Raw genomic sequence first — 229,239 nt, 5'->3', positions numbered from 1 at the left:
AATGGACAAAGAAACAACAAAATTCATTTCCTTTAAGGGAGGGTTTCTAGACTGGTCTGTTAAGACAAAAGGAAAGAAAATTACCAAGTAAGACAAATTTTTCTTCCTTATTGTCCAATACAAGTGGGATGTAGCAAAGTAGTCAATATACCAAACCAACTGAAAAAAGTAAATAGCCAGACAACAAAGGTAGAAAAAATAATTTTATATTTAGTTTAAGATAAAATAGTATGGTAGCTATGTTAATAAACATTAATAAGTAAAAACAAAAATGAAAATAAGATGTTTGACTAACTTTAGAGAGCTAAACATCCTTCCTCAAGTCAGGCTAGGATACCATAATAGCAGTATAATTTTCTATTTTTTATTTGCATTTGTTAATTTGTAATGTGGTAGTTGGAATATGTCAGACTGCTGTCATTTATAATTTGCACAGTACAAGGGGGCACACATTGTTTTCTCTTTCTCTGGTGTTGCACTGTATGGAGTAGCTTCTTGGGGTTTAATTTTTATTTCTATTTTTATATTGTGGTTATTTATTCTACCGTATACTGGGTGAAGATCTGTGTTCTGCATGTTTGAAAGAGACATGGTTATCTGTTAGCACTGATTGCATGATTGATCTGTTTTAATCTGGTTTTAGATTTCCAATAGGTTTATTAATCAGTGGGCACTGCATTTGGTACTGTCTTTTCCTAGGTAGGTGCTTATGTGACTTGTGGAACTTACCCCTATTATGGGATGTTGAAATTGCTCTGTAGGTCCTGAATGACATTTGTAGTGTTTTATATTATTTAAGTTCACACTATACCTGATTTTGATTTACAAGGGACCACTGACAAGTTCTCAGCCTAACCAGGAAGAGAATGATGTGGAGCCATGAAACTTACAAGTTACACCATACTTTTCTTGAAACGTTTAGTTTCAATGATATGAAATGAATGAAAAATGTCAAGAAAAGTATGGAGTAATTTGTAGGTTTCATGGCTCCCAAGAATGTGGTGTTGGGATGAGAACTTTTTAGTGTCCCCTTCTAGATCATATCTTTCTTAGTAATGGCTCAAGGCAAGTTACATTCAAGTACAGTAGGTATTTTTCAGGTCCCTGGAACTTATAATTTTTAAGTTTTTATATCTGAGGCAATGGAGGGTTAAGTGATTTGTCCAAGCAATAGCTGTGGGATTTGATCTCTGGCTTCCATAGTTCTCAGCTGGCTGCTCTAATCATGTTTGGTAATTAGAAAACTAAAGGCTAGGGGGCTGAAGCCTGGTGGCCCTTTGGCAACCTCCCAAAAAGATTGCTAGATAAATTTATAGTTGTAGTGGTGTGAGATATTCCTGTATTTGTTACAAAGCAGTTTTTGGGATGCTACCAGATGATCTTGCTTCTCATTTTTCTTTGAACTATTCTAATAAGAGTACACGCAGAATAAATCTATTTAATTATCCTTCTATAAAATTATGTCAATATAAGAAGTTTTTTGGTAGAATTTTCTCATTCCAGGCCGCTAAATTGAATACATGCCTTGGAAAACCTATATTAGAGGCTACTTCTTATTCTGATTTTAGAAAATCACTAAAGACACGCCTGTTTTGACATTTTACATCTGAGTTGTGGTACTGTTTAACTTCTCCTTGCTTTTTAACTGATGTATTCCAATTTTGTTTTTAATATGTATTCTATTTTTATTGACTGTATGTATTGTTTCCTTTGTGAACCGCTTTGAACTTTTGGTATAGCGGTATACAAAAATAAATTTTTATTATTATTATTAGATAAATTTATAGTTGTGCAGTGTGAGATATTGCAATAAAAGAAGAAAGAATGGGGGGGGTGGGGGGGTGTTAAAAAATTTTTTTCCACCTCACTGTAATCCTATTTAATTTATATATTAAAACAATATTAAAAAGTATGAGAGTACATATTTTATATACAGCTTTATATTTTCTTTCCAGTTCAAAATAACTTGATTTTTTTATATACACTTCCCCCTCCATATTCACAGGGGTTAGGGGCAAAACTGGCCCGCAAATATTGAATATTTGCGAATAACTTTTGGGCCAGCTCTGACTCGCCCCCGCCTCCCTCCTGGCATCCCAGACCTTACCTGGTGGTCTGCCCCATGCAGATCACACAGCAAATGGCTGCCATGAGTTCCCGTAGGCTCTCGAGATTACGATGGGAACTCCCCGCAGCCATTTGCTATGAGTGATCCACACAGGGCAGGAGCGTAGGAAAATCGCTTCTGCCCCAAAAGCTCGCTAGACCACCAAGTAAGGTTTGGGATGCTGGGAGGGAGGCGGGGAAGGTCTGAAATGCAGCTTTATTTAAAAAAACCAAAAAAACGTGAATAACTGAAACCGTGGATTCAGAGGACATTTAAGAAAATTGCTCATCTTTGCACCCTTCCTCACCATGCACATCTGTTACCCTAGGTCAGTGGTTCCCAACCCTGTCCTGGAGGAACACCAGGCCAATTGGGTTTTCAGGCTAGCCCTAATGAATATGCATGAAGCAAATTTGCATGCCTATCACTTCCATCATATGCAAATCTCTCTCATGCATATTCATTAGGGCTAGCCTGAAAACCCGATTGGCCTGGTGTTCCTCCAGGACAGGGTTGGGAATCACTGCCCTAGGTAGTCTCCCTTACAAGGAACATTGATTGTAACTTTTCCCCCTCCTTCCCACCCCCTCCTGTTCGTCTAATTTTGTTTGTTTTATGAGTAACTATTGTAAATTAATTGTATTACCGCACTCTGATGGTTTTTATTACTGTACATCGCTTAGATGTTATTATAAGCGATTTATCAAATAAAGGTCAAACTTGAAACATTTGAAAGGAATTCTTGAACTGAAGTTTCCATATCTTAGTCTCTAAGCCAGGCTAAATAGTGCATTGGAATTGTAGATGTTTGAGAAGAAACAGCAAATGTATCAACTTCCTCTAGCCATGTAGTGAACAAATTCTGAGAGAATGGCTGAGACTTGTAGTTTGGAATTCATCAAACAGCATTGTTTATGGATTTACAGTAAAATAAGTGGACATGTAGAATTTGCAGGATAGGATGAGAACTGGGCAAATCTCCAAGTATTTCTTAAGTGCTAGTTTTCTATAAGGTCAGAAATTTTTAAGCTTCTGCCAGCCAGAAATAAAGTAGTTCAGATACCAAGAGACTATACAGAGCACAAACACTCTTGTGTTGAAGACATTGAGTAATATTAAGCATGCTAGGGCTACATAATCCCCTTTAAGGGAAAAGCACCTGGAACTACTTTCTTGTTCTGTCTCTGTCTGCTGCTCTGTAGATACAACCCCTCTGTTCTAGACTGGTCTAGTCTTTCAATCATGACTATGCAAGAAGGTTGTCTGGCACTGCAATGAGGTATGTTTGTTTATTAAAAAAGTTTTAACTGCACTAAGATTTACCAACAGTACAGTATACAAAATCCAGCATCCAACCACTGGTGTCACCCTTCAGTAGTTTATATAACTCTCCCCTCTGCCTTAGTAGCTTATGTCCATGCATAATATGCTACTTTCTTAGAAAATAGATCATGATGCTGTATAGTCTATAAAAAAATTAAAGTGTCCCCTGTTTTGGGTAGTGAGGAAAGTGCTTCAAATACTGCAGCAATTGTGAAACATAAAAACAGTGCACAGAATAAAGGTAGACACAAATGCTCTCCTAAAATCAAGTGCTACCACAAGCCAGTGACTTTAAATCTAGGCTCCAGCTGTTATGAGAGGAATGATATAAACAAAGAAATGAGCATGTGCCCAAGCAACAACTGAAAATGAGCAAAGCAAGATGCCAAAACTTAGTGATTATTTTAGACAAGGTCCCAGATTATATCCAGTCTATTAATATATATTAAATTTGAACAGTTTAGCCAAATAATTTTAAAGTTTTAAACTAAAAGAAAACAACTACTAAAGCCGCAGGCTTGAAAGGGAGATATGATGTGTAGAAGGATTGTGGCAAGGCATTATGAACAAGTAGCTGTTGCTATCATTGGCAAGTTTGTAATGATATAGAACAAAAACAGGCTGTGTCAGATTTAGCAGGACCATTTTTAAGGGTGGGAGCAATAAATTGGGATGTAGTCTAGAGGGCCTTTTACTAACACATTAGCTTTACGCCATCTTGGCCGCTGCTATCACACACTTCAGGCACAGCAGATACAGATAGATGAACAAAGTTCTGCTTCCACTACCTGTTCTTCTGTATTAGTGATTTCTTCCCTATGCCTTAGGGTTAGCATATGGCTCCAGAAAAAGGGAGGACAAATTGAGACATCTGCATTTTACTTCCATTCAACCTCTTTGGTGCTGTACCCTAGACTTGTCAAGAGTCAATGGTGGGATTAAAATATTAGTTCTGTAAGAAACATAATTAAAAACTGTAAGGTACAAAATAAATCTTCACTTGTAGGCTAGCACTATAACAGTTTAGTCACACCAAGAAGTGAGCTAAAGTTGAAGTGCATATAAAAACTGATACCTACATTTACCCAACTGGCCACATTGCCTAGACCAGTGTTTCTTGGTACACAGGCTGCTTATTGGGGGTATGGGGCCTGGCTCTGCGCATCAGTTGAAGCCACTGCTGCAGTAGATCCCTGCCTGCCCCTCCTCCTAAAAAAAAAAAAAAGTCACTGCTGGGGCTCCCTCCCAGCATACAACTTAATTTTGGGACAAAGCCAGAGAGGGACATAGGATGGAGGGAATAGAAAGGGAGAATTGTTGGGCATGAGAGTGAGTGAAAGATGGCGCACATGGGGAAAGGAAAATTGGACAGAGGAGTGAGACAGAGATGCATTGGGAATAGGATGAGAGGGAGAAATGTTGGATATGGTGAGAGGGACAGATTGAAGAGAAAGCACTGGGGGAGGAATGTTGGGCATAGTGATGGTGGGAGGGAGTAATGTGGCATTGTGCTGGAGAGGGGTGATAGGAGAAATGGGGCTAGTGGGCAGTGGTGAAAAATGCTGCACATGATCCAGGGTGAGTGAGAAATGTTGGATGTGACAGTAGAGGGGGTGGGAGAGATGCCTGAATCTCAAGTCAGATGGACGATAGGCGACTTGTTGCCAATAGGAGTAGAAAAGAGAGGAAGAAAAGTTCGACTCATGGAGGGAACGACGGGAATGAGGTCCGGAGGAGAGGAAGTATGCAGGAGGCAGAAAGTGTTGGATTCATGGGGACAGAATGAGAGAGATATGGATGGGGAGGGAAGGAGAAATGTCAAAGGGGGAGAGGGCATAGAGTAAAAAGTTTAACTCATGGAGAGCAATGTTGGTTGGGGAATGAAATGAGGACTTGAGGAGAGGAGGGAATATGAGAGAGGCAGAAAGAAAATATTGGATGCACAGTCAGGAGGAAGTGCAACCAGAGACTCATGAACTCAGACATCAAAGGTAGGATAAATTATTTTATTTTCAATTTAGTGATCGAAATGAGTCAGTTTTGAGAATTTATATCTACTGTCTATATTTTGCACTATATTTGTCTTTCTATAGTTGTTACTGAGGTGATATTGTACATTTTAAAGTCATCTGACTTGACCTCTTTGAAATCCCCCCAAATATAAATGATCATTAACATTTTCTCTGCATACAGTGTGCTTTTTTATTTTGTGGTTACCATTATGTATTAAGATTATATTATGTGTATATGAAAAATGAATGGAAGAAATTGCAGAGCTTGGGTGGGGGTACTCAGTTGGTATTTGTTAGGTACTTGATTTGAAGAAATTGAGAAACACTTGCCTAGACCATTTTGGATTTTAGTTGTGTTACTGATACGGGAGGAGGTTCTCTCTCTCCCCCCCCCACCCTTCAGCATTCTGATAAGCCCAACCCCATTAGAGATCCATTCTTTGGAGTCAGGAATTGAGCCCACTGTAGCTATTGTAACATATGAACAGCCACCATTTTTACAAATAATTTCTCAAGAATACTGATGTAGAGACCATCAGGATACAGATAAGAAATTTAGCTTGTTCTGTTTAACTATACTCAAGCTGTCTCATCTGATAAAGCACATACAGTTATGTGAACCCTTCCATTCTGCACTGAACCAGATATTTCTTAAGGAGGACTAGATATCTATCTGTGAGCTGAAGTGTAATTGTATTATTCAACAAGACACTAGTCCAAAACACAAATTAAAGTCTACATCTGAATGGTTAAGGAACACAAAGTTTTGGAATGGCCTAGTGAAAGGCCTGACTTGCACAAAATATAGATGCTGTGGCAGGACCTATATGAAGTGTTCATGCACAAAAACCTACAACTGTGTCTAAATTGTAGGTGTGCAAAGATTCCAATACCTATCTGAAACACAACAGGAAGTGCTTAACTAATTATTGCTCCTGGAGGAGATACAACCAGTTACTAAATGTAGGGTAAATTACTTTTTGTGATGATGTTAAATAATTTTGTTCCTTAAAGGCTATAAAACCATTTGTGTTTACTCAGGTTTCCTTTGTCTAATACTACATTTTGTTTAGCAATGAGAAATCATTCAGTGTAACATATGTGCAATAATGGGGAAAATCTTTTTCACATTATGAACAAGGGTTATAAAGTTATGTAGTGGGTGGTCCCTGGAGTCATGCTTTTTACATCAAGCTGTACATCTTTATTTTTAATAGGCACCAAAGATTTGTAATACTTTTAAATACTGTCAAGGAAATCATCACAGATCCCTATTCCTCTATTACACAAGACTTCATGCTATTCAAAAAAAAAAAAAAAGTGAGGGAATATACAGATAAGGCAACTGTGATCGAGTAGCTCTACAACATTCAGCCTCTAGAAGAGGTACAGGAAGCCACTGTAGGCCAGTAGCAAGAGAAACATTCTGGTACGTATTACACCTGCAAAAATTTCTACAGAGGCTGTGCCTTCACTGCTGTAGACATTGTACATAAAAACTTTTTCAAAAGCCAAAATATTAAAAGGATAGACAGCTTAGCCTACAGTAAATGACAGGCTCTCTGCTTTAAAAAAATATATCCTTAGCTCATTCAGCTGATATGTGGATAGTGGACTTTAAAGTACTACAGACCAATTATTAGACATTCAACAGCAAGAAAGATACTTTGAGATTGCAAAGCCTAAAAACAGAAAGATACCCATTCTTAGCCTCCACTACCCTATAAATATACACATGGTGTCCGAAAAGCAACAGGATCCCTTACATAGTTCTGAAATATTTTGCAATTGTTTAAATATTTATAGTATGGTTTTTGAAAATGTTAATATAATGGTGGTGGGAAGGGGGGAGTTGTTTCCTTAGTTAATTCATAATTTGTGTTCAAAGTGTCTTTCAACATTGAAAAATTTATGAATTTGCTACCACCAGGCTCAATTGTTTTGCCAGCATAATGTGATGGTGCTCAATCCTATACAGGAAAAAAGTACCAATAGTATTTCAAATTTCAGGAAGAAGTTTTATGCTACAATAGGATGTTTTCAGGTTATTTTGAAAAATGTATGTGTGAGAGGTGGGTCCTGTTTTTTTTCCAGATACCGTGTACTTTTAAAATGCATCTTCCTCAATAACTGTTGCACTGGTAAAAAGACAGAAAAGGGCACAAATATTATAAATTAAGTAAGTTTTGTAAGTTCCATCTCTAGTCATTCACACCATTACACAATTAAGTGAAACTTGAAAAACAAAATCAAGCTCTTTAAAACTACTTCTTTAAATAAGTTTGGCATGCAGTAACTTAGTTTATTAAGATGGCACAGCTACATTTTGTTTCAAATCTGCCTCCCTTCAGACAGGTGATTCAAAAACTTTTCCTGTCCTCTGCTTAAGTTTGCAATGTAAACATTTGAATAAAGGTATTACTTGCCAGCCTAATTGTTAGCCTTGGACTGCTTAATTGATCAAGTAATCTTTTAAGTAAATTGAATGCACAGTATACTACAGTCCTGATCTAGAGAAACTAATTTTAGCCACCACCGACTTATAAAAATTTTTAACCCATATTTGGACTGTGACTCTCCAAGTCTACTACCTTTTGCTAAAAGCTACAGTTGGTTTTTTTGACATAATTTTATTAGTGTCTTCCTCTTTGACAGCAGTGGAGGATCCATCACATGCAGAGGTTCTCAACCCAGGCCTTGGGACATCTTTTGAATATGCATGAGATGAAGGCAGTATATTTACATCCTGAGGACTGAGTTGAAAGCAACTGTAGCAGCACAGTGCGGTAGAACAGCTACCCTCATAGCCAGCTCCAGCAGAGGCTAGAAGCTCTCAGGATGCTATCTACTAAGGAAGACATAAATGTTTTGCCTTCTACAATAGCTATTATCTTGGGGGAAAAATGTCCAACTTTTGCCTATGGACTACTATTACTTTTGTATATACAATCGCTAGACATTTAAAATTTACATTTAACCAATTGTATACATCTAGCAAAAGTCAATATACATGTATCTGTACATCACTGGGTAACTTTTAGAAAACTATTAAATTGCTACTCTGCTCTTCATCACAAGTCAAAATGTGCACTGTTTGTCCTTGAGATGAAAAATTAATGCAACTATCGTGGACCTTTGTGATGTTTGTTTAGAGACCCAAAACTAAGTTCTTTTAGAGTAGAATGATGGTATTAGATCCAAGTCAGTTGTAAAGTCAGTACGGTACTTCCTTAAACATTTTCCATTCCAAATTCAGATTTTAACTGTGGTCTACCCTTCTATTCCCTCAATGGATATAGGGCTCTCCACAAGAAGATTGCTGGGCTACATTCCACATAAACTGATGACTTCACTATGGTAATGGGCTCATAACGCCTCTCTTAATTAAAGCAAAGGAGATGGAGAGGCAACGAAGAACACATTGTTCTTCCCTTTGCATTCCTCCTACTTATCACTTGGAATGTAGCAATACATAGAAAGGGACTTAATTACTGAATTAAGAACCAAGGTCCACATTATGACCAGCCATGGAACAAACATAGCTGATACTAAGAAATCAGGTACAAGACATAGGAGGAGCTGGCATTTAATTTAATATAAAAGGAGAAATGAAGTGTTTATCCACAAAATGGTAGATAATGAAAAAAGGAAGACAACTGGGCACACTTGTCTTTTCAAGCCTCTAAACTGGAGAATCTTCTTCACTGAAAAACGTACATAGAAATTTGTGTTTATGAATACTGAATCAAATAGCAATTAGTCTTTAAGATGTAGAAACTAGATGGTGGTAGTTATATGTTAAATGTAGAGTTGGGTAAAGGCCAAAGTTCCCCATCAGCAAATAACAATGGACATAAGTGACATTTTGAATAAATATATGCATTTCAAAACAAAATGTGCATACAAACTGAAGTGACGTGTTGCAGGCAGAAGGGAAAGGGGCACTGGGTACAGGTCCACACAGTGGACTAATTAAGTACCAAGGTCCAGAAGACTTATTTAGTAAGATTTTCTCCCATTATGGAGGAAAAAATTAAATATTGGCAAATAACCTAATGGAGAAGAGTTCTACATATTCTCCCCATCTCATACTGGCATTCTCTCCATTCTGGCAAGAGTCACAAAGAAAATGACAGTTTATTAAGGAACAGGAAACCTATTCTTGAAACAGCTAAGAAAGCAGCAGAATTTTTGGTTATGTGCAATGTCTTCAGGCCTTCATCAGTGCAGTGACCACAGCCTTGGCATTAAGACTACGTAGGTCACAGTAGGTCTGTCCTGTGCCAACAAACACAATGGGCTGGCCAGTGATATAGGTCATGGAGATGGCTGCACCAACCTGCCAAGAAAGAAAGAAGAGCAAATAAAGAGAAATAATAAAACAAATACATTTTCCTCAGCCTTCCTTACAAAGCACCTTCCAAGACTAGCTAAACAATACTTCTACATGCAAACCTTGCTTCCAATTCACAATGCCAAACATTTTCACAGCACCTTTTATCTAAGCAGGATCCAATATTGTTAACCTGTGAATAAGGTTTTCAGACCAAGTTTTACTCCTACTTTGTTGCCATTTATCTCCAAAAATATACTATATCTAAAAGGCTACAACTAGTCTCTATAAAAAATTTAATCAGATCTCCTAAAACCATCCTTGTGGCAGCAGGATAGAGCAGGTTGCTTACCTGTTAATAGTGTAGGTGTTTTCCAATGGTAGGAAGAATCAAGTATATAATTGGGTGTTAGCACGCGTGGCATGGTACCCCCCTTACCCTCTTCTCCATCTCATGCCCCTTCCCACCTCCCCCCCTTACTACATCACTAGTGAGCACCATATGATGCTGGGACAGAGCTGCTCTCTCAAATCACAGATCTATTATAAATATTTTAAGCATACATAACCCTTCCTGTGTGCTCAACAGCCTCCAGCTTAAAGCATCAATGCACAAGGAGGTGGGTGGATTACGTCAGATTAATCCTGCTGTCTAAAGGGAACACACATTATAGAGGAAACAGTTTTAGAATTGCTTCTTGACAAAGCAGGATTGAATCAAGCACACAGGTGGGCAACTCCCTAACTCAGGCAAGTGTCTGCATTTTGGAAACACACTCTATTGTTGAAATGACCTGCAAATGTATTTCCTGAAAGAGGTATCTGTTCATACCAACTTGTTGGAAGGCACTATCCTTAACTGAAGGCTAGTCCAGCCAACAGAGAACCACCATGGTGGAAAATTGTAAACGGTTGGTCCGACACCAACACTTGAAGCGCACTCACTCAATATGTAGAAGTGTTGGAAATCAAAAATACTACTTTCCAAGTGAGATATTTAAGATGAGTAGAAGATATTAGCTCAAATGGAGATTTCATCTGTCTGGTGAGCACAGATAGCTTGTATCTTATATCCTTCTCCAAACATATGTATCTTGTTATAAACATATGTCTCCTATTGTAAACACTGCTTGCTCTCTCAGCATGACTCTCATTGTAAACCGCTTTGAACTTAGGGTATAGCAGTATATAAGAAATAAAAATTATTATTATTATTAAGGTCCCAAACCACTGGAGGCAGTTAGAGAGGTGGTTTGATATTGAAAAGAGCTTTCATAAACCTGGAAACAAGAAGATGACCAGTCAGAGATGTATTGTTGACTGGCACATAGAAAGCACTGATAGCACTAAGGTGAACTCTGACTGAAGTGGTTTTAAGACCTGAATTGGATATGGAGAAGGTAATCCAACACTAAAGATATGGAGGAGGATGAAGCATCTTGATGAAGAGTACACCACGTTGAAAACCGTGTCCACATTTGTTGGTAGAACTGCTGTGTAGAAGGTTTTCTGGATGCATCTAAAACGAGTGACAGGATCAGAAAGATCAGTGTCTACTGAGGTTATCTCGAGAGATACAAGTTTCAAGTTTTATTTCACATTTGATGAATCGCCTATTTCGAAATTCTAGGCGATGTACATAATAATATAATATAGAAACTTTAACCTAATTACAATAAAATCAATTAAGACTCACATGAAAGATAGGGAAGGAGGGTAAAGTTACAATGGGGGAGAAGAAAAAAACAAAAAACCAGGAAAGAACGAAAGGTAGGGTAAAATTTTCAAAGTTTTTCTTGCATAAAAATTGATTAAAGGCGTCCTTTAGTTAAATTATAAATCAAAGGCGTCCTTAAATAAATAAGATTTTAAAAGCTTTTTAAATGTTAGGATATCACTTTCAATTCTGATGTAATGGGGAAGGGAGTTCCACCATTGTGGCCCTGCAACAGTAAACATCTCAGCTCTTCTTGTTCCGATGACTTTTAATGATGGCACAGTTAATAAATTTTGATTAGATGAGCGCAAAGATCTTTGGGGTTTGTATGGGATAAGTGATTTTAAAATAAATTGTGGTTCGCTGAATGTGAGGGACTTAAAAATTAGGAACATCAGCTTGTAGAGGATCCTATGGTTAACTGGTAACCAATGTGCGTCAATTAATAATGGGGAGACGTGATCGAATTTTTTTGCATTGTAGATTAACTTTTTGGCCGTGTTCTGAATGATTTGCAGTCTTCTTTTTTCTTTTTGGCTGATATTTAGAAAAAGGGCGTTACAGTAGTCGATTTTAGTTATGATGAATGAATGGATTAAAATCTTTAAAGATGAAGGATAGAGAAATTTGGAGATTGATCTTATCTGTCGAAGTTTGTAGAAACAATGTTTAACAATGGAAGAGATGTGTTCATGATAGGATAAGTTATTATCGAAAAGCACTCCAAGAATTTTAACTGTAGGTTCCGTGCTGATAGGTATATTATTAATAAGAAAAGGTTTTATGAGTGAAATATCTTTTTTCCATTTAAATAGAATGGATTTTGTTTTGTTACCAAGCTATCACTGCAATGACTGTAGATTGGGATGCAAGAGAGACCCTTGACTCTGTGTGAGAAGAGATGGAAAGATCTGCAGGGGTATTGGATCCTTGATATTTAGTTGAAGTAGAAGGGAGAACCACAGTTGTTTGGGCCAGCAAGGAGCTATGAGGATCATGGTGGCCGACTGATGCTTGAGCTTAATCAGCGTCTTGAGAATTAAAAGAATTTGTTGGTCCAATCCAGGAGAAATGCATCCGCTTCTAGACAATGAGGAGAATATTGTCTGGAACAGAACTGAGGCAGTTTGCGATTGTGAGAGGATGCAAAATAGGTCTATCTGAGGAGTCCCCAAAGAGAGAATATCTGAAGCAAGACTATGGAGTTGAGCATCCACTTGTGTGGCCAAAGAAATCTGCTGTGTTTGTCGGCAAAAGTATTTTGCACTCCTTGAACATAGACAGCTTTTAGGAATGTTTCAAGTAACTGCCCAGTTCCAAATCTTCTCGGCCTCTTGACAGAGAGTAGAGAACCTGTACCTTCCTTCCTTGTTTATGTAATACATCGAAACTTGATTGTCCATGCATACTAGGAGAACTTGATTGCATATACTGTTTTGAAAACCATTGTGAATTGCTCTGAGTTCTAAGAGGTTTATATGGCACTTCTGTTCTTTAGCAGACCAGTGATCTTGTGTGTGAAGACCATCCAGGTGAGCTCCCCAAGCATACTTGGATGAGTCTGTGGTCATAATTTTCTGATGTGGAGGCATTTGAAACAGCAGCCCTTTAAAAAGATTTGAGGAATTCATCCATTACTGAAGAGATTGACGAAGTGATGGTGTTACTGTAATTTTCTGTTAGAATGGATCAAGAGCTTGAGACCATTGAGATGCCAAGGATCACTGAGCTGTTCTGAGATGAAGTCTCACGAAGGGGGTAAAGTGGATTGTAGACGCCATGTGACCTAATAATTTCAACATTTGTCTGGCTGAGATGGATGGAAGATAAGACTTGATTGTAAAATTGAAGCAAATTGTCTTGTCGTTGCTGAGGCAGGAATGCCCTCAGTTGAATCATGTCAAACAGGGCCCCCTATAAATGGTAGAATTTGAGAGTGTTGAATTGAGATTTCATAACGTTGCCTTCGAACCCTAACTGCTGAAGAAACAGGATTGCTGACTGCTGCCGAGAGCACCCCTTGAGGAAAGGTGTCTTATGAGACAATTATCGAGATAGGGAAACACTTGGAACCCTTGAGCTCTTAATGCTGCTACTACTACTAGGCACTTGGTGAATACTCTTGGAGAGGAAGCCAGGCTGAAGGGCAGAACTTTGTACTGAAAATGTTGATGGGCTAACCAAAACAATAGAAATTTTCTGTGAGCAGGATGAATTGGTATATGGGTATAAGCCTCTTTTAGATCTAGAGCAGTGATTCCCAACCCTGTCCTGGAGGAACACCAGGCCAATCGGGTTTTCAGGCTAGCCCTAATGAATATGCATGAGAGAGATTTGCATATGATGGAAGTGATAGGCATGCAAATTTGCTTCATGCATATTCATTAGGGCTAGCCTGAAAACCCAATTGGCCTGGTGTTCCTCCAGGACAGGGTTGGGAACCACTGATCTAGAGCATAGCCAATTGTTTTGATCTAATAGTGGATATAAAGTTCCCAGAGATAGCATTTGAAACTTCTTTGACTAGGAATTTGTTTAGGTCTCGGAGGTTAAGAATTGGACGTACACCTCCCATCTTCTTTGGGATATGAAAATACCTGGAGTAGAACCCCTGATTTTTCTGAGGCGGCATTTAGTTGAATCAGAGCCTCTATTTCCTGAAGAAGAAGGGACATCTGCTGAGGGCTGAAACATGACTCTCTTGGAGGATGAGTTGGAGGTATATTGAGAAAATGAAGAGTAACCCTCCTTGATGACTTTGAGAACCCAATTCAACGTTGATGGTAGAACTGTTGACGACCTCCATTTGGTTGGGGAAGAGGCTAAGCTAGAGGAACAGCGGCTATGCTCTCAAGAAGCATGTCAAAAGGATTGAGCAGATTTTTGAGGAGCTGCCGCCTGAGGCAGCTATTTTTGTTTCTTAAGAACATAAAAGTTGTTGCTGCTGGGTCAGACCAGTGGTCCATCGTGCCCAGCAGTCCGCTCAAGCGTGCTCAAAGACCAGTGCTCTACATGAGTCCAGCCTCACCTGCGTACGTTCCAGTTTAGCAGGAACTTGTTCAACTTTGTCTTGAATCTCTAGAGAGTGTTTTCCCCTATAACAGACTATGGAAGAACGTTCCAATTTTCTATCATTCTTTGGGTGAAGAACTTCCTTACGATAGTACAGAATCTATCCCCTTTCAACTTTAGAGAGTGCCCTCTCGTTCTCCCTACCTTGGAGAGGGTGAACAACCAGTCTTTATCTACTAAATCAGGGATCTCAAAGTCCCTCCTTGAGGGCCGAAATCCAGTCGGGTTTTCAAGATTTCCCCAATGAATATGCATTGAAAGCAGTGCATGCACATAGATTTCATGCATATTCATTGGGGAAATCCTGAAAACCTGACTGGATTGCGGCCCTCAAGGAGGGACTTTAAGACCCCTGTACTAAATCTATTCCCTTCAGTATCTTGAATGTTTTGATCATGTCCCCTCTCAGTCTCCTCTTTTCAAGGGAGAAGAGGCCCAGTTTCTCTAATCTCTCACTGTACGGTAACCCCCTCCAGCCCCTTAACCATTTTAGTAGCTCTTCTCTGGTCCCTTTTGAGTAGTACCGTGTTCCTTCTTCATGTACGGCGACCAGTGCTGGACGCAGTACTCCAGGTGAGGGTGCACCATGGTACAGCGGCATGATAACCTTCTCTGATCCGTTTGTGATCCCCTTCTTTATCATTCCTAGCATTCTGTTCGCCCTTTTCACCACTGCCACGCATTACGTGGACGGCTTCATCAACTTGTTGATCAGAACTCCCAAGTCTCTTTCCTGGGAGGTCTCTCCAAGTACCGCCCAGGATATCCTGTATTCATGCATTAGATTTTTGTTACCGACATGCATCACTTTACACTTATCCACGTTGAACTTCATTTACCATGTCGATGCCCATTTCCCGAGCTTGATTATGTCATGTTGCAGATAGTCGCAATCCCTGTCTCTTCACTACTATGAATAACTTCGTATCATCCACAAATTTAATCACGTCACTCGTCGTACCAATGTCCAGATCATTTATAAAGATGTTGAAGAGCACGGGTCCAAGCACTGAGTCCTGCGGCACTCCACTGGTGACGCCCTTCCAGTCTGAGTATTGTCCATTTATCCCTACTCTCCGTTTCCTATGCTCCAGCCAATTTTTAATCCACATGAGTATTTCACCCTCGATTCCATGGTTGCAATTTTCCGAAGTAGTCATTCATGTGGAACCTTGTCGAACACCTTCTGAAAATCCAGATATACAATGTCAACCAGGTCACCCTCGTCTATCTGCCTGTTTATTCCCTCAAAGAGGTGCAGCAAGTTCATCAAACATGATCTGCCTTTGCTGAAACCGTGCTGGCTTGTCCTCATCAGCCCGTGTCCGTCAAGCTGATCAATGATGCGGTCCTTTATCAGCGCCTCTACCATCTTCCCCGGTACTGAGGTCAGACTCACTGGTCTGTAGTTTCCCGGATCTCCCTTCGAACCTTTTTTGAAGAGCGATGTAACATTCGCCACCTTCCAGTCTTCCGGAATCTTTCCCGATTTGATTGACAGATTGGCTATTAGTTGAAGCAGTTCTCCTATAGTCCCTTTGAGGTCCTTGATGACCCTCGGATGGATGCCATCCGGTCCCGGGGATTTATCACTCTTAAGCCTATCAATCTGCCTGCATACCTCTTCTAGACTGACTGTCAACCATGTCAGTTTTCCGCCTTAGTTTCCAGCATATAGCCTGATGGGTTTCGGTATGCTGTGTATATCCTCTTCAGTAAATACAAATGCAAAAAAATGTGTTCAGTTTGTCAGTGATTGCTTTGTCCTCCTTTAACACTCCCTTTATTCCATGGTTATCCAACAGCCCCACCACTTCATTCACAGGTTGTTTCCCCTTAATATATCGAAAGAACGGTTTGAAGTTTTTCGCCTCCTTGGCTATTTTTTCATCGTAGTCTCTTTTGGCCCCTTTTATCGCCTTATGGTACCTGCGTTGATGTTGTTTGTGCTTATTCCAGTTTTTGGCCATTTTTGACCTTTTCCATTCCTTAAACGAAGTTTTCTTGTCTCTGATCGCTTCTTTCACCTCTACAGTGAGCCACACCAGTTCTTTGTTCTTTTTCCTCTTGGATCCCTTGTTGATAAGCAGTATATATAGATTTTGCACCTCAGTGACTGTATCCTTAAAAAGGGACCAAGCTTGCTCTAGCATTTTTACAGTGCTTATCCTCTTCTTAATCTTCCTCGCCATGAGTCTCATCCCTTTGTAATTCCCTTTTCAGAACTTCAGTGCCGTGGCCGTCGTTCTGGACCGATGTTTCGCCCCTGCGTCCAGGTCGAAGCGGATCATATTGTGATCGCTGTTTCCCAATGTCCCTTCTACTTTTACACCTTGTGCCCGTTCACGCAGTCCATCTAGAATTAAGTCCAGAATTGCATTTCCTCTTGTATTTTCCTTGACAAATTGTTCAGGAAGCAGTCGCCTACAGCATCCAGGAACTTGGTCTCCCTAGCGCAGCCGGAGGTGCCTAGGTTCCAGTCTATCCCCAGATAGTTGAAGTCACTCATGATAACTGCGTTGCCTCTCTTGCAGTAGCGTTTAATCTCGTCCGTCATTTCTCCATCAATTTCTTTGGACTGCCCTGGGGGTTGGTAGTAGATGCCGATCTTCATTTCCAGGCCATTTGTTCCCAGAATTTTGACCCATAGACTCTAACTTATTCCTCAGTTGTGGCATGTTCTCTCCAGTAGATTCAATTCCCTCTTTAATGTATATGGCAATGCCCCCACCTTTTTGAGCCACTCTGTCTCTGCAGTATAGTTTGTATCCCGGTAGCACAGTGTCCCAGACGTTTTCCTCAGTCCACCATGTTTCCGTGATGCCGATGATGCCATAGCTTCTAATTCACTCATCTTATTCCTAAGGCTCCTTACATTCGTGTGCATACACTTGAGTTTGCGGCCTGTTCCTTTCTTACATTTCCTTCCCTCTTGTGTCCCTTTCGATCTGTCTTGCCTGTGATCCGGTGAGTCTTCCCCTCTATCTTACTGTATGGTATCCTCCGGGTATATCGGTTCCCGAACCATTGACTCTCTCTCTTGGTTGATTGTCGGCTTTCCCCTTCTTCCTAGTTTAAAAACTTCTCAACTTCTCTCTTGATGTTGCTTGCAAGTAGCCTTGTTCCATCTCTGCTGAGGTGGAGTCTGTCCTTCCTGAATAGCTTGCTTTTCCCTCAGAATGTCATCCAGTTGCGCATGAAGTGGAATCCTTCTTCCCCACACCAGCGCCACATCCATGTGTTGATTTCTTGCAGCTCTATCTGCCTCGTCTCGTCAGCCCTGGGATCACCACCGCCATATCTTCTTCTTCCACACTGTCTGTGATCCTGTCAATGCGGCTCACTATGTCTTCTACCTTGGCTCCTGGTAGGCAGGTCACCAGCCGATCCAGTCTTCCTCCCGCTATGTGGCTGTTGACTTGTCTGATGATGGAGTCCCCCACGATGATTTCTGTCCTCTCTATCTTCTCTTGATTCTCCAGCCACAGGTCCATGTCCCTGGTGTATGTCTCTCTCTCTCTCTCTCTCCAGCTGTAAGTCCGTGTCCTTCGTTCCCATCCATTTTCTCTCATCCTGGCGTTGGCTTGCACTGGATTCGTCTTCTTGTGGGTTCCCTCCGCTGTTTCCAGATCTCTCTGCTTTGTCACCCATTTCATCCTGGTGGTTGTCCGTCGGGAGGTCCACACTCTCTGTAGGTGTATCTCGACAGTTCCACTGTTGTTGGTGATTTTCCATGGCATCCCTGTATGCCTCCCCTATGAACCTCTACAGAACTCGGACTTCTTCCTCGATGGTGTCCTTTGTCTTGATGTTCTCTGCATCTGTCTTCCTTCTCCACTGCTTGAAGTTCTCTGCATCTCTGTCTCCCTCCTCCACTGCATGAAGTGCCTCCAGTCCAGTATACTGCCCTCCAGGAGTCCGAGTTGTTTCTTCAGGCTCTCCAGTTCTCCGCATCGAGCACATACGTAAGACAGCCTCCCAGAGGGGAGGTAATCATACATATGGCAGACGGTGCAGAAAACTGGGTAGCTCATCATCCTGCTTCTGTCTGCTGCTTCCATTGCTGCCCGATTGCCAGTCTGTTGTGGATGTCCTCTACGTCTGCCTAGTTGTGTGTCCTCTGCGCCTGCTGTGTCCTCCTTCTGCTCTCCTTTAGCGGTGGCTCTTCCCTTCTCAAGGACGCACGCCGAACAGCTGAGCGCCATTGGCCCCTCCCCTTTTAAGGGGGAGCTTCAGTGGTTTACGTCGGGGGGATGGGCGGAGCTAACTCTCGCCGATTCCCCTCATAGTCTCCTGCCTCTTCTTCCCCTCTCCTGCACTTTTCTCTCCTTTTGCTTCTCTCTCCCTCCCTTGACCTGAGACCAAAGTGAAAATTGAAGAAGAGAAAGTCAGCGATCCTAGTGGGAGACTCGATCCTGAGGCATGTGGACAGCCACATAGCAGGAGGGAGAGAGGATCGACTGGTGACCTGCCTCCCAGGAACGAGAACCAAGGACATCCTTGACAAAATTGGAAAGATCCTGGAAGGAGCGGAGATGGAAGAGACCACAGTAATGATCCACATCGGGATGAATGATGTCAGCAGGAGACTACAGAAGACTCTGGGAAGGAAGCTGAAGATGAGGACCCAGAAGATATCGTTCTCCGAGATTCTACCGGTACCAAGGGCAGATGTGAAAAGGCAGGAGGAACTACAATCAATAAATGCGTGGATGAGGAAATGGTGTGAGGAAGAAGGATTCCACTTCGTGAGGAACTGGACAACGTTCTGGGGCAAAAGCAAGCTCTACAGGAGAGATGGACTGCACCTGAGCGTGGCGGGAAATAGACTTCTAGCAAACAACGTCAAGAGAGGAATAGAACAGGCTTTAAACTAAGAGGAAGGGGAAAGTCGACAGTTGATCAAGCGTCGACGATTCGGAAGAAGGTAGCCTGTGAAGATACTAAGGGGAAACAAGGCTGGGAAGAAACAAGGGACAAATTACAGGAGCCAACTAACCCAGAAGAGGAGGTTAGAAAGATTGTAGCAAAAGAGAAGACACTAAAGACTGAAGCACAGGGAAAGGAAATGAAGACAACAAAATACCAGGATCTAAATTGCATATATACTAATGCAAGGAACCTAAGAAACAAAATGAGGGAATTAGAAGCCATGGCCAATGCAGAGGACATAGACATCATTGGAATCTCTGAAACATGGTGGAATGAGGAAAACAAATGGGATACAGCACTGCTGGGGTACAAGCTCTATCACCAGGATAGGTCAGGACAGAAAGGAACTGGACCTGGTGGGCCGCCGCGTGAGCGGACTGCTGGGCGCGATGGACCTCAGGTCCGACCCAGCGGAGGCATTTTCTTATGTTCTTAATAGCCCTATACATAAAAGAAAGCATACAATCGACAAGAATGGACACAGCAGAACGACCAACAAGCTGGAATCGCTATGGGTTAAAATACAGGGAAGGAAAGGGCCTGAAATAAAGATGGGCCTATACTATCGTCTACCCGGGCAAACCGGAGATATCGATGAAGAAATGGAAGCCGAGATGAAACGAGAATGTAAAAGCGGTAACACGGTTATTATGGGAGACTTCAACTACCCCAGGATAGACTGGAGTCTTGGAAGCTCAAGATGCGCTAGGGAGACAGAATTCCTGGAGGCTACACAAGATTGCTTCATGGAGCAGCTTGTTAAGAGAACTGACGAGAGGAAATGCCACTCTGGATCTAATCCTAAATGGGTTAAGGGGACCTGCAAAGGAAGTGGAAGTAGTGGGACCGTTGGGAAACAGCGATCATAATATGATCAAGTTCAAGGTTGAGGTAGGAAAACAGAAAGGAAAGAGAACCATAGCGACAACTTTTAACTTCAGGAAAGGAAACTACAAAGCAATGAGGGAAATGGTAAGGAAGAAACTTAGGAATACTTCCCAAAAATGGCAGACGGTAGAACATGCCTTGTCTTTTTTCAAGGACACGGTGAGCGAGGCGCAAAATCTGTATATCCCCAGATTCAGAAAGGGGTGCAAAAAGAGTCAAACAGAAGACCCGGCGTGGATAACTAAAATAGTGAAGGAAGCGATAGGCAATAAGAAAAATTCATTCAGGAAATGGAAAAAGGACAAAACTGAGGGAAACTGGAAAGAGCACAGGAAGTATCAAAAAGAATGTCACCGTGTGGTTCGAAAAGCCAAAAGAAAGTATGAAGAGAGGCTAGCCAGGGAAGCACGAAATTTCAAACCATTCTTTAGATATGTTAAAGGGAAGCAGCCGGCTAGGGAGGAGGTGGGACCGCTGCACGACAGAGACAGGAAGGGAGTGGTGTAGGAGGAGAAAGAAGTCGTGGAAAGACTTAACATGTTCTTTTCGTCTGTATTTACAAAATGAAGACACAATCAACATACCGGAACCTGAGCAATTCTTCAATGGAAATCAAACAGAAAAATTAACATCCATGGAAGTGAGCCTTGAAGATGTGAGCAGGCAGATAGAAAAACTAAAAACTGACAAATCCCCGGGTCCGGACAGAATCCATCCAAGGGTTCTGAAGGAATTAAAGGAGGAGGTAGCGGAACTATTGCAGCAAATTTGCAACCTATCCCTGGAAGACAGCCAACATTATGCCCATCTTTAAAAAGAGATCAAGAGGTGACCCGGGAAACTACAGACCGGTGAGTTTGACCTCAGTTCCGGGGAAAATGGCGGAAGCACTGATAAAAGAAAACATCGATGAACATTTTGAAAGAAACGAACTTCTGATAACCAGCCAACATGGTTTCTGCAGGGGGAGATCATGCCTAACTAACTTATTGCACTTCTTCAAAGGAATTAACAAACGGATGGACAGAGGAGACACCATAGACATCATATACCTAGATTTCCAAAAAGCCTTTGACAAGGTGCCTCATGAATGTCTACTCTGGAAATTGAAGAACCTTGGGGTGGACGGAGATGTACATAGATGGGTCAGAAACTGGTTGGCAGGGAGGAAGCAGAGGGTAGGGGTGAAGGGCCACTACTCGGACTGGAAGAGGGTCACGAGTGGTGTTCTACAGGGCTTGGTGCTTGGGCCGCTGCTATTTAATATATTCATAAATGATCTAGAAACAGGGACGAAGTGTGAGATAATAAAATTTGCGGACGACACCAAACTATTTAGTGGAGCTCGGAATAAAGAGGACTGCGAAGAATTGCAAAGGGACTTGAACAAACTAGGGGAATGGGCGACGAGATGGCAGATGAAGTTCAACGTTGAGAAATGTTGAGTATTGCATGTGGGAAGCAGAAACCCGAGGTACAACTATATGATGGGAGGGATGTTATTGAATGAGAGTACCCAAGAAAGGAACTTGGGGGTAATAGTGGACATGACAATGAAGCCGATGGCACAGTGCGCAGCGGCCACTAAGAGAGCGAATAGGATGCTAGGTATAATCAAGAAGGGTATTACAACCAGAACGAAAGAAGATATCCTGACGTTGTATCGGGCGATGGTGCGTCCGCATCTAGAGTACTGCATCCAATATTGGTCGCTGTACCTTAAGAAGGATATGGCATTACTCGAGAGGATTCAGAGAAGAGCGACACGTCTGATAAAAGGGATGGAAAACCTTTCATACGCTGAGAGATTGGAGAAACTGGGTCTCTTTTCCCTGGAGAAGAGGAGACTTAGAGGGGATATGATAGAGACTTACTAGATCATGAAGGGCATAGAGAGAGTAGAGAGGGACAGATTCTTCAAACTTTCAAAAAATAAAAGAACAAGAGGGCATTTGGAAAAGTTGAAAGGGGGCAGACTCATCAAGCCCTGAGACCACTTCCCCATGATTCTAATCCACGTTGGAACCAACGACACCGCCAGGAGCACCCCGGACAGCATATCTGAAGACTTCAAAGCCCTGGGGGAGAAGCTGAGGAGGATGGATGCACAGGTAGTCTTCTCCTCGATTCTCCCAGTGAGGGGCAAGGGCAGAGCCAGAGAGGATCGAATACAGAAGGCGAACGACTGGCTGCGAGGATGGTGCAAGGAGATGAACTTCGGGTTTCTACACCATGGAGAAGCTTTGCAAGGACTACAGGGACACGACGGGCTACACCTGACCGGAAGAGGAAAGAATGTCCTTGGACACCGTCTAGCCCGCTTACTTCACAGGGCTTTAAACTAGGTAAGTCGGGGGATTGTACAGGCACATACAACATACCTGGCGAACTAAACTACCAATACTTTTTTGGGGCTGAGGAAAGTAGTCACCATAATTCTGGGTCAGGGGCGAGTACGAAAACTTTCGAATCGGGGGTATGTTCATATGACAATTATGGGTCACATTGTAATTTTGGGTCTAGAGGGAGCACACATTGGAATTCTGGGTCCAAGGGGAGTACACATTGTAGTTATGAGTCTAGGGAGAATACAAACAATACTAAAGGTGTTCAAGTAGCTCAAGCAGGAACACCCCCACTGAGACGTACCAAAAATACAACATGGAGGGCTATGTACGTCAACGCACACAGTTTGGGAAACAAGATCCTGGAATTAGAAACGGAAATAAGGAATGCCGACCTGGATGTGGTGGCAATATCTGAGACCTGGCTCACAGACTCCCACGGGTGGGACATGGTCTTACCAGGTTACAACTTGCTTCGCCGGGACAGGGAGGGCAGAATAGGGGGAGGTGTAGCATTATATACTAAAGATGACATTATGGTCACAAGAATCTCAGATGTCCAGTACACTGGGGAATCCCTTTGGGTTAATTTGGCCAGAGGGAAGGACAAATGCTTGTATCTTGGCGTAATTTACAGACCCCCAAGACAACATGATGACCTGGATATGGAAATAATCAGTGATATAGAAAATATCACCTTGCGTGGGGACACAGTAGTGTTAGGTGACTTCAACATGCCTGATGTGGATTGGGATAAACTTACCTCTGCTTCCGGCAGCAGCAGGAGGCTATTAAATGCTATGAAGGGAGCTGGTCTCAAGCAACTGGTGTTGGACCCAACAAGGGATCAGGCAATACTGGACCTATTACTTACCAATGGAGAAAGTGTCACAGAGGTCTCGGTGGGCGACACATTGGCCTCCAGTGACCACAACATGGTATGGTTCAATCTTAGGAAAGGTTTCACTAAATCTACCACACTGACCAAGATCCTCAAATTCAAGGACACAAACTTCAAAGAAATGGGAGACTTCGTTCACCAGGCGCTACAAGAACAAGCAGAAACCGATAGCGTGGAAGAAATGTGGTCGACTTTGAAAACCACCATACAGGAAGCGACAAACCGCTATGTTAAATTAGTAAGTAAACAACGAAGGAACAATAAGCCGAAGTGGTTCACTACAGAGATCTCGGCCCTTATCAAGGAGAAGAAAAAAGCATTCATCTCTTACAAACAATCAGGGAAACAGGTCTCTAGAGCAGACTACTTGACCAAATCAAAAGCCGTCAAAACGGCAGTCAGGGAGGCTAAGTTTCACATGGAGGAGTCTCTGGCAAAAAACATCAAGAAGGGAGATAAATCCTTCTTTAGGTATATCAGTGACAGAAGTAAAAACTCAGGCGGGATTGTACGTCTTAGGAAACCAGACGGAGACTATGTGGAAAAGGATTCGGAAAAAGCCCAACTATTAAATGAATACTTCAGCTCAGTCTTCACCCGAGAAGCGCCGGGGCTTGGCTCTCATCTACAGACAAGGGTTGACTCAGTTGATCTGTTCAGTAACTTCGAGTTTACGCCCAGCAGTGTCTACAGTGAGCTATCAAGGCTCAAGGTTAACAAGGCAATGGGGCCTGACAACCTACACCCCAGGGTGCTAAGGGAGCTGTGTGATGTCCTGGCGGAGCCACTGTCCAAGCTCTTCAACCTCTCCCTTAGCAAAGGCAGCGTTCCATCGGACTGGAGGACAGCTAACGTCATTCCACTCCACAAGAAAGGCTCCAAGATGGAGACAGCAAACTACAGACCAGTGAGTCTAACATCGATAGTAAGCAAACTAATGGAAACTCTAATAAAACACCAATTGGATAAGATCCTGGATGAGGAGAATCTACGGGATCCCCGTCAACATGGATTTACAAAAGGGAGATCGTGCCAATCCAACTTGATCAGCTTCTTTGACTGGGTGACGGGGAAGCTAGATATTGGGGAGTCCCTGGACATCGTGTATCTGGACTTTAGCAAAGCATTTGATAGCGTACCACACCGCAGGTTGCTGAGCAAGATGAGTTCTATAGGATTAGGTGACACATTGACGAAATGGGTTGGGAACTGGCTTGGAGGTAGGCTTCAAAGGGTGGTGGTGAACGGCACACCCTCTGAAATGACGGAGGTGATCAGTGGAGTGCCACAGGGCTCGGTCTTGGGCCCAATCCTATTCAACATCTTTATAAGGGACTTGGCAGAAGGGCTTAGGGGTAAAATAACATTATTCGCTGATGACGCCAAACTAAGTAATGTAGTGGGCAAATGCACAATAGATGATGTTTCAATGCCCGACAACATGATGCACGACCTACTCCTACTGGAGCGCTGGTCTAGGTCCTGGCAACTCAGCTTCAATGCCAAAAAATGCAAAGTTATGCACCTGGGCAGCCAAAATCCATGCAAGACTTACACCCTAAATGGCGAGATCCTAACAAGAACTGAAGCAGAACGTGACCTAGGGGTGATCGTCAGTGAGGACATGAAGGCTGCCAATCAAGTGGAGCAAGCTTCATCCAAAGAAAGACAAGTCATAGGTTGCATACGCAGAGGCTTCGTCAGCCGAAAGCCGGAAGTCATTATGCCATTGTATAGATCCATGGTGAGGCCCCACCTGGAATACTGTGTGCAATTCTGGAGACCACATTATCGCAAGGATGTGCTGAGACTGGAGTCGGTTCAGAGAATGGCCACTCGGATGGTCTCAGGACTCAAGGATCTCCCATATGAGGAACGGTTAAACAAATTGCAGCTATACTCACTCGAGGAGCGCAGAGAGAGGGGGGACATGATCGAGACGTTCAAGTATCTCTCGGGCCGCATAGAGACGGAGGAAGATATCTTCCTCTTCAAAGGTCCCACGACAACAAGAGGGCATCCGTGGAAAATTAGGGGAGGGAAACTACGAGCTGACACCAGGAAATTCTTTTTCACAGAAAGGGTGGTTGATCGCTGGAATAGTCTTCCACTACATGTGATCGAGGCCAGCAGCGTGCCTGATTTTAAGGCCAGATGGGATCGTCACGTGGGATCTATTCACAGGGCAAAGGAAGACGAGGGATCTATTCACAGGACAATGGTAGGGGAGGGACATTAGGGTGGGCAGACTGGATGGGCCTTGGCCCTTATCTGCCGTCTATTTCTATGTTCTATGGGGCAGATTCAAAACAAATACTAGGAAGTTCTTCTTTACCCAACGTGTGGTGGATACCTGAAATGCGCTTCCAGAAGACGTAATAGGGCAGAGTACGGTACTGGGGTTTAAGAAAGGATTGGACAATTTCCTGCTGCAAAAGGGAATAGAAAGGTATAGATAGAGGATTACTGCACAGGTCCTGGACCTGTTGGGCCACCGCGTGAGTGGACTGCTGTGCATGATGGACCTCAGGTCTGACCCAGCGGAGGCACTGCTTATGTTCTCTCCTGTTTGCCTGCACAAGCTCTGATTAGCTCTAATCCGTTGGCCCCTCCCCTTTTAAGGGGGAGCTTCGGTGGTCGACGACTTTTGTGATGGTGGCTTAGAAGCAGATTTAGAAGTATATCAACCTCTGATATGAGTAGGAAGGTTTAGCAGAAGCTTGAGAGTTAGTCTTTGTTCTGACCAACAAATTTCAATTCTTTTCCTGTTGTGTAACCAAAAAGTTCCTCTAAACATGGAATATTGGCTAATCTATCTTGGAGTTTGATGCCAATAGCAGAGACTCTTAGCCAACCTAGGCATCTCATAACCACCGACATAACAGATGCTCTAAATGACATCTCAAAAGCATTATAGGCTGACCTCACTATATATTTTCTAGTCTGTTAGAGTGTGAATAGTTTGCTGATATTCTGTAAAGTGCTCTGAAGGAATATACTTCTCAAAATTAGACAATTTCCTTACCAGTTGTTTTAGATAACAGGACATGTATAAAATGTAATTAAGGATCCTGTTCACCAGCATAGAAGTTTGATAAAGGTGACGTCCAAATTTATCCATAGTACAGCCTTCATGCCCTGGTGGTGCCGAGGAACAAAACTCTTGTACTGTAAGATTTTTTAAAGGTTGATTCCACAAGTAATGATCGATGTTGAAGTTGTGGTTTATCAAACCAGGACAAGAAATGATTCTGTAAATGGAATCTAGTTTCCTTGGAGCTACCTTGATAGTTAAAGGTGTTTCCTAATTTTTGAGAAGTGTCTAAGAATGCCATGTAATGGTAACTTGAGGAGCTCTTGGGAGGCTCATCATAGTCCAAGGCATCCAAGTACTCAGCACTTGGTCCAGTGTCAATTTCCAATTTGACAGGTAGGACCTTGCCCAGCTGCCTAATATATCTAGTAAAAAAAAGTCTTTCTGGAGGAGCTCTTCTGGAAGGCATTTTCTCTGGTGACTGTTTTGAAGGTATGTCAGATGATTTATGCACAGATAAAGTTCACACTCTGAGTCAGGCTTCAAATATGAATCATAGAGAAGACTTGAAGAAGCTGTGCATCGAGGAGAACGATGTCTATGGGAAGTTTTACAAAGTCTTCAGCACCAATCCGATGAAGACAATGACAAGGATCAATGAAAATCCCTTTTTTGCTTCGAAGCACGAGATCGATGCAATGAGGAACTATGGTACCTTGGTGTTGAACAAGAGCGTTGATGCTTCAAAGTAGTGGATCGATGCCTCAATGGAAAACATCGATGAGATGAGCTAGAAGTCAATGTCTGGAGGTAGAACATCATCGAGATGGGGAGTGATGATGCCTCACAGAAGATCCATAAGAAGTAGTTCAATGCTCTGATGGATAGCTGACATCAGTACCTCGAGGCCTTGTAGTGCTATGCTTAGGCTGGGTCGGTACCGAGGGAGTTGGTGTTAGCACCGGCATGCAGTGCAATTTTAACATATTACCGAGCTCCTCTGGAAGAACTCATCAGAGTTTCTCCCTGACAGTATGCACCGGTACTGATGGTACAGCAGGTTGTCTCAGAGTAGGTGACCTCGATGAGGATGCACACTGAAGGAGAGACAACCTGCAAACCTGTAGAATGATGGCGTCGCTGTCTGGTCTGCATCAAGAGACTCGATGCTGTTGAGATCTACGATGCTTGCTGGCTTCCCCAATACTGTAAGATCTTCTGATGTCAATACAGGAGTTTTTGATGTTGCCGGCTATGAAGATTTGCCGGTGTCCATGGCAAGTCAAACAGTTTTTCCTATTGAATGCGACAGGCCTTTTTGGAGTGCTTTTGTAAGGTGGAACACTGAACACAAGATTCGACTCAGTGAACAGGGCCTAAACACTGTAGATACCAACTATGAGGGTTGGTGATGGAAATAGGCCACTGACACCTACAGCACTTCTTAAAACCCATTAAAGGTTTAGACATGAACGGAAAAATTTTGTCGACGAGATTAAACTTAATTTTGAAAGTGAACGAGAGATCTGCCAAGGAAAACCCCCCCAAGACCGAAGCCTGAAAGTGAACAAAAAGAAAAAAAAAGTATATATATTTTTTACTACAGTACGACCAAAAAGCACAGTTACTTACCGTAACAGGTGTTATCCAGGGACAACAGGCAGATATTCTTGACTGATGGGTGACGGCACCGACGGAGCCCCGGTACGGACAATTTTAGAGTGATTGCACTCTAAGAACTTAGAAAGTTCTAATTAGGCCGCACCGCGCGTGCGCGAGTGCCTTCCCGCCCAACGAAGGCGCGCGGTCCCCAGTTAGGATAAGCCAGCTAAGAAGCCAACCCGGGGAGGTGGGAGGGACGCAAGAATATCTGCCTGCTGTCCCTGGATAACACCTGTTACGGTAAGTAACTGTGCTTTATCCCAGGACAAGCAGGCAGCATATTCTTGACTGATGGGTGACCTCCAAGCTAACAAAAAGAGGGACGGAGGGAAGGTTGGCCATTAGGAAAACAAATTTTGTAAAACAGATTGGCCGAAGTGTCCATCCCGTCTGGAGAATGCATCCAGACAATAGTGAGATGTAAAAGTATGAACTGAGGACCAAGTAGCAGCCTTGCAGATTTCCTCAATGGAAGTGGAACGGAGGAAAGCTACAGACGCTGCCATAGCTCTAATCTTGTGGCCCGTGACAGAACCTTCCAGTGTCAGGCCCGACTGAGCATAACAGAATGAAACGCAAGCAGCAAGCCAATTGGACAGGGTGCGTTTAGATACAGGATGACCCAACTTGTTAGGATCAAAGGACAAAAACAGTTGAGGAGATGATCTGTGAGGTTTGGTGCGTTCAAGATAGTAAGCCAGAGCACGTTTACAATCCAAGGTATGCAAAGCCTGTTCACCTGGATTAGAATGAGGCTTTGGAAAAAATACAGGTAGGACAATGGATTGGTTAAGATGAAAGTCAGACACAACCTTAGGGAGAAATTTTGGATGTGTACGGAGGACCACCTTATCATGGTGAAAAACAGTGAAAGGTGGATCGGCCACTAGTGCATGCAGCTCACTGACCCTCCTGGCAGAAGTGAGAGCTATAAGGAAGCCCACTTTCCAAGTAAGAAATTTGAAATGCGCTATGGCCAAAGGTTCGAAAGGAGGCTTCATTAAAGCAGAAAGAACCACATTGAGATCCCAGACCACAGGAGGGGGCCTAAGAGGTGGTTTCACATTGAAAAGGCCCCTCATGAACCTAGAAACCAAAGGATGAGCCGAGAGGGGTTTTCCATGAACCGGCTCATGAAAAGCAGCAATTGCACTAAGGAGAACTCTGATAGAAGTAGATTTAAGACCAGAGTCAGATAATGAAAGAAGATAGTCCAACATCAGTCCCACTGCTAGAGACATGGGATTATGGTGATGTAAGAGGCACCAGGAAGAAAACCGAGACCACTTCTGTTGATAACACTGAAGAGTGGCCGGTTTCCTGGAAGCATCAATGATAGAACGGACAGGCTGAGAAAGGAGTGAATGAGCTGAAGTCAGCCCGAGAGAAACCAAGCTGTCAGGTGCAGAGACTGCAGGTTGGGATGCAGAAGGGACTGTTGATGCTGAGTAAGCAGAGAAGGAAACAGTGGAAGAGGTATGGGTTCCCTGGAATTGAGTTGAAGTAGAAGGGAGAACCAATGTTGCCTGGGCCACCGTGGAGCGATGAGAATCATGGTGGCCCGTTCCCTCTTGAGCTTGAACAATGTCCGCAGCAGGAGCGGTAGAGGGGGAAATGCATATAGGAAGAGACTGGTCCAATCCAGGAGAAATGCATCGGGCGCCAGACGGCGAGGAGAGTAGAGTCTGGAGCAAAACAGGGGCAGTTGATGGTTGTGGGGAGCTGCAAAAAGGTCCACTTGAGGAGTGCCCCATTGAGCGAAAATGGACTGAAGAGTCATGGGATCGAGAGACCATTCGTGAGGTTGAAGAATTCTGCTGAGATTGTCTGCTAAGGAATTCTGTTCCCCTTGAATGTAGACAGCCTTCAGGAATAAGTGACGAGCTGTCGCCCAAGACCAAATCCTTTGGGCTTCCTGACACAACAGGCGGGAGCCCGTCCCTCCCTGTTTGTTGACGTAGTACATTGCAACTTGATTGTCTGTGCAAATGAGTAGTACCTGAGGGAAGAGAAGATGTTGAAATGCCTTGAGGGCATAAAACATCGCTCGGAGTTCCAGGAAATTGATATGGTGTTTCTTTTCCTGGGTAGTCCAAAACCCCTGAGTTTGGAACTCGTTCAAGTGAGCTCCCCAGGCATAGGGGGAGGAATCCGTGGTGATGACTAGTTGATGAGGAGGTAGATGGAACAGCAGACCTCTGGATAGATTTGAGGATGTCAACCACCAAAGAAGCGACTGTCGAAGAGACGAGGTCACAGATATGTGTTGTGAACAAGGATCCGTCGCTTGGGACCACTGGGTCGCTAAGGTCCATTGAGGAGTACGCAGGTGGAGACGTGCGAAGGGTGTGACATGTACTGTGGAGGCCATGTGTCCCAAGAGCACCATCATGTGATTTGCAGAGATGGAAGTTTGCTGAAACACCTGCTGACAGAGATAAAGGATGGTGTGAAGGCGGTTTGGTGGAAGAAACGCCCTCATCCGAATAGTATCCAGAATGGCTCCAATGAATTGAAGTCGCTGAGTTGGAATGAGGTGCGACTTGGGTAGATTGATTTCGAACCCCAACAGTCGAAGGAAGTGAATGGTCTGATTGGTGGCAAGCTGAACCGCCTGAGGAGAATGAGCCTTGATCAGCCAGTCGTCCAGATAAGGGAAAACTTGAAAGTTGTGAGAGCGGAGATAGGCCGCAACCACAATCAGACATTTGGTGAACACCCTGGGAGAGGAGGCTAGGCCGAAGGGTAACACCTTGTACTGATAATGATGTTGGTTGATGAGAAAGCATAGATATTGCCTGGATGTCAGATGGATAGGAATGTGTGTACATGCCTCCTTGAGATCGAGGGAGCATAGCCAGTCGCCCTGAGAGAGAAGAGGGTATAGGGTGGCAAGAGATAGCATTTTGAACTTCTCCTTGACCAAACATTTGTTGAGATCTCTGAGATCTAATATTGGTCTGAGGTCTCCGGTCTTTTTGGGTACTAGAAAATACCGGGAGTAAAATCCCTGGCCTCGCTGATCTTGAGGAACTTCTTCGATGGCGTTGAGAAGAAGGAGGGATTGAACCTCTTGAGCGAGAAGGAGGGACTGAGACTTGTTGGAAGCAGACTCTTTTGGTAGGCCTAACGGCGGAGGAGTCTGGAAGTTTAGGGAGTAGCCGTGGGCTATGATCGAGAGCACCCACTGATCGGTGGTGATTACTTCCCATCGAGAGTGAAAAACGTGAAGTCGACCTCCTATGGGCTGTGGAAGAGGACAGGAGGGAGGAAGACTGGCAATGCCCTGGAGAAGGGAGTCAAAAGGGCTGCGTCGGCTTAGTTTGAGGGGCAGGCTTTACTGTAGGCGGCTGTTGCTGACGAGCCTGTTGGTGCTGTTGGCGTTGCCTCCGAGGTTGAGGAGGATGAGGCTGAACCGGCCGAGCAGAAAACCTCCTCCGATACGATGGTTGTTGTCTAAATGGACGAGGAGGAGGCTTCTTCTTATTTTTCAACAAGGTATCCCACCGTGTTTCATGGGCAGAAAGCTTTTGCGTGGTGGTATCCATGGACTCCCCAAACAGCTCATCCCCTAGGCAGGGCGCATTGGCAAGCCGGTCCTGGTGGTTCACATCCAGGTCTGAGACTCGGAGCCATGCCAACCGTCTCATCGCTACAGACATAGCAGTAGCCCGTGAAGTCAGTTCAAAAGTATCATAAATTGAACGGACCATAAACTTCCTGAGTTGCAAAAGGCTGGAGGTGCATTGTCCGGAATATACTTTTGAAAAGAGGCCACCTGTTGGATGAGATGTTTCAGGTAAAAAGAGAAGTGAAACGCGTAATTACCTGAATGGTTGGCCAACATCGCATTTTGGTAAAGACGTTTCCCAAATTTATCCATGGCCTTGCCCTCTCTGCCAGGAGGGACAGAGGCATATACACTAGCTCCCGTAGATTTCTTCAGGGTCGACTCCACCAGCAGAGACTCATGGGGAAGTTGGTGTTTGTCAAACCCTGGAATAGGAATCACTTTATAAAGTGATTCCAGTTTCCTAGGGGCTCCTGGAATTGTTAGAGGAGTTTCCAAATTTTTGTAAAAAGTTTCCCTCAAGATGTCATGGAGGGGTAACTTCAAAAACTCTTTGGGAGGTTGGTCAAAATCCAAAGCATCGAGAAATGCCTTGGATTTTTTAGAGTCAGACTCTAGAGGAATTGAAAGGGTGTCTGACATCTCCTTTAGGAACTTGGTGAAGGAGGAGTGCTCTGGCTTACTAGCAGGGTCCTGCACCGATGGATCATCCTCATCAGACGAGTAATCTTCCTCGGTACCGAGGGGATCGTCAGAGTCATCCCACAAGTCAGGGTCCCGTACCGATTGAAGACGGCCCTGAGAAAGGGGAGTGGAGGATTCGGTATGCTTGGTCTTGCGTACCGATTTCCCTGAACGTGTGGATACCGTACCTGGTGACTGCACAGCGGTACGGGTGTCAGAGAACGGTACCGGATCAGAAGCCGAGTAAGCAGTACGCCGAAGAGACTTCGGCTCTGCCGACAGAACAGGCATAGATATAGATTTTTGCGGTGCCGATAATGTCGATGCCGATAAAAGAGGCTGGTCGACAATCGGCACCGAAGGCTCAGTAGATACCGACACTGGAAGGTTCGGAGTCAGTAGAGCCGGGAGCAATTGTTGCAGTTGCTCCTTAAGTTGGACCTGTAGGATGGAGGCAATACACTCATCCAGAGTCGGTCCCGATGGCACCGGTACCGCTTTTTTCTTGCTCGGTACCTGCGGTGCAGCTCGACGCTCAGGCGAAGTCGATGCCGATGAAGAGGCAGTAACTTCAATGGGAGCGGAGCGCTTACGGGGCCGGCGCGCAGTCTGCAGGACTTGGCTCACTGCATGCTCGACTGGCGGCCCGCGAACAGTAGGGGAAGGCTTCTTAGCCGGCTTACCTACGGGGTGCGACACCGGCGATGGATCTTGTGGTGCCGACACTACCGGTGTCGACTTGGAGGAAGTTGCAGGAGTTGATACCGGTGGAACTTCCATAGCGGTACCGAAAAGGATCCGCTGCTGTATTTGCCGATTTTTTTAAAGTTCTCTTTTGAAGAGAACTACAGCGGGTGCACGTTTCTGCCCTATGGTCCGGACCCAGACACTGCAGGCACCACTTGTGCGGGTCGGATAATGATATAGGGCGCGCACACCGCTGACACTTTTTAAAACCCGGTGAAGGGGGCATGAAGGGAAAAACGGCCGTAGCAAAATCGAAGCCCGAGGCTTCGATGGTGCCAACAGGCCCCGTCGGGGCCGACCGAAAAAAATCGAAAAAAAGTGATTTTTTTTTTTTTGAACAGAAATGAAATAAAATAAGAAAGAGAACAATTCTCGAAGAAAAAGAACGCGCGAGCAGGAAGGCGAGTAACAATGAAAAAAATTTCCAACAGCCGTTGGAAACACGCGTCTTCTTAGCTCCGCGGAAACTAAGAAACTGGGGACCGCGCGCCTTCGTCGGGCGGGAAGGCACTCGCGGTGCGGCCTAACTAGAACTTTCTAAGTTATTAGAGTGCAATCACTCTAAAATTGTCCGTACCGGGGCTCCGTCGGTGCCGTCACCCATCAGTCAACAATATGCTGCCTGCTTGTCCTGGGATAATAAAGATATTATAAGGAAAAAAGTTATAAAACTACAAAAAATGAGACAGCGGGATAGCAACGCAGGCTGAACAGAGCCCAGTCAAAAAAGTACTTCTTCACTCCTCTAAAAATAAAGAACTGAGGTACTGCAAGCTGACGTCTGGTGGGAAGGCACTCGCGCATGCGTAGTCAAAGTTTCTCAAAACTTAAAGTGACAGTACACTTTATAAACTGTCCATACCAGGCTCCATGGATGATGTCACCTATATGTGAGAATATGCTGCCGGCTTGTCCTAGGATAAACAGCTGGTACCTATATCCCTAATTGCCTTCCAGGGATTTATCCATTGTCTGTAACACTAGCCAGATGGCACATAGCTCCAATCGATTTATGTACCCATTTTCACTGAAAGAGTCCAGCAGCCCTAAATCAGATGTTTGTCACAATGGGCCCCCCGTTCATACAGGCTGACATTGATAATCAGTATCAACCATGGGGGGGATACGAAGTGGCATGCCCTTGGACAACAAGTCCCTCTGGAGCCACCAGCACAGGATGAATGGACTTTCAGAAATTACCTGGATTCTTTCATTGTGCATTGATACACATACACTGACTGAACAGGCACACTACCTAAAGCAGTCTCCAAAAATGTGAAGTTTTTTCTGCAGAAGAAATGTTTTACGTTCGACAAAAAATATTAAACAAACCATCTACAGGTCCATGACATCTCCAGGACTTGTGTGTAATACCTGCAGTTTTTTTTGTAGGTTTTTTTTTTTAACTTCCCCCTACCTTTTACTTTCTCATTTATCTATAAATACCACTTCAGTAATATCTTTAGATTATACAGATTTTATTCTAAGCCAAACCAATGCTTTATTTTTTGCTTGGCCACACCAAGTTGTTAGCTAGGAATATTTTCAAACTTGTTTCCTTTTCCCCATTGCAGCTGGAGTAGAAAGTGATGGCTGCTACTGGCTATTACCTGGTATTTTTATTTTCATAAGAAAAAATATCACAGAGCACAAGGAAAATCTGCACTCTCAATAACATGAGTTATGAGCCAAACTAGTGTCACTAGAAGGATAATGATATGTAATTGCCTACCACTGAAAGAACTGAACTGGAACTCAGGCCTTCAACATGGTACTAAAAAATATATTTTGAAGGAAATAGTGAGTATGGCTGCCTCAGTTGGCTTGCCCATTACCTTATCATCAATGGTATCAAATTTGGTAAGCACAATTCCATCAATAAGGGCTGGCTTCTCTGCCCCTGAGTGATCAGCCAAAGCCTTGTTAAACTTGACCTAATTAAACACAGAAAAAAAAAATGTTATAACTTCTATCCTAGAACATCTTGACAAATTAATTTCCTTGTTTATAGAATATAATACAAAAATAGGCATCTGCTTAATGTTTACCTAGTTGATCCTGCCAGTAGCATATGTTGTCTCAAAGATTATGGCCCAGATACACTAAAGCCAGCGATAGTCACTAAACCTGTTTTGACAGCTTTAGCAACTATCACATTTGCTGACTTGATGAAGAATGTGTGTGTATGTATGTATGTATGTATGTATGTATGTATGTATGTATATATATATAAGAAGTTAAGAACAATCATTAGTCTCAAAAAAACTCTTTATCAGTTGAAATGGGGTCAGAGCGATCTACAGCCCTCTTTGATCTATAGCCCTTTGATGAAAATACCTAGACAAGCATAAACATTAAGCAGCTACCTATATATTAATAGGTCATTTTTGACCTTTTTGTATAATTCTTGTTTACAGGATGACATTTCACATTTTCTTATGCTGAATGCTTTAAGTGTGGATTTCAGTATGCTTTACCTCCCTGGGCTCAGTCAGTCTAGGTCTGGGGTAGGCAATTCCGGTCCTCGAGAGCCAGCCAGGTCAGGTTTTCAGGATATCCACAATGAATATGTACGCGATGGATTTGCATGCACTGCCTCCTTGAAATGCAAATCTATCTTATGCATATTTATTGTGGATATCCTGGAAACCTGACCTGGCTCCGGCTCTCGAGGACCGGAATTGCCTACCCCTGGTCTACGTTACTCTAAAATGCAACTTCCTAAATCTATTCTGAGGAACCTAAAACCAGTCAGGTTTTCAGAATATGCATGAGAATCTGCATGCACCAAATCTTCAATGTATAGAAAACTTAGTGCATGTATATATTCATTGTAGGAATCCTGAAAAACCCAACTGGCTGTGGGGCCCAGTTTGGGAAACCCTGCTTAAATGAATAAGCTTATTTCTACACCCTCCTTGTCACCATTGATTACATTTCTTTTGTTTGGAAAACTCAGCTGATACTAACCAATTGATCAACAGCCTCATTTCCAACCAGTGCTTCTCCAACAAACAGCACCAAATCTGGCATGTTTACAGCAATGAGCTTTGCCAGAGCTGTCATCAGAGGAGTATTGTCTTGCATACGGCCAGCGGTGTCCACCAAAACCACATCAAAGCCCTGATTCCGTGCTGCCATAGAGGGAAGAAAGCTAATTATTCTTTATATACATTGTACCATATAATTCTTGTTAGGGTTCTATATTCTGAACAAGTGAGCTGTCAGTTTGCATTATTTACCAGCATCATTCTCATTCGGTGTTCAGTAGTAAATTTCATATTCATGAAAGTGAAAGATTGACACTTGAAAATTTAACAAGTACAGCATGAGCAGTTCATCACACCACTCTGCTACATACTTTCATCTTTGTTTTAGAAATCAACTTCAAAAATAATAATAATAACAATTTATTTTCTTGTATACCGCCCATCCAGTAGTTCTGGGCGGTTCACAACAGGAGAATACCGAGACATTTCAGCACATGGTTTAGTTTCATAGAAAACTCTAAGTACAATCTAAAATTATATAATGAAAGTAATACAATTGTTAAAAACATTCAAGAACAATATTAAAAATTATTAAAAAATTTAAAACATACTGTGACAATAAGAATATAAACAGAAGACCTCATTTAAATATATCAAAATTAATACTTATTTGTCAAATAAATAGGGCTTTAATGATTTACTAAATGTGAAGTAAGAATTAGATTGAACAATCATCGGACTTAGCCAGGAGTTCATCTTCCTAGAAACATAATCCAGATTCCATGCCAAGGCAATCTTTGGACCTGTCTCTTAAGACAACCAATAAGGGTTCCAATGTTAAATATGAGGCTTTACTACATGGACCCTTGTCCACTTGGAATCAGATGAAGTCATCACACTTCAGACTGCAGTGGTTTCAGCCATTACTGATTTGATCCAAAGCTGATACAGAAGCCCAGATATATAAGAAAGACTCAGATACCAATAAGACACTTTAGGTAGTGTTGGACACATCCTGTGGCTTACCGTAAGAAATGGCCTCCATGGCAATACCAGCCGCATCTTTCCCATATCCCTTCTCGTAGAGCTGCACCATGGTGCGGCCACTATGCTCCTCAGGGGGGTGCAGGTAGTTGAGACGGCGAGTGTGAGTACGCAACTGCTCTACAGCTCCAGCACGGAATGTATCACAGGCAGCAATCAGGACACTGAATCCATTTTCTATCAACCAGAAGGAGATCTGCAAAAAAAAAAAAAAAAAAAAAGAAAGGAGTCAGAATTCCTTGTTTCAGTATTGTCTATCCAAACCTAACCACTCTTCTCTTATAGCACAGCTTCTTAACATTCATGTTACAAAACAGCAGAGTTCTACACCAATGGACTTCTTTGTAGGTTGTAATCCTTTGGGTAATTCCACAAAAATAATTATCTACAGATGATGTATATGGGTTTATCAGACCACACAAGTGCTTTTGCAAGGCATTCTTCAGGACATCTCAAGAATGAGCTTTCTAGACCACATATGCTATTTTGCTCCTGATCTTTGGGGAATGTCTATGATACTCCCAATGAATGGTAATATAAGCTGCACAGAATAAGCCACAGACATGCATTTGAGTTGTTACCAACCTTAGCCTCCAATGTCCTCTTTGGTAATAATAATAATAATTTATTTCTTATATACCGCTATACCGTGAAGTTCGAAGCGGTTTACAATAAAGATACATTTGACAGTACATGGGATAGAAACGATTTACAATAAAGATACATTTAGTCAGTACATGGGATGCAAGTGGTTTACAATAAAGATTCAACTCTACAACAACAAAAGGAAGGTTCCACTTGGAAGGGACATGCGCTTGGTTATCTCAGCAACTAAGGAACCTACCTTCAGCTGAGCGAACATCAGTTGACACTCCTGTGCTAAAAGATACAGCCTAGTCATTGTTTTGGCTACCTTTAAAGAGCCTTCAGGAGCATCCCAGTGTTCCGGGACTAAAACACATATCAGGATGTCAGGGGAAAGATGTGGGCAGTGCTCTCACTCTGCTCAGGATAGAACACTGAGTGGAAGGGGCCTGCTGGAAGTCTAACTGTACTTCTCGCAGGGAGTCAATAATGACCTCTAATAGTGCCAAAGGCTTGAACAGTCGGTGTACTGTGAGATCCTCCCCTTGATCGAGGGCCACCACTGCTTCCTGTGTACTTGCTGCTATTTGCCCTATATCTTCCAGCAGGAGATTTGCTCTGTGACAGCAAAGGCATATAGACTGATCCCTTGCCTTCATAGTCCCTGTCAGAAAGGTCCACAGGATCATGGTCAGCCTCTGCCAATGTCCCCAATATGCCCTGGTAGCCTGCGACCCCTGGCTCACTGCCAGATCTCATATGAGGATCCCAGCTATTCAAATATGCTTTCCATATCAAATTAAATTCAGGAGAAAAGGCTTTACTAGGCATTACTGAATCTCGTTTAGGTAACTTCACCTTACTTCTCTTGGGCTGCGTGGTTTCCAGCGGCTTCCACACTTTCGTTTAGGTATTCTGCTGTTCTGGGGCTCCAGAAGAGATTTTTTCCTGGTAGACAGGCCCCCCAAAGGTTCTTCAGCCGCAGAGACCAAAGGAGAGGCTAAACTTGTCGCTTCCACCCCCCTTCACATGCTTTGTAGCACATGGTGTAAGGGCGCTCTACCATCATCTATGCAGTGCTATCTGGCATGAATTAGGGGTAAAAGAACTCTGGAACTCTATTCCTGCCAGTTTTGAGGAAAAATGAGGCAACTTTGAAAAACAAACAAACTGGGAAATCCTAGATGGCCACCATAGCAGTATTTTAGTGCCACAAAATGTCTCAATAAAAGCTTAAAATAAAAAAACCTCAGAAAACTGGATTTTAGAGGTGGGAGACCCTATAAGATGTGGCAGAAACATTCAAAAATAGTTCTCAGTCCCCTCCAGTTTGACATAAACAGTCCCCTCCAGTTTGACATAAACACAAGTTGGAAAGAATTTCATTAGCGGTGCTCTGTAGGCTTTCCCCACTTGTGCTTCTAGCTTTATCTTTAGTGAAGGTTTTTTGAGGGAAAAAGGCTAACTGCATCCTAGTCTAATGAAATAAAATGGAGCATACCTTGGCAAGGTTGGTTGATTTCCCAACACCATTGACTCCACAAAAAGTGACCACATAAGGCCTGCGGTTACGTTGTGCCTCCATGACATCACGCAGGATGTCAATGCGACGCTTTGGCTGCAGAATCTGAACTAAGGATTCCTGTAGGGCTTGCTTCACAGCAGAGGTCACAGCTGGAAAGAAGAGAGAAGGGCCTGAGCACTGGGACCTGACCTGAGAAAGGCATCTGCCTGCTAAAAGCTACAGGATAACACCATCAAGAGACAGTTTATTAGAGCAACAATTTAAAGAGGCTTTTTTTTTTATTATTACACACACTTCTATAAATATCATAAAATGTACTTTTAACAATATTTGTTAACTGTGTCATAAATGTGGGTCGGGGACACACACTTTGGGACATGCCTTCTGGACCTGCCCCATTATCCAGCGCTTCTGGAGGCATATAATCTCTTACATGTACGGTTAATTGGGAGAGCCTTGCGCAGTACCCCGGCCCACTTTATCTTGGATTTGCCAGAGGCTTCTGGCCATTTGCCTAGGGGAAATTGGGCTCTGTGCAGGAAGATGAGTTTACTGGCCAGGAAATGTATTCTTCAATGCTGGACGGTCCCTGACCCTCCGGCGTTTTGGCACTAGCGGAACCAGTTGCATCAGTTGGCCATCTGGGAGGCGCGAGATGCAGGAGGAGTTAGGAAGCGAAAGCTGTTGTTCTTAAATATTTGGGAACCATAACTGCAAGCCTTGCATCCAAAGGGCCGCAGTGCAATCTTAAGATGGGTGTCCTAATCTGGGCGTCCGGATAGTCGGGCTGGGAGAGTACTGGCGAGTACTGGTGGGGAGGGGTGGAGAGTACCATTGAGGGAGTGGGAGGAGGGAGAGGGGTTTGGTAAAGTACTGGAACTTAGATATGGACAGGGTAGGGGGATTCAGTGAGGGGAGGGGATAGTGCGGCATTTTCAGGGCTCATAAGAGTCCAGGGCCTCGGAGTGTCTTTAGCTCTCCTTACCTCGTGCACACCCTTAGTAGATTGGGCTCCCCCAGCCCACTCTACTAAGTTTGGTTAAGGTTCCTTTTTTTTGTCTATGTTTGTTCTACTCTTATATATGATGCATATATGTTTCTACTGAGCACCTTGGGGTGCCTTGGCATTGTTTTGTTGTTTGCAACAATAAAAATTGTTTGAACCTAACAATATTTGTTATAGAGATATATTTCTTATCATATATGCTAATATCCTCCCCCCCAAAAAAAAAAAATTTAAAAAAATTAAAAAAATCACAGATCATGTAAATAATCTTATTATAAGTAAAGTGCTAAGACCCATCAACCTAACTGTCCAGTATATTACCGAAATGTGGTTGCCTTAGGGACCATCACTGCCTTTACTGTCCCTCACCGCCTTTAATTCACGGAACTTAATACTTTCACTTATGATGTTAAAACCAACTTATCTTTAGTCCCCAGGGGGGTAGCTTACAGCTCTGCTGGAAAGGCTGCCACATCAAAAGTGCTTGTGCTCATGTGAGGTTTTTAAAGTGCAAAAACGCTATGTGAGCACAAGCACTTTTGATGAGTGTTGTTGATTATTTATCATATATGCTATCAGCCTCCTTAACTCTCTGTTTCTTAGTGAAAAGACTGGATCTTAGTGCCTGCTGTTTTCTCTCTCTTTTATGCACTGCTTCTGAATTAGATATTGGCTGCTGCTGGAATTTTTAAAAATGCTGTTTGCCCCATTTTCCATGTTATGTAGATTTCCACTAATTTTAATAACCTTCCTGAACTATTGTGTATTCCAACACCATTCCCTAAAAGATTAGAGCTCACCAACCATTCAATATCATTCTTGTAGCAAGCAGGAGAAGAAACTGTTACCTTCAAACAGATAAATCACTTACTGCTGAAAGTACCCATCACTTTCCCTTCCAGTTTATTGGCCACAGAGTTGCACAGCTGAACAGCAATTTCGGCTGCAACATTTTTTGCTGTGGATAAAAGGGAAAAAATTTAAGTACCGTATTTTTCGCTCTATAAGATGCACCTGACCATAAGACACACCTACATGTAGAGGAGGAAAAACCCAGAAAAAAAAATTCTGAACCAAATGGTGTACCCTGTCCCCCCACTCTGCCCTGTCCCCTGTCTTCCCTCTGGTGGTCTAGTGGTAAGCCGGGACAGGTTACAGGGCAGACAGGCCTTTCCCCCGGTACCTTTTTATTTTTTATTCTGGCGGTCCAGTGCTGTATCAGCAGATTTCCCTGCTCCTGCCCCTCCCTCGTTGAACGTCTGCCTCCGAGTCCTCATCTCTTGTGGCAAAGCGGCGCACAAGGCAGGTACGAGCTTTTCGTGCTCCTGCCTGTTCCCGCGCTGCTCTCTGAATGGTAGTCATCCAGCGAGGGAGAGGCAGGAGCATGGAAAGCTCCTGCCGATAGAGCACTGGACCGCCAGAATTAAAAAAGGTACCGGGGGTGGGGGGGATACGCTCCATAAGACACACCTACATTTCCACTCACTTTTTTTGGGGGGGAAGTGTGTTTTTATGGAGCAAAAAATACGGTAAATTTATGAAAAAGAGAAGTTTTCTTCCGAGTATTCTAAAAGGTTACCTTTCTTCTTCTGAGTTTTCTGCCAGTTTATACTTTATTTCATTTTCAGTCACTGCTTTGGTCAAGAAGGGTTGGGTAAAGGCCAAGCAGAAGTACTGTGATACTGCATTTAGGCACACTTGAGAATTCTATGCCTTTCAATTTACACTCATTTTCACTACTAATGGAAAATAACATCATGTCAACAGTCCCACAAACTGCTAAACCATGAGTATGCCCTTCTCCTAAAGGCTACAAGTAGTACCTCTATTGCCATTTACATGTGCACACTTACTAATCAAGTGATCCTTCATTTTTTCCAGCACAGGGTCCATATCCTCTTGAGACAGGCTCTTAGAACCTACTAAGTTTCTCAGCATTCCAAACATACCCCCAAAACTGTTCTTCTTAGTGCTGCAGACAACCAAAGATGACAAGCATTAAAAACAAACAGTACGTGCACCTTCTAACTGAGAGTGCAGGGCATCCATATGCATAACCCAGTGTTTTTCAACCGCTGTTCCACGGCACACTAGTGTGCCGCGAGATGTTGCCTGGTGTGCCGTACGGTCAGGGCCGCCATCAGGGCAGTACCACCAGTCCTGCATTCAGGGGCCCCGGGCTCCCCCAGGGTCCTAGGCCACAGTCTAGGGAGAGGGGCGATCCGCCCCACGTGGACAGGAGAGAGCTGGACGGGGGACCCGCGGAGTTCAATACATCTCGAGCCACAAGGCTCGTCTTCTGTTCCTGCCTGCCCTGCAGCTAACATATAGCCGATCGCAAGCGTTCCCCGATGTCAGCGCTGACGTCGGAGGGAGGGCTTAAGCAAAGCCTGCCCTCCGACGTCAGCGCTGACGTCGGAGAATACTTCCGTTCGGCTATTTGTGCGCGGCAGGGCAGGCAGGAAGCAGAAAACAAGCCTCGCGGCTTGAGCTTCATTTTGCTGAGAAAGTTGCAAAGATGGGCTGGGAGGCAAACACGGAACACAAAAGGGGGGAGGGAGTGCGTTTTGGACACAAGGCATGAACTTGGGAGAGAGGAAGGGAGGGAAAGAGATGCTGAGGTGGGGGAGGGAATGGGTTTTTGGACACAGAAGAAATGGACTTGGGAAAGAGGAAGGGAGGGAAAGAGATGCTGAGGTGGGGGAGGGAATGCGTTTTTGGACACAGAAGAAATGGACTTGGGAGAGAGGAAGGGAGGGAAAGAGATGCTGAGGTGGGGGAGGGAATGAGTGTTTGGACACAGAAGGCATGGACTTTGGAGAGAGGAAGGGAGGGAAAGAGATGGTTGTGTACACGGGGAATAGAAGAAAGGAGAATTTTTGGTCATAGGGAGGGAGTGAGGTACAGATAGTGGCATACCAGGGTGGGGGGGGGGGCGGTCTGCCCCACCCCGGGTTTACGTCCCAAGGGGGTGCACAGCTGGCCACCCTCCAGTGTTGTCCCTAGGCCAGCAAACTGCGGCTCTTTAGCCACTTGAGTGCCACCGCCGCCATCGGGAACAGGCCGGCGCCAAGTTCTCCCTGCTTTTCCCTGTGGGGCCGGCCAACTCTCGCCACTCGCGTCAATTCTGACGTCGGAGAGGACGTTCTGGGCCAGCCAATCGCTGCCTGGCTGGCCTAGAATGTCCTCTCCGACGTTAGAATTGACGACGGGTGGCGAGAGTTGGTCGGCCCCGCGGGGAAGAGAAGCAGGGAGAACTTGGCGACGACCTGTTCCCGATGGCAGCGGTGGCACTCAAGTGAATTGCTTTATATATAGTCAATATAGGCACAGAGTTAAATTTTGTAACATTTTCTAATGGTGGTGTGCCTCGTGATTTTTTTCATGAAACAAGTGTGCCTTTGCCCAAAAAAGGTTGAAAAACACTGGCATAACCAAACAGGTTCTCACTAACAGAACCAAGTTTTCTGCTACAAGTCAGCCTATTGACTGTGAAAGTGCTCAGCAACACATGGAAATACCCAATTCATGTCCTGCCCATCGAGTTTGGCCAGGGTTGCAGTGGAAGGAGTGTAGGAGTCCCAACCATTGCGCACCAGTGGCCTTACTGAGCACCCTCTATTACAGTGTTCCAGAAAATTATGGATAGGGGTGGGGTGCGCACGCACTGGGGGGAGGGGGGGTCAGGCATGCAATTGGGGGGGGGGGTCAGAAACACAATATCGGCCCCATTTAAAAAAAATGCCATGCACCCACCCCAACAATGACCCTGAACAAAAATTAAGGCACGAGGGATGCCTACTCCTTCCTGCCGCTGCGAAAACCCCCGCAGAACTAATCCCCTCCTCCTACCAGGACCCCCTCCCTTCCTTAGAAAAAAATTGGCAGGAGGGATGCCTACTCCCTTCTGCTGCCCGCAAACCCCCACACTGAATGACTCCCCCTACCAGGACACCCGTCCTTCCATGACCCCTCCCCTCTCCCCTAAAAAAAAAAAATCACTCCCTCTTGCCCCCCCCACACCACCCCTGTACCTCTTGAGTGAACATGACAGCAGAACATCCTGCCTACAGGCCCGCCACTCCAAAATGGTGGGTCTTTCCTTCCTGGTGCCTCCTGGGATGCACAGGGAGGGGCCTTAAGGCCCCTACTAGGGGGCGTCTGAGCCAATCAAGGCCTTAGGCCCCCTGCATCCTGGGATACACCGAGAGGGCCTGATTGGCTCAGATGCCCAAGGCCCCTTCCTGTGCATCTCAAGATGCACCGGGAAGGGGAAGGCTTGCCATTTTGGAGTGGCGGGCCTGCAAGCAGGAGGTACTAGGCATCCCTCTTCCCTCTCCTTATTTTCCTTCCGTGGGTGTCGGATGGGTGCGATGGCTCGACTTGCTTCTTTTATGGAGCAGATATTGTGCATGTGTAAAACATGCACAATATCCATGCCATTAAAAAAAAAAAAGAAGCTGAGTGGCAGGAGATTGCTTTGGGGCTTCCCCAAACTGGCTCTTCATATGTGTGAGAGCCAGTTTCTAATAGACCTGATCAGATGGGATTACGGCTACCCTCCATAATACTAAATTTGATTGGGATGCCATTTGAACATCGATCACTATTTAGAAATCGGCTTAAAAATTGGCCCATAGCGATCTACATGGTCCTATAAACCATTTTTAGTGCATCTAGCTCTGGTTCCTTCTCCATGGCACATATATGCCACCTTTTCATAATCCAACTGGAATCTCTTACAGGTTGATCCCAATTAGAAGAGTAAATCAGTAATACCTGGATTTAGGTGTGTGAGTAACTTGGGATGGGGCTTCCTCCTCCTCTTCACTACTTTCATGCTCTACAGCTGGCAAATTGCCAATCATCTCTCCAGCACGGGATTTCTAAATAGAGAGTAAACAATAATTCTACAGCAATAGCGCAAGTTAGGCTGAAATGAGCACATGACAAAGGAATGATGTCTTACAAAGCTATCACACTAACAGATGGAATAAAGACTAATTGATCAACCAATGCTATCCATTTTCAAAAGTGCTACAAGACTCACTAAAATGACCAAGTCATCCTCGGTAGAAGTAGGCCCATTTTCTGTGCTCCCATTTGCAATGGGATCACTATAATCCAGTGGCTTGTCATGAGGGACTCCACTCCCCCACATCTGAGGCTGCTTTCCCTTCTTTTTTGGTACTTCAAGTTTTTGGGTTTTGCTGCAATTAAAAAGAAAAATCCCATAACATGATCCAACCGGTAGAGGGAAGCCTCATAGTTTAAAACAGAAAGGACCTTCCCATCACCACCAAAGCTCCCCCTCATCATTTCCCTAAGCGCAAGAAAGACCTTGAATATGCATCTCTAGGTCTCCAGGGAGGATAGAAAATGTATTTCAAATGATGAAAATTGCTGTTAACTTATTTAGAACCATCGATTCAGCCTTAGTTCTGTTTTTCAGTTTCAGCTCCTACCTCTCAACAAAATGTTCCAGCATATATTTTACAGATAGACAAATACATGAAGTCCGAGGTCAAACTTACAGGTATAACTTATTCTATAAATTCTGCCGATACAGATAACTTAGGCATACACACTTACACTAGCTCTAATACCGGCAGAATACTTGTGCCTAAATTACAGATACTTTATATACTCAAATATAGGATGAGATTTTTGGCCCAAAAATGGGGGTCTTGTCCTATATTCGGGTCATCACCCAGTGACCACCTGCCACCCTCCCGGACTTGCAGCAGGCCTGCTGTTAGGCCGGAACAGGCGGGATTCTCTCATCTCAGCCGATACAATATTTTGCCCCTCCCCCGCATACCTTTTCCCTGTTGGTCCAGCGGTGTATGTACCTGTACCCTCTTCCCCCTCTAGTTGTGTAGTGGTAGACCAGGACAGGAAGGATCCTTCCTGTCCTGGCTGATACAAACAATTTTTTATCCCTCCCCTGCATACCTCTTTTCACTGGTGGTCCAGTGGTGTATGGGCAGGAGGAGCGAGCTTTCTGTGATCGAGCCCCTCCTTCCAATCTCGCAGCCACTCCCCTGCATACCTTTTCCCTTGTAGTCCAGCGGTTTATGGGCAGGAGGAGCGAGCTTTCCGTTCTCGAGCCCCTCCTTCTGATCTCACGGTCAGTGGTGCACCTAGGCCGGCAGGCAGGAGCGAGCTTTTTGAGCTCCCATCTGGCCCTGCACCGCTCCCTGAATGGCTTCCACCAGTTCTCTTGGGACTCACGGGAACTGGCGGCAGCCATTCAGGGAGCGGCACAGGGATAAGCAGGAGCTCAAAAAGCTTGCTCCTGCCTGCCGGCCCGGGAGCACCGCTGGCTGCTAGCCACGAGATTGGAAGGAGGGGCTCGTGTGGAAAGCTTGCTTCTCCTGCCCGTAAACCGCTGGACCACAAGGGAAAAGGTATGCGGGGGAGTGGCTGCGAGATTGGAAGGAGGGGCTTGATCACGGAAAGCTTGCTCCTCCTGCCCATACACCACTGGACCACCAGTGAAAAGAGGTATGCAGGGGAGGGATAAAAAATTGTTTGTATCGGCCAGGACAGGAGGGATCCTTCCTGTCCCGGTCTACCACTACACAACTAGAGGGGGAAGAGGGTACAGGGAAGGAAGGTGGGACAGGGTGTAGAGCCTGGCAGCGAAGGGGGCTAGGTGCAGAGCCTGGCAGGGCAGAGATGAGGGGGCTGAGTTCAGAGCCTGGGAGGGGAGGGCGTGAGGGAGGGGACACTGGGTGCAGATCCTAGAAGGGCATGGCACTTTAATATTAAGCCCCCATCTTATATTCGGGTCAACCATTTTTCCTTCCTTTTGGGGGGAAAAATGAGAGTCTTGTCTTATATTTGAGTATATACGGTACATATTTTTGCCATGTTATAGGATTACTCCTAAAATAAACCACTTAGTTATATGGGCAATGGCTGAATATTGCCACTAGCTATACAGGCAGTGCTGGGGTGGAATGACCATCTGCAGTCACAATGGTTAGAGATTTTCAGGGGTACTATCCAAATGCTATCACTGAAAAATCCAAATAGGGAACTTATTTAGCAGCTGCTGCCATACATAAACCTTTTTGAACAATGACCTAATAACTTACCCCCATCTCTATATATGGCACCCAGATTTGGGCACATTTAAGATGCATATGTAATGTAATGTAATGTAATTTATTTCTTATATACCGCTACATCCGTTAGGTTCTAAGCAGTATTCATATGCAGCTGGGGGTCTGTTTTACAAAGCCATAGTAGTGATGTTGCTGCTATAATAAAAGTGCTGAAGCCCATACAAGGCCAAGGACTTCGGTGCATTTACCGGACAGCATTTCTACTGTGGCTTTTAAAAGAGGCCCTTAATTGCCTAACAAACTGTTAAATCAAGGATAAATTACATATGACCTGAATTTTCCCTCTTTGGTCAGTGACACTGTTCTAAACCAATAGGTGTCGTAATCCCTTCCTGCTAGCAAGTAGAGAAAACTGAATTCTACTAGCGATATCACCAGCACAAACTACAGTGCTCCCTCAACAATTCAGTTTATTATCTACAAAGGTAACATAAGGTCCCTTTGTAACTCACCCATGACCATTAACCACTTTGCAGATGCAAAGATAATCAAGCAGCAAAACACCACAGAGTAGTGCTCGCTGTCCTGCAAATTACCAGGATATAGTCATGTTACAGGAAGCTGTCAATCATAAAATGACTTCCTTTTTTTTTTTGGGGGGGTGGCAAACTGGGAGCACAGAGCACATCTAAAATCCTGGGCGAGACTTCACAAAAACATCACTAAGTAAAGAAAATATCAGGTAAGACAATTTCTCCTTTCTTAGTGTCTGCTCCACTCTTCTGAACTAATGGAATGTACCAAAGCAGATCTGTTGGGTGAGGGAAGATATGCCCTCCCCCACCCCCAAATATTGGCTCTGCCAAAGTTCAAGTGGGCTCTAGCCAGTACATCCAATCTGTAGAGCTTAGCAAAGGAATGAAGTGACAACAAAAGTTTCCACTCTGCAGGAAGCAGTATGAGCCTTAGTGGAATGGCCTAAGAGCCCCCATGGGCACCAGAAAATTTTTGCCAAAGTAAGCAAACTCAATAGCCACCTTAATCTGCCTTGCAACAGAAGCCTTTGAAGTTGTCTGGCCTTTTCGAGTGTCATGGAAAGGTACAATAAGGTGGTTTGAGAAACAAAACTTGTTAGTCTCTGAGGTACCTGAGCAGCCTCTACCGGACAACCAGTTTGTGAGACCTCCGAGCCTCAAGCAATGATCCCCGTGCTGCAAAGGAGGATAAACAAAAAAACAAACTTCCTGATTCACATGGAACGGAGACACCACCTTTGGAAGAAAGGATGGCACTGTGCAGAAGAACAGAGAATATTTCAAAAAGGAGAGATAGGATCTCTCCAACACAACAGGGTATGCAATTCTGAAATTCTCCTAGCTGAGGTGATGGCCACCAAAAATACTGATTGAGGGCAAGATTCTTGATGAAAGCTAAATACAGGGGCTTGAACTGAGCCTTGGACAGCACCTGGAGGACTAGATTGAGGTCCCAAGAAGGAAAAGGAAGGATGCAGAGTGGTGCACAAATGCACCACCCCCTTAAAAAAAACAAGTTACCTCTATACAAAGCAAGAGAGATGCCCTTCACCTTCTCTTGAAAGCTGGACAATGCAGCCACCTGGACCCTCAGAGAGCTCAAGGCCAGCCCCTGCTGCAGAAAACTCAAATCAGGAACCCGAGTCCTCCAGGGAGATGAGAGCTGTTCCCCACACCAAGATTATAAATACATGCCAGATAGGGACATAAAGGACTTCCTGAAGCAAAGCAGGTTAGAAATCACTGCGGAGGAAATCCCATGCTTCTCTAACCATCAATCCTCTGGCTATACTGTAAGCCAAGGAGGATCTGGATTTTCCATCTCAAAAGACCCTTGCTGGAGCAGACACCAAACCTTGGGCAGTAGAAGCAGGTCCTTCACCAACAGACACTGGAGATCTACATACCAAAGCCTACGAGGCTGATAAGACCAAATGAAGGTGAAGTACAATCCTGAACAATAAGTACCAATAACAGGGATGCTCCACTACTGGCCAAAGTTGTAACAGAGCATCTATCCTCTGAAAGGCTGGATATTTCCTGTGACTGAAAAGGCACTCTGCCTTTGCACTGGCTTTGGACACCAACGATCCATAATGAGCTGGAAAGCCTAAAACTTCAGCTCCCATTCTCCCAGATCCATGAGACTGCCACAGTCTGCTTGCATACTGCCATTGCTCGCAATATGGAGCACAGAGAGTCTGCAAATGCGTCTTCACCCACCAACAGACTCACCGTCTCTAGAGCCCCTTCTAGACATCTGGCTCAACCCTGCTTGACATATGCCACCACCATGGCATTGCCCGACATCATTCAAACTACTTTCTCTTCTACGTGGACCTTTCGGGTTTCCAAGCTTCCATAGCCCATAGTCTCTGACTATTTGTAACTTCTGGGCTCCATGGCTCGAGACACAACCTAGCTAGAGAAAAAGGGCCAGTTATAGCAGAAAAAGACTGTAAAATACAGTAAATTTAAAAGGGAAAAAGCCCTTTAGACCGGCACAGCCTCAGGATTTTTTTTTTCTTTCAGAACAGACTTCACAGCTATCAACGAACCAGGGGGCCAGGCTGCCAGCTGAGGCACCTCCACAAAAATGCAGGGAGGTGGAGGAAGTGGGGGGAGGGATAACACTCCCGAGTTTGGACGGATCCCCAAACAGAACCCATTCAAGGGGAACCAGGAGTCCTAATACAAATTCCAACAGGCCTAAAAGAGGGAGCCAGATTTTTCCTATCTCTACCTGTGGGAGACTGAGAAAGACTGAGATGGTAGAGGGAGTCTCAGCTAATATATTACAACCAAGTTTTTGTCTCAGTCTCCACCTGCTGGTCACAGTGAGATATAAAGTTTCCTTTGAATGCGCCAAACAGATCCCTCTGCTCCCAGGATGAAATAAGCTTCGAAACCCTGGTCGTACCCTTCAACTACAAAATCGGCAAATGACATTCCTACTCCCAACTTTATACCGAGCCACTGGAATCAACTGCCCCTACCGATTAGATCTCTTAAAGGACTCCTCAACTTTAGGAAAGCAATAAAAACACACCTCTTCACCTAATTCCCCTGCCTAAGGCCAAGAGATTACAAAGAAATATTAGTGTATATCGATTATGTCACATTAGGATAAAAACTTATATTGATAAATCTTGTACTGTAACTATGTCAAATTTATCCTGTTAACTGCATATTATGTATATTGGTATTAGATCCCTAGTATGTGTCAAATTAGGATAAATCCAGTACAAATCGTAACCTGTTAAATATATAACCTGTAACCCATTCTGAGCTCTTTGGGGAAATTGGATAGAAAATGAATTAAATAAATATAGTGGAGGCAGTGTATGCAAATCAAATTTATGTATTATTCATTATGGATATCCTGAAAACGTGACTGGCAAGGGGGTACTCTAAGACCGGAGTTGAGAAACACTGTCCTACCACATGACAGACCTGTGACTACCCTGGCCTACCTCAACCCAGAGCTCCAGCATTTCTGCTGTCCTTGGCTCTCTCTTGGTGCACCTAAAGGGGAATTCCCTACTTAGTTCTTTAGAATTAGCCCCTGACAAAGAGCATAACGCTAGATGGGCCAATTGAAAATTTTTTTTTGTTTAGGTGCTGCTGAAACGAGCACTGGAACTGCAGGGGAAGCCAGTGGGGGTTGGGGGAGTATAACCAAACAGAGTGAAGGGGCAAGAGAGAGGGAAATGGGGGCCCTCACCCCTTGGGCAAGGCCCTATAGGACCGACCAAAAGCCTCACATAGTGACACTCAGAAGTGTGACTGGGGGCTTCAGAGCCAAGCTCCAAGCTCCAAGCTCAACCAAGTATGGTACTAAAACAGAGATCCAAGAGTGGCCATTAGGCTTGACCACGCTGTTCAGCCACAGCAAGCAAAGCAGGGAACTAGGCCGGGACGACCTACCACCTGCTGAAGGTAGAGAAAAATACTGGATTGTTTCAACAAACAATGTAGTTTATGCTGGTGATGTCACTGGAAGAATTCAGTTTTCTCTACTGCTACCTACTGGCAGCGAGGGATAACACCCATGGGTTCAGAACAGTGGACCTGACACTAAGAAACAAGAATTAGATTCTAACAATCAATTAATATCAATAATTGGCACCAGGAGAGACATAAGCAGGTCAGGAGCTTTCCTAAAAGTTGCGCAGAGTGTTATAAAATAATGGGCAAGTACATCCAACTTGGGCACCAGGATTTACACCAGATTTCAGCAGGTGTAAGTTTGGCACCCAGAGAATCAGCATTAAGCGCTATCCTATAAAGGGTGCATGCCCTTTATAAAAGAGTGCTTAGCACCTATCTTTTCCAGCACCCTTTTTGCCATGCCATTTACAGAAATCCCCCTTAAGTGTCAAATTGAAAAGTAAAGGCTTTTTACCACTTCCAAAATGTAATCTACCAGAAGCTTTAAAAAACAACAAGACACAGAGCACCCAGCATAAGGAAGGATTAGGTTCTTACCTCAATAATCCTCTTTCCTGTAGAACAGCTCGATTCCTTACGAATGGATTGCACACCCCAACTTGCCCCCTTGTCTCTCTGGGTAGCACCCCCTCTCCTCAATCCGTACCAAAGCAAGAGAGAACTCTTAGGAGAGGAAAGATGGGGATATGGAAGCCTCTCTCAAGTCTATTGAGGCTAAAAACTCGCTCAGAGCTACCAAGGCAATGACTGATCTTATCGTTTCCATCTAGAATCTGGGAACCTTCAACATTGCCTTGACTGCCTTGAAGTCCAGAATTGATTTCCAGTCTTCTGAGTCTTTCCTGGGCACAAAGAAATATCTCGAGTATCTACATCTGGTACTGGCTCTATGGTCCCAATTTGTAACAGCCATTGTACAGTTGCTCTGACCTCATATGCTTTCTCTGGTCTTCCTGTCAAAGAAGCCAGAAAAAAGGTCTCCGAGGGGCCAAAAGAATTCAAGTTTGTATCCCTCTTGAACGATGTCCAGCACCCATTGGTCAGAAGAAAGCTGCGCCCAAGTCTCCCACAACTCCAAGTGTCTGCCTCTTATGCAAGGCATACTGGAGGCCAACTGGCATCACTGTAACTTCTTAGTATTTTCTGCTGAGTGAGAACTGGCTGCGGGGGTTCTTCTGGAGCCCCCAAACCTCTGTCTAGAGCTCTGAAAGGACCATTGTGATGAGGACCTGCGGTGCAATAGCGTGGGGTTTGGTTCTATAGCCACGTAAGAAACTATGACAGGAACTCCTGGAGCTTCATGGTTGACTGTTTCGTAAGGACTAGAACGCTGGTCATTAAGTCGTCCAGTCCTTTTCCAAAAAGCATCTGACCTTTGAGATGAAGCTTGCTCATCGTGGCATTAGATGCTGAATCTTCTGCCCACTGCCTGATCCAGAGCATTCTACAGGTGGAAATCGTGTAAGCTGATACTTTACCATGAGTGTGATGTAAATCCACCACATAGTCCACCCTGGCCAATACCAAAGGAGGGCTCCCCGCCACCCCCCACTGTGGCCAGCTTCTGGCAGAGCATTTTATGGCAGGTCCACACCAGAAAGGAAGCTGCAGCCACAGTTTAGGACCTAAAGTTAATGCCTCAAATTGTCTTTTGAGGACTAAGTCAGGACCACGCCCCCTTTGCTAGGCAAAGAAGTTCTATTAATAACTTGTGCCACCAAAGAATCTACCTTAAGCGGAGTAAATAATTGCTGGAAATTGGAAGCAATGGGATACAATTTCATCACTGCCCTGGCCCCCAACAGAGGACACTCTGGCGAATCCCAATGCTCCGGATTCATTCTGGTAATCTCTGGGTGAGAAGGAAAGCAAAGCAGGTGGACTGTGATTTAGTACTTTTTAGCAGCAAGAGCTAGGCAGCAGAAACTTGCTGAGACTCAAGATCTAACTCCTGCAGAAAAACTGTAAATCACCTCCATCAGATCTGCAGGCCTAAATAGCCTGCACAGAGTCGGATTTTCACCCTGGTTTACAGCTACCACTGACCCATAGTCGCCTGCTTCAAACCGAGACTCCAGATCCTCCAGGGAGGATGCATGCTGGGAGAGTAGCAGATACATATCCAACCCTAAATCGTCCCAGTCCGTTTCCGACTGGCCCTCTGGCAGCTCTTAATGCCTGCTGCAGGGCCTCACTCTGAGAAGGAAAACTCCTCTGAGCAAAGACCAGTTAGCTCACAGATGGAGCTTGACAACCCTTTGCTTAAGCTGTATAAATCAGTCATAAAATCGAGGTGAAAGACCTGCCCTGTAATCTCTGGGGACCTCTGATGGACTACCCCATGTCTCCTGTCAACGTCAGGGGCATCCACGTAAATGCGCTTCGCTGGCGATGCCAAGTCATAGTTTAGAGGCTCTAACCAGGCTTTCTGGCCCTTCTAACTAGTGGAGCGACTAGAGGGGAATAAGCCCATGGCTCCCTATGGTATGCTGTACAAGGACACGCCTCAGTCACCTGTAGGACTATTTCAGCAATTCCATTTTGTGCTGAGCCTGAGTTAGCAAACACCATTTTCTCTCACTCTTAAAGCACCTTGAAATTTCTGCAACCTGTGTGTGACGCCAAGGTCACCTAATATCATGACTAGAGCCCTTTGCATCCCCAAAGGAATGTGTGGGAAAAGGACTACGGTAAATCTGTAGACTTGTAATATCTGGCACCTTAATTAAGTCTTTTCTATTGGATGATTTGTGTTACATCTGATACTGACCAGCGGGTCTCATGTCTTGAGCTATGTGACCCAAGTTACCCCTGCAAGTCAGGCACCGATTGGTCTCTGAAAATGACCTTGAAGAAGGGAGAAATCACCTTAAAAAGTCAGACAAAGGAAAAAAAAAAAAAAAAAAAGAGTCAGTAAAAGTTGGGTGCTTGGAAGAAAAAGATACAAGATTGTGCAGGAGGAGATGGAAACTGAAGTGACAGTGTGTGCCACACCAGACCTAAGATTGCAGAGGAGAGTTCCCTCATGCTGTTTCTTGTAAGAGAGAACACCTGTCATCATAGGGACTTGAGCTTTTTTTCCAAATTGCCCAAGACTGATATCAGCTGACAGCTCGGGCTAATCCTATCGCAAGACTGGTGACGACCTTTCCTTTGCTGAAATTCTACAACTGCTCAGACAACCGAGGTCCGCAACCCATCCATAAGGAATCATATGCTGTTTGCACAAGAAGGGAAGAATATGAAAAACATCTGGGAGCTTTCAATAAATACCAACTGACAGATCTTCTACTCAAAAAAATAAAAGAATACTGCTAATGTGCTGTAACCCTCATTACAGCCTCCTCTTACTTGGTTTTCTTTCCTGCTTTGTTATATCTGTTGAACAATGCATCCCGATTCCGTTGTATAAGTTCTTCATTACTTAATTCCTCCAAGTTCCCAGGCACAGAGGCAGGTGTCTGCTTCACCACTGCTGCAGCTTTACTGGAGATAACAGCAGCTTTAGGGTCTAGAGTTGAACCAAATTTTATTTATAAAACATTTTATATCACCTCACCAGAACACCTTTTCAAAGTGGTATATATTTATCAGTCCCTATTTGTCCTATTGTCTTACTTAGGTTGTAAGCTCTACTGAGAAGGGACATCTCTTAAATGTGTTGATGTACAGCGTTGCATATAATTATCAGTGTTATAGAAATATTAAATAGTAGTAGTAGCAGTATATCAAAGGCAATAATTCTTTGCATGCAATATCTGCGTAAATATGGGGGTCACAGCACATATTATGTCATGTTATCCAGTGCCAATATTGTCATCACATCAGGAAAAGTGCTGTGTACACAGGCTGGAAGAGGCAACAAACTAGATGTCTGCTGTTCTCAGGAGTGTCTGTTAACACAATTGCAAAGCTAAGACATTCTGCAACAGCAACATCAGGCCCCCCGCGTTTAATTAAGAGCCCAGTAATATAAACATCATCTTGATCTAATATTTGAATGCTGAAACCATAGGAGTGTAGTTGGGAGTGGGCACCATACCCTCCCCCAAATTTTGAAGAGTGCTAATGCTGAATTGGTCCCACTTTTCCACTGCCAATATGTCTTCTTTATCCTCCCAAAGCAGTGTCTCTCAAACATTTTTAACTCTGGCACACTAAATGGAGCAAATGTTTTTCGCAGCCCATTATAATTCAGTGTTCTCCCTAGGGCCTTTCAGCTGGGCGGTCCGCCCAGGTAATTTAGATGACCGCCCAGTTAAATTCTGCTGCTGCTCAACATAAAAAAAAAAAAAGCCGGCTTGAAGATTTCACCTTAGCCCATAGCGAACTTATGCTCCGGGGTTTTAACGTGTGTGCGCCGGCTTCCCTTCTCTTCCCTCCGAAACCGGAAGTTATGTCCGGGGGGGGGAGGGAAGAGAAGGGAAGCCAGCACGCACATGTTAGATCCCCGAAGCATAAATTCACTACGGGCTAAGGCGGGAGACAGGTCAGTGAAGTTTTACATTTGTTCTTCTTGCTGCCGGGTCCTGCCTACTTTCAGTTTCCGCGAAGGCAGGGCCCGGCAGCATTTCCCCCAATCGATTGTGATCTTGGGCCGATCAGCCTTCTTCTCTGACAGCAGAATTGACATCGGGGAGAGGAATGCTGGTCGGCCCGAAGTAGGGAGAGTTTGGTGGGGGCGGCGGCCAGCGGCTTTGGGGCCTGTTCCCCTATGGCAGTGACATTAGCAGTGACTTGGAGAAAGAAAGTAAGAGGGCAGGAAGAGAAACAGAAAAAAAGAAAGGGGGCAGGAAGAGAGGAAGAAAAAGTTGGGGGGAGGGGAATGAGCTCAGGAGGAGAGGAAGCATACAGGCTGAAAGAAGGGAAGAAAGATTGGATGCACAGTCAGAAGAAGAAAGTGCAACCAGAGACTCATGAAATCACCGGACAATAAGGTAGGAAAAATGAGTTTATTTTAAATTTACTGATCAAAATGTGTCTGAATTTATATCTGCTGTCTATATTTTACACTATGGTCCCCTTTTACTCAAACAAATGGCTATATCTCCACGAATATTCCACAGGCGAAACTAAAACTTTATCAAAGTTCGTTTGATACATGTGGGACTTTGTGCATAAAGTTTTATCAAAATCCGTGATGGTCATGCAGGGAGCCCTTGATCACTTGACATGGAATAACCCTATAGTGCTCCCCTGCAAATTTGCAATCCGCGATTTGCGGTCCCAGTCATTCCTGATATTTTCCGACCGGGCAGGAGAGGGCAGCCGGAGCGCCGGTGAGTGAAGGAAATCACTCGCAGTATGCTCCAACCGCCTCTTCCTGTACTAAAGTCGGGCTTCCCCAATCAGGAGCTGTTTTGACACGCAGCTCTTGATTGGTAAGGCCCGACTTTAGTATAGGAAGAGGTGGTCGGAGCATACCGCGAGTGACTTCCTTCACTAGCCGGCGCTTCAGCTGCCATCTCCTGTCTCTCCGGCTGCCCTCTCCTGTCTCCCCCGCTAAAAAATGTATTAGCGTTTTTTTCAGCATTCATTGGGGTTCCTGGAACGGAACCTCTGCGAATATCGGGGGAGTACTGTACAGCCAGAGCTGGTCAATAATCCTGATTGCCTTCCCTCTCTATTATGGTCTACCTTTTATGTATTCTTTACTTTTAATTTGTAGTTCTCCCATCTTTCCTATTGATTTTTGGTTGGTCAAGTATTGTCAAGTGAATATTTGTCTGTTTCGTCCCCCTTTTTTTATTATAATTTGTAAAACACTTAGAAACTGATTTGCATTCAATCAAAACAAAAATAATTTTAATAAACTTTAATAATTGTAACAAAGGTGAAACTAAAGTAGATATAATAAAATTGCTAATCAACACAATGGATGTGCTTGTTTTTTAGTGCAAATTAACTCAAAATGCGGCTCGATGGTTGACAAGCAAACACGCATTTCATCAACTATCATCTTTTCCTTCTTTTCGATTTAATTTGTAAGAACTGAAAATCCAAGTTCACAATGATAAGAAGATCCAAACAGTAGCAAAGCCTTGATTGCTTTGTTGCTCAAGTTAGAAAAACTACTGCATAAAAAAATAAATATTACCATATTTTCCGCTCCATAAGACACACTTTTTCCCCCCAAAAAAATTAGTGAAAATAAGGGTTCGTCTTGTGGAGCGAATTTTGGTGCCTTTGCTCACTGGACGCGGCTGCCTCTCTAGTGGCAGAGCGGTGCACAAGGCTGCCTGCCTGGTCGGCTGACAGGGATACCTCCTCTTCCCTTCTGTAGTGGTAGAGTGGCGCACATGGCTGCCTGCCTAGTCCCGCGTCACTTCCGTTCTCGCGGGAAATGGTGCAAGACCAGGCAGGCAGCCTTGTGCGTCGCTCTGCCACTACAGAAGGAAAGGGGTGGCAGTTGCGTCAGCCGACCTGGCAGGCAGCCTTGCGCACTACTCTGCCACTGGAGAAGCAGCTGCAGACAGTGAGTCCTGCTTCCCACACACTCCATGCGGGCTGGACGCGAGCAGCAGACATCGGAACTGGAAGCCGCTGGGAGTCCTGGCATGGTGGTGCGGCCCTGATGAGAGCGAGCGGCTATGGCAACAGCAGCTGGTCCCTGCCTCTCGCTCTCCTCCCTCCCTTCTCCCATGACAGCGCTGGTCGGCACATCCGGGCCTCAGCTGCCTCCACCGCTGCTCCTCTGATACCCTTCGTGTTAAGGCGGGACATGGAGGAACGGGCCTGCAGGAACTAAAATAAGGTACGGGAAGAGGGAGGGGGTACAGGGGGCCCTGCCTGCCTCGGGGTGGGGGGTGGGCATGAGGAGTACAGGAGGAAGGAAATGAAGCTTAACATGGGGAGGGAAAGAGACAGAGCAAAGAAATGCTGAAGAAGGAGGGAGCATAGGGACAGGGACATGGAATAATGCTGGAAAGTGGAGGAATACAGAGATGTGAAACTTAATGGGAAGAAATGGATAGTGAAGAAGAGAAGAAAGATTGTGCAATTTAGGGGGGCCCTGCCTGCCTGCTTGCTTGCCTCGGGGTGGGGGGCCTTGCCTGTCACTAGGCCATTAGGCCTTCCTACCCTATGCTCCTGCCTACCACTAGACCACCAGAAGGGGGACAGGGTACAGAGCCTGGCAGGGAGAATTTGGTTCAGAATGGGTTTTTTTCTTGTTTTCCTCCTCTAAATCTAGGGTGCATCTTATGGAGCGAAAAATACGATACTTTCCATTAGTTTTCAAGGACCAATCATGTCAAAGAACAATGCTTGTCTGGGCGGTTGTATCCTTATGCACACAGACGCTAATAACAATGACAAACTCTTGTGTATGCGTCATACATGTCATTTATAAATTAAAGTAAAATTCTGGAATTTCTCGTGGCACACCCAGAATCTCTTTGAGGCACATCACTATGCCTTGGCACACAGTTTGAGAGACACTGTCCCAAAAGAATAGGCAAACTATGTCTACAATATAGCTACTGATCAAAGAAAGTGACAGTAACATACTGTAACCCAGAATGAAATGTACAATTTTAAACACACACTTCTATTAATTCAAGACCCACATTCATCATTTCTGAAAAGTATGTTTTGAGATTGCAACATAACATAACATCATATTTCTATACTGAAAAAGCTCGGAGTTCTATGCGGTTAACAATTCAAAGAGACTGAACAATCTCAGTGATAACACAAATACCAGAAAGTTCCCAGACAATGTTAATTTTGAATGAGCTAAAAAGGCTAAATAATCATAGTAATATGCAAATTACCCAGAAATTTTACAAACAATGTTGATTTCAACAATTTCCTAAAATGCATATAATCTAAAATAGTGGCTTGATAAATTTTAACAACAACTATCCTTTTGTATACATAACCACGAGCAGAAGGGAAAACAAAGCTGTATCACGCAGTGGACGATCAGGATTGAAAAATGTTAATTGTTCCACTAGGTAATTAGATGCACAACCATGCAAAACATGACATGGAGAGGGTTCAAGGACAGACATCAGACAGCTCATGATGTCAGAAAAAAACCAGTACAATGCTGTTTTTCAGCTGTGAATGGGGAGTTAGAAAATACACTGAGCAGAATCTAGAATAAAGAAAAGGGGCAAATCAGTTTCTCAGTTCAATTTTCAAGTGCATTCAAGTTTTGGCAAAATAAGACAAGCTAGATATGGCACTCAGATGGAGCAGTAGTAGGGAAGGGCATGTGTTTTCCTTGCCAGTTTCTGACAGGTTAAACCACTCAGTCATAATGATGGTTAGAAAGTATACACCCCGGTCACGTGATGCACTCAAGCTGAGCAGACGTGCTTGCTCACCTCTCCCGATTACTCCGGCTTCGATATCGGCATTTTCGCCGCCTTTCTTGGGCTCTGGCGCTGCTGGTGACATCTTCCAGTGGGGCAGATCGGGGGCCGCCGGCTGTTGTCCTTTTTGGCCGGTTTCCGAGGTATGCCAACTCGGGCATTCCGGCCAGCAAAACTACCGCAAGGCCTCCACACGCCCGCCAAGATGGCGACGCCCACATCCCCTGCTACAGCGCTCCCAGGCCCGATGGTCACGCTGCAATCGGAGGCGGTTGAAGAATTAAAAAAACACCTGACCACCATCCTGGATGACAAGCTGACTCGCCTGCAGTCCTCGATGGATGGCATCAAGGACACCCTGGAACGGCAGGCCATGCGGATTCAACAGGCAGAGGAGCGGGTGTCAGCGCAGGAGGACCGGACCGGGGCTCTGGAGGCGAAGGCTTCTGCGCTCGAGGAGAAATGCGGGCGTTTGGAGGACAGGGCCGAGGACCTGGAAAACCGCAGCCGCCGCAACAATCTCCGTTTGATCGGGATTCCTGAATCTGTGCCTGATGCGGGCCTGCGGGATTTGGTGTCAACCTGGCTGCCGAAGGAACTAAATCTGGATACGGGAGGAGTACCACTATTGGTGGAAAGGGCCCACCGGCTTGGTGCTCGCTGCGAGGGTGACCGCAGGCCCCGGCCGGTCATAGCTCGTCTTTTGAATTATGCAGTCAAGCAACGGCTACTGACCTGCTGTAAGGCAAAGGGTGATCTTTCCTATGAAGGCCAGAAAATCTTGATATTCCAGGACTACTCAGCTCAAGTATCGGAGAAACGGCGCACCATGGTGCCCTACTGCACCCAGCTACACCAACGCCAGATCCGGTTTGCCCTGCAGTACCCTGCACGGATCAGGGTGTTCCATGATAACAGGGCTGCTTATTTCAACACTCCGGAGGAGGTCCGCGCCTTCCTGGCCACCCTTCCTGGGTGATGTTGGAGGGACTTCCGTCCTTTCGGGTTCTGCCGGCTAGGACTGGGTTCGCTGGTGACTTCTCCGAACTTTCTAGTGCTGCAGGGGTGCTCCTGTTGACCCCCTGGGACGTTGCTGGGACCATTCTTCCTTTCCGCTCCTGGTTACCTGTTGGAGGAGCTCTGCTCACTCTGCGCACTTTTGGGGACTGGCTGTGTAGTGGACTTGAACTTTGGCTGTACTCTTTTTCTGTCATCTCCATATTCTGCTGTAGCGGACAGGGCTGATGCTTCTGGACCATACATTCCTGGCAGCTGGGGGGCTTGGTGGCATTTCTCTGTTCTTTTCTTCTCTTTCCTGTTGTTTTGCGTGATGCTGGTACCTGTTGTGCCTTTTTGTGTACTGTTTACCTTTGGTACTGCAGGGGGGGTAGTTCTGCTTTAGCCTCTGGATAGTATCTTTCTCCCGCTATTTCTGGGGCTCTTAGGGCTGCATTACTTCCTTGGCAGCTGTGTGTCTGGTTTACATTTCTTATTGTATTTTCTTTTTGCATCCGGGGGAGGGATGAGCAAGGGTTTGGGTGTATGGGAGTCTGTATGACTTGGGGGTGGTGGCTGTTTGGGGGACAGCTTTCTGGGAGGGGGGGTTTGGGGGGGGGGGGGTCGGTGTCTGAGTGTGGTGTGGCTGTGGTTGAGTGTGGAGGGATGTATGGGGCGAATGGGGATGGGAGGGGTGGGACGCTTGATATCTCCATGGGCGACTGGAGGAGCTGGTGGGTATGTTCCTGCTTTTGTGATGTTGTTTTCTGGAGCTGAGTCTAGCTGGGAGGCTCGGATTCCGGTATGTATGTATGGGATTATTCTATGGGAGTGCTGGTGGCTTTTTTCTCTCAGCAGCTATGGTTAATCTTCAGGTAACCACTTTCAATGTAGACGGTATCCACTCACCTATTAAACGTAAGAAAATATTTACCTGGCTTAAGCAGCATCGTGTTGATATTGCATATCTCCAAGAGACCCACCTTACTGCTGCCGAACATGAGAAGTTGCGCAGAGACTGGGTCGGGGAAGTGGGCTATTCTGCATATAACAGTAGGCAACGGGGGGTCGCAATATTGGTCCACAAACAGCTACCCTTTCAAGTCCATAAGATTATTCAGGATAAGGAGGGCCGTTATGTTCTTCTTCTAGGGGAATTATGGGGGTATAATTTTCTTTTTGGCAATATATACGCCCCCAATGTTTATAGCCATAAATTTTTCTCAGGGCTTCTGGGTCTCCTCACACAATATCCCACTTACCAGTTGATAGTTGGAGGGGACTTCAATGTGGTGGCTGACCCCTCTTTGGACTGTTCTCCTGCCAAGCCGCAGACCCGCAACCAGGACCAACGGGGGGTGAACTTTCTTTGTAGTCAGTTGGAACTCGTTGATACGTGGCGAACGCTTCACCAGTTCGACCGTGAATATATTTTTCTCTCGCACCCTCATAACATGTATTCGCGCTTGGATTATCTTTTGGTATCTTCTTCCTTATTTTCCCGCGTCGACACGGTTACCATTGAGGCTACGCCGTTATCTGATCATTCCGTAGTGGTTCTGGCTTTGGGGGAGGAGCGCTCTTGGCGTTTTCCGGTCGCACTGTATAGTGATAAGGATTTTCATACTTTTCTTAGAGCTCATTGGCTTGAGTATGCTTCCCATAATGACACCTCTGATGTGACTCCGGAAACCTTTTGGGAGGCTTCTAAGGCGTTCTTGCGGGGGCATATTATACAATATGTTGCAACCCGACGTAAAAAGCAGGGGGCAGAGCTCTTGGAGCTCTCACGGAATCTGGCGGCTCTGCGGCGGCGACATTGCTCTAGTCGGGATGCAGATGTCCTCCAGCAGATTAAGGCCATTCGCCTCCGTATCTGCGCGATCCTTGACCAACGAGCCCGCCATAGTATTTATTTTCAGAAATTTCGGCTCTACCAATGGGGGAACAGGGCGGGCAGGCTCTTAGCGACCCTGGTGCGTCCTTATAGGAAAAAACAACTTATTCGCTTGGTGAGGAATAAGCAGGGAGAGAGTTTCACTCGGGAAGCTCAAATTCGAGACCAGTTTGTGGCTTTTTACAAGTCCCTTTACGCCAGACGGGCCTTCACGGAAGATGACCGGGACGCCTTCTTTCGGGATCTCCCCTTGCCGAGTCTCTCGGAGAGTCAGGCAGAGCAGTTGAATGGCCCAATCTCTGCGGATGAAATCCGCTTAGGCATTACGAAAATGCATCTGGCTAAAGCCCCGGGACCGGACAGCTACGGACCAGAGTATTATAAAATTCTGTCTGATATATTGGTCCAGCCTTTGCAAGCTTATTTTCATCATTTATCTTGTAGCGAGACTGGCCCTAGGCCTAATTTGGTTCACATCACCCTACTTCCAAAGCCGGGGAAGGATCCCACGCAGGTTGGTTCTTATAGACCCATTTCTTCATTGAACCAGGATGTCAAGTTATTGGCTTCCATTTTAGCGGCTCGGCTAAATCACTTTACACCGCACCTGGTGGACGCAGATCAGGTGGGGTTTGTTCCTCATAGGTATGCCTCTATGAACCTGCTCAAGGCTCTATCCGCCATGCATGATCGCCGAGGGGATGGAGGCACCTCAGCAATAGCAGGATTAGATATGGAAAAAGCTTTTGATAGCATCTCCTGGCAGTATTTATTTTGGGTTTTGCCGAAGTATGGTTTGACCGGGAACTTTGTGCACTGGATTCAGGGCCTTTATGATCGGCCCACAGCTCGCCTACTTATTAATGGAGGTCTTTCGTCACCTTTTGAACTCTGCCGGGGGACCCGCCAGGGTTGTCCTCTTTCGCCGCTTCTGTTTGTATTGGCCTTGGAACCCTTGGCCATTAAGATATGCACTTGTCCTGATCTGCGGGGGATTAGGGTGGGGCGTACTGAGTGTCGCCTCACCCTCTTCGCTGATGACATCTTGCTCTTTCTTGATCAGGCTCCCCTCCATCTGCCGATCGCTCTTCGCTTGGTAGAATTTTGGGATTCTTTCGGGCCTTCAGGTTAATTGTGATAAGTCTGAGGTATTACCTCTTGCAGGACTAGACTAGGAGCCGTGGCATGCGCACTTACCTATCCCGCCAGTGCGTCAGCCCATGAGGTACCTGGGTATCTACCTTCATCCGGACCCCCGAGTTCTGTATAGGGCTAACATTCTGGACGTCATCAAGAAGATTGGACTCCTATGCGAGGCGTGGAGGGAACTCCCACTGTCGCTATTTGGCCGGGCTGCTCTCATTAAAATGGTTCTGTTGCCTAAAATTCTTTATCCATTACAAACTGTGCCTTTTTGGATCCTGCAACGGGACATTGGTAAGCTTTGCTCTATCTTTACCACCTTCTTGTGGCGTTCCCGTTCTGCCCGTATTAGTTATGCCAAGTTGACCCTACCTAAGGGTCAGGGTGGTCTTGGTCTACCTGATCTTAGAGTTTATAATGTGGCGGCTCTTATACGCTTTATTCATGAGGGGGTATCCGGATCCGCTCGGTTCTCTCCGCCGGGTTGGATGCTTGATTGGTGTGCACCTTTTCGGTTTTTGACTTTGTTGCACTCTCCTCGGGACCCCGTGAGTGGGGGAGGGGGATTGCCCTCTAAATTGAGGTTTTTGAGGCCGTTCTGCTTGGCCGTTCTGCTTGGTGGTGGCGTAGGGTTCAGGGCAAAACACCCTTGGCGTCCCCGTTTTTACAGTTGACGGGCAATCCTGCTTTTCCTTCTGGGCTAGGCTGTGGTCCCTTTACGTCTTGGGCTTCACGTGGGGCCTGTACCCTTTCTTCGATGATGGATACTGATCCGGTGCCTTTGCCTCCTTTGCGCAGTTCAAGGACCGTTGGGCCGTTCCCAATACTCAGCTTTTTGCTTATTTGCAGGCCCACCACTACTTCGATAGTCTTTCCCAATTACATGGTTCGGCATGGTTGTGTGGGACTCTGGATGATTATCTGTTGAGCATCCCGGCTTCCTTGGGGTCGCTCTCTGTTTGGTACAAACTCGCTGGAGCTGCTCATTGGGAGGGCTTATTGACCTCTTTGCGGAATCAGTGGAACCGTGACCTTTTTACTTCCTACACACCCGAGGCCTTCTGGGAGCTTTTTCGGGTTCTCCAGGTCTTTGTGCGCTCGGCGGCTTGGCAGGAGACTCAGTTTCGGGTTCTCCATAGAGTCTATATTACCAAGCACCGGGGCATGCGGATGGGTCTGTGGGACGATGCTTTGTGTAGTAAATGTGGGGGGAGCCCTGGAACACTCTTGCACTCCTTTTTGGAATGCCCTCAGCTCACCCTGTGGAACACGTCTTTTGCGCAGCTTCGCTTGGTCTTGCAGAGGGATTTGGAGTGGGACTATAAAACCCTGCTATTGGGGGACCAAACCTTGCTGGAATCTCAGGGACTAACGGAGCATCAGAGGCGCTTCGTTTACCTGATCTTCTTGGCGGTCAAGAGTACTATTTTATTGCACTGGACAAGGGAGGGGCCCATTCCACAAGACAGTTGGCTGGCCCAGCTGTCTGATCTGGCTAGCTTTGAGCTTCAACATTACCGGCACTCGTTAAATCCTGAGCGGCTAGCATATAAGGCTCTTTGGAAAGAGTTTCTGCAGCTACCTTTGGTTGCCCGGTATAGGGGGGGATAGGGGGAGACTGAAGTGTGCTTGTGGTGTGTTTGTTGTTCTGGGTGTTGTTTGTTGTGGTGAGCAGTCCCTTGGACGAGGGAGCTGCTTTGGATGGCTGGTTTTTGTTGTTGCTTTCTTTATTATAAACTGTAGGGGGGCCAACGTGGACGCTGCATTTTGAGTCTCTTCCCTCCTAAGGGGGGACCCTGGGGGGATTTTGGTATCTTTCTTTCCTCTCCGCTGGGGCGGGATGAGCCTGTTTCGTACATTTTGTATTTGTAGTTCAATTTCTCCTGTTCCGGTGTGTGGGGGGACGCTCTCCTCCTCGGCAATTCTTTTGTTCTTCTATATTCTTTGTGACACTTTCCTAGGTGCTGTTATGGATTTCTACTTTGTTTTTTGTACTTGCCCTTTGCCTTGGCACCTTTTGGTATATACGCCTCAGGCGTACCTGTTGTATTTGTTGCCCTGTTGTTCCCTTCTTAATAAAAATGATTTTCAAAAAAAAAAAAGAAAGTATACACCCCATCCCTTCCCATGACGGAGAGGCAAAAAAACAACAACACAGTATCAACCTCTTTAGGAATATGTACAATCTTCACTTAAAAGCATAAAACAAAAAAATCATTTACATGAGAGCTGGCGATGTCTTTTTTAATTCACCTGCACCCAGGGCAAGTTGTGCTTCCAGCCCATGGTGTATGCACTAGTTTTATCCTGTTTATAGACTATACTGGCCTTAGCAAAACCCTTTTAAAAGATCTGCAGTTAGTCCAATACTGCAGTTCATCTACTTTCCTGTGCAAAAAAACCCCAAAAACTAACTATATAACACCACTCTAGCTCATCACCATTGGCTTCTGGTTCACTACAGGATTTAATTTAAAAATATTCAATGTAGTTCATAAGGTGCTTTTTACTAGATGTTTCTGCTTATGTGTGCTCCTCAGTTTACCTCTGTGTTCCTATCTGATCTCTTTTCAGGCTTCCTACCTTATGATACTGTCTGTGCATGACGCATGCTCAAGAGTCCACAGCAAGTCAGCACTTTTCTTTGTTACCCCCACCTTGAGGAATCAGCTTCCTCACTTGCTTGCTTTCTGGCTGGTTTGACAATTTGTTTGTTTGAGCAAGCTTTTAGTGACCTGCTGACTGAATTGTAACTTTCATTTCTCCTTGACTTTCATCCCAACCTTGGTTTTCTTTGGTATGTATGGCATTCCTTTTCTTGCTATTAATTCCCAATCGTCTTGAACTGCTGTGATGTATTCAAAAGGCAGCATATTAAACGCCGAAATAAATTAAAGTGCTGAAATAAAACAAAGTGTCTTGAAGCCTCTGAGGGAGTCTACCGAAAGCCACCACTCTCTTCTAATAACACTCCCTTCACAATGGCAGAACCATCGTAAACCTTATGCATGGTCCAGTGATTTGGTATAAAAAGCTCAGAGCACAGCTAGGCTAAGGAGGCCCAGAAGGAAATAAAGCCTCACTGTATGCATTTCCACCACAAATGTATGAACTGCAACGTCAACAGTCAGGTTGGACAAGTTCAACTTGGGACCTTATAGAAGGTTGTCTTTGACCTAGCTGGCATATGTTATTTGTTAAAGATTGCATTAACAACCCTGAGGATCCAGACCAGAATCAAACAAAGTGTGCTACATTCCTGAGACAAAAATGCAAATCATGACCCTGCAGGAGCAGGCCACAAGAGGACTAAACAGTGTCCTCTACCTGGCACTGTTAATATATTTTTTTAATATATCTTAACCCCCCATGTTATCACAGCCTCCTGTTCATTTACTAGTTAGTTCAAGGAATAAGAAAAGGGGAGAATATGTCCACTTACCTTCTTTCTTGGCAGCTTTGTTTTTCTTACTATTCTCTTTTGGCTTCTCCTCTGGTTTTTTGATCATTGATTTCACAGTTTTCTGAGACTTCTGTGACTGATCAAAAGTTTTCATGGCAGTGGGAGCTCTATTTTTACTGCTCTCTTCCGCTGCCCTAAAATAGAGTGGGGGAAAAAGATGCACTTAGAATGCACTCTGTGCTATAGAACCGTCCCTAAATATACTATACTTTGATCTTACATGTGCTACTGCCGTTTTGTTTACTAGATCCGTTTATACACAAAGACTAAACCTCACCCTAGGGTCACGGGGATCCCGTGGGGATGCCCCTAGGGTCACAGGGATCCCGTGGGGACGCCTCCTAGGGTCACGGGGATCCTGAGGGGTTCCGATGCACTCGAGCCGTGAGGCTCGTCTTCTTTTCCCTACCTGCCCTGTCGCAGCACACAGCTGACCGGAAGTCTTCCACGATGTCAGTGCTGATGTCAGAGGGAAAGAGGTGGGGGAGGGAGTGCGTTTTTGGACGCAAGGCATGAACTTGGGAGAGAGGATGGAGGAAGGGAGGGAAAGAGATGTTGAGGTGGGGGAGGGAATGGGTTTTTGGACACAGAAGGCATGAACTTGGGAGAGAGGAAGGGAGGGAAAGAGATGCTGAGGTGGGGGAGGGAATGCGTTTTTGGTCACAGAAGGCATGGACTTGGGAGAGAGGAAGGGAGGGAAAGAGATGGTTGTGAACACGGGAATGGAAGAAAGGAAAATTTTGGGTCATAGGGAAGGAGTGAGGTACAGATGAGAGGGAGAAATATTGTGGTGGAAAGGGAACAGTGCGACAGATTGAAATGGATGCAAGAGGGAGAAATGATGGACATAGTGGTGAAGGGAATGGAGGGAGAGATGTTTCATGGTGCTGGAGAGGGGTGATAGAAGGAGAAATGTTGGGCATGGGGGCTGGTGGGCAGGCACGAAAGATGAGCAAGGGATAAATGCTGGACCATGGTAGGGATTCTTCATGAGGACGGATGGGGACGGAGGGGATTCCTCACGGGGACGGGTGGGATCCCTCACGGGGACAGGTGGGATTTCTGTCCCCACGCAACTCTCTACCACCTACACAGAGGAATCCCGCAGGAAGGGAAGGAATGGTTTAGTCAATGCCAGGAAGAAGCAGCAGCAAAGCACACCGAAGACATAGACCTGCGACCAGAGCGAAAACTGAAGAAGGAAAAGTCTGCGATCCTAGTGGGAGACTCAATCCTTAGGCAAGTAGATAGCCACATAGCAGGTGGGAGCGAGGATCGACTGTTGACCTGCCCCCCAGGAGTGAGAACAAAGGACATCGTGGACAAAATTGGGAAGATCCTAGAAGGAGCAGAGACGGAAGAGACTACAGTGATGATCCACATCGGGACAAATTATGTCAGCAGGAGGGACTACAGTAGAAGTGCACTGATAGAACAATTCAAGATTCTGGGAAGGAAGTTGAAGATGAGGACTCAGAAGACAGCATTTTCAGAGATCATACCAGTATGTGAAGAGGCAGACGGAACCACAATCAATAAATGCGTGGATGAGGAGATGGTGTGAGGAACTGGACTTCGTTAGGAACTGGACAACGTTTTTGGGCAAGAGCAAGCTCTTCAGAGAGATGGACTGCACCTGAGCGCGGCAGGAACTAGACTTCTAGCAAACAACGTCAGGAGAGGAATAGAACAGACTTTAAACTAAGAAGAAGGGGAAAGCCGACAGTCGACCAAGTGTCGACAATTCGGAAGAAGGTATCCCGTGAAGATACTGAGTGGGAAAAATGCAGGGAAGAGACACTGGCAAAACACAGGAGTTGACTGATCCAGAAGAGGAAGATTGTAGAACAGGAGAAGAAAATAAAGATAGAAGCACAGGGAAAGGAAACGAAGACAAAAAAATACCAGGACCTATATACTAATGCAATGAGCCTAAGGAACAAAATGGGGGAATTAGAAGTCATGGCCAAAACTGAGAACCTAGACATCATTGGGGTCTCCGAAACATGGTGGAATGAAGAAAACAAATGGGACATAGCACTGCTGGGGTACAAACTCTATCGCAAGGACAGGTCAGGTCAAAAAGGAGGAGAAATAGCCCTATACATAAAAGAAAGCATACACTTAACCAGAGTGGACACAGCAGCGACGACCAACAAACCGGAATCGCTATGGGTTAAAATACCGGGAAGGAAAGGGCCCGAGATAAAGATGGGCCTGTACTATTGTCCACCTGGGCAAACTGAAGCTAACGATGAAGAAATGGAAGCCGAGATGAAACGAGAATGCAAAAGCGGAAACACAATTATTATGGGAGACTTCAACTATCTCGGGATAGACTGGAGTCTTGGAAACTCAAAATGCACTAGGGAGTCCGGATTCCTGGAGGCTATACAGGACTGTTTCATGGATCAGCTTGTAAGAGAACCGACGAGAGGGAATGCCACCCTGGATCTAATCCTAAAAGGGCTAAGAGGACCTGCAAAGGAAGTAGAAGTAGTGGGACCGTTGGGAACAGTGATCACAATATGATCAAGTTCAAAGTTGAAGTAGGAATACCGAAGGGAAAGAGAACCACAGCGACAATTTTTAACTTCAAGAAAGGAAACTACGAAGCGATGAGGGTAATGGTAAGGAAGAAACTTAGGAGCAGCTCGAAGAAATGGTAGACTGTAGAGCAAGCCTGGTCTTTATTCAAGGACACAGTGAGCGAGGTGCAAAATCTGTATATCCCCAGATTCAGAAAAGGATGCAAAAAGAACAGAACAAAGGACCCGGCGTGGATAACTAAAGAAGTGAAGAAAGCAATAGGTGATAAAAAGAATTCTTTCAAGAAATGGAAAAAGAGCAAAACTGAGGAGAACTGGAAAGAACACAGGAAGTATCAAAAAGAATATCACCTTGTGGTTAGAAAAGCAAAAAGAGAGTATGAAGAGAGGCTAACCAGGGAAGCATGAAATTTCAAACTGTTCTTCAGATATGTTAAAGGGAAGCAGCCGGCCAGGGAGGAGGTGGGACCACTGTATGACGGAGATAGGAAAGGAGTGGTGAAGGAGGAGAAAGAAGTGGCGGAGAGACTAAACATGTTCTTTTCGTCAGTATTTACAAAAGAGGACACATCCAACGTACTGGAACCTGAACAAATCTTCAAAGGAGACCAAGCAGAAAAATTAACATCCATGGAAGTAAACCTCGAAGACGTTCACAGGCAGATAGAAAAACTAAAACCTAACAAATCACTGGGCCCAGACGGAATTCACCCTAAGGTACTGAAAGAACTGAAGGAGGAGATAGCGGCACAAGTACAGCAAGTCTGTAATCTATCCCTAAAAACAGGCGTGATCCCAGAGGATTGAAGATAGCCAATGTTACGTCCATCTTTAAAAAGGGAGCAAGAGGTGAACCGGGGAACTACAGACCAATAAGTCTGACCTCAGTTCCGGGGAAAATGGCGGAAGCGCTGATAAAAGAAAGCATCAAGGAGCATCTAGAAAGGAATAGATTTATGATAACAAGCCAACATGGCTTCTGCAAGGGAAGATCATGCCTGACGAACTTATTGCACTTCTTCGAAGAAATTAACAAACGGATGGACAAAGGGGACCCCATAGACATCGTATATTTAGACTTCCAAAAAGCCTCTGACAAGGTACCCCATGAACGCCTACTTCGGAAACTGAAGTAACGTGGTGGAAGAAGACGTACACAGATGGATCAGAAATTGGTTGGCGGGTAGGAAGCAGAGGGTAGGAGTGAAGGGCCACTACTTGGACTGGAGGAAAGTTACAAGTGGTGTTCCGCAGGGGTCGGTGCTTGGACTGCTGCTGTTCAATGTATTTATAAATGATCTGGAAACAGGGATGAAGTGCGAAGTAATAAAATTCGCAGTCGACACCAAACTATTTAATGGAGCTAGGACTAAAGAAGACTGTGAAGATTTACAAAGGGACCTGAACAAGCTAGGGGAGTGGGCGACGAGATGGCAGATGAAGTTTAATGTAGAGAAATGTAAAGTCTTGCACCTAGGGAACAGAAACCCGAGTTACAGCTACACAGTGGGAAAGCTGTTACTGAGTGAGAGTACCCAAGAAAGGGACTTGGGGGTAATAGTAGACAAGACCATGAAGCCGTCGGCACAGTGCGCAGCGGTCACTAAGAAAGCGAATAGATTGCCACGAATGAAGTTATCCTCCCGTTGTATCGTGTGATGGTGCGTCCGCATCTGGAGTACTGTGTCCAATATTGGTCGTCGTATCTAAAGAAGGATATGGCGATACTCGAGAGGGTTCAGAAGAGAGCGACACGTTTGCTAAAAGGTATGGAAAACCTTTCATATGCTGGAAGATTGGAGAAACTGGGGCTCTTTTCCCTAGTGAAGCGGAGACTTAGAGGGGATATGATAAAGACTTACAAAATCATGAAGGGCATAGAGAAAGTGGAGAGGGACAGATTCTTCAAGCTTTCAAAAACTACAAGAACGAGAGGGCATTTGGAAAAATTAAAAGGGGACAGATTCAGAACCAATGCTAGGAAGTTCTTCTTCACCCAACGGGTGGTGGACACCTGGAATGTGCTTCCAGATGGCGTGATAGGACAGGATACGGTACTGGAGTTCAAGAAGGGTTCGGACAATTTACTGAAGGAAAAGGGGATAGAAGGGTATAGATAGAAGGTTACTAACAGGTCCTGGAACTGATGGGCCCCTGCGTGAGCGGACTGCTGGTCATGATGGACCCCTGGTCTGATCCAGAGGCACTTCTTATGTTCTTACACACTACAAACCATACATCTATAGAGTACCCTATTTTCTGCTGTTCTGCCAATTCCTCTGTGTATATCAAACTCATCTTCATACAGTTCTTTGTGATAAAGGACTTTTACTATAGGAGAATCCCAATTATCTGAGACTCAAACAACCAGTACTCTCACACAACCACAAAGAAAAACAAATGACCCCGACAACCCCGCTCTGTCCCTCTCTCTAGCCCCTGAAGCTGCAGCAGCTTTCTGACCCGCCAATCCCCCTCCTTCCCTTACACCAAGCAGTAGCAGCGACAGCAACTGTTCTGACCTGCCAACCCCCCTCACTCCAGCCCCGAAGCAGCAGTAGTCCTGACCCCCAACACACACACACTTACATAAAGCAGCAGCAACGGCTGCAGCAGTTCTGACCCACCAACTCCTTCCCTCCAGCCCCAAAGAAACAGCAGCTGTCCTGACCTGTCAACCCCCCATTCCTGAAGCAGCAGTGGCAGCTGGTCAGCAGAAGCAATGCTGTAAACAGGCTGCTCACAGCCAGCCCCAACAGGGCCTTTCATCTGCCATGTTTGAAGTGATGCAGCAGAGGAAAGGCCCTCCTGGGGCTGGCCATAAGCAGCCTGTTTACCCACCAACTCTGCCCCCCCCCCCCACAGCTTAAGGAAGGTGAGGGAGGAAGGGTTGGCGGGTCAGGACTGTTTCAAGTGAGGGGGTTTCCGGAGGCCAGATTCATGCAGAGGGTCCAGCAGGGTGAAGGGCAGATGGATGGATGCTGGACCTACAAATGGGGCTGGGAGACGAGGTAGGAAAGGAGACAAAACTATTTTTATAGTAACTCTCAAGCAACCAGAAACTAGTTTATATGGCATGTATCAATCTCCATGGGTGCCAGATAACAGAGAGTATTGTATATTTATATGAATCTGTCATAAGAACATAAGATAAGAACATAAGAAGTTGCCTCCACTGGGTCAGACCGAGGTCCATCTCGCCCAGCAGTCCGCTCCCGCGGCGGCCCCTCAGGTGTGCGACCTGTGAAGTGGTTTCTGACCACTTCTATAACCTACCTCAAATTCTATCTGTACCCCTCTATCCCTTTATCCTCCAGGAACCTATCCAAACCCTTCTTGAACCCCTGTACAGAGTTCTGGCCTATCACTTCCTCCGGAAGCGCGTTCCATGTGTCCACCACCCTCTGCGTAAAAAAGAATTTTCTAGCATTTGTTCTAAATCTGTCCCCTTTCAATTTCTCCGAGTGACCCCTAGTGCTTGTGGCTCCCCTCAGTTTGAAGAATCTGTCCTTATTCACTCTCTCTATGCCCTTAAGGATTTTGAAGGTTTCTATCATGTCCCCTCTAAGTCTCCTCTTCTCCAGGGAGAACAGTCCCAGCATTTTCAACCTGTCAGCGTATGGAAAATTTTCCATACCTTTTATCAGCTTAGTCGCCCTCCTCTGCACTCCCTCGAGTACCGCCATGTCCTTCTTGAGGTACGGCGACCAGTATTGAACACAGTACTCCAGGTGCGGGCGCACCATTGCGCGATACAGCGGCATGATGACTTCCTTCATCCGGGTTGTGATACCCTTTTTGATGATGCCCAGCATTCTGTTTGCTTTCTTTGAGGCTGTCGCACATTGCGCCGATGGTTTCAGTGATGAGTCGACCATCACCCCCAGGTCCCTTTCCAGGTTACTCACCCCTAGCAGTGTTCCCCCCATTTTGTAGTTGAACATCGGGTTCTTTTTCCCTACATGCATGACCTTGCATTTCTCTAAGTTAAAACTCATTTGCCACTTTCTTGCCCAGTCTTCCAGTCTCATTAGGTCCCTTTGTAGGTCTTCACAGTCTTCCGTGTTTCTAACCCTGCTGCAGAGTTTGGTGTCATCAGCAAATTTGATAACCTCACATTTTGTCCCCGTCTCCAGATCGTTAATAAATATATTGAATAGTAGAGCTCCCAGCACCGACCCCTGCGGAACTCCGCCCGTGACCCATTGCCAATCTGAGTATTGGCCCTTGACTCCAACCCTCTGTCTCCTGCCCGCTAGCCAGTGTTTGATCCATCGGTAGATATCCCCTTGCACCCCGTGGTTCCACAGTTTTTTAAGTAGCCATTCGTGAGGTACCTTGTCGAAGGCTTTTTGGAAGTCAAGGTAAATGATGTCTATGGATTCACCCTTATCCATCTGACTGTTTATTCCCTCAAAGAAGTACAGCAAGTTCGTGAGGCATGACCTTCCCTTGCAGAAGCCATGCTGGCTCGCCTTCAGTTGTCCATTGTTTTCTATGTGTTCGCAGATTGTGTCCTTTACCATTGCTTCCATCATCTTTCCAGGAACCGAGGTCAAGCTCACAGGCCTGTAGTTTCCCGGGTCACCCCTTGATCCCTTCTTAAAGATGGGCATGACATTTGCTATTTTCCAGTCCTCTGGGATCTCCCCAGTTTTTAGGGAGAGGTTACATATTTGGTGAAGTGTCTCTGCTATTTCGTTTCTCAGTTCTTTTAGTACCCTTGGGTGGATGCTGTCCGGGCCCGGTGATTTGTCGCTCTTTAGTCTGTCTATCTGTCTGAGGACATCCTCTTTGCTTACCTCTAGTTGTACCAGCCTTTTCGTCGTGTTCTCCGTTTATAATCACCTCGGGTTCTGGGATATTGGATGTGTCCTCTCTGGTGAAGACCGACGAGAAGAATTTGTTTAACCTTTCGGCTATCTCTTTTTCCTCTTTTATTGCTCCTTTCCTGTCTCTGTCGTCCAGTGGTCCCACTTCTTCTCTGGCTGGTTGTTTCCCTTTCACATACCTGAAGAAGGGTTTGAAGTTTCTTGCTTCTCCTGCCAGTCTTTCCTCATATTCTCTCTTTGCCTTCCTGACCTCTCGATGACATTCTTTCTGGTGTCTTTTGTGCTCTTCCTGGTTTTCCTTTGTTGGATCCTTTTTCCATTTCTTGAAGGATGATTTCTTGTCGCTTATCGCCTTTTTAACTGCAGATGTTATCCATGCTGGGTTTCTAGTTCGATTTTTTTTGCACCCTTTCCTAAACCTTGGGACGCACAGGTCTTGTGCCTCGAGCACTGTGCCTTTAAGCAGTGTCCAGGCTTCCTTTACAGTCTTCACCTTCCCTGAGTTGCTGCTGAGCTTTTTTCCTACCATTTTTCTCATGTCCTTGTAGTTTCCCTTTCTGAAGTTGAGTGCTGTCGTTGTGGTTCTTTTCACCTTTGATGTTCCCATGCTTAATTTGTACTGGATCATGTTGTGATCACTGTTCCCTAATGGTGCTATTACCACCACTTCCTTTGCGGGTCCTTCTAGCCCGTTGAGGATTAGGTCTAGAGTGGCATCCCCTTGCGTTGGTTCTGTGACCAGCTGCTCCATGAAACAGTTCCTTATTGCCTCTAGGAATTTAGTTTCTCTCGTGCAATTTGAGTGCCCAATGTCCCAGTCTATTCCCGGATAGTTGAAATCCCCCATAACCACCACCCTTGCACTTTTGCACACCTGCCTCAGTTCGGCCTCCAGTTCCAGGTCGTTTGCTTCTGACTGTCCTGGTGGGCGATAGTACAATCCCAATTTGATGTCAGCTCCTTCCCCTCCTGTCAGCTTAACCCATAGTGACTCCAGACTGTCTGCCCTTATTGTTGTTTCTGTTCTGGATGAAGGAATGGAGTCCTTTATATACAGTGCTATTCCTCCCCCCTTTTTGTGTCAAATCAAAAACACACACAAACACAAACAGGCTCAGATTCTATAAACACCGACTTAAGTTAGGTATCTCAATTAAGTTGAAAACGCCGTTTAAAATGGAAAAGCTTTTCAAAGGAAAATGTAGGTGCCAGAATCCCACCTACAGAGAGGCACTTTACGACAACTAATGCCACTTTGGCATGGTTAACACCAGAGGTAGCATTAGACATCATAAGGTGCCGCCATAAGTGCAATTCATGTGAAAAGTAGGTGCCAGAAACATAGACCTTGAAAACTCCGGCCCATATTTCCGTACCCATCTTTCCTGAAGGTACAATTCTATAAACAGCGCCATCACGTGATTGATATGTGACCGGCGACCGCCACCACAGGCGCCATTTATATAATACAGGCACAGTATCTTAGACAAAAATACAGCACCCAACTTTTAATCCTAAAAGAAAATAAGTGTGTGTCTTAATTCAAAGAGTGTATAAAGTAAAACCAAATATTTACCTAAGGAGATCTTGAAAATCATCTTGAAAATCAAACGTGCCAGTGAGAAAACCCAACGCGCCATTCTTCTGAAACTGATTACGATATTTATCCCGGAATTCCTTATGCACATCGTCTATTAACTTATCCACATAAGTCAGTGTCAATATTTTCTGGAATCCCACCTAGAAAAGTTCAACATTCCAAGACATGAGTAAACGCTGGCAGTAATAACCATGCAATACGTACAAATAGAAGTCTGGCAACACTAGACTTGCATGAAATTATAAGTAGCACTTAACAAGTAATACCTAGTTTAAAGAATGAAGTGACAACCGTTCAAGAGAATGGGAATAAGTGACCAAACAAATCTACGGTAAACATACAGTAAATGAAATTCTTAGGTATGACAATTTGAACTCTGGAGTCTGACTGAAGTTAATATTTTAATTTGGTATCCTGAAAAAACTGGCACATGGGAATTTAGATTGTATACTTTGGCATAAACATTATCTGCCTAAATTGAGAGCAATTTAAGTAATTCCAAAACCTGTAATGAAAAAAGAAGAGCACTTATCTGAAACAGATTGCTTTTACAGATAGGATGCATGAAATCTGCACTAAAAGACATCTATTGTTAAGGCATACAATAGTCAGTGAAAATAATTCTTATGCTGGATAGAATTCTTAAAAAAATAAATTCTTGTATTGATCCAGAAAACAGCTTTTCTTACTTTCCTCTTGAACTAGTAACCTCAATCTCTATTTCAATCCACACTGGGGAGGGGTGGGGAGGAAGAGAGAGAAGATACTGAGAGGGCTTCATCAAAAGCTCTTTCCAAATCAAAAAATGCTATTAAATGGACCATTTGATTACCGAGAACTTTGTACATGGATTAAAACACAAATAAGTGTTATTTATACCCCAGGTTCATGAGTTAAGTTGGAGGAAGAAACTATGGTTCCTTTTATTTAGGTGCACTAATGATCATCGAGTGCTAAATGGTAAGATGACCATAGCATTTAGCGCACGCCAATTGTTAAGACTCCTTTAGGGCGCGCTATGTGTACTTTTACCAAAACAGTATCTGTGCAAAAGGCAAATGCTCAACTAATAATCAAAGAAACTTATCTGTAAAATCACCTATTAATGTTTTTCAAAACAAGGCCATTTGTTAACAACAGAAAACCTATGTCTCTCCCAATTTTTAGGAGACTGGGAAATACTTCTTGGCTATTTTTCCCTTTATGCTTACTTTTTGCTTTGTTTTGTTCTGCCCTTCTCTCTCCAGGTGTATGATCCTTCCTTTTTCCTCCATCTACAAACCACTGCTCCTATCTTCCAGGCCACTTCTTTCTTTCATTGGTGCTTCTTCACTGGTTGAAGCTGCTGTAGTATTTTATCTAGCAACCTCACCAGTTACAATCATCCCAGTGCTCTGCCAACACTCAACCATCCAGGTGTCTCTTCTAATGAATACCATGTTGCATTTTGAAAAAAAAAATATCTTACTCATTCCACTAGAACTTCTACTCCAGAAAAATAAGCTAGAAAAAATAAGGCAATGCTTAGATCTCAGGTACAGTAACTTACCACAAATACAAGCTCAAACTGGTTGTCCAGTTTGTACTTGAGTGTAAGAGCCTCATGGTTAAAAGAGCTCGTACCACCTCGCTCCTAAAAGGAAGAGCAGACCAGAAGTAGAACTTAGTATACAAGCAATAGTACTATCAATGTCATACAGTTTATTATCTTATTCAGCTCACCTTCTAATGTAAAAAGGTAAACAAGCAATTTTGTATTAACATCCTTTTAAAATGCATAATAGATCACGAGTTAACTTATTTTTAAAACACAAGTTCAAAAGTGTATATTAAAGGCAAGTTTACTAAGCTGCCTTACTGCATTTAAACATGAGGTATTAACACCATAGTTAAGTGCATTAATGCAGGTTAGTCAATCTAGTCCTGCATTTCAGTATACTGTATATTATTTTTACACACATTATTATATTGACTTTAAAATCCTTAGAAGAGAAAGACCTACCACGCTTGCTGAGTTGTCTTTATAGACAAACTTTATAAGTAGAGGCAGTCCCTGAGTTAAGAACATCTGACTTATGTTGTACTTACAAACCGGGGTTCTGCCTCTCCCTTCCTTCCTGTCCAAATGCGACCCTCCTCCTCCCTTCCATATTCCAACATGCCCCTCATGGTCCTTCCCTCTATTCTGCATCCCAAATTTGTGCCTCCCTCCCTCCTCCCATCTGCACTTCTCTTCAAAAAGCTGTGAGTAGCGGCTCTTGCATGTGGCACACAACTAACCCAAAAGCCTTCCCTCTAACCTCAGAGGTAAGGCTTCCGAGTAAGCCACAGGCCACAGCTTTGCAAAGAGAAGTGCGGTTGGGAAGAGGCAGGGAGACACGAATTTGGGATGCAGAAATGCACTCACTTAGCTGCCTCTTACTCTCTTCACTTATCTCTCCCTATGATCCCTCCCCCCCCCCCCCCACCGTGTGCTTCGCTCAGCTAAGTCCCTCCTTTCTGTTCCCTTTTCTTCAGCTACCAACTCCAGACTCCGTCCCTTCTGCCTTGCTATGCCATATGTTTGGAACAAGCTGCCCGAATCCCTATGGCAGGCTCCTTCTCTGGCAGTGTTCAAGGCTCAGTTAAAAGCCCACCTCTTTGAGAGTGCATTCGACTTCTAACTCCTCTCACCTTGGGTTCTGCAACCCCAAACCTATAAGTCATTTCTGTTTATCTAAGTTAGATAGTAAGCTCTTCTGAGCAGGGCCCATCTATAAATGTCAAAATGTACAGCACTACTTATGCCTTTCAGCACTATATAAGTAATAAGTAGTAGTAATAGTAGGGAGCACAAACCGGACAAAGAAAGGAGGAAGGGACACAGAATGGAGGGAGGGTATCATGAACTTGGGACATAGGATAGAATAATGGAGGGAGTGAGGAAAAGAGATGCTGAGGTAAGGGGAGAGAATTGCTGGGCATGGGTGTCTGAGTGAGAAGGAAAGTGAGATGGCGCACATGGGGAAATGAAGAAAGAGGTGAATTGTTGGGCATAGGAAGGGAGAGAGAAATAAATATTGGACATTGTGGTGGGAGAGGCGTGAGATACAGATACATGGGGAAGGGAGAAATGTTGGAGGTGGTGATGGAGAGGGAAGAACGAAAATAAGTGTAAACCTATCTTTTCTTTTTATTTAAACTGCAATACTTTATTTTGAGGGCCATTTCTTTAACGTTTTTATAGACTGTGTACTTACTGTGCAGGAACCAAGTTACATACAAATTGAACTTAAGAATTGTTTAAAAAAACGGAACCCGTTCTTAATCCGAGGACTGCCTATAGTAGTAAACCAGCTATTCCCTACTCTAAACCACAAAAGCTCCCTGAAATGTAAGGCCTATGCAGAAAAAGAATACAAACGAAAATAATGCAACTATTAATCAAAAGGAAAGAGGGAACTTTGAAAGGAAAAAAACGTTTTCTCAATTTGACTTGCTGGCAATTAGTCAACAAGCAACCAGGTTTTGCTCGTCCTTCTTTGGTGAGCAGGGGAAGAAAGCATCCTGATTCTGAGAAAAGCCAAAGATCACCTACAAAACGTATTCAACACCAATAGAGGGGACATTCACTCGCAGTATATTTCCAGCTACTGGGAGGTCGAGCTCCCCAAGTTTACTAATAGCCGCTAATGGACTCGAGTTCCAAATTTCTTTAAACCCAAGTTATGTTACTAACCTTGCCTATATCGTCTAGCCACAAATTACTCCATATGTCTTCCCCGACCCCAGCATGCCTCAAGGCCCTCTCCCCAACCAGGGTGCCCCCTACTCACCTGCAGTATGACTGAACGAATAAGAGCGTTGACAGGGCCGGTGAAAGAGCTAGGCACTCCTTGGAAGTACCATAGCACGATTCCACCCTTACTGAAGATAGTGAAGAAGTCGAGCATAGTGGAGCGTAAGATTGTGGACAGCAGACCGAAAACACCACTAAAGAAACGCAGCCACCGATAGCGCCTGCCTGCGCCACAGCCACGTCACAGGAACAGAGCACCTCGTTACGACTTTTCTGTGCGCCAGACAGCCAGCCCACGATCTCTACCCTCCCTCTACTTCCGGTATCCTACTGTAAGGGGCAAAAATGCATTTCAAGCCTGACTTTTCTCATCTACAAGAACTTAGAAAATAATTAAAACCAACGCGCTAACATAAAGTAGGAATCTGTTTTTCCATCACGACATATTACAACTTAATAAATAATAACACGAATCGAATGTTGAGCTTCAGAGCCCCGCCCCGTTCATCGGATTGGCCGCGAGAGTGGGTGTTGTTTTGCCCTGGCTGATGACATCAGATCTAGGACCTATTTAGTGCTAGGTCTCTATTTCTGGTAGTGCAGAGGCGTGAAAGGGCATGTGGTGGGGATAGTGCAGAAATTATGTTGTCGCAGTGGAGCCTCTTTTCTATCACGACATATTACAATTTAATACATAAAACGAATCGAATGTTGAGCTTCAGAGCCCCGCCCCGCTCAGCAGATTGTCCACGGGAGTGGGTGTTGTGTTGCGTTGGCTGATGACGTCAGATACTAGGACCTACTTAGTACTAGGTCTCTCTATTTCTGCTTGTGCAGAGGCGTGAAAGTGCATGTGGTGGGGATAGTGCAAAAATTATGTTGTCGCCGTGGAACCTCTGTAGTTACTGTTGTCGCCGCTTTCTGAGTCCTCTGCGACTTTCGTGTAATGTCACATTTGGCCTTTGTCGGCCACTCAGTTACGGCTCTCGAAATTGCAAGCAGAATGATTTCTTTAAAGGTGAGAGTACTCTAGAGATTCTAATGCTGCTGAATCTCCCCATTTCTACAATTGGAAATTAAGCGTTTGGTATACTTTGCGCTGTTTGGAGAAATGCTTGTTACTGCAGTCTCTTTATATACTTTTTATTTTATTCTTAAGCTATTAATATCTCAGAGCGGTTACAAGTATGTTTCTGTCTCCCGCCGAAGGAATTGTATACTTGAGAATATGAAAGGCAATTCTATAAGCTTGCACCTAATTTATAGAATAGTAGCACTTATACTGTACATGTGATTGGCATCTCTAATTGATAATTATGTGTGTAAATTGTCACGAAGTGACACATGCAGCTTATAGCATAATAAGGGTGCATATTGCATGGCACATTTACCTGTCATAAGAGGACACCGTTATCTTTTGGTGCCCATGGTTTAATATAGAATTAATGCTAAGCGCGCCCCTTTGTGACACTTACAATGAGGTGCCAATTTATAGAATTGTCACTTAGAAAATAACATTTGATAAAGATCATACAACTTATCAATCCTAACCAACCACACCAACTGCTTAGTATTAGTCTACTTTAGTTTATAAATATTTGCCTAACTGCCTTTGATATTACACTTTCTGCATTTCAAAGGGTCAAGATATAAAAAAGCATTATCTCAAGAAGCTGTGGTATGGAAATTTTTTTGCTATTAGAAATTAGGTCCAATGGATAGTTGATTCGAACCCTCAAGACCAACCAGCATGGTTTGAAATGGAACGCTTTTTATGTACACCACTGCACGTCTCGTGCTTTCTTACAGTGTCAATACCTAGACACTTGAGAAGGTATTCTTTATTATGTGCAACGCAGCATGCTTTACGCCTATTAGATGCAGCGGCTGAAATTCACGCTGATGAAGGCCCACTCATGTCCCTTTGGAATAACTCTAAAATTCAGATCAGTGGAAGATCCCTCTCATGGAAGAGGTGGCAGCGGGCGGGTGTGTGGTTTGTTCATCAATTGGTCTCCTCTAATTCTTTTGTCCCCTTTGATATTTTCCATTCCGCATACTCACTCCCATCCTCTGTACGATCACAATGGCTTATGCTTACTGGAATATTAGCTAATATACATACACGCCCTGACTTTATGACCTCTATTCATACTGTTCGTCATTGGTCCACTCTGGCTTTACTGAAGGGTAAGGCAATATCTCTTTTTTATGGTATACTAAGAGATCACTTCTTCACTTTTTCATCTCAATCTATGAACCATTGGGACTCTATTTTGAAAACCACGCTTTCTGAAATAGATTGGGAGCTCTTCTGGTCTTCCACAAATCGTCCTCTTTTATCATCCAGAGTTTCGCAATCAATGTACTTTGTTATGTGGAATGCAGTATGGACTCCATATCGTAAATGGAAAGCGAATCTACAACAAGACTCTACCTGTTGGAACTGTCTGAAAGCACCCGGAACTCTCGATCACATGCTTTTCCACTGCAATATGGTTCATTCCTTTTGGCTTCGTATTTGGGATACCATAAAATCTATCACTAAATGTTCAGAAGTGATCTCCATGGACATTATAATTCTTCGTTCTCAATACCCATGTTTTGCACAATCAAATTGCCCGCCTAAACTCATTGACACCATGTTTGTGATAGCTCTAATGCATATTCTGAAAAACTGGAAATCATCCTCATTACTAGACTACACCTTCTGGTGGAACTCTTTAAGTATGTACCACAAATTTGAATCTTATGCATATGAGAAGAAATTGTTTTCTCGATCCTCTACAAACTTGACACGAAACAAATCACCTTGGTCATTCTTAGATTCATATGTTCGTTCTGCTTTATAGACACTTCTGCCTCTCTCTCTATCTCTCTCTATTTCTCTTTCTCTCTCTCTTCCTTTATCTTTCTCTCTCTTTCTCTTATCCCTCCTGCTTCTCTGTCTTTTTCTGTTCCTTTTCTAAGCAGTTCCAGATACTCGATCCTTTTCATTAATCTAGTTCTATTCAAACTATTGTAGATACGAATATTTGATACATGATTTTTATTATGATTCTATGTGTTTGAACTGCTTTCTGTTTATAATTCTTATAATATTCAATAAAATTATTGAACTAGAAATTAGGTCCCAAGTTGACTTCTGTTCTATTTAAAAAAATGAAGATTTATTTGTTCAAGAAATTCTTGGGATCGTAAGTTGATTATGATTCTTCTATTATAATTCACATGAGACTTGCAGAATATGCAAGAAATCCTGTTTTAAGATTAGTATACTGGAGGTATTTAAATGTCTTTATTTTATTTCCCAATCCCATATTTAGATCTTTGTTTCAATATGTTTTATGATGAAGACTGACCTCTTTAGTCTCTCTGGATCAGTTCCATCTAGTTTTTGTTTTTGAAGGTGTATTCTTCAGAATTACATACAATATTCCAAACAAATTCTCACTAGAGAGACTTATATATGAATACTTTCACCTCCTTTTTCTTGTTGGCCCTTCTTCCAATGCACCCAGGCATCCTTCTGACTTTTGCCATGACTACTTTGTTATCATTAGATAACTAACTTGTTTCCTGCATAGAAGAACTTCACATGCTAGGCTATACTGTACTGCTTCCTTAGATTTTTGCAGCCCAAATACATTTTACCTATCCAGTATTGACAAAAGGGGCCAAATGTCTATCTAGGGGCAAAATAACTCTCAGAAAATTTATTGGAATGGAGTAAAACTTATTGAATGGGAAAACCCAATAAAATGTGCATTGAGTTTGAAAATGGCCCAGATCAGACTGGAGGTTCCAGATAAAAAAGCCCTCCCCCCCAAAAAAGTGACCTCATGCATTTCTGTAGGAGGAGTATATAGCATGTGTTTGCTTTTATGCGAGCTTTGTCTACCCATTTCCATCAAACCTAGTTTAAAGTCTTCCACCAATAGCTAGGATAGCTAGTCTGTTCTTTCCCCATCTTCAAGGGGTGGATGCACACTTAACTTGTGCTGCTGTCCAAATGGCCAGGAGATTGTGTGCCCAACATGTAAATGTTTCGCTCATCAGGCTTTTTCAAGAACATAAGAATTACCGCTGTTGGATCAGACCAGTGGTCCATCGTGCCCAACAGTTCACTCCAGTGCCCTAACTGAGACTAGCCTTACCTGCATACGTTCTGGTTCAGTAGGAACTTGTCTAACTTTGTCTTGAATCCCTGGAGGGTGTTTTCCCCTATAACAGCCTCCGGAAGAGTGTTCCAGTTTTCCACCACTCTTTGGGTGAAGAAGAACTTCCTTATGTTTGTACAGAATCTATCCCCTTTTAACTTTAGAGAGTGCCCTCTCATTCTCTCTACCTTGGAGAGGGTGAACAACCTGTCTTTATCTACTAAGTCTATTCCCTTCATTATCTTGAATGTTTTGATTATGTCCCCTCTCAGTCTCCTCTTTTCAGGTGTCTGATAAATAAACTCAGAACCCTCGATATGGGCCCCAAATTAACAGACTGTGTCAGGAACTGGTTGAGTGGAAGGTAAAAGAAAGTAGTGGTCATTGGAGATCGCTCTAAGGAAAGGGAAGTTACCAGTGGCGTACCTCAAGGTTCGGTTCTTGGGCCTGTTCTTTTTAACATTTTATGTAAGCGATATTGCTGAAAGACTGTCGGGTAAGAATTGCCTCTTTGCGGATAATATCAAAATCTGCAATAGAGTAGATACCCCTAATGGTGTGAATAACATGAGGAAGGACCTAGCAAAGCTTGAAGAATGGTCTGAAATTTGGCAGCTAAGATTTCATGCTAAGAAATGCAAGGTCATGCATTTGGGCTGCAAAAACTCAAAGGAACAGTACAGTTTATGGGGTGAAGAACTTTTGTGTATGAAAGAGGACTTGGGTATGATAGTATGTGATGATTTTAAGGTGGCCAAACAGGTTGAAAAGGTGACGGCGAAAGCTAAAAGGATGCTAGGGTGCATAGGAAGAGGTAAGAAAAAGGAAGTATTGATGCCCTTGTAGAAGACTCTGGTGAGACCTCCATTTTGAATATTGTGTACAATTCTGGAGACAGCACCTTCAAAAAGATATAAAATGGTTGGAGTTGGTCCAGAGAAAGGCTGCTAAAATGGTTAGAGTTGGTCCAGAGGAAGGCTACTAAAATGGTTGGCGGTCTTCATCATAAGGTGTGTGGGGACCAACTTAAAGATTTTAATATGTATATGAGGGCCACTGAAAAGTTCTTAGCCCAACCAAGAGGAGAATGACGTAGAGCCATGAAGCAAGTTATTCCACATTTTTCTTGACACTTGTTTTTTGTTTTTTTTTCAATGATATGAAATAAAATGAAAAGTGTGGGAAAGTGTGGAATAATTAGTAAGTTTCATGGCTCTACTTCATTCTCTTATTTGGGCTGAGATCTTTCAGCGGCCCCATGTACTTTGGAAGAAAGGCAGAAGATGAGAGATATGATAGAGACATTTAAATACCTACGTGGCATAAATGTGTATTTGAGAGGAAGCTCCAGATTGAGAGGGCATAGGATGAAGTTAAGAGGTGATAAGCTCAGGAGTAATCCAAGGAAATACTTTTTTTACAGAAAGGGTGGTAGATGTGTGAAATAGTCTCCTGGTACAGATAGTGGAGACAAAGACTGTTTGAATTCAAGAAGGCATGGGACAGGCACGTGAGATCTCTTAGAGGGAGGAGGAGATAAAGGCCAAATAGCCCATCCGCAGTATCCACTATCTGCCATGTTTCTCTGTATCTATTTTCAGTGAAATTGATCTTTATTTGAAGTTAAAGTAATGAGTGCAAGTAATAAAATTCAATTTTTTCTCAACCTTTTCATATAAACTGTTTCTATATGTTACATATCAAAAATATCTGTAGATCTTTTCAGATTTTTGTTCTCTCTTTTTTGTTGTTGTTGATTTTATGGTAAACAGCTTTATTGTTTGAAAAGTGGAGTCCTTTCTAATTTGGTAATTGTCGAGGGTTATCTTTTTAGTTGCTAAGCTGGGCTTACATCAACTAATGGTTTGGGAAGGACTGTGCTAATGATTCAATGATGTGATGTTTCATGATGGAGTTTGCATTTTGTGGGTGAAATGAATAGTAGCCCAAAAGACAAGAGGTTCTTAACACCTTATAAAGGTTGCTGCCTCCAGGAGAATCTTATGTTGGTGGCTAGCACATCCTGTTAGAAATTTTTCAAAAATTAAAATAGATGAGATAAGCAAATCAAATTGCTGTTCTGTTGTTGTGGACAGTCAGGGAGGGGGTTGTATTTATGCTGTTACCTTGGGGGCTCATTTAAAAAAATATCCAAAAAGTAACCTAAAAGTACAAATGGATGTTTTTCCTGTCAAACACTTCCAATTCACTATTTTCAAAACCTATATTCTAGACTGATATCCATGCTGTTCATCTAAATCTGAAAGGGGTGTATTAGAAGTATGGTGTGGGTGGGACTAGGGCAGGCTTATGATATGGATGTTTTTGTGGGGTTTTTTTTTTTTTTTTGCGTAATTGAACATTTTAGAATATGTCCAGGGCATAATTTGGATGTTTGGGGCTAGACCTGTTTTAACAACAAATAAGGAACGAAAAGGTACTCAAACTGACCAGATAACTGCTGAAGGGATGTAAGCATGACCTCTCCTATACTCCCCCAGTGGTCACTGACCCTCCCACCCCTAAAGATGTAAATGAAACAGTATACCTGCCTGTATGCCAGCTTTAGATATTATGGGCAGTCCTAGTAGAGCAGCAAGCAGGTCTCTGGAGTAACCTGCTGGTCAGTGCAGTGGACTGCAGAGAAGGGGACCGAGGCCCATATCCCACTCTAACTTGTGGTGGATGGTGTGAGCCCTCCAAAGCCCATCCAAAACCTACTGTACCATCACCTAGGTGACACGAAGGCAAAAGAGCTATTGGTATGGTGTACAGTAGGTATTGGGTGGGCTTTGGAGGGCTCATCAAACAATATAAAGGGGTTATGGTGAGGTGTTTACCTGGAACTTTTTATATGCAGTTTACTGTAGTGCCCCTGAGGAATCGCACTGCTCTGCTGGGATGTCTGTGGTCATTCAACTAAAAATACTGACCACTTTACATCCAAATGGCTTGTTTAGCGTATTTTTCTTTTGGATGTGTTATTTTCAAAAATGGTTCAAAAAGGTATATTTTTTTACATCTGAAAAACGGCCATTTAAAAAAAAAAAAAAACCAAGATAAGATGTTTAGCAGTTTTGAAAATGGTCATGTTCACTACTGGACTTTTGTGGGTCTTCCGCAAAACATCCAAACTTGGATTTGGATGTCATATTGAAATTGTCCCTTCTTCTCTCCCATCCCCCAGGTTCCTGTTTGCTGTAGTTGTAAAGTTTTTGCATCCAGTAGGAGATAATACTATTGTCATATTTTCAGTCATTGGCAGGTACAATTTACCTGACCTTATACCATCACAGAGTGGTCTCCTCAGCTAGGAATTATTATTATTATTTTTTTAAAAGGATGGTTAACAAGAGTAAGAATGTTATAATGCCCCATATCGCTCCATGATGCAACCTCACCTGGAGTATTGCATTCAATTCTGGTCTCCTTATCTCAAGAAAGATATAGCGGCACTAGAAAAGGTTCAAAGAAGAGCGACCAAGATGATAAAGGGAATGGAACTCCTCTTGTATGAGGAAAGACTAAAAAGGTTAGGGCTCTTAAGCTTGGAAAAGAGACAGCTGAGGGAGTTATGATTGAAGTCTACAAAATCCTGAGTGGAGTAGAATGGGTACAAGTGGATCAATTTTTCATTCCGTCAAAAATTACAAAGACTAGGGACACTCAATGAAGTTACAGGGAAATACTTTAAAAACAATAGGAGGAAATATTTTTTCACTCAGAGAATAGTTAAGCTCTGAAACGCATTGCCAGAGGTTGAGGTAAGAGAGGATAGTATAGCTGGTTTTAAGAAAGGTTTGGACAATTTCCTGGAGGAAAAGTCCATAGTCTATTATTGAGAGACATGGGGGCAGCCCTGCTTGCTCTGGATCAGTAGCATGGACTGTTGCTACTCCTTGGGTTTTGATCAGGTACTTGTGACCTGGATTGGCCACTGTGAGAACAGGCTACTGGGCTTGATTGACCATTCGTCTGACACAATAAGGCTATTCTTATGTTCTTAGTCTCATCCCAGGGTTCCTCCATCAATATTTGCACTTCCATGTTCACTGTATGTTGTCAGCAGTAAAATTTATTCATGATGAATTGTCCCAGGTTCTAAAAGGATATTTTCTCATCTTGTATACCGTTACCTTTCATAGACCTGGACCGAGAGTTTGTGAAATTCCATAAGAAACTGATGGAGAGCCTGCCCAGTAGTAGCTGGAGCCCCTTCAAAAGCACTGACCATCTAGCACCAGAACGGGCTGATATTGTGATCATTGGGGGAGGGGTGATTGGCTGGTCCATTGCGTACTGGTTAAAGCAGAAGGAGCGGATTCGCGATGGGGTCAAAGTGCTGGTGGTCGAGAGAGATCCCACAGTAAGTAGTTTGCTGCATGGTTAATCCTTTTCAGTTTTATTGTAAAGAAAACATACAATACAAAATATAACTGCTCAACGGATACAGATAGAGAAAATGTATTGAGGATTTATGGAGCGAGCAAAAAAAAAAAAAGTTCTACGGTCCTCTCTAGACCTCCAGAAGGCAGGTCTTAGGCATGAGAAAATGACCTCACTGACCACATAAACTTTAGGCTATAAAGTAAGAATAATTCATAATAATTTTAGTTTTCTTGCTCGCTGATTCTGTGATCCTAACCCATAACTGTGTATGGGCTGAGCATTTTTAAATGAGGCTATCTTGAGCTGCAGTCTTGCAACATCAGTGAGTGTAACTGACTGCTATTCAGTGGAATTGAATGGTTTTGCCTTCCCTATACCAAAATATGGGGTAGTCTGTGCTCTCACATATGTGTATCAGTTACAAGAGGATGTCCTAATGGTTCTGATATGTTTTCCCTCCATCTTCTCCTTTCTCCACAGTATTCCCAAGCCTCCACAGTGCTGTCAGTAGGAGGGATTCGCCAGCAGTTCTCCATGCCTGAAAACATACAGATGTCTCTCTACTCTGCTTATTTTCTTCGCTCTATAAACGTATGGCCTTTCAGATAGCATGATTTGGTTTCAGGCAATGTTGAATTTTTGAGTGCATCCTTTGCTTTTTGGGGGGAGAGAGGGAATGAAAAGAAAGGTAAAGCTGCCTGATTTTTTTGGGAGTGCACTTTTGCAAGACCAGAACATAGTTGAAGTGGATATTCTTTTTCCAGTATTCTTGTTGTGGCATTTAGTAGTATAATTTTGTTTGTATGCATTTTTTACTTTTCTCTCCAGCACGCAAATAGGAGCTCTGCAGAGGGGTATAATGCTGAATCAAACTTGAAGATTTCAAAGTAACTAATTTTATTTGTAATGGCAGCCAAATTCTGTAGTAATCCTATTTTCATAGATATATATTCTGCTTTTTAGAAACAAGGTGACAAGTAACCAAAACAAATGCTTCTGCTTTTCTGGTTAAGACAATGGCACCAAAATTATGTTTTCTTCTTAATGATTCAGTTGGAATATAAAGCAAATTGTTCTCCCAACCCTTTAACTGTTCTCTATATTGAATTCCTAAGGCTAGATGTTTGAGCCTCTCCAACATCAAATGTTTGATCTGTCTTGTGTATCACCTATCTCTCCTCTAGACTTCCACAGGTCTGAAAGATTGAACAGCTGAGATTGGTGGGTTGGTCTGAAACTGGAGATGCTCAAGTACCAATGGTTCTAGCATATTTGCCTAAAAGGTTTAAAGGGCAATTCTGTGTCTTAAAACAGGCACCAATTATGCATAAGGATATACACTTCTCCCTCCGTATTCGTGGTGGATGCGTTCTGGATATAGGCGCGAATATGGAAAAACCGCAAATAACTTTTCGATATGTTATTCGCGGCTTTCTGTAAAAGTCAGCATTTTTACCATTAAAACCGCGAATGCAGTAGTGTACTATGGGGATTTAAAAGAGCTCCTGAGCAGGGGAAAGTACACACTGTTGAGTGCATGATGGCCAGCACCAACGATCGTCTCCCCGCCCCTTGCTTACCTTGGACACGATTAGCGGCTCCCCATGCTTCAGACCCCCTCCAGCTGCACCTCTCGCTCGCCCCCCTCCCCTTCCTCCCGAATATGTGTACGCGCCGCTTTTTGTTCCCCTTTCATTGGGTGTCACAGTTTCCTCTGCAGCCAATGGCAAGGTATGTAGAGACCTGCCCGCAGGGTGTCCTCAGCCCCAAGAAGCGCTGCCACTTGTGATATGCGGCTGTCTCTCCTCCTTCTCCCCGGCCTTTCTTCCCGGCACGGAGCCTTCAGTCCCAGCTGAGCAGCCGAGCGTTCAAAGCCCTCCTCTCTGCCGGCTGCAGCGAGCTCTTGATTTCTAACGCAAGGGGGGGGATTGGGTTTTTTTGTCTCTCCCCTGGGAAAAAAGACGGGGATTGTTGCTTCTTTTTTTTTTCAAGCACTGGCTTCGACACTGTTGGGGAAGCGATGATTTTGGGTAAGTGGGAAGTTTCTCTCTGCCTCTCGGTTCGGGTGCAAGTGGGGTCCCAAGACAAAGTGAACCTCTTGAGGTGAGAAGCAAAAGTGATTTGAAACTGAGGGATTGCTTGCATAGAAGGCGGGAGGGTGGGATGGGGTTTTCAGAGTGATGTAATTTTGGGGGGGCGGAGTCAGCCAACAAAAAATCACGAATAAGCGAAACCGTGGATACGGAAACTGAAAATACGTGAGTATGGGAAGGTCATGATAGCCAAGATAGGTTTGTAACGTATAAATTACTATAAGTTAGGCACACTTCAAGGTGCCCTTGGGCACCAACAGTTTGAATGCCATTGACTTAACATAACTATTGGCACTTAACTTTAGGTGCGCCAGTGCTAACTTATGCTAGTATTTTGGATTGTTTGCACCAAGATGTTATCATAGAATTGGCACTTAGGGGGAAATTCCATTTTCTTAGTTTCAGCTCGCTGTTCTGTACACCCCCCCACCCCCACCTTGTCCGGGTTAGACATGCCTAGAGCTGGTACTAAGGGGGAAATTCTATTTATATAATATAAAATATCAGCATGGAAAAAAATCTGTGCTTAGTGCTATTGTATAAAGCATATCCGGAGTTAGGCATAGAGTCCATTCATGCAATTAAAATTTAGGCATAGCAATTTACACCAATGAAAACCTGGCATAAATGTGCATAAATTTGTGTGTAAATCTGGCATATTCTATAACAGTTTATTCAATTTTTAGGAATTCCCATGTCCTGCCATGCCCTTCCCTTGGCCATCTCCCTTTTTGAGATTCTTGTACTAGATTTTGAGGGAGCATCAGGTGACAGGAGGAAGTGGGCATACTTCCTGCCGTTTTTGCTGCTGCGAAGGGGGGGGGTGTCGGTTCCCAGTGCTGGTTCCTCATGGGGGGACATCGGGGAGGGCCATCATTGGCAAGGGAGGGCTTTTTCTTTTTTTAATGAGACAGATATTGTGTATGTGTAACATACACATAGCATCTGTGCCCATTATAAAAAATGGCTGAACTATTGGTGACAGCTAAGCGACTGGTCGCTTTTGTTGGACTGCGAAAACCCCTAAGTGTTTTTTGTGCATAGCCAAGCGATGTTAGTTCATCAATTGCTTGCTTGGGGTTTTAGCTAATTTGCAAGGCCGGATCGGAGAAATGGACGATCGGGGGGGAAAAACATGCAGTTAGCCATTTTGTGCATTGGGTTGGCAAATGCGATCGTCGCTAAAGCAGTCAAAACTGATTTAGTGACCATTGCTGACTTTAGGGCATCTGGGCCTTAGAAAGTTATGTGTGTAAATTCTAATTGGTGCCAAAAATTGCTTGTTACTTGGCAATTATCAGCGCTGATTAGCTTATTAACTAATTAAGTTGCACTCACAGATCGGAAAACACACAGATTTGTATGCACAACTTTAGTAATAATATCAGAAACTGGGAGTAAGTGCATGCCATTGGGATGCCTAAATCTTTGCACCTTTTTATAGAATTGCCACCTTAGTGCATTTGAAATTGTTTTTCCATTTAGTGTTCACCATTACAATGTAAGTAAACTGTGAAGGGAAAGGGAGTCCTTCTTCATGCTTATTGGACTATAACAGGGATAAGCAATTCCAGTCCTCGAGAGCCACAGGCAGGTCAGCTTTTCAGGATATCTACAATAAATATGCTTGAGATAGATTTGCATCTCAAGGAAGCAGTGCATGCAAATCCATCTCGTACGTATTCATTGTGGATTTCCTGAAAACTTGACCTGCCTGTGGCTCTCGAGGACAAGAATTGCCTACCCCTGGACTATAATACAGATAGCTGGAGAATGGACTTCAGGAGAGATCTGGCTATAATGGAGAGTACAAAGCATGGGTGTTTTGGGGTTCTCAGAATAAAAAAGTAAAAATACTACCCCCCCAAAAAAAAAAAAACCCAGAGCAAGTGAAGCTGTGGCAGAGCTTACAAGCTTTTTGTTTTGAGTATTGTTGTTTAAAGTCTTGTTACTACTTAGGGCTCAGTCTACATTCTCCACTTTAAGTGTTACTTTATTTCTTTAGGAACACCTAGGAATTGTAAATGAGGATCCCATAGACATTCAGTTTAACCCTTCAGGCTACCTCTTCCTGGCTGATGAGAACAAAGCTGCTCTACTAGAGGAGAATGTTGGTATACAAAGGTACCTTCCTCATCACCTGAACTTGAACAGAAAGCCGTCGGGGCTAATTCAGCTTTGCTGGGTGATAGCTGCTTTTTCAAAGTTTCACCGACAAATTGCTGGCAGTCACCAAATTAAGGGCCCTTTTTATCAAGCTGCTTTTAGGGTTTTTTATCGCCAGGTGCTGCAGTAAAAGCTCCGACGCTCAAAGGAATTCTATGAGCATTGGAGCTTTTACCACAGCAGCCGGCGATAAAAAAAACTCTAAAGCAACCCCTAACGCAGCTTGATAAACTGGGGCCTAAAACTGGCCAAAATTGTTTAAAAATACAAAAAGAGGCCCTCTTTTATAATGTTTCTCATTTTATGTGTTTTATTTACCCCCTCTTCTACGAAACTGCGCTAGCGGTTTTTAGCACAGAGAGCTGCACTGCTCCGACACTCATAGGAACTCAATGAGCGTCGGGAGCAGCGTGGGTCATTCAGCGCGGCTGTCTGTGCTAAAAAACGCTAGCGCGGTTTTGTAGCAGAGGGGGTAATTTTCTTTTCTTGGTCCACTTTGATTTGTTGGTGAAAGTCTTCTAGAAAGCATTTTGATACTTCCTTGATTTGTACGTTTTTCTAGGTGGGATTTTAGTGGTTTTTGAATTTGCCCCTGAGGCAGGCAACCCCATTTAAAAGATGTAAAATTCTACTTTCATTGTAAATCCTCAGTAGCATATTCTCAGCTGCAAAACAAGACAGAAGCCCTACTTCTTGTCTTTTTCTGTTTTGCCTATTGTAATAGAGAGTTCTAAAAGATGCCTCGCTTGCAACCTTTACATTCTTCCTGAGGATGTATCTATTCCAGATAGGGCTTTAAATGTGAGGAGCAAAACTTGAAGTCATGTGGCTGACATGCAATACACACATATTAGTAGCTCATTTGGAATGTTGCAGCATTATTCACAACACTTAAGCCCTCTTTTACTAAGGTGCTAATGCGTGCGTGTTAGTCTATGGATGCCTTAGCATTTAGCGCGCGCTAATCGGTTGGCGCACTTAGTAAAAGAGGGGGTTAAATTCTGTAACCTGTACTAATTCCAAATACCAATTAATTTTGTTTATCGGTATACTGCTTTTATAGAAAACAATACAGTATAGTAAAATCAAATATTAATAAATGTAAGATCAACAGGATAAATAAAACAATAAGTAAGAAATAAAACAGAGTGAATGGAATCAGTACTGCACTAGTAGAGCTAAGATACTTGTGTAGTCTTGATAGTCTTTGTCATAAAATATATGGGGATGGACACATTAAAATATTTCTCTTGGCAGAATTCTGTGCTACTCCGCAAAGTAGAATTTGCGCAGAATTCTCTAGGGGCACAGAATTACTTGAGGTCCACGCAGATTTTGGTGTTTGGTCGGCACTCCATCACTGCAGCCCAAATTGCTGCCAGCAACATCTTCGGGCAGCCTGCGTGGGCTCTGTAGGCCTCTCTGTACCGTGGTTCCACTCTCAATGAGTCGCTTCCAGGACCGCGGTAGAGGGAAGCCTGTGGAGCTGGCAGCAGGTTGCCATTTACTGGAATTGCCGTCACAGTGGTAGTGGACAGGAGTACTGGATTGGGGACAGTGGGGAGAGCGTGAAAGGTGCTGGGTGTGGGAAATACCTGAGGTCTAAGCAGATTTTGGTGTCTGGTCGACAGTCCCTCACTGTAGCCCAAATCGCTACCAGCAACATCTTCGGGCAACCTGTGTGGGCTCTGCAGGCTTCCCTCTATTGCGGTCCCACACTCAATGATGTCACTTCCTCTTTTTCAGCGGGATCCTGGTAGAGAGAAGCCTGCAGAGCCGGCAGCAGGTTGCCATTAACTGGAATCAGCATCGCAGAGGCAGTGGACAGGAATGTTGGATTAGGGGCAATGGGGGGAGAGTGAGAGAGATGCTGGCTGTAGGGGTGCAGAAGTGAGAGATGCTGGCTCTTGTTTTCTCTAGTATAATTTAATGAACATACTGACTTGTACTGAAATGCTGGATGATAATATGCAAAAATATTGTTTAAATGTTGTCAAATAAACTTGCAGAATTTGCAAATTGTGTGCACAGAACTTGGATTATTTTTTTTTTTTTGCACAGAATTCCGCCAGCAGTAGAATATGTATGCTCTGGAGGAGAGAAGGGGGGAGATATGCTAGAACACATTTACACTTCTCCCTCCGTATCCATGGGGGTTAGGTGTAGAGCCGGACCGCGAAGTGTGAAAAACCTGCGAATAACTTCTCGACCAGCTCTGACCCACCCCCGCCTCCCTCCCACCTTCCCCCCGGCATCCCGGACCTTACCTGGTGGTCTAGTGGGCTTTCGGGGCAGGAGCAATCTTCCTACGCTTCTGCCCCGTGCAGATCACTCATAGGAAATGGCTGCCGTGAGTTCCCATAGTCTCTCGACTATGGAGAGGAAGATCGCTCCTGCCCTGAAAACCCACTAGACCATCAGGTAAGACTTAAAAATAGGCAAAAAAATTAAAATCGCCCCCCCCCCCAAAAAAAAAAAAATTGGGAATAACCGAATCCGCAGATGCTGAAACTGCGGATTTGGAGAGAGAAGTGTAAGTACTTCTAGGGTATAAATTCATGAGTGTTGGATCTTTTCAAATGAAGAGAAACTCTGGAATGATGGCTCATAGGAGAAGGAGGTAGACTGGAATATCCAAGCAAATATTTTTTACAGATAAGGCAGAACATGTTTGGCATAGTTCCTCACTAATGGCAGTGGAGAAAAGAACAGTATCGGAATTTAAACCTGCCCTTGTGGTCTCACTTCCATTTTTCAGGTCCAATGGTGCAGAAGTTGCTTTACTGGGGCCTCAGCAACTGAAGAAGAAATTTCCTTGGATAAACACAGAAGGCGTGGCATTGGCTTCTTATGGTATCTGCTGAGTGTAAATCTCCCATTTTTATAACAGTTATGTTTACTGCTCAGAATATCATTTGTAGGGTGAAAGACGATTCGTTCAGCTTGCTTGAGTGTTCTACCTTACAGAGCTTATGCTAGCAAAGAAACAAAACGAAAAGAAGCTGATTACTTTCCAGTTTCAAGGATTCGGTTTCATTAGCTTTTTTAGGTGCAAAGTATGCAAGTCTGTTGCTCCTGTTTCAGCTGACTGAGGTGTAGAACTATTTAAATTTCAATCCTATATAATAAATGAACAACTCTCCCAACTTAAATTTGTCCCTAGAAATTAATACTTTATAAATCTACTAGTCTGTAAGCCCGTTACATTAACGGGTGCTAGAATTTTTAATGGGTATAATTAATGGGCAGACTGGATGGACAGTTCAGGTCTTTATCTGCCGTCATTTACTATGTTTTCACTTGGAAATCTTATATTTAAGCACAGAAAACAGGAGGCAATATGTGCTCTCACTCTCAGATTTGTCTAGACTCACACACATTTCTTTCTCAGTACTGGCGCTGATAGGCATGCACAGGATTTCTTCTGCTTCCAAAAGAAATCAAAACCAGAAGATATTAAACTGTACATCAAAAGAAATCCTCTCTTCAAATCTTCCACCACCAGCTCCAAGCTGCCATTAATTTTCCAGTGATAAGAGAAGGGTTTGCTTGTGCACTATTCTCTGAGCATTGGGAAGGCATAGCAAACATCATTACCATACACTGACTACACTTAAATACAATTTGCGTTCTTCTCTGCCATGCACATTGTTTTCCATGCTAAAGCCCTAGGAGCATTCCGCACAGATGCCGGCTGGGTTTCCATGGCAACACTGCTCGCGGGTCTGTGAGTGTAGGGCTGTTTTGTTATTTCCTTGTGGGAAGCTGGCGGGTCTGGCGGCGCCGTGTCGGGCGGAAGCAGGGAGGTGGGGCCTCAGCACTGGCCGGGCGGCTCGCCGCGCCGGCCCCCAGGAGCCCGAGCCCAGCGGCGGGAGAGGCAGGGACATGACTGGCATGCCATGGTGCTGACCTCGGCGCTGAAGCTGCTGCAGAGACAGACCTACACGTGCCTGTCGCAGCGGCACGGCCTGTACCTGTGCTTCGGAGGCATGCTGATGTTCATCGTGTCCGCACTGCAGTTCGGAGAGGTCAGTAGGCAGCTCGGCCTCACCTCGGGGGAGGCCAGGACAGGTGGTGCGGACTCCCTCGGCGGTCGCCGTTTGCGAAAGGATTCAGAGGAGTTGAAGAGCAGGGAGGCCCGCGTCCAGAGTGCCGGGTACTGTCACAGCTAGGCGCACATGCGCACTCCTGCGGCCACAGACCTACTGATCACGGAACACGCAGATAGGAGTGCGCATGCGCGGCTAGCGTTTTATTATATAGGATATTGTAAAAGATCATGTATAATTTTAACTGGCTTGAAGTCTACAGTGTTTCCCACAAGCAGATTTAACTCCATAGTTAGGCATCTAGATCCTTTTTGGAAATTGGCCACAAAGTTTTGTTATTTTTGGTAACTCTTGTAAAATCCAGCTCCTTGGGAGGTGTGCATGCTATAACTATCTATGTACCGTATTTGCCGGCGTATAAGACTTTTCAGTACCTTAAAATCCTCCCCAAAGTCGGGGGTCGTCTTATACGCCGGGTACTGTTTACATGCAGTGGCGTACCAAGGGGGGGGCGGAGGGGGCGGTGCGCCCCGGGTGCCAGCCCTAAGGGGGTGCTTCCGGCCTTGCCGTTCAATCCGCCCCCACCCCCGAAGGACCGCTCGCCCCACTGACCTTCCTGCACCACCTATGAAGCAGCCGCAGCAGGATCGCGAAGTCAGCGTCAGCGATCCCGCCCCTCCTCTGACGTCAGAGGAGGGGCGGGACCGTGGCGCAGGAAGCAGCGCAGGGATCGCTGACGCTGACTTCGCGATCCTGCTGCGGCTGCTTCATAGGTGGTGCGGGGAGGCCAGGGGGGCGAGCGGTCCTTCGGGGTGGGTCGGGGCATCAGGCCTTCAGGGTGGGGCGGGCGGGCAGGCAGGCAGGCAGGCTTTCAAGGGGGAGGGGGTGACAGGCAGGCAGGCAGGCCTTCAAGGGGGGGGACAGGCCTTCAAGGGGGGAAAGGCAGGCAGGCAGGACTTCAAGGGGGGACAGGCCTACAAGGGGGGGGACAGGCCTACAAGGGGGGGGACAGGCCTTCGGGGGGGAAAGACAGGCAGGCACGCCTACAAGGGGGGGGACAGGCCTACAAGGGGGGGGACAGGCCTTCGGGGGAGTGCAGGCCTTCGGGGGGTGCAGACCTTCAAGGGGGGGACAGGCAGGCAGAAGGTTGTGCAGAAGGTGTGCGGAAGAAGGGGTAGTCTTATACGGCGAGTATATAACAAACTCTATATTTTAACTGTAAAAGTTGGGGGGTCGTCTTATACGCCCAGTCGTCTTATACGCCGGCAAATACGGTAGTCAAGGTTTGATTGAAAGCTTACTGTTTCCTAGAGTAGGTTGCCTTAGGTCAGTGGTCTGAAACTCAAACCCTTTGCAGGGCCACATTTTGGATTTGTCGGTACTTGGAGGGTCTCAGAAAAAATAGTTAATGTCTTATTAAAGAAATGACAATTTTGCATGAGGTAAAACTCTATGGTTTATAAATCTTTCCTTTTGGCTAAGTCTCAATAATAATATTGTAATTTATAGTTAAAGAGACATATGATCAAGAATCTGTTTTATTTTACTTTTCTGATTGATAAACATACCGAGGGCCTTAAAATAGTACCTGGCGGGCCGCATGTTACCCCCTGGGCCGTGAGTTTGAGACCACTGCCTTAGTGTCATTTTCTCCCCGTGCAGGGTAGCTGAGCTCCAAAGAGGGAGTGTTTATAGTTTAAAGTTTATTTTATTTTCTTAACAAGGTGGATCACAAAAGTACACACAAATTAATCATTACAAACAACCATAAATAACAAAACAATTACAAGAGCCTCCTCAGAAACGCATCATTCCGCTCCAAGATAAAAATATAAGTGCTCAAAGCACACATTTCATTTTATAAAAAAGGTATATAAGAACATAAGAATTGCCGCTGCTGGGTCAGACCAGTGGTCCATAGTGCCCAGCAGTCTACACATGTAGCAGCCCTTAGGTCGAAGACCAGTGCCTTAACTGAGACTAGCCCTACCTGCGTACGTTCTGGTTCAACAGGAACTTGTCTAACTTTGTCTTGAATCCCTGGAGGGTTTTTTCCCCTATGACAGACTCTGGAAGAGCGTTCCAGTTTTCCACCACTCTCTGGGTGAAGAAGAACTTCCTTACGTTTGTCCGGAATCTATCCCCTTTCAACTTTAAAGAGTACCCTCTCGTTCTCCCTACTTTGGAGAGGGTGAACAACCTGTCCTTATCTTGAATGTTTCGATCATGTCCCTTCGATCATGTCCCCTCTCAATCTCCTCTGTTTGAGGGAGAAAAGGAATGTACAGGGAAAAAGTCCTTTTCCATTTCGCCTTAAAACGTGAACAACTATACATTTAAAAAAAAACAAACCCAAAACCACTGTCTGACTTCAGTGTAGATACGCAGGATTTCCTATCTTTTGGAACACTAGCACGAGTTTATTTACGGCTTCCCATGAATTGACCACGGTGAACTTATCTTGCAAAGAGGGAATTTATAACAGACTCTGGTGCTGCCAATGACATCACACACCATTCGTGATTGGAATTCACCCAATTCATGTATGATGTCATTAACCACCTCACCAGTGTTTGGTACTGCAGCATTGATCTTTGACCTTGCAAATCAAAAAGGAGATGTTGGCAAACTTATTTACATTACATTATATTAGTGATTTCTATTTCGCCATTACCTTGTGGTTCAAGGCAGATTACAAATGAATTGTCAGGACATTAGAAGTGTGTTGGGAGTAGTTAGTACATTTCTTTAAGTTGCTAAGGATTATATCTGAATTATCATGATATTAGAAGTACATAAGGAGTAGTTTAGGGGAAAACTACTACTATTTGTAATTTCTATAGTACTGAAAGGCATATGCTGCACTGTGCATTTAATATTCAACAGACAGTCATATTCAATTGAGCTTTCAATCTAATTTGGACAGACAGGGCTTCTCAGGGTTGGAGAGTTTCTGGTAGAAGGAATGATACAATGGGCACAGGTATCTAACAGTGAGTGGGAGTTAAGAGTTGAATGCAGTTAAACTTTGGATTTGAATACTTCTAGAGACGGGGCATGACATATTGACTCTGGCAGCCTGTTCCAGGTATACAGTGCAGCAAGAAAGAAGGGAAGAGTCTGGAATTGGCAGTGGAGGTAAAGGAAGCAGATAAGAGGGACTTACCCGATGAATGGAGTTCACGGGGAGGAAGCATGGGGGGGCGATGAATGAGAAGTACTGCGTCCAATATTGGTCGCTGTACCTTAAGAAGGATATGGCGTTAGTCGAGAGGGTTCAGAGGAGAGCGACACGTCTGATAAAAGGTATGGAAAACCTGTCATATTCTGAGAGATTGGAGAAGCTGGGTCTCTTTTCCCTGGAGAAGAGGAGACTTAGAGGAGATATGATAGAGACTTATAAGATCATGAAGGGCATAGAGAGAGTAAAGAGGGACAGATTCTTCAAACTTTCTAATAACAAAAGAACAAGAGGGCATTCGGAAAAGCTGATAGGAGACAGATTCAAAACAAATGCTGGGAAGTTCTTCTTTACCCAACGTGTGGTGGACACCTGGAATGCGCTTCCACAGGACGTAATAGGGCAGAGTACGGTACTGGGGTTCAAGAAAGGATTGGATAAATTCCTACTGGAAATGGGGATAGAGGGGTATAGATAGAAGATTACTACACAGGTCCGGGACCTGTTGGGCCACCTCGTGAGCGGACTGCTGGGCATGATGGACCTCGGGTCTGACCCAGCAGAGGCATTTCTTATGTTCTTATGTAGAAGAGACATTCAAGGGCTACAGAGTAAATGCAATGAGGATTACTGTGTTTGCCCACTATTCATTAAGGCTGCAAGTAAGTCCTTAAAGTGGAGAGTTGAGAGTTTCTGCTTCACTCATCCTTCTGCTAATTATCATTTCAATAGTTTCTTAAAAGTATTCAAATCTCCCTGTTGTCTTATGTAAAGTGGAATATTGTTCCAAGTATCGGGGCCAACACACGAAAATGAACTGACTCTAGTCATATGTAATCTTATTTGCTTTAAAGTAGGGATATTCAAATCTCCAGAATCAACTGAATGTAAACTTTGAGACGGTGTATATAAAGAAATGCGATAAATAAGTATTTCAGTGCCATCCCACGCATAAATACGTTAACAACAACAATTTGTACCGTATCCTGAATTCTATTTTTAACCAATACATCTTAACATAGAATTCAGATACATAATCATATTCCCCATTTCCAAACAAAACTTGAATTATTGAGTTTTGAGTTATTTGTAAAGCATGGATCGCGGTCATGGAAACTCCTCTGACATCACTTCCGGGTGCTGCGCAAAGGAAGTGACATCAGCAGGAGAGCCGATGGGGTTGCAAAGAGTACATTGTTGACCGCCGCAAACAACAACTTCAACTAGAGGTATGGGGGAAAGGAAAGTGGGAGGGGCCTTAAACAACTTAGGCCAGTCAGAGCCTCAGGCCCCTCCCTGGTGTATCCCAAGAGGCACCAGGGAGGGGTAGGCCCATTTTTGACTAGGCAGAAATTCTGGGAGGAAAGAGTTTGTGTCCCTCCGTGCATCAATGTGGAGGGGAGGGGGCATCGGAGGTGGGGGAGGGTGTCACTTGCCAGCAGGGGACAGTGGACATCTCTCCCACTGTGGGGGAAGTGGGGGTGTGCGGCTGGGATTTCTTGGCAGTGGGAGAGTGCGGGCATCTCTCCCGCTGCAGGAAAAGGTGTCGTCGCCGCTGCAGGGGAGGGATGTTGTGATGCAATGGGAGAGAATGGGCATCTCTCCCTCTGCTTCGCAACACAGGCTTTCTAGCAGTCTCTGACACTGACCGGCACCCCTAGAACAGCGGCTTATTTTTGTCGCCAAAAGCCAACACTGGCTTGGCATTTTTTAAGAATCCACCAGATGGCTCAATTCAGTGTTGAAGAACCCATTTGCATGTCATTGTTGGAGACTGCGAGAAAGCTCTCTATTGACAGATTTAATCTGTTTTGATAATCTGCCGCTAAAATGCTTACAGGGTAAACCGTCGGTAAACAGTTTAGTGACGGCTTTAAAGTTTGAGAATCTGGCCCTAAGTGAGTTGCCCAGAGCTAGAGGGAGCTGCAGTGGGAACTGAACCCAGTTCCCCTAGCTCTTGGGCCAATCCACTAACAAGTAGGCTATTCCTCCATCACAACTTAACAATCAATTTGCGTGCAGATCTGGGATCCATGCCCAAATCTGCACACCCAACTTTTGAGTGACATATGGAATCTGGGGGTAAGTAGTTGTTCTGCCTGCTCCATTATGGAATTTGAACTCTATTTTCTGTACAATTCATGCAGTATCCAGTAGAACTACATAGTTTTTTTCTTGCTCACTGTTTTTGGAGTCAGGAAATATTTTTTTCACTCAGAGAATAGTTAAGCTGTGGAATGTGTTGCCAGAGGATGTAGTAAGAGTGGTTAATGCAGCTGGTTTAAAAAAAAAAAAAAATTGGACAAGTTGCTGGAGGAAAGGTCCACAGTCTGCTGTTGAGATAGACATGGGGGAAGCCATTGCTTGCCCTGGATCGGTGGCATGGAATTCTGCTACTATTTGGGTTTTTGCCAGGTACTTGAGTTGGATTGGCGTCCGTGAAGACAGGATACTGGGCTAGATGGACCATTGGTCTGACCCAGTAAGGCTATTCTTATGTTAATGCAGATTGACATAAAATCAATGCTTCAATGTTGGTGGACAAAGATTTGTAACAACAATTGCTGATATAAAAATCAGAAGATGATTCCAAGCCATTAACAGTGTGAAGAGGTATTGGAGATGTATGTGGCAAAATCTTATATAGTTGCACGATAGTAACTGGAGAGATTTTAGAGTTTTCGGATCACATGAAATTTATCTGCCAGATAACTTGCAATAACTTGCTGTGTGGCGTAGACACTGTTGGACTATTAGGTGCCCCATTTTTCTTTTAAACTATGTAAGCTAAATAGGAAAATAGACTTTATTTGGAAAATGTTGCTATTATGCAGTTGCTGATGACGTTTGCTCACTATGTTGTACTGCTCAGGTTTGGAGAATGAGGGCTGGTTTGACCCCTGGTTGCTGTTGAATGCCTTCCGCCAGAAAGCTCTGTCCATGGGAGTGTATCAGACACATGGCAATGTAACAGGTGAGCTATTCTCCCAAAGCATTCAGCTCCTGTGGCCCAGAGGAGAGAAATGCTATCATATGGCCAGGTCCACTTACTTGGATATTTTTTTGCAGTCTCCCAGTAGTGTCTTATATAACCTAATTCTAGTTTCTTTGTGGAGTCTTTTTATTTTTTTATTGGACCTGCCACATAAACTATGAGACAACACATGTTCTCCAAATGAGGAGAATTAAAAACATCTGAAGAAAGGATCTGAATACTCTAATATAACATAATCGTTTTTTATTTATTTATTTGTTAATTATTCTGCTTAAACCTAAGTGGATTACAATAAAAAATACAAAAAAATCCTCAGTACATCACAACATTACAAAACTGTTAACTGCCATAACATCCTTTAAAACAGTAAAGGGCAAATATACAATTCAAAGAGGCTGCTGCAGAAGCCACTAATTCTAAGAAAAAAATTTTAAAACATGAGTTTTCAACCGTTTTTTAAACTCCATCCCCCTTATTTTTACAAAACCACAATAGTGATTTTTTTTTTTTTTTTTGCAGGCCAGTGCACTGAATGCTCTGCTCCCGACGCTCATAGGAACTCTGAGTCAGGAGCAGCAAAGAGCATTCAGCGCGCCAGCTTGCGCTAAAAAACCCTATTGCGGTTTTGTAAAAGGGTATGATAAATGATTTCATAAGAACATAAGAAGTTGCCTCCGCTGAGGCAGACCAGAGGTCCATCTCGCCCAGCAGTCCGCACCCGTGGCGGCCCCTCAGGCCTATTGCCTGAGCAGTGGTCCCTGACTATTTCTATAACCTACCTCTACTCCTATCCCTATAACCTACCTCTACTCCTATCTGTACCCCTCAATCCCTTTGTCCTCTAGGAACCTATCCAAACCTTCTTTGAAGCCCTGTAACGTGCTCCTGCCTATCACAGCCTCCGGAAGCGCGTTCCATGTATCCACCACCCTCTGGGTGAAAAAGAACTTCCTAGTGTTTGTTCTAAACCTGTCCCCTTTCAATTTCTCCGAGTGCCCCCTTGTACTTGTGGTTCCCCATAATTTGAAAAATCTGTCCCTGTCAACTTTTTCTTGGCCCTTCAGGATCTTGAAGGTTTATATCATGTCTCCTGTAAGTCTCTGCTTCTCCAGGGAGAACAGCCCCAGCTTATTCAGTCTGTCAGTATATGAGAGGTTCTCCATACCCTTTATCAGCTTAGTTGCTCTTCTCTGGACTCCCTCAAGTACTGCCATGTCCTTCTTGAGGCACGGCGACCAGTACTGGACACAGAACTCCAGATGCGGGCACACCATTGCACGATACAGTGGCAGGATGACTTCCTTCGTCCTGGTCGTGATACCCTTCTTAATGATACCCAACATTTTGTTTGCTTTCCTTGAGGCTGTGGCGCATTGTGCCGACGCCTTCAATGTTGTGTCTACCATCACTCCCAGGTCTCTTTCAAGGTTACTTACCCTTAGCAGTGATCCCCCATTTTGTAAGTGAACATTGGGTTATTTTTCCCTACATGCATGACCTTGCATTTCCCTATGTTGAAGCTCATTTGCCACTTTTTGGCCCACTCTTCCAGTGTTGTCAGATCCTTTTGGAGATCTTCGCAATCTTCCGTGGTTTTAACCCTGCTGTACAGTTTGGTGTCATCTGCAAATTTAATTACCTCACATTTTGTTCCCGCCTCCAGGTCGTAAATAAATATATTGAACAGGAGCGGTCCCAGCACCGACCCCTTGCCAGTCTGAGTAATGGCCCTTTACTCCAATCCTCTGTTTCCTGTCTGCCAGCCAGTTTTTGATCCATCGGTGGACCTCCCCTTGCACCCCGTGGTTCCATAGCTTCTTAAACAGTCTTTCATGTGATACCTTGTCGAAGGCTTTTTGAAAGTCAAGGTAAATGATGTCTATGGATTCCCCTTTATCCACCTGGCTGTTTACCCCCTCAAAGAAGTACAATACGTTTGTGAGGCATGACCTACCCTTGCAAAAGCCATTCTAACTTGACTTTAGTTGTCCATTGTTTTCGATGTGTTCACAGATGCTGTCCTTAATCAGCGCTTCCATCATCTTTTCCGGGACTGTGGTCAAGCTCACCGGCCTGTAGTTTCCTGGGTCACCCCTTGAACCCTTCTTGAAGATGGGCGTGACATTTGCTATTTTCCAGTCCTCTGGGATCTCCCCAGTTTTTAAGAATAGGTTGCATATTTGTCGAAGTGGCTCTGCTATTTCGTTCCTTAGTTCCTTGAGTACCCGTGGGTGAATGCTGTCCGGTCCTGGCGATTTGTTGCTCTTTAGCCTGTCTATCTGCCTGAGGACATCCTCTTGGCTTACCACTAGTTGGACCAGCTTATCATCCTGATCTCCATTTACGATCTCTTCGGGTTCCGGAATGTTGGTTGTGTCCTCCCTCGTGAAGACTGACGTGAAGAAGTCATTTAACTTGTCAGCTATCTCTTTTTCCTCTTTTACCACTCCCTTTCTGTCTCCATCATCCAAGGGTCCCACTTCCTCCCTTGCCGGTTGCTTCCCCTTAACGTACCTGAAGAATGATTTGAAGTTTGTTGCTTCCCCTGCCAGTCTCTCTTCATATTCTCTTTTTGCTTTCCTAACCACTCGGTGACACTCCCTTTGGTGTTCTTTGTGCTCCTTTTGGTTGTCCTTTGATTGGTCCTTTTTCCATTTTTTGAATGATGCTTTCTTGTCACTTATCGCCTTTTTCACTGCATTTGTTATCCACACTGGGTTTTTTGTTCTATTTTTTTTGCACCCTTTCCTGAACTTGGGGACGTACAGGTTCTGTGTTTCTTGCACCGTGCCCTTGAGTAGGGTCCAGGCTTTTTCTACGGACTCCATCTTCCTTGTGTTGCCCTTGAGTTTCTTTCCGACCATTTTCCTCATGGCATCATAATTCCCTTTTTTGAAGTTGAGTGCTGTCGTTGTGGTTTTTTTCACCTTTGATGATCCAATTTCTAGCCTGCACTGGATCGTGTTGTGATCGCTGTTTCCTAGTGGGGCTAGTACGGCCACCTCCTTTGCGGGTCCCCCTAGTCCATTGAAGATTAGGTCAAGAGTGGCATCTCCCTGTGTTGGCTCCGTGACCAGCTGTTCCATGAAACAGTCCCTTGTGGCCTCCAGGAATTTGGTCTCCTCGTGCAGTTTGAGTGCCTGATACTCCAGTCTTTCCCAGGGTAGTTGAAGTCCCCCATCACCACCACACTTCCGCTTTTGCATACCTGCCTCAGTTCAGCCTCCAGGTCCTGGTCGATTTCTTCCAATTGTCCAGGTGGGCGATAGTACAGACCCAATCTGCTCCAGTTCCTCCCGGTAGCTTAACCCATAGTGATTCCAAGCCATCCGCCCTTACTGTTGTTTCCATCCTGGTTAATGATGTATTGCTGGTCCAGTAAAAGATAGTACAGTATAATCTCATTATAATGGACTCGCTTATAACAGAACCTCGCCTATATGGACATGGTCTGCTGGTCCCGGCCATGCACCTTTATACATGCAGAAAATCATCGCATATAGTGGACTCGCATATAACGGACTTTCGGATATAACGGACAACCAATTTGGTCCCCAGAGCCACTTTTAGCTGTAGTTTTGTTCGGCTATAATGGACATGCAGGCTCTGCCTACAAGGCGCATGGCGTGCCGGTGATATAGTATCAAAATACAGCCCAGAAGAAAATGACAAGAGTATTTTTCTTTTCAGTACAGTACGACATAATGCTTTAGAACATCACACAGATTAAGGAGAACTTGGAGCCTTTTCATTTACCCCCCTCTCAATGGAACAAGACGAAAGAAACTATACGACAGCCTTTTAGCGACACAGGCAGCAAAGATTGATACCACCATTTCCAATCTACTGATCAATTCAACAGACATTAAAGTATTCCGAAAAGAAATCAAAACTCATCTCTTCAAAAAACACTTCCCATCATCATAACCTCACAATAGCACTAGAAAATACTCTCATGACCACCACCACCATAGCAATACTTCAGAATCCTGACTGTATTATTTCTATTCATCACAACAACTTATCACTATCTACTATTTGCTTTCAATTTCTCCTGGAAATGTCCAGACTAACAATTGTAACTTGACACTTTCTTGATTCTATGTACTGCAACGCTACTGGAAATGTCCAGTCTTCTAATTTGTAATCCGCTTAGAACCGCAAGGCACAAGCAGAATAGAAATCACTAATGTAATGTAATGATTTTGCAATCATTTTGTGCCATACCAATATTTTGTTGAGTTTTGTTATTGATATTGCTGATATGCTTGTGCAGTGACTGTTGTTCATCGATTGTACGTTGTTTCAAGTTGACCTAAATAAAGTTTTTTAAAAATGCAACTCTGGATATAACGGACTGTTTTTCCAGGTCCCTTGAAGTCCGTTATAACGAGATTGTACTGTAATCTGAAAGGAATCCCTGTAAACCGTTCTGAGGTCTTTAGGGAAAACGGGATAGAAAACAAATGAAATAAATATATCTAGGACCAATACTGGACCTCTGCACTGTATGTATATTTGAGTGAAACCCACTTGAGTGTTTTGCTTCATTCACAAACCCTCTATTAATACAAAAGAAAGCAAAAAATTATATTACCTTGTAATCTTATTAGACAGTTTGAAAGAAGCACACCTGTTTGTTTTTAACATGTAAATATGTGAACTGTAGATACTGTAGCACTGTGTGTCCATGTATGGTCCCATCCCATGGTAATTTCATTGTAGTAATGTCCCAGACCATCCAGAGCTGTGTTAATCAGGTCTGCCATTGAACTTTTTGGAAGTGCCATGCCAGATTATTGCTCCTTGTTCCATAAACCTCTATTTTTTCCTCTTAGGTTTTGAGTTCTTAGTACGTGAAATGGTTACACGTTCTGGAGATCCAGTTACATTCAGACGTGTCAAAATAGTAAACGTAAGTAAAATTGCCAGAATTTCACTTGGTCTCAACAGACTTTCCAGAAATTTCAAAATTAGACACACAACTTCAACATCATATACAATATCTGAAATTGAAGAGTGATTGTGGTATTTTGTCGAGTGTGTTAAGTGTTAATTCTAGTTGCTAGGCAGTAGTTGAGAGTGCACTGTGTCTGCACCTGCTTCTGTGCAAGCTAACGGGGCAATTCTATAACTGTGTGCCTGCAGTTCATGCCACTTGAGCATATAAATGCAGGAAACGGTGTCACATGTACAAGCGCTTTAAACTCCATTATATAAAGATATGTTTTAAGTTTCAAATTTTTATTAAATGTGATTAAATTGCTTATCTATTTCCTAAGCGATGTACAAACGATAAAATAGGCTAAAAGTAAATTTCAAACAAACAATTAGACAGAAAAGTACAAAAATGACAAAAATAAACAAACATCAGGTACAAAAGGAAAGGAGGGAGAAATACATTTCATAATAGCATAGGACAGTGGTAGGCAAACTCATTAGTCAAAAGAGCCAAAATCAGCAGTACAATGATTAAGATTTTTTTTGAGAGCCATACCCTGCTTGCACTACGACGGCTACGTCAACCTGACTGACACCTCGCTCGCCTGCACGTAGTTGAAATCGATTCGTGGCAGAGCCTAGAGAATGTCATGGGGAAAAAATTATTCTCCGCCCCGTCCCCTTGAGCTCGGTCCCCATCCCTGCAAACCACCTGATCCCATCCACACAAGCCTCGAATAGTTTTATACTGAACTTATTATATTAAAGTATAAAAAGAAACAATATTCTGTACAATTGTCAATTTATAAGTCAACGTCTTCTCCCCACTCTCTCTTCCCCATTTCCCTTCACTATCCTCAGCCCACTCTCCACTTCCCTTCAGCGCACGCACATAAAAACAAGCAAGCAATTTTATATCATTTTCATTCTATTCATTCATAGAAATTAAAGACTAAATAATGCCGTCACATAACAAAACATGATTTTACAAAAATAATTCCCTGCACAGTCAAGCCTGCAAGGATTACTAGATGTCTTTCAACAGCTCCCCTCCCTCCCTCCCCCTTACCTTCGTGGCCAAGTCAAAATGATCTACCAACAATAAAATTTTTTTAAAAACACAAAGCACACTAAGCACAAAGAGAAAATGTTAATTATAATTTATATTCCGCAGGTTTTCAAAGAGATCAAGGCAGATGACTTTATGCAATGTCACCTCAGTAACAACTATACAAAAATAGACAAATATACCCCCTCCCTTTTTACTAAACTGCGATAACGGTTTTTAGCACAGGGAGCTGCGCTGAATGCCCTGCGCTTCTCTTGATGCTCATAGGTTCCCTGCGCTAAAAACCACTATTGCGGTTTAGTAAAAGGGGGCCATAGTGCAAAATGTAGACAGCAGATATAAATTCTCAAAACGGACACATTTTGATCACTAAATTGAAAATAAAATCATTTTTCCTATTTTTGTTTGGTAATTTCATCAGTCTCTGGTTGCACTTCTTCTTCTGACTGTGCATCCAATATTTCTTCCCTTCTTTCAGCCTCCTGTATGCTTGCTCTCCTCCAGACCTCATTCCCTCCCCCAACATTTCTTTCTTTCAACCTGACCCCTTTCTTTCTTTCTCTCTCCATGCCCCCTTTCTTTCTGTATGTCTGTCTTTGTCTCTCTCTCTCCGTGCCCCATTTCTTTCTTTCTTTTGTTCCTCCATGCCCCCTTTCTTTCTTTCTTTCTTTCTGTCTCCCGTCTCCCTTCTTTCTTTCTGTCTCCCTGTCCCCCCCCTTTCTTTCTTTCTTTCTCCCTGCCCTCCCAAAGCCACTGCCATTGGGGAACATGCTGCCACCGCCGCCGGAGAATAGGCTGCCACTGCCGCCATTGGGGAACAGACTGCCGCCGCAAAGTACTGAGCTCTCCCTGCTTCCCTTCCTTGTAGGGCCGACCAACTCTTGCCATCCGACGTCAATTCTAATGTCGGAGAGGAAGTGCCGGGCCAGTCAGGCAGCAATTGGCTGGCCCAGAACGTTCTCGCCGACGTCAGAATTGACTTCGGATGGCGAGATTGGTAGGCCCCATGGGGAAGGGAAGCAGAGTGAGCTCAGTACTCGGTGGCGGCGAGCCACACTCAAATGGCTAAAGAGCCGCAGTTTGCTGACCACTGGCATAAGAGAACAATTAAGGTAAAAACAAAGAGAGTAGGGGATAAAAGGAATAGTTGGTTGTGAAATAAAAAAGGAGCATCTCATTTAATTATTCTAAATTAAAGGCATCCTTAAATAAATAGCATTTCAACTTGCATTTACATTGGTCCAGCATTTTTTTCTTCTTTTATATGTGTCAGTAGGGCATTCCACAGTTGGGGTGCAGTGACGGAAAAAATATCAGGGGGTTTTGTACTGATTATCTTAAGGGAGTGGATAGATAATAAATGCTGGTCAGTTGATCTCGGTGAACGTAAAGGCGTAAATGGAATTAAGAGTGTATCGATAAATAACGGTGCATTGAATTCAGTTGAAAAGTGTACTTGTGAGCAGAGCATGTATAGGACATGGGCATGCCTTCCAAAAGCACATACAGCTTATCGAATACTGCGAGTTGTGTAAATTGGATGCCACACAGATGTGCCCATTTATGCCTGCCATTGACCTGGCATAAGTGGGTAGGCCTGCAGTACATTTAGGCAGTGGTGTAGTAAGGGGATGGGGGGTCTGCCCCGGGTGACATTATGATGGGGGTGCTGCCACCCCCCCTTCCTCTCCACTTCTTTCCACTCCTCCCCCTGCGCGCCCCCTTCCCTTCCCCCGTATTAGTTGTTCACCATCGCGAGCAACCACTTCAATGTGCTCCTCACGAGTACGTCTGCTCCCGCTGACATCACTTCTGGGTGTCGCGCATAGGAAGTGACGTCAGAGGGAGCTGACGCGGTCGCGAGGCACACGTTGAAGTTGCGCACCTCTCCTCCTCTCCACTTCCATGTCTCTTCCCACTCTTTCCCCACTGTGCATGTGCCCCCGTTCCCTTCCCCCGTTCCCATTCTCTAGCTGCTCACCGCCACGAGCAACGATGTCAACATGTTCCTCGTGCCCACATCGGCTCCCGCTGATGTCACTTCTGGGTGTTGCGCATAGGAAGTGATGCCGGAGGGAGAGCGGTCGCGAGGAGCACATTGACGTTGTTGCTTGCGGCGATGAACAACTCGAGCTACGGGGGAAGGGAAGGGGAGTGCACACACAGCAGGGGGAGGGAGGCCCCACCGTCCCAAGTGCCTCTCACCCACGTTATGCCACTGCATTTAGGCACACCACTGTGCATTTATGCTAGTTTTCTGTAATCGTATCTGGGTGTTCAGATTCCATTATATGAGAATAGAATAGGCACTCCTTTCATTGCATTGGGGCACCTATATCTAAGTTTCCCTTTATAGAATTGCTTCCTCTGTATCAGTGATCTCAAAGTCCCTCCTTGAGGGCCGCAATCCAGTTGGGTTTTCAGGATTTCCCCAATGAATATGCATTGAAAGCAGTGCATGGACGTAGATCTCATGCATATTCATTGGGGAAATCCTGAAAACCCGACTGGATTGCAGCCCTCAAGGAGGGACTTTGAGACCCCTGCTCTGTATGGAGGTCTTGCTCTCCTGAATAAAGCTGTTATACTTTCTAATGGAGTGGCGTAGTCTGATGGTTTGTGCACTGGCCTGAGAACCAGAGCAACTGGGTTTGAGTCCCACTGCAGCTCCTGTGACTCTATGCAAGTCACTTAACCCTCCGTTGCCACAGGTACAAAATATGTATCTTATGTAAGATATAAACCACTTTGATTGTAAACACAAAAAGTGGTATATCAAATCCCATTCCTTACCGCTTTTTGCTTGGACTAAGCAAAATCAGCCACTATAAAGAGCATTTATTTTTTATTTTTTCATAAACTGTATCTTGCTTACGTTTACTAACTAGCACTGCGTGCCCACAGGTTGACAGAGACTGTGTTAGTGCAAAATCAGGGAAGGGCTTTTGAGCATCTCCTTTCTCTGGTTTTATGTCAGGTACAGGCACCCAGAAGTTTGGAAACCCAGCCTGTGGAGTGTTCTATAGTGGTGAATGCAGCTGGTCCTTGGTCAGGAAAGGTGGCAGAAATGGCAACCATTGGCAGTGGCCCTCCAGACACCTTAGCTGGAATAAAAATACCAGTGGAGCCCAGGAAAAGGTGCTTTTTTAAATTCTTCAGTTTTATGAATGGTTTGATTTTGTGTGCTGTAAGGAAATACATAGGCAAACCTTGGAACCAGGCAAGTGGGTGCTGTCTCCGGAGGCATTCATGCCATTCTGCACCGCTGTGGTCGGCCTCACTTCGGCCTCATGGCCACAACAAAGAACAAGAAAGTAGATCGCTTCTTCAGCCGAAGAATTGAGCCCAGAAGCAAGGGGCTCGATGCTCAGGTACAGCCATGGCCATAGGGAGTCCTTCTATATGCTTTTCCTTCCTGGTCCATGATAGGGCAAGTCCTTCAGTGCATAGCGGCCCGTCATAGGCGAGTCATTTTGGTGTCTCCAAACTGGCCTCGCAGACCTTCGGTTGCGCGCATCTCCGGACCTCCTGACTCAGGGTCCAGTTTGCCTGGAGGATCTGGATCGCTTTGCTGTTATGGCATGGCTATAGAGCATGCAGCATTAGAGTGTATAGGACATTTTGATGTGATTGTTGCTACTCTTAAGTCTTGAAGTCGACTGCTGTATCTGCCTAAGCGAAGGCATGGAAGACTTTGTCCGTCAAGCCCCTTCCCTTGTTTGAAAGCTGACTGAAAACCCACCTTTTTGATATAGCTTTCAATCCTTAACCCTATTCCTCTGCCCTCTAACCCAGTCCCCAGATTAACTGGTCCCCTTAACTGTATCCATGACATCCTATTTTTTATCTTGGTTGTTTAGATTGTAAGCTCTTTCGAGCAGGGGCTGTTTTCTTCTACTTTATGACTCTGCAGTGCCATGTGCGTCTGGTAGCGCTATAGAAATAATTAATAGTAGTATTTGTTCCCTTTAAGGCATATCCTCCTTGAGCCACATTAACAGACCTAAGAAAGGATAAAACTTTTGAGTAAGGGGAAAGTCAGAGAAGCCCCAGGCTTTGCTAAGGTAGCCTCTAAACCAGGGGTGCCCAATAGGTCGATCGCGATCGACCGGTAGCTCGCCAAGGCAAAGTGAGTCGATCACCCAGGACTCACTTTGCCTTGGCGATCTATTGGGCCGATCAGTCTTCCTCTCCCCGATGTCAATTCTGCCGTCGGAGAGGAAGTTCGGGGTCAGCCAATCGCTGCCTGGCTGGGTGGAACTTCCTCTCCGATGGCAGAATTAACGTCGGGGAGAGGAATGCTGGTCAGCCCGAAGCAGGGAGAGCATGGGGCGGCATCGGCGTCGGCTTTGGGGCCTGTTATCCATTGGTGGCGGCAGTGGCAGTGGCTTAGGGAAGGGCAGGGAGAAAGAAAGAAAGGGGGAGGCAGGGAAACAGAAGGAAAGAAGAGAAACAGAAGGAAAGAAAGGGGGCATGAAGAGAGAAAGAAAGAAAGGTCAGGGAGAGAAGAAGAAAAAGTTGGGGGAGGGAATGAGGTGTGGAAGAGAGGAAGCATACAGGCTGAAAGAAAGATTGGATACACAGTCAGAATAAGAAAGTGCAACCAGAGACTCATGAAATCACCAGACAAGGTAGGAAAAATGATTTTATTTTAAATTTAGTGATCAAAATGTGTCTGAATTTATGTCTGCTGTCTATATTTTACAATATGGTCCCCTTTTACTAAACCGCAATAGTGGTTTTTAGCGCAGGGAGCCTATGAGCGTCGAGAGCAGCGTTGGGCATTCAGCACAGCTCCCTGCGCTAAAAACAGCTATTGTGGTTTAGTAAAAAGGGAGGGGGGTATTTGTCTATTTTTGTATGGTTGTTACCGAGGTGACAGTGCATAGAGTCATCTGCTTTGACCTCTTTGAAAAAACCCCGGAAGAGGAATGATAATTAACAATTCTATGCGTACAGTGTGCGTTGTGTTTTTTTTAAATTTTATTGTTGGTAGATCATTTTGACTTGGTCATTTTAAAAGTAGCTCGCGAGTCAAAAAAGTGTGGGCACCCCTGCTCTAAACCATGCCAGTTGTAGTTAAGGGACTGCTAAGAAGAGATGTTTGAAGCATTACAGACTGCAGGGTTGGACAGGTTTTTATATGTGGTGTGGCAGAGACTACTAGAGAACCTTTTGTGACTGAACTAGTAGACCTGTTGTGTATGTATTAAAATAATCTTTGTTGAACCTGAACTGCCATCCTGAGAAGGATGAATAGTTTATTATGGTTTGGCTATGTATTCAGAGGCCCAAAGCATCACTGTTGGCTCACGCTATCAAAAATACAGTACATAGTAATATATATTTTAATAACATTTTGGAATTGTACAACTTTCTAGGGTTATAATCCCATTGTACATAGAGAACATAAAACCGATACAAAGAAGACATAATTTGATATTGTAATGCTACTTAAATAATAGCAGTACAAATGCAGATCAGCATATCAATGGTATGATAGGATAACCGATTCTAAAAATATAGTAACAAATATATATTAATCCCAAGAAAAAATGTATTAATAAATAAAAGCAACCAGAAATATAAAGACAAATGAGTTGAACAAATCGACTGGAACAAAAATACTTTGGCGACAACAATGTCCAAGATGCAGGTCTTTATTGAAAACAGTCAGTAAATCCACATGACGGGATGTCTAGGACCCAAAAAATGGGGACTAAAGACCCAACTCGGTCCGTGTTTCGACAACCCTGTCTTCCTCAGGGGTCCCTGAAAATCCTAATGCAAAAATGTGGATCAAATCCTAAAACCTAAGGTCAAATATGGGAATGGACTGGTCCAAGTAGAAAACTCTGCGCGATTGAGAAATCATCAATAGCTTTTCAATAGGTTTTAGGATTTGATCCACATTTTTTCATTAGGACTTTCAGGGACCCCTGAAGAAGACAGGGTTGTCAAAACACAGACCGTGTTGGGTCCTTAGTCTCCATTTTGTGGACATCCTGACATGTGGATTTACTGACTGTATTTTCAATAAAGACCTGCATCTTGGACATTGTCATCTCCACAGTGTTTTTGTTCCTGTCTTGGCTGACCTTCAGGTCTGTGGAATATTAAGGGTCAATTTTTGTTTGTGGTTTGAACAAATCAACCACCAGTAGCAGATAATAGTTGCCTATAATATTCTATTATATCTTTAAACTGCACTTTTATCACAACTCAATAATTATACCATAATTATTACCACAGGGCCAAAGATATATAATTAAAAAAAGTTAATAGATTGACTTTCCTTGTAGATATATATATAATAGATCTGGATTTCTTGACAAATGTAACTTTTTTACTGGAGACAAACAAGATAGTAAGCCATCACAGTTGGGTAACATCACCTGATAGAGCTCAGTGCAAGAAAGGAAAAGTTTGTTTAGTTTTTCAAGTCTTATGAACTTCAACTGCATTTGTGCCTTTAGTTCTTGGTTTTCCACAGAGCCAGTGAAACATACACCCTTCTCTTTCTCTCTTCCAGTCTACCAAGTATTGATTTAAAATCTAATTCTTGTGTGGGTTGCCTTTTTTTTTTTTTTTTTTCCTGAAAAGGTTTTATATTTACCTTCACTAGTCCAGTTTTACAGCGATCCTTGTTTTCTTTACTATTTGTTATTATCCAGACAAAGTGGGTATTATGCTTTGACTAATGGGTTAAGACAGAGAAAAAAGTAGTTCTATGTGATTTGCCTTTAAAGGGTGCAGCTATAGAATGTTTAGCATTTTCTGTCTTCAAGTGGATAGTGGATGATCCATGCAAGTCCTGACTCAGGTTTTTTTTTTTCTGTTGGTTGGTAGAGCAGGTTTCTTTGGAAGGATTATGCTCCTTTTTCTTCATAACAAAGATTTACACAGATTTTATTGGAGTTGGAGTGACACTTGGGGTATCAATTCTCTTTTCCCCCTCCCTTCACTATAGGCTCCTCGACAAATTAAAGGACCCAAAGTTATGTCAGCAGTGTTATTTTAACTGTCGGTTGTTAGTTCTTGTTGCTGGGTTTAACTTTGGATTCTAGTAAGTACTGGTTTTTTTTTCAGCCAAATGTATTACAATGGCTGCCCATCTAGGCAGGAAGCTTCTATGTTCCTGTCGCTAGCTTGTCAATCTATTGGGTCTGGTTGTGTAAACTTTGGAGTTCACAAAATGGCTCTCTGTCATTTTGTAGTTTACTACAGCAGCTTAGTTGTTCTATCTAAGAAATCTGCTTCCTTGTATTCACAAGGCCTAGTAATTCTGGAAAGCTGCAACTATCTCTAGGCTATATACCTGCAGTATTTTTCTCTCGTGTCCCATGCAGCTATGGGGAATTGGCTGCATGCTAACAATTAGTGCTGTGACTGTCTGTTTTATTAGCTATTTTCCTGAGCTGAACAGTTTTCCCTATTAATCAAGTTCTAGAACTTTGCTAGAGTTCTGTTGCCAGGCTACAGAGCTGTAGCAATTCAGTAGTACATGTGACTGAATAATTTTCTGATGTTGTGTTTTTGTTTGTTTTGTAATAATTCCCAGAACTGGACAAGCTTGATGACCTCTGTTCCATTTTTTTGTATAAGCAATCCATATGTAGAGCTCCTTGAGAAACTCGGCTAACTTACCCTAGGAAATAGTTCTATTTTGTAGTGACAAAGTTGGCTTGTGTTCACAAGCTGTGGCACTGAATTCTATTTTGAATGGGGTAGGGTGGATTTGATTTAAATCATGGTTTTCTCATTATATTCACTGCCACTCAGTACTGCCCAAAAAAGAATATTTGCTTGTTTCAACTTTTTATTTCTTCATAACAACTGTATCAAAATGACAGTAGCATGCAATAATAACAAATACAGTATATTTTTGCTCAGATAGAACAGTTCCTCAAGGCAAAGATCAAAACATTTAATAACCTGAAGATCCTGCCTGTTCAAACATGTTCCTTTTGCCATCTTCATCAAAGCATTTCTCAGGATGTTTTTTCATTTCGGGCCACCAGACCTTGCATTTCTTTGTTGCATTGTTTTCATTTTGCACACATGCCAGCCTTGCCCATGGGTAAAGCAACTTCATTAAAACATTTCCAAACTGGAAGAAGTGATGTCACCGGGTTCGATGGCTGCCTAATCTGGTGGCTCCATCCTAAAGCCAGCGAATATACTTAAATTAGAAGCAATTTGGCAGGCATCCAGTCAAAATACTTTGGATTCAGTGAAGGGAAGCACTGGCGTTGGTATTGTGACCAAAGAGAGCAGAAAAGGAGATGGTGGTAGGCCATGCCACGTAACAGAGAAGGGATCAGACAGGCTACCACATGGTGTCAGCACTTTGGGAGAGGAAAAAAGGTGAGTGTCACTAGAACCAACAATTGTGGATACTGTTGAGGTTCTCCTGCAGCTGAATGATGGAATGGAGGTGCCAACTAAAACGGACCGGCTCATGGTTAATAGTGAAATCTTGGTGGTGGTGGTGCAGGTTGAGTAAGTGATCAAGGAATTGCTCCAAGACCTTATGGAGATGGGGAGTTGCATTGACACGGTAGATCTCCATGTGGACTCTTGTGAAGAGAGAGTGGTGGGAGCACAACAGGGACTTGAGGATGTTGGAACAGAACTATCTGAATTGGTGGCCAAAATGGAGGACATTGAGAACTGGGCCAGGCACAATAATTTGAGAATTCGGGGAGTGCCTGATACGACTTCATATAAAAATGCCAAAGATGTGTTAGAGAAACTTGCTTGGTGGCTTCTTTAGGAGTATATCCTGGAGTGGAGAGGGTAACTTGCATCTAAGATGGTAGACAGGCTGCAAGATATTGTGGTATGCTTCCAGAATTTTGCTCTAAAAGAGAAGTTGCTCCACATGGCCTGGGAGTATGGGACTGTTCAATGGGATGGCAACTGAGTGGAGCGCCACCAGGACCTTGCTTCAACTACCCTGCAGAAATGGAGGTCATTTTGAGTAGTGACCTGTGCTCTCACTAAGGCTAACATACGCTATCTCTGTACATTTCCTTTTGGATTATTGATCACATTCCATGGAGTACGTAAGCGAGTGGTGACAGGCAAAAGGTTTGCTTTTGAAGAAAGATATTGAGATACCAGAGGTGCCGCTTTCTGCGGTGGTAAAAATTGGCAGTTTTATATGGCTGGGACAGCTAACTCTATGCTGCAGTGCTAAAGGTTAGCTGTTTTGGTTTTTCACAACAACTCTGTTCTCTGGTCTTGCAGACTGGCACTAGCACCGTCACCGGCCAAAATTATTGCATGCCACTTCCAGCCACTACAGTATCTAAGCAGCATCAGCAGCTATATGGCATAATGTCTCCAAATGCTTCTATTGCACTCGTGCACCTTTTAACTGTATTGGACAGCTGCATCTCAGTAAGGCCAATTATGTTGCACAAATGCTTCAGCAAATGGTATTACACCACTGCTTCAGTCAGTGATAGTGCACAGTGACGCCAGCCATCTATATTGTGCTCTGCCATCTAATTGACTCTCAGCCACTCCAGCTAACACTACCACTCAATCACATCCCGAGATCTAGTGCGCAGCCATTCCAGTCAGCATGACTACACCACCTGACTATTACTGACCTTCACCATGTAGTTCAAGTACACAGCTGTACCAGATAGCCTTTCCTCATAAAAGAGTTCCATCCCCTTTATCGTTTTGGTTGCTCTTCTTTGAACCTTTTCTAGTGCCGCTGTATCTTTCTTGAGATAAGGAGACCAGAATTGAATACAATACTCCAGGTGAGGTTGCACCATTGGAGTGATACAGAGGCATTCTTAGTCTTGTTAACCATCCCTTTTAATAATGCCTAGAATCCTGTTTGCTTTTTTGGCTGCTGCCGCACATTGGTCAGAAGGTTTCCTCGTATTGTCTACAATGACACCCAGATCCTTTTCTTGGGCGCTAACTCCCTAGGTGGACCCTAGCATCCAGTAACTGTGATTTGAGTTATTCTTCCCAATGTGCATCACTTTGCATTTGTCCACATTAAATTTCATCTGCCACTTGGACACCCAGTCTTCCAGTTTCCTAAGGTCTGCCTGCAATTTTTCACAATCCACATGCATTTTAACAACTTTAAACAGTTTAGTTTCACCTGCAAATTTAATCACCTCGCTCATCATTCCAATTTCCAGATCATTTATAAATAAGTTAAATAGCACCGGTCCCTGTACAGATCCTTGTAGCACTCCACTGTTTACTCTCCTCCATTGAGAAAAATGACCATTTAACCCTACCCTCTTTTTTCTATCTGATAACCAATTCCTAATCTACAACTGAATGCTGCCACCTATGCCGTGACTCTTTAATTTTCTCAGGGGCTTCTCATGAGGAACTCTGTGAAAAACTTTCTGAAAATCTAGATACACTACAACAACCAGTTCACCTTTATCCACATGTTTATTCGCACCTTCAAAGAAGTCAAGCAAATTGGTGAGGCAAGATTTCCCTTGTATGACCTCATGCTGACTCTGTCTCATTAAATCATGTTTGTCTACATGTTCCACAATTTTTTTTTTTTATAATTGTTTCCACCATTTTACCCGGTAATTTCCCGGATCTCCCCTGGAACCCTTTTTAAAAATTGGCGTAACATTGGCCACCCTTCAATCTTCAGGTACTACAGATGATTTTAGTGACAGGTTAAAGATCACTAACAGCAGGTCAGCAATTTCATCCTAGGGTTCTTTTAGTACCCTAGGATGTATACCATTCGGTCCAGGCAATTTATCACTTTTTAACTTGTTGATTTGGCTTGGTACATCTTCTGGATTCACCGAGATTTCTTTCAGTTCCTCTGCATCATCACCCTTGAAAACCATTTCCAGTTCAGATAGATTTCTTACATCTTCTTCTGTAAAGATCGAATCTAAGAATTTATTCAGTCTCTCCGCTATGGCCTTATCCTTCCTGAGTGCCCCTTTTGCTCATTGATCATCCAACGGATTCCATCACAGGTTTTCTGCTTCTGATGTACCTATCGTATCTTCTCCTACTGAATCACAGTGAACAGGGGAGCAAAGGAATCCTCTTTCAACATACTCATTGTTTTAGTGCTGCTTTGGTTCTTTGGCCTTTCCCAGCTTAAGAAACTCCTCTCCAATTTCATAAGGGGAGTCTCTTCTGTCCTTCTATTCATGTTACACTGCATTTGGTAGCACTTTTCTACTACTGAGCTACCAACTACTTTCAGTGTCTACAGTTAGTTCTCCCTAGCTGGGTGACTCAGGTTCTGCCTTCCTTGCTTCCTTCTATGTTTTTGGTATTTTGGTCAAGGATCATGTTCTGCAGCTGAATCAGATCATTATTGCATGGATGTGTGTTTGCTCCACATTCTTACATGATTTCTAGTTTGTCTACTGACTATTTATCTCCTAAAAGACTGAAACAAAAACTCGAAAAGCCTTCTCAGGTTCATCTTGAGCTTTGATGTATTGGCTACTGTATCACTGCTTTTGTTCTTTGCACTCTCAACTATTTGAGCCTTTTATTCTCACACTATTATAGACTGCATTGCTACATCCCAAATGTCTGGACTGGTCTGGTAAGTACAATAGGGAAGGAAAAAAATATGCCTTACATGATCATTTTTTTTCCTTTAATCCTATCACACCATTTTAGAAACCCTTCCTTATGGTAACTGATTTCTTTTTGTTGTTTCCTTTAAGTCAGTGGTCTCAAACTCAAACCTTTAGTGGGGCCACATTTTGGATTTGTAGGTACTTGGAGGGCCACAGAAAAAATAGTTAATGTCTTATTAAAGAAATGACAACTTTGCATGAGGTAAAACTCTTTATAGTTTATAAATCTTTCCTTTAACAGTTAAAGGAAAGATTTATAAACTTTAAAGAGTTTTACCTTATGCAAAATTGTCATTAACTATATTTTCTGCAGCCCTCCAAGTACCCTATTTTTTCTGCAGACCTCACATTTAAAGTTTAATATCTTTCCTTTCTCAAAACTAACACATTTCAATCACTATATTGAAAATAAAATCATTTTCCCTACCTTTGTTGGCTGGTGACTTTATTTTTATGTGCTTTTAACTATGTTTTTAGGGCCTTCTTGTCCTTTGACTGTTTTTCTCTCCGTCTTCACTTTCTGCCTTGCATCCATTTTTGGCATTAACTTAATATTCAATTTTTCTGCTTTCTTTTCAAAATCTATGTTTCCATGTCTTACCTTCCCTTCTATCTCTTTCTTCTTCCGTCCCTATTTCCTTGGTCTGACATCTCATTCTTTCCTTTCTCTCCCTCCCTCGTTCCTTCCTTCCTTCCTTTCCCCTGGTCTGGCATCTGTCTCCTTCCCTCCCCCAACTTTTTATTTCTTTCACCCTGCCCCCTTCTTTCTTTCTTTCTCTCTCTCTCTCCATGCCCCCTTTCTTTCTATATGTCTGTCTTTCTCTCTCTCTCCGTGCCCCCTTTCTTTCTTTCTCCATGCCCGCCCTTTCTTTCTGTCTTTCTCTCTCCATGCCCCTTTCTGTCTGTGTCCCGTCTCTCTTCTTTCTTTCTGTCTCCCTGTCCCCCCCCCCCTTTCTTTCTTTATTTATCCCTGCCCTCCCCCAAGCCACCACCATTGGGGAACAGGCCGCCACTGCCACAATCAGGGAACAGGCCAGTGTCGAGGTCTTAGCTCTCCCTGCTTATCTTCCCCAGCATTGTGCTGACCAATTCTCGCCACCCGATATCAATTCTAATGTCAGAGAGAAAGTTCCGGGCCAGCCAGGCAGTGATTGGCTGGCCCGGAACTTCCTCCCCGACGTTAGAATTGACGTCGGGTGGCAAGAATTGGTCGGCTCCGAGCTGGGGAAGATAAGCAGGGAGAGCTAAAACCTCGGCACTGGCCTGTTCCCTGATTGCGGTGGCTTGGGGGAGGGCAGTGAGATGGGAAGGGAAGCATATTGGGGACCCCTGCTTTAGGTGAGCCGCGAGCCATTTGCCGACATTCCCTCCAGAGAGACTTCTGCAAGTCCAATTACAGCAGTCGCTGTCTCTACGCAATTGTCCTCTCCACAATCGGATAACTTGTGAAGTGGAAAGGACAGATCGAGGGCCGCAAAATAGTCCCTGGGGGGCCGCATGTGCCCCACGGGCCGCATGTTTGAGACCACTGCTTTAAGTCCATTCTGTGGATGGCACTGCTTTTTGTGGATCTTGACACATTTATTATGTATCATGCATCTCCTGACTCATAGAAGTACTGCATGTTAGTAGAGTCTGTCTACCTGGTTGGAAGATTTATTGGCTGAGTGTGGCATTTTGCTGCAATTGTTTGTTATTGTTCAACACTATGGATTTTAGCACCATTGCTTGGCTATTTGTAATACTGAGCATTGTATAGCTGCACAATCCCCTGTAGGGACAAAGCACATGGAACTATTTCTATTTCTGTCTCCATCCTCTAGTTGATGGACACAACACCCACTTGTCTGGAATGGTCTGTAAGACTAAAGGAAAAAAAAAATTATCAGGTAAGGCATAATTTTTCCTTCTATCTTTAGGTTTGTGTATGTATTTCACTGTTATGATGGACCCGGCCTGAACTGCCCACTACTGATAGACAACACTGGAGCTTACTTTAGACGAGAAGGAGTGGGAGGCAACTACATAGGCGGCCTCTCCCCTGATGAGGTGAGCATGTACACATACTGGTGCTTTTTTATTAGTAGAAAGAACCACACTGCTGCCACTCTTCTGTCCAGGATAATTTGTTACACTTGGGGCCTGTTTTACAAAGCTGCGCAGCAACAGCCCCGAAGCCCTTTAAATCTCTATGGGTTTCGGGGCCTTTACTGCACTGCAACCACTAGCGCAGCTTTGTAAAACAGGCCTCAAGTCTTTCTAGCAATCTTGAAAGGAGTTACTTACTGACATTACCGTATTTTCACTCATATACCACGCACCCGTGTAAAACGCGCACACGGGTATAGCGCACGGGAAACTGAAATTTATGTAAAGAAATTTTTAAATACCACGCACACCCATATACCGCACATGCCACCCCGAGTCTCCCGTCCCTGCCCGACTCTCCTTTCGCCCGCCCCGACTCTCCTCTGGCCGCACCGACTCTCCTTTCGCCCACCCCGACGTCAGAGAAAGGGCGGGACCGCTGGAAGAGGAAGCAGCGCAGACGCAGGGCTCAGAGAAGGGGCGGGATCACCGACAGAGAAAGCAGCAGGACAACGGTAGGCAGCTTCTCCATGATGGGGGGGGTGGGGAGGCTGTGGGGGTGTGAGTGGTCCTTCGTGGTGGGGGTGCGGGTGCAAGTGCGAGCGGTCCTTCGGGGTGGGGGTGCGAGCGGTCCTGTGGGGGGGTGAATCGGACGTCGGGGAGGGGGAACTATGTAAAAAAAATGTGTACAGCGCGCTCACGAATATAACGCGCATGGTTATACTCGGTTTGTAAAATCGTGTATAACGCACACGTTATATGCATGAAAATACGGTAAATAACTGATTGAGGCAATAGAGGAAAGGCATGTGATAAAATTGCTGAACTGGAGGGCACATTTGCACCTACCTTATTTCTAAGCCTTGTTGAACGTTGTTACAAGGCTTGAAACCTAGTTAAGTTTCTAATTATCCATAATCCACATGAATCTCTGGGATGGTCATGTTTGCAAGAAACATAAATATCACTTATGTCTTCTAGATCCTGTTGTATGCAACTAAGTTACCTATTATGTCAGAAATGGCATGCATCAATCTGCTCCCTTTTTGCATGAAATGGTCTTGACACTTGTTTTGAAAACTGTATCCTGAAGGGCTGCAGAGAAATGTTAAAACCTTGCATACTAGCTTTGAATACTTTTAATAAGAGAGGTATATTACACAGGCAGCACAATTTAAAATAAAAAAAAAAACCCTCATAATGTTCTCTTTTCTAAAATGTTTTGTAGGATAACCATATGGTCTTCTGAAAGTATAAAATTTGTTAGCTGAGCTTTCTTGTCTGATTACTTTCTTTGTTTGGCTTACTTGGGTGCCATCATGTTGTCTCTGTGATGATCTTTCCAGGAGGAGCCCAACATTAGTGATCTAAATGTGGATTATGAATTTTTCCATCAGAAGTTGTGGCCCAAGTTGGCCCACCGAGTCAATGCCTTTGAATCACTGAAGGTAATGGAAGCTGGGGTGCTGAGAGATTTCCTTGTCACTAATTTCTCTGCTTTATTAAAGGAAGGCTATGTAAAAAGCAACAGTTGCAAAGGTTAAAAGTTGATATGAGGCATGGAATTATTTAAAAATACATTTTTATCTGGGCTTTCAATGTGATATTCCATATATTAAAAGAAAATCAAATGACTGCCAGTATAGTTTAATGATGATGTGAAAGACTACCAAAGCCAAAAAGGTATCTTAAAAAAAAAAAAAAAAACGGAAATCAGGCCAAATGAGGAGAATAAAAAAAAAGCATAATCACTAGCAAGTTAGATATTGGTAGGGCCTTGGTCTTATTGGCCCACCCCAGATTTGCAACTGTAATTTGAAATTATTGGAGTTATTGTTTCTGTATTTGAGGACTGCAGCCTATCTAGTGTAATGCTAGCTTTTTAAAAAAGGTTGCAAGAGTGATTCAGGTGTCTACAGACAAGGAGATCCGACATCAATGTCAAAATTGCAGAAGTTACTGCTAAAAGAATTACAGGGCATATGGATAGACATAACTTAAAGGAGAACAACCTCATGGAATAGGTAAAGAAAAGACTTTCTGCTTAGAATTTGATGTAAATACACATTGTGAATAAGGAGAAGTTAGTCAGTGCATTATATCCAGATGGTTGGAAGGCATTTTATAGAGACTTGAGACTTCTCAGAAAATTGAAGAGGCTGGTGGCAGGCTTAAAAATACAGTTTTGAAAAGCTGCTGCACCAAAAGGCTGAATGAGCTACTTGTATATCATCACTGCACTGCACTGAGTTAACACGGTCCTCTCTTTGGAGTGAACTGGGCTGGGCTGAGGGTAGATACCTAAAGGGGATAATGTCTATAGTTAGGTTGTGGTTAAAAGAAAAATAAATGCTTAGAGAGGAAGTTGCCTCCACTCCTCACTATAATGCTGGTCTACACCTTCAGGCTCTCTTCTTCTTGCACACCAATCACTGGTACTATATGTCTGTTTTCTTTTCTTTAAAACATTTTGTGCAGCCCACACTGGCTGTGGCTTTCCAGACTGTTTGTATTTAGCTCGCACCTTCATCAGTAGTAGCTCAAGGTGAGTTAGGTATAGAAGTTATTTCCTTGTTTCTGGGAGGGCTCGTAATCTAAGTTTTGTACTTGAGGTAGTGGAGGGTTAAATGATTTACCCATGATCCTGAGGTCTTTGTTTACCCCTTCCCTCCTTGATCATGGTTGAAAGCCCTTCTCTGCAACTTAAAAGATCAAGAGGATATGATCCAAGTTTCAGAAATCATGAGGTGGTGCACAACAAGTTAACAGGGAATGATTATTTACTCTTTCTATTTAATGCACTAACCTGTAACAAATTTAAAAGATATTGTAAGAAAATATTTTCAGTCAACACACAATTACTGTAAGCTATGGAATTTGTTGCCAGAGGATATAAACAAAACTGATAATAATGCTGAGTTTTGCAAGTGAGGAAAGCATATAGAGCATGACTCATGAAATTTGGGGGGGAGTGAGGGCAATTTGCTGAATGGTTAGGGTAATTTGGAAGTTGAAAGGTTTACGGGGTACCAGAGAAATTGCTAGGGAGTAGTGTTTTGAGAGTGAGGCAGTTGTGAGTGTAGTTTTTGAGAGTAAAGGGAATTTCCAGGACGGTGAGACGCTTGGGGCTTGATGCAGTTTGCAGAAGGTAAAGATTTTGAAGCGTGGGCTTAGATTAAGGGGTGGTAGAGTAGTTTTGTGGGGGGAAGGGTGTTGGGAGAAGAGAGAGCAGGGAAACATATTTGAGAGGAAGAATTACTTAACTTTTCAATGTATTTAGGTTTCTGTACTCTAGAAACTTGAAGTTCTTTTCCCATTGGACCACTTTTTTTTTTTTTTTAGGGGAAGGGAGGATAGAGGCCTTATTTCTCTGAAATGCCATATCCAGTCTGGTCCATTTTCAAACTTGATCCATTTTTATCAGTTTTTCCCAATTGTCAAGTTTCATCCCATTCCATTAAATTTTTAGTTATTTTGTCTATAGACAGACAAACATTCTTGACCCTTTTTGCTATAATTCTATGCAAGCATTTCCATCGGGTTGGAAAGAATAAAAATAATTTAAACTTGACATAAATCTAGTAAAATACACACAGAGAGGTGATGATCTGCAAGCACGTTTACAGGTGAAAAACACGGAGCAGACCAATAACACTAGGACAATTGTGCTTTATTAAACAATGTCTGACACAGCCACATTTTGCCTTTTGGCTGCATCAAGGGTGGATGCTAGTAGGGGATAAATACACTCTCCCTTACAATCAAAGACTTTTATACACATAACTCAAGCAGCATTCAGAATTTAGAGAATGACACGGGGACAAATTTTTCTCTGTCCCTGCGGGAACTCATTTTCCCAACCCGTCCCGGCGAGTTCTTTTCCTGTCCCTGCCTCATTCCTGCAAGCTCTGTCCTCATTTGTACAAGCCTCAAAAACTTTAAAATCATAAGTGTTCGAGGCTTGTGCGGTTAAGGCAGGGCTTACAGGAATGGAGCAGGGACGAGACAGGGAAATTGAGTTACTGCGAGGATGGGACAAATTTGCCCCCGTGTCATTCTCTAATTAAGATACTCAGGCAGCACTTGCCTCTATCGATGCACAATGTGCACACTTTTACATTGAGAGAGGACAAGTGCTGCCTGAATTATATGCTTGTAAGGGAGAATATGCTTTTTATCCCCTACTAGCATCCACCCCTGACACAGCTAGAAGGCGAAATGAGGTCATGTCAGGTTTTGTTTAATAAAGCACAACTTTCTTGGTACTATTGGTGTGCTCTGTTTCTCACCTATAAAATCTAGTAAAGCCTCAGAGTTGAGTTGATTGTTGAATTGTAACCATATACTTTAATTTCTTTCTTGAGAAATAGATGAGGTTTCTTGGCTTTTCCTTTCAGGTGAAGGGTGGCTGGGCTGGCTACTATGACTATAACACCTTCGACCAGAATGCCATTTTGGGGAACCACCCATTGGTCGAGAACATGTTTTTAGCCACAGGCTTCAGTGGGCATGGCTTGCAGCAGTCTCCAGCAGTAGGAAGAGCCATCGCTGAACTCATCCTGGATGGAGGCTATGAAACCCTTGACCTCAATGTCTTCTCCTTTAAAAGGTTTTACACTGGAGAGAAAGCCCTGGAGAGAAATATTATCTAACAGCTGCATGTAAGAAAGAAATCTAAGCTTTTTCTGTCCTTGTACTGGGCTCCCAATCTACCTGTCTCCCATTTCTTTGTTTCTTGTATCCACCTTCCTTCTGATTTGCTATCTTTCTTTTTCTGAGGAGTGCTAGGCTAGATGGCGGCTCATTGATAGAGGTGTTAATAGGGGTTGGGCATGGGCAGGGCAGAGCTAGGGGGCCCAGTGTAGTTGTGTGCCTAGGGACCCTCGACTAATTAATCCTGCCCTGCCTACAAGTGTATTCGCTCTGCAGCTCCTCAGTATCTCTCATCTCTCCAGATTCCTCCTCCTCCCACCAGGCATTCCGCTCATCAGATGTGTCTCTCTTATTATTATTATTATTATTACATTATATTAGTGATTTCTATTCCGCCAATACCTTATGGTTCAAGGCAGATATCTGTACCCTTCTCTTCTACGGCCATCTCCAGACTCTGTCTCTTCTACTTTGCTGCACTGTATGTCTGGAAAAAACTGCCTGATTCAGTACATAAAGCTCAGTCTCTGGCACATTCAAATCCAACTTTTTTTGAAGATGCTTTCAGTTCCAAACTTCTACCCACCTTCTACGCACCAATATCTGTCTGATCATTCCCGCTGTAATTCCCCCACCTGAGCACTGTGTATTGATGCACCTTCTTGTCCAGTTTGTCTGTCTTGACTAGTTTGTAAGCTCTTATGAGCAGGGACTGTCTCTGTTTGATGTACAGCACTGCTTATGTCTAGTAGCACTATAGAATGATTAGTAGTAGTATAAGAGAGAGAGAGAGAGAGACACCCTGGACCATGGGGGAGGTCAGGGCTGGAGCTGAAGGAGAAAGGAAAAAGAAGAGAAAGTGGACATACGGCCAACTCTAGACTCGATCCCTTCTACTTTGTTCTAGGCATACAGTGAAGCAATCTGCCTGACTCGGTAAGTCAAGCTCCATCTCTGGCAGTATTCAAATCCATGCTTAAAGCCTACTTCTTTGAAGCTGCTTTCAGTTCCTAATTCCAAACAATCCGCTTGCACCCATTTTTCTTTCATTCCTCTGTAAATCCCCATCTGAGCACTGTGTATACATGCACCTATTTTGTCCAGTTTGTCTGTCATAACTAGATTGTAAGCTCTTTTGAGCTGGGACTGTCTATTCCATGTTTGGTGTACAGCGCTGTGTATGCCTAGTAGCGCTATAGAATTTATAAGTAGTAGTAGTAGAAGTATATGAGGTAGGAGAAAGAGGCAGATGTTAGACATGTTGTCCCAATCAGGAACACCGAAACTATAACGGGAAAAATCTTTAATAAATCTTGCTCAGTAAAAATTGAACCAAAAATAAAACTTCTTGGAGTAACCATAGACAAAGACCTAACCTTCCATGACCAGATAAGCTCTGTAGTAAAAACTTGTTTTTACAAACTAAGGCTCATCCGCTCTAACTTCAATCCTTGAAACTAATGCAATCATAACCCTTGTGCATTCACTGGTTATTTCCCATTTAGACTACTGTAATTCCCTATATAATTGACTCCCACAAAAAGAATTACGCCATTTGCAGCTCATAAAAAATACAGCAATCAAACTTATACATAAAGCAGAGAAATATGATCATGCAACTCCTCTCTTGAAAGAAGCTCATTGGTTACCCATCACACACCATATCACCTATAAAATCTTAATGCTGGTTTTTAAACTCTCACGTCTTCCATCTTTTCTCGATAAACTTATTATCCCTCTCTGTTCTCTTCAGACTCTCAGATCAGCCAATCAAAACTTGCTGGCCGTTCCTTCCATCAAAGAATTCTACTATACTAGGAAAATTAATTTCTCAGTAGCTGCTCCAACCTTATGGAATGCCATGCCACCTCAACTTCGTCATGAAAATCTTCTCGATAAATTCAAGACCAAACTAAAAACATTTCTTTTTCAAGATGCATATCATAATCTCTAAATACATCCTTCCACAAAACTAGTCAAATCATCTCAACCGCTTTTACGAAGCGACCCTATCCCTGATGTTGTATCCTCCTCCCCTCTTCCCTTTCTTTTAACTTTTATTTTAATAATGTATTTATTGATCTTTCCATCCCCTTAATACCCTCAAATTCATGTAAGTCCTTGTCTATTGTCTTTTGATGTTCACTCTTCCCCATATATATATAATTATTATTTTACTTTTTATCTCTTTTTTTCTTTTTTTTAGTATTGTAAACCGGCCAGGTACACGTTGATGGTCGGTATATTAAATTCAATAAAAACTTGAAACAGACAGACACAAAGGGGTAATGCTGAATACAAGGGATGGGATGCTGGACAGTAAGATGGAGCTGACAGTATCTTCCCTCTTTACCTCTGTCTCCATCTTACTGTTCAGCATCCCACCCCTTGTATTCAGCATTACCCCTTTTGTGTCTGTCTGTTTCCTCCATGTCTAACATCTGTCTCATGTCCTTTTGACATTTCTTCCTTTTGTCCACTATCCATTTTTCCTTGTGTTTCTATTCATACTGTTCAGTGTCTTCCCATTCACACTGGACAGTATGAATGGGAAGACACTGGACAGTATGAATAGGAACACAAGGAAAAATGGATAAGTGGGCAAAAGGACATGAGACCCCTGAAAGAGTTAAAAAACCAAAACAAAAAAAACCCTCAAAAACAAAGAATAGCAGGAGACACTGTGACAAACCAATGCTCAGCAACAATGGTAGGAAAAAAAATATTTTGTTTCTGAATTTATTAATTGTAATAAGACAGCTTTGGGAAATTTTTGTTTTTTGTTTTTACAGGGTTTGTTTACCAAGGCTCTGAAAGGGTGTCTTCTCTCCTGCCCCCCTGTGTCATTCTTTAAGGAGAGAAGGAAGAATCAGAGTATGACTGGGTACAGCCACTGACCCTCAAGCCTTGTACTGAAAAATGCTGGTGTAGAAGGACTGAGGTTGAGAGACACTAAAGAATGATACAAGATGGTTTCTCACGGTTATCTATGGGGACAAATTCTGCCCCCATGTCATTCTCTACTCCCCACCACCTTCAGAGAGATGGTGCTATAAAGAGTCCAACTCGGTTTTTCTAGCTGGGGCCCATTTATTCCCAGCTATGCCACTTCTCTGAGCAAAGTTTAAAACTTTTAAGTTTCACACAAACTAGCAAACAAAAATCCTATTTAAATAAGCATGTCTTGATGGTATGAAGAAACACTAAATATAGTACATTAGCCAGAGGCTAATCTTTCTAGTAGAAGATTTCATAATTAAGGTGCAATTAATGAGAAGGCTCTATCGATCTTTACTAGATCAGCATCTAACATTGATGAGTTGCAAACCAAGCTGCTTGTGGTAATTTAGGAAAATGACCTGTCGCATAATGAGATGTCACAGATAATTGGACCCTTTTTTCTTTTCTTGAATGAAATACCATCATGAATATCTTTAAACGGGGCCTGAAAATGTAATATGGAACCCATGTAAATCTCTAATTCCTGGGAAATATGATCTCTGAAATTCACATCCTGGCACTTTCTTCAAAAATTATCAGTGGTAGTCCAATGTACAGGATATTAACAACAGTTGAGCCATGTCACAAAGTTTGGATTAACCAAACTAAATCATTATAATTCTAGTCATTTGTAGTTGCCTAAATGTCAACCTGGAAATTAAATTAGCCTATGCATTGATGGACAGGGTTGTGTTCAGATGGACATTTAGATTATGTATACATACATACATAAAACCTATTTAACATGACCAGATCCATCCCAAGCTCCACCTGCTATACTATCTACTCCTTATCAAATCTAAAATGTTCAAATTACCCATCATGTATTACCTAATTTCACGACAATTCTTATGTAATCCGCCTATGTATTTTGTAACTTCATGACAACTCTTATGTAATCCACCTTGAACTGCAAGGTAATGGTGGAATAGAAATCACTAATGTAATGTAATTATGTGCTCTAAGGCTAACCTCTTCTGTTGACAGCTGAATATCAGGGTGATGATCAGTTCCCCACCCACAAAATTTCTGTTATTTCTTTCACCCAAATGTGTGAGCGCCTGTTGCAGATGGTCAGTCCATCTTTCCAGTCACTTACATTAGTTCCCTTGCACAGGCAGAAGCATACAGATTAAGGGAGGAAATGGTCAGAGGAGAGCAGCATGGCAGGAAGCCCAAACCCTGCCACTAGAAGATGCACAGGACAGCTCGCCTAGCCCGTGAAAGAATGAGTTGAAAAGGGACAGAGTCTCGCAAATATAAATACTTATGATCAAGTTTCATTAGATTTTACAATTCTGAGTCATTGAGTACTGTAGGCTCAGTGCCTTGATTTTGCTAGTCTGATTTATCATAGTATTATCCTGTTGGTTATTTGTGATCTAGTTTGGCCACTTAAAAACCTCCTGTCCAGCATTCTTTCTCCCCACCAACTTCTCTTTTCTTTTTGCTCTTGTACTTTATCTCCTGCTTTCTTTTCTTTTTCCCTCCCTAGTTATCCAACATCTTTCTTTCCTTTCCGTTCCTCGAGTGAGTACAGTTGCAACTTATCCAGCCGTTCCTCGTATGGGAGATCCTTGAGTCCCGAGACCATCCGGGTGGCCATTCTCAGACTGGAGTCGGTCCAGAGAATGGCCACCCGGATGGTCTCGGGACTCAAGGATCTCCCATACGAGGAACGGCTGGATAAGTTGCAGCTGTACTCACTCGAGGAACGCAGAGAGAGGGGTGACATGATCGAGACATTCAAGTATCTCACGGGCCGCATCGAAATGGAAGAAGATATCTTCTTTTTCAAGGGTCCCGCGGCAACAAGGGGGCATCCATGGAAAATCAGGGGCAGGAAACTGCACGGGGACACCAGGAAATTATTTTTCACTGAAAGGGTGGTTGATCGCTGGAATAGTCTTCCACGTCAGGTTATTGAGGTCAGCAGCGTGCCTGATTTTAAGGCCAAATGGGATAGACACGTGGGATCTATTCACAGAGAAAGGTAGGGGAGGGTCATTGGGGTGGGCAGACTAGATGGGCCGTGGCCCTTATCTGCCGTCTAGTTCTATGTTTCCAGCATCTCTTCATTTTCCTTTCCCCTGCCAAACCTGCTTCCTCCTTTCATCGCTGGGTCTGTTTTCCCTTGCCACTGCAATCATTAAATGTGGAGTGGGGCCCTTGAAAATATGTGTACCTGTATATACTTAAGCCTGCCACATCCTGCCCATTCTGATGCAAACTCCCTGTCAAAGAGGGTGGGATGCAACAGGCCTTCCACCGAGCAACTGCTCAGGAACATGCTGTTGACAACATTGAAGTGTGCAGCATTGTCTCTGTCTTGTCACATCAGTGCCTTAAGTCCAGGATCCTGCAGGACATTTTTGGTAGGCGGTAGAAAAGGGGCCAGTGCCCAGATGTACCACTTTTTATTTATTTATTATAATTTATATTCCGCATATGCTACAATTCTATGCAGATTACAAATTATTCAGGTACTCAAGCATTTTTCCCTAACTGTCCTGATGGGCTCCCACTGTAACTAATGTACCTGGGGCTATGGGGATTAAGTGACTTCCCTAAGGTCACAAGGAGCAGGTGGGATTCAAACCCACAACCTTTGAATTTTTGTGGGTTAAAATTTGAAAGATCAAACTCTTAATTATAGATAATTCTTTTTGGTTTATTCTGGAGGACTTTAATCTTCTTAGCAAGATGTTTCTTCCCTACATTAATTGCTTCCATGTAGTTAAACCATAACCATCTCATCCTTCCTCATGTGATTAGTGTGTGTTAGAGCTCACAGCACACCCTGGTGGCCACAAGTAAAATGGCACAGGCAAACAGAATCTATAAGACACACCTGACCATAAGATGCACCTTATCTGTACAGGAGGAAAAAGCAAGAAAAAAAATTCTGAACTAAATGGTGTGCCCTGGCCCCCTCTGGTGGTCTAGTGGTAGACTGGGACAGGGTACTGGGCATGTCTAATGGTGGGCAGCACAAAGACAAAGGAGGCAAAGGCCCCCTCCCCCAATCCCAGTGGTCCAGCGGTGCACAAGGCAGGCATGTGCTTTTTGTGTGCCTGCTTGGTCCCACGCTGCACTCCGAATGGCTGACTGTCAGTAGGCCATGGAATTCAACCCGGTGCCATATATAGTATGTTTTTAAGTTGAATTTTAACCATGATGTATAATTCTGTCCATAGAAATGTGTATACAATTGTATTTATCTACTGTTGTGAACCGCCTAGAACTAATGGCAGGGCGGTATACAAGAAATAAAATTATTATTATTTTCAGTAATTATCTCATAATGGCAACTCCTGTATTGACTGCCCTTTGGCATTCTGGTAGCTGATATTGTACACATTTTAAGGGCAATCAAACTGACTGCAATACTGCAGTAACTGAAAACTGGTGCATAAATCAGGGGTAAAAACTGTCCACAAAGTACATACGTAATTTACATGCACTTCTTCCAATGTAGGCAAATCTCTCATGCATATTCATTGTCTGTCTGTATCCTGAAAACTGGACTGGCTGGATTAGTCTTGAGAACTGGATTAAGAACTCAAAACATAGATAAATAATTTTCTAGGCTCTCTGTAGAGGAACATGGCAGCAATGGCTACAAGGTGACAATATCCTTTTGCCACAGATAATACCAATACTTTGTGTTTCCTGGAAAATGCAAGATTTATCATAATAGATTCATTCTGAATTAATTGCTGGTAAAGGTGAAATCCACAAGGTTAGTTGCATATGCAACTGCTGTGCATTATATCAGCAGAATGGTCCTCACAGTAAGCATGATGGTGAGTAGAGAATGACACGGTGGCGGTTTACCCGCGGCCACCGCATTTTAGCCGCGGGTCACCCGCCGAAAACGGGGAAGAAAACTAGCAGTCGCTGCGGCGACGGAGACAAGGCCATTCACCGCCTGTGGGGCGGTGAATGGTCTTGTCCCCGCAGTGAGGCATGAAGGATCGCGCGGTCCCCGCAGCTCACATCCGCCTGCCCAATCGATTCTAGTGTTTAGCCAGCTCTCTCCCTTCTCCTCACCTTAGTTTGTAGATTTTCTTTTTCGGCGACCCGCACGCTATCAGAGAGCCGCGCACCCGCTGCTGCTCAGTTTCGATCTTCTGCTCTGACGCAACCGGAAATAGGAAGTTGCAGCAGAGCAGAAGATTGAACACTGAGCAGCTGCGCGTGCGCGGCTCTTTGGGAAAGCGTGCAAGTCGCCGAAAAAGAAAACCTATAAACTAAGGTGAGGAGAAGGGAGAGAGCTGGCTAAACACTAGGATCGATTGGGCAGGCAGGTAGTGGCTGCGGGGACCGTGCGATCGCTAGTGTTCCCGGCTCAAATTGGAAGGAGGGAGTGAAAGGGAAAAGGATTCTGGGCCAAGGGGATGAAGTCGGAAAGAAAAACCCACAGCAGGAAAGAAAGGGAAGGACTGGCAGGTGAGCCAGATGCTAGAAGCAGGGGGGGGGGGGAAGAAAGCGGGAAAAAAGCTAGATGGGGTTGAAAAGAAGAGACACACTGGTATGGAAGAGGAAGATAGGGGAAATCTGGACACAGGAAGGTAACAGAAAGGGGAAATTATGTGCATGGGGCATAGGGACAGAGACATAAAGGGGACATGCCATGGGGATGGTATATGGACACGGGGGGCAATGACAGATACATAGGGGAGATATTAGAAATGGAGAAAATAGGAGCACAGAAGCGAGATGGTTTGTGGGGATGGGACAGGGACCGAGCTTGCAGGCTCCAGTGGCTTGCACAAATTACATTGTAACGTGCCATGAAAATAAGAGGAAGGAAGGTAGATAGGCCACGCGAGAGGAGCTGAAGGGTAGTAGAAAGGAACAGATGGTAAAGGAGGGAGGGAAGGGTGGTGGTGGAAAGGAATAGAACAGACATTGAAGGAGGATGGAGAGGAACAGACCCCCAAGGGAAATGTGGAAGACAGAGTGGGAAGAAGACAGATGCCAGACTATGCGGGAGCGGAGGGAAGAAGATGGGTGCTAGACCAATTGGGGGGGGGGGGGGGTTAAGGGAGAGGCACAGTAACAGCAAATGGAAGACGCAGAGAGAAGACACAGTGGATGGAAGGAATTCAATGAGAAGATGTGGAAAGCAGAAACCAGACAACAAAGGTAGAAAAAAAAATTATATTTATTTATTTATTTTTTGCTTTAGGATAAAATAGTATATTAGTTGTGTTGATAAAAATTTATAAACAAAGCCCTGCCAGCTGAACATCTCTTTCTCTAGTTCAGCAGCAGGAACTTTGATTTATAAGAAAGGAATAAGCTAAATATTACAGTACTAAGGCTTATATGGATGCAGCGGGGACGGTGACGGGGCGGTGAATGGGATGGCAGTGGCGGTGACGGGGCGGTGAAAGGGATGACGGTGACTGGGCGGTGAAGGGAATGACGGTGACTGGGCGGTGAAGGGAATGGCGGTGACGGGGCGGTGCAGAGGATGGTGGGCCGGTGACGGGGACAGATTTTTTCCCCGTGTCATTCTCTAATGGTGAGGTAGAAGTCTATGGTAACACACTTCTTGTCCTTATAACAGTGAAGAAAGCAGAGGGATGGGGCACAGGGAAAGAGACTGTTTCTCTAGAAATGCTAATTTGACTGCAAAATTTTTTAGGTTTAGCTAGTGCTCTTCAGAGCAGAGTTCTCTCAAGGTCAAAGTCTGTGACCTGTTTCCCAAAGTAAAATGAATGCTGCAGGTGGTTTGATGAGATACTGTGAAGCAGCAGACTTCTATTTCCTTTATAATGCTGCTGTGATTTACCCAACTTTGCAAATCCTCAAGATACACAGTGGTCAGCAAAAAAGGCCGGACCCATCACAACAGGAAAAAAGATCTGCTGAGGTTCTTATAAAAATATTTGTAAGGAACTGGACAATTTTATTCCTAAAGAGGGCATATTTTTTTTTACATAGGAACAAGGAAAAAAATGAACCCATATTAGGAACTATGAGTAAGCCTACTGTAGGCCTTGGAATTCAACCCGGTGCCATATTTTTTTCAGTAATTATCTCATAATGGCAACTCCTGTTTTGACTGCCCTTTGGATAAATATATGGCCAGGCGTTCTGGTAGCTGATATTGTACACATTTTAAGGGCCATCAAACTGACTGCAATACAACAGTAACTGAAAACTGGTGCATAAACCAGGGGTAAAAACTGTCCACAAAGTTCATATGTAATTTCTGGAGAATGGAACTTATTTTTGCTGCCTGGTTTATTTTCAAAATGACATACCTGCATATTGTAGCAATCTCCACTCCTGGGAACATCTTCACTGAATGCCACATAATGTGGGTAGTCTTCAAATAGCCATTGTTATCCTTAGTTATTTACATGGGTAAAATGGCTGTTGGAACCAAAGGAGCAGCATTTTAAATTAATTAATTAAATTGTAAAACAGGTTAAGATACAGCATCTTGGACACACTCCTCCTATGCTGGGGCACACATCTCGGACACTCCTTCCGTGCCCCTTTGACCAGATGTAGCATAATCAGGAGGAAAGGAAACTAGAAACTATATCTTAGTTAACACTTTTTTTTTTTAACTAACACAAAACACTGCTTTTTATATTACATCATATTAGAGCTGATAATGCTATTTCATATAATCCTACAGAAAAACTATCAAAATATTTGTGTAATACAGGTTCACAATCCTTTATCTGAAACACTCGGGACCAGAGACATTTCAGGTTTTAGAATTTTTTGGAATGATGTGTTGCCAATGGTCTTAGCGATTCATATTTGTTGCCTGTTGCAGCCCTGCATGATTCTCTCTGCCACCTCCTGCCTTGCTGACATTACTTCTTTCCTTCCTGGCTGGACGTGACAGAGAGAAGCATGCAGAGCCACAACAGACAATATGAATCGCTGCGGCTACCAGCATCACCTCAGGAAGTACACCAGTGTGAGGTAAGATGAAAAACCTGTACTCTCAGTGTAGAGTAAAGTCATAAGAATTGCTATACTGGGACAGACAGAAGGTCCATCAAGTCTGATGTCCTGTTTCCAACAGTGGCCAACCCAGGTCCCAAGTAGCAAAACAGATTCTTTGCTGGTCATTCTAGGAATAAGCGGTAGATTTCCCCAAGCCATCTCAATAATGGCCTATTGACTTCTCTTTTAGGAAATTATCCAAACCTTTTTTAAGCCCTGCTAAGTTAACTGATTTCACCACATTCTCCGGCAACAATTCGAGAGTTTAATTATACATTGTGTGAAGAAATATTTTCTCCAGTTTGTTTAAAATCTACTATTTAGTAGCTTCATCACATGTCCCCTAGTCCTAGTATTTCCTAGTCTTTTAAAGTGACTTGGGGATGGGTTTCACATTTGATGCTAAAAGTAAGCTTTTTTTTGTACAAATTAGTAGTGCAACAATGTTACAAATCAATTTGGTTTTTTAGAGCTGTCAGGTTTTTAGATGAATAATACAGGCATAGATCTTGTGCCTGTATTAAGGTGTTGAACAAACTAAAGAGCATGATTACGGTCATAATTTTCCTATGGAGTCTTTTTTTTTTTTCCAATTATATCTTCTCTCCTTTCTTTGCCTCCTTGATTCATCCAAGCAGAAACTACAGGGAATTCAGAACAGAGTAACATGGCAGCTTCCAATCAGTTTGATAGTTTAATCATATTTACATTTTAGAAATGTACGATTCTGCTTCATGTTAAGAACATTGGTTATATAAAAATAGCTAAGGTCCTGCATATCTGATTGAGGGGTTTTTTTTGGGTTTTTTTTTTACTAAGCTGCGATAAGCACTAGAGTGCACTTACCAGCACATGAAAATACTTAGGGCTCCTTTTACTAAGGTGCGCTAGCATTTTTAGCGCAAGCTGATGATTAGTGCGCGCAAACCATGTGCTAAATGAAAAATACTAACGCTAGCTCTATGGAGGCATTAGTGTGTAGCGTGTGTGGCATTGTAGTGTGCGCTTAAACCGCTAGCGCGCCTTAGTAAAAGGAGCCCTTACTGCAGGATGCGATGGGGTGTCCTGCGGTAAATTTTGCATGCTGCATATACATATATGCTAAAAAAATTCTTTATTTTCTTTTCACAGAGGGGGCATGTATGGGAGTGGAGAGTGGGTGTTTTCATGCTAACCCATGCATCAGCGATGCTGACATACTAACTAGTTAGCACTAATACTGCCCAATACTTAGGCTCCACAAAGAAAACCATCAGGAGACTAAGGATGATCCAGAACACCGCAGTCCGCCTCATATTTGGCCTGAAAAAATGGGACCATATCACCCCTTTCTACCATAAACTTCACTGGCTCCCTCTAGAATCCAGAATCATATTCAAATTCGCCTGTTTTTGCTACAAAACGTTATTTGGTTTATCCCCAAGCTACATCACCCCTCACTTCACCCTTAACCACAACTACAAGAACGCCCGTAAAATTCAACTCTTCGCCTTCCCCTCCCTAAAACTATGCCACTCAAAAAAATTCCTAGACAAAACCTACGCCTTCCAAGCCGCCAAACTAAACCCTTGGCTAGCCCAAATGGTCCTCAAGGCCCACAACTACCTCGACTTCAGAAAATTACTCAAAACTCACCTATTCCGAGACCAAGACCCTCAATGCCCCTTCCAATCCTCTTCCCCCCCCTTCTGATCCTCGCCCCCCCTGTTCTCCCTCCTCTTCCCACTACTTCTCTCCTTGCTGTTCGCAACTCTATGACCATTTTGATATGTAATCACTTGTAAATACTCTCTCCTTGCTGTCTGCTACTCTATGATCAATTTGTGTAACCACTCGTAATCTCTGTCAAACTACTCCATGATCAATTTGATATGTAACCACTTGTAATCTCTGTCTAAATAATGTGAACCGCCTAGAACTCTTCGGGGTATGGCGGTATTACAAAAATAAAGTTATTATTATTATTATTATTATTATTAATTCAGGGGGAAAAAATTTGATTTGATTCAGCCTATTGAATTGATTTTTCGATTCAACTTGCTTTTCCTGCCTAATTGGGTGTTTTTCTTTTTTTCAAACATCCTGGTAGGTTTATTTTGTAGCTTCTTTACCCACTCCAACCCCTCGCCGGCACTGTGGTTTAAACAAACAAAAACAACTTTTTCTCTCTACGTTAGGTCCTAGTTCATGCTTGCTGTCTAACACCAGTTCCACATTTCAAATCTGGCATATTGTAATCACAAAATAGAAAATAATTTTTTTTTTTTTTTTTTACCTCGTCTGGTCGTTTTAATATTCAAATCATGTTGGTCCCAGGCACTGGTTTCTGTTTGTCTTCTGTGAACTTGCTCACCAGAGTCTCCTGCCCATTTGACGTTTTCTTCTTTCTCTGTGCTCACCATCCATCTCTGTACCTTTCCTTCCACTGTCATATCCAATAGTTCTTTCACACTGTCTACCATCTCTCTGTCTCTCCCTCACTGCTTTGTTCCCTGGGTCAAACCTCTCTATTCCCCTCCATTATCATGTGAAATATTTCTTTCTCTCTCCACGCAACATCTCTCCCTGCCCTCCACCCTATGTCCAACATTTCTCCCTCACCTCCACCATATGCAAGATTTCTCTCTCACCCCTTTCTACCTCTTTATTGCACTCCCTTTCTCTTCTCTACCCCATGTCCAACAATTCTTCCTCTCTTCCCGCTGTGCAGCAGCTTTCCACCCCACCCCCCAAGATCTAATATTCCGTCGGGTTTCCTAATGCAGCACCAGTGATGGTACATGGCTAGAAGATGCAGACTCTAAACAGGTTTGTTTGCAGCCTGCCCTGCCAGGGCTTCACTCTGCCATGTCAACATGGTAGAGGGAAGGCCCCGGTGGGGCAGGCCACAAACAAGCCTGTTCAGAGCCTGCATCTGCTAACCATCCACCGCTGTCACTGCTACTGCTTCTATAGGAGGCCCTGGAGGTATGTCAGGCCTCCCCGAGGGCCAGAGCTGTTCACTGAATTGGTGTCCCAATTTTGTGGGATTGATTTGAATCAGGCAGCACTAGTTATCGCCTGAGCCCTTATCACCTACAAAATAGATGGTAGTAAGGGCTCATGTGCTAATCTTTTTTAATGACCACATGCTAATGGCAACATTAGTGCATGGCCATTAATTCATTAATTAATTAATGCTGGAATTGGAAAATGAAGGTCATGCCTGAAAGTTGGCGGGGTCTGGTAACCAGGACCATACAGCATTACTTTAATCTAAACAATGTTGAACAGCTATGTAGATACCAGGGCCCTGTGTTGCTGATTAGAAGGACCAAAGATGAGATTATCACCACAACGGTCCCTGAAGATGTCTTGTCTAACCGAGGAAATAACTTACTCCTGTGTCTCCTGCAGCATAGGTACCCCAAGGTCATGACAGAAGAAGTAGTGGGTGTGATGTGGGAGTGGCTGGGGACATCCAGCTCTGTGGATGAAGCTTCTGTATATAGCCAGTATGAGGTGGATGATGATTGGTGTCTGTCTGTCCTGCAGTCCTACAAAGCCGAACATTCTGGAGTCTTTCCTTATAGTGTTGGGGAAAACATGACTCCAGAAGGTAAAAGGCAGCTTGCTCTCTTTCTGGCCCGGAAGTATCTGAAGAATTTTGACACCACCCATTGCACTCCTTTACCCGCTACTGAGTTTCAAATGCCCTGGAGTTTGTAGCTAAACCCTCCCAACGAGAAACAGGAAACGACACCCCCATGCACTGGAAAACTGTCTCGCTTTTGCTGCTGTTGGCAGAGTTGATTCTTGTCCACTTCTAGCCTGTCTTCAGAAGCTCCCGCTGAGGCTGTAAAAAAAAAATCCTATTTGACTGGGGCGAATGAAGCCGCTGGTGATGTCACACTTGCCTCGTCAAACTGTCCTGCACCAGTGTGACATCAGAAAGCCAACAGACGTAGAGAGAGGCAGGAGCAGTCTCTCTGATCTTGCAGAGGCACATCTGAGTACCTCGGAAGATGAAATTAGCAAATAAAAGTTAACACCTTTGCTTTTTCTACACAAAAAAAAAGGAAAATGACTATTTTTCAGCTGCAGGAAAAAATGGCCTTATTGTGTAGGAAAGACCATGTAAGGGCACACTAAGGCCACCTTTTACCACACTTTTGTGAAAGGACCCCCTGAAAGAGGAATCTCTTCTCAATTTCAATTTTTTTAATGTAACAGAATTTTTATTTTAAGAAAGTTTGTAAAAATTTATAATAAAAGTCTATTTTACAAACAAGTTCAGGGTGTCCAATCTTGCCTTGAGTGTTTTTATTTATTTATTTATTTAGAATATTTACAACCCATATTATCTCATAGTTCTAAGCGGGGTACAAATTAATGAACAATCCTGACATATAATAAAAATAGAACCAAAAAAGAACCTCGTTTGTGAAAATGCCCCATAGATTTTTTTTTTTTTTTTAATCTTAAACAGCTCACTGGTGTTTCAATGCTATTAGTGTTTGGAGTTATGTGCTTATTAGCTAGGCCAGGATGTGGAAGTGAGCCTTGGGATTTTCTTTCTGTTCCAGGCTAGAAGAGAAAATTGCTTCCTGATTACACGATGTTCAGCCTGTTTAAGCTCTGTGCATGTTGTGAATTGTAATAGTGCTTGTCTACTGAAACAGTTATTGTTTCCATTATGCTTTTGGAATGGGAGCTAAAACCCAGTGCTAGAAAAGACCTGAGTTTGATTTCCTAGGTTAGGATCACATGGTGATGCTGCAGAGTCAGTGTTCGTAGCCATAAGGGAGTAGAGTTCCAGCCATTGATAATAATGGCTGCTGTGGTTTGAAATTAGGGAATATCCTACAGTATTTGAAAGGGTTCAAGCTACTCTTGCACAGTATAGGGGCTGATTCCAATTGAGCTAGAAACTAAAAAGTTGCCTAATGACATAAAAAGTGCTCATTTTCTCAGGAACTGAAGTGAGGAAATTAGCCAATCAAATCAGATAGCTTGAGGCCCTCTTACTTCATTAAAGGCATGTCTCCCTTGCTAGTCTTGCAATTATGGTAGCCATTGAATAGTCCTGGTATTGCTTCTAATGCCCCAAAACGTTCTTTTTTGCGAACCTAGCCAAGAAAATCATAATGTCTCCCACAGCACATGATGCTGATAAATCTGACCATCAGAGCAATAAGAAAGCTTCCAGACGAAATGCATAGAATGTGGTGGCAATCCAGTCTTAATACAGCGTAAAAGGAGGTACTTAGTGGAAAATCTGGAGCAGCAACGTAGGTCTGATTTTTAAAGCAATACCCACTACGATAGACTAGTCTGGGCTTCCCAGCAAGCTCCGTTTATAATTTAACATCTTTTTAGGAGATAACTTTTTAACAAAAGATATTTTAATGGCTTCGTAGACTAGAGTTTTGCGCAGGACACATTTTGATTCTCAAAGAGTATATAGATATTTATTTGCCACTTCAGAAGGGGAATTAATATTTGTTTATTTATTTGAATTATTTATATTCCACATATCCTACAATTCTATGCAGATTTCAAATTATTCAGATACTCAAGCATTTTTCCCTATGTCTAAAAAGATGGATGTTGATAATTAGACCCTACTACCCAGGATGTCTACTGAGGAACACTCCAGTGGCGGGATCAGGATAGGTCACCTCCTACATCCCCCAGTGATTGGTGCCCCCCAACACCTTATAGAATAGAAACTGGCAAGAGTCTGTGACAGCTTTGGGAGAAATAGACATCTATATGCTGTAACACAAATGGTTATGTTGCTATTTCATAGCTTAAGTGTTCATATGCTGCCACTGAGATATTTAAGTAGTTCTGTTGCCCTGTTGGATAATTTTAAATGTCTGGCTTTCTAAAATGGACGTTCATGCTGCAGGTCACTGGCACATCAATGTCCATCTTTTACCATGTATTTTACAACAGACTATGGCAGCAGATTATTTTCTAAGGTACTATCGGAACTTCAACTGTCCCAACTTGAACATCTAAATTCTGATTTAAATGTCCTTTCTAAAACACTGCTCCATGTAATAAAATAATTTATAACTGGATGCAGGTTAACCAACAATAGTGTGTGTTTCTGGTTCTAGTTGCTGTATTTTCGTTATGTTATATGTGGGATATGTTTGCCAGTTATTGATGAGTGCAAAGTACACACACATCCAGCAGGAAAACACTTTCTAGTAAGCCATAGCTTAAAGACTGGGGAGAAGATTCATTTTCAGCAGGACACTGACCCTAAGCACAGAGCAAAAGCAAGAATTGAATAGCTAAAGAAGAAAATGGTGAACATCTTTAACCGGCTCAATCAAAACCCAGACCTGAATCTGAAAACTGAGTTGAAGACTGCAGGCTAGCCCTAGCCAAGGTGACAAAGGCTGAGCTATTCAGCTAAGAAGAATCATCCTCTCTGGACACTTTTATCCTAAATGACTCCTGGTTGTTACTTCTGCAAAAGGAGCTTCCACTAATTGGGATTTATTAACTGCCATTTCATGAAGCGATTTACCTAAAGTGGTTGACAATACATTGAATAGTAATCAGGTATTCTTAAGTATAATTTTCTATCTGTCTCGGCAGACTCTCAATCTAACTGTGGTAATTAGGGTTTAAGTGACTTGCCCAGAGTCATAAAGAGCAGGCTGGGATTGAACTGCAACCTCAGGGTGCTGAGGCAGCAGCTCTATCCACTAGGCAATGCCACTTAAGTAATTATATTACATTACATTGGTGTCTTTTATCCCGTCAATACCTTTCAGTTCTAAGCAGTTTACAACAAGAGTTGGCCTGGGCATTTCCAGGGAGAATATATGGTTAATAGATGTAGTATGTGTTGGGATCTGTGGAGGGTCGATCAGGTTTAGTTAGATCATTTGATAAATTTCTTGAATAGAAAGGTTTTAAGTTCTTTCCTGAATATTTTGTAGTTGGGCATTATAGTCAACAGATTATGACTTTGGTTTCTTATTTATTAACTTTAAATATGCTTCACTGATCTATACAACATATCGGTTTAATGCATTTTGGTACTGTAATCTTTAGATTGCAATCTGAAAAATATACAAAGAAATCACCAACCTTCAGCCTGCTTGAACCCATGGAAAGAGGCAGACTGGTGCATTCCAGGGGACAGAAGCCAGCATTTCCCACTGGCAACAGGGAGAAAATCTTTTTAGTAGCCGTGTTTACAGGGTGTGTGCATCTTTGTACACTATGGTTTTCTAACACACCTGTTGAAGACTCGCAAGACTCCTGAGGCAGGCCGAAACATGTGCATGTCGGGTCGTTGAGTCATTGGATGTATAAAGGCATTTGCATTTATCAGATGAGCTGAAGGACACTTTTTTGGTGCTCACCATTCTGATTGGGACAATTCCACTCTGGTTTTGTGCTTTGAGTTTGTGGTTTTGTTTCCCCTGTTTCATTTTTTGTCACTGATCTACACAACATATCGGTTTAATGCATTTTGGTACTGTAATCTTTAGATACAAGGGTGTGAAGACTTAGAAACCATTGTATATAGATGCTTCCTTTGAACTGGCCCTGCTCCTTATTTATTGTGAAAGAATGCACACAATTGATTATAGGGTATAGGATCTGAACAAGAAGATCCATAAGGTACAGACTGCACAATTTTTTTTATTTATTTATCATAGATTGAACAACTTCTCTATACAAGGGAGTGCTGAAAAGTTCTTAGCCAAACCAAGAGGAGAATGACTTGGATATGGTTCAATCAATGATCTGAAACAATGTTGCAACACAGAAATTCATTTCTGCAAATTGGCACTTAACAAAATAAGATAACACTTTTTTCAGCTACTGTGGCAAAATAACACTCAGAATTTAGGAAGTTGGATGGTTGGGCTGAGAACCTTTCAGTACCCCCTCGTGCATTTCTGAAGTCATCCCCTCCCCAGCTATAACATCAATCAATAACCTAACCATTTTCATGTAATCTGTTCAGTTTAATTCCTGATATAGTCTCAAAGACTCCTGTTGACATCAAGCTTTCCTTTCACTTAACAATTAAGGAGGTAAGGAGGCTCTGCCCTTATCCCAAGCGTTGCTGAGTTCTGTTTAATTGAGTAATGTGGCCATATTTACTAAGGACTTATATGAGGTCTAAAGTTTCACTCTAATAGCAGGAGAATTTGAATAAAGAAAAATAGTCCCATGAGAAGCTACAAGCACAATTGCAATTGGCCACTGTAGCAATAATTATTTGAACAATCAGATGTGATTTATCTATAGGAGCCACTGTATCATGAACAGTTCAAATTGACCATACTTTGTCACTAGTCTTCAGTTTTTCTTTAGATACTGGTAAAATAATTTTATCTTATCAGTTCAGTAATGATCTTTAGCTTCATCTAGTCAAACACTTATATTTTGAAGACACATGCTATCGGCCAATCGCTTTTTTTATTTGTGTACCACTTTGCTAAATACATTTTTTAAATATAATGTATTTATATATTTATATTTAGATGTGTTAAACAATTAATGCTGGTGCTCTAATAGATTTTAGTAAATAGAGGTAAAAGTGCCTACCCATTTTAGACAATGGGATAGGTGGCTTCTACCTATGCCAGAAACAGGGTAAAGCCTGCATCCTTTAGACCAAAACTTCTCAACTGGGTCTTCCAGCTTCAGCCCATAGGACTGGATTCAAGCAAATATATACCAGTAATTGAGCTGAATTGCAAATTGGATACAAACAACACAGAAAATTCAAGCAGATAAAGATCATATGACTAATCAACTCTTACCCTCCCTACGAACTACTAATTTCTACTATCCCATCCTCATCCTTAAAGAACTTCAGAGCATAAATATGGTACCTTTTTTTAGAAAACATATGTGCATACTAGATTACCTGTCTGTCACCCTTTTCTTGTCTTCAGCTCAAGGCTAAGGCTGAACTAGAAAAAGTCACATTTCAGTTTGCAGTTCATCAAGGCAGACTGAAAATGGAAGGGCCAAAAGTTGGGAACTAGTTTCCTAAACTGTGACCTGCTTCTTTCTCTCTAGTGCAGCAGCCTACTTGTCCATAGATTGGCCATGCCTGGCCTAGAGATTATGGGTTTCTTTTACTAAGCTGTGCTAGTGGTTTTAGTGTGCGTTACAATGCTGCACACGCTAGACACTAATGCTTCCATAGAGCTGGCATTAGTTTTTCCATGTAGCGCAGGGGATAGCGCATGCTAAAAATGCTACTGCAACTTAGACAAAAGGAGCCCTATGTGTGCAGAGCAGGGTGCCAGCTCCTTGGCTCCTATAGTGTGCAGAAGCCAAAGGCAGACAGTGTTCAGTGAGAATCCAAATCTGGGATTGGTTGGTTTGAGTTTGAGCATTTTATATAACAGAGTTGCCATCTTAAATCAGCTAGTTCTGGTGGACAAAACCTCAGAAGCAACCAGGAGGTGAAAATGAAACAAGTGGCCCTTGTCAGGAATATTTATTTATGTATTTCTATACTGCTCAATCCACCAAGGCATCCGCCCTACCAAGTGATTCTCCTACAAAATTAATTTGCAGCACTAGAATGTTATGATCCAAAAAACAAACAGGCAGCCGATCTACAAATTCTGTAAGATCCAGTATGAACAAAAACACAGCAAATCACTGTGATGAAAATATAAACAATATTTATTAAAACACTCAGCCCAAGGCGCAACGCGATCTAGGAGTGATCATTAGCGAGGATATGAAGGTTGCCAATCAAGTGGAGAAGGCTTCCTCCAGGGCAAGACAAATGATGGGGTGTATCCACAGAGGTTTCGTCAGCAGGAGACCTGAAGTTATGATGCCGTTGTACAGAGCCATGGTGAGGCCTCACTTAGAGTACTGTGTTCAGTTTTGGAGACCACACTACCGAAAGGACGTGCTGAGGATCGAGTCGGTTCAACGAACGGCCACCAGGATGGTCATGGGGCTCAAGGATCTCACGTATGAAGAAAGACTAAAGAAATTGCGGCTGTACTCACTTGAGGAAAGAAGAGAAGGGGGAGATATGATTGAAACGTATAAGTACATCACGGGACGCATCAAGTCAGAAGATGATATCTTCTGGCTCTTGGGACCCTCGACCACCAGAGGGCATCTGCTGAAAATCAGGGGAGGGAAGTTTCATGGCGACTCCAGGAAGTACTCTCACTAAGCACGGGGAAAGTTCCATTAGATTGGAAAACAGCCAACGTCGTTCCTCTGCATAAAAAGGGATGCAAGGCTGAGGCTGCGAACTATAGACCAGTGAGTCTCACTTCAATAGTGTGTAAACTCTTGGAAACACTAATTAAGCATAAATTAGATACGATCTTGAATGAGAGGAATCTCCGGGACCCCAGTCAACATGGATTCACCGAGGGTAGGTCCTGCCAGTCCAATCTTATCAGCTTCTTTGACTGGGTAACAAGAAGGCTGGACTTGGGAGAGTCCTTGGACGTCGTATACCTTGACTTCAGCAAAGCTTTTGACAGCGTCCCACACCGCAGACTGCTGAACAAGATGGAATCGATGGGGTTAGGAGTAACACTAACTACATGGGTTAAAGATTGGCTAAGTGGCAGACTTCAGAGGGTGATGGTTAACGGTACCCTCTCTAAAACGTCGGAAGTGACCAGCGGAGTGCCGCAGGGCTCGGTCCTGGGTCCACTTCTCTTCAACATATTCATTAGGGATTTGACTCAAGGGCTTCAAGGTAACCTTATTCGCTGATGACGCCAAACTATGCAATATCGTAAACGGCTACAATCTACAGGATACTATGGAACAGGACCTCCGTACTTTAGAAAGTTGGTCCTCTATCTGGCAGCTGGGCTTCAACGCCAAGAAATGTAAGGTCATGCATCTTGGAAATGGAAATACATGCAGAAATTACACCTTGAATTGAGAAACTTTGACCAAGACTATGGCAGAACGAGACTTGGGAGTGTTCATCAGTGCAGACATGAAGACTGGAGAAGGCTTCATCTAAGGCACGGCAGATGATGGGTTGTATCAAGAGAAGTTTCGTCAACAGGAAGCCTGATGTCATGATGCCATTGTACAGAGCCATGGTGAGACCTCATCTGGAATACTGTGTGCAATTCTGGAGGCCACATTACCGTAAAGATGTGCTCAGAATTGAGTTGGTTCAGCGGATGGCCACCAGGATGGTCTTGGGGCTAAAAGGTCTCTCGTACGAAGAAAGACTGAACAAATTGCAACTCTATACTCTCGAGGAGTGTAGGGAGAGGGGAGACATGATTGAGACATTTAAGTATATCACGGGACGGATCAAGGTGGAAGATGATATCTTTCTTCTCAAAGGACCCTCGAACACAAGAGGACATCCGCTCAAACTCAGGGGAGGGAAGTTTCGTGGAGACGTCAGGAAGTACTTCTTCACGGAACGAGTGATAGAGCATTGGAACAAGCTTCCAGTACAGGTAATCGAGGCCCGCAGTATCCCAGACTTCAAGAATAAATGGGATACCTATGTGGGATCACTGCGAGGGTCATACCAATGAATAGGGTCACTAGGATATTGACTTAATAGAGCAGGTCAGTAGAGTTAAGGGGGCCAGTAGACTTATAAGGGTGGGTCAATGGTGTGGGCAGACTTGATGGGCTGTAGCCCTTATCTGCTGTCATCTTTCTATGTTTCTATGTTACTTCTTCACCGAAAGAGTGGTGGATCATTGGAACAGGTGATAAAGGCTAGCAGCGTGACGGATTTTAAGAAAAAATGGGATTTTCACATGGGATCTTTAAGGGAGTAAATTCAGGGGGGGGGGTGATACTTGGAATGGGCAGACTTGGTGGGCTATAGCCCTTTTCTGCCGCTTTTTTTCTATGTTTCTAACATGGCCAAGTTCCCCCCTAAAAAAAATTTGGGCTAATATACTATATTGACCTGAGGAGGCTATGGCCTCTGAAAGTTAATTGAAAAATGGATTAGTCCAATAAAATGGTATATTCTTATTTTCAATTTTTGTTTTATTTCTATTTGTTAATTTGAAAAGTGGTTTCTTCAAATTCAGTTTCTTCAAATTTATATCTGCTATATTTACATTTTGCAGAGTATTAGGGGGCTTTGTGTCATTGTTTCTGTGGTGTTTCACTGTATGCAGTTTGGCTTCTTGGCGGTTCAGTTTAACCTTTATCTACATATTTCTATTTTTAGTTTGTGATTACTTATTCCATACTGGGTGAGGGTGTATTTGTGTTCTGTGTGTATGAAAGTCATGGTTTTCTGTTAGCGTTGACTAGCCTTGTTTGGCGAAATGCATTGAGCATGGTTCTTGGGAGCACCTTGAATAAACCTGATTTGAATTTCCTTATTGTCTGTCAATCTTCTTTTGTTTCATGTTGGATTCTTTGGTAGACTGCTTGCCTTGTTGTTTCATTACAAGTTAACATACATGGAATGGAACGTACTAGAGGAGTTACAGATTTGGTTGTTTATTACATACATATGGGTTTGGTCGATATAGAGTGAGGCAGTTGAGGGGCATTGTAAACTTGGTTATTAATATAGACATATTTCAGATAGTATTACTGCTTTACAATGCATTTGAACACGTTTATGTACGTTTGGAAAGGGTTCAGAGATAAAAGTCCTGGGTAAGTAGGTGGGAAGGGAAGGGGGATTTGTTCAGAGATGTTTGGGGATTGCGTAGAAGAAAAACTGCACTGGTATGCTAATCTTTGTTTTGAATTTAAAAAAGAAATACAAGTGGAAATAAAGAAGTAAATAAGAATGGGGGGGGGGGGGGCACAGTGTACTTGTGTGCCTAGGGGCATTCGAAGAATTTATCTTGCCCTGATGTCAACCTTGTTATCCGTTCAGAGTTGGCGTTAAATTATTGCTTTGTATTCGAATAGAAATGTCTCTTCATTTCTATGATTTAATTGCATCTTTGTATGCATTTTAATACGGTGTGTTCTGATGTCTGCTGTGGGATTTAATTCAAGCAACGAGCACTTGTTAACTGTGCGCTTAACCCTCCATTGCCTCAAGTACGAGTTTAGATTGTGAACCCTGAAGCGACGTACAGCTGTACCTGTAGGTAACTAGCTTTGCGCTACAAGATCCATTCCGGCATGTAAAAAAACAGACTTTCTAAAACTACTCCTTCCATATTTCTAGCCTGATTTTTATAGCACTAAAACTCGAGTATAATACGAGTCTAAAATCAGCATTAGTGCTTCTGACGATCATTGCGGCAGTACTATTATCCTTGTTTACAACTCCTGCTAACCTTAGTACTTAGGGCACATGTCCGTACTGGCACCTCCAGTAGGCAGGTGGCGTTGCTCTCGCGGCTAGCGTCTCGCCGTTCTCTCGGAGGTCTTCCTCGTCGGTTGGTCAGCGCATGCGTACAGGTAACTTACCATGGCGGACTCTGGGAAACGGAAGCGGACTGAAGAGGCTGAGGGTGGGGATGGGGATTGCGTGGAGCAGGGTCAGAAACCACAACCACTTGATAACGGGGGTTTGCTGGGAGTAAGGACCGAGCTCACCCCCGCCTTCTCTTTCTCGGCGTTCCGGGTAGAGAAAGTGCTGAGAGAATCGGCGCGGGAGAAAATTATCTTTCTGCACGGCAAGGTACCATTGAGCAGGGAAGGAAAGATGGGCAAGGGGCACTGAGGGACGGTACCACTGATTGCGAGGAGTGGAGCAAGATTAAGGCATAGGCAAACCGGACACATGCCTAGGGCTCCTTCCCTTTCCCCCTCCATTGGTTTGTAATCTTTATCTGCCCCTTCCAATCTCTCCCCTCCCCTGGATTTCTGTCATCTTTCCTTCCCTTTTCTCCCCATCCCTTTGATCCAGCATCTTTTTACTCTTGCCATGCGCTAAGTGTGTTCAAACCTTTGGTAAAAGGACCCCATAGTAGTGTGTCTCTTTCAGCTTTATGCCATCCTCCCCTCCCCCTTGAACCTGACCCAGCCAACTTCTAAAGGCAGGAGCAATATCCAGTCTTTCACATGGTGTTGCTTGACCCTGAGTGGCATGCTTTGACACACTGCTAGGTGCCAAATAGATAGTTCTATGGAACTTTGCGCAAAATAAGATTGAAGAAATGGAGAATAATGAAGGCAAACCAAATGGCCTATCCAGGCTACCCTTCTATATTTTCAATTTTTCCTTATCCTTCCTTAAATTCATATACATTATTCCATCTGTTTATATACCAGTCTTAAATGTCATACACATTATTTTATAGTGTGTTAGAATTTAAAGACAAAAAAGTATTTTTTTAGAAATGGTCCTGTGTCTCTCAGGTTAAAGCTTGTTCTGTAACTTTTATCTGTCTACATTTTTTTGTTAATGGGTTTGTCTTGTTCTAGGTGAGTGGAGACTCAGGTGATGAAAAAGATGCAGTGGTGATCCTGGAAAAAACTCCCTTGCAGGTGGACCGAATCTCAGACCTTCTGAACAAGAAGTCAGAGCTGAAGCTTCAGATATGCAATGATATTTATAGCACATACACCCTGTACCCACCTCTGGAACTGAATGGTAAGTAGGTATTCTGGGGTTTGGCAGTCTGTTATGCACCAGAATATATGTGTGTGGCACAGTGATATGGGTTCAAACCCACGCTGTTCCTTGTGACCCTGGGCAAGTCACTTAATCCCTCCATTGACACCCCTGGCTCCCTATGCTCCCTGGACATAGTAGATTTTAAAGTAATGTGCAAGTACATTGGTACGATTTGTTCAGTATTTGATGCAGTGCTGTATGTTCTCGTTAAAATGACTTGCTTTGTAATCTGGAGCATGGTGTGTGTCCAGGAAATGTTTTTGTTTCCCTTTGCAACAGTAAGCTAAAAAAAAACAAAGAGAAAAAATATTGTTGGAGGAATAGGGACTGCAATAGGGACATTTTTCAAAGGGCTTCTTCGTGGATAAACAGGTATTCAGGGTTCTAAGATAGATTTCCTCATGGAGAGCAATTATCAATAATACACACAGCAAAGCTTTTTGGAGGTTTACCTTTCCAATTTTGAAACTTAAAAGTAGTAGGATAAATGTATTACCAGCCATTTGACTTTTAAAAGAAACACAATAGGAAATTTTTGGTCAACAAGCAGCATTGTTCAGTTATGTTGTTGCACTTTGCCACGATAAAGCAGCTCTCTGAAATCTCAGAACTTAGGAACATGCATAGCCCTTCCTGCATGCACCAGTCTCCTTGGTTCCATTATTTCTGATCTGCCAAAAGGATGCAAAAACAAAGCTTTCAGGATCTCTTTCGAACTCATCCTAGAAAAAGTGCTACATACCCCATTGCTGAATATCACTATGGTCACCTTCAAAGTACTACCCTTGGGGAATGTCCCAATACAGTTATTTGTTTTCTGGCTAAAAACTCCCTCACAGACTGTGCTGTGTGAGCTGGTGCATTGTTGTGATCAAGAGCAATGAGTTGTTGGCAAAAAGTTCAGGTTGTTTTCATCTAATTTTTTAATGCAGCCTTTTCAGCACTTCCAAATAGTAAACTTGGTTAACCATTTGTCCAGTTTGTATAAATTCATAATGAATAATCCATCTGATATTTAAAAAGGTTAGCAACATTGTTTTAAGAAAAGTTTGGACAATTTCCTGGAGGAGAAGTCCATAGTCTGTTATTGAGAAAGACATGGGGGAAGCCACTGCTTGCCCTGGATTGGAAGCATGGCATATTGCTACTCCTTGGGTTTTAGCCAGATACTAGTGACCTGGATTGGCCACCGGGAGAATGGGCTACTGGGTTTTGGTCTGACCCAGTAAGGATATTCTTATGACTCTTGATTTGGACTGACAGAACTTTTTTGGTCTTGGAGAATTGGCTGATTTCCATTGTGCAATTTGACGCTTTGTTTCAGGGTCAGATTGGTACACTTTTGTTTCATCACCAGTGATAACACGGTCCAAAACATTGCCTTCCTTTCCAATAGGTCTTGGCAAACTTCGACTCTCCTTTACTCACACCTTTCTCATGCAAAAATTTTCAGTTAAGATTCTCCTGTTTCTGTATCAATATTTACTATTATGCTTCTCACAGTTGACCAACGATTTTGACACGCAATCGAAAAATTTTTGCAGTGTTTGTTAGTTCTGCTTGTTACTAGCCACCCTGACCTCTCTTCATCAATGACGCTTTCTCTCTCCTCAGAAAAACGTTTAATCCATTTGTACACTGCCATTCTCTTCATGGCATTATTCCCATAAATTTGGACTAACACATCCCTGATTTCACTTCCACTCTTACCAAGTTTAACAAGAAATTTAATGTCTGTTCTTTGCTCTTAATTCAAGCTTCAACATTCTCGTGATGGCACACAAAACCATGCAACAATATGAACTCCACTCAGCAAGACACCGCCACATGTCGACACAAAGACAGCTGTGAGACACTGATATACCAAGGTTATAAAACCTTACTGAACTTTTTGTATAGTGCTGTCAACGTAAGTGCAAGGTAGCAAGTTCATGAATTTAATTGTAGGATCTCATAGGTGAAAGGAACCTGTTTGCTGACATGAATTAAATTCTGAGAGGTATGAAGATGTACAAGCAATAAAAGCTTAATGGTTTCTTAAGTAAGCTGAGAACCAAAGTGGATTCTCCAACCAGTGTTGGAAACATCCACTGAACAGAGTGATATTATAATGGTGCAAATAAGATATCCCTGGTTGTATTGAATTCAGACATTCATCATTGTACCAATGTCTGAAGTGAAACTAACATAGAAAACAGAGGAAAAATGAAGGTAAAAACTATAAGCAGTGTAGTCTGCTTATCCATGCCATCTACTATCCCTTCCTCTCCCTTATAGATCCTATCTTAGCTGCCAAATTTCAGACCATTCTTCAAGCTTCGCTAAGTCCTTCCTCATGTTGTTCACACCATCAGGGGTGTCTACTCTATTGCAGATTTTGGTCTCATCCGCAAAGAGGCAAATCTTACTTAACAGCAGTAAATGTTAAAAAGATCAGGACCAAGAACCGAACCTTGAGGTACACCATTGGTAACATCCCTTTCCTTAGGGTGATCTCCAATGCCCTATCATCTTTTACTCTCTTTTACCTTCTACTCAACCAGTTCCTGACCCAATCTATCATTTTGAGGCCTATATCGAGGGCACTCAGTTTATTTATTAGATACTTGTGTGTCAGAGGCCTTGCTAAAATCTAAATACACCACGTCTAGCACTCTCCCTCTATCCAATTCTCTGGTCACCCAGTCAAAGAAATTGATCAGATTTGTCTGACAAGACCTGTCTCTAATGAATCTAAGTTGCCTTGGGTCTTGTAATCCACTGAATTCCAGAAACTGCACTATTCTTTTTTCCATTAATTTACTTACCACAGAAGTCAGACTTGTTGGCCTGTAGTTCCCTACTTCTTCCTTCCACTTTTGTGGATAAGGACCATATCCACCCTTCGCCAATCCTTCAAGCATTAGTATATACTCGTATTGCTTTCTCCAGAGACAAGCAGGGGAAATACAGGCACACTTGCTGGTCAAGTCCTCTGACCGAGCCTATGTGCAGGTGCTCTCCCCTAGATTCAGTAGATTTTTTTTTTTTCTACTGAGCATGTGGAGGCTACATTGGCTCTGGGGCTCCACCCCTCAGCTGTCAGCTTTTTCTTTGACCAGTGCCAATTCAGGTCGCAGGTCTCCCCTCTCCTTGCCTCTTCAGTCAGGTTTTGGGGAAAAAAAATCCCACAAACTATATTTTAATCTTCTTTAATAAATAGTACTTTTTGTTCTTAACACCCCCCCCCAAAAAAAAAAAAAAACAACAACCCAGAAAAGGGAATAGACTCTAGATTTCTTAAAAAAAAAAAAGAGGGAAGAAACTTATTGTACAATGAAGACCACCAGCATTTTGGAGGTTTTTTCCTCAGCAACCGGCAATCCCGTTTGGTGGTTTATAGGAACGCAAATATTTTTCTCATAGACAAGGCATCATCGACGGCGCTTTGTGCCTCTAACGAAGGGGAATCTCAGACGCCACACTCTTAGCCTACATTGCCTCCCCCTCGGAGCCCAAATCAGGTATCGCCTGGGGAGGGAAGCCCTTTGCTGCTATTGGAGAAGAAGAAAACGGCACCTGCGGTCAGCACAAAAAAGAAAGACGGCTCCAGGGGCATGCGAAATACCTCCCCTGCTGATTTACTTAAAGCTAGCGTGTGGCCAGCAAAAACAGCCCATGTCTGCTTTATTTACAAAGAACACCAAACAGAAGCCTCTTGTGGGTGCGTTTACTGCCTCACAGTCCTCATCTGAAACTATGCTGGATCCTGCAGGTTCAGCTTTTACTTCTATGGCCTCAAAACGTTTATCCATGCCTCACTTGCTGTCCACAGAGACCCCACAGGTTCATAGTTCTATGGCTACTGTGGTGAATTTTTTTTCTCACTTTTACAGAGTTTAATGAGGGATAGTGTTGCTCTTTTACACCAGCCTTCTCCCCTGTCAGGTCATCTCAGAAGATATTCCAAAGTGTACTGATGGTATAGACCAGTGTCCACTTCCAGATCCTGTGTGTCCAGTACTTATCTCTGATGCTCCAGATATGGCTTGGTCTCCACGCACATCACTTTGTCCTTCACCGCAACAACAGATGTCGCCTACTCGGAAGTGGTATGATGCACCGAGGTCTCTTCTGTTGGATAATGACCCTCCTGCCCACATGCAAGCATCATTGCAACAGGATCAGCAGGAAGAATACTCTTATCCCAAATTTCTCCAAAAGGTCTCTAGTCTGCTAAGTCTTAATCAGGTGATCAAGCAATCCATCTAAGGATCTCATCACACTTCTGGTCCATTAGGTGCTACAGGATCTGCATCTGGCTAACTGGCAAAAGCAACAATCAATTTCCACAGCTTCCAGAAGGCTAGAACTGAAATACAGAGATGAAAAAGCACCAGGACATGATGTGCAGCAGCTACCACATTATTCTGTAGTCTCAGAGTCCGCTTTTCATAGATCAAAATCCTCAAAGTCTCAATAAAACTCACCTCCTGGGAAAGATCATCATTTCCTTGATTCCATCAGACAAAAGGCCTATCAAGGCTCCATGCTCACATCAAAAATCTGTAAATCGCTTAGCAATTTAAATTAAGCGATTCAACAAGTTAAAAATAAACTTGAAACTTGAAAATCATGGCCCATTAACTACAAATCCTACATTTCCAGCATTCCATCCTACAACAATTGGAAGTGGCTTCTCTGGAGGAAATGCCAAACCTTCATATGGCATTACAAGAGTCTACTTTCCATTTAATAAAAACTAACTATGGTGCTTATGATATGAGTTCTCAAATTTCTGCAGTGGCCATTGCGGCTCGTCACACAGCCTGGCTTAAAGCCTCAGACCGCACAAAAAAAGGGGGAAGAAAAATCCAACGTGGTCTGCAGTGAAACAACAGCAAGCAGAAAACAACAAACAAACTGCAGATAATGTACAAGATGCAGGCGTTGTTTATTAATGGATAAGCAGTAACATATACAACCTTATAGCCAACCAAGGGACCCGACACAGTCCGTGTTTCGGATAACACGCCTTCCTCAGGGGTCCATGGTGGTTAAGGTATAAAGCAAACTGCATAAAAGATAACAAACAAACGCAAATAACGATCAAATAAAGTCGAGCAAGTTTTGCGCAGTGGCAATAAAAAAAAAAAAGCTACCCAGCTTCCTTCGCTCAAACCAGTTCCTACTTTTTGACCCTCTACAATGGCTAACCAATTTTTTCCGAGCATGGGCAAACATCACAACAAATTCTTGAGTTCTTGCAATAATTTCTCGGGGATACTCCCTCAATTTACTTTCGAACCATCCTCACTCTTATCTTCCATCTCCATCCAACATTCCGCATCATCATGTACCTCAATTAACAAAGAAAATTGCCCTGTTGCTTCAGAATAATCAAAAACAAAATAATTGGTAAAGTTTTTTCCTTGTTCAAACCACACAGGAGCAATAAATGCACAACCAGCTTAATCCTTTAAATAAATGGGTTTCAGTACGGGCTCAACTTTCCCTCAAATAACTGAAAGCCCCGGGCAGGTATTCATAAGTGACTTGCACTTAGACAGAAGTCTAAATAAATCCTGCCCCATACCTCATAGTGCCCTTATCTTTTTTTGAAAAAAGGTTAACAGTTAAATATAAAGTGCCAGCGTGCATCCAATGTGGAAACAAGAAAAAATATTGGTAAAATTCCTTTTTTGGTTTTTTGAGGCCGCTTCAGAATAATGCCATATAAGAGGTTCCCAAACAGGAACATTACCAGGGATTCTGTTCAAGATTTTTCCTCCTTTCCCAGAAAACGCATGATCTTTGCCATATACTTGACCTTCGTCCCTTAAATGTTTACCTCAAGAAAGAGAAACATTTCGCATGACTTCACTTCCAGCAATTCTTCCTCTTCTCAGACATCATAATTGGTTAGCCACCTTGGATCTCAAAGATGCGTACACTCGCATCCCTATTCATCCTTCACACTAGAAATTTCTCAGATTTCGATTCCTAGACAAACACTACCAGTACAGCCAGTAGTGTAAAAGCATTTAGTGAAACTCACTGTCTCAAGATCAGGAGGAATGGAAGAAGAAAATCACAAAATATAATAAACTATTCATGCACCAAACATAACATAAACATAAAAAACATTAAAAACTCACTTGTATACCGCAAATAACATTAAGGGCTCCTTTTACTAAGGTGCGCTAGCGGTTTTAGCGCACATGCTAAATGCTAACGCCTCAGAGCTTGCGTTAGTATTTTTCGTTTAATGTGTGGTTAGCACACGCTAAAAACGCTAGGGCACCTTAGTAAAAGGAGCCCTAAGTTCTATGCAGTTCGTAGAGATTAGCAATACAAATGAATAATCATCCAGTATCTAACTTCCAAAAGATTCTATAAAAAGATGTGTCTTTTAAGCACATCAAAATTGTTGATACGAATTTGAAAGTGTAAGTATGTGAGTCGGATACGTAATCCATGAGACTGCCTAGAAAGACAGCAATCGTTCCGGGAATTTTGTTCACACAAAAGAAAAAGCCTCAGGTTATGGTGGGTCGTTAAACCGACCCTACCTCCTATGCATCATCGGCATAAAAAGTTATCCCAGGACAAGCAGGCATGATATTCTCACATGTGGGTGACGTCATCTACGGAGCCCCGATGCGGAAGCATTTTCAAGCAAACTTTGATTGAAGATTTAAGTTTGCTCTGCTGCTCCACGCATGCGTGCCTTCCTGCTCCACTAGGGGGCGCATCCCCTCGTGGTCTCCAGTTCAAAATTTTCCGCTGAGCCTAGAAGTCGTGTTTTTTCAGGCTCTGCCCCAACAGCCTTCTAGCACCGTGATTTTCTTATTTTTTTCTCGATTAAGTCGCTGTGCGCGAATTTTTTTCCTTATTCAATTTGTTCCTGCTTCGTTTTTGACCGACCCGGAGGCTTCCGGATCCCCGTGGCCGCGTGGCTACTTGAGCCGCGGCCACTTTCGATTCTATGTCCCGGCCTTTGACCGGCTTTAAAAAGTGCACCCGGTGTGAGCGGCTTCTTTCCATCATAGACCCGCATCGCCGGTGCATCCTCTGCCTGGGGGCCGCTCATCCAACCGACTCCTGCCCCCAGTGTGCTACTTTCCAGAACCAGGCCCTCCGCCGAAGAAAAGCCCGCATGGCGGATCTCTTCGCCGCCGACCAACCCCCTACCTCGGCCTCGAGGTCGGCCCCGGCCTCGGCCCCGGCCTTGACCTCGGCCCCGAATACCTCGGCATTGCCTCGAGACTCGAATCCGAAGTCCTCGGGACAACAGAAAGCCTCGGCTCCGGGTAAGTCCCCTCTTCCCTCTTCAGGTTCCGCAACAGCGAAGAAGCCAGCCTCGGGGACACCGGCGACGCATGGCGGAAGTCCCATGCTCACAGCCCCGGCGAAGCCCTCCAAGCCTTCGGGCCGTGCCTCCACCACACGGGAATACTCTGATACGAGGTCGCCCCCGGTGGAGTGCACCGAGGCAGTGGACATGGCCTCGATGCTGTCCGTGCCCGTTTTCCAGGTCCTACTCCGAGCGATGATTTCATCGGAGCTGTCCACTGCAATGGCCCATCTACAACCGGCCTCGACCTCGACCCCGCATGTGCCAGACCAGCCTGAGCCTCATGTCGAGCCACCTCAAGGAAAAGCGCGCAAGCTTCGCCGCATCCCATCCTCCTCGGACTCCTCGCCGAGACACCCAAGGCGCTCTCCCTCCACAGACCGCCGCGGGGCAAAACGTCATGCTAAAACGATAGAAACCTCGAACCGCCGTACCTCCAAAAAGGCCCGAGGTTCCCCCACTCTACGAGGCCATTCACCTACACCTCGTATGGGACCGCTGAGGGTGACGGAGCTATCACTCTCCAACCCGCACATCCTCCGAACTCCCCCTCGGACCGGGGCTCCGATCCGAGGTTTCAGACTCTCACCGAGGGAGTCCGGGTTGAGGTCACCGATCCGTCATCGATCGGTACCCCGAAACCCGGCATCGTCTCCAAGGGGCTCCTCGAGACGTCGGAGATCCACGACCCCGGAACACTTTCACAGTGCTTCCCCGGTCTCGGAGCGTGGATCGGAGCAGGAGCCTCGATACTCGAGGGAAGCCTCCTCATCCTTCTCCACCCGACGGAGGTCTCGTTCTCCGACCCCACAAGGGGCCTCGGGAACATCCCGCCCATCCTTCTCTCGCTTTGTCCAGGACATGGGCCACGCTTTGGACTTAGACCTCCAGTCCGACTCCAGATACTCTAAAGAGTATCTAGCGGAGCTGGGTATGCCATCACTGCCCAGAGAGTCCCTTCGCTTACCGCCTAACCCGGTACTCCAACAGGCTTTCTTCAGAAACCTCGAAACCCCCTATATGGTCACAGCAGTACCCTCCAAAATGGAGGCTAAGTACCGTACAGTACCCTTCCCGGGATTTGAACAACCGCAGCTCTCCCACCAGTCGCTGTTGGTAGAATCCTCCTTGAAGAAGGCTCACCCCTCCAGGTTTTCAGCGGCGGTCCCCCCAGGCCGAGAAGGCCGAACCCTAGACAAGTTCGGCAGGAGACTATATCAAAATGCGATGATGGCCTCTAGGGTGCAAAGCTACACTTTCACCTTCACATCCTATCTCAAACACCTCATTGGACTACTGAGAGCCTTTGAGACTGACTTACCGGCCTCCCGCCAAGGAGCGTTTAGCCTGCTTGCAGAGTCCCTCTCCAACCTACGCCTCCATCTATTTCACGCGGCCTACGATGGCTTCGAACTCTCCTCCAGAGAGGCAGCCTTTGCTATCGCCATGCGCCGACTAGCTTGGTTGCGCCTGGTCGACATGGACCCCAACTTACAGGACCGGTTGGCTAACCTCCCCTGCGTGGGTAAAGAACTGTTCGATGACACTATCGAGGCGGCTACAAAACGCCTCTCTGAACACGAACGCTCGTTTGCCTCCCTCGTGCGGCAAAAGCCTAAATCGCCCACGTCCAGGCCGTTCAGGGCCCCTCCGCGCCGCTACCCACAAAAATCCACTCCTGCCTTCTCGCGGCCTCCGCCGAGGCACCCGCAAGCCCACCATCGGGCCCCGCCCAAGTCCCAACCGCCTGCGACTACCAAACCGTCCCCGTCCTTTTGACGGGATACGTGGAAGGGGGCGGGCCCCCTCCGCCATAGTCCCAGGCCTCCTTCCCATCGGGGATCGCCTCAAAGTCTTTTACCCTCGCTGAGAACAAGTCACGTTGGACGCATGGGTCCTTGGCGTGATCTCATCAGGATACTCTCTCAACTTTCGGGCCATTCCTCCAGACAACCCCCCAAGGAATTGCCCTCCCAACCGGACGCAGCTACCCCTACTCCTCTCCGAAGCTCGAGATCTGCTTCACCTGAGAGCAGTGGAGGAGGTTCCCCCCGGCCAACGGGGGAAGGGCTTCTACTCCCGTTACTTCCTGGTACCGAAAAAAACGGGAGACCTTCGCCCAATACTAGACTTGAGACGCCTCAACAAATTTCTGGTACGGGAAAAATTTCGGATGCTTTCCCTGCCAACCCTCTACCCCCTGATCGACGAGGGCGACTGGCTCTGCTCCCTCGATCTGAAGGAGGCGTACACACATGTTCCAGTGCACCCCGCTCACCGCAAGTTCTTGCGTTTTCAGGTGGGAGACCTGCACCTGCAATACCGAGTCCTCCTCTTCGGCCTAGCATCGTCACCTCGGGTCTTCACCAAGTGCCTCGTGGTGGTCGCAGCTACCTTACGCTCCCAGGGTCTTCAGGTTTTCCCCTACCTGGACGACTGGCTCATCAAAGCCCCGTCCAGGGAAGGGGTTATCTCAGCGACCCAACAGACTATTATCTACCTACAGAGTCTGGGGTTCGAGATAAACTTCCCAAAATCCCAACTACGCCCCTCGCAGTCCCTACAATTCATCGGGGCCACGCTGGACATGGTTCGCCTCCTTTCCTTCCTCCCCCCTAGAGGCGTTAGTAAGTCTGAACCGAAGGATCTCACTGATGACCTCGGTATCAGCTCGACAGATGATGACTCTCCTGGGCCACATGGCCTCCACCGTCCATGTCACACCCTTCTCCCGTCTCCATCTGACAATCCCTCAATGGACCCTGGCCTCTCAATGGCGTCAAGACCGGGACCCGATCGATCGTCCCGTGACAGTGACTCCTTCCTTGCAACGATCGCTCCGCTGGTGGGCCGACTCTTCAAATCTTTCCAAAGGTTTGCTCTTCCTCGCCCCTTCTCACAGCAAGGTACTCACCACAGACTCGTCGGAGTACGCTTGGGGAGCCCACCTGGACGGCCTCCGCACTCAGGGGATGTGGTCAGCAGAAGACCGCCGCTGTCACATCAACGTGCTAGAGCTCCGGGCCATCTATCTCTCAGCTGTAGCTTTTCAACATCTGCTTCACGACCGGGTGGTTCTCATCCGAACCGACAACCAGGTAGCAATGTACTACGTAAACAAACAAGGGGGGACAGGGTCTTGGTCCCTCTGTCGGGAAGCCATGCGCCTCTGGAAATGGGCAATCTCCAACAACACCTTCCTTCGAGCGGTGTACATACAAGGAGAACAAAACTGTCTGGCGGACAGACTCAGCCGCCTCCTCCAGCCACACGAGTGGTCACTGCACTCTCAGACCCTACGACAGGTGTTCGAAAAGTGGGGGACGCCGCAAATAGATCTGTTCGCATCCCCCCACAATCACAAACTGCCCCTCTTCTGCTCCCGGATACACTCCCCGGACCGACTCGAGGCCGACGCCTTCCTCCTCGACTGGGAGGGAAGGTTTCTGTACGCGTTCCCGCCGTTCCCTCTGATCTTGCGGACGCTGGTCCACCTGAAAACGGTGAAAGCCACCCTGATCCTGATTGCCCCTCGCTGGCCACGCCAGCCTTGGTTTTCCCTTCTACTTCAACTCAGTGTCAGAGATCCACTGCCTCTGCCTCGGTTTCCCTCTCTACTATCACAGAGTCAGGGTTCGCTGTTACATCCCAATCTTCAATCTCTTCATCTGAATGCTTGGTTTCTTTCCCCCTGACTTCTCTCCCCATGTCTCAATCAGTCAAGGAGATATTCGAGGCCTCTAGAAAGACCTCAACGAGAACCTGCTATTCTCAAAAGTGGACCAGATTCTCAGCCTGGTGCTCCTCTCACAGCCAGGACCCGGTGTCGGTCCCCGTCCCTCTGGTCCTTGACTATTTACTTCAATTATCTCACTCCGGCCTAAAGACCAACTCCATTCGAGTACATCTCAGTGCGATTGCGGCCTTTCATCAGCCTCTGGAAGGAAAAGCCCTCTCGCTCCACCCCTTAGTCTCTCGCTTCATGAAGGGTCTTCTGAATATCCACCCTCCTCTCAAACCCCCTCCGGTGGTTTGGGACCTTAACGTGGTTCTGGCTCAACTAATGAAACCTCCATTTGAGCCCCTAGACAAATGCCATCCTAAATTCCTCACGTGGAAGGTGATTTTCCTGCTTGCACTCACTTCCGCCCGGCGAGTTAGTGAGCTACAGGCTCTGGTAGCGGACCCACCCTTCACTGTTTTCCACCATGACAAGGTAGTACTCCGCACACATCCAAAGTTCCTGCCTAAAGTAGTGTCTGATTTTCACCTCAATCAGTCCATCGTCTTGCCCGTGTTTTTTCCCAAGCCCCACTCTCACCCCGGAGAGGTGGCACTTCACACTCTTGATTGTAAGAGAGCGTTGGCCTTTTACCTCCAACGCACTCAACCACACCGGAAAGTCCCACAATTATTTTTGTCCTTCGACCCAAACCGGTTAGGCCACCCAGTTTCCTTGTCCAACTGGTTGGCCGATTGCATCACCTTTTGCTACGCTCAGGCTGGTCTCGCGCTGCATGGTCGAGTAACGGGACACAAGGTCCGAGCGATGGCAGCCTCCGTAGCGTTCCTCAGGTCCACACCTATTGAGGAAATCTGCAAGGCTGCCACGTGGTCTTCGGTTCATACTTTCACCTCCCACTACTGTCTGGACTCACTGTCCAGAAGCGATGGCCGGTTCGGCCAATCGGTATTGCGAAATCTATTTGCTTAAATTGCCAACTTCCCTCCATCCCTTTTCAGCTAGCTTGGAGGTCACCCACATGTGAGAATATCATGCCTGCTTGTCCTGGGATAAAGCACAGTTACTTACCATAACAGGTGTTATCCAGGGACAGCAGGCATATATTCTCACAACCCGCCCACCTCCCCGAGGTTGGCTTCTTTGCTAGTTAAGTGAACTGGAGACCACGAGGGGATGCGCCCCCTAGTGGAGCAGGAAGGCACGCATGCGTGGAGCAGCAGAGCAAACTTAAATCTTCAATCAAGTTTGCTTGAAAATGCTTCCACATCGGGGCTCCGTAGATGACGTCACCCACATGTGAGAATATATGCCTGCTGTCCTGTTACGGTAAGTAACTGTGCTTTTTCGTGATTCACTTATTTGCTTATACTTACCCAGGGGCTTTGATCACCCTGCCCTGACAATTCTCTTTTAAAGCATTCTTAAGCAAGTTAGCCAGTCTGCTGCTGAAAACATTTCTTCCCGTCTTCCCATCCCTGCTCAGCAGCTCTTTCAAAATCATCCCATGGTCTAGGAAGCCATAATGCTCACGACGACACCATCCATGCAGCCACTCATTCATCTTCAGGATTCGAGCTTCTCTGTCCTAAGCCTTTACCCTCAACAGGGAGAATCAATGAGAACATCACCTGCGCACCTGACTACTTCACTTCCTCCTTGGATCCTCGGTCTAATGGTAGAGGCTGGATATCTGCTGTAGTTCCATGAATAAGGCACAGGAAGTTGGTCCATGGAATGAACCCAGGTTGTGGGTCTGATCCATTCTGTGGTCCCACATTTAGTTGCATGGTGTAATTTTCTTTGATCTTATAAAATAAACGCTTCCACTTGCTTCAGTTTGTTGCATGCTTGCAGTTGCGTCACAATGGGGGATGTAGGCTGTTGCTAACTGGCTTCAGGAGTGGACGCCGGTGGTTGCTGCAGATGGCTGGAAACATGGGGTTGGCGTGAGCTGGCATGTGTGTCTGCACATCATCCTTGTGGATGCGTGGTAGGGCACCCTGATGGTGGATGCATTAATGACTCTGAGACAGGGGACATTTATTGCTGGATATGTTTTTTTGAATACTTTTTTGGACAACATACGGCAGATGTTGGTTGTTGGTGTTAGATCTTTAGTCTTGTGTTCCACATCTATGTGTTTTGAGTATTTTAGATCTGCTTTGTTAATAGTATACTGGCTGATTCCAGGGCTGCACTACTTATACAGGCAATGATGTCACTGAAATCTCAGTATTCTCTGTCTTTGTCTGCTGGTCAGTGGATATAACCTATTCATCTGGAATGGTCAGATAAGATTCAATGTAAGGAAATTATCAGGTAAGAACAAATTTTATCGTCGAGGCATAGAAATGATGACTGAAGATTTATATGACCTATCTAGTCTGCCAATCGATACCAGTTGCTCAGTTTCTTTTGTATAGAGATCATCAGTGTTTGTCTCGTGCTTTCATGACCAGATACATTCTTGTTACCATTATCTCCACTGTCTGGCTCTGTTGTTTTTCATTGGAAGGGGGAAGGTTGACTTCCACAGGTAGTTCAGAGGCAGATTAAAGACTAGGACTAGACTAGACTAAGAAATTGCATGCAGGATAAGACTAGTGGTCCATTGAGCCAAGCATCTTATCTCCCAGCAGTGACCAGTCCAAGTTGCCTAATTCATTAATGAGGCCCATGTTTGTTTATTCAAATTTGATATACTGTTTTGTTTTTTTTGTAAATCTTAATTAAATTTCCAAACTACCATAGTGCAAACAAACAATTTCAATATACATAAGCATACAACTGTTCATGGCGGTTTACAATATAATATATTAAAAGAAAAGAACTCCATTAAAAAGAGAAAAGACCTGTCTTTTTTGTTTCTGTTCTTCCTTCCTTCTATAGTAGAATAGTAGAGCACATAAGTTGAAGTTTAGTTGTGAACACTTGGTGGTGCTGTTGCATTAATTGCCAAACTTTCAGGACTGGGAAATGAAATTTTGACACCAAAAGCTAACAACAAACTAATTATAGCTGCTGTTAGATTACTCAAGACTTTTAGTGACGTAAAGTAAAATTAAACAATCTTCCTGCTTTACTTTACTTTAAAATAAAAAAAGACCTTATGTTCATCTGACTTAATGCCAGACATAAGTTGTACAGCACTGTGTATATAGTACTATAGAAATGATAAATAGTAGTATATCTATTGGTTTATTATTTTAAACTTAGTATCTGTAACATTATGTCATGTATAACAATCTGAAATATCCAATTTGCTTGATTTCTTGGCTTTCTGTCTTTATTTATTGCTGAGCCCTTTTTTAAGCCAACAATATTTTAGTTTCTATATTGTACTCATTTGGAGTGAAATCATGCACTTTTAAATTTATGTCCTCTCGATCTATATCTATATATCTTTTTTTATTTTTTATTTTAAATAGAAATGAAAACTTTGTGTTTTTCATGCACATTTCGATAGTACACGAACAGACTGTCGGCATCATGCATTTTCTAACTTCATTGATATCAACACACTAAGGCCCTGATTCTCCAAAAGTGCGTCCCGATTTTAGGCAGCTGTAGACGTCCTACAGCTGTCTAATCAGCCAATCGGGATGCACGTTTTAAAAAAAAAAATGCTCCCCAGGCAGGCCGCCTATATTGAAGGCGAGGCCCGCAAGACACCGAGGCCCTGATTCTGTATAGGACGCCCGGGAGAGGCGTCCTATTCAGAATCGGCCTATACTAAACCCCGATTCTGTAACCGGCGTCCATGGTACAGACGCCGGTTAGAGAATTGGGTTAAATTAGATGCGGCCGCTATACTTTTATGGCAGCAATATGTATAGCAGCCGTGGTTGCGGCCGCCTGTCCCATCACCGACAGGAGGATGCCTAACTCCTCCTGTCGGAACCCCGAACCCCGGACCCCCCTCCCCAAACTCGTAATCGCCGACAGGAGGATGCCCAACTCCTCCTGTCGGAACCCCGGAACCCCCTCCCCCCCAAACTCGTAATCGCCGACAGGAGGATGCCCAACTCCTCCTGCCGGAAAGCCCAACGACCCCCTGCCCCAACTAATCTCCCTCCCCCAACTAACCTTTCAATGTTGGTCGGCTGGACGGGTCTTGCTGCCGTCCAGCCGACGGGCCCGCCTCGTGGAAATGAGACGGGCCCGCCCCTTCCCGGCCCATCCCCACTAAATCTAAGGCCTGATTGGCCCAGGCTGTAGAAGCCTGGACCAATCAGGCCTTAGGCATAGCGGGTCCGCCCATCCCCACTAATCCTAAGGCCTGATTGGCCAAGGTGCCTAGCCTGGGCCAATCAGGTTTTAGGATTAGTGGGGATGGGCGGACCCGCTATGCCTAAGGCCTGATTGGTCCAGGCTTCTACAGCCTGGGCCAATCAGGCCTTAGATTTAGCGGGGATGGGCTGGGAAGGGACGGGCCCGTCTCATTTCCACGAGGCGGGCCCGTCGGCTGGACGGCAGCAAGACCCGTCCAGCCGACCAACATTGAGAAAGGTTAGTTGGGGGAGGGAGATTAGTTGGGGCGGGGGGTCGTTGGGCTTTCCGGTAGGAGGAGTTGGGCATCCTCCTGTCGGCGATTACGAGTTGGGGGGGGGGGGGGGGGTTCCGGGGTTCCGACAGGAGGAGTTGGGCATCCTCCTGTCGGCGATTACGAGTTGGGGGGGGAAGGGGGGTCCGGGGTTCCGACAGGAGGAGTTGGGCATCCTCCTGTCGGCGATTACGAGTTGGGGGGGGAAGGGGGGTCCGGGGTTCCGACAGGAGGAGTTAGGCATCCTCCTGTCGGTGATGGGACAGGCGGCCGCGGCCACTATACTTTATTGCAGCAGGGAGATCCCTTGCCGCGATCAGTACAGCGGCTGCGTCTACTTACAATGTAGACCAGCATTTTGCTGGCCTACATTTTAAGCGTCTCTTCCTCTACTAGGGAGACGCGTAGGGCCGCCTATGTTCGCCTAAGGCCTGTAGGCGAGCTTAGGCATCTTGCGGGTCTCCCTAGGCTTCCGGAGGCGCCTTCAGGCCTGCCTGGGGAGCATTTTTTTTAAAAACGTGCATCCTGATTGGCTGATTAGACAGCTGTAGGACGCCTACAGCTGCCTACATTCGGGACGCACTTTTGGAGAATCAGGGCCTAAGGGCCTGTTTTACAAAGCCGCACTAGCGGCTGCTGCGCGGTAATGGCCCTGAAGCCCAAAGAGATTTAAAGGGCTTTGGGGCTGTTGCCGCGCAGCAGCTGCTAGCGTGGCTTTGTAAAACAAGCCCTATGGGGCTCTTCTTCTAAGCTTTCCCTAACTTAGAACTTTCCCACACACTAAGCATCTGGAATACTGTGTACAATTCTGGAGGCCTCATTACCGCAAAGATGTGCTGAGACTGGAGTCGGTCCAGCGAATGGCCACCCGGATGGTCTCAGGACTCAAGGACCTCCCATACGAGGAACGGCTGGATAAGTTGCGGCTATACTCACTCGAGGAACGCAGAGAGAGGGGAGACATGATCGAGACGTTCAAATATCTCACGGGCTGTATCAAGGTGGAAGAAGATATCTTCTTTTTCAAAGGTCCCACGGCTACAAGAGGGCATCCGTGGAAAATCAGGGGAGGGAAGCTGCACGGTGACACCAGAAAGTACTTTTTCACCGAGAGAGTGGTTGATCACTGGAATAGTCTTCCACTTCAGGTGATCGAGGCCAGCAGCGTGCCTGATTTTAAGACAAAATGGGATCGTCACGTGGGATCTCTTCACAGAGAAAGGTAGGGGAGGGTCATTAAGGTGGGCAGACTGGATGGGCCGTGGCCCTTATCTGCCATCTATTTCTATGTTAAGCCCATTTCTAGTGCAGCCATAAAATAGGCATTTTTCTATTTGTTGAATTTCTGGCCATGTGCCAACATTAGCATTAGTGCATGGCCACTTAATTTTTAACGTGGCAGCAATTACCACCTCCTATTTAGGACGCACTAAGGACTCCTGTATTATAGACACAGTAATCATTGAGCATGCTAGTTGAATAATGTTTTCATGCCTCTTCCCTAAATAAATAGTCAAACCTCGGTTTGCGAGTAACACGGTTTGTGTGTGTTTTGCAAGATGAGCAAAACACTCTTGCAAATCTTGCCTCACAAACTTGAATGTTGACTTGATTTGCAAGCCCCCATCCCTGAGAACCAGCATCACCCACCCAAACCCTTACTGCGATCGGGCACTGGCACATAGCACTAACCCACAGGACGTGCCGGTGCTGAAAGAGCCTGCCACTTGCCGCTGATTCTGCTAGGCCTCTCATTAGAATCTCGGAGAGAGTGAGAGCCAGAAGGCCTTGAGCAGGCGGCAGGCTCTTTGGGCACTGGCATGTCCTGTGGGTTGGTGCTGCGTGCCGGTGCCTGATCGCGGTAAGGGTTTGGGCGGGCGTGGGGCGATGCCAGTTCTCAGGGGTAGTGTGGGTGAACCAGTTCTTGGGGGTGGAGTGGAAGCGCACCAGTGGCTTTCGGGGGGGGGGGGGGGTCTTTTTGGGATGTGGAATGAATCATGCGAGTTTCCCTTACTTTCTATGGGGAAACTCGCATTGATATACGAGCACTTTAGTTTACGAGCATGCTTCTGGAACAAATTATGCTCGCAAACCAAGGTTCCACTGTACTATATGTTTACCACATGCAAATGGCAAAACTAGTACAGAATGCTTTAGCATATCCTACATTAGGCCATTTTTCCTGCATTTAGTGTACATTGGTGCTTATTGCAGCTTAGTGAAAGGGTTCCTAGGGCTTCGATTTGCTAATGCCTAATATGGGTACCAAATGAAAATAAGGCTCATATTCAAACTGAAGAGATATGACTCCGCCTATCTCAAACAACTTCACTGGCCATCCATCCCATCTCGAGTAAAATTCAAGACATCCATGCATTACATATTGCATACTGTACGGAAATTTGGCCGCCCCACCCATTCACCTATTTTCTGTGGCATGGTCTGCCTTACACAGAAATCTTAACAGAATACAACTAAATGTCCACACAACAAAAAAATCTCATTTACAAACGAATATTTCACTCCATGCTCACCTTCTCAGGAGTGAAAACTTCGATTGACCTCACAGAAACTATCAGAATAGAAACTGACTACACCACATTTCAGAAGAAACTGAAAACCCTTCTTTTTGATAGCTGATTTCTACATGTATCTAAAATCAACCTCTTCTGATTCATTCCCTCCTTCTCCCTTTCCAGAAACTCCACTGTATTATGTCTAGGGGCTAGTTTCACTAAGCAAACCGATCATGTACCGATCGGTTTACGACCCGATTCACTAACCTCTGACCCGATCATCCTCTGATCCACGCATGCAAATTAGGGGGAATGGTATTGAAGTATAGGAAGGCAGTGATTCACTAACAAAAACCCTGCAACAGTGACTGGGTGGCCGATCACAAACAAGTGATTGCTGGGGACAAGTCATTCACTGCTTTCCGACTGCCATCGCCTGCTGTCTACCCTGACTTTCCAGCTCTCTGCCCTGACTCTCCTGCTCTCTGTCACGATTTTATCCTGCTGGCCTGCTCTGCCCCAAATCTCCTCTCCTGCTCCCTGCCCCAATTCTCTGCCAATTTTCTCCTGCTGGCCTGCTCTGCTCCGAATCTCCTTTCCTGTTCCCTGGTCCAACTCTTCCAATTTGCTCCTGCTGGCCTGCTCTGCCTCCGACTCTCCTGCTCTATGCCCCAAGCGCTGCCCTGGCCTTCCCCTGCAGTGCGAGCCCGTGGTTTTAACCTGCAGGTTTAAAGCAGGTTAAAATCACGGGCTCGCTGGACTAAAGTTTAAAAAAAAGTCACCACTCTTCGACACATGCACAGACCATCTACAGATGGTCTGCACATGCGTCAAGATCGCTACAGAGTGATCCGAGCGCTCGGTTTGAGGCGTGATTCCAATCACCCTAATTTGCATGAGGGCGATTCGTGTATCAGCCCCCCGGACACGGATCGGTCCCTCATGGATTGGATCCGATCCGTGCCCTTAGTGAATCTAGCCCAGGGGTGGGCAACTCTGATCCGTGAGGGCTGGAATCTAGTTGGGTTTTCAGGATTTCCCCAATGAATATGCATTGAAAGCAGTGCATGCAAATAGATCTCATGCATATTCATTGGGGCAATCCTGAAAACCCTACTGGATTCTGGCCCTCGAGGACCGGAATTGCCCACCCCTGATTCTAGCCCTAGGTTTTGCCCTATTTCCAATTCCCTCTAAATTTCTCCTCTTCCTACATGAACCTTTCATGTTCTAATGTTATTCTTTCTTGATGTAAGTCGCCTTGAGCCTATTTAAGTATTGAGTGACACACAAATAACAGATTAGATTAGATAGAAACATAGAAGATGACGGCAGAAAAGGGCTTCAGCCCGTCAAGTCTGCCCACTCTGCTTATCCACCCTCTGTCTATGCCCTAATGACCCAATTTTCTTATCTTGACCCTCGTAGGGATCCCACATAGGTATCCCATTTATTCTTAAAGTCTGGCACGCTGTCTGCCTCGATCACCTGCACTGGAAGCTTGTTCCAATGATCAACCACTCTCTCTGTGAAGAAATACTTTCTGGTGTCGCCATGAAATTTTCCGCCCCTGAGTTTGAGCGGGTGCCCTCTTGTGGCCGAGGGTCCCTTGAGAAAGAAAATATCATCTTCCACTTCGACACATCCCGTGAGGTACTTAAATGTTTCGATCATGTCTCCCCTCTCCCTGCATTGTTATCTCACACTTAGCCTTAGTACAGAGGAGTCTAAATGATATCACTGAACTAAAGAATGACTGATGTGGATAATCTTCTTTTGTAGTATCAGAATGTACTTAGAAAAAGCTTTGTTTCCATTTTTATTTGTATTTATTAAAGGAAAACATAGTAAATGATGGCAGATAAAGACCTGAATGATCCATTCAGTCTGCCTAACAGTCAAGCTTATTATTAATTCACTAGTTTTTTAGCTCGTTACATTAACGGGTGCTAGAATAGATGTGTAGACTTAGGCATTTCTTTCTTTCTGTATGTCTGTCTTTCTCTCTCTGCCCACTTTCTTTCTTTGTGACTCTTTATTTCTGTCTTTCTCCCTTCCTTTTACCTTTATTTCTGTCTCTCCCTTCCTTTACCTCCCCCCTGTCCATCAGCACCCCTTCCCTGCTCCCCCCTGCCCAGCAGTAGCCCTTCTCCCTTCCTTTTACCTCCCCCCTGTCCATCAACACCCCTGTCCATCAACACCCCTGCTCCCCGTCCAGCAGCACCTCTTCCCTGCCCTGTTCAGCAGCACCCCTTCTCCCTTCCTTTTAACTCCCCCCTATCCAGCAGCACCCCTTCCCTGCTCCCCCTGTCCTTCAGTAGCCGTGCTCCCTTCCTTTTACCTCCCCCCTGTCCAGCAGCACCCCTTCCCTGCTCCCCCTGTCCAGCAGCACCCCTTCTCTTTAACTCCCCCTGTCCAGCAGCACCCCTTCCCTGCTCCCCCATCCAGCTGTAGCTCTTCTCTCTTCATTTTACCTCCCTCCTGTCCAGCAGCACCCCTTCCCTGCTCCCCTGTCCAGTATCCGCTAGGCCGGGCAGCCTCGGGACTTTTGCTAGGCTGGCTCGCATTATCGAAATGGGCCGGCCTAGCAAATGGCCCGCGGCTGTTTGTTGAAACCGCGGCTGCTGCCGCTGCTGGTCCGGGGGTGAGAAGAAGAGGCGTCCCAGCAGTGGCAGCTAGTCAGAAGGCAGGAAGTGAATCGACGTTGGAGATCGGGGCAGGAAATCAACTGAGGCAGGCACTGTGCGGACACGGCGCCACAGATCACGGACCCACCAAGTTTGAAGTGCACTTGCGCGCTAAGGGTTTTATTATAGCAGATAATGTAAAAATACTTGAGCCAAGACAAAAAAGAAGAGAAACCTTCTATGAAACAAAGCAAAAGAGAAAGTAAGGGAGGACCAATACTGTGACAACTTAAGGTTAAAAAGCAGTTTTATTACTCTAACTCTTTGCAGATTTGCATTTTGGCCCAGAATCACCTGTCTCATGAGTCGACACATCAGACAAGATGGCTATGGATACCATTGTACACAATCTCAGGCAGAAACCTTATAAGATGTCAGTCTCCTTAGTAATGCAAATACCAACTTACAATGTGAACTGCAGGTTTAGGTACAGCATGAGATCGTTTCCCCCTGATATCCAGACTCGTCTGATCTGATGTGTCTGTGCACCAAAACGCCTGTGCACCAAAACGCAGATCTCTGTCAAATCTGACTAATAAAACTGCGCTTTAAACTTGAGTTGGAACTGTTTTAGGTGAAATTCTTAAGTACTTGATCCTGGTCTTTCTTTGGCATATCTGGGGCATAGACCATAGAAGTCCACCCAGCACTGTCCTTAGATTCCAACTATTGTATTTGTTTTCAAAACTCACTCCAGCCTATCTAAATCTGTCTTGTCAGTTATGGAACACAGACTGTAAAAGTCTGCCTAGCATTGTTCTCAAGTTCCAGCTGCTGAAATTGATGTCTAAACCCTTTCCAGCCCATCATAAACCGGATTGCAATATATGGGAAACAAGACTGTACAAGTCTGCCTGCCTTAGACCTTTGCAGCCAGTCTCCATCTCAGCACCACTCGACATTTGCCACACACATGCAGCCATTTTAATTTTGTTGTTTTAGGAATATTTTTAGACTTTTGAAACCTACTTTAGGACTTGGAGAAGGAAATTCAGACATCCAGGTTAGGACATGGAGAATTTCCATGTTACATTACAAGAGGCTCAGGACTGAGGGGTGTATTTCCTTCGTATCCAGCAAGAGCAACAATTTTCAAAAGGTTGAAAATGAAGATAACCATGTGACACATCCTCTCCCACATATGCATGGGAGCTACCTTTGGAAATTGCTGCTCCCACACTCCACGTTACTATCCCACTTGTTGTTCCCCAAGTCGTGACTGCCAGCCACTAGTGCCTCCCCCTCCCCCTATCACATCCCTCAGGTGCCTCTCCACAATCCTCTTATCTCAACCCCATCCCTAGTGTCTAGCCCAGGTCTTTTGCCTTTATTTGGTTGGCTGGCCCCTAGTAATACAGCAAGAGTACTGCTCAGGGTTGCTCAGCAAACGTGAACGGGCATTGCTCCTTCTCCCAGTAGACATCAGTAACGCTTCATTAGACTGAAGATGGGATTAAGAATGAGGAGGATCTTCTGCCTAAGGAGTGATAGATGTATTTGGGGGATGGGATATTGTCTTTGGTGTGGCATCAGTGGCCAGCAGCAGTGATTGGGGGGGGGGGGGGGCATTTCATTGGCACAGGCCCTGTAAAGCACACATTTAAATATGCTTATAGACAGGTATAAATGGTGATGTCTGAATTTTTTTTCTATGCATGGATTCCTCTTGTAAGATGGGGAAACCAAGTCAGTACAGTAACATAGTACATGACAGCAGATAAAGATCTGAATAGTCCATCCAGTCTGCCCATTAGTAGCACACATTATTAATTCATGATTAGTTGTCTTTCGTTGACATTTCTGGGACATGTTCCAAATTTCTGGAGTTTCTGTTGAAGCCCTCCCCAGCCCATCCTAAACCGAATTGCCATATAAGGGCCACAGACCAAGCAAGTCTGCTCGATACCAGCCTTATTTCTTCACAGCCGGAGTCACATTACATTACATTATACTTATAGATTGCGTAGCCATTAGTTCAACGTGGTTTACAAAGATTACTAACAATGGTCACAATGCCCCAGTCACAAGGTTAAGCATCAGGCTCTGACATACGACCTTCACTTGCACCTCAGCCCCAGACGTTGAAAGTCTCAAGTCACCATCTACAGACATATTTCAGCAATGCAAAAGTCTTTATCCCAGTTCATTTGACTGGCTGTTTTTTTATTTTTATTGATTTCTCATGAAAATTGTATTGAATGACCCTGATGCAGGCAGGTACGCAGAAACATAGCCCGTGTTGGGTCCATCAATAAACAGAAATTTGGTTGCTCGGAACTTGAAGGCCCCTTGTGCTTCTTTTTGTGCCTCTTGCTGGTCTGTACTTCAAGTCCCTCTTTTCCCATGTAAACATAGTAAGCATCACTCCGACTGGGAGAAAGTGACTAGTGGTGTACCCCAGGGCTCGGTACTTGGGCCGATCCTTTTTAATATTTATATCAATGACCTGGAAAACGGAACATCCAGTGAGATCATCAAGTTTGCAGACGACACAAAACTCTGCCGGGCAATCAGATCGCAGGAGGACAGTGAGGAACTCCAGAGCGATTTGTGTCGGTTAGAAAACTGGGCGGAGAAATGGCAGATGAAGTTCAATGTGGAGAAATGCAAGGTAATGCATTTAGGCAGTAAAAATAAGGAATACGAGTACAGAATGTCAGGTGCAACTCTGGGAAAAAGTGAACAAGAAAGGGATCTGGGTGTACTGATAGATAGGACCCTGAAGCCGTCGGCACAATGCGCGGCAGCGGCAAATAAGGCAAATAGAATGTTGGGCATGATAAAGAAAGGAATCTCGAGTAGATCGGAGAAAGTTATAATGCCGCTTTATAGGGCAATGGTCAGACCCCACTTGGAATACTGCGTCCAACATTGGTCTCCCTACCTAAAGAAGGATATAAAACTGCTGGAGAGGGTGCAGAGGCGAGCAACTAAACTAGTGAAGGGTATGGAGAAACTGGAATATGAAGATCGACTTAAAACACTGGAATTGTTCTCCCTTGAGAAAAGGAGACTGCGTGGGGATATGATCGAGACCTTCAAAATACTGAAAGGAATCGACAAAATAGAGCAGAGAAGATTATTTACATTGTCCAATTTGACACGGACAAGAGGACATAAAATGAAGCTAAGGGGGGGCAAGTTCAGGACTAATATCAGGAAGTTCTGCTTCACACAGAGAGTGGTTGACATCTGGAATACTCTCCCAGGGGAGATTATTGCAGAATCGACAGTCCTAGGCTTCAAGGGCAAACTAGATGCATATCTCCTTGAGAGAGGAATATAGAGATATGGTTGGCTATAGGGTAAGCCAGGTGTATACCTGGCAGGGCCTCCGCGTGTGCGGATCACCGGACTTGATGGACCGAAGGTCTGATCCGGAGATGGCGCTTCTTATGTTCTTATGTTCTTATCACCACATGTAAACAGCTCCATTCTAAAATGACTTTTTGTACACATATAGGCCAATCTTTACATGCAAAACTACTATTTACATGTGCCCTATGCATCTAAAATAAGGGCCTTTACATTTGAGTATTGTGTTTTTATAAATTTGAACAAATGAAGAAAGCGTGCAGAGCATCAGTCATGAGATTTTTTTTCTAATCCCTTGTTGTGACTAGAGCTGTCTTTCAGTGCTCTGCTCCCACTGCCTTACTATTGGCTAGTTTCTTCCTTTAGTTAACAATAGTAGCAGGCAGGACAGGCTCACGCACAGAGGCGGAATGGGGTAAACTGAACAGAGAAGTTAATAGAAGAATATCCAGATGCAGTAATTACCTTGAACATTAATGTAAAATTCTGCTGTCTTCTGAGGAAATATAAACCAAAAAAGAAGTGGGGAAGGGACACAATCAATTTCAGTAGATGGTGCCAGAATGCAAATAGTTAAACCAAAAGGATTACTCTCGATGTCCAGTTAGGAGCCTGCTGCCTGACACGGTATCTTAAGAACGCAATTTTGAAGAACATAACAAACTTCTCTTTATTATGACACGGCCATATAGCTTATTTTAAGGAATTGGAAAAACTGGGATCGATTAACCTATACCTTTTGGTGGGAGTCTCTGTCGCGTCTTTAAAATGGAACATATTATGGCTATAAAACAGGGATATTATAAGAAGTTTCTGGATATTTGGGAGCCATTGACAAAAAAAATATTTTTAATTTGAGTGCAATTTTTGAACATGAAGGGTGGGGGGTGTGATATATGTATTTGTTATAGATTACAATTTTGATTGAATTTAGGTGCTATTATAGTGTAATATGATTGTATAATATGTTGCACTTATTTTTGGCTTCAAAATGAATAAAGATATAAAAAAAAATAAAGATACCGTGTCAGGCAGCAGGTAGGTTTAATCATTTGCTTTCTGGCCCCATCTACTGGGCTTCATTCATACACCCCTGAAGAAGACTACCTTAGCTGAAACACGGACTGTGTTGGGGTCCAGTATGAAAAAGGATTGAAAGATTCCTTGTTATGGCCTGCTTTGTTTTATGCATATATTATATATGTACCAATGATTTACAATGTTCAAATAAATTTTGTCTCTGAAGTTGATTGTGTGTCCCTTCCCCACTTCTTTTTTGGTTTAAGTTTTCACATGTGGGGTTGTGTTTTTTCCTTTGTATTATGGGACTTCTGAGGAAAGCCAGGCAGCTGGCAGTCCTAAGCTCCTGAGTACTGAGTACTTTTCACAGCGGCCCTCCAAACATGTGGGCACAAAGTATGTGCAAAGTTTGCCAATGGCTTAATCTGGTCCTGCCCACGGCAATAGATGATACATGATAATACACATAACAACTAGTAAGAAAACTGGTTCTTCAAGAAGTTTTCACTGTGGAATTAACAATTAAACAATGAGCTAGGAAATGGTTTTGGTGACTATTTTATGCACCAAAACTAACCTAATATTTTTGGTTTTAAAGTCAAGTAACAATCTCTTTTAAAAGATTAACTATTATTTGTGTCTGATAAACTGTTCGACTATTTTGTATTCCCAAGTTTTTTCCATTCCAACATCTCATTTTAGTGCTTCCTTTCTAGCAAAATAGAATACATAATTTGAAACTTTTAAAAAATAAAAATTTTCAAATTGTGTGTGTTCCTTGGGGGTTATCTAGTTAGGTGGCATTGCAAATATCCATATAGAACTTGAATTGTCCAAGTTAGATGATTCAAGTTATACCTGCTATATGCACAGTTTGCTTAGCTGCCTCCTTTATATGTTTGAGGGCTGAATATCATCATTTAGATGTATAAGAGATGTCGCCTCTGGAATGCCCCAAATCCTGCCATCTTTTTGGGCAGATAATTTTGGATGTATAACAGTTTTGTATATTCAAAATTATCCATTGAACACCTGGGAATATACATTCTTTAAAAAGTATATATGTGGTCAGCTCTACTGCTGACAGCATATGTCAACTTCAGTGCCTCTTACTTTGATGATAGGTAGGATGTGTTAGGAAGATTGATTACAAAGTAATATCATTTGTGATTAGAGCAAAAGCAAAGAAGCAAGATACTACATTTTCAAAGGGCAGGTTTAAATTTGGCCATAACCTGTGGCTAAGTTAAGATGGAATGCATATTCCTCTCTATCCTTGCCAGATCAGTCCAAAAAACTGGAAAGAACAGCAAACCATACTATTCAAGAAATTTGTCACATGATCTAACCAAACCTTATCGACCCTTCCCAGATCCAGATGCAAACTATAGCTATCAACCTTGTAATCTCCCTGGTAATGCCCTGGCTAATTTCTTGTTGTAAACTGCCTAGAACTGAAAGGTATTGGCGGGATAGAAGACACCAATGTAATGTAATGTACTTTCCCTCCCATTAGTTGGGAAGCAAAAGCAGCAACAACGTCAACAACCTAAGCAACAGGCTGCTCACCAAAAACCCACACAGCCTTTTTGACATTTTCTTCAAGAGCATAGCCACAGTTCCCATTCTTCAACTGTTACCTCAGCCAATCGGAGGACAGTTTCAGCATTATGTAAATTGTTGGGAGCTCATTTCTACAGATCTCTGGGTGTTGACCATCATTCATCAGGGTTATATTCTCAATTTTTACACCTTGCCTCCAGATCATCCTCTAAGAGAGTCTATTTCGGACCCTGCACAGTCCTCTCCTCTTCTTCAGGAGGTTCAAACCCTTCTGCTGAATGCCATCGAGGAAGTGCCTCTCTCTCAGCAGACTTTGGGATTCTACTCCCGTTATTTCTTAGTCCCCAAGAAGATGGGAGGACTGCAACCCATTTTCGATCTCAACAAATTTCTAGTCAAGGAGAAATTCTGGATGCTCTCCCTCGCTCTTCTTTATCCTCTTCTGGATCAGAACGTCTAGCTATGCTCTCTGGATCTCAAGGAAGCATATACCCACATACCACGGTAAGTGACAAGAAAGCATCGTTCAGAAAATGGAAAAAGGATCAAATAGAGGACAACCAGAAGGAACACAAAAGACACCAAAGGGAATGCCACAGAGTGGTCAGGAAAGCAAAAAGAGAATATGAGGAGAGACTGGCAGGGGAAGCAACAAATTTCAAATCATTCTTCAGGTACGTAAAGGGGAAGCAACCGGCCAGGGAAGAAGTGGGACCATTGGACGATGGAGACAAGAAGGGAGTGGTAAAGGAGGAAAAGGAGATCGCTGATAGGTTAAATAAGTTCTTTTCGTCGGTCTTCACGAGAGAAGACACATCCAATATTCCAGAACCCGAGGAGATCATAAATGGTGATCAGGATGAAAAGCTGGTCCAACTAGAAGTAAGACAAGAGGATGTCCTTAGACAGATTGACAGACTAAAGAGCAACAAATCACCAGGTCCGGATGGCATCCACCCAAGTGTACTCAAAGAGCTAAGGAATGAAATAGCGGAACCACTTCGCCAAATATGTAACTTATCCTTAAAAACTGGGGCGATTCCGGAGGACTGGAAAATAGCAAATGTCACGCCCATCTTTAAGAAGGGTTCAAGAGGTGACCCGGGAAACTACAGGCCACTGAGCTTGACCTCGGTTCCGGGAAAGATGATGGAAGCACTGGTTAAGGACAGCATCTGTGAACACATGGAAAACAATGGACAGCTGAAGGCGAGCCAGCACGGTTTCTGCAAGGGAAGGTCGTGCCTCACGAACTTACTGTACTTCTTTGAGGGAGTAAACCGCCAGATGGATAAAGGGGAATCCATAGACATAATTTACCTTGACTTCCAAAAAGCCTTCGACAAGGTACCCCACGAACGGCTGCTTAAGAAACTGTGGAACCACGGGGTGCAAGGGGATGTCCACCAATGGATCAAAAACTGGTTGGCGGGCAGGAAACAGAGGGTTGGAGTAAAGGGCCATTACTCAGACTGGCTATGGGTCACGAGTGGAGTTCCGCAGGGGTCGGTTCTGGGGCCGCTCCTGTTCAATATATTCATTAATAACCTGGAGGCGGGAACAAAATGTGAGATTATAAAATTTGCGGATGACACCAAACTCTGCAGCAGGGTTGGAACCATGGAAGACTGCGAGGACCTGCAAAGGGACCTAACAATACTGGAGGAGTGGGCAAAAAGGTGGCAGATGAGCTTTAACATAGAGAAATGCAAGGTCATGCATGTAGGGAAAAAGAACCCGATGTTCAGCTATAAAATGGGGGGATCACTGCTAGGGGTAAGTAACCTTGAAAGAGACCTGGGGGTGATGGTAGACAAAACAATGAAGGCATCGGCACAATGCGCGACGGCCTCAAGGAAAGCAAACAAAATGTTGGGTATCATTAAGAAGGGTATCACGGCCAGGATGAAGGAAGTCATCATGCCACTGTATCGTGCAATAGTGCGCCCGCATCTGGAGTACTGTGTCCAGTACTGGTCGCCGTACCTCAAGAAGGACATGGCAGTTCTTGAGGGAGTCCAGAGAAGAGCGACTAAACTAATAAAGGGTATGGAAAACTTCTCATATGCTGACAGGTTGAAAAAGCTGGGGCTATTCTCCCTGGAAAAGCAGAGACTTAGAGGAGACATGATAGAAACCTTCAAAATCCTGAAGGGCATTGAAAAGGTAGACAGGGACAGATTCTTCACACTGTGGGGAACCACAAGTACTATGGGACACTCGGAGAAATTAAAAGGGGACAGGTTTAGAACAAACGCTAGGAAGTTCTTTTTTACCCAGAGGGTGGTGGACACATGGAACACGCTTCTGGAGGCCGTGATAAAGCCAGAGGACACTACAGGGCTTCAAAGAAGGTTTGGATAGGTTCCTAGAGGATAAGGGGATTGAGGGGTACAGATAGGAGTTGAGGTAGGTTATAGGAATAGTCGGGGACCACTGCACAGGTGATAGGCCTGATGGGCCGCCGCGGGAGCAGATCGCTGGGCGGGATGGACCTCTGGTCTGACCCAGCGGAGGCAACTTCTTATGTTCTTAATCCATATGGCTTTCCGCAAATATCTTCGTTTTCAAGTCAATCAGCACCATTACCAGTACAAAGTCCTTCCTTTCAGACTGGCATTGTCTCCCAGGGTCTTCATGAAGTACCTGATTGTAGTGGCTGCATCTCTTTGTTTGCACGGCCTGCAAGTTTTTCCTTATCTGGACGATTGGTTGATCAAAGCTGTCTCATCTCAGGAAGTGCTCCTCGACGCATCTCGGACCATCTCCTTCCTACAGGTTCTGGGTTTCAAAATCAACTTCCCCCAAATCACACCTACTTCCGACTCAACATCTACAATTCATAGGGGCGATCCTGGACACCACTCTGATGAGAGCTTTTCTCCCTCCAGATCGCATGAACATCTACTTCGCCTCTGTCAACAGATGTTTAAAATTCCACCTATCTCAGCGAGACGCATGATGTTTTTTCTAGGCCACATGGCATCCACAGTTCATGTGATGCCCTTAGCAAGGCTACATCTTCGCACTCCTCAATGGGTCCTTGCTTCTCAGTGGTCTCAAGCGACAGATTATCTCTCCAAACATATCTCTTCTGCATTCGCTTCAATGGTGGTTGACATCTTCCAGTCTCTCCAGAGGTCTACTGTTTCATTTGCCCCCTTATCAACATGTACTAATGACGGACGCATCCCGTTATGCATGGGGGGGGGGCACACCTGGGCAGTCTTCAGACCCAGTGTCTTTGGTCTGCCAGGAAGCGGAAGTTTCACGTCAACCTCCTAGTGCTCAGAGCAATATATTATGCCCTCAAGGCTTTTCAGCATCATCTATGCCAGGGCTGCCCAAGTGCCTTGAGATCTACTGGGAGGCCAGGTTTTCAGGAAATCCACAATGAACATGCATGAGAGAGATTTGCCTGCACTGCCTTCTTGGTATGCAAATCTCTTTCATGCATATTCATTGTGGATATCCTGAAAACCTGGCCTGCCAGTAGATCTCGAGGACTGGATTTGGGCAGCCCTGATTAATGCCCTCAAGTCCTTCTCCTTCACACGGACAATCAAGTAGCGATGTACTACATAAACAAGCAAGGAGGCATGGGCTCTCTCCTGTTATGCAAGGAAGCCCAAAAAATTTGGACTTGGGCAATGGCTCGCAACCTTTTCTTGAAGGCTGTCTGCATTCAAGGGGAGAAGAATTCCCTAGCAGACAACTTCAGCAGAATACTTCAGCCTCACGAATGATCTCTCAGTTCGACAGCTCTCCGTCCCATCTTTGCTTAATGGGGCACTCCACAAGTGGACTTATTTGCAGTTCCCCACAATCACAAGTTGCCCCAGTTTTGCTCCAGATTCTACTCTCCTCACCGTCTGGAGGCCGATGCATTTCTGTTGGATTGGACGGACCTGTTTCTGTATGCATTCCCTCCAACTCCTCTCATGTTGAAGACTCTTTTCAAATTCAAACAAGAGTCAGCCACCATGATTCTCATTGCTCCTCGGTAGCCCAGGCAACATTGGTTCTCCCTTCTACTTCAACTCAGCACCAGGGAGCCAATTCCTCTGCCAATCTTTCCTACTCTGCTTACTCGAAATCAAGGATCTCATCTACATCCCAATCTGCAATCGTTACACCTGACAGCTTGGTTTCTCTCAGGCTGAATCCATCTACTTTACATCTCTCTCAGCCTGTACGCAATATTATTGACGCCTCCAGGAAACTGGCCACTCAACAATGTTATCAACAAAAATGGACTAGGTTTTCTTCCTGGTGTCTCCATCATCATCATGATCCAACTTCCTAGTTAGTAGAGTTGGTATTGGATTATCTACTTTCTGACTCTGGGCTCAAATCTACATCCATCAGAGTTCATCTTAGCGCTATTACAGCTTTTCATATGCCAGTTGGAAGAAAACCGCTTACTGCTCATCCTTTGGTCTCCAGATTCATGAAAGGGCTTTTTAATGTGAAACCACCTCTCAAACCTCCTCCTGTAGTCTGGGATCTTAACGTAGTTCTTTCCAGGTTGATGAAGCCACCATTTGAACCAATGGCCACAGCTCATCTCAAGTTTCTCACTTGGAAAGTGGTCTTTCTCATTGTCCTTACCTCTGCAAGGAGGGTCAGTGAGTTACAAGACTTGGTGGTAGATCCACCTTTCACAGTTTTTCATTAAGACAAAGTGGTTCTGCATACTCGCCCAAAGTTACTTCTGAAAGTTGTCAGAGTTTCATCTCAATCAGTCGATTGTTCAGCCAGTGTTTTTCCCTAAGCCTCATTTTCATGCAGGAGAAACTGCGTTGCACACTCTAGACTATAAACATGCTTTGGCCTATTACATCACCAGGACAAAGCCTCATCGTACTTCTCCACAACTCTTCGTCTCATTTGATACTAACAAGTTGTTTCCAAGTTGGTACTAACAAGTTGTTTGCAAAAGAACGATTTTCAACTGGCTGGCTGCCTATAATCGTTCTGCTATGCTCAGACCCTATAATCGTTCTGCTATGCTTAGACTAGACTGCCACTGAAGAGTCGTGTCACAGCCCACAAAATCCGAGCTAAGGCAGCTTCTGTAGGTTTCCTTAGATTTACTCCTATTGAGGAAATTTGTAAAGCTGCCACCTGGTCCTCAGTTCATACATTTACTTCTTAATATTGTCTGGAATTTTTCTCCAGACGGGTTGGGTACTTCGGCCAATTTGTATTACAGAGTTTATTCTCCTAAAGGCCAACTCTCCCACCATCCCATTCTAGTTAGCTTGGAGATCACCTATCAATGAGAATATGCTGCCTGCTTGTCCTAGGATAAATCAGTTACTTACCATAACAGGTGTTATCCAGGGACAGCAGGCAGATATTCTCACAACCCACCCACCTCCCCGGGTTGGCTGCTTAGCTGGTTTATCTTAACTGAAGGAACTGTGCACCTACGTCGGGTGGGAAGACACTCGCGCGTACACAGTGCGGGCTATTGAAAACTTTCTAAACACTTAAAGTGGTGATGCACTTTAGAAGTAGTTCGTACCAGGGCTCCGTCAGTGACATCACCCATCAGTGAGAATATCTGCCTGTTGTTCCTGGATAACACCTGTTACGGTAAGTAACTGTGCTTTGTTGTATTTGATGGAGATTTCAGCAGTTGGAACTCAAGCACAGTACCGGGTAGAGCTTTGGATTCTTGCCCAGAAATAGCTAAGAAGAATAAATGTAAATTAAATCAAGTTGGGCGGACTGGATGGACCATTTGAGTCTTTATCTGCCGTCATCTACTGTGTTACTAGGAAACAATAAACTTCTTTTTATTTCAGATGTAAAAACCACCATTGTATATCCTGCAACAGAAAAACACATTCAAAAATATCGGAGCCAAGATGTTTACCTCGTTCAAGAGACAGGAGACGATTACAAGAACATTACCTTGCCATTCCTCCAGACCCAAAGTTTCAGCATACAGGTAAATACCATGTCAGTAAACCATAAATAGAAAAATAATTAGGGAAAGCCTCCCCTAACCCTGAAAATCAATGTTAAATAAACAGAAGAAAGGTGATTTTCCTCAAATGGAGCAAATATGAGGAGACGGTGATGATTAGAGACATTGGGCTAGATTCACTAAGCAAACCGATCATGTACCAATCGGTTTGCGACCCCTTAATGAGCAAATTTCCCTTCCGCCTGATTCACTTACTTCTTCTGCGATCCGCTTCTAATCTGTGCATGCAAATGAGGAGAAATATATGCAAATTGGACAGCAACCCGATTCACTACACAAAATATCACATCGGACAGGGCTGGCCGATCAATGGAAGAAGCGACTGCTGGGGACCAGTCATTCAGTGGTTTCCAATTGCATATCCTGCTCTCTGCCCCAACTCGAGCACAAATCTGCCCCGAAGTCCTGCCGCCCTGCACTGCCCAAAATTTCCCCGAAGTTCTGCCACCCTGCACTGCCCTTCCCCGCCCTGCGAACCCGTGGTTTTAACCCGTGAGTTTAAAGTGGGTTAAAACCACGGGCTCGCAGGGCTCAAAACTACTAAAAGTAAAAAAAAAAGATTGCGGAGCTGATGGACCGAAAGTTGGGAGCAGGAGGGGGGCTCAGTCCCTCCTGCTCCTTAGGCTCACCAACTGCCCGCCCGGTCCTGGTTGGGCCCCCCCTCCTGTAAAATAGTTGGGAACAGGAGGGGTTCCCTGTCCCTCCTGCTCCTAGGCCTCCCACCCCCGTTCGGTCCTGGTCGGGCCCGGCCCGGCCCACCCACTACGGTACCTGTAAAATAGATGGGAGCAGGAGGGATGTCCGGTCCCTTCGGCTCCTTGGGCAAGGCTCACCAACATCTTCGGGAGTAGGAGGAGTGCCCGGACCCTCCTCCTGCTCCTACGCACCGCCAAAATCTTCGGGAACAAGAACTAACTCCACCTGCTCCTACTCTGCTGCCCCGCCACCACCCAATAGCAGCCTTAGGCCCCGCCTCGGCGCATCATCTGATGCACGGGGAGAAGCCTAAGGCACTGATTGGCTGAGGCGCCTCAGGCTCCTCCCTTTGGAGGGGCCGGGGCACCTCAGCCAATCAGGGACTTCCTTAGGGAGGAGTCTAGGGAAGTCCCTGATTGGCGCATGCTCAAGGCCCAGCCCAGCAGCAAGAGGCAGGATCTTCAGGCACTGGCACGTCCTGCGTGTTGGTGCTGTGTGCCAGTGCAAGATCGAGGTAAGAGTTTGCACGGCTGGCCGATGCTGGTTCTTGGGGGGGGGGCTCGTGGCCAGGAGATGATGCTGGTTCTGGGGGGGGGGGGGCTTGCGGCCTGAGGGGGTGATGCTGGTTCTCGGGGGGGGGGGGGGGTGCAAATCCAGTCAATGCTCGGTTTGTGAGGTACGATTTGCTCGAGTGTTTTACTCGTTTTGCAAAACACTCACAAACCAAGGTTTGACTGTACTAAAATTAATTGAATCTCTTTTTCTTTACCTTTTCAGCTACTACTTTTGAGAACCTAAGCAGCCTTGGTTTCCTCTTTTTTATTTACTTTCCTCACAAAAAAGGTTTGTTGCCCTTACAATAGCTCCTTTCAGTTTTGCCCATTGCTTTACTGCTACTTCCAGATGTTCCCATCCAAAATTCCTTGAGGTATTCCCTCATCTGAATAAAGTTAGTTACAACCTTCACTTTTGAATGAACACTCTCCACTCCTATCTTAATATTAAACCACACCATCATGTGATCACCCACTTTAACATCAGAAACGTTCTCCCCATTTGTGAGCACTAAGTCCAGTATGACCCTATCCCATGTGAAGGACAAAATATAGGGTATGCAAAATTTACTCAGCGAAATTCTGCACAACTATACAGTGCAATGTTTGCACAGGATTCCTCATTCCCACAAGATGCTCAGAATTCTGCACATGCTGTGTAGCGTTCAGCACAGGCAGCAATGGCTGCTCTCTCTTTTTCCTTTCAGCTAAACTCACACTGCAAGAAGAGGAGGAAGTGACCCGCAGTCACTTCCTCCTCTCTGAGTCAGCTTAGACCTGACTTTGTGAACTGCAATCATGGTTCACATAAATGGTCACGTCTAAGCTGCTACAGAAGAAAGAAGTGATCTATTATGCAGCGGGTGACTTTCTCCTTGCTGTGGGAGCTCAGCAGGGAAGGGGAAGAGAGAGTGAAGAGGGCTACTGCTGTGGCTGAAAATGAGAAGGGGCCAGAAAAAAGGTGAGTATGCAGTGGGGGATTTGGGGGCAGATAAATGGGTGAGTGTGCCATGGAGGATAGGGAGGGGAGTGAAGATAATGTTAGCTGGGGAGGTGAGAGGAAAGAATGAAAGGGTGGGGTATTGCATGTGGGAGACAGAAAGAATTATAGGTCTTGTTGGGATTTAAAAGGAGACAGAAATGCAGTTGCAGTGAGAGCAATTGAAGAGGCTGGAGCCTGAGAAAGGAAAAGGCAGGGAGGGATTTCAGGCCTTATGATGGGGGAATTTGACGCAAAACTGCAAAGAAACTGCAGAATTTTAAAATATTGTGCACGGAATTTTCACATTTTTTGCACAGAATTTTTCCAGGAGTAAAAATTTTAATTTTAATGCATTTTACCCTATGAATTAAGGTATGTATAGTCAGTTTAAATCAATTAATGTTTTCATATGTGTTCATAATTTTATATTAATGTCCAGAAGGTGGAACAGGAGGTAATATGTCTGGACATATTTCGGGGTTTAAACCGCTATCTGTAGCTCTCGAAGCCCCCTCCCCCTTCTTGTTAGATAGTCTATCCTGCTTGCTACTATTGTAATTAACAGTAGGTAGGATCCATTCAGTGGGGAGGCAGAGGACTGGAGGCAGCTTTAACTCATAGTCACAGGAAGGAAGGAAATAATCTGGAGGAAGTTTTCTTCATGTGATGGAGAGCAGAAAAGAAATGAACCCTCTCCAAAAAATGCCTCAATACAGTTCTAACAGCTGTAGTATACCACTGTAACACAGTGATTTAAGGAACTGGCTTTTTTCAGACTGCCCTCCCCTATCATCTCCTCTCCAGAGCAAAAACATAGAATATCATTTATAAAAATGTTAAAAAGAATAGGCCCAAGAACCGAACCTTGAGGCACACCACTGGTAACATTCCTTTCCTCAGATCAATCTCCATTGATCATATATCCTATATCGCTCCATGGTGCAACCTCATCTGGAGTATTGCTTTCAGTTCTGGTCTCCTTATCTCAAGAAAGATATAGTGGCGCTAGAAAAAGTTCAAAGAAGAGCGACCAAGATGGTAAAGGGGATGGAACTCGTAGTAATAATAATAATAATCAGTTTATATACTGCAGGGCTGTGAAGTTCTATGCGGCTTACAAAATTTTTTTTTTTAAAAATACAATTAAAAAAGTTAGATCAGATTAGAAAGCACATAACCAGATAAAAGTAATTCTTGATAATCTAGATGGTCCATTACAGAATCCTTGCCTGTTAACTACCTAAGTACTTTATGAACAAATAAATATGTCTTTAAATGTCTCCTAAATTCCACATAGGAGTCAGAAAGCATAAGCAGGTGTTCCAAATCCTTACCCCATAATGCTGCTTGATATGAAAAAATATATTGATAGTGTTTTTTGAATTTACAACCTTTAACAGGTGGAAAAACAAAGTTCAAATGGTTAGGGCTCTTCAGCTTGGAAAAGAGACGGCTGAGGGGAGATATGATTGAAAGTCTACAAAATCCTGAGTGGAGTAGAATGGGTACAAGTGGATCAATTTTTCACTCCAAAAATTACAAAGACTAGGGGACACTCAATGAAGTTACAGGGAAATACTTTTAAAACCAATTGGAGGAAATTTTTTTTCACTCACTCGGAGAATAGTTAAGCTCTGGAATGAGTTGCCAGAGGATGTGGTAAGAGTGGATAGTGTAGCTGGTTTTAAGAAAGGTTTGGACAAGTTCCTGGAGGAAAAGTCCATAGTCTATTATTGAGAGAGACACGGGGGAAGCCACTGCTTACCCTGTATTGGTAGCATGGAATATTGCTTTACCTTGGGTTTTGACCAGGTACTAGTGATCTGGATTGGCCACTGTGAGAACGGGCTACTGGGCTTGGAGGACCATTGGTCTGACCCAGTAAGGCTATTCTTATGTTCTCTGTCGCTTTCCACTCAACCAGTTCTTCACCCAGCCCATCACTTTATTAGACGTTTGTGTGGAACACTGTCAAAGGCTTTGCTAAAATCTAAATACACCACATCTAGTGCACATCCTCTATCCAATTCTCTGGTCACCCAGTCAAATAAATTGATCAGATTTGTCTGACAAGACCTACCTCTAGTGAATCCATGTTGCCTCCGGTCCTGTAATCCACAGGATTCCAGAAACTTCACCATTCGGTTTTAAAAGCATTTCCATGAATTTGCTTATCACAGAAGTCAGACTTACCGGCCTGTAACTCCCTACCTCTTCCTTACTTCCACTTTTGTGGGAGGGACCACATCTGCCCTTTTCCAGTCCTCCGGTACCACTCCCGACTCTAGAGACTCATTGAAAAGGTCAGTCAGCAGAACCACCAGAATTTCCCTAAGATCCCGAAGGGCATAGAGAAAGTGGAGAGGGACAGATTCTTCAAACTTTCGACAACTACAAGAACAAGAGGGCATTCTGAAAAATTAAAAGGGGACAGATTTAGAACTGATGCTAGGAAGTTCTTCTTCACCCAACGGGTGGTGGACACCTGGAACGCGCTTCCAGAGGGAGTGATTGGACCAGGTACGGTATTGGAGTTCAAGAAGGGATTGGACAATTTTCTGAAGGAAAAGGGATAGAAGGGTATAGATAGAAGGCTAGAATACAGGTCCTGAACCTGATGGGCCGCTGTGTGAGTGGACTGCTGGGCATGATGGACCTCAGGTCTGACCCAGCAGAGGCACGGCTTATGTTCTTATGTTCTTCATCACCCTCAGATGCTGTTATGGCATTCTGTTGTGGTACACATAGTGTCTGGTAAGGAAGACTTATTATCAGTAGTTGATCAAGGAGATAGATTTTATAGTGACAATATCAAGCAGTTTTGCTGAAACACGGACCTTGCCCAGGTTAGCAATAAAATTTGTCTTCATATTCTCTTTCTGTGTCTTCCTGCATCTTCTTGGCATGCACTGTTTGTGCTGGTGTGACCGTTCTGACCCTTGTCCTCTTATAGAATTACAACAAGCAAATAAATATGTGCTATAATTCAGTGATGCAAACTTTTCCAGTGTGCACATGCATAGATGGAGTTTGGGTGGACCATACATGTATGCTTGAGTATCTTAATGTAAACCACTTAGACCAGTGATCTCAAACTGGCGGCCTGGGGGCCACATACGGCCCGCCATGTACTATTTTGAGGCCCTCAGTATGTTTATCAATCACAAAAGTAAAATAAAACAGTTTCTTGTTCATATGTCTCTAACTATAAATGACAATATTATTATTAAGATTTAGCCGAAAGGAAAGATTTATAAACTATAAACAGTTTTACCTCAGAATGCAAAACTTTCTTTAATAAGACATTAACTATTTTTTTCTGAGGCCCTCCAAGTACCTACAAATCCAAAATGTGGCCCTGCAAGGTTTGAGTTTGAAACCACTGACTTAGACTATAAGTGGTATATAAATACTATAAATAAATAAATAAATAAATATAGAGTACTTTAATTTACATTTCTCCATGCTTACTTTTAGGCACAGGCCTTTACTCCACCTATAGTAGCTGGTGTAAGTGGTCATGCCTAGATGTATACACGTTCTCTGCTATGTGGTGGTAGTCTGTAAAGAAAAGAAGGTGCCTAATTTTCTTTAAAGAATAGATGTAAAATAAGCACCATAGCCAGTACCTATATTTGGTGACCTGTTTTATAGTTATCCCCTTTAAAGGACAGTTCTGTAACTAGGCATCTGTAGTTAGGTGTCTCTTTGTGCAAGTATATACTCAAAAAAATAGTACTAAATATTATTCTTTAAGGTCACAAATAAGTGCTATAGCACACAAGTGCAAGGGAGGTGTACTCTTGGGCGAGACTCCCACTTACTAAATAAGTTGGCTGTGCCTTTGCCACATTTAAGCACCTGCAGTTGCTAGATCTGTGTGGTTAAACTACGGGCACCTACATGCAAGACACACCAATAGAAGGTTATGCTTGTATTCTATAATGGGATTTGGGTGCCCCAGTGCAGTTACAAAATAAGCTCTCACCATGTGGCATCGGGGTTGACACTCACTTAGACTAGCCATCTGACTTCATTTTCTCATTGCCTCATCATACCATACCATACATTTTCTTCTATACCACAAGTTTTGATAAGGATTCATTGTGGTTTACAACAAGATTTCTAATCAGTGGTCATGAACAACAAATTATAGGTTTGAAGAAGTAGAAATGACTTTGCATTTTGAATTATAGGCTTGAAGAGATGAGTCTTTAGCATTCCCCAAAAGTTGTAATATGTGTCCGGTTGACACAGGTGTTGTGGGAGGCCATTTCACATTCCAAGACCCCAAAATTTGGAAGTACCATAATCCTATTCAGTCTATAATGTCAAATCACCCAGAAACATAGAGGCATGATGGCAGATAACGACCAAATGGCTCATCCAGTCTGCCCTTCCACACCATCCACTATCTCTTCTTCTCCTTAAGAGATCCCACATACCTGTCCCACACTATTTTAAATTCAGAAACAGTCTTCATCTCCACCACCTTCACCTGGAGACTATTCTTCGTATCTATCACCCTTTCTGTAAAGAAGTATTTTATTACTCTTGAATTTATCACCTCTTAATTTTATCCTATGCCCTTTCTTTACTGAGTTTTCCTTCATTTGAAAAAGACTTGCCTACTGTACATTAACGCCATGGAGATATTTAAACATCTCTATCATATCCCCTCCTGTCTTTCTTTCAGAGTATACATTCCTCCCTCCATATTCGCAGTGGTTACAGGCGGAACAAAGCCGCGAATAACTTTCTCACATGTTCACGGTTTTCTGTTAAAAACCCTCGAATATGATAAAACTGCGAATAACATATGAAAAAATTATTCGCCTCCTCCCCCCACCTGCCCAGGTCTCTCCTTAACCCTGGCCCCTGTCTACAGAGCAGGGGAGAGAGAGAAGCCCACCACCAACTCCTGTCACTTCGCTTAAGAGTACTTAAGAGATGAAAAGGACCTTGTATCCTTCAAAAAAATTTTAAAAACCCATCTTTTTAAAGATGCTTTTAGTCTATGACCCTCTGATTTAGAATTTTAATTTTTAGACTGGATTCTCATTTTAATTGTTGCCCTCCCCTGTGTTAACTTTCCTTCTATGTTATTTCACACCTTGAATTGATATTGTAACTTTTCCTCCTATCCCTCACTTTTCATGTTTGATCTAACTAGTAAGTCTGTTTTACGTTATTGTACTCACTCCCCATTTCTTAATTAGTATTGTACATCACTTAGGAAATTAAATAAGCGATTTATCAAGCTCTAATAAAAACTTGAAACTTGAAACTCCAATCCCTCCCATCCCACCAAGCCGCCGCTCTTAACCTTCAGGTCCCCTTCACGCCCAGCCCGTCTCCTTTCCTCAGAGCCGTGGACCCAAATTCCAGCGACACTCATGACGGTCTCAGCCAATGGTTGGGCGGCGCTCCAGTCCGGGCCATGGCAACAAGAGTTTGAGAGGGGTGGCGGTGGCTGCCGCTGCCTGGTGTGTGAGGATTCTGGTAGAGATGAGCCCCGGTTGCTCTTGGCCAGGTGGAAATGAGGCTTTAGCCCACCCCTTTGCAATGGCAGGTATGCACCCCTTTACTTGATTTGGAATAGGTGTTGGTGGCATGGATGATGTAATTTGGGGGGAGGAGCCAGCACGCTAAAAACTGAATAGTCAAAGCCGGGTACTGAAACCGCGAATAAGGAGGGAGGAGTGTACATATTAAGTTCTTGAAGTCTGTTTCCATATGATTTATGACAAAGGCCACTAACCAATTTTGTAGCAGCCCTCTGGATCAACTCCATCTTATTTATATCTTTATTAAGGTGCTGTCTCCAAAATTGCACACAGTTTTCCAAATAGGGCCTCACCAGAGATTTATACAATGGCATTATCACTTTCCTTTTCCTATTGGCCATTCCTCCTTATGCACCACACAGTAGGTATATAATATACAAGCGCCAGCATTTATTTCCCTTCCCTCTTTTTTGTAATAAGTGTGTAATATCCTGATTCCAATTCTTCTTTTATTATCTTCTGCAGTGGGTGTACAATATTTTGGAGAAAAAAGCCGAAGCTGATCGAATAATTTATGAAAACTCGGACCCTACCAATGGCTTTATCCTCATTCCAGATTTTAAGTGGGACCAAAAACAGGTATGTCACTGCAAAAGTATTTAGAGTGATAAGGTGTATATAAATATATGTTTTCTTTGGCTTCCTTTATTTCTCCATGACTCTTTATTTTAATAGGCTGTTTATTTTGTACTAGCATAAATTTAGTTACTCTGCTTAATTTTAAATGCCGGCTACCCCAGCTGAATGTCAGGTTATATATTTTCTACAGGAATGTTGTATTCAGCTTATGGTTGGTAACACTTCCTTGCATTAATATGATTACAATACTCATTTTTGTATGATAAAGTTGAGAGAAAACTAGTGAAAAACAGATGAAACTGTGACTTTGAGTATAGATTAACAAAAGGAATCTGTAAGCTGTGGCTATGGTTTGTGCTGCAGGTTTGAAAGCATATCGGGAATGTAGTTGAATGTGTGAGGTGAGAAGAGTTGTGTATGAATGGATGTGAATTCCCTTAACTACCACCTAGTGCTGCCCGATTCAGGAAAAAAAAATTTTGATTCGATTCAGCCTATTGAATCGCTGCCCAATTGGATTCTGTCAGCTGGTTTCAACACAGCAGCAAAGAGGGGCCATTCTAATGCTGTCCTCTAGTGCCAAGTCACTTGAGAAAAAGCACACCAGGCTCTGAGGGAACTGTGGTTTTTTTCTCTCTCCTAACTGCTGTTCTTCCTGAGGATTCTGTCAGCTGGTTTCAACACAGCAGCAGAGAGGGGCCACTCTAACGCTGTCCTCTAGTGCCAAGTCACTTGAGAAAAAGCACACCAGGTTCTGAGCATAGACGGACCACTCTAAGGCTGTCCATTGGTGCCAAGTCACTTGAGAAAAAGCACCCCAGGTTCTGAGGGAACTGTGTTTTCTTTCGTCTCCCAACTGCTGCTCTTCCTGGGGATTCTATCAGCTGGTTCAACACAGCTTTCCCTGTCCCTATATAACCTGTATAGCTTGTATAGCCTGCTTATTTAACTTGTACAAACTGCATGTACAGCATGTCATAGATTGTTATAAACCGCACCTATAGCATGTTAAAACATGCACAGACTGCATCTATAGCCTGTTACCGCATGTAAAACCACATGTATAGCCAATATATATAGCCAGTCACCGCATGTACAATTTGTTACCGCATGTATAGCCTGTACTGCATGTATAACCGCATGTATAGCCAGCTACTGCATGTTTAACCTGCCACCACATCTAACCATCTAACAAGGGCCTGTACTGCCCATCACTGTTTACCGCATGTATAGCCTGCTACCGCGTATAGCCTGCTTCCGCATATACAGACTATTTACCACCGTTCCCAAGCTAAGCACCACCTCTGTTCCTATCTTACTATTTAATAATTGCTAAGCTCCACCTCAGTCTGTATCTCACTATTAGCAATTGTTAAGTTCCACCTCACTAGAAACAACTTGGTGCGTATTCTCCTTCAGTTCTTAGTCCTTCTCCCGTTTCACTCAGTCCTTACCTATACTCAATTTTCCTCCCTCCTGCCTGGCAAGCTCTACCCCAACCCCTCTCATTAGTTCTCCTTGATCCCACAATGAAGCCATCTTCCTGGCTCCTCCTTCTTCTTCTCTGCTCTTTCACCAACACTTCCCACTGCCAAAAACCTCTCCCCCCCAACCTTCCCGACTCCACAAATTCCAACAACGTCTGCCCTGGTCTCAGAATCTAGTACTAGTACGCACTAGAACCCACCCTTTCAAAAAACACCGAGGAGTCAATCACACCTCTTTAAAGCCTGTTCCTCCAGCCAACCTACCCAACCTTACTTCCGACTCTCTCACCCCAGTCCCAACACTCTACTGTAACACCAGATCAGTCCGCATTAAGACCCAAATACTAAAAGACCTACTCGGAGACTTCGATCCAGGTTTCTTGTGCATCACAGAATCATGGATCGAAAAAGATGATTTATTCACACAAAACGAACTCTGTCCCCCTGGCTACTATGGCCTCTTCTCACCTAGAATCAACCGGAAAGGAGGAGGCCTGGCTCTGCTTTACAAATCATTCTTCGATGTCCAGCTACTTGAAAAGGGCAGTCATACCTCTTTAGAATTCATGTTAGCTTCAGTCAACGATAAACTTCATCCCTACCCATTAGGTATCCTGTTACTTTACCGCCCACCTACCCCCTGGAACAAATCCTCTGAACTCGTTCTCAAGACCATAACAAGGGCCTTTCTAAAATTCCAGAGACTACTGATCATTTTAGATATTAATCTCCATCTAGACGATAACACCAGCAAGGATGCAGTTGAATTCAAAGACTTCCTCACCTCCCTAGGCTCCTTCGCCCACCCCTACCCACGATAAGGGGCATACACTAGACATCATCAGCTTCCTTGACCTAACCGAGCACAAAACTTGTGCCGAAGAGGCCCGTTGGGAACGTGTCCCCTGGTCTGATCACCTTCTAGGCTCTTTCTGCCTTCCCATTTTCATGACTCATCTTGGCACTGCACCCCGACCCACAAACTCTATCACCTACTGCAAAAAAATCACGAGTGAACTGTTATGGACCCAATTTCTCAACCAACTCCCCCCTTTTCCTAAACATGCCGACCCAGATTCCAACTGGCATAATTGGGTAACCCTTTCCGGGACTACCTACCGTGCTCTTGCCCCTTTGTCTACTAAACCTATCTCCCACTCCCGCAAGGCTCCCTGGTATCTTCCATACCACATGAAATTAAAGCAGAAATGTCGAGCCCTGGAACGTAAATGGAAAAAATCGAAATCCCCTTCAGACAGACAATCCTGGAGAGACAACATCAAGTTCTATAACACAGTACTAAAAAAAGCAAGGAAGAATTTCTATGGAGATAAAATCACCAGATCAAAAAACCAAAATAGTACACTGTTCAACATCTGGCGCAACCTAACCTCAAAAAACGACTCCACCTTCCCCCCCATCCGCAAACGACCTAGCTAAATTTTTCAATGAAAAGATTACTACCTTATGGAGTTCTTTCCCCCCAGCAGTCTCTTACAATTCTCTGCCTCCCAACGACTCCAACCCTATCCCTGCTGATAGATCTTGGACTGCCTTTGAACTTGTATCCGAATCCCAGATCTCTAAACTCTGTCTCAAACTGAAATCCTGCAATTGCATCCTGGATCCTTTCCCTTCCTACCTTTATGAAAACATTCCCGCGCAGGCCATCTCCTCCCTTACCAGGCTTATAAATTCTGCTTTACTATCGGGCCTGTTCTCCACAGAAATGGAACACATTGCCTTGTTCCCTCTTCTGAAAAAAGCCGATCTCGACCCTTCCTTACCATCTAACTACCGCCCCATAGCAAATATCCCTCTCCTAACTAAACTGCTAGAGGCCATAGTCGCCACCCAGCTCTCTTCTTACCTAGAGAGATTCTCCATCCTCTATCCCTACCAATATGGCTTCAGATCCAGCTTCAGCACCGAATCCCTCCTAGTTTCCTTAATTTCTAAGGTGCAATAACTACATTCTCATAACAAATTCGCTGTCCTATTACAATTCAATCTCTCTGCAGCTTTCGATGTTGTCCACCATGACATACTACTTTATCAACTTTCCGAGATAGGAATTGAATCCACCGTCCTAAAGTGGTTCTCAAACTTCCTATGCTCTCGCTCCTACACCGTCAATATAAATGGCACCATGTCCGTTCCTTGGACACCATCTTGCGGTGTCCCTCAGGGATCACCCCTATCCCCTATTTTCTTTAACATTTATATGTCCTCCCTGAAACTCCTCCAATTATCCCCCCTTGAAACAATCTACACATACGCTGATGACATCCTTGTCCTCCTTGAGACAGACCAGAACCTCACCAATCTCCACGAGAACATTACAGCTTGCATAATGAGACTCCATTCCTGGTCCTTCTCGGTACAGATGAAATTGAATGAATCAAAAACAAAATTACTCTGGCTCGGCCCAAAATTAGAACACCTGCCCACCCTCTTCGCACTACCCTCAGGCGCTGCACTGCAGCTTGAGTTCTCAAGCAAGGTCGTTGGCATCATTATCGATTCTTCTCTTTCCCTCAATGATCACCTCAACTCCTTGGCTAAATCATGCTTTTTCAGCCTCCACATGCTGAGGAAAGTAGGATCCTATTTTCGCCAACAACATTTCGCCGTCCTTGTCCAATCCATCATCCTCTCCAAATTAGACTACTGCAATGCCATCTACTTAAGCCTATCAAAAAAAAAGTCTTCAAAGACTCCAGCTAATCCAGAATACTGCAGCCAAGTTGATCTTTGCAAAACGCAAGTCTGACCATGTCTCCCCACTCCTAGACAAGCTTCACTGGCTCCCAGTGATTTCCAGAATCCATTTCAAATGCTCCTGCCTGACTTTTAAGATCATTCACAGCATCCTTCCTCCCTTAATCCCACTATCTTATAACTCCTCGAGTCCTGAATCTACCAGACCCACCCAAAGGTATAAATTATCCTTCCCCTCTCTACACGGTATTCGCTATGCAGGAAAACTGGGAAAATCCCTTCTCTTCAGAATCACAGGTCTTTAGAACGACCTTACTACCCCGCTGCGGAACTTGGGCTCCCTCCAATTATTCCGCAAGCAACTGAAAACCTGGCTTTTCACTAAAATGTAATTCTATCCCCCCTAACTCTTCTCTTCTATATATAAGTTCGTGTAAATCTTTTTTTCCTTCTCTTCCTATATTTTAAGTTCTTGTAAACCGTGCCGAGCTCCACAACATCCGTGGAGATGATGCGGTATATAAACTTAAGGTTTAGTTTAGTTAGTTTAGTTTTTTCCAAACATCCTGATGGGTTTATTTTATAGCCTGTTCACCCTCTTTGCCCTCTCCTACCCACACTGGTCCTGTGGTGTAAACAAAATAAACAAACAAAAAAAATACTTTTTCTCTCTATATTAAATCCTAGCTCATGTTTGCGGTCCAACACCAGCTCTGGAAGGATACACATTTCAAATCTGACATATTGTTATCACAAAACAGAAAATTATTTTTCCTACCTTTTGTTGTCTGGTCATTTTTCAAATCTTGTTGGTCCCATGTTGGTCTGGTTGTCTTCTGATCAGGCTCTCCTTCTTTCTCCATGCTAACCATCCATCTTCCATCTCTGTCCTCCCCTTCTGTTTTCCCTTTCCTCCCCCGAAGGTCTGGCATCTTTCATTTTTTCCATTTCCATCCCCCCGCATCTGCAGCGATGGACCCCACCATCCACAGATCCACCATCTCTCCTTTTCTCATCTACACTTTCATCCATCATCTCTCTTCTGTGTCCCTGTTCCTATGCTCCCTCCATGCCCAGTATCTTATCTCTCCCCATATCCAGCTTCTTCTTTCTCTCTTCCTTACCTCCTGTATCCCCTTCCCCAGGTACAGGCTTTCTACTATCGCTCCTGCCATCCTGCACCTTGCCCACCTACTTTGGAGCAGTATCTGTCCCTCTTGTACCCTTCCCCTTGTGGTCTTGCATTTCTCTCTCCCTCTCTCCATTAGTCCAGCACCTCTCCTCTGCTTTCCTCCCCCTCTTTTTGGTCTCTCTCTTCCCTTCACTTCACCCCAGGTCTGGCATCTCCCCTCTCTTACTCCTTCCTCTTCCTCCCTCTGCACAGGCCTGCCTCCCCACCGCCAAAGGAACTCTTCCTTCTCCTCCCTCTGCACAGGCCTGCCTCCCTGCCCTGAAAGCCTGCTCCCCACCACGAAGACCTGTTCCCCCCCATGAAGGCCTGCTCCCCCAGGAAGGCACTTTCTCCCCACGCGAAGGCCTGCTCCCTCCAAAAGGCCTGCTTCCCCCCCATCCCCGCCACGAAGGCACATTTTCTCCTCCTCCCTGCTACGAAGGCCTGCTCCCGCTGTGAAGGCCTGTTCCACCCCGCCTGCAAACGAACTCCTGCTCCCCCCGCCGCGAAGGCACATTTTCTCTTTCCCCCGCCGCAAACTAACGCCTGCTCCCCCCCGCAGCCTGCACCTTCTCCGCTCTTACCTCTTTAGGCTAATAGGGCAGCTTGCAGACTCGCTGGTGTTATAGCGATCCCTGCAGCTGCCTGTGGTCCTAAGCGGCACGTTCTTTCTGCTACGTTCTGCCCCTGCTCTGATGTCAGGGGCAGGATCGCTGCAGAGAGAACGTGCCGCTGAGGGATCGCTATAACACCAGCGAGCCTGTAAGCTGCCCTATTAGCCTAAAGAGGTAAAAGCGGGGAAGCTGGGGGAGGTAAGAGCGGGGAGGCAAGAGCGGGCAAGCTGGGGAGAGGCCTTTCTGACCGACCCTCCCCCCCTCAAGCAGGAGCAGCAGCGGATGGCCAGCAAGAGGCAGCGCTGCAGCTCCTGCTTTAGGAAGACACAGGGGAAGGGTCGGCCATTGAATCGGGAGGCCGATTTTTTTTTTTTTTTTTTTTTTTTTTTTATTGAATCGATTTAAATTGGGCAGCACTACTACCACCCTCGGACAGAAGGTTCATTAAAAAGGGGAGGGGGATCCTCCAACTTTATTGGGTTAAAATTTAATTTGAAACTTAATTTTCATGGTGGTAGGTCACCGGCACTTTAGGTTGGAAAAAGTAGATCACGACCTGTTTGAAGTTGGACATGCCTGCTATAAATGGTGCCTAGTAGATGATTGACAACCATGTTTAACGACGCCTAGGAGCTAGGTACTATTTATAATATCAGGACCACTATGCCTAATCTGAAACCATTGCAGATTTTAGGGTATATATCTTAGAAGGGTAGGTGGGATTATGTTCCTATGACAAAATAGATTTTTGTGGTTTTATTTTAGCCAAATCACTTTCACTATATATATATATATATATATATATATATATACTGTAGTTGCCTGGTGCTCCTTTGTTATCTTTGGAGATTGTGATTCTATGTGTTTTTCAACAATGATTGAACATAAAATGTACTGCACACTTAAAGATTTCCAAGGAGGAGAAAAAAAAAATCTACCCAGTTTACATCTAAGAGCTTTCAACAAGTTTCTAGTTAGAGAATGGTTCATGCTGATTTCCCTGCTCAAACGAGATCTCAAGGATGTGTATATGGACCCAAAGATACATCTCAGATTTGTGTGAGGAAACAATGCCTTCATTGTCATTTGTTGCCTTTTGGTCTTGGTTCAGTGCCACATGTTTTCATGAAATGTCTTGTAGTCATTTCAGTGTATCTACCTAATCTGGGAATGTGCGTTTTTGTTTAGATGATTACTGACCTAAAGCATATTTTGGGCAGGAGCAAGAGAATTTGTGTGACCACAATTGGAATGTATTGGGGCTCTGCTCAACACACGTAGGCAAATCCTTTTTCTCAACTGAAAGGGTCACGAATGTAGAGTCAACATTCCTTCCCCCCCCACCCCATCCCTCTGCTTTGTAGCAGCAAAATAAATCCTGCATAGATGCGTGCAGCAACTTTATAGTCTGTGCTGTTAATGGTTGTGCTGATGCCATCCCTTTAAAAACAGGAAGTCCCAGTATTAGAGATTTCTTTGAGGCCAGCTATTGTAAAGGAGGAGAGTGTGGCATAGTGGTTAGACCTTGAAGTTGTGGATTTAAACCCCACGCTGCTCCTTGTGACCTTGGGCAAGTCACTTAATCCTCCACTGCCTCAGGTACATTATATCAGTGTATCGCAAACTATGTGCCACGGCACACTAGTGTGCCTTTTGAGACTTTAAGTGTGCCGTGGCTCACAAGGCAGGAAGAGGCTCTGGTGCCTGTGTCAGCTAACTTCTACCATCTTGTTGCGCGTATCTGCCAGGACTCCTGCCTTCCTCGTCTCCGTGCCCCCCGGACCAGCAGCAGCTCTGTGTGCTTTTAATTTTGGCACACAGCTGCCACTAGCAGTAGTTTAGTCCGGTTTCATCAGGCAGCCTTGGGGCCTTTGCTAGGCCGGCCCGCATCGCATCATCGAAGCGGGACAGTCTAGCAAAGGCCCTGAGGCTGCCTGATGAAACTGGACTAAACTACTGCTAGTGGCAGCTATGTGCTGAAGGTGAAAGCACACAGTGAGCTGCTGCTAGCAGTGATAGGAGAGGTATTTCTAGACAGGGAATGGAGAAGGGGTACTGCTGAACATGGGGAGCAGGGAAGGGGGAAGTAGTACTACTGGACAGGGGAGAGCAGGGAAGGGAGAAGGCGTACTGCTGGCCAGGGGGAGGAAGGAAGAGGTGCTACTGGACAGGGGGAGGTAAAAGGAAGGGAGAAGAGGTGCTGCTGGACCTGGCAGAAATGGAGGGAAAGGAAAGGTCCTACACACTGGAGGGGAGGATGAGATGGTGCATGGGGAGAGAGCATGTTGGGTTAGGGTGGGAAGGAGGGATGCCACTTGAGGGAAGAGGCAAGGACAGAGTGAGAAAGCATGCAGGAGGGAGAAAGTGTTGGACTTATGGAGAGGGCGAGATGGATGAGGAGGATAGAAAGGAGGGAAGGAGAAATGTTACACTCTGGGGAAGAGGGACAGGGCAGAGAGTGAAAAGTTGGAATCATGGAGGGGGAGAGAGAGAGATGTTGGTTGAGGGAGGGAAGGAGGACCAGAGGAGAAGCATGCAGGAGGAAGAGAGAAAAAAATGTTGGACTGGTGGAAAGGAGGGAAAAATGTTGGACTGGGAGGGGCCCAGAAAGGAGGAAGGGAAGGGAGATGGACTGCAGGGGGCAGAAAGGAGGAAGGGAAAGAGAAATGGTATATTGGTGGTGGGGGGGGGATAGAGATGACTAAAGGAAGGGAGACATATCAGACCAGGGATAGAAAAGAAGGAGGGGAGTCTGGTAACACTATAGAAATAATAATAATAGTAGTAGTAAAGAGAGATGCCAGATTATGGGAAGGAGAGGGGAGAGATGTCAGACTGGGAAGGGGGGAAAGGAAGGAGAGAGAGGAAAGAGAGAGATGTCGGACCACTGGGGGGGAAGGAGAGAGATGTCAGACCATGGAAATAGGGAGGGAAGGAGAGAGAGATAGTAGATTTTGAGAAGAAAGCAGAAAAGTGGAAATACTGAATGTTGTTAATGCCAAAGATGGATGCAAGGCAGAAAGTGAAGACGGAGAGAAAAACAGTCAATGGATAAGAAGACCCTGGAAACATAGTTAAAAGCACAGAAAAATAAAGTCACCAGACAACAAAGGTAGGGAAAATGATTTTATATATAGTGATTGAAATGTGTCAGTTTTGAGAATTTATATCTGCTGTGTGTATATGAAAAATGAATGGGAAAAAAATTACATTACAATTAGTAAAGGGGATGGGATCTGGGGAAGAGCTTAGGTGGGTCTAGGGTGGAGTTTGGGAGGTCTGTGGTTGGGGGTACTCAGTTGATATTTGTTAGATGTCCCTACTGGCATGCCCTACTGGCATTTCAGGGCCTGTCTGGAGGGCCTCTGCACATGTGTGGATGTCAGCGTGATGATGTCACGCATGCAAGTGGTGTCATCACGGCGATGTCAACGCACCTCTGGGTGCCTCGAGCCATGGCCACTACCTTTAGTGTGCCCCGGCTCGAAAAAGTTTGAGAGACACTGCATTAAAAAGATTGTGAGCCCACTGAGACAGACAGGAAATATGCTTGAAGTGCCTGTATGTAAACCGTTTTGAGTGTGGTTGTACAACTACAAAAAGGCAGTATACAAGTCCCAATCCCTTTCTATTTCCCTTAAATTATTCTCATGTAATACATGAGAATATCTTGAGCCACGTTACTTGGTATTATGGGATAACTAACAGATGAGAGGTGCACTTAACAATGTCCTTTGTGAATGGAGACTGAATGTTGTGGTAAGGATGCATGTGAGTATGGGAATTTGATTAGGAGTTGTTTGGAAAGGAGGTGGTACACCGATTATTCTATTTTTGATATGTTTATTGTTAGACCAGTAGTGATGAGTACATTCAAAATACTGAAGGGAATAGACTTAGCAGATAAAATATTGTTCACCCTCTCCAAGGTAGAGAGAACAAGAGGGCACTCTCTAAAGTTAAAAGGGGATAGATTCTGCACAAACGTAAGGAAGTTCTTCTTCACCCAGAGAGTGGTAAAAAACTGGAACGCTCTTCCGGAGGCTGTTATAGGGAAAAACACCCTCCAGGGATTCAAGATAAAGTTGGACAAGTTCCTGCTAAACTGAAACATATGCAGGTGAGGCTGGACTCATTTAGAGCACTGGTCTTTGACCTGGAGGCCATCGCGTGAGTGGACTTCTGGGCACGATGGACCACTGGTCTGACCCAGCAGCGGCAATTCTAATGTTCTTTTGAACATATTTCAGATGACATTGATTGTACTACTACCTCAAATAAGCACAATATTAAAAAAATAAAACTAATAAATTAACATCAAGGAAAATATAAAAAATAATTGTAATCAAACACCCCCCAAAAAATTCTAAATTATTAGCAGTAATTAATGATGACATTTCACACTAGAGAGGGGGGTCACGCAATCTTGTTAAAAAGAATTGCCATGATAAAGATGAGCTTGCTTTATTTGTTTCAAAGCTCCTCTGACATCAACTTCCTGTTCTGGGGCAGGGGACCGGCAGAGCTGTGCACAAACAAACTGCGGCCCTGGGACTGTTCCAAGCACTCCCCACTACCTGGAGGAGAGGGTATTCTGCCCCAGAGGGCAACCATGCCAGATATGCCACTGATTCTTAGTTAAAAAAAAAACAAAAAACCAAGGGGACTAATTCAGAACTGAATGGAGTACATTGAGTACATATGTACATTGGTAGTGTGATTTGAACATTTACCATGCATCTTTTGTTACTGCAGCGGGATGATCTATATCTCATCGCTATTTGCCACCGTCGTGGACTGAAGTCTTTGAGGGATTTAACAGCTGAGCAGCTCCCCTTGCTGAGGAATATCCTTCAGGAAGGGCAGGTAAGATCATAGCTATGGCAGCAATCTCTGCAAAGGACAGTAACTGAGCAGTAATTATACTCCAAGATATGACTTTCACATCTGTGTCATCGAACTGCCTTTTATACATAAAATCTCTCATCCCTTACCACTAGCCTCAGTATCATCACAGACACTTTCAGAGCGTGTCTTATAAATGGAGTACATTGCAGTAGAACTCAAGATTTCTTATTTCAGTTTTCTTGAGAAGGTGGTTGGGACTTGAGGATGGAGCTTCTAAGCCAGGGGTCCCCAAATTCCCTCCTTGAGGGTCCGAATTGGGTTTTCAGGATTTCCCCAATGAATATGCATGAGATCTATGTGCATGCACTGCTTTCAATGCATATTCATTGGGGAAATCCTGAAACCTGACTGGATTCGGCCCTCAAGGAGGGACTTTGGGGTCCCCTGTTCTAAGCCTTCAAGAAACATGAGTAAGCTTTATGTATTCTCTGTTTTAAAAGTGTTGCCATTAAATTACTTACCACAGAAGTCAGACTTATCAGTGTGTAGTTCCCTACTTCCTTACTTATTTCTATGGCGCTACTAGATGTACACAGAGTTGTACATTAAACATTTAAGAGACGGTCCCTGCTCAGTAGAGCTTACAATCTAATCAAACAAGACAAGTAGGGGGTTAAGGAGATTCTTAGAAAGGGAATGTTGAAAGCAGACATGGGAGCTTTACAAGTGAGTGGGAGTTGAATGAAAAGCAATATTAAAAAAGTGGACTTTTCCTTGTGTTCAGCAGGAGATGAATCCAGAGACGAATGGGTTATGACCGTCCACCAGCAGCCAGAGATAGCACAAAAGCTGAGCTCTCATGTGAAAAAATTAGGACACCCCATGAAATATTCAGTTCTTAAGAAATGTTCACATTTCGATGTCAAATCTTTTTTTTATTTATCTGTGGAAAAGAAAGTGATATATGAGGGTCATTTCATAAATAATGCACACTATTTTTTTAATTTACATGTTGTTGTTTTTTTTTACAATCCTTCAATATAGTCTCCCTGCTTTGCAATGACCAAGTTCCAACGTCTGGGAAGCTTCATTATTCCATCCAAGACACCGTTTTTGTTCAGTTGCCGAATGGCTCGGGTTCTGGCAGAAAAAAGCTCTTCCAGAGATGCAAAATGATGTCCATTCATAGGTTGTTTCAACTTTGGAAAAAGGTCAAAGTATGGACTCATGTCTGGGCTGTAGGGAGCATGAGGTTACACCTCCCAGCCGTATTTGTGTAGTTTTTCAATGACAAGTGGAGAGCTCCATCTTCCCCACGGCCAAAAAAAATTTTGACGAGCTCAATCAAAAGTCAAACAAATGATGATTTTTGCTTATGATCATGAAGGCATCATCATTACAGACAAAGTTCCATGAGAAGAATTACCACAGCAGTGTATTATCGTGATTTTTTGCAAAACGTGCAGAAAAATGCACAAAACGCTACCTCAGTTGCTCTTGACTGGGCCTCTCATTCGTCACAACAACAGTCGCCCACATATAGGAAATGTCGTCACTGAAAACCTATGCAAATACGGCTGGGAGGTGTTACCTCATGCTCCCTACAGTCCAGACATGAGTCCACCAGACAAAGCTGAAACATCATTTTGCATCTCTGAAAGCTTTTTTCCGCCAGTACCCGAGCCATTCGGCAACTGAACAAAAATAGAGTCTTGGATGGAATAATGAAGCTTCCTGGATGTTGGGGCTCAGTCATTGCAAAGCAGGGAGACTATATTGAAGGATTGTAAAGAAATACTTGAAAAAAAACCAACAACATGTAAATAAAAAAAATTAGTGTGCATTATTTATGAAATGACCCTTTTCATCAGAATTGCCAATAGGACGGTGATGTTCCAGTACTGAAGAATAGTTTTTCATGTCTTGCTCTTGACAAGAACATCTACCAGTCTATTCTTTTATATTATGTTGTTGTAAGAATTATTGTTTCTCTTCACATTTTCCAGAAATTCTCCAAGGATTGATTGTGGTCTAAAAAAGCTTAATTTGTTTCTTTAGAGGAATGATTTAATTTGTGTTTGTACCACTTACAACTGATTTTCTTGAACAAGGTTATCTTGTGATTATTTTGAAAATTCAATAAAGATAAAGTTAAAAAAAAAAGAACATCTACCAGTCAATAGGGCTTAGTTCTTTACTTGCATTAGGTTTTCAGAACAAACATTCTGCTTCTTTAATATTCTTGAATGATTATGGCTTCTTTTACTAAGCTGCAGTAAGTGCTAGCAAACACTTACCATAGCTTAAAAGGGCTTATTGTAGTATGTACTAAGGCATCCTACAGTAAAAGCTCAATGTGTGCATGCAAACCATGCAATAAAATATTTTTCTTCTGGCATGTTGGGGGGACAGACTGGGCAAATCAGTTAATGTAGCCACATCACCTACAAAATAGGTAGCATTAAGGGCTCATGCACTAATTTTTGTTAATGCCGTGTGCTAATTTTTCAGCTGTGCTAAGGACAGCCTTAGTGTTTAGAAAAAAACAAACCCCAAGTAAAAGTATTCTAAGGCCAATTTTTTTTTTACCACAGCTTGGTAAAAGAAGCCCCCCCCCCCCTTCCCGCATAATTTATTGTTTTCCATGTGCAGTCTTTTACTTAAATTCCGAAATATTCTTCAAGTAAATAGTCCTGATTAGTATTTACTGTAAAAAAAAAAAAGGAAACAGAATTAAAAGACTAGGGGACAGTCGATGAAGTTACAGGGAAATACTTTTAAAACCAATAGGAGGAAATTTTTTTTCACTCGGAGAATAGTTAAGCTCTGGAACACGTTGCCAGAGGATGTGGTAAGAGCAGATAGTGTAGCTGGTTTTAAAAAAGGTTTGGACAAATTGGAGGAAAAGTCCATAGTCTGTTATTGAGAAAAACAGGGGGGAAGCCACTGCTTGCTTTGTATTGGTAGCATGGAATATTGCTACACCTTGGGTTTTGGCCAGGTACTAGTGACCTAGATTGGCCACCGTAAGAACAGGCTACTGGGCTTGATGGACCATTGGTCTAACCCAGTAAGGCTGTTGTTATGGAGTACCATATTTGTGTAGAGTGCACTGATGTCCTTGGAATGTTTCTCCATTTCTGACTGTAGAGTGGGTGCACTGATGTCTCGGGCACTCGAGCATTCTGTCATCTCTGGATCTAGAGCATAGCTCCATCTCTGGATGTGGAGTGAGCATGTTGCTATTTTTAGCCATCTGACATTTTTGGCCTTACAACATGGCTTCATCTCTGGATGTAGAGCAAGCATGCTGACATCTCTAGCCCTCAAGCATGGCTCCATCTCTGGATGCGGAGTGTGCGTGCTGGCATCCCTGGCCTTCGACCATGGCTTCATCGCTGAATGTACGCTGGTATCCCTAGCCTTCGACCATGGCTTCATCGCTGAATGTACACTGGTATCCCTAGCCTTCAAACATGGCTTCATCACTAAAAGGCAGAGTGAGCATGCAGGCATCCCTGGCCGTCAAGCATGGCTCCATCGCTAGCTGTGGAGCAAGTGTGCTGTACAGCACAGTTCTTTCTGCCCTTGGATGTAGGGTGCATTTTTTTCTGGCAGTGCAGCTCAGCTTCATCACTTTTTTTGCTATCTAGTGCATTCTATCTAGTGCAGTGGTCTCAAACTCAAATCCTTTGCAGGGGCACATTTTGGATTTGTAGGTACTTTGAGGGCCTCAGAAAAAAATAGTTAATGTCTTATTAAAGAAATGACAATTTTCAATGAGATAAAATTCTTTATGATTTATACATCTTTCCTTTTGGCTAAGTCTTAATAATATTGTAATTTATAGCTAAAGAGACATATGATCAAGAAACTGTTTTATTTTACTTTTTGTGATTATGATAAACATACAGAGAGCTTCAAAATAATACCTGGCAGGCCGCATGTGGCCCCTGGGCCTCGAGTTTGATACCACTGATGGAGTTACTTTCATAAATTATTTGTATTATAATGTAAACCACTTAGGTCTGTAATACAAATGCTAATAAAACATAAGCATAAACACAGCATGTGGAGTGCAACTCCGCCTGGCTATACAGAATGTCCCTATCTCTGTACATGGAGTGTACATGGAGTGACTATATTGCCTCATTCTTTACATGTAGAGCTCATCTTCTCCTGGATGTGCTGCAGGGTTACACATCTAGACATGGTGAATGGCTCCACCTGGCAGTACAGCTTGACCCCATCTCAGGCTGTGGAGTGTGACTGCACCCAGCAATATGACTTCACTCCATCTTTAGATGTAGTGCGTGGTGCCACCTGTCTGTTCGGCATGGCTCTGGCTCTGAATGTAGAACATAGTTCCACCTACCAGTACCACATGGCTCTGTCTTTAGATGTAGAGTTTGGCTTTGCCTGGCTGTTCGGTATAGCTCCAGCTCTAGATATATAGAGCATGACTCTGCCTGGCTATTCCACATCTGGATGTAGGGAGTGGTTTCTACTGGCTGTTCAGTGTGAATCCTTCTCTAGGGGTGGATCACGACCAATGTTCCCTTTAAGCCAGTGGTCTCAAACTTGCGGCCCCCAAGATACTATTTTGAGGCCCTCGGTATATTTATCGTAATCACAAAAGTAAAATAAAACAGTTTCTTGATCATATGTCTCTAGCTATAAATTACAATATTATTATTAAGACTTAGCCAAAAGGAAAGATTTATAAACTATAAAGAGTTTTACCTCATGCAAAATTGTTATTTCTTTAATAAGACATTAACTATTTTTTCTGCGGCCCTCCATGTACCTATAAATTCAAAATGTGGCCCTGCAAAGGGTTTGAGTTTGAGACCACTGCTCTAAGCTGAGTGCATGAGCGATCGCTCACTATTTTCATTGGCGTCGCTCATAATTTTTCTCGTGTCGCTCACAAAAATACACAGTGGGAAACTGAGGACTGCATAGTAAGATCCCTGATGCACTTCCGACGCAGGTGGGGTTCATGAGAGGAGCCGCTGCCACGTCTTCAATGGCGTACCAAGGGGGGGGAGGTCCGCCCCGGGTGCAGCCTTAGGGGAGTGCACAGCCGGCCAGGTCTGGATCTGGCCGGCTGTGCAACCCCCCTAAGGCTGCCATCAGAGAGGAAGTTCGGGCCAGCCAATCGCTGCCTGGCTGGGCAGAACTTCCTCTCCGACGGCAGAATTAACGTCAGGGGAATGCTGGTCGGCCCAACGGTGGGAAGCAGAGAGAGCTTGAGCCCCGATGGTGGCAGAAAGGGGGCAGGCAGGGAGACAGAAGGGAAACAGAAAAAAAGAAAGGGGGCATCAAGAGAGAAAAAAAGAAAGAAAGGGCAGGGAGAGAGGAAGAAAAAGTTAGGGGAGGGAATGAGGTCTGGAGGAGAGGAAGCATACAGGCTGAAAGAAGGAAAGAAAGATTGGATGCACAGTCAGAAGATGAAACTGCAACCAGAGACTCATGAAATCACCAGACAAGGTAGGAAAAATGATTTTATTTTAAATTTAGTGATCAAAATGTGCCTGAATTTATACATGCTGTCTATATTTTGCACTATGGCCCCCTTTTACTAAACCGCAATAGTGTTTTTTAGCGCAGGGAGCCTATGAGCGTCGAGAGTAGCACTGGGCATTAAGCGCAGTTCCCTGCGCTAAAAACTGCTATTGTGATTTAATAAAAAGGAAGGGGGGTATATTTGTCTATTTTTGTATGGTTGTTACTGAGGTGACAATGCATAAAGTCATCCAGAATAGGAATGATAATTAACATTTTCTCAGCGTATAGTGTGCTTTGTGTTTTTTAATTTTATTGTTGGTAGATCATTTTGACTTGGTCATTTTAAAGTAGCTCGCAAGCCCAAAAAGTTTGGGCACCCCTGAGCTAGAGCGTTGAAGCTGTGTATTTCTATTTTATCTCCCCTTTTACAAAACTGTGGAGCGTTTTTTAGCGCTAGCCATGGTGGTAGCAGCTCTGATGCTCAGAATTCTATGAGCGTCAGAGCTGTTACCACTGTGGCTAAAATCCACACTACAGTTTTGTAAAAGGGGGAGGGGTTAGTTTGTGATGACATATTCCATACTAGGCGAAGATGTTTTCTGTGTTTTGTGTGTTCGAAAGACATGGTTTTCTGTTAGGATTGAGGGTGTAGGATTGATCTATGCTGGTCTGGCTTGTTTAGTTTACAGTGGGTGTATTGATGTACTGCTCACTGCAATATGTAAGATGCTGCCTTTTCCTAGGTACTCATGTGTGACGTGTGGCTTGTTACTAAAAATCATGTTTTTTGTACAAATGGGGGGGGGGGGGGGTTGCCAAAAAATGATGGGCCCTGGGTGTTACATATGCTAGGTACGCCACTGTATGTAAAGATACCAGAAAGCTGGCAAAGCAAAAACTGTAAGTAAATTGTTATTCTTCTAAGTTTTGAGTATTTAACCCTCCCACAATCTCACAGGCACTCGTCCTCCACGCCTGCTCATAAACTTGTCGCTCATGCATATTTTTTTTTTGCACACACCTCATCAATCCTTAGCGGGAACATTGCACTCAACCATAGTAGATTTCAAAGAGGCCAATTTATGAGTGTAACTCTTTAAAGTTAGGAGAATAAATCCTTTGAATATTAGGCCCTTTGTATAGCTACTTGCCTGAATTTCTGCTAGATTTTCTAACATTTTTTTCTCACTTGCTATTCATTCTGGTGAGGTACTTAAAGCATGACCAAGGTCAGTGTTTCCCAAGTTGGTTCTGGATTATCCCCTTATCAGTCAGCTTTTCAGGATATCTACAATGAATATACATGAAATTGATTTGCCTTGCATCCTACATCCCCAAATGATAGCCATATATCTTGCTACAGAGATCCAAAACTGCTGAAGTTCTATATATTCCCAAAAGGAATGATAAAAGGTATTCTCTGCATTTTCACACATGTAGGGGACTCTATACTGCCTGATTTAAATAGCTGAGCTTGTATAAGATATGCTCAATACAATGTTCTAAAATACTACTTTCTAAGGTCAGCACTAGTAATGGGTCCTGGCAAACTCTTGATATTAAACATTTCCCAACCCTCTACCTATCCAATTCCAATCTTTGCTGTACTCCACTCAGATCTTTCATAGGCTTCAAAGTACAAAGAGCTCAGTGGATTCCTGTAGTAGATATGTATTGAATTGAAATATCATTTTTTTAAAAAGCCCTTATCTTCATTCCAATACAATAATTTAAAAAAAAAATCTTGATTCAAAGAATTGATGTAATATCTAATCTGCCTACACTTTTCCCTCCGTATTCGCAGTGATTGTGGCTGGACTGAACCGTGAATATGTAAAAACTGCGAATAAGTTATCATATGGTGTTTCAGCCTTCCCTGCCCTGCCTGCAGCCTCCTTCAAACTGAGCCCGGCGCCACCATGACGAGTTCTCCTCAGCAGCTGAGAGAGAGGGGAGGGATAGTGAGCAGGGGGAGCCAGGGGATACCTCTTCCCTGGCCGGAGGAAGTCATACTCGCGCTTTATCCACCAGCTCTTGCACTTTCCACATATTCAGCATGTCAGCAGCTTCCCCACAACGGGGACGGACTGGCCTCGGCAAGTCCCTACGTGGCCTCTGGAACCAGACAGGAGTGCGGAGGGGGCAGGAGAGGGGAGGCAGCCCACCATGGATTTCCTCTCCCACTTCCGGGAATCCCGACAGAGCAGTCATGGCCTCGTGCTCCTGCCTCCAAAGCTGCTGGAAGTCCAGTCGCTCAGGCGGAGAGTCGCAGCATGCACGTTATGGAGCTCTGCGTGGGAAGGCATGTCCTTTGCAGGGCATCCCTGGGAGGTGTAGTTCGTGGGGACGGGAGCGAGGACTTTGATTCCTGGTTTTTCAGTTTAGTTCCCGTTTCTGCACTCATGGAAAACCACGTATAATCAAAATCGTGAGTGGAGAAACCACGAATACGGAGGGAGAAGTGTATAGACAAATCTATCTTCCCACCTAGTACCCTACACACCATTGTTCTTAAATGATATCATCCGACCCTCCCCAGTGAGAATATGTTCCAAGCAACTAAACCAGCTTTTTCCTACAGCATCAATGACCAGTTATTCAACCCAGGATCAACATTTAAATTCCCTTTGAGATATGATCTGTCACTAAAAAATTCCCTTCCAATTTCAATATAGAAACTTTCCATATCTTCCAGATAGGGCAGAATATGACTGTTCTACTTAAGCCATAAGGAAGCAGCCTGCTCAGAATATGCAAAAGCAAATGAAAACTAAATGGGGCATAAACCACGTCTCCATGTCCATCAGGGTGAACTGTTGTTTAAGAAGAATTCAATCACAAATATGCCTCAATAAACAAGCAGTATTATAGTCTTAAATTTGGAAGACCCAAGCCCCCCTGTCCAAAGCTACCCATCAAGTAATGGAATTTGAGCTTGGGCTTTATATTTGCCCAGTAAAACTTGGAAAACAGGCAATTCAAGCTCTTCAAATCCATTTGCAACAATCTCAAATGTAAAGTTTGTAGCATGTAGAGCCAACGAGGAAAGATTACCATGTGAATGTGACAAATTGTACCTGCCAAGGACAAGGTTAGATCCCTCCAGCTATTCAGTTAACATTCAGTGAGGTCATTTAATTTAGCCACATTAAGGGAATAGGTAGATTTAATAGAAGTTGCTAATTGGATCCCTAAATTTTTAAAGGAGTTCTGTGGCTACTATAAAGAAAAAAGGTCTCTCCAGTTGTGTCCATTGATGGGAAGGCTTCTGGCTTTAATTAAAAACCTGCATAATCCCTGTACTCCTAGAAACTTTCCAACAAAGCCTTCAAAGATTCTTGCAGATTAATTAAATGTACCAAAATGTCACCTGCAAAAGTTGCTAATTTAAAGACCTGGGACCTATTGAAAGACCCTGAATATCTGGGTTCACGTGTGCGAGTATATCACGAATGAGAGGGTCTAACATCAGTACAAACAGCTATGGTGACAAAGGGTACCCCTGCCTTGTACCCCAGCTGATTGGAAAGTCATCTGAACTACAGTAAAGCCGTTCACCAAACTTTTTTGCTCTAGATGAGTACAGAGCCCTAATCATAGATACAAAACAGCCTGTGACTCCATATTTCTCCAAAGTTACATACATAAAACTCCAAGTGTACACAATTGGATGCTTTTTCTGCATCAGAGCTAATGAGCAAGGAGGGCTCCCCTTCCCTGCCTTCTATATTCAATGATGTAAAAATCTTCCTCAAATTTTTTTGCCACTGAGTGCACCCAAACAAAGCCCACTTGGGCATTATGAATCGAGTGCAAGACTCATGCTAGATGATTGGCCATAATTTCAGCTAGCAGTTTCACTTCATAATTCAATAAAAATATTTGTTTATACCAGAGGTGCCCACACTTTTTGGGCTTGCGAGCTATTTTTAAAATGACCAAGTCAAAATGATCTACCAACAATAAAATTTAAAAAAAACACAAAGCACATTGTACATAGAGAAAATGTTAATTATCATTTATATTCTGCAGGTTTTCAAAGAGGTCAAGGCAGCTGACTTTATGCAATGTCACCTCAGTAACAACTATACAAAAAATATACAAATATACCTCCCTCCCTTTTTACTAAACCGTGATAGCGGTTTTTAGCGCAGGGAGCTGCGCTGAATACCCTGCTCTGCTCTCGATGCTTATAGGCTCCCTGCGCTAAAAACCGCTATTGCTGTTTAGTAAAAGGGGGCCATAGTGCAAAATATAGACAGCAGATGATAATTCTCAAAACGGACATATTTTGATCACTAAATTGAAATTAAAATCATTTTTCCTACCTTTGTTGTCTGGTGATTTCATGAGTCTCTGGTTGCACTTTCTTCTTCTGACTGTGCATCCAATATTTCTTCCTTCTTTCAGCCTCCTGTATGTTTCCTCTCCTCCAGACCTCATTCCCTCCCCCAACTTTTTCTTCCTCTCTCCCTGCCCTCCTCCCCTTTCTTTCTTTCTTTCTTTCTCTCTCCCTGCCCTCCCCCAAGCCGCCGCTGCCATCGGGGAACAGGCCACCACCGCCACTGCCATCAGGGAACAGGCCGCTGCCGTAAAGAGGACACTGAAACACCAGACCGACAAACCTTCCCCACCCGACGTCAATTCTAACGTCAGAGAGGAAGTTCCGGGCCAGTCAGGCAGCAATTGGCTGGCCCAGAATTTCCTCTCAAACGTCAGAAATGACGTCGAGTGAGGAACTTTGGTCGGCCCGGCGCTTCAGCGTCCTCTTTACAGGGTTGGGAAGCAGGTAGAACGGCAGGCAACGCAAGTCTCTCAATGAGCCCGGGATGGGCTCCACAATCGACTCACTTTCCAGAGAAAAGAAAATAGTAAAACTAGAGGACATAATTTGAGGTTGAGGGGTGGTAGATTCAAGAGCAATGTTAGGAAATTCTACTTTAAAGAGAGGGTGGTGGATGCATGGAATGCGCTCCCGAGAGAGGTGGTGGAGAGGAAAACGGTGACTGAGTTTAAGGAAGCGTGGGATGAACACAGAGGATCTAGAATCAGAAAATAATATTAAATATTGAACTAAGGCCAGTACTGGGCAGACTTGCACGGTCTGTGTCTGTATATGGCTGTTTGGGGGAGGATGGGCTAGAGAGGGCTTCAGTGGCTGGGAGGGTGTAGATGGGCTGGAGTAGGTTTTAATAGAGATTTTGGCAGTTGGAACCCAAGCACAGTACTGGGTAGAGCTTTGGATTCTTACCTATAAATAGCTAAGAAGAAAAAATTTAAATTGAATCAGGTTGGGCAGACTGGATGGACTGTATGATCGAGACTTTCAAAATACTGAAAGGAATCGACAAAATAGAGCAGGAATAAAAGTTATTTTACAATGTCCAATGTGACACGTACAAGAGGACATGGACTGAAGCTGAAGGGGAACAAGTCCAGGACAAATATCAGGAAGTTCTGCTTCACGCAGCAAGTGGTGGACACCTGGAATGCTCTCCCAGATGACGATATTGCGGAATCCACCATTCTAGGATATAAAAGCAAGCTACCGTATTTTCTCACATATAACGCACGCGTTATACGTGGTTTTTACGTACCGCGCATACCCTTGCGCGTTATAGGCGTGAGCGCGTTGTACAAATTTTTTTTACATAATTCCCCCCCCCCCCGACGTCCTATTCACCCCCCGCAGGACCGCTCGCACCCCCACCCCGAAGGACCGCTTGCACGCACCCCCACCCCGAAGGACCGCTCGCACGCACCCGCACCCGCACCCTGAAGGACCGATCGCACCCCCACAGCCTCCCGACCCCCCCCCCCCATCATGTAGAAGCTCCTACCGGTGTCCTGTTGCTTCCTCTTGGCGGTCCCGACACGATCGGGGCAAGAGGGAGCTCAAGCCCTCTTGCCCCAGCCAACCGCGGCACCCCTGACACGATCGGGGCAAGAGGGAGCTCAAGCCCTCTTGCCCCCCCCCCCCCCGACTCCCCGACACGATCGGGGCAAAAGGGAGCCCAAGCCCTCTTGCCCCGCCGACTCCCCAACTCCCCGACAATATCGGGCCAGGAGGGAGCCCAAGTCCTCCTGGCCCTGGCGACCCTCTACCCCCACCACATTACGGGCAGGAGGGATCCCAGGCCCTCCTGCCCTCGACGCAAACCCCCCTCCCCCCAAAGACCGCCCCCCCAAGAACCTCCGACCGCCCCCCCCCAGCCAACCCGCGACCCCCCTGGCTGACCCCCCACGACACCCCCACCCCCCTTCCCCGTACCTTTGTGTTGTTGGCCGGACAGACGGGAGTCAAACTCGCCTATCCGGCAGGCAGCCAACGACAGAATGAGGCCGGATTGACCCATCCGTCCCAAAGCTCCGCCTACTGGTGGGGCCTAAGGCGCCTGGGCCAATCAGAATAGGCCCGGGAGCCTTAGGTCCCACCTGGGGGCGGGGCCTGAGGCACATGGTGTCGTGGGGGTCAGCCAGGGGGGTCGCGGGTCGGCTGGGGGGGCGGTCGGAGGTTCTTGGGGGGGGCGGTCGTTGGGAGGGGGGTTTGCGTCGAGGCCAGGAGGGCCTGGGATCCCTCCTGCCCATAATGTAGTGCGGGGTGGGGGTAGGGGGTCGCGTGGCCAGGAGGGTTTGGGCTCCCTCCTGGCCCGAACAACTAGCGGGGGGGGTCGCCAGGGCCAGGAGGACTTAGGCTCCCTCCTGGCCCGATATTGTCGGGGAGTTGGGGAGTCGGCGGGGCAAGAGGGCTTGGGCTCCCTTTTGCCCCGAATGTGTCGGGGGTGCCGCGGTTGGCTGGGGCAAGAGGGCTTGAGCTCCTTCTTGCCCCGATCGAGTCGGGGGTGCCGCGGTTGGCTGGGGCAAGAGGGCTTGAGCTCCCTCTTGCCCCGATCGTGTTGGGGAGTCGGGACCGCCAAGAGAAAGCAGCAGGACACCGGTAGGAGCTTCTACATGATGAGGGGGGTCGGGAGCCTGTGGGGGTGTGGGTGGGAGTGCGTGCGAGCGGTCCTTCGGGGTGGGGGTGCAAGCGGTCCTGCGGGGGGGGGGGGGTGAATCGGATGTCGGGGGGGGCATCAGGCTTTCAGGGTGGGGACAGGACTTCAAGGGGGAGAGGAGAGTCGGGGCGGGCGAAAGGAGAGTCGGGGCGGCCAGAGGAGAGTCGGGCGGCGATGGGAGAGTCGGGAGGCGACGGGAGAGTCCGGCAGCATGCGCGGTATACGGGTGTGCGCAGTATATAAAAATTTCTGTACATAAATTTGTGTTTTTCGCGCGCTATACCCATGTGCGCGTTTTACACGGGTGCGCGTTATCTACGTGAAAATACGGTAGATACACATCTTCTTAAGACAGGCATAGAGGGATATGGGTGACTAAAATTACGCCAGGTGTACACCTGGCTGGGCCTCCGAGTGTACGGATCACCGGAATTGATGGACTGAAGGTCTGATCCGGAGATGGCAGTTCTTATGACCATTCGGGTCTTTATCTGCCGTCATCTACTATGTTACTATGTAAGAAAAAAAAAACCAACAAATTTTTAGATTGAATCAAGTTGGGTAGACTAGATGGACCATTCAGGTCTTTATCTGCTGTCATCTACTATGTTACTATGTAGCTAGAAGATGCCAGTAACAGGTCGCAAAGGAATAATATTCGCATACTCGGCATTCCGGAGGGGAGAGAAGGTAATAATATGATAAGCTACTTTGAATCCTTCATCCCTACGCTTTTCAACTTAACAATTCTCAAAGGATTTTGAAATTGAACGCGCGCACAGGACTCCATCTTCACGCCAACCACGAGACAGGTGCCCCAGACCTATTATCTTCAAAATCCTCAGATATCCACAGGTCTTGGAAATCACGTAAAAGGCATGCTCCCTGGCTCCCCTCACTTACGAGGACAACACAATCCTACTGCTTCTTGATCTTCATAAAAACACTGTGCAAGCCCGACAACAGCTCCTTGCTCTTAGACCACAACTAAAGAAAATGGGTGCCCGCTTTGGTCTCTTTTATCCTGCTCGAATGTGAGTCACTTACCAGAACCAGACCAAGGATTTCATCGATTCCGAACAGCTAGCTTCATACATCGAAGAAACACTGCCGACTCCGATTGACTCTGTCTGATCCTGTCAGCTGCTGCAAGTTAATTGCCTGATTGCTTTTCCTTTTGATCTCTTGTTCAGACTCCTGCCTCCTGTTTACACGTGCTTAGAAGAGATCTTATCTGCTGCCGACTTTCTCTGCAGCATTCTGCTCTGACTGCTTGCTGGACTCCTGCCCTGTTTGGTATTATCATTCCTTCACCGTTGATATTTGACTTTTTATTCCAGTTGCTTTTCTACTTCTAGTGCATTTATTAAATGGAAGATTGTTTTGAATACTGTTATTTATATGGTTGCTGGTTTTGCTTTCTTTCAGCTGACTGTCTGGTCGTAGTTCCCAGCCACCCGTTATTTGCAAGCGTGCTGCCCTTTGTTTGCTCACTGCACTATTTTTCACCAGTTTGGGTTGGGCACATGTGAGATATCCAATGATGGTGTGCAGGCAGGGGCTTTCTGCCTCTGCCTTAGTGTGTTAACCGCTGGAGGTTTTCCTCCCCTCGCTAATCCTTCACACTGAGGATATCCCGTCTTATAATTATAACATTTTATTTATACATATATTTATTGAGGGTTTGCTACCCTGTCACACACTTTATAGCCAGAATACCACTCACAGAACTCGTTGACTTTACTGCCTTTTAGTTTGGCCCTTTGTTTGCAGCATGTTGGTACCGCTTGATTCATAGTATGTTTTAGTACTGTATTTTTCAGAATGCTACTGCTATTACATTTTACTGCCTTTTTTCATGCTAATCCAATTTGACTCTCAATCCATGTTTCAGACCCTTTTATTTACTTTTCTGTGCCTCTCACAATAATCTCTCTCAACATCAAATGTCTCAATAATATTGTTAAAAAAAGAAAATTCAATCTTATTTAGATGGTTACTCCCCAGATGTTATCCTCCTCCTGGAAACCCACCTCAATGCATCAGATTCCTCTAAATTTATCAAAAGTGGTTTTTCTCCTCCCTTATTTTTTTCTCTAGCCATCAATGGTAAAAATGGTGTACTTATACTTATTAAACAAAATTCATCATGATCGCCTATTGATATCCTTACTGTTTAGAAACATAGAAACATAGAAAATGACGGCAGAAAAGGGCCACAGCCCATCAAGTCTGCCCACTCCAACAACCCTACCCCCTTGAATTTACCCCCCTAGAGATACCACGTGTATCCCATTTCCTTTTTTTTTTTTTTTTACCCCCCTAGGGATCCCACATGTGTATCCCATTTCCTTTTAAAATCCGGCACGCTGCTGGCCTGAATCACCTGAAGTGGAAGTTCATTCCAACGATCGACCACCCTTTCGGTGAAGTAGAACTTCCTGGTGTCGCCATGAAATTTCCCACCCCTGATTTTCAGCGGATGTCCTCTTGTGGCCGAGGGACCTTTAAAAAAGAAGATATCATCCTCCACCTCAATACGGCCGGTGATATATTTAAACGTCTCTATCATGTCTCCTCTCTCTCTACGTTCTTCGAGTGAGTATAGCTGCAATTTATTCAGCCTTTCCTCATACGGGAGGTCTTTGAGTTCCGAGACCATCCTGGTGGCCATTCTTTGAATCGACTCAACTCTCAGCACATCTTTATGGTAATGTGGCCTCCAGAATTGTACACAATATTCCAGATGAGGCCTCACCATGGATCTGTACAACGGCATTATAACTTCGGGCTTCCGGCTGATAAAGCTTCTTCGGATACAACCCATCATTTGTCTTGCATTTGATGAAGCTTTCTCCACTTGATTGGCAGTCTTCATGTCTTCACTAATGATCACCCCCAAATCACGTTCCGCCTTGGTCCTAACTAAGGTTTCACCATTAAATGTGTAAGTTTTGCATGGATTCCTGCTGCCAAGGTGCATGACCTTACATTTTCTAGCATTGAAGTTTAGCTGCCAAGTCGAGGACCAGTGTTCCAATAGAAGTAGGTCCTGCGTCATACTGTCTGGTAAAGTGTTCTCACTTACTATGTTGCATAGTTTGGCGTCATTGGCGAATAATGTGATTTTACCCTGAAGCCCCTGAGTCAGATCTCCCACAAATATGTTGAAGAGGATCGGGCCCAAGACCGAGCCCTGCGGCACTCCACTGATCACCTCTGACGTTTTTGAAGAGGCACCATTCACCACCACTCTCTGAAGTCTACCGTTTAGCCAATCACTGACCCATGTAGTTAATGTCTCTCCCAGTCCCATTGATTTCATCTTGTTCAATAGTCTGCAGTGCGGGACGCTATCAAAAGCTTTACTAAAGTCCAAATAAACGACGTCTAGGGACTCGCCCACATCCAGTTTCCTTGTTATCCAGTCAAAGAAACTAATTAGATTGGATTGGCAGGACCTGCCCTTGGTAAATCCATGTTGGCGGGGATCCCGTAGATTCTTCTCGTCCAGGATCGTATCTAATTTATGCTTAATTAGTGTTTCCATGAGTTTACTCACTATGGATGTGAGACTCACCGGTCTGTAATTCTCAGCCTCTGTCCTGCAGCCCTTTTTGTGGAGTGGGATTACATTGGCTGTTTTCCAGTCCAAGGGGACTCTTCCCGCCCTCAAGGAAAGATTGAAGAGCACAGACAACGGCTCCGCCAGGACATCACACAGCTCTCTAAGCACCCTGGGGTGTAGATTGTCCGGTCCCATGGCTTTGTTCACTTTGAGTCTTGATAGTTCACAGTAGACACTACTGGGTGTAAACTCGAAATTCCAGAATTGGAAAGATTTCTCAAAACTAGAATTTAATCACTGGTGGAACTCTGTTTACACGTTAAATATGAACACTACATTGCGGAAAAACATAATTCCACTTTTTCCTATACCAAAATTTGGGCTCTGATACAAGAATTTTGTGATTCTGGTTTTTGATGTATGTTTTATACAGCTACATTTGTTTCTTCACTTTTGTCTCCCGAAGACTAATTTCTTGTATCTTGACTTCTGCTTTTTATATGGCTGATTTAGCATTCATATCTGTATACTGTATATATTCAGGCAGTATATGTTGGTTTATTTTCTGTATTAGACTGTTATGCATTGTATTTGATGTACTTTCTCATAATTGGCTTGCGCTTACTCTCATGCTTCTTGTTTTGAAGCATTACTTTTATATATCATTTGTTATATTTTCTGAAAAACCAATAAAAGTTGTTGACCTAAAAAAAAAGCAATTTAATTGGCCAGTTAAATAACCTGTTAGGGGCTAACCACTAATTTTAGCAGGATTTAACCAGTTAGTGCCAAACTGAAAAATGGCTATTTTCCAATCTGGAAATAGTCAGCACCTGGCCGGTTAAGTGCTGATATTCAGCTCTTAACCAGTCAAATTATCCACATAAATAGGACTGCATAAAAGTCAACTTTACATAGTAACCCATATCCAGTTAAGTGCTAATCACACTTAACCAGCTATGCATTAACTGGCTCCAGAAATTCAATGCTGGTGCCTGGATATGTCCCAGCATTGGATTTCCAGGTTTAACACTGGTTTCATTCAGGAAAAGAGTGATTATTGCTGACTGAATATTTTTCCCAAAGTGTATGATAGCAGATAAACATACTTATATGCTCCATTCAGTCTGCCCATCAAGCTGGCCAGAGCCACACCTGCTGCTCTGTGCAAATTAAACTCCTTCGTGATGAAATACTGGAATCACAAATAGGGCAGGCAACAGTTTGCCACTATCATGGAAGAGTGGTTTTATAGTCTTGGTTGCAGCTTAGTCAAATTTGTTGTCAATACTTGATTAAAGTAGTAATCCAACAATGTTGCAAACTGGCATTTTATTTGCTGTCAACTTTAAAGTGTCTTCCCCTCCCCTTCTGTGATAGCATTAGTTCTTTAAGGATAAGCTAATTCCAGATGCTGGTTATATCCTAATATTTTAAATATTCAGTTAAAAGAAATCTGACTCCTTTTTTTTTTTTTTTTTTAGGAAGCCATATTAAAGCGATACAGTCTGCCTGGAAACCAGCTGAGAGTTTATGTCCATTATCAGCCATCATATTACCACCTGCATGTGCATTTCACTGCCCTGGGTTTCGATGCTGCTGGCATAGCTGTGGAAAGGGCTCATCTCCTTTCTGATGTCATCGCCAACCTTGAACTTGATCCCCTCTACTACCAGAAACGAACTTTAACATATGCACTCAGGGCCAATGAGCCCTTACTTAAGAAATTCCTAGATGCTGGAAAATGTTAAGCCTCTGTGACTGGGGCTATTTTTCTAATTTGTTTTATGGTGGTCATTTTTAGAAGTTTTATAAACATGGTACTGACAATTGTAATTGTGTTAGCTGTCTATCAATTCAGAAATAACGGTTGTAAAAATGTATTGCAATTTTTTTTTATTGGTAATTAAAATGTTAAAACCTTGAAACTTGGACTCAGTAACTCAAAAGTAACACAGGGATACAGCACCAGTCACATTTATAGGGTCTTTTACTAAAGCGCGCTAGCTGTTTTAGCGAGTGCTAAATGCTAACACGCCCATTATAGTCTATAAACATGTTAGCATTTAGCACGTGCTAAATCGGCTAGCACACCTTAGTAAAAGAGGGGGTTAGTTTGCAATCATATTAACCCAAGCTGGATATTATAGTAGCTGAAAGGTGTTGACATCTGAAAACTATTTGATGAGCTCTTGAAATGATTTGGGGGGGGGATCTAGTTCTCATTTAGACAGGTATCCATTCTGCTATAAAATCACCTTGATTACAACTGAAACCTATTTATTAACTGAGTTTTGATAAGAGTATAATTTTTGTATTAGTCAGAATGTCATTTTGATTTGTGAGTTTTTCCTATTAGCTTTTTGATGACGACACATGTTTGTGAGTAGAGAAAGCTGACTGTCAATGTCATCTGGTGCTATGGAGAATGGGGAAGAATAATATATTTATTGAACCTAGTTTATAGGAATGCAAAGATATATATATACCAAAAAAAATCACTCAGATATACAAAGAAGGGGGTCCTGAGCTCTTATGATCTCCTTATCTTCTCAGACAAAACCTTATAACCATAAAACATTCACAGCACAAGGGTAACCCCATCCTCAAATCCCACTCCTCTTTTCTTTAAGTTCTTACAAAGATGGTATGGATGGAAAAGATTTAACTGACTTCTAGGGATTGCTCATAATACATTCAAAACCTGACTAAGTGATCCGTGGGAGAGGCGATGTAAGTAAGGGTCTTGTACTGTATAAAGAGAAGTAATAATGTTTAAGTTGACAAAATGCATAGCAGTCACCCCACCTAGAAGTAACCCTTTCAGAAAAGTCCAGGTACGATATTAGATTACCTATGTCTAACAAATGCTTCAAAAGCGAAACCCCTTGACTAAATCCATATTGGCTTTGTCTCATTAATTCATGCTTATGTATATGATCTGTAATTTTGTTCTTTATAATAGTCTATCAGTGTCGGACTCACTGGTCTGTAATTTCCCGGGTCACCTCTGGAACCTTTTTTAAAAACTGGTTTACACTGGCCACCCTCCAGGCTTCTGATAACATGCTTGATTTTAAAGATAAATTACTAACAATAGCTCTGCAAGTTCAGTTTTCAATTCATTCATTACTTTGGGATGTATACCTTCTGGTTTAGGTGATTTGCTGCTGTTCAATTTGTCAAATTCCCCTATTAAAGTTTCCAATGTTATAGAAATTTGTTTGTTTCTTACTCATCAGCATTGAATACCATTTCTGGTACCGATATCTCCCCCACATCTTCCTTGGTGAAGACCAAAGCAAAGAATTAATTTAATCTCTTCTATGGCCTTATCTTTCCTGAATGTCCCTTTTACCCCTCAGTCACCTAGAGAGCCAACTGATTCTTTTTCCAACTTCTCGTTTCTAATATATGTAGTGTCTGGTTTCTGTTGCGGATACACAGGCATCCATACTTGATTCCCATTTTGTGTGAACTGCAGAAGGATATCTCTTTAAGAACTTGAAAACTCCTCCCCTTCTGCACAGCACCCCCCTCAGTTATTCTTTCTGCAAGTGAACTGTTTTTTCTTTATTATTTTCAGGCTTTTTGCTGGGTTTTTGAAGTTCTTAGTGGCTTCAGTACTCAGAGGCCCCCTGCTCAGGCATACTCTGCCAGGAAAAGGACAAAGTCCCGCATGGGAGGACTGCTGCTCCCAGGACATCTCTGTGTTCTTTGCAGAGCCAGCCTGCTTTTGCTCCTTCAGGAGCTCAGGGGGTCCATCCCTCGGGGATTGGCTCACCTGCTGATTCAGTCAGGAGCTTGGCCACAGGAAGCCAGCTGTGTAATTTTTCCCCCTTTCGCTGCATGAGGAATACCGGGCATGAGAGTCAGTGACCATGGTCCATTTGGCAGCAGCCAGAAGATTTCCTTTGTCAGCTGAGGACCTGAGCAGTTTCTGAGGCAGAATTCCTTTCCTTGCAGCCAGGCTAATTCAAACAGGCACCTGAAATCACAGTGAGTACTCCCATTATTCCTTATGGGGAACATCAGGAGGGTCTGAAAATTGAAGTTTTGCTGGTTTCTGAGGATAGTACTTGGGTCCTTCTCTAAAACACTAAATTTGCTAATTTTTATTTTTGCATGTAGCTCCAATGACTCGTTTTTGATGCAATTTTTTATGGTGGTCATCTTGGATTTTTAGCAATCTGATTTTAAATTCCCTTTTTCTTCTTCGAAACAGTTCATTATGACAATGGTGCACCAGGGAGCAATAGGAACCAGAGAGAATTCCTGTTCCGGTGATCCTTGCCTTCCTGCAAGCTGGCTTTGAAAGGGGACTTGCGGTTTCATCCCTCAAAGTGCAGATAGCCGGTATCTTGTTTTTTTGAATTTAGAGTGGCCTTCAGTCTCTGGCTTCTCCCACAGAAGTCACTTGGTTTTTGAGGGGGTTCTCGGGCTGAAACTTCTGTTGCGCAAACCGTTCCCATCTTGGGACCTCAATGTGGTCTTGAAGGGCTTGGCTGTACTCTGTACAAACCTCTTTTGGAAGCTTCTCTGCTAGACCTTACGGTCAAGACAGTGTTTCTGGTTGGCATAGTCTCAGCAAGAAGGATCTCAGAATTGCAGGCCCTCTCCTGCAGGGAGCCATTTCTCCATTTCACGGAGTTGGGTGTTTCTCTGTGCACAGTTTCTTCTTCTCTTCTGAAGGTAGTTTCTGCCTTCCATGTCTGTTTGCCCATTTTTCAACTTATGGGTTCTGCCAAGCAGGATAAACTTTTACACAAGCTGGATGTGTGCAGGGCCTGCTCATCTATCTGGAGCAGACTATTGACTCCAGACTTTCTGATCATCTTTTTGTACTGACCAGTCATTCAAGAAAGGGCAAGCCAGCCTCCAAGGCTACCATTTCTAGATGGATCCGGATGGCAATTTCTTCTTCCTACATTTCCGCAGGGAAACAGCCGCCTCTTTCCCTGGCAGCACATAGGTGCAGCAACATCCTAGATGGATGAAATCTGCAGAGCTATGACTTGAGCTACTTTTCAAACTTTTACTAAGTTCTACAGAGTAGATATGGTGGCTTGAGAAGATACCATTTTTGGGTCCTCGTGTAGACTCATCTGTCCCTCCCTAGATGCATGGCACTGTTTTGATACATCAGCTCAAGTATGGACTCTTATGTACCCGCAACAGAATGACAGATTACGTTCTTACCGCAGTAATCTGGGTTCTGTTAGCATACACAGAAGTCCATTCTGTCTGCCCTATATGGACTTGTTTTGATTTGTCTGATTATCCCAGCAGGCAGCATATTCTCACTGATGGGTGACGTCACCGACGGAGCCCTGATATGAACCACTTTAAAAAGTGCATCGCCACTTTAAAAATTCAAAAAGTTTGCGATAGTCCAAACCGCGCATGCGTGTCTTCCCGCCCAATGAGGGTGCGCGGTCCTTCAGTTTCTTAGTTTCCGCAGAGCTAAGACGTCGCGTTTCAACAGCTGTTGAAAAATTTTCTTTTCACTGCCTTCCCGTTCTTGCAGTTTTCTGACTTTTTAGTCAGTTTATTATTTTCTTTCATTTTTAGTTAAAAAAAAAAAAAAAAACCAAACTAAACATTTTTAGTTTTTCTTTTTTCTTTTATCGTCGTCGGTTTGGCTTGGTGGGGCCTTATGGGTCGCCATACTGCAGGGGTGTCCAACCTGCGGCCCGAGGGCCGAATGCGGTCTCATGAAGTATTTTGTGCGGCCCCGGTCAAGAGCGATGCAGTGTTTTCCTCTGCTGCCCCCCAGGTGTTTACCGTCTTGCCGGCTCCCTCCTCTGTCTTGCTGCAGTGTTTGCGCGGCCCCAGAAACTTTTTTCCAGCCAATGTGGCCCAGGGAAGACAAAAGTTTGGAAACCCCTGCCATACTGTTTTCTCCCCACCTTATGGCTGTTTTTCCATGCAGATTTTTCCTGTTCAATTTCCATCAGTGTTGTTGCTTTGCTGGGGAAGTTGTCTTCACTGACACCCTTCTATGGTACTAGCAATGTTGGGACCTCGGCCTTGCTATTTTCTTCTTCCCCTGCTCTGCTCCTCACCAGCGCATTTTCATGCGGGTTCTTCAGAACCAGTTTCCCGTCAGCACCATTAGGAATCCAGCACCCACTGATGTCAGCAATCTGATGACCAACGTACTTCCAGCACTGCTCTTCCAGCCCGTACCAATATTGACGGGCCCAATTCTCTCTAGGTAAATTGGCTTTCAACTTTCTCCTTTGGGCTTCAGGTCATTGTAGCAGTGAGTCAAGTCCTGCTGACCTCAATCAGCCCCATTTCTGGCTCCGCTTCGATGTTGATGAGTGCCTTGATACGGGCATACTCATCTTGGAAGCATGGAGTGACACGATGGTACCGGTTCATGGGCCAATGGTACCGGTGTTTTTTCTTTCCTGCTGAAAAATTTTTTCCGCTCGTGATGTGTGCCTTGATACCGGCATTTTCATCTCTGGAGCGTAGCATGATGGTACCAGCGATGCAGCCATTGGTATCGGTGCTTTCTTTTTCAGCAATTTTTCCTTCATGATCACGACCTATGTCAGCATCGACATGTTTGACTGTATGTTCAGTTGTTCCTGTTGACGCCAATGTCGATGTCAGCACCTTTGTCGACATCGACATGTTCAACTGTATTTTCAGTTGTTCGTGTTGATGGCTATGTCGACACCGTCTCTTCTGGTGCTAATCCGGCTGAGTTCTTGACACTGGTAGCACTTTCACAGGAGTCTTCTATGATTTTGACGACTCATATAACGCAATGCGTGTTGGTGTTGATCCGGTATGGGAAGGCTTTGCACTCATTAAGCTGTATTCAGCTTTCGACATCGACTCCCTGACTGTATAGTTTGGACAACACCCCATATCTCTCTGAAGCAGTGGGGTTTTTCACCCCATGCTTTTCTTTTCACTTCAGTAGGGTTGAGAATTTATTTTTTTTACAGATTCCTTAGAGGACTGTCTACCTCAGTGGTTCCCAACCCTGTCCTGGAGGAACACCAGGCCAATTGGGTTTTCAGGCTAGCCCTAATGAATATGCATGAAGCAAATTTGCATGCCTATCACTTCCATCATATGCAAATCTCTCTCATGCATATTCATTAGGGCTAGCCTGAAAACCCGATTGGCCTGGTGTTCCTCCAGGACAGGGTTGGGAATCACTGGTCTACCTTGTGTGATTTCTTTGGAAATTGACTTTGCAAAGTCATTCCCTTGACTAAGGATTTTTATATTCCTTGTCTTATAGTTATCTACTCAAGGTTTGTTTAATTCCCTTCCATGATATCTACGGGAACTTTTTGATATGCCTTTCGAAACAATAAGCTTGTTTCATTGACTCCCTACTGGTGGAGTCCAATCTACAGACTAGTGTGTAGGCCTCTGTCTTACTAGACAGAGTGGGCAAAGCTAGGGACCGGTTAGCCAAATAGGCTTACTAGTTTCCTATGTTGCCTAAATGGGCCTTTATCTATTTTACTTGGCATACATTTGTTCACATGCCACATTTCATTTTCGCTGCTTACACATACAGGGTCTTATGTTTTTCAGCACCTTTTTTCTGTTCTTACAGATCTGGTTTGAATTCGAGTGTCTGTTTTTACCTTCAGCCACCAGGACAGGCTAGCAAATGCGCCTTGTTTGGGAGACGATTTTTTGGTGCTTCCACGTCCAAGTAGCAGTCTTCACCTTCATCTCCATCTTCTTCTCAATGGAGATTTACGTTTCCATTTTCCCCGACTTACTCATTCGAAGGCTGTTTTCAGTTCCTCATGCATCGCTAAGAGCCTTAGCTCTCTGGGGTTTTTCATAGGGCAGGTTTTCTATACTCAATGTTTTCACCCTGCTCTGAGACCCCTTTTTTCCAAGAAAATCTATTTTGGATCTTGCACAGTCCTTCCTTGTTTCTTCTGCTGATTGCCCTCGAAGGGTTCTCTTTGATTATTGGAGTTAGGGATTCTAATCCCTTTTCCATTTGATTTTAAGTACACCGGAGGACTACGATTTTTCTGGATATCAAAATTCTTATATTTTGTTTGGTCGGGAGGTTCGTTAGAACTAGTTTCTCCTCTTTCAGACCTCATGGTTCTTCCTGGATTTCAAGGAAGCTTCCACATATTCCAATTCATATGGCTTCCAGTATATACTTTTCAATCAACTCAGCTGTTGCCATTACCAGTATAGGTCCTTCCTTTCAGTCTGCCATTTTCTCCCAGATTCTTCATGAAGTGTCTGATTGTGATGGCCGCATCTATTTGATTACACGGCCTTCAGGTCTTTTCTTTTTCTAAACATTGAGGCTTTTTCTTCTTAGGAAGGGGTTCAAGCAACATCTCAGACCATCTCCTTTCTTCTGGTTCTTGGCTTTGAATTTAAATTCCCCGCATTCACGTCTATATTTCATTGGGGTACTCCTAGACCCCACTCTCATGAGAGCATTTCTTCTTCCAGATCACTTTCAGACTCTCATCCGTCTGTGTCCGCAGTTGTTTCCTTTTCAACCCATTTCTGCCAGACACATGATGGTTCTTCTGAGCAACAGGGCTTCCCCTGTTCCTGTTATGCCTTGGGTAGGACTACATTTTTGTACTCCTCAGTGGACTTTTGTTTTCCAGTGGTCTCAGGCGACGGATCGTCTCTCAAAGCATGTATATCTCTGACATCGTCTCCTCTGCAATTGCTTCACTTATGGCTGATCTCCTCTAGTCTATCTGGAGGTCTTCCTTTTTTATTTGTCCCCTCCTTGCATGGTCATCATGACTGATGCATCTTTTTCTGCATGGGGGGTTCATATGGATGTTCTGCAGCCTCAGGGTCTTTCGATCGCCAAGGAACGGAAATTTCACATCAATTTCCTATACTTCAGAGTGATGTTTTGGGCCCTCATGGTTTTTTCATCATCTACTCTGCCCTCAAGTCCTCCTCCTTTGCACAGTCAATCCAGTAGTTATGTACTACATAAACAAGCAAAGAGGCTCAGGCTCTCTCCTGTTGTGTCAAGAGGCCCAACACATATGGACTTGGGTGACAGCTTGCAATCTGCTCTTGTTGCATGTCTGTATTCATGGGCAGCAGAATTCTATAGCAGACAACCTCAGCAGAATTCTTCAATGACTGGACTCTCAACTCTACAGCTCTTCAGTCCATCCATT

General features: G+C 44.2%; 3 protein-coding genes across 5 annotated transcripts; 2 read left to right on the top strand and 1 right to left on the bottom strand.

The window, feature by feature from the left end:
• Positions 1–9,012: 9,012 nt before the first annotated feature.
• Positions 9,013–80,541, bottom strand: SRPRA (SRP receptor subunit alpha). 3 transcript variants are annotated; one of them, XM_033919112.1, is made up of 14 exons: positions 80,154–80,537; positions 77,888–77,971; positions 76,315–76,478; positions 67,337–67,491; positions 54,889–55,048; positions 45,529–45,688; positions 45,258–45,364; positions 42,332–42,450; positions 41,350–41,436; positions 39,449–39,621; positions 37,345–37,558; positions 36,299–36,462; positions 35,164–35,262; positions 9,013–9,781 (listed from the first exon to the last, which is right to left on the bottom strand). In XM_033919112.1, the coding sequence occupies exons 1-14, from the start codon at positions 80,268–80,270 to the stop codon at positions 9,653–9,655; spliced, it is 1,932 nt and encodes a 643-aa protein (XP_033775003.1). In that variant the 5' UTR covers positions 80,271–80,537; the 3' UTR covers positions 9,013–9,652. The 3 variants fall into 3 exon arrangements, with proteins under 3 accessions (XP_033775003.1, XP_033775004.1, XP_033775005.1); XM_033919113.1 differs by lacking the exon at positions 41,350–41,436 and having other exon boundaries at positions 80,154–80,541; XM_033919114.1 differs by lacking the exons at positions 77,888–77,971; positions 80,154–80,537 and adding an exon at positions 77,550–77,727.
• Positions 80,542–80,724: 183 nt separating this feature from the next.
• Positions 80,725–132,059, top strand: FOXRED1 (FAD dependent oxidoreductase domain containing 1). The gene is made up of 12 exons (XM_033919115.1): positions 80,725–81,134; positions 88,422–88,642; positions 89,146–89,256; positions 92,764–92,882; positions 95,683–95,777; positions 103,027–103,128; positions 107,988–108,064; positions 112,137–112,297; positions 122,700–122,829; positions 124,215–124,316; positions 127,266–127,529; positions 130,314–132,059. Exons 1-11 carry the CDS (start codon positions 80,993–80,995, stop codon positions 127,518–127,520), a joined length of 1,515 nt encoding a protein of 504 aa, XP_033775006.1. The 5' UTR covers positions 80,725–80,992; the 3' UTR covers positions 127,521–127,529; positions 130,314–132,059.
• An 18,838-nt stretch (positions 132,060–150,897) lies between these two features.
• Positions 150,898–223,247, top strand: DCPS (decapping enzyme, scavenger). Its single transcript, XM_033919116.1, has 6 exons — positions 150,898–151,114; positions 151,861–152,029; positions 184,592–184,737; positions 193,041–193,154; positions 203,903–204,013; positions 221,554–223,247. Exons 1-6 carry the CDS (start codon positions 150,902–150,904, stop codon positions 221,818–221,820), a joined length of 1,020 nt encoding a protein of 339 aa, XP_033775007.1. The 5' UTR covers positions 150,898–150,901; the 3' UTR covers positions 221,821–223,247.
• Positions 223,248–229,239: the final 5,992 nt, after the last annotated feature.

The sequence above is a fragment of the Geotrypetes seraphini genome, chromosome 13 (assembly GCF_902459505.1).
Source record: "Geotrypetes seraphini chromosome 13, aGeoSer1.1, whole genome shotgun sequence".
Taxonomy (NCBI): Eukaryota; Metazoa; Chordata; class Amphibia; order Gymnophiona; family Dermophiidae; genus Geotrypetes; species Geotrypetes seraphini.
The sequence above is the reverse complement of the archived record's forward strand: the minus strand, read 5'-3'. Positions and strand labels throughout refer to the sequence as shown.

Excerpts from the sequence above, each read along its gene's own strand:
- DCPS (XM_033919116.1), top strand. The coding sequence starts at position 150,902 with ATGGCGGACTCTGGGAAACGGAAGCGGACTGAAGAGGCTGAGGGTGGG. Across the intron at positions 151,115-151,860 it reads TTATCTTTCTGCACGGCAAG|GTGAGTGGAGACTCAGGTGA; the intron begins GTACCATTGAGC and ends GTCTTGTTCTAG. Across the intron at positions 184,738-193,040 it reads CCCAAAGTTTCAGCATACAG|TGGGTGTACAATATTTTGGA; the intron begins GTAAATACCATG and ends TATCTTCTGCAG.
- FOXRED1 (XM_033919115.1), top strand. The coding sequence starts at position 80,993 with ATGTTGTCGCCGTGGAACCTCTGTAGTTACTGTTGTCGCCGCTTTCTG. Across the intron at positions 81,135-88,421 it reads GCAGAATGATTTCTTTAAAG|ACCTGGACCGAGAGTTTGTG; the intron begins GTGAGAGTACTC and ends TACCTTTCATAG. Across the intron at positions 95,778-103,026 it reads CGTGGCATTGGCTTCTTATG|GTTTGGAGAATGAGGGCTGG; the intron begins GTATCTGCTGAG and ends TGTACTGCTCAG.
- SRPRA (XM_033919112.1), bottom strand. The coding sequence starts at position 80,270 with ATGCTCGACTTCTTCACTATCTTCAGTAAGGGTGGAATCGTGCTATGG. Across the intron at positions 77,972-80,153 it reads TTCGTTCAGTCATACTGCAG|GAGCGAGGTGGTACGAGCTC; the intron begins GTGAGTAGGGGG and ends TCTTCCTTTTAG. Across the intron at positions 39,622-41,349 it reads AGTGATGGGTACTTTCAGCA|CTGTGACCTCTGCTGTGAAG; the intron begins GTAAGTGATTTA and ends TCTTCTTTCCAG.